The 222,022-nt window shown below is 32.9% G+C and overlaps 2 protein-coding genes across 5 annotated transcripts; both read left to right on the top strand.

Moving 5' to 3' along the window:
- The first annotated feature begins 3,012 nt into the window (after positions 1–3,012).
- LOC114328231 (protein hu-li tai shao) lies at positions 3,013–198,247 on the top strand. 4 transcript variants are annotated; one of them, XM_028277015.2, is made up of 15 exons: positions 3,013–3,317; positions 142,731–142,945; positions 150,473–150,707; positions 156,868–157,148; positions 157,534–157,755; positions 157,966–158,269; positions 160,120–160,246; positions 164,421–164,537; positions 167,076–167,361; positions 169,875–169,997; positions 174,937–175,008; positions 176,036–176,098; positions 189,100–189,167; positions 190,146–190,256; positions 194,868–198,247. In XM_028277015.2, the coding sequence occupies exons 2-14, from the start codon at positions 142,741–142,743 to the stop codon at positions 190,254–190,256; spliced, it is 2,214 nt and encodes a 737-aa protein (XP_028132816.1). In that variant the 5' UTR covers positions 3,013–3,317; positions 142,731–142,740; the 3' UTR covers positions 194,868–198,247. The 4 variants fall into 4 exon arrangements, with proteins under 4 accessions (XP_028132816.1, XP_028132817.1, XP_028132818.1 ...); XM_028277016.2 differs by lacking the exon at positions 176,036–176,098; XM_028277017.2 differs by lacking the exon at positions 189,100–189,167.
- Positions 10,529–11,971, top strand: LOC114328228 (serine/threonine-protein kinase 3-like). Its single transcript, XM_050652210.1, has one exon. The coding sequence runs from the start codon at positions 10,529–10,531 to the stop codon at positions 11,969–11,971; it is 1,443 nt and encodes a 480-aa protein (XP_050508167.1).
- Positions 198,248–222,022: the final 23,775 nt, after the last annotated feature.

The following is a 222,022-nucleotide window of genomic DNA, read 5'->3' as shown; positions in this document are numbered from 1 at the left end:
TATAATTACATATTACGGAACATTAAAAAACGTAAATTCAATATTTAAATCGTAAGTATATTTAAGGTAAAAATATATACCACAGCTTTGACCAACTAATATTTTTTATAATTAATGTTTTTAATTTTAATTTTAAATTAATCACTTTGACATTTATGTCAAATTTCCGGTAAACGTTTACAAACTTGTCACTGCTTGCGCTCGTGAATTTATAAATATCCGCTCTACGTACGAGCTCACAGCGTATACACCAAATTTGGTTGAAATCGGACTTTGAGTTCAAAAGTTATCGTGATATTAGTCATATATGTATAGTCGCAATTTTGAATGCCCGCCTTCTTTGTAAAGAGCAAAATCTGATATGGCCTCATATCTAAATTTGAACCTTTTTATGTGTAGTATATGTGGTCTAAATGATATGCTTCTACCATTAAATGCACAATAATTCTTATAATATTTGCACGAATTTGCCGCACATAGGTACATGTGAAGATAACTTATGCATTTATTACATGGTAATTAACATAACTAAAAAGTTCAAAATATTTACTAAAAAATATTTTTATGCTCTTTTCAATGCCGGTATTATAGGTCTGGATCCCGCGTATGAAAAAAAAGTTGATTAATAGCAAGCTGAAAATTTGTTAATAGCTTAAGGGTGTCTAGTCGGATAAACTTTGATATATGGGAACACTGGAACAGGGGCAGTTTTAATTGTGGAACAGGTTAAAAATTTGGAACGGTCACACTACGAAAACGGCACATTTATTTTGTCCGGCAGAACAGACTTAAACTCTCTGAACAGAGATTAAACTCTCATGCAAAAATCAGACTGCTATTTATCACCAAATGGGCGTTTTAATGAGTGGAACATGTAGAATATGTCAAATGACAGGAATTATGACAGGTGAAAAATAGCAGTCTAATTTTTGCATGAGAGTTTAATCTCTGTTCGGAGAGTTTAAGTCTATTTTGTCGGACAAAATAAATGTGCCGTTTTCGTGGTGTGACCGTTCCAAAATTTTAGCCTGTTCCACAATTAAAACTTCCCCTGTTCCAGTGTTCCCATATATCAAAGTTTATCCGACTAGACACCCTTAAGCTATTAACAAATTTTCAGCTTGCTATTAATCAACTTTTTTTTCATACGCGGGATCCAGACCTATTACCTTTTTGAAAAATTAATATATACAGGGTGAAAGAATTGAACAAGAATGTGTGTGTACTTTGTACGCACGTAAGAAGTTATACTTCTACTACATATTATGTGATTTTTAAGACTATACCAAAAATTTAAAAAAATAAAAGAATAAAACGCACACAAACACATTGAAAAATGCCACAAAGAAAAAATGATTTCTGGACGATAATAATTGTTGGCAAAAATTTTAAATACGCATTTGCTGAAAAAAAAAAAAATTATATAACAAATATACTTACAATCATAATATGCATAAAAAAATAGAACTTGCATCGGGAATTGAACCCTTGAATTTCGTGCCGCTTTGACTCGTAATCGAAGCGTAGACTCACTCGTCCAATCGCACATTATTTATCACGTGGAAAAATACGGTAACTGAACGTTTTACTGTTTGACAATTGTTTTGAAAATTATGTAGTTTAAATTTTGTGGAAGAAAATATAAAAATATAACAAAACAGTAAGAAAACAATATATTAGATGAAGATTGGTAGAACTTTTGTTGGTAATCAAATTAAGTATGTAAATCAAAGCATTACATACCTACTAGATAAATAAATCTACGCCAAAAAATCATAATTTAAAAATAAAAATCGAACCTAATTTGGGATTTCTCTCTAAAATCCGCATTCTTGAGAAAATAAATGTATGTATTTCAACCTAATCCAAATGTATAATTACAATATGATTATAATAAAAACTAGGTACTTACCAAATTAGAATGAGTTTTCCTTGTCCAAAATAGTCCAAAAGTCCAAAAATATAGGTATAAGAAAACTATTTAAAAAGGCAGTATAACTATTAACTAACTTTTGTTTGTTGTTTCTTTTCACACAAATTTTAAAACGCAACAACCATAAATAATCTAACTACAGCTGTGCCACAGCCACCATATTGGATAATTTTTGACATGTCATTTGAACATCCAATCAGAACAAAGTTATAATGCGCATGCGCCCGGTCGCTAGGTTTTCCCATATAAAAATTTACCCTCTATCGCCGGTAAAGAAGTATAACTCCAAAAAAAAAACATATTTTTACATAAAAAATCGGGAAAAACACAACTTCTGGTAAACCGATTCTTTCGGTTCACGAACTCGATCTTATACATCAAAAAAAGTACCCATATACCAAATTTGGTTGAAGTCGGACTTTTCGTTTAAAAGTTATCGTGCTATTAGTCACATATGTATCGTCGCCATTTTGAATGCCCGCCATTTTTGTAAACGGTAAAATCTGAGATGGCCTCATATCTAATTTTGAACCTTTATATGTGTAGTATATGTGGTCCAAATTATATGCTTCTATCATTAAATGCACAATTCTGATAATATTTGCACCAATCTGCCGCACTTATAGGGCTTTTCATCGATTGTCATTTGTTTCGAGCTTCTGTCATGTTGTATAATCTGTGTATAATATTAATATATACAGATTATACGACATGTGACAGAAGCTCGAAACAAATGACTGTGAATGAAAAGCCCTATTAGAACGATTGTTGGTCGGTTGGTTCCAGAATATGTGATTTAAGTTATGACCTACCTTCTTGTTACACCCTGTATATTTAATTTCAGTTACTTTGTTTTTTATATGTTATTCAGTTGGTCAACATGACTTCCGATTTAAAATGATTTTGTTTGCGTTACAATATGCCAAAATTTTTAATAAATTTGACATAACCATTTTTACACGAAAAATTTGTGACATTCCATTTTACTTTTAACACCTTTTAATATATTTTCGAGATCCGACAACGCCGTCTATATTGAATTATTTCTGGTTTTACTTGTCTCCATCGCGCAAGCGCATCAGAAAAATTCATCAGAGGCGCTTGAAGAGTGCACAGTGGTGTATGGAGAAAACTGCTGTGGGTACGCGGATTGAATGACTTTTATGTCCCTTTTCTGTAAATGAGTGTTTTTTTTGTATAAAGTAACCTAAGGGAACTAACCGTTGTTGTTGACTAAATCGTATTTGTGATATAACTCGACCACATGAGGCGTATCCTCCTCAAGCATCAGTGATTAAGTTTTACCTATCGAATTATTGGTGGATCAAGACCCGGAGAACCATTTGTAGCGGTTGGCTATTATTTTGGGTTAATCATTATCACGGTAAGTTTTTCCGATAAATAATCTACTATTACACACTAAGTTCGTGCTTGGATGTACCATCCTTAGGTTTAGTGTCTTTTTTTATTTAACAAATTGTACCAGGGGTGTGTCACTTCACCTGTACCTTCATCTGCAAAATTCGGGGGCCCCCTTCCATTTGTTTATAATGCACGATCTATTTCCCAGCAATCGTATACTGAATTTTGCCGATTCTCTGGTCTAGACGGGAAAATGAGGCCAGCAACCTGTATTAGAATTTTAAATCATTCCAGACTTGAGATGATTTAAAAGTATTATTCTAGCTTTGTATTTGATAAGTTAAGCGGTTCTGTAGTTTATATCGACACGGAAAAATACCGCAATTAAACACTCCTATAAAGACTGGGTTATTTTGAAGGAAGGATTTAAATTTTTTTAAATTGGGACAACTTAACAAATACTGTTTTTTGGTCAGTTCAATGGAGGTTACTGTATGACATTATCAAATTGACTTATGTATAGGTGATGATCTCATCTTCAAATGAAAGTTGTTTAGTTTGTACTGTACAGTGGAACAAAGGTGTCTGATGTGATGGAATTAAATTTATTATGTAATTGGTTACAATGAATCTAAATGATTATAATTTATAGCTTTATTTATATTTGTGGCAATATATTACCAAATTGTGTTCCATAATGAAAGAAATGGCTTGTTTATTTCTGTACACTTCAAGTGTAGACTCTTTCATAGTAGAAAGAAACTGCTGCCAAGAAACGGTATTTGTAGGCTTCCATGCTACATCAAAATATCATCATCATCCAGCCTTTTGCGTCCAAAGTTGAACATAGGCCTCCCCTAATTTCCTCCAGTTCTGCCAATCTTAAGCTTCCAACCAATTTCCATAGGCTCTTTTGACATTATCTACCCATCGTGTAGATAACCTACAGGATGGAGACACAATTTTCATATATACCAGGGAAATAAGCAAAAAGAAGACTCTGTTCGGAACTGTGGCAAATCAAGGTATCTGAATTTTTTTAGTTATTCTTCTTCTAATGGCATTAAAACCCTTTGTTAGTCTTGCCCAGCTTAACAATGTTCTTCCATTCTGCCCATCAGATACTTTTCTTCTCCACTGCCTGATGTTCATGGTTTTAAAATCTTCCTCTACATCATATATCCATCTTTTATGGGGCCTTCCACTTGTTCTCTTTCCTTGGGGCTTTCATCTCTGAATTTTTTAGTTATTATAAGCAGGGCCGGATTTACATGTTGAACCTGACTAGGCACTAATATTTCTGGCGCCTTGATCTCCCCCACCCCCTCCTCATAACCAACCAACTTTTGTCTTTCGCTGCTGATTATTTTAATAAAAACCCTAGTGTTCTTTTGCACTATTAACAATATGCTATAGTTATAAAAGAGAAGTGTGCTAAGGATTGAAAATACCTAATAACTACAAAATTACTGTAATGAATGTTTTCTAACACAGAGAGTACTTCTTTCTTGAAAAACACATAAATAATATGGCTACCTAAAAATGTTTGTTACTTAAACCACAGTCTTAAACCTACAGTAGCTATAAATCAAGTCACAGATCATATGGGCTTTCTTCTACTTTTTGCAGCAGCAAACTCATTAATAATTTGGTTGTAATCCATGCTATTTGTAACATCTGTTTCAATAGCTAGAATTGCGGTAGAAGACAAGCTCTGAGCTCCCATGGTTGATTTTAAAGAAAGAAATGAATAAATTAATAAAATCTTAAAATTAAAATTTGTAAGAAAATTTAATTTATTAGTACTGACCTTAGGTAGTTTTTTATTCGGCGAAGTGTAGAAAATGACCGCTCCCCCATACAATTTGTAGCTGGTGTACTAAGAGCCATCCTTAATGCTATTTGAACATTTGGGAAGACATCAGTTACATGTTCTTTCCTCAATAGTTTATTCAGTTCAAGGAGGCTTAAATCAATTTTTTCATGTTACTTTGCTTTGCTCCAAATCCAACAAAAAAGATTTAAGATGTAAACATTCTTGAACCAATGACTCTTCAAGATCATTCACGTACACTGTCCATAGTTCTATAGCCTTCTCGGTAATCGTAGAACATGTCAGCTGCTTCAGTTCTACAAAAAAACCAAACAAAGTTTGCAAGTGTTTGTACTTTTCTGCTCGAATCCCTAGCTCAATGCTGAGAGAATCTACCATAACATAAAAAATGTCTATGCGAAAATTCTCGGATCCTTTTAAAACTAAGACAGTGTTGCCACATTCACCATGCGGTAAGGTTCTTTTTCTTTGTTATTCTGATTTATACTCAGTCAAACCAGACTTTTCTTTTGCTAAGGTTTCTAATCACCAAAAATCATTTCTAAGCTCTACCAAAAAACCAGCCAACGACTGGTAATTTCCTTTTACTTTACTTAAAGTTGTAGTTTCGTACTGAAGCTTAGTACTGACTTTTTGGTATCGTTCTAAAACAATACTCCAAAATATGGACAAAAATGCTGTCTCTAGTGATTCAAGGTTTAATCTTACAGTAGATGCATAACTTCGGCATGAAGGTTTTTCATTCCTGTCATTCTCTATTAGTTTCAAAGTTTCTATAATTGCCAGCCAATTTTCTTTCAGAGCTTGACAGGCATCGTTTCTCGCTGACCAACGTGTTTTAGATAGGCTTTGAAGTACCACAGAGCATTTGTGGTTTAAATACAGCTCCCATCGATGTGTTGAACTTTTTAAAAAATTGTACAGTTCTTGAAGTAGACCAAAAAAAGAAACAGCAACCACACATGAACTAACGGCCACAGATCCTACCAGATTTAAGGAATGAGTGGCACATGGGACATACTCAGCCTGAGGACATAGTTTTTTGATTCTGGCTTGAACACCTGAGTATATCTCTGCCATATTACTGCCATTGTCATATGACTGACCACTGCATTTTGTGATATCCAAATCAAATTTATCAAAAACATCGATAATACCATTTACTATCTCTTCAGCTTTGCGTCCGACGTTCAGCAAAAAACACAAAAAGCGTTCTACGGGTATGCCATCCCTAGTTATATACCTTAGTACCAACGTTAATTGGTTAATATGAGATATGTCTGGAGTGGAGTTTATCACAATCCCAAAATATTTTGCTTCCTTAGCTTCATTTGTCATTCCTTAGCTTCATACTGTCAAATGCTCTGCTAGAAAGGGGTCAAACTCGGATAAAAATTGGATTAAACCTAATATTTTTTCTCTTATATTTAATGCTCTTATATTTTTTAAACTTTTACAGCGTGGTAAACTGTGTTAGTCGGCCTAGTGGTAAATCTGGCCCTGATTATAAGCCTGTATAAAAAAATCAATAAATTTTTTTGCAGAAACTTCAGAATCTTTTTTCATTATTAAAAATTTAGTGAAAAAGATGCCATTTTTCGCTTTTTTGCTCACCATTAAAAAGCTCAATATTTGAGGTAAAATTATAAAACTTAATCTTTTAAAACACAAAAAAAACTTTCAAATTACAGTTGCTAAAAGTTTTAAAATTAATTTCTTGCTTCGAAAACTTCTAAATAAAGCAAAAGCATTAATTTGTTAAATACTATTGTAAAAATCAACCTAGATATTTGTTATTGTGCCCAAAGTTGAGTATTATGGTCCTTACCACATTCGCTGTGCATGACTCCGATCGGAGTCAAAGTGGTCCTTTGCTAGATGCTCATGACTCCGATACTGGACAGTGACCCGTCGATTTTCAATGCAATATATTTTTTCCATCCCTGGGTAACATCTCTCGAATAAAGTCAGCAGCGAATGTGTTAACAAACCTTCAAAATTTCAGATCCATTCATCAATTAGTTAAAAAGTTATTCTATTTGTTTATCCCAGAGACCTTTTCGGCAATAATATTAGTCAGATGTTAAAAAGATATAGTAATTCCACTCATACCAAATGAAAGTTTAAAAAAATCATTTTTATAACCAAAAATAGTTTTGCAAAATTACTATTATTTTTAACTTATAAACAATTCAAGTATTCAAAAATGTTCTTTATCTGGTTCTAGTTGATAGATTTTTATTTTTTTTTTATTTAAAAAATTGTACCAGGGGTGTGTCATTTCACCTGTACCTTCATCTGCAAAATTCGGGTGCCACCTTCCATTTGTTTATAATACACAATCTATTTCCTGGCAATTATATACTGCATTTTGCTGATTCACTGGTCTAGATGGGAAAATGAGACCAGCAACCTTTATTAGAATTTTAAATCATTCAAGACCTGCGATGATTTAAAAGTATTATTCTAGCTTTGTATTTGATAGGTTTACTGTTCTGTACATTAAAGTATCTACACAGAAAAATACAATAATTAAACACTCTTATAAAGACTGGTTTATTTTGAAGGAAGGATTTAAAAAATTTAAAATTAGGACAATTTAACAAATACCTACTGTTTTTTGGTCAATTTCAATGGAGGTTATTGCAGACATTATCAAATTGAATTATGTATAGATGATGATCTCATCTTCAAATGAAAGCTGTTTAGTTTGTACTGTACAGTGGAACAAAGGTGTTGAATGGAATTAAATGTATTATGTAATTGGTTACAATGAATCTAAGTGATTATAATTTACAGGTTTATTTATTATTTATATATCTGGCAATATGTTAGGACAGGTTGTGTTCAATAATGAAAGCAATGGCTTGTTTATTTCTGTACACTCCAGGTGTATTTATATTAAGTAGATTCTTTCATAGTACGAGGAAACTGCTGCCAAGAAAAAGTATTTGTAGGTTTCCGTGGTACATCAAAAGATCAGATACACTTTTTCGTATTACACCAGGGAAATAAGCAAAAAATAGCCTGTTCGGGACCGTGACAGATGTTCGGGACCAAGTAAACTAGAAAGAAGTCAAACATTTAGGAATGCATGTCATAGATTTAATGACATCATAACCCGTACATAAGTACAAACTTAATGGCAAATAAATTAAACAAATTTTTCCTCATATATTAGTTTTTTCAATACTTCTAGCCAATAAAATGCTCGCTGTAATAGGAATGACATGTCAAAAAAATCTGAGTATTCCCTATTCCTATTATATATGTTTTCAAATTTTGAATATGGCAACAAGGGGAAAATTATGAGCATTCTTTATTGTTTGACTTCTAGTTTATCTGAAATTTTTTGTAGTTATTTTAGGCAGCTAGTTATTTTAGTTATGTGGCATAAAGTTCATACCAAACCCTTCTTTCAGTGTATCACAGTTTGTCGAATTCTTTCTATCGTGAATATTATACATGGAACTCAAAAAATTATGTATTCGTTGATGAAGGTTTTGGTATGAACTATAGCATTATAGATGAATGGTAAAAAACAAATTTATTTCATATAATACTTCTTATCTAGAAGTACTTAAATATTTTTTAATTAGATTTTCAAGACTTCAAATATACTTACAAAATTTATAATAATGATTTGTGTGTACAGTTTTATCAATACCAATATTGTTATCAGCATTGTATTGATAAGTAATTGAAAATAAGGTTTAATAAAATCCAGTGAGATATACTGTATGTACACACATATTTTGCAAAAAATGGAATGGTGTATGTTTTTATATTGTCTATCGCTACATATATTTGCTTTATGAAAAATTAACTTATCTAGAAGAGATAAGAGTCATATACAATTAGATAGGATGATGTATTTTTGTCATAAGTGAATACTATTAATAATTTCATATAAAACCAACACATGGTAAATAAACCAGGAGTCTAAAATTGAATATGAATGTTTCTGAGCAAACAAATGAATAATATAGTATTAATACACTGTTAAATTTAAATGTAATGCTCTCTCACTCTCTCTCTCCCTTGGAATTTTCAGTGCATCTGTAGTTCGCTCCATATCCCGTCAAAATACAAACTTAATCCATTGATTTTGCAGAGATTAAGGATGTACCCAGAAATTGGTTCCACAAGATGTTTCAGATTTACGGATCTGGGACTTCTCATTTTGTTAATAGGTGTCGCTATAGCGTACTCAATACATGAATTATTTTTATATTTCTGCTTAAATAGACAGCTTGGTTTCATTTGGGGAGACTGAAACATACTTAAGAGGCAACAGTAGCGCACGGAAAATGCGGTTCAAGATTTCGGCTGTAATTTAGAATATTTTGTCGAGATATTTGGCACACATATTCGTAATATAATAAAGAATGGCAGTACAGAGCCCAATTTGAGAAATATGTTAGTACAGTAGAGCGTCGATTATCCGAACTAATTGGGGGACATGGGTGTTCGGAAAACCGATTTGTTCGGATAATTGAACTATATTGAGATTGTCATACATATTTATCCACAAGTGAATAAAAACCATATTTATATAACTGTATATTTGTTTATACCTTGATAATGACAAATAGCAATTAAACAAAAAAGTGCAGTCTTTGCAATAACATATTTTTGGATACACAATTGAAGAAAATTGAAGATATTTTAAGCGTTAATTACTAACGCTTGCTCAGTACTACTCGAGTGCGGGGCGCAGGAGTCGGGAGCTCAGATAACCGGTCGTTCGGTTGATCGACGTTCGGATTATGGACGCTCTACTGTATGTGGAAATTATTCTCCATATCTAAATAAAATATTGCAAAAAGTAGCCTGTACCGCCATTAAGAAGAACAAAAAAATACCCTTTTTTTAATTAAACTTTTCTATCCCATGCCTAGATTTTGTGTCACATTGAATCTACTAAAAATCGATTTTCTATAACAAGAAATTAAACGTGACTGACTCGGCAACATTTAGCGCGCCCTATGAGTATAAAAATTATTGTATTTGATAGTATGTATAATGTCACTGTCAGTGTCGAATTACCGACGCACTGTTGCCTCAATGCTGAAATTTCGCAGAACTTCCGGAAAACAAAAATATTGATGACGCACTACTGTTTACTCTTAAGGTGATGATTGATCATCTCTGAGCCAAAATGAAACATAAGTTGACTTTTATTTAACATACTTTATCAAAGAATTTAAATTTTTATGCCATTTGTGTATTTCTTTATATTATGTTTTATGGAAAATATTTTGAAGATACCGTACATCTTTTGATTTATTGTTTGGAGATTCATCTTTCCAGGTACTGGCCACTTCGCAGTCCCACATCCAGACCGGATCGTACCACATATTATGTCAAGAAGGCTGAGAAACTAATACGCTGACAACATGACTGCCAACAAGTTAAAGATGCTGTCTGAAGAGAGCTTGACGAGGCAACCCGAAGAAGTTTTTGACATAATATGTAAGCTGGGCGAGGGCTCCTATGGAAGTGTGTTCAAGGCACTTCACAAGGAGTCTGGGAACGTTGTGGCCATCAAGCAAGTACCTTTAGATACTGATTTACATGAGATTATAAAGGAAATTTCTATTATGCAACAGTGTGATAGTCCCTATGTAGTTAAGTATTATGGTAGCTACTTCAAGAATACGGATTTGTGGATCATCATGGAATATTGCGGAGCTGGATCTGTTTCAGATATTATAAGACTGAGGAAGAAAACTTTGACTGAATGCGAGATTGCCACGATTCTTTCTGATGCTTTGAAAGGACTGGAGTATCTTCATGCCAACAGGAAGATCCACAGAGACATTAAAGCTGGTAATATCTTGTTGAATTCTGATGGACATGCAAAATTAGCTGACTTTGGAGTTGCTGGACAACTCACTGAAACCATTTCCAAGAGAAATACTGTGATTGGCTCCCCGTTTTGGATGGCTCCTGAGATTATTTTAGAAATTGGTTATGATTGTGTAGCTGATATCTGGAGTATTGGTATTACTGCTTTGGAAATGGCGGAAGGGAAGCCTCCCTATGCAGATATACACCCGATGAGAGCTGTGTTTATGATTCCTACAAAACCACCTCCCTCTTTCCGTGACCCTGATAGATGGAGTGCTGAATTTATCGACTTCGTTAGTGTGTGCCTAGTGAAAAATCCCTGTGATAGAGCTTCTGCTACAGATCTGATCCAACATGTTTTCTTACAAAAATCGAAGGGGCCTAATGCCCTAAGCCAAATGATCGCTGAAGCTTGCGAAATTAGGAAGAATCAAAAGTACACAAGAATGCCCCTGGTTGGTGTTATTCTTGAACAAAATGAGTCTGAAGCCACTTTGGTACCAAACAAAGTTCCTAGCCAAACGGGTACTATGATTACTCTTCAGTCAGATCTCGGTACTATGGTTGTGATAAATAGTGACGACGAAGACATTGAGGGTACAATGAAGTCTCCTGAAACCAAAAAATATAAACCACCATTTCTCGAGCACTTCGATCAGAGTGAAAAAGATACAGAAAACTCGAACAAAGCTGCTGCTCAAGTTGCCGAGGGTGCTTCATCTTCGGCAGTTGCAGGTCCTTCTGTTGCTCAAAGAGTATCTCATGGTTACTCAGAACCGCTCGACGTCAAATTGGATCGAATTCGACCAGTCGATTGCAATTTCACTTTTCTTAAAGATCTTGGTTACGAAGAGTTGAAAGAGCGCTTCGAGCTGTTGGATGCAGCCATGGAGAAGGAAATTGAAGAATTACAGCGTCATTATTCTCTTAAGTCACAGCCTTTGGAGAATGCTATACATATCAAGAGGGAAAGAAACAGGAATTTTTAAAAGACTGCTTCAATGAACACAAAATGCCAGGCCTTAAGATGTTTTTTATCAGTCTGAAGTGCGAATATTTTGCTATTTAAATATATTTATTCTTGTATTTACGTACTAATAAATTATGTATTGAGAATGGGACTTCTTAGAATTCAGTTTTTTAAAATAATTTATCTTGTTGCTGCAATCAAGAAGCAATAATTGGTTTTTTTTTATAATGTTCTCTCCATTAATCTGTGTTACAGGCTATAGCGGGATAAGATGGTAAAATCTGCACTCGGCTGGATTCTTATTTAGGATTGAGAACTCGAAAGGCAAAGAAAGGACTGATAAACCCGAAACCTATATATTGTGGGCGTACTGGGAAAATCCACTAACTCCATTTTTTTTTAAATTTTGACATTTTACTACCATTAAATCTACAAACATGAATATGTTAACAGGAAAAACCCTATATCTCCAAATTCGTCATCCACCGTGCTTAAATCGGCACATTCAAACGAAATAATGTTTTTCCAAATATTTTTATGTACATGTATGTGCACAACACCTGTGGTTAACATCCTTTAAAATCATAAATATCCAGGTACCAACAGTTGAACAGCCAGTATACCCGATTTTTAAGAGGTAATCCATATGGTATAATTTAAATGCATTTTTATCAAAACTTTACTTTTGTGAGTTAGTGGATTTTCCCAGTACGCCCACGATATTTAGGTACCACTTTAGCCAAATTTTTAGCTCCCTAGGTGGCCTCAGGGATCTCATATCGCAAAAATGTGGTTTTTGAAAAAAAAAACTCCAGAGTGATCCTTTGCTTTAAAAAATCTGAAAAAATTCATGAACATAACATTTTTATGCCCAAGAACACTCTGTTTTTTTCCAGATTTTTTAGATCAAAATTGAGCACATTGTAAAAATATTTGAATATTTAAAGAATTTGTAGGTTATGTAGGTAATTTTTGGCAATCTGATTTTTTTATTCACTAACTTCATTTAAGTAAATGTGACAAATAACGAATTTTCTTTCCCTCTCCATTATTCGAGTCGTGATTATCATTTAAATATTATCATTTAGGATGCCTCAGAAGTCAAACGGTGTAAGTCAGATTCTCCCTAAAATGATTTATGAGATATAACACTTATTATTATCTATAATAATATTATTATTTCCTTGTTTCTATTTATGAATATGTTACCCATATTATGATAAATAAAGATATAAAAATATTACCCATATTTATTTTTAATAACTACTTATATTTCTGCAACTATTGTCAGAAACATCTTAGTATCTCATTTTAAACACTTATTGACTTACACCGATTGGCTTCTGAGGCATCGATTAAATTAATAAAATAATTGTATTTAATTTCATATTAAAACTCTGCACAATTTTTATTATTAATAATAAAATTTTATAACATTACAAAATAGTAAAAAATGTTTCAAATTACATTACAATATTAGTTTAGTTTTCGTCACTGTTATTATTGTAACGTGATTTGAAACATTTTTTACTACATATTTTGTAATGTTATAAAATTTCATTACAATTTATAACAATTGAAAAAAAAAGTTTTAATATGAAATTAAATATAATCATTTTATGAATTTAATTCATAAATTGTAATATTCAAATACCCACTGGGATAAAAATAAAGGTAGGGGAACAAAATCGTTATTTGTCATGTTTAAAAAAGGATATGTGCTTAAAATACGAAAAACAATTCCTGAAGTAGTTTTTTCGAATTTAGACATTTAGAATACGTTTCGGTCCAAAAATGGCCAACATGATCCTGCTATTATGAAAAGGGAGAAAAATAGATGAAAAATCGTTCTTCATTCACGTGAAGTTAAGTTTATCGTGCTAAAAACATCGGGGGAAATACGAAAAGACATAAGCTTATACAAATTTAATTCCGCCATTCAAAATAATGGAAAAATATACGAAAATTAATTATCGAGAAGTTTGCCAAAAATTACCTACTTCTAAAAATTTTTTGAAAAATTCAAATATTTTTACTGAGCTCAATTTTGATCCAAAAAATCTGAAAAAAATCTACGATTGTTTTTGGGCATTGAAATGTATGTCCATGAATTTTTCAGATTTTTAAAGCAAAGGATCCTCCAGGAATTTTGTTTACGAAAAAACACATTTTTTTGCGACCCCTGTGACCACCTAGAGAGCTACAAATTTGGCTCAAGGGGTTTCTAAATACATAAGTAGTTTCGAGTGCCCAATCCCAAATAAGAATCTAATGGAGTGCAGATTTTATCATCTTATCCCACTGTAGGTATTTGTATATACAATACAGTCGGAAAAATGAAAGAATATCCATGCACTTATTTTGTATTTGCTTTATTTTTCTATAAATAACAAACGTTTGTTATAGAAAAAGATAGCAAATACAAAATAAGGGATTGATGTGATCGTTCATGGGTATTCTTTCATTTTTACGGCTGTATGTACATCTTTTAAAAGCATTTTTCTTTGAAGCTGAAGTATTCGTAACTTTTGGCCATTTATTTCTTTCACTTTTTCCTAACTTGTCATGACTTTCTTTTTTCCTTCCATTTTTAATCCCTGCTTTGCTTTCGGTCAGCTTTTAAATGTGTTAAAGATCAGCAATCGTCAGTAACTATCGTTAAGAAATTAAACTATACCCTGGACTAACTTAAATTTAACTATATCCTGGAGGCCTCAGTTATCAACATCGAAATGGACTTAAATTAGATTATAATTTACCTCTTTCAAGTTTGTAGGAAGAGCCGCGACCCGTTATATTTATTGTTTTATTGAACTCATTCTAACAAACATCTTACTTATATGAAAGGAATATCTTGCGGGCATGTAAGATCATAATTTTCCTATTCACGCGCCATTAAATTTAGAATACCGGGCACACCTTCAATCAATTCATATTTTACTCAATATACGATATCTATCCTTGCGTTGCAAACTTAAAAATACACTCAGATGCATCTGACTAGTTTAATAGCTTGCAAACACGTTCGAAATTTAATCGACTGGGTGAGAAAATAAACATTACTCCTACGCATCCTGGCGACCTACAGGTAACCTTGAAGATCGAACTGTTATTAAGGTGTTACCATACCTAGTGAAACGTTTCCCTTATATCTTTCGATTTCAATGGAACTCTTCCTGGGCCCTGATTCTAAATCAAATTTCGACACTAAACAAGTCGCTTTCAATATGGCGACGTCGAAATGCGACTGTGCGAGCCTTGTGGATTTTCGTTGAACTAACGAAATGACGTCACGAAATAGCGACTATCGAAATTAATAGCGACTCCAAAAAAGTGGTTGAAATTATAATTTCGATGTCGAAATTAGGGATTCCAATGAACTGTCAGTGGTGGCCGGTGGATGGCTAAACTGACATGGCCATAGACATAGTTAAGGGGGGTGGTCATGGCGTATCTAATGTTTACCTTGAATATTGACAAATTTGTAAAGAATATCCTGTTTGGTTTTGTTTTTTTGTTAATTGTGTAGCGAAATTTGTGAAATTGTGATAGCAAATTAAATATGAAGTGGTTTAAACATTGGATACGCCTATGGATGACAGTTTCGCCATCCAGCAGCCATATTATATCACGTGATTTGGAATGCCTAATTATTTGACACGGAGATGAATGAATGGCCAAAAGCGAGGTTAGGTTTAGTTTAGATGTGTTTTGTTTATTTATTGCAAGGAAAACTAAAGCAAAAGGTATTAATATGGCTGGGTTTAATTGAAATTTGCTTGTTTTGAGGAATTAGATAGAATAGTATTAAATTAGAAATATAATAATTGAGAATGTCCACAACATGAATCATCAACTCAATGAAAGATGTAAGGTAATAATCTGGGAAAATTAGTAAAAAACAAGGAAAATTAATTACCAGCTATTTTATTGCTGGACATGCTGAAATCAAATCTTAAGAGTTCCTATATTAGTAATATAGCTGTGCAAAGTCCACAGAAAGTGTGCTATTTTGTTTATAAACAAATTAACGCTCCGAAATCTTTTTTTTAATTATTGCTCTATAACTCTGAAAATTTTAACTTTAAACCAAAACACTCGCATAAAAATTGACAGTAATTTAATTCTGCACATTGATAATTTATTCCAATTTCCTTCGACGGAAATTTTCCTTCGGGAATTCCTTAAAATTCGGGTTTTCCAAACAAAATCTTTAATTTTCAACTAAAATTTGAGAGAAGTAATTATTTATCAATAATTAAATAATTTGGTGACAGTGACATAAATCTTTTTTGTTATGAGTGTCTTGAAGATATGAAAATTTGTATGTACAAAGAGGACCGGAATTAAAAGCTAATGGTTCAAAGATTAAAATCCTGTTGTTTATAACTCTGTCGTAAATGCCGGTCAAATTTGACCGGTTATACCTGGAATCACTTCTCGTAATTCAATTTTTTTCTTCGAAAAGGGCACAGAAGCCGTGCCCTTTTCAACAGCGTTAACTTAATTTAATTTAATCTAATATTTTCTGAAGGGTTCTATTTGTTTATAAGCCAAAAAAATGTTTCTTTATAAACATTCCTGAGACCGCTCAAATGGTCCAATTTCAATCCTGTAAGGTACGTTGAATAGGTATAGTGCTTTTTTATACGAAAATCATAGTTATTCTGGTGTATCATAATCTTTCTGGTTATTATTTCGACCGAAATTTTTTAATTAACATTTTAATTATTGCTAAACTATTGGTTAGATTGTCGCCGGTCTCCTACTGATATACAGAGAGGGGCTAAATTATGGAATAAATTCATTTTCTCTAAAATGGACGATTTTAGAGAAAAATCCCGAAACAGGTCGATTTTTATTTTTAAATTAAATTTTTTTGGCATATATTTCAAACAAGTGACGTCATCCATCCGAGCGTGATGACGTAATCGATTATTTTTTAAATAGGAATAGGGGTTCGTGTTGTAGCTCATTTACAAAGGCGTTCAATTCTCTATTCAGTATAGGGCTTTTCATTCACAGTCATTTATTTCGAGCTTCTCTCATATTTCGTATAATCCGTAAATATTAATATTATACACATATTATTCAAAATACGACAGGAGCTCGAAACAAATGACAATCGATGAAAAGTCCTATTATAAACATTAATATCATTATTTATACAGGGAGGCCAAAAAATTTTTTGAATTAAATTAATTGACGCAAAAAGAACAATGTATGTAATTTATTTAACTCAAAATACATTCTATTGCTGTCAGAAAATAGAAAAAAATGTTTATTTTGCAAATAAACATTGCTTTTAGCTTAAATTAAATGTTCAAACTGCCAATAGGTAGGAGGGAGGCTGTTTGTGTTTTAATTTAAGCGAAAAGAAATGTTTATTTGTGAAATAAACCTTTTTTTTTCTATTTTCTGACAGCAGTACAATGTATTTTGAGTTAAATAAATTACATACATTCTTCTTTTTGCGCCAATTAATTTAATTCAAAATTATTTTTTGGCAACCCTGTATAAATACCTAATGATATTAATGTTTATATTACTGAATAGAGAATGGAACGCCCTTTCAAATTTCCTACCACACGACCCCTATTCCCATTAACAAAATTATCGATTACGTCATCACGCTCAGATGGATGACGTCACTAGTATGAAATATATGCCAAAAAATTGTAATTTAAAAATAAAAATCGACCTCTATCGGGATTTTGCTCCAAAATCGTCCGTTTTAAAGAAATGAATTTATTCCATAACTTAGCCCCTCTGTATAATCTACTATAATAAATCTTTCATGTCATCAATTATTTAATTATTGATAAATAATTAGGTACTTCCCTAAAATTTTAATTGAAAATTGCAGATTTTTTGGGAAACCTCGGATTTTGAGTAAAGTTTTGTTGAAGGAAATCGGAAAAAAAATAACTTTGTGCAGAAGTAAATTACGGTGAATTTTTATTTGAGTGTTTTTGGCTCAAAGGAAAAATCTTAGGAGTTACAGAGCATGCACTAATTGAAAAAAAAAAAGAAGATTTAGGAGTGCTAATTTGTTTATAAATAAAATAACACACTTTCTGCGGACTTGTCATACCTAATATTACTAATATATGCAATCTTAAGATTCGATTTTAGCAATAAAATAGCTGGTAAATAATTTTTCCCAAAAATGGCATTTTTTCGATAATTTTCCCAGACTATCAACAAATTCCAATAAACCGGAGCGCCAACCCAAATTCTGAGCAGTGCCAACATGATAAGGTTAATATCCCCAGTTGGAACTAATATCGAAATGAATAAGAATCGCTATACTCTGCGGCTGTCATGGCGGTGTCGAAATGAAATTGCAACTGTCGAAATGAATTAGAATCAGGCCCCTGTTCATAGGACATAATCCAAAAAATTTGACAAATTAAAAAAAGTCACTCTGAAGAACATCTCTAAGTAATGTTTCATGGCCTGTATGGAGAGTATTCCTGAAGTTATTCACTTTCATTTAATATTAAAATAAATCAATTGTTTTAAAATTACACTCAACAAAATTTAGTTACTAGTATTGATTAACAGTGATTGTTGAATAGTATTTCATTGTAACAATTTAATTTTTTGTTTCAACGAACTTTTAGACATTGATCAATATATTTGGTTATTGTCACAATGATTGAATAATAATTGTGAAAATAACTAGAGTACATTAATCAATAACACTCAATTTATTCAGACAATAATTTAGTTTTGTATATTTAATAAATAATGGTAATTCTGGCAGCAAATCACTTTCTTGATTTCGTAGATGATAAGTAATTACCTTACCTTGGTTTATCGTGACAACGTACAGATTTCATTAAAACAATGTCCAAATGTTGTTAATATAGAGTATAGAGTAATATTTGATTATTCCATAGATGTAAACTGATTGTTGTGACAACGAATGCATTAATCAATCTACTACTGCGTTTAATAACCACAATCAATGCGTTCATGGTAACAATAAACGAAGTTGTTGAAACAATAAATGTTTTGATTGACCATTTGAAATGTAACGGCTTTTCCTTATCGTTCTTTGTTAAACAATGCTGTTACCTCTGCCGAAGTGCCGAATAATTTCATTTCGTTTCTAAGTATAGTCCGTACTGGAAGGAAGTTTTCGTGTGTCTATTATCGTATTCATTTTTTTCGAATCCTGAGAAAACTAATTAGTATTTTTGAAAAATTTAAACGCAGAATAAAATATTACAGTATTATCGAGGGTCTGAAGTCCCTGAGAACTTCTATAACTAATGATTATTTTAATAAATCACAGGGGTGAAAAAGAGAAAATTTAGTATGATTTTTAATTTCAAATATACCATTCAAAAGAAACTTTTTGATTATTCTAAGGGACTTTCAGCCCTCGGTAATAATGTAATCTGTTATTCTGGTTTAAAATTTTTAAAAAATACTTATTAGTTTTCTCAGGATTAAAAAAAAAATGAATGCGTTTAAAAAGAATTCGATCGAAATTTTGCACCTGGGCTCTCCAAAAGGATTAAAGTGTTTACAAATTTGGAATCACTATTTCAAACGCTTTTAAATGAGCTGTCACATGATCTACTTTCCCATTAAAAAAAAAACCAAAGTTGTGGCTGTCACCTGAAGAGGAATCGCGTAAAGTTCGAAACATTGATGTTATAATATACTTTGATTATTTTAAAAATCGACCTCTCGGAGCGTTTTGCTTATGTGCTAAAAATAAATTAATTAATAAGGGGACAACACTTTTTCCAGCGCACTGTATAAGTGAAATCATATGAGAAATCACACGGTGTAAAGTCCATTAGGTTTAGGACAAAAAAGGGGGATTTGCAAAATTATTATTAATCAATTAATATCATACATTGAGCTAATGCATTGAGTAATTATCAATATAAAATACGTTCATAGTAGGGATGAATAGAATTGCTTGTAAGAATAACCGTATTTATTGTGGGAATGAACGGAATTCATTGTAAGAATAAATGGAAATAATTGTAGAAATAAACAAAATACGTTAGGAGAAATAACACCGTTATTGACACAACGAATAGTCTTCGTCGATCAATTAAAGACGTTGTTGTTTCAATGAATAATGTTCGTTGGCTCAGTGAACAGTGTTGGTAATATTAATAAATGGATGTTCATCCATTCAATAAACGTAATATATTGGATCAACTAACGAACATAATGAATTGATGAACATCGCCTTGTTGTTCCAATAAAACCAAGAATTGGACTTTTAAGTAAGTATTGCTTTTGTTGTATGAATTAACATTTTTATTAATATTACGTACCTTTTTCGTTGAGTCTATTCAAACCATACCCCCTTTGAGAAGCTGTGAAGCCTTTCAAAACCATAATTCTACGAATATCATCAGTGAAGAATGAGAAGAAACAACAGTACGATAGTATGAGCATACCCTAAGATATTAACTTTTCATAATGTTTTTGCCCACTAAATACAATTTTTTTATATAAAAGGTCGATAGGGATTATGTACCTATATTTTCCTCCTGTGCGAGATATACTCCCATAACGCTAAAATAAAACAACTACCCGAGACAGGATCATCTTTCATGATACTATATATAACCTAATTAGGTAAATAGGAAGGTGTAGCTAGTAATGGGGGTGGTGTAATGTTATGTTGTTCGCCGCCGCCCGTGTCACGTAAACTGATATGGGTAGGATCCCGTAATCTTATTTAACGCAAGAACATTGACCCTATCATATCTATAAAAAGCGTATTAGTATTGCTTTACTTTACGTTAAATACCGAAATCGAGGTCATTAAATTTTATCGTTTACTTTTTTATTGACTGTTTCCTTGGTAAATGAATGGTGGCTTTAAAATACTGAACATTACTTTATTTCTCATATTTAGGAAAGTTCATTAGATGCAAGTAATCTGACCGGAAGTCAACAAAATCAAAAGTATTTAAAATATACGAGAATGACACGAAAAGTAAAACACTACAATGAATTTTAACACTTCATTTATTTAGTTTTTATTTTAATTTTTTTACACTTTACCACGTTTTTATATACTTCTCCTGTTCTTTGTTTGTCTCTTTGTCACTTTGCCCCGGAAAAATATTACAATCAATTTTAAACATACTTCTAGACTAGCTAGAGACCTGAAATTTTCAGAATAGCTCAGAACTCGATGACAATGCAATATTCAACGGCTTTTACGTGGATTCATAGAGGAATTTTTATTTGGAATTTTCAGCAATTTTAAATTTTGTATGGTAAAATTAGTTCTCGCTTTTCTCAAAAGATGGTGCTACTAGTTTTCTCAATAGATGGCGTTACTTCCTATGTCATGTAAAATTTTCTATTCATTGGTAGCCGCTAATGAATATTTATAATTGCCTAACTTAGCTTGTTTACATACACAATTCTCAAAAATAAATATTTTATTTAAATTAAAAATTGATTAATTAAATTGATTCTACGCGGATTTATATTGGTATACGGATAGTGTTGTCATTTTAAGTCCGTATATCTAATTAAAAACTAAACACACACAATCTATAAACATACAGATACACAACTAATGAATATACGTGGTTTTCCGATCTCATTGCACAATAATGCCTGCTCCTAGGTGAGGATCTAGCCACAGCTAACCTCCACCCGATATCCAAAAGACAATTCTGAAAGGAATTTTTATCGATGGAGCTTGTACTTTGGTAGCAGGCTTTGTACAAGAAACACAACGAAAGAAGAGGAGCTAGGAGTGGGAAGGCTTCTTGAACTCAAATTGAGGTTTCATCCCCACACAACAAATCCCCTTTCATCCTTGAAGAGGTATAGTGTCTAAACAAGGTTGCATAACGTGTCTTGCTACACCAAAAATTTTGTCTGCAAGATATTGAGACGGATAGGTCTATACTTGGTCTGGTAACCTAGCTTTTAGCGACTGAAAGCGGAAGATAGGATTATAAGACTCTTGAAATCAGCCTGGTATGCTTTCGGTTACTGCTGTTTTTAAGGTATTCACCTCAGTTTTTTCGTTGTTTACAAAATCAGACGGGAAGTTCAGTTTGGCATATTGTCAAAAACCTACTTTTTTTTGGCGAGAATACCTATACTCCAGCAAATAAAAAATGAAATTAGTCATAAGCGAAATCACTTAAGGTTATTGTATCGTTAAGCTATGGCTATGGCTTTTACCAGTAAGTGAAAAAGCGTGTCAGTAGGGGAGCATCCTTAAAATACGTCGTAAAAAATTTGAACTTTTTAATACCCTCCCCCCCTCCGTCGTAATTCGTCGTTTAGAGACGACCCCCCCATGACGACGTCGTCGTTGCAACTCACGACCCCCCTTTCATTGATTTAAAAAAAGCAATATTATTTCTGTTTTTTTTAATCAAATATGAGGGGGTAGGCGTAAACTTGGTCCAATGCTATTTAAATGCATTCATTTTTTTCGAATGCTGAGAAAACTAATAAATATATTTGAAAAATTTAAACGTAGAATAAAAGATTACATTATTACCGAGGGTTGAAAGTCCCTTAGAATAAACAAAAGGTTTCTTTTGAATGAAATATTTGAAATGAAAAATCAGACAAAATTTTCTCTTTTTTTTGACCCCTGTAACTTATTAAAATAAACATTATAGATGTTTTCAGGAACTTTTGGCCCTCGGCAATAATGCAGTCTTTCAATCTGCGTTTAAATTTTTCAAAAATCTTTATTAGTTTTCTTAGTATTCGAAAAAAAAATGAATGCATTTAAATAGCATTGGACCAAGATTTTGCGGGGTATGCTTTCTTAACTGCATCATATAAATCTTTATATTCATTTTGTTTTGATTTCGATGCCATTTCTTCTAAAGTATAAATACGACTTACTAACTAAATAGAAAACAATATTATATTTCTATTCGTTCTTTCAGAACTGTTGTTTCACACACAGTATACAGCACATAAATGAACTAACAATTTAAATTTTTTTTGCTTCCAGACGTTGTTCAGTTGTTCTGTAAATAGAAGCGATTGTTTAAACCCAAAGAACAATGTCTTATTGTTTGTTGTCCTGTACAAAAGTGCTACCTAATATTATTTTGACGCCGTGACTGGTAAAAACTAAATGAAAAGTATGCGATAAAAGTATATATAGAATTATTCTTTTTAATTTTATAAAAGGTATATTTATTCCTAAACGTTTTGTTTTATTTTCAATTTCATATCAAAAACTATACGTTTTTATATGAATATCTGATACTTTAATGCTGGTAGAAGCTAGTAAAAATTATTTTTATAGACACAATAGCGACAAATTTAAATATACCAATATATTAAACGACGTCGAATGGGCACTCATACCCCCCTCCCCCTGTCGTACTCCGTCGTAATAAGCAAGCCCTCCTCCCTCTTCTCAACGACGTAGTTTATGGATGATCCCTTAGTGGAGAAAGGATGCGTATCAGCCGATCATGATCAGTATATAGTTTTCTCAGAGTTATAAGTATAGTAGAAACGGAGCTTTGTCAGAATGCGCAAAAAAGTGGCCGTATCAATGTTTTTTATACCTAAATGTTAAAAGAAATTCGATACGCCGCTTTGAAGATACGAGCTTGCCGATATTTTAACATCCCATTAACAAAGTATTACTGGGAAGTAAATTACGGTTCTGTTAATATCATATATTGCTTTTGTTAAATATTGTTTAATTCAATAAAAATGGAAGAAACTGTGACCCTGGGTACCAGGTGCTTCGTGGGTCGGTTCTGATGGAGTATTCGTGTTCAGCCACCCCAAAAACCCTAAAGTAACAAAATCGGGCGCTTAATTCTACTAATTTTGTCATTGTCCACTTTTGGATGTATTTTATACACTTTAAAATGCAAGTGTGCATTTTCACTCATTTCTCTATTATACACTTTTTTCTTGACATCATCCTGAACACAATACAAAAAGTTGCAAGTCTCTGTATACCAGATGCTATGCCCCGGTATACTACATAATATACATAATAATGAAATTTGAATAATATTCAGGATATTTTGTTCGCGGCATTGCAGCTCTTATTCACAATAAATCAATGTATTATCCAGTTACCTAAATTTAGTTTTTGTCCTCTTTTTAAGTGCAGAATCCATTCTTAAAAAATTTCATGTACAGGGTGTTATTTTTGGCTTGGAGAATTTTTACAATATTTTTTAATGCGGACCTGGATTTTTTATAATTATAAATAAATTAATTGATTGGACACCTTAAAGAATATTCGCGTGCCAAATATAAAATACCATACATACGAAGTATGGTATTTTTGAGACCGCCTTTCTACAGTTGACGTATGTTACTTTCCCAATGAAACACCCTGTATTAAAACTGATATGTGTTTCCCTCTCTGTGTATCAGTCACTTTTCCTTAACTCATTTCTTTGTCCCACTTAATTTTTCTCATGATTCAAGAAGCAGAAAACAAAACAAAGCGTCCATGTGGAAGGCAACAAGTTTTCGAGCGGAACAAAGTGGAACTAACGCGGGCCGGTGTTCTTATGGCGTATGTGGAAGCGAATTGTTTAAAAATCGTTTTCTTTCAAACAACATTTCAGCACCCGAGTACCGTTTGCTCATTTTCCCAGAACGAAAACAAAGAAACTATTACGCAACAAACTCGTACAATATGCGGGAAGCATTTTTATACGTCACGTCGAGATTGCGTAAGAATCTCGACGTGTTGTTGGTTGGCAATTAAAGGAAAAGAAATTATGTTTACAGCAATTATTGGGAACTGTGTTACTCGTGATGACAATAGACATCTTCCGTATTCCTATATTGCATTCTTTTGGAAATATTTCATTTCAAAGCATTCACCAACGATTTACTCACCAATGATTTGATTTTTATGTATTAATCATTTTTTTGATTGGAACCAACAGGCTGTGGTAACATTAGATGGAAATAGCACGGATGCGCAAGAAATAAGTAGAGGAGTGAGACAAGGCTGTGTAGTTTCACCATTATATACTATTTAATATATACCTACCCTGAAAACTTAGTTGAAAACTGTAAAAATATAAATAACATTTATTATGCCGACGATACAGTCATTATCAATGGAAGTGAGAAAGACCTGAGGACGCTATTAAACACAATTTGTGATACTGAGGAACAGTTTGGTTTAACAATAAACATAAAGAAAACAAAAACCATGGTTATCAGAAAGAGTAAATCCGAAATCAGACATTCGATCAAGAATAGAGCAATCAAGAGCAGCTTTAGGTATACACTCAGGAGATTTGTTCTTTTTCTTACCCTGTCTAGGGTGTATCTGATGTCGATGTTTTAGTTGAGAGTTCGGCTAAAATTAACTTCCGAATAGGACATCAAGGATCTGAATTCGAGCCTCTCTCCGAGGAGTAGGTACTAACTGGTTGCTCGCATCCTCGTATCGAAGGCTACCAGTACGTCCGAATAAAATGAATTGGGTTTTAGAGGGATTGAGTGTAACCCGTGGATGAATGTCTCAGCGTTCCATGAGCGGTACCTACGGAGATAATTGCGGCATCGTCAGCATATAGCAGGATAATGAAATGACTTTATTTTTTCTAATTTATAATTAATTTTAAGCAAACGATTGTAAATTCTTTTATCATTTCAACGAACACATATTTTTCTATTTGTCACCATTTTGACCCCTACAAGACCCCTCTGACGCCAGAGAAGACTTTCTTCTATACTTATACCTCTTGTAGATCACCCCTACACCCCAGAGGCTACTTCTACGGTCCCAACGCCACAAACTTAGCCTTCCAGCTGCCCCGTCATTTTTGATCCGAAACTCTCAAACTCTTCTACTAATGTAACAATTTTAGTTACTTCCATACGTTATAAATTACAAAAAGGTCATTTCGAATCGAATGCCAAGGCAAACGAACTTCGGCGTGCCATCGCGCATCGGTTCCAAACAGAAAAAAAACCCAATTTAACACTCTCTTTCATTTTTCTTCGCGTCCTAAGCAAAACAAAACGGAGTTGGATTAAAGTAACGGTATTTGGTATTTGGCATCCATCCAAACGATTTTTATACTCGTCGAGATTTTTGTATCCGTGAATTAGAACTACAACTTTTGACATTATACGCATATGTGCGAATGATTTTAGCGTTTGGCTGAGATTTTAATTTCATAAGTAGTCAAATGGTCGAGCCGAGCCAAAGATGATAACGAAGTACCTAGTAAAATTAAATTAAAAATATATTATGTATTTACTCAATTGACGCTTTAGTTGGAAAAGTTAGCGATTTTAGTCACCAATTGGACCTTGAAAATTTTTTCAGTATTTTGACTGATAACGTGTGATTTTAAGAGCGTAGGTGCAAAATTTCGGGCTGATGCTTTTTAAATGTATTCATTTTTTTCGAATCCTGAAAAAATTAAATATTTTTGAAAAATTTAAACACAGAATGAAATATTACATTATTACCGAGGGCCAAAAGTCCCTTGGAATAAACAAAAAATTTCTTTTGAATAAGATGTTTGAAATTTAAATTCACTCTCAATTTTCTCTTTTTTTCATCCCTGTAACTTATTAAAATAAACATTATAGAAATTTTCAGGGACTTTTGGCCCTTGGTAATAATGCAATATTTCATCTTTCATTTCAAATTCTGCTTTTCATTTCTCTTCCGATATTTTTATTTCTCCATATTGTGTCATTCAGGTAACCTGCGGCTCTGTTTGATCTATTCACTTTATCTTCCACTTCTGTTTCGAGCTTTCTGTAGCTAGATAGTGTGATGCCTAGATATTTAAACTCCCCCTTGTTCTATTATCTGACCTTCCAGCTCCAATTTACATATTATGGGATCTGCTGTTATAACCATGCATATTGTCCTTTTTGGAGAAATTAACATGTTAAATTTTTTGGCGGTTATTTTAAATTGGTGCAGCATACGTTGTAGTTGTAAATCATCTTCACTTTGAGAGATTAGTCTGCATAGCACATTATTTTAAGTTGTTCTTCTCCCATTTGGTATCCTTTTTTAGGTCTTACTTTTTTTATTACTTCATCCATGATCAGGTTGAACAATAAAGGACTCAAGGAATCCCCCTGTCTTATCCCATTGCCAGGTTCAATTGGGTCAGTTAGTTCATATTCTACTTTAATTAAAGTCCTTTAATTTGCCCCCTTCAAATGCTTTCTAAAGGCCCACGAAACATAATTATGCCGCTTTGTTGTATCCTAACTATTTCTCTTGAACATCGTTAATAAAATACAGGGTGTAACGAAAATACAGGTCATAAATTAAATCACGTATTCTGAGACCAAAAATAGTTCGAATGAACCTAATTTACCTTAATACAAATATGCACATAAAAAAAGTTACAGCCCTTTGAAGTTACAAAATGAAAATCGATTTTTTCGAATATATCGAAAACTATTAGAGATTTTTTATTGAAAATGGACATGTGGCATTCTTATGGCAGGAAAATCTTAAAAAAAAATTATAGTGAAATTTGTGTACCCCATAAAAATTTTATGGGGGTTTTGTTCCCTTAAACCCCCCCAAACTTTTGTGTATGTTCCAATTAAATTATTATTGTGGTACCATTAGTCAAATTCAATATTTCTAAAACTTTTTTGCCCCTTAGTATTTTTTCGACAAGGCAGTTTTTATCGAGTTGCGGCTTCTTTTTTAATATGTTTACATAAAAATTTTATGGGGGTTTTGTTCCTTTAAACCCCCCAAATGTTTGTGTATGTTCCAATTGACCTTTAACTGCGGTACCATTAGTTAAACACAGTGTTTTTAAAACATTTTTGCCTCTTTGTATTTTTTCGAGAAGGCACTTTTTATCGAGATGTGACTTCTTTTTTAATATGGTTCAAAATATACCTAAAAAGGTAAATCATAAATAAATTTTCATATTATAGACCAGGGCGCATCTGTAAAAATATTAGTACATTTGGACGTTGAAAGGTGACTCAAATTTTTTTGCAGAAATTGCTTGAAAATAAATCAAATAATAATATTTGAGTTATCCTCCCTCTCAAAAAGGTCCGGAACATTGTTTAAATAATCAAAATGTGAAAAAATTAAGGAAAAATTCGATTTTTTTCTTGGTTTTTCGATTATAACTTTAAAAGTATTCATTTCCGAGAAAAGTTGTACTGACATAAAAGTTGCATAATTAAATTTCCTACAATATAGAATTGATTAAAAATTTAAGAAATAGTCACGCTTGTTGCAAAATAGCAATAATTGTGAAAAAAACATACAAAGACAAGTATTCGCATTTTACGTTTTTCAACCATTTATGCTATACTTAGGACCTTCATATTTCACCCTGAAAAATTTTTTGAGACAGTAAAACAATACTGTAAATTTCATTAAGATCGGTTCAATAGATTTTGCAAAATAAATTTTGCAATCCAGTTTTCGTAAAAAAAATTCATTTTTTCAAAATGTTACAGGACTGAAAATAAAGCAGATAGCAAGTTGAAAATTTTTTTGCATATAGAAGTGTACTGTACCTTTCATTTGCAATTTTGCAAAATTAAAATCGCTTAACACCACGGCGTCAGGAATTTTTTTAAATAAACATTAATTATTGGTGCTACGCGCAGGACAGCGGATAGGTTGCTCTGATTGGGCATTCCAATGACCTTTGATAATGATTGATACATTTTAATTTTTATGACATTTCGATATAAATAAATAAATTTGTTTATTGCAAAATCAAAACACATACTCTATTATTAGCAAGAACTTTCTTTGTTCATCTATTTTAACTTAAATAATAAAAGTTTATTATTTTTAAACATATGCAATTGTTTAAACAATATTTCACAAACAATAATAAAATTAGTTTGATTTTTGTGGAATTAAAAAATTAAAATACAACAAAATATACAGTAAGAAAATAATATATTAGATAAAGATTGGAAGAAATTTTGGTGGAAATCAACCTGTGTGAATCGAACACCGCTGTCCTGCGCGTAGCACCAAAAATTATTGTTTATTTCAAAAATTTTCTGACGCCGTGGTAATTAATCGATTTTAATTTTGAAAATTGTAAATGAAAGGTACAGTAGACTTCTATAAGCAAAAAAAAATTCAACTTGCTATCTGCTTTATTTTCAGTCCTGTAACATTTTGAAAAAATGAATTTTTTTTGCGAAATCTGTATTGCAAAATCTATTAAACCGATCTTAATGAAATTTACAGTATTGTTTTACTGTATCATAAAGTTTTTCTGGGTGAAATATGAAGGTCCTAAGTGTAGCATAAATTGTTGAAAAACGTAAAATGCGAATACTTGTTTTTGTATGGTTTTTTTCGCAATTATTGCTATTTTGCAAGTAGGGTTTTTTAAATTTTTTACCAATTCTATATTGTAGTAAATTGAATTACGCAACTTTTATATTAGTACAACTTTTCTCGGAAATGAATAGTTTTAAAGTTATAATCAAAAAACCAAGAAAAAAATCGAATTTTTCCTTCAATTCTTGACATTTTGATTATTTAAACAATGTTCCGGACTTTTTTGAGAGGGAGGATAACTCAAATATTATTATTTGATTTATTTTCAAGCAATTTCTGCAAAAAAATTTGAGTCACCTCTCAACGTCCATCTCAAAACAGATCCGCCCTGGACTATTATTACCAAGTCTCCATAATCGTACGTAGCCCTATACAAATATGTGGTGGATTTGACAAATATTCAAAATATCTCGATAAAAACTGACTTTCCGAAAAAGTACTAAGAGGCAAAAAAGTTTTTAAAATAGTGTTTTTAACTAATGGTACTACAATAATAATTAAATTGGAACGTACACAAAAGTTTGGGGGGGTTTAAAGGAACAAAACCCCCATAAAATTTTTATGGGGTGAAAATTTTTATGGGGTGTCCAAATTTCACTATAATTTTTTCTTAAGATACTACTACCATAAGAATGCCACATTTGTATTTTCAATAAAAGATCTCTAATAGTTTTCGATATATTGGAAAAAATCGATTTTCACTTTGTAACTTCAAAGGGCTGTAACTTTTTTTACGTGCACATTTGTACTAAGGTAAGATACTTTCAATCGAACTATTTTTGGTCCCAGAATCTGCGATTAAATTTATGACCTGTATTTTTGTTACACCCTGTATAATATATAGGTTTATAGAAAATTCGTTGTTAAATATCAACATTGTATTTGTTCAGCTTACTAGAAAATTGTTGCAGTCCATTTAATTTCCCATTTTTTACATTAAACGAAATCGATAAAAAACGAAAACATTTTCACCTTTCTCGACATGGTAATCCGGATACATCTTCTGCCCACACAAAACGAGATAAGAAAATCAATTACAGAAAGCTACACAGTCACGATATGTCTCCAAACGAGGTTATGATCAAAGAAAACTCAATTTATCCGGTTTTCTCGAGCACGGCGACGAACTATTGACGGCAAATTTTTATGAAAAGCGCCACAATTTTGCGGAAAATACAGAGTATCTGGTGATAAAAGAGTAGCTGGTGATAAATTAGATACTGTAGTAACTTTACACAAAAAAGTTCATTGAAAATCAGTAGACATTTCCTCTTGGTTTTAAAATACCAGGCAACTATTTTTAACCAATTAAAACCACATTTTTTGCTCTAAAACAGTTTGACAAGAAGTAACATAATCTGAAAATAAAATTGTTCTTCAATACCACATTAGCCCAGGAGCTCACTCTAACATATATCTTCTATGCGTGTCACTTTCTGGCACTAGCCGAGACCGACCGAGCCTTACGTGCCCTCCGAAACACGATGGCGGCTCAGTTAAATTAGACATTGAAAAATTTCTCGTGTCAGTATATTTATACATTGATATGACTCGAGATGGAAAAATGTATTAACCTTCCGATGACCAACCTTTTTTTGTTACACTGATGACCAAGGGGTGGAAAATGACCCCAGGTCAAAAATGTCAAAAATGACAATTAACAAAAAAATTAAGTTTTTTTAAATTTTTTTTGCAAGGACTTTATGTCATTCAGCCACTCACAACATGAGTATTAGTGTCTTGTGTAGTGTGTATGTTGAGTAAGTGTCTTGTTACTTTGCAAAGTCGACGTCATTAGCGTAAAACTACTTGGAATTACACATAATAGACGGTATTTTACTAAACATCAACTTCAGAATATATTTTTTATTTGTAAAATATAGGGAATTTTTTTTATTTCAAAATATGAGGATATCTAGAATGATATTAAAGTCAAATAAAAAAATAATGAGTTAAAAATTGAAAATACTTTTGAATTTATTAAAGAAAAACATACGCTCGGGTCACAATTTCCCCCGCTTGGTCATCCGAAGGTTAAAGAAGCCGATCTCGGGTAGGGATAGAGGCTAAGAGAATGTTAATGAGGATTAAGTTTCGAGCATATTGGCTCCATATCCAGGATGTTTCAGAAAAAGGTAACACGGTCTCTAGGATAAGCAAAAAACTGACAAATAATAATTGGGTTTTGCTTAGTTAAAATTTTGTAACGCCATCCGTTTTCAAGATACAGGGCGTTGAAGATTAGAAAAGTTTACTCATTTTTTACGATTTTGCCGAAACTACTGTCAACATTGTAATGACATTTGGTAGGTTTTTAGAAGTACGGTTATTGTGCATTTTTTGACATACAATTAAGAATTTTATATTCATCATTAGCGCGCGTACGGGTAATGGCCTGAAAAAAGTACGCCACTGAGATACTTCAAACTAAAAATTATTTTTGAATTCCTTCAATGTGTGATAAAAAATCTATCTTCCTTTTTTTCCTACGACGCGCCGTTCTCATGCAAAAAATAAAACATCTTAACCCTTACAAAATACCGAAAAAAGTTTCTAAGATAGCTTTTTTGTCACTAAGCTTTGTTTTTAAACCAAAAGGAGTAAACTAAAAAGACAGATTTACACCAAAGAAAGTCACTAGAAATACACCAAATACATCTTCTTTTTTGGTTGATCATGTCGGCCTTCGACGGTAATCCATAAATATTATATTATACAAATACAACGCTAAAGAGTTCTAAAAACAACTGTATTTTATATAAAAGAAGGCTAAAAATCTACAAATTAAAGAAATAACGCACGAAAATACAAAAATTCGTTGATATAACTTAATTATGAAATACCAATAGTGTCAAAATTTATAACAATGTCATTATTGTCAAAATTCTATAACAGTGGAGTAAACTTGCCTGAGGTTGGACCAATTACAAACAATGTTTACAACGCGGGAAATTTGAATTACTCCTCTTGGTTTAAAAATAGACTATAATTGAACAAGAAATCCAATGATTTTTATTTGTAAATATCTCAGTGGAGTATGTACTATTTTTTTCTTTAAATAAATGTGACCATTATCAGTATGCGCGCCAATGATGAACATAAAATTCTTAATTGTATGTCAAAAAATGCACAATAACTACTAGTCTAAGAGCTAGTGAACCCTTCGACTAACGGTCGTCCTGTAAGACTAGAAATTTGTCTAGTGATAATTCATAGCACACCAAGGCTAAAAACCATGACCTGGCAGGCCTCAGCGGTGCACGTGTATCTACCAGGTGAATCAAAAAGTGCAAATTTAGGGGGTAAAATAAACTTTCTCCTGTAAAGTTTAAATTTAAGTATGTGTTTGAGTAAGTCATTTAGAAGAAATGTGTACAATGACAGACGATTCTGAAGAGCATAAGACCTTGCCAGGCGAGGGGAAAGATTAGGGGTTTTTCCTAAAATTATTCTTTTTGCATCGAACAAAAAGTTTTAAGTTTTAAGTTTAAAGTATTTTTAAGTTTTTTGAATCATTCCAAACAGAAAAGGTCTTTAGTGATTTTTCTCTTAAGTTAATAGTTTTTGTTTTATAAGCGATTGAAAATTTTGAAAATTGCGAAATCGACCATTTTTAACCCTAAATCGGACATTTATCTAAAAATTTCAATGTTGCCAAGGTACGTAGATATTCTTTAAACATTGATTGATGAAATTCCGAAGAATTTTTTGCAATAAAATATCGAAAACCCCTTTGTTTTTTTAATTGCTTATCAAGCGGGCGCGGCACTGTAGTATAAGTGAGGACGTTTGAGTTTGCATAAATTCATTATCTCGAGAATGGGCAAATTTCTAGAGAAATCCTCAGACAGGTCGATTTTTATTTTTGAATTAGGACTTTTTGGTATATATATAATACTAGTGACGTCATCCATCTGGGCGTGATGACGTAATCGATGATTTTTTTAAATAAGAGTATAGGGGTTGTGTGATAGCTCATTTGAAAGGTTATTTAATTCTCTATTCAGTAATATAAACATTAACATAATTATTTATACAGGGTGTACAAAAAAAAATTATTCTATTTGTCAAATTTAATCAAAGTTAATTTAATAAAAAAAAAATTTTTTGTACACCCTGTATAAATAATTATGTTAATGTTTATATTAGTGAGTAGAGAATTAAATAACCTTTCAAATGAGCTATCACACAACCCCTACTCTCATTTAAAAAAATCATCGATTACGTCATCACGCTCAGATGGATGACGTCACTAGTATTATATATATGCCAAAAAGTCCTAATTTAAAAATAAAAATCGACCTGTCTGAGGATTGCTCTTGAAATTTGCCCATTCTCGAGATAATGAATTTATGCCAACTCAAACGTCCTCACTTATACTACAGTGTCGCGCCCGCTTGATTAGCAATTAAAAAACAAAGGGGTTTCCGATATTGTATTGCAAAAAACTCTTTGGGATTTCATCAATCAATGTTTAAAGAATACCATGCCACCTACCATGGCAACTTTGAAATTTTTAGGATAAATGTCCGATTTAGGGTTAAAAATGGTCGATTTCGCAATTTTCAAAATTTTCAATCGCTTATATAACAAAAACTATTAACTTAAGAGAAAAATCACTAAAGACCTTTTCTGTTTGGAATGATTCAAAAAACTTAAAAAAATTTGTTCGATGCAAAAAAATAATTTTAGGAAAAACCTCTAATTTTTCTCCTCGCCTGGCAAGGTCTTATGCTCTTCAGAATCGCCTGTCATTGTACACATTTCTTCTAAGTGACTTACTTAAACACATACTTAAATTTAAACCTTACAGGAGAAAGTTTATTTTACCCCCTAAATTTGCACTTTTCGATTCACCTGGTAGATACACGTGCACCGCTGAGGCCTGCCAGGTCATGGTTTTTAGCCTTGGTATGCTATGAATTATCACTAAAAAAATTTCTAGCCTTACAGGACGACCGTTAGTCGGAGGGTTCACTAGCTCTTAGACTATACCTTTTAAAACCCACCAAATTTCATTACAATGTTGCCGGTAGTTTTGACAAAATCTTAAAAATGTGTAAAAATTTTTGTTCTTCAACACCCCATTATTTGTCAGTCTTTTACCTATCCTAGAGACGGTGTTAACTTTTTCTGAAACACCCTGTATATTCATATATATTATGTTTGAAGTTTGAATTCATTCATAAAGCTGAGTTCATGTTCAGTAATATATTAGTTAACTTAACTGTAACTGTAACTTGTTTTTATTATGATTATGTCGAATGGATAGGTATAGATAATCATAATAAAAAAAAATAGTCATAAAATCACGAGTGATATTCCACACTCTTAGCAAATATGTTTAAAACCTAGAGACCGATACATTAAAACTATAATTAACAAATAAGGAAATGATTAGTTTGAAGTCACGTTCAGAGTAGAAAAAATAAGATCCTTTTTTTGGAAAACTACAAAGCTGCTCCGCTGATTATAATTTCTACTTGTACTTACAGTTGCTATCAAGATATTTGAGAAAACCTTAATCTCAAGCTTATTATAAAGTCATTTGTATTTGAATGGTGTGAGTAAGTTGCCGGTACAGGTAGAAAGTAATCTGTTATTAATCTATTGTACTTTTAATTATTATATTTATCTGCTATTCAGTATGTTTACCTCTCGAAATTTAACGATACTACTCAAATGCAAATTTCTTTCTAATAGAATTAAGATACGGTTTTATCAAATAATTTATTGGCAAGTATACGTTCTACATCTTTCTAGTGTTTTTTATGCGGCTTGAAGAAAAGTTTATATATACTAACAAACACAATAATTATTATAGTCATGGAGTCACTGAAGGTGGATATGAGCTATTACCTCCGATTTCGTTCAACCTCCATCTATTTGCATGAAAATTGGTGAGTGGTTAGAGGATACCTCAAGAAACAAAGGTGACATGGTGTCAACTTGCGCTTTTACCCTGGGGGTGGATGCCACCCCTTCTCGGGGTGAAAATTATTTTATTAAAAATAACGCCATAATTAGATAGGGGGACAAATTCTAAGCAAAATTTGTTGTATAAAGTTATTAAAATAAATCAAAACTTTTTGTGTTATTAAAGATCAAACATTTTAATTTTTCGTAAGAAAAATCCATGTTTTTAACCGATTTTTCATAGATAACTCAAAAACTATAAGTTTTTACAAAAAAGTTATTATTACCAAAATTAAAGCTTCTAAAAATCAAATAAACTCCTTACTAAAAAAACCTCTTAATATTAACTAAAAGTGAGTTATAGGTCATTGAATGCATATTTTTTCGGCGAGTACCCAAATCTAAGTATTCAAGCTTAAATTACGGGAAAATGATACATTTTATAACATAAACTTAAACATTTGTCAAAGTACTTAGAAATATCTATCAAATGAGATCCTGGACAAGTTAATAGCATTAAAATTTATGCTCCAAAAATTGTTCAAACTTTATCTTTTAAAAATTTTTCCAAAAAATGTTATCGTTTTTTTTAATAACTCCGTTAATTTTTATGATATCAGGTTCAACTAAAAACGGTTTGTAAGGTAATTTCAAATGCTATTAAATCGCGTTGAACTTAATCTTTTAAACTCCTAATTTTTTTAAAAATCAAAGATTAAATGGCAACGGTTACATAGTTCTCGCAGCAAAATCTAAGCTTTAAACGTTTCTATCTCGGTTATTTTTCACCCTACAGAACTGGCAAAAAAGGTAAAATATTTATATAGAAAAAACTAGAATTTAGTTTTTTACCATTTTTTACGTATATTGAGTATTTTTATAGTTATTATCAAAAGAAAATTAAAATGACGATAATTTTAAAAATTATTATTTTTTTTAAACTATATCTTTTTTCAAAAATATGCATTCTAAACCGGTGAAAATTGGTAAAATCATTACTTATGCTAATACAAAGAAATTTTTGTAAGGAGTACTATAAATTTTAATTTTTGTGGAAATGGCCTATGTTTTATTTTTCACTTTTTCCTAAAAAATTCGAAAGGGTTCTCTTAGTTTTATCATAACTTGCTTAATTTTGATGCTGTTAACTTCTTCTGGAGCTCATTTGTTAGGTATTCTGAAGTACTTTGATAAGTGTTTAGCAGGTATATTTTATAAAATGCATTGTTTTCCCGTTATTTAAGCTTGAATACTTAGATTTGAGTACTCGTCGAAAAAAATATACATTCAATTACCCATAACTCACTTTAAATTAACATTATTTAGTACTTTGAGTGAACAGTTTATTCAATTTTTTATTGTCTTCAATTTTGGTAATTATAACTTTTTTGTAAAACCTAATAGTTTTTGAGTTATACGTAAAAAACAGCTTTAAAACAAGCATTTTTTTACGAAAAAATAAAATCTTTGATCTTTAATAACACAAAAAGTATTGATTTATGTTAATAAATGAATACAACAAATTTTGCTTAGAATCTGATCCTCTGTCGATTTATGGTATTATTTTTAATAAAATAATGTTCACCCCAGAAAAGGGGTGGCATCCACCGCCAGAGTAAAAGCGCAAATTGGCATCATGTCACTTTTGTTTCTTAAGGTATCCTCTAATTACTCACCAATTTTCATGAAAATCGATAAAGGTTCAACGAAATCGTAGGTGAAAACCTTCAGTGACTGCACTATTAGGTTTGTTCTAGCAAACAGTCAAACTAGTCAGAAACCGTCAGCAAACAGTTGATCAGTGAGAGAACATAATACAGTCAGTCACCAGTGCTATCCCCTCTCCCTCTACTCGCGCTGGTCGACTATTCGCTGATGGTTTCAAACCGTTTGAAACTGATGCTAGAACAAACCTATTATAAATAGCAATATTAGACACCATTATACACGGTTATTCTTAAACTTTTAATAAAAAGGATTTGGAACTGTTCTCTTGTAACATATCTGAGTTAAATACCATTTTATATTGGGATTAAACCGCAATTTATTGTAATGGACATTACACTTTTACATTATAGTTTGACGTTTTGATTTCCACGCCAGAAGTCTTTTTCAAAAAAGGTTATTTTAAAAGAGTGGGAAAATTGTAGGTATATAACCAACACTTAACTTCAGGCCACAAAATAAAGTTACGTATGTACCAAAATTTTTTCCTAAATTAAAACAAATTTTAAGGATTGAAAAGAAAATAAAATTTTCGGTGATCTATAAATAGGACACTGGCCTATAATGGGTTAAGAGGAACACTTGGCATATTTTTATTGATTTCCTTTTTGCTTACACTCTTTTCAAGACCAACATTGTGCTTTTCAGTTTTATCTAGACTAATCTATATTTTTTACATTCAACACGCAATAAAATCGTCATCGGAAAGATACAGCCCTTGTTACATTTCCTTTTCTATCCGTCATTTCCTGCCACACACCACTGAGTAACGTTTGCATAACTCAAACCCTTCGTCATTAAACAAAGCGACAAATTCCGTACCTATACCAGATATAGTCCGAGAGCTGGTAGACATTTTTGGGCATGTATCTGAGGCCACATACTTTGAAGCTGGAATAAAGCTGTGAAACAGCTGGAATAAAGGTGAATGGAGTTCTCATTAATGACATTAGATATGCGGATGACACTGTCATCTTAGCTGAAAATATTGGGGATCTTTAGAGGCTGGTGACCAGAATAGAGGAGTTTGGACAAGAATGCGGTCTAACAATGAACGTCAAGAAGACAAAGTTTATGAGAACATCAAAAACTCAAAGAAATAACGAGAATCTCTTCATAAACGGATATAATGTCGAACCAGTCGACCAATATGCATATCTTGGAACAATGATCAACTCCAGAGGTGATTACTTCCAGGACATCAAAATCAGAATTCAAAAGGCTAGAGCAAATTTTAACAAAATGAGAAGTGTGCTCAGCACAAGAGATTTGAAGTTGGAGCTAAGAAGGTTGGCTAGGAGCTACGTTTTCTCGACTTTGTTTTATGGAAAGGAAGTTTGGACCTTGAATGCGGCATCAATGAAAAAACTAGAACATTCCAGCTATGGGTGTACAGAATTTTGAAAATATCGTGGACAGAACACGTCACCAACAAAGAGGTTCTGAGAAATATGAATAAAGAAATGGAAATCTTGAAACGAAATAAGCAATGGACTATCCCAGCTAATTGAAACAATATTCGAAAATATTACCTCAATCATCCAAGATAGCCATCGCTACACCCTTAGCTTAGCTCAGTCACTCAGGTGTGTGTTCGTCTTGTCCTAAGCTTAGAAATGAACTATGAAAGTTTGGAATCAAGCAAACAAAACAATATTTGTAACTAATCATGTTATTGTTAATAAAGATATAATAAAAATATGACTTAGTAAATTGCATTAACAAATATATTCAAATTCTTGCCAAAGACTAACAATTCTGGATTATACTTATGGCTTTTGGTAGCTGATGGTAACTTCTTGACGGCGAATGGTACTGCTGCTGGTTCTGCAACGGGCTCTGGGGTTGTAGGTGTTGTATTCCACCAGGCCTACGGATGTTGGTCGTTGCAGTCTTGGTAATGTGGTTGCAGCCCTGATGACATGGTCCTCGTTCTATCGCCGGCGATTTGAGGGTTGTTGAAACTCCCGGAGAGAGTTGTTACAACTGTAACAGTAAAACACATATCAACAATCAAGAAGCTAATAACAAAACTGTACCTTCGCCAAATAGTATCCAAAAATAGTAAATGGCAAGGTAAATTAAATGGAATTTAGATGAGGAGAATAGTTAAAATTTTGATTACTAAACGTGCATATATGTAAATTAAAAAGATAATATATTTAAAACTAAAATATCAGAACACATGGTTTGACATTGTGGTTAGATGTTGAACTGTGATTACAAAAAAATATATTGATTTCTTACCCCAAGAGAGTGAAAGTTTGGAAATAGATAGGGCCTTATGGATTCATCTCTTTAAATAGATTTAGTTTCCCTGTCCCTTCCATTTTCATTTTGTGTGAGCGGGTAGGGATGAAGGATGAAGTGACACTTTCATGACAGTGAGACATAGGCAGTGGCGAGCATGTTCCGTATTGAAAGCAGTTACTTACAGAATAAGAATGTATGGGGTACGTTCAGTATGTTCAATCGATGATTTAGATTTTAGATGAAAAGAGATATATTAAATAGAAGATAATCAAAGAAGATAATACTAGAGGCTAATAAAAGAGGGTAATAAAAGAGGATAATAAAAGAGAATAATCAAAGAGGGCGCCAACGAGTTTTTAACGAAGAAAACTGGTAAAACAAATAGAAGAAAATAATTACTAATGAAATATTAAAGAAAATAAAGTAAAATAATTATTTAAAAATAAAATATCAAAGATGTGACGTTTGTAACGTTACAATCTTAAATACCATCAAGACAAGAAAATTAGAATATGATCCTCGGACATATTACACGCGGAGAGAGATACAACTTGCTCCAATTGATTATGCAGGGAAGGATTCAAGGAAAAAGAAACATAGGGAGACGCAGAATATCGTGGCTGCGCAACCTGAGAGAATGGTATGGAAGTACATCAAATGAACTTTTCAGTGTAGCCGTCTCTAAAGTACGAATAGCTATGATGATTGCCGACTTCCGTCGCGGAGATGGCATTTAAAGAAGAAGACTTCGAAACTATAAATACTCTCTGCTACACGTCATCGTACAAGGAAGAGTAGAGGGAAGAAAGAAGAAATATTGACTGAGGAATATCACAGATTTTACTAACCTCAGTGTTGAACAGATATTTATTTCACGTTGCAAAAAATAGGGAGGGTTTAAAGAAGTGGTCGCCAATCTTCGTTAGAAGACGGCACAATAAGAATAAGATTTAAGACAATCTGAAAGCTTTTCAGGTAACTCTTCCATCATAACTTAATACAAAAATGCAGGCCTGGCTGTAGGGTAGTTGTCATTTACCCCAAAAATTATCCTCATAAGTTAAAAAAAAGGATAAAAATTGTTATGACAAAAAATATCTTTGAGGTGACTTGTAATTTTTTTAAAAGTAAATTTAAATGTTCAAAAATAAAGAATATAAACAAGCAAGGGATTTTAACTCTGTAAGATGCTTGCACGGGCGCCCCAGGATTATTTTCAGGGGGTCCGTCTGAATCTATACATACTATAAAACCAATATAAAATATACAACTTGGACCTCGGACCAGGCACACGAAGAAGAAGAAGATTCCAATAATTATAAAAATAACATGTAAGCTTACCTTCAGTATCTAATATTTTTGAAATTCTCTTTAGTTCTCTCATGAACGATAGCATTATAAACTTATTGCGGCAAACAATCTTCAATTTTGAAGTACAACAGCATGGGTATTGTCAGGTTACGTGATTTTGCTCGAGCGAATGGAATCGCTGCGATCGAGGACACCAACAGCTATCGATATACGTTATTTTCTCACACTGCAGCTTACCTATAGCGCTTTTTATTTCCATTCACGCGTAATTTTTTTGATCACCTGGCAGGTAGAAAATCTCACCAAAAAACCTGTCTTTTTAGAATATTTATTTTTAATACAATACCCTGTCAACATAGCAATTGCACCCTCCTGTCCGGAAAGAAAGTACATATCCATATGTACATGTATAGTTATATAATTTATATTAGTTCATAGTATGTATAGATTCAGATGCAACCCATTGAAGTTCAGATGCACCCCCTGAAAATAAACTTGGGGATACTCATGTCAGCATCTTGCAGAGTTAAAGTCCGTTGCAAATCGTCTGGCTTGTTTATTATTTTTAAATTAAATTTATTTAAAAAAAAATTACAAATTAACTCATAGATATTTTTTGTAATAAAAATTTACATGTTTTTTAATTTAGGGGGTTAATTTTAGCGGTAAATGACCGCTACCCCCAGCCAGATCTTCCTTTTTGTATTAGGATATTATGGAAGAGTTATCTGAAAAATCTTCAGATTGCTTCATGTAGGGTCAGTCAGGGTAATTGGAAACACTATTTGAAATATCATGACATCTAAGCATTTGAAATTTATTTAAAAATATACTGTTTTATATTATAATAAAATAAAAGCTTTTGGCTATTAGGTATACGATAAGTCTACCGTAGAATGTCTTAAGAACTAGTAAGAAAAAGTTACAAAAAAATAAGATATTCAAAGTTTCCATTTACCCCAGAAATTTGAAAAAAAAAATAAAAATGGGGTAAAAGTAAACAACAATGTCAGGCGTTTAAACACGCATAACAATATGGTCTTCAATTTTGGCTAACCATGCAGTAGGCACACTAGTTCCATCTTATCAGTTGGTATGTTTCTACCCTTTATGCAGTTGTAAATAACGCAATGTGGAATACTGTAGTAAGCAGCAGCCTCCCTATATGTTACTTTTTTTTGTGTTAACATCTGTCACCTTATTTTTAAATTATTCAAAGAGTATTTCATTGATTCTCTCTTCCGTATGTACTTCCTCAACATTTTAAAAATGGCAAGACCTGTAACCTTCACTTCACATAAAAAATTTATTTCCATTTACTTCACATTGTTTCCATTTACCCCATGCTCAAGATTTAAGGGAGTAATTGTGAACACTTACTGTACTGACTTCTTGTAGTAAATAACATTCAAATTAACATTGTAGGCAATATAAATGTTCTTGTAGTAGCTATAAATTATATAATCAGTATACCTACTTAATACAGAGAGATAAAATTTGTAACATATTGGCACTGTTCTAAATCGATTTATGTGTTTGAAAACATTTACTTAGTATGTAAACAAATGAATAACATACCACACAATAATCAAATATGGAATTGTAATTCTGTGTATATGATATTTTTGTAATATTTCATTTCTAGCCGTAGGGAGTACTGTTTCCAATCACCCCTGTTTCCAATTTCCCTGACTGACCCTACCTACCCAAAAATGTCAGGAGCTCTCCTACTAATACGTTTATTCTTCGACCCAACCCACATAACTCGTACTTTACCCCTTTTCCCCAAGCGGGTGTACTCACACATGCGAGAATTGCTTTAGAACGGCTCGAGAGTTGAACGAACGCGGCGATTAGCGTGTCGACAATCATCTAATTCCTGAAAATTAGTAAGGACCGCCGAAAAATCGAAAAATAATTAGAGCCCTGTGAATTAAACTTGCGTGCCATCTAAATTTTTATTGCTACGTTTCGGAGTAATTTAGACAGATAGTTTAAAAGTACTGGCTTCTCGGGATTAGTTTAGGTAATGAGGAAAGATACACAAACTGTATTTTATTAAAAAATGTATTGTGGTAAGAGCACAAGTCTTCGAAGAATTACAATATAGATTTTTGTAAAGAGTTGATAAAGTCAAATTAAAATCAGTGGCGATCCAAAAAATACTTCATTTTAGCTCCAACTATTAAAAATAAGTAGACACAGCCTATAAACTACATTCCTGAAGGCTCTACTCTTGGAAATCTCTACAAGATCAACAGGAAAACTTGCGAAATAAGATTGACTACATTTAACAAAAGATACCAAAATATCATAACACCTGATACACAGATATCCTTCCTTATCGTAAGGATACACTAGTTGATACACTGGTTGAAGGGGATACCAAGAGACGTAAGCTCAAATATCTACGACATAATATTATAAGATCACCAAGGTATGAGTTCCTTCGGTCAATGCTCAAGACCGACATCAATTAACTGTAAGATCTTAGCCTCAACCAAGGAAGTTCTTGGAGAAACAAATATAAATAAAAATACTCAACGGTTTTGCACAGAAGTGAAGGAAACATGTAAAGAAAAGAAAAAAAGCTTATCTGAAAACATGTCAACCAAGACACAAGAGGCATACAGAGGCGATTTACAGACAATAAATGACTAAACACATGCGTAAGAAGGATAAAAATTGATCAGTGCGGACGTTTTTCAAAAGAAATGGATCGGCGTTGAAAAGTCGACACAAAAACATCGGTGCGTTACCCTCAGGTATGTTCTTATCGGCAAACAGATGATGAAGAAGGAAAATTGGTGACGTATTGACGTAAGGCGGCTCATAATTTAAACTGGTGGTGACACGTTGATGGGTACAACAACTAAATGCCAGCCCGGGGGAGGACTCCAGGAAGATAAGAAAATCTTACTATATTTGATGCTTTAACGAGAGTGGGGAGTGAAAGAATTTCAATTTACCGCTTTAAATGCGAGTTCTCGATCACAACTACAAATTTACGTCAGCAGGCATTGCAGCAGTAAACTATGAAATGGGCTCAAAGCGGGGGTTGGCTCCTATTTATTGCTGATGGTCAGACTAATTAATATTCGAAGAGTAATATGAACATTCCAAAAGGGTGGTTAAGAAAAGGAGTGCAGCCGAAGTTATATTACGCTAATGATTTCATCCACTTACAACTACATCCACTGACATAATTGCACCCAGACATTTTCAATTATAGGGGGAGACTTAAAAATAATAGAAGAAAAAAATGTAAAATGCTAAAATACAAGAAAGTTTGGCCAAGTCCTTAGAAAATAATATTTTTTCTACGTACATGTCCGATTTTTTTACAAACACTGTTGGATTGATACTTTCCTCCGTCGCGTCTCGCGTCGGTGGATATTTAGCCACCACGACCACATGTATGATTTAGAAGTGACTATATGTATGTTGTCCTAATTATATACAAGGGAATACAGCCATGTTTGTAGATTTGTATATCTTTCAGATGTGTCATATTAAGCGGACAATAATTCAACAAATGGTACGAGCAGGTGCACATGGTGTGCGGCAGAGAGAAAAAGTACATGCTACTTATGACGACCTAATGATATTTTAATTGGTCGCCATTTGTATAAACATTGCAGAAAACTGCTCGGCAAATCTGAAATTCCGTTTAGCGTGTCATCATTGTAATTGGTGCTGTCGTTAACGGAGATCATTGTCTGAAACAAAAACCGTGTAGTTCCGATTGTTCCTATGCTGGATTATAACGCCCTTCTCAAATTACGTGAGTCAGCATCACAAAAAAAAAACATAATGTATTGTTTTAATAATCCGATTTAAATTTATATTCCTATTAAAAAGGAAACGTATTTAGACAAGGCGAGAACTGCGGGTTCTTTGGAGAAAATACTCCCATGAGATTTTTTTGCATAATCACATTCGTGAGACATTCCAGAATAAGATTCAAGAAGTCGCCCACGCGAAAGGTGGTCCAAATTTTTTTTAACAATTTTTTTAATCAAATTGCAAAAATCAATATATTTGGTCCTGACAAATTTCCTGGATCCATAAAGTGACTAAATCAAAGTTTAAAGCCCCCCCAAAGTTTATAGGGGGGGCTACAAGATCCTGAAGAAATTTTTGTGATTATTTGATTACTAAGCTGTTATTTTTAAGTAAAAATAATGAGCGCCATGCACGTATTAGGCGGCCGCCCATGATGAGTGCGAAATAGATGCCATTCAGGCAGTCCAATGGCGATTCTCACTCTCACTCACATTTACAGCCGCGTCAATACGATCTTACCGCTCATTATTAGTAAATAAAAATAACAGCTTAGTAATAAATTAATGACACAAATTTCTTCAAGATCATGAAGGGGGGGCTTTAAATTTGATTTAGTCACTTTCTGCTTTTCATAATAATAATCTTTAACCGAGTTATTAAGTCTTAAAAATGGCCATTTTCGCGTTTTTCAAATTTTAAATTGCTTATAACTCGAACACGTTCAACTTCAGAGAAAAATTATAAGAGACCTTTTCTGTCAGGAATGGTCCGAAAAATCTAAAAAAAATTTCTCCGGGCCGAAAATATTGATTTTTGCAATTTGATTAAAAAAAATTATACCACTTTTGGTGTGGGCGACTTCTTGAACCTTATTCTAGGGTGTCTCACGAATATGTGATTATGCAAAAAAATCTGATGGGAATATTTCTTCCAACGAACCCGCCGTTTTCGACTTTTCTAGTTAGACAATAATATTTTACTCAACCAGACAAAAATAATATGGCAATACAATCATAAAAGAAAAAATATATAGAGAACATGAATTCAGGGAATTTTTTCGATAACTACGTTCTAACAAGGGAAAATACAAGTTTAATTTGTCAAATTTACTTTGATCAATATCGTCACCCTTCCAGTGGCGTAAACATAACCATTGGATAGGGCCCCAAGACATTTTCATGTTTCGATTCATATCTAAATTTTCTTCTTTGGTGTGCTTATATCGCCGCCACCTACGAAAAGTATAACTCCGAAAAATGCCGTCAAGAGTTGAACTTTCAATGAACGCCGCGAAAAATATTATTTTCGTTAGAAAGTAGAAAACTCAAAGAGGTACCACAAAAATGTATATTATAAAAATGTCATACAAGGACGCGTTTCGGCTCTTACCGAGCCATCATCAGCTTGAAATACAGGAGCAAAGTCTAAAACTGTCCTACAATATAAAAAGGAAATTTTTAAGCATGTGGTGATCACGCCCACCTCGGCAAAGGAACTTACCAGACCAGGAAGGAGGAAGAATCTAATGGCTTACATTGTATTGGGTTCTTTAGGTTTCATTCTAAGTTATAAGTAGTGTATTAGACATTAAGGGTATAAATTCATTTTAAGATTTCAATGACTTCCTCTTTGAGAGAAACCATCTTGCGAACAGATCAGCATAGGGATTACGAACACTCGATACGAATCGTATCCGCCATGTTTTCCCATAAGGCGCTATGGTAAAACATGGCGGATACGATGCGTATCGAGTGTACGTAATCCGGGCCCAGGTGCAAGGAACTTTTCGGTGAACTGTCAAATTGCTGTCAGTGATGACAGATGACATGTAGTACTCAAGAATGAATTTGTCGTTAAGTGGTAAATGTTGTAACTAGAAGACCCCACAGACTAGGGAAAGAAAAAAGAAGAAGATTAAACGTCAAATTCAAAATTCGTAAGGTGAAAGAATAGAGGAAAATAAATAGGACAATATTGAATGTATACGGTATTAAAACGAAGAGGAAAAGCTGAAAAACAATGAAGAATAGCAATAACCAATAAAATTTGATAAGTAATTACCGAGGTGGACAAGACCACCCCAAGTTCAAAAAGAAGTAGGACAGTTTAAGAAAAAAGGACAAAGATTCAATCAGGACAAAACATATTAAGATAGCTCCATATAAAATACATTAAAAAGTCAAGTATCACAGTACAGTTGTGTCAATACAACTTATTAATTAGATATCACAGTTTTTTCCCGTGTCACTGAAAGATTAAACCCAACCATACCAACACCTAGTTCACTCATAAGTATTTGAAATAGAAGAGTCTATAGACTCGGTGTATAAAGTTATTAGGTGATATTATAGGTGTTGTCACGGTTCTGCTGCAAGGTGTTACAATCGTAATGAAGCCCTACAATGATAACAGTGACAAAATTATTATTGAAAATTAAAGGTGTATTTGAATGTGTTACCTGGCAGTGGTATCATTAGTAGTATTTGAAATAATAAAGAATTAATGTTGAAATGTTGTTTGATTGAAAAGTATAAAGTAATTTATAACTATATTATGACAAAATATTATATTTATTGTAATATGGGAAATGAAGACAAATAGAAAAGGTGGCTATGTTATTGAAAAAATTAATTAAAAAATTATTATTATTATTTGTCAAAGAGAACGTTAAAAACAGGTCATAACGACAACAGCAGCTCAACCCCAAGTAGACACCACCAATCACTTCATTGTTCAAAAGAGCCAAGAAAAAACTAAATAACTCCACCCGAGTTATCAATAGTATACTTATATTTATAGAAGGAAAATGGAAGAGGAAAATTAGGAAAACCAAAAAAGTGTTATCTAGTAGAAAGGAAGAGGTAACGATTAGGTTCAATATGAGTAAAAGTTTTTTTTTTTCTTGGCTCTTTTGAACAATGAAGTGATTGGTGGTGTCTACTTGGGGTTGAGCTGCTGTTGTCGTTATGACCTGTTTTTAACGTTCTCTTTGACAAATAATAATAATAATTTTTTAATTAATTTTTTCAATAACATAGCCACCTTTTCTACTTGTCTTCATTTCCCATATTACAATAAATATAATATTTTGTCATAATATAGTTATAAATTACTTTATACTTTTCAATCAAACAACAACATTTCAACATTAATTCTTTATTATTTCAAATACTACTAATGATACCACTGCCAGGTAACACATTCAAATACACCTTTAATTTTCAATAATAATTTTGTCACTGTTATCATTGTAGGGCTTCATTACGATTGTAACATCTTGCAGCAGAACCGTGACAACACCTATAATATCACCTAATAACTTTATACACCGAGTCTATAGACTCTTCTATTTCAAATACTTATGAGTGAACTAGGTGTTGGTATGGTTGGGTTTAATCTTTCAGTGACACGGGAAAAACTGTGATATCTAATTAATAAGTTGTATTGACACAACTGTACTGTGATACTTGACTTTTTAATGTATTTTATATGGAGCTATCTTAATATGTTTTGTCCTGATTGAATCTTTGTCCTTTTTTCTTAAACTGCCCTACTTCTTTTTGAACTTGGGGTGGTCTTGTCCACCTCGGTAATTACTTATCAAATTTTATTGGTTATTGCTATTCTTCATTGTTTTTCAGCTTTTCCTCTTCGTTTTAATACCGTATACATTCAATATTGTCCTATTTATTTTCCTCTATTCTTTCACCTTACGAATTTTGAATTTGACGTTTAATCTTCTTCTTTTTTCTTTCCCTAGTCTGTGGGGTCTTCTAGTTACAACATTTACCACTTAACGACAAATTCATTCTTGAGTACTACATGTCATCTGTCATCACTGACAGCAATTTGACAGTTCACCGAAAAGTTCCTTGCACCTGATCTGTTCCCAAGATGGTTTCTCTCAAAGAGGAAGTCATTGAAATCTTAAAATGAATTTATACCCTTAATGTCTAATACAGTACTTATAACTTAGAATGAAACCTAAAGAACCCAATACAATGTAAGCCATTAGATTCTTCCTCCTTCCTGGTCTGGTAAGTTCCTTTGCCGAGGTGGGCGTGATCACCACATGCTTAAAAAATTCCTTTTTATATTGTAGGACAGTTTTAGACTTTGCTCCTGTATTTCAAGCTGATGATGGCTCGGTAAGAGCCGAAACGCGTCCTTATATGACATTTTTATAATATACATTTTTGTGGTACCTCTTTGAGTTTTCTACTTTCTTACCTCGAGACCACATTTGAGAATGGATACTTCTCTTCATATTATTTTCGTTTATATGATTGTGAAAATTATAATCCCTAATAAAGTGTTAGCGAGAAATTTATTTTTTGAGGAGTATCATCAAAAAACATGATTTCTGTTTGTTGGTCCACGAAAATTATAATTACTAAAAAGTTCTCAGAAATAATTGTTTTCGTCGGCAGAAACAGAAACAGAAAGGGAAATAATTGTTTTCGTCGGCATATGAACTAAATCTTTTCGTTATAAATATTTTGGGAGTTAAAATAAATCAATATTAAATTAAATAAAATAAAAAATTGTATCGCCAACACTTATCAAAGAGATATTATTTTCACTGGAAATGTATTAGGAATCACATTAATCATAGGTACCAGCGATATGTTCTTTTTTCTTGGCTTTTACTATTCGTTAATAATTTTACTATTCGTTTATAAAATTCTTAGAAAATAGAAGTCATGTCAAAATATAAAGGGTGTTCCAAACAAAAAAAAAACTTAAGTTGGCATATTATTTTCTTAGAGAGAAAATAATATGCTCTAAAAATATTTCTGTGCGCCACTGAACACTTCCATAATATAATAATATATCTATCACAAGTTCCAAGAAAGTTAAAAAAAATCCCTCTAGTTTTCGGTATACCCTGCAAAACATACGAATTGGAAACATCCTGATTTTGTAAAAATCTGGCGCCAACTAGCACAGCGGGCAATTAAGAAAAATAATTTCAAATAACTGTTATCTAGAATTAGAATCACCATCTTGACACTAGCCCATCTGATCTATTCATCTTGTTAATGTCTCAATTCATAATCATCAATAAAAGGATGACATACTAACACGACAATTTATTTCGAAGTGTATCATAAATCCTACTTGCATCGCTAATAAATTCGCGTGTAGGTAGTATAAAGTTACGGCCTCAATCGACGTTCGGCCGATTCGAGATGGAACTAACCAACTAAACTCCCGACAAATCCAATCAATCTGCCATGATTGCCCGTGATTCATAGACAATATGATAATAAAGCTGGTTCTTCTTCGCCTTAATACTCGTAAGAAGCATCCGAAAGAGGTGGGTTTATGCATAACTTGTAAATTAATGCTTAATAGGCCAGGAACCGAAGGTTTTCACCTCGCAATTTTTACAGAATGAATAGATTTGCTTGAAAATTTGAAAATAAGTAGTAGATAGACCAAGGATGAAAATCTATATGATGCGGAAAGGCGCTTTTACCATGGAGGTGGTTGTCACCATGTCACCCCATCTCGGAGGTGGAAATTTTTTATTATATTTTGACCGCAAAAGTTGATAAAAACATTCATTCTAGGCAAAAAATGTTCTATACATTTTTTTGATAAAATTAACAGTTTTCGATTTATTTGCCATCGAAAATGTTAGTTTTATATCGAAAAAATCAATGTTTTGATAGGTATACTCATTTACGATTCACTCAATTTTTGCCGTAGAAATTTTTTTTTCAAACCAAGTTCTTGAGAATTGAATAACCTACAATTTTATACTGAAACATTTTTCGTATCTCTGATGCTAATCTTTATATTCTGAAGAAAATGGCATTTTTTACCAAGTACAAAAATTCGTTATTCGCTTTTAACTCCTGTTTTTAAAAACTAATCATTATAAGCCAGTCAAACATCTAGAATCTATTAATAATACATAAATAAATAAGAATGAATAAGGCCAATGACTAAAAACACCGCTAACTTACATTATTATGCTTCCAATTGGATTTCTCCTTTTTTTTCAAAAAAATATATTGATTTTTTGACCCTAACATTTTTAATTTTGATCCTAGAAGTTTGGTAAAAAAGAATTTTGTAGGTTTTTATAAGGTCTATAAGGCATTAATATTAATTCTTGTTAAAATCCAGGTGACTTTTAAAAGATAAAAGGTAATCCAGGTTAAAAGAGGTGACTTTGAAAGGGTTGGTAAAGGTGGTTTTTGCATGTTATTACAAGTTTTAATTGTCGATAGCTAACTCAATTTTTGCCGTAGAAAAAATTTTTGCAAAGCAGGTTTTTGGAAATTAAATCGGCTACAATTTCATATTTGAACATTTTTTCGTATCTCTGATGTTAATCTTGCTATTCTGAAGAAAAGGCAATTTTTCCAAACTTCAAAAATTCGTTATTTGCTTTTAACTCCATTTTTTTTAAACTATTCATTCTAAGCCGGTCAAACTTCTAGAACCTATTAATAATACATAAATAAAAAAGACCAAATAAGGTCAATGACTAATTTTAATTAGGGTGGTGATTAGGGAGTTGCTTCCAATTACTTTTTCGCTGAAAAAAATATTCTTTTTATTATAAGTTACTTAATTTTTGAGCTAGAGACTTTTTTTTATTTCTGCAGATAAATATTTTTAATACTTTAAATTAGTTTGAACAAGTTGTCCTCGAAAAATGCATAGTTTTCTCGTCTTTTCACTTTGAAACTACAATATTTAGCATTTGACGAAGAAGAGCCAACATATAATAAAGTATAGCTCGATTACTATTGGTCTTAAAGAAAATCTAAAAACACGTTTTTGTTTATTTTTTCAAAAGGGACATTTTTGTTAAGTAAAGTTGTTTTGATAAAATGAAAACTTTTGGAGTTATTAGCAGAAAACTTATTAAAAACATTGATATTTTCGATATAAAACCAACACTTTCCATAGCGAATAAATCGAAAACTATCAATTTTATTAAAAAAATGTATAGAACGTTTTTGGCTAAGAATTAACGTTTTTACCAACTTTTGTGATTAAAATATAATAAAAAATTTCCACCACTGAGATGGGGTGGCAACCACCCCCACGGTAAAAGCGCCTTTCGGCATGATATAGATTTTGATCCTTGGACTATCCACTACTTATTCTCAATTTTTCAAGCAAATCAATCCATTCTGTAAATATTGTGACGTTTTGTCCTATTTTAAGCTTCATTACTTGGAGTATAATCCCGAAATCTCAAATATAATCCCAAATTTTTGTACAAATCGACGCAGGACGAAAAAATTGCGAGGTTTTGCCTTTTTTTCAGTTTCATTTCCTCGACTAATATAGTTGCATTGTACAGCGCATACAATGCATCCAAAAATGCATAAACATGTCAAAAGAGGTGTATTAAGGGTAAGATTTTATTACTCGGGGGTTTTTGGGGTCGCTGAAGACGAATACGCCATCAGAACCGACCACCGGAGCACCTGGTGCCCAGGTTCACTGCTAGAGCACATAATCTGGAGTTTCGAGGGTTTTCGGCACTACATTGATGCGAACAGATTACTCGGGGGGTTTTGGGGTTGCTAAACAAAAGTACGCAATGAGAACCGACCCCCCAGTGCACTTGGTGCCCAAAAACCCTCCAAACTCGAGAAGATAACATGCCTTAGCAGTGACCTTGGCCACCAAGTGGTGTGGGGGTCACTTTTGATGGTGATTTTTGACGGTAAACCGAATACATAGTAATCTATTTTCATGCGTTCAGTGCACAAAACCGTCGAAACTCCAGTAGATGACGTGCCTTGACAGTGACACTGGGCACCAGGTACTCCGGGGGTAGATTCTGACGGTGTATTCGTGTTCAGTGACTCCGAAAACCTCCAAGTAATCTGTTTTCATCAGTTTAGTGCAGATAACCAAAGAACCTACAGATGACGTGCCTTAGCAGTGACCCTGGACACCAGGTGCTCCGGGGGTAGGTTATGATGGTGTAGTCGTGTTCAGCGACCTCAAAAACTCCTGAGTAACAAAATCTGGCCCTTAATATGCTTATTTTGACATGTTTATGCACTTTTGGATGCATTTTATGCACTTTAACATGCAATTATGCATTTCCGTCCATTTTTCTATAGTAGACTTTTTTTCTGACATCATCCTGAACACAATGCAAAAATCCACAAGGAAGAACTTCCTGTAGTTGGCTGTATACCTTTAATTACAAGTGAAATTTAATAAAAAAATTTTCTCTTGGTAAAAGGTATATTAGTTTAAAAAGCCCTAAAGGGCTACAAACATATAAACAAAACGTTTTCGCTCTGTAACAAGAGCATCATCAGTGTTACAAGAACATGGTGAGCCAACCAAAGAATACAAAGGTCAAAGCCTTTCAAAAAACAGACAAAAGTCTTATATAAATGAACACATCGAAAAATCCAAAGGATGGATAAAATTCATAAGGATACGGCCCTAGGGCAACATATGACTCCCACACGTGGTAAGTGGGTCAAAAGGTAACCAGGTCATTATGTTATAAGAGGTGGCAGGCAACAATGCAAAAAGTTACAAGAAGACAGGTGCTGTATTTAAAAATCGATTTATTCAGGTGTTTTTAGTGCTAAATGCCCTGGTCTATCGCCTTGACCTTATACATTTGTTTACATAAACACATGCAGAAATATATGAAATTTCCTTGAAAAATAATAAAGGGCCTAGCCGGGTAAGATTCGACTCGATTCGAATTCCATATATGTCACAGTTTAGCACATATAGAGAAACTCACTTTCTGAAATTTTTAGCCCCCTAGGTGGTCACGTGACCCACCTAGAGCCTAATTAGGCTTTTTATGTTTTTATTTTTTATCTCGGTCGCATCGAGAGCTAGCGAAAAACATTAAGAGGAAACAGTAGCGATCAACAGGTAGCGAAAACGCGTTCCAAGATTCCGGCTGTTATTTAGAATATTTTTTCGAGATATTTGGCACACGTATTCGTAATATAAAGAATGGCGGTACAGAGCCCAATTTGAAAAATATATTAATATGTGGAAATTACTCTGTAATTAAATACAATATTAAAAAAACGAGCCTGTACCGCTATTAAGAAGAACAAAAAAATACACTTTCTTCAAATAAACTTTTTTATCCGATGCCTAGATTTTGTGTCATTTTGGAACTACTAAATTTTTTTATTTCATTAGTAGTTCCAAAATGACACAAAATCTAGGCATCGGATAAAAAAGTTTATTTCAAGAAAGTGTATTTTTTTGTTCTTCTTAATGGCGGTACAGGCTCGTTTTTTTAATATTGTATTTAATTACAGAGTAATTTCCACATATTAATATATTTTTCAAATTGGGCTCTGTACCGCCATTCTTTATTATACTACGAATACTAGTGCCAAATATCTCGAAAAAATATTCAAAATTACAGCCGCAATCTTGGAACGCGTTTTGGCTACCTGTTGATCGCTACTGTATCACCTTAAATAAAAAAGTTGTAAGTTTCAAAAAGTTCTTTTTGAATTTTTTTTATTTTTTGGCGGGAAATTCAAATTTTAGGAGGATTTTAAATACATATAAAAAAATAACTAAGACATTCGTTCTCACGAAAAAAATTTATAACGTGTATTTTTGCATAATGTTTCACCCTGAATTTTTTCAGATTTTTAAAATTGGTGAAACGTGCTTTTAAAAATAAAAACCCGCATTTTTTCGCTTTTTTTTTTCGCTTTTTGATACAATTTTATACAGGGCGTTTAAAAAAGGTAACTCCGTCACTAGGATAGGTAAAAAACTGAAAAATAATTGGGGTTTGCTTAATAAAAAATTTTCGTAATGTCATCCATTTTCAAGATACAGGCCGTTGAAGAACACAAAATTTTACACATTTTTTACGATTTTGTCGAAACTACTGGCAACATTGTAAAAAATTTGGCAGGTTTTAAGAGGTAGTCATTGTTCATTTTTTGACATACAATTAAGAATTTTATATTCGTCATTGGCGCGCATACGGGTAATGGTCTGAAGTTTTTAAAGAAAAAAAGATAGTACGGCATTGACATATTTCAAATTAATAATAATTTTTGAATTCCTCGTCCAATTTTCATGCAAACAATAAAATATCTTAAAGCTTCCAAAGTATTGGAATTAGGTTTTTCTATGGATGTACATTTTGTACATATGAGTATAATGTAGACGTATAGAAACTTACAGTGGATGATCATATTATTAGAGCCACCTAGTAAAATTCAATGTTTTAGAGGAAGGGTATATAATTGAGCTGTATCATAATGCATTTGTTTCCATTTGGCTGTCTTGTTACACTTTATGAACGTGCAATAAATAGTCTGACAATAGTGGCAACACGCATGTGTGGCAATGTGTGATTCAGATGTCATTGTTTGTCAGTTCTGCCCAGCCTAGCTTGCAATTCGTGTGCATATTATTATGTATTCTTGGTGTTTAGAGTTATAATAAACTTTGTAAGTTTCCATTGCTCTCTAGTGATATTCTGACAGTCCTACAATGTATTTTGTGAATTTAGTAGAAATTGCGCGTTCTTTACACTAGTGGTACCAGAACATCATGGGAAATCCAAAGACATCTCATCAAGGAAAATAGCAGAAATAAAAACTTTAATATTCAATACTAATCACTCCAACAGAAACATATCATCCATTTCTAAAGTTTCAAAGGCAACGTGGACCGTATAAAGAAAAAATTTACATATCATTATTAAACAAAAGTAAAATTTTCGGAGGTGGCTCTAATAATATGCTCAACCACTGTATATAGAAATTCGAGTACTTTGTAAGGATTAAAATATTTTATTTCTTGCATAAAAATGGCGCGTCGTATGAAAAAATGGGAAGATAGATTTTTTGTCACAAATTGAACGAGGAATTTAAAAATGATTGTTAATTTGAAATATGTCAGTGGCATATTATCTTTTTTCTTTAAAAACTTCAGACCATTACCCGTATGCGCTCCAATGATGAATATAAAATTCTTGATTGTATGTGAAAAAATGAACAATAACTACCTCTTAAAACCTGCCAAATTTTGTTTTCTTCAACGCCCTGTATCTTGAAAATGATGATATTACAAAAATTTTTTATTAAGCAAACCCCAATTATTTTTTAGTTTTTTACCTGTACTAGTCACTATGTGACCTTTTTTAAACACCCTGTATAAAATTGTGTCAGAAAGCGAAAAAATGCGGTTTTTTATTTTTAAAAGTACGTTTCACCAGTTTTAAAAATCTGAAAAAATTCAGGGTGAAACATTATGCAAAAATACACGTTATAAATTTTTTTCGTGAGAACGAATGTCTAGTTATTTTTTATACTTACATATTTAAAATTTTAAAATTGTCCTAAATAGACAGAACTTTTTGACACTTACAACTTTTTTATTTAAATTTTTTCGCTAGCTCTCGATGCGGCTGAGATAAAAAATAAAATCATAAAAAGCCTAATTAGGCTCTAGGTGGGTCACGTGACCACCTAGGGGGCTAAAAATTTCAGAAAGTGAGTTTCTCTATATGTGTTAAACGTTGACCTATATGCAATTCGAATCGAGTTGGGGGCATTTTTTCATCATTTTACTCGGCTAGGCCCTTTATGCAAAATATGCCAGATATGCCAACAAATGCATTTTGCATAATATATTCTCTAAACACTACTGATAAATTCTGAGTTTAGTAGTAGGCGATTTTCTCTGACTAGTCCTTTATAGTAGTTTTCCCATTCTTGTTCTATATGTAATGCATTTGCATCTTTTTGTTAATGTTTTTCGTACAAATAGGTGTCTCGCCTGAAGTAAGAAAAAAAGTTTCAGAACCTCCTCACAAGTTGGTTTTCCTATTACATATTATTAAAAGATCGCAAATAATCTACTATTTTCCTGTCCCCAATCTTTGAGTTCTCTTTCATGGGTTTCACAAACGTCTAAAGTAGCCAATTTGTATTTGTTGTTGAAGTAATCCCATTTGTATTTGTTGTTGAAGTAATCCCATTTGTTTAGCTTTTTTAAGCAATTCGCTTGTTTTTGCCATCTTTTAAACAAATTTAGATGCGACACAGAAAACCGCATGTCCTCCGTCACAAATCTTATATGGTCAATTTCATGAGACCGTATGTTTCGTTGCCCAATAACTACGTTTATGAGAACGTTGTCCCAGTTTGTTGTGGATCATTTAAAATATACACCGGCGGTTGCAATTTTGGAGTTGCAACATTTTTGCGACCTACTGTAAGCCACTATTTACTGTACACTAAATAGATTACGGAAGCTTTGAATGGTTTGGTCATTTACATATTTGTAGGTTACGAAATAAGAACATATTTAATAGCTTGAGTAATAGATGCAGCTATATTTTACGATTTTGTTAATTTAACGGTCTCAAATGTGTAATATGTAATTTATACATGTTAGTTAAGTTTGCATATCCATTTTATAAGGCCGTTATATTAATTATTTGCTAGTTTATTGCTAAATTTTACGACAAGAAATAATTTATTACTGCATCCGTTTATGAGAAACAATGGCAGCTACGAGATTACCTGACCTAAAAAGAGAAAAGTTGAAATGAAGAAGACACAAAGGACTCAAATGAGTGACGAAGAAGACTAAGGAAGAGCGACCTCGGAAAAGGAAAAGCTCAGAAAGAAGACGAAGCTACCGTTCTGTCAGTCATCAAGGATATGATATAAATAAGACATCCTGTAGAAAGAGCCAAATAGTTCAGAGGAATGAGAGGAATCTACCTCAATAGACTAACAATCTTATGAATATACTAAAATTAAAAGTGAACCAAATGTAATAACAAAGTAAATTATCAACCGAAGCAGAACAGAAAACGACAATAGCTATTTGTATAACAAGGGAGGAAAGTGCTACTTTTCCTCCCGAGAATGAAGTTTACTGCCCGATGCGTAGCGGAGGGCAGTAATCATTCATCATCATTCTCTTTGCCTTATCCCTATGCGGGGTCGGCTTCCCTAATTGCATTTCTCCACACAATTCTATCTTGGGCCATATCAATGTTAATCCCCTTTACCAACATGTCCTGCCTTATCGTCTCCCCCAGGTCTTCTTTGGTCTTCCTCTCCTACTCCTTCCAGGAATCTGCACTTCAGCTATTCTTCGTATTGGGTGGTTACCGTCTCGACGTTGAACATGACCAAACCATCTTAACCTATGCTCTCTCATTTTGGCATCAATTGGTGCCACACCTAGACTTCCCCTAATATACTCATTTCTAATTTTATCCTTCTTTGTCACTCCACTCATCCATCTAAGCATTCTCATTTCCGCCACATGCATTCGCTGTTCCTCTTTCTTTTTCACTGCCCAACATTCAGTTCCGTACATCATAGCTGGTCTTATGGCTGTTTTATAGAATTTTCCCTTCAGCTTCATGGGAATTTTTCTGTCACACAACACACCACTCGCTTCTTTCCACTTCATCCATCCAGCCCTAATTCTACTGCATGCATCTCCATCTATTTCGTCATTACTCTGTAATACCGATCATAGGTACTTAAAACTATTGCTTTTTACAATCATTTCACCATCCAAAGATACCATTTTATTTGTAGTAGCTCCATCTTTAAATGAACATTCCAAATACTCATGTTTTTGTCCTACTAAGTTTTAAACCTTTTTCCTCCAGAGCTTGTCTCCACTGGGCACAGGGCCACAGGCACTGGGCCACAGAGCAGTAATCATTCAAGGGAGGAAAAGGCACTTTACTCCCATGTTATACATATGGTTTTTCCACCTTCCTCAAATAACAAGTCATTTTTCATTTTTACTTAATTTATTTATGTAACTAACCAACAAAATTTATTAGATCTAAAACTAACAAGTAGGTACAATATAACTGTCAACTGTCAAATATAAGTCAAATTATTAATGTAAACATTGTTAAATCAAAATAACAATTTACTGTTTTTTACCATTCTGCAAAATATAGGGTGTTTGATAAATAAACGTTAAAATGTATAGGTACTTACGTAATAGAAAAAAGATATTGTACAGGGCGTCAATAAGTTATATTTCATGAATGAAATACCATGACGTCACTTTTACTTTTCCTCCCTAGGGAGGAAAAGTACAACTTTGCTCCCTACAATCAGGTCCGGAAAAGTATACTTTCGATAGAGGTAGGTGGAAATAAATATTAATCCCATACCACCAGATTGACAAGAGGTGGAATACTTTCTTTGGTTACACCTCCTGAGATTTTCAAAATTTATAAATCAAACAGGATACCGAGGAAATTAAGATGAGAGAATTTTAAATAATTCACAACTCATCTGCTCAGCGTGGTAAAAGTTCCAACAAGAAAGATTCCTTAATACTTCTACAAAAGAGTAAATGAATTAAAAATGTATAATCATTTTCAATTTCTTTGCAACACGAACCAGAGTATTATGCAGCTGCTGCCTTTTCGTGTTGTAAAGAAATTGAAAAAGTTTATACATTTTTTATTCATTTACTCTTTTGTAGGAGTATTAAGGAATCTTTCTTGTTGGAACTTTTACCACGCTGAGCAGATGAGTTGTGAATTATTTAAAATTCTCTCATCTTAATTTCCTCGGCATCCTGTTTGATTTATAAATTTTGAAAATCTCAGGAGGTGTAACCAAAGAAAGTATTCTACCTGTTGTCAATCTGGTGGTACGGGAACAATATTTATTCTCGTTTTCTGTGCTACTTCGATTGATAACTTACTTTGTTCTTCGGTAGATGGCTCTAGTTCATTCGTGACATTTCTTTCTTTGCAATTCGGAAAGGCCCAAAGTTTGATGCGTGGAGAAATCGGAGAGAAGAGGATATGGGACTATTGATGAGGGGGAAAAGACCTCCGAAACCGGTATAGACTCTTCCTGTACTCTCCGATTTAACCAGAGTATTATGCAGCTGCTGCATTTTCGTGTTGCAAAGAAATTGAAAATATTTATACATTTTCAAATGTAACAAATTGACTACCAAAATAATGAAGAAGGATATTATTACGATTCAAGCACAATCACTAATAATATAAATTAGATAATACGGTACGCGGCAAAATAAACAGTACTGAAATGTTTAAGCCTCAAACTCGTATGTTTCATGAGCTGAAACGTACTAAGTGGTTTACGAACGTAGTTATAACGTGTGTGAATGTCATGTTAATGTTAGGTGCTTCATAATGGTTCTCAGTTTTGCAGAAAAATGTTTTATCGTGGAGTACGGTCATACGAAAAAGGTCACGAAAACGGTCCAAGCTTAAAATCAACAATGCTTTCAGCAAGACGAGGCAACCTGTCATACTGCCAGGGAATCTCTCCGAATACTTCACGATCATTTTGAAGATCCCCTTATTTCACGTGGCAGTGATTTCCCATACCCATCGCACTCACCAGACCTAAGACTACTTGATGCGTACATAATATGGATAATGCTGAAGGAAGCACACGGATCCACCGTCTGACATTCCGGAATTTCGGAGTAGAAGATTTTTTTCGTGTCAGAGAGCATCTTTAACATTTGTTTTATCGGGAACGTCGCGCGTCGTTGTGAATAATGTTTGCAAGGCTATATGAGGAACAGACTTTCAAAATCGCATATTGTCCATTTTTTACATTTTTCAGGAAATGAGAAAAACTGCCACTCCGTTATTAATAAAGTTAAAAAACACACCAAACATGAAAAAATGTATTTTTTTATTATCAATTTGCCCTATAGACTTTGTTAGATTTTTCAAAAAAAAAATTTGTTTGATGGACAAAACGCAATTTGTTTGTCTTTAAAGGACAAAATGTAGTTTGATTGTCCCTAAATGATTAAAATAAAAATATGAACTAAAGATGCATTTATGACTGTTTGGAAAGCAATGTAGAAAATTTAAAAAAATATATATGACATGGATGTCGTCCTCCAGAAGGCAGCAACTTTCTTCTTCATCTTCACAGTTTTTTCTTCTTAACAGCATGCTTCATTGGCAATTCCGGCAGAACTATGTTACTTTGGTTGAAGAAAACTTAAAAAACTTTTTAGGAGAGTCATTATTTCTGTACAAAACCTTTGTTTTGTACAATACTTACATATTTTATTTTCCCAGTAGTTTGTCTGCATTGAGTTATGATTTTCCTTTTGGTTTTATTGATGCCTATAACTTTTTTGAGTGAAAGTGCTGTATGTTTTACGTCATACAATCATACAAAGTCCAATCAGAGCCTAACTTGCGGATTTGTCCTTTCTTAAATCAGTTTTTTTTTAGAAAGTCAGTCAACGCGGAACTTATTTCTACCTCACCTCTACCTGCTTCATGCTCAAGCCATGTATAAAAAACATGGAGTTTTTGTTAAAGTATCTGCCAGACAAAATGCAAAAAAATCGTTACATGGTAAAATAGCATTGTAAGACAAACGAATCGCATTTTGCCCAAAATAGTGCTATATTTTGTCTGTCGGTAATGGACAAAATGCGTTTTGTTTGTCTAGGTGATTTTTGAAGCCAAAATATACATGAAATAGTACGCTTGAGAATGTCTAGGAGTGTGTAAATTAATAAATGATGTTTTGAGGAATCCAATGCCACCTCTAAGTCAAAATGTCAAAATAATATGAACAAAGTGCGATTTGAAAGTCTGCTCCTCATCATGTATGCTATAAATATAAATAATCATAAATATTTCAATATTCATTTCAGTACTGTTTATTTTGCCACATACTGTATAAGTAAATTCCAAAAATAAGAGACTAATATCTGAATTATCCAATAAAGGACAAATAATGGTCTAGAAATGTGACTTCTGGGAATTGAATTATTGATCCTAATTTATTAAATTTGTGTTACATAAATTTTGAGTCAAAATGATTGCAGAAGTACCTATTTCAAAAGTTCAATTTTAAAACATCGGAAGATAAGTTATAGTAGGGAAGGAAAGTATGCTAAATTTGCAGTTACTTGAGCGTTATGGGGATCTATTGGTTTGTGAAGATTAGGTCATAAAACCACAAAAACTTAAGTTAGGTTTTCCATAAAGTGCGGGACTTTCCATTTTTTAATTTAATTTTCCATTTCCAGCAATCGTTTTTTCCAATTATAGCGCCATTTATCCATAATTCGAAAAAATGTCTCGAATAAAAGTTGCTTATTTTTACGTAGAGAATCCAAGTCTGCAATAAAAATTGGGGGTTCCTATTTAATATTTTAAAATAACCCCCCGTGTCGTGTTTGGTGTCATTCGATAAAGGGCCTAGCCGGGTAAGATGGTGAAAAGTGCCCCCCAACCCAATTTAAATTCCATATAGGCCACTTTTTAGCACATATAGAGGAACTCACTTTCTGAAATTTTTAGCCCCCTAGGTGGTCACGTGAGCCCCCTAGAGCCTAATTAGGCTTTTTATGTTTTTATTTTTTCTCTCAGCCGCATCAAGAGCTAGCCAAAAACTTTATTTAAAAAAGTTGTAAGTTTCAAAAAGATCTAGATGAAAAATTTTTTTTTATTTTTTTGGCGGGAAATTCGAATTTTTAGAACAATTTTAAACTTTTAAATACCTCTGAAAAAAAAACTAAGACACTCGTTTTTACGAAAATTAATTATAATGTGTATTTTTGAACAATCTTTCACCCTTAATTTTTTCAGATTTTTAAAATTGGTGAAACGTACCTTTAAAAATAAAAAACCGCATTTTTTCGGTTTTTTTTTTCGTTTTTTGATACAATTTTATAAATATTTTTCAAAAAATTTAACACCGTCACTAGAATAGGTAAAAAACTGAAAAATAATTGGGGTTTGCTTAATAAAAATTTTTTGTAACGATATCCATTTTCAAGATACAGGGCGTTGAAGAAAACAAAATTTTACATATTTTTTACGATTTTGCCGAAACTACTGGCACCATTGTAATAAAACTTGGCGGGTTTTAAGAGGTAGTTATTGTGCATGTTTTGACATACAACTAAGGATTTGATATTCATCATTGGCGCGCATAGGGGTAATGGTCTGAACTTTTCAAAGAAAAAAAGATAGTACGCCACTGACATATTTCAAATTAACAATCATTTTTGAATTCCTCGTTCAATTTTCAATAAAAAATCTATCTTCTCATTTTTTCATACGACGCGCCGTTTTGCTGCAAAAAATAAAATATCTTAACGCTTTCAAAGTATTCGAATTAATTTTGATAATAATGGATGTACGAGTTTATTATGTAGATGTAGAAAGTACTAGAAGTTCGAATACTTTGTAAGGGTTAAGATCTTTTATTTTTTGAATAAAAATGGCGCGTCGGATGAAAAAATAAGAAGATACATTTTTTGTCACAAATTGAACGAAAAATTCAAAAACCATTGTTAATTTGAAATATGTCAGTGGCGTACTATCTTTATTCTTTTAAAAAGTTCAGACCATTACCCCTATGCGCGCCAATGATGAATATCAAATCCTTAATTGTATGTCAAAACATGCACAATAACTACCTCTTAAATCCCGCTTTACCGTAAAGTTTTATTACAATGTTGCCAGTAGTTTCAGCAAAATCGTAAAAAATGTGTAAAATTTTGTTTTCTTCAACGCCCTGTATCTTGAAAATCGATGGCGTTACAAAAAATTTTTATTAAGCAAACCCCAATTATTTTTCAGTTTTTACCTATTCTAGTGACAGTGTTACCTTTCTTGAAAAATATGTATAAAATTGTATCAAAAAACGAAAAAAAAAACGAAAAAACGCGGTTTTTTAATTTTAAAGGTACGTTTCACCAATTTTAAAAATCTGAAAACATTCAGCGTGAAAGATTGTGCAAAAATAAATACACATTATAATTGATTTTCGTAAAAACGAGTGTCTTAGTTTTTTTTTTCAGAGTTATTTAAAAGTTTAAAATTGTTCTAAAAATTCGAATTTCCCGCCAAAAAATAAAAAAAAAATTTCATATAGATCTTTTTGCAACTTACAACTTTTTTAAATAAAGTTTTTGGCTAGCTCTTGATGCGGCTGAGATAAAAAATAAAAACATAAAAAGCCTAATTAGGCTCTAGGGGGGTCACGTGACCACCTAGGGGGCTAAAAATTTCAGAAAGTAAGTTCCTCTATATGTGCTAAAAAGTGGCCTATATGGAATTTAAATCGAGCTGGGGGCACTTTTCACCATCTTACCCGGCTAGGCCCTTTTTCAAAAATATTGAACACTTATTTTTTAGTTTTTCGATCGGACGTTTATTTCTCGAAATATTCGCTTTTTTCTTGTGAAACCTTGTGAGTCACTTATTTCATTACGCCCCGCTCAAACCGTCAGATTTTTGAAATATACACTGTTCTGCATGTACTTAACTTACCTTATCTTACTCTGATGATTTCGAGTTTTTCTAAGGATAGATTTTTTTTTTCGGACCCCCCTTAACGCACTCCCCTGTATTAAGATCTAATATATGGTAGGGATACATTTACAGGGTACAAGGTTTCTCCCCATGTCATAATCTGACGCGCTCAATTAACTGCAAAAATCCCCGCTTAGGCTCCCCTACCATTAAGATTTTGTTAGATTTATATTTCAGATCGAGTAGGTACTTTTACAGGAAATATGTATACCCGTTTCCTTTTCATTATTTATAATTCATAACTTATACGTAATTTATTCATACAACTTTTGATGTTCCTCTTTTTAGGGGTCTTTATTATGGTAAATATATTATTTTTACCTACAAAAACTAATTAATAAATTAGGTAAATCATAATTTTTTTTCTATTAGGTTTAAATTTTTAATTCAACAGGTAGTAAGGCCCAGACCTCCCTAACCTACTTCTCATTTAATCTTACGTTTTTAAGTAATTAAACTGTAAATCTTAGTAAATAACTGATCATTTAACATGATGAAAAATTTGGACTTGCAGTTTTCATTTGTTATGCATTTTCGGAGAAAATTCACCATAGTAATGGATACTTTTTACATCATCAGAAAGCAGAGGTTTTAACGAACAAAAAACACACCTTTTACTTTTGCTTTTAAAAAAACCGGTATTTTGACATGAGGGTTATGAGATATTAAATCAAAATAAGGGGAAAATAAATGTTTTAAATACAAAAATTACGGTTTGTTTAAGACATAAAAACGTCAGTTTTCACCAAAGTTCGTGAAAATTGTTTATATGTTATTTGAATTTTTCTGATCAATTTTGAGGTTATGTCCAAAATGTGTAACTACAAAAGTTGTATTGTTTGATCGGGCTAATATAACCATTATCAGTGGCGGATCTAGACTTTTGTCTTGAGGAACTTGCTCGTGGGGGATAAAAAAGATAAACCCAAACTACATAAAAGACATAAGTAATCACTGATATGCAATAAGTTCTTTTAATTTTTCTAACTAACGGGTTAATTGGGTTGAATTTGTCTGTCTATGGTTTAAACTACATTTTTATGTTTTAACAATTTCTGTCTTTAATTTTCGACCTTGTTGGGGGAAAGTCCCCCCGCTACTGTCCATTATTATAACATTAAAACAAATATAAATAGTTCTGATTGTAATTCATTATCAACTTTCATATTTTATTTAACAGACTGTGAATAAAGATAAAGCACATGAATATTCCTATTTTTTATCGTCTTTAGTTCGAAGCACTTACCTACATACAAGCATGAAACATCCTATATTCCTCCGCATCGAGAATGCCGTGGAAAATCTTGCCAATAGCGTATCGTAATTGAGGGCAATTGCTCTACTACCACACTAAATTGGCACAGAATCACCGATTAACATTGAATCATTGAATCTGGTTTTATTATTTATGGAATCGTTAAATCATCCGGTACTGATAGGTTAATTTTAGCATGTGCAGAAAGTTGTTGAAAAATAGAAATCTAGTATTGATGAAGTAAAACAAGAGATAGAGAGAGTTACTCTTACTACAAAATTGTTACTTTTCTATTAGTAATGAAAAGCAGGAAATGTGGTAAAAATAAATATTTCTAAATGAATGCAAAATTTATTTTAGATTATAATTTTCTAGATCCATATATTCATGTTCTTCATAATTGACTAATAATTATTCTTCTTATGATGCCTATCCGTTACGGCTGTTAGACATGACATGCTTATTTTGATTTTGTTGCCTAAAAAGTCCGGTAGCGGTCAAGTTAGACCATTTTTTATGCAACCAGGGTTGGGTTATGCAACCAGGATATCCTTGTTCTTCCCGGACTTTATTTTTCCATGGTCCAGATATTCCAGTTTGAGACGTTTTATTGTTATGACTTGTTCGCCTCTTTAACCATTCTGTGTAGAACTTCTTAGTACAGGTAAACCTTCAGCACAGCAAGGCATCTTTGCCAACACTTACTGTTGCTCTGAGAAGCTTCTATGTCATCTATTTGGTATAATTGTCAGTGGAAGACGTAAAATAAACCAATTGACCGAACAAACGACTTTCATAGAAGCAAGATTGCACAGAAATTAAAGAATTATGTCCAACATAATTCAGTTAATGAGAAATTGAAATACAGTAGAACGTCAATAATCCGGATTAATTGGGACCGGACCCCATCCGGATTATCAAATTATCCGGATTATCGAAATTACCTCAAAAAAAGGCCAGTATACACATTAAAGTACAACAAACGTTTTAAAATTTTATGTTTTCTCTTATACAGTAAAGTGTCTAGAGGTGAAATTAATCAAAAATTTTTTTATGTTTAAACACTGTATTGTAATTAATTTATAATAGCACCATGTGTACAGTAAAAACATCAGACACTATTTGGGCTTTTAAAAAAATGTGTAAAATATTTTTGAACTGCGGTAAAGGTTCGTTTTTCGCAGCGAAGTTCTTAATTTATTTTAAAAGAATCAGATATTTTTGCTGAATACAAATCCGGATTATTGACGGTCCGGATTTTTGACGTCCGGATTATCGACGCTTTACTGTACCTAAAAAATAATAACGTATACTAAATTTACAATCAAGATGCAGTAGAAATAAACAAACCAAGACACGTTAACTGCTACTAAGAGCACTCCCGATCATAATTTACAATGTATATACATTGTAAATCCCAAATCATGATTTCCGAAGTTTATACATTGTAAATTGTTATTCGGGAGTGCTCCTAGTAGCATTTAACGTGTCTTGGTTTGTTTATTTCTACTGCATCTTGATTGTAAATTTAGTATAGGTACTATACTGTGCAGTTTTGATCAGTATATTTTGATTTAAACATGTGTAAAATTGAGACTGCACAAAAATATTAATTCAAATTCAATATGTAATAATAGATACAGAAATATGCACTGTAATAATATACCGGGTGGTGAATTGGAAAACGGGCCATAGGAAATTCAATGTAAAATTTTAAACTGTTGTATTCCTGCTTTCCTAACTATTTTACATCGAAACACGTCAGAAACTATTTGTAGAGGATTTAAATATGTATTGAAAATAACTGTTAAAATTGTTCTACGAGTTAAACATATTCCAAATTTTTGTAAAAATATAATAAATTTTTTAGACTATGACGCCAAAGTTAGGCCACACACAATGTCATGATGTGTAACGGTTGCGTTCGGTCACAATGAAGTTAATAATATTAACAATATTTGAACTGTCAAAATTTTTATTTTATCGTTTATTGTTTAAAACATAATAAAGTTGATAAGATACCCTCAGTTGAGGAGAAAGTATTAATAATAAAGATGTTTTATTCAATCAATAGTGTGCGCACTGTCAGTTAAATAGTTAGTCCTGTCGCCAGTGGGGGTACAACGGCCTCCTTAATTCAGATGGACTTACCCAAGTTCTTTTTATGTATTTTGACCCGTAGAACACGAATTTTTTGGGTAACAGTTGATCCGGATGTCGATAAGATTGTTATTAACAAAGAACTTGAGGAATCACATAACAGCGATTTTTCGCAAAACAAAACATTTTTTTTGTATTTTTTAGGTCATTCTAAGCAAAAATGTTTTTACAAGTTTTTTCGTAGGATGCATAGTTTTCGACATAAAAGCGGTTGAACTTTCACAAAATCGAAAAATAGCAATTTTTTAACCCGAATAACTTTTAATTGAAAAATAAAATAGCAATTCTGCTTACCGCATTTGAAAGTTTAAGTCAAATTCTATCGGTTTTGACTATTTTCATTGCTAAAAATTATTTTTTTATTGTTAAACAAAGCTATAAACACATAGTGTTTGAATGAAGTAGGCGCGCATACAGACAGTTTCTATGTACATTACGTACATTAAAACGCATGCATTGGGTACGGGAAACACTATGTGTTTATAGCTTTGTTTAACAATAAAAAAATTAATTTTTAGCAATGCAAATAATCAAGACCGATAGAGTTTGACTTGAACTTTCAAATGCAGTAAGCAGAATTGCTATTTTATTTTTTAATCAAAAGTTATTCGGGTTCAAAAATTGCACTTTTTCGATTTTTTTAAAGTTCAACCGCGTTTCTCTCGAAAATTATGCATCCTACGAAAAAACTTGTAAGAAGATTTTTTGCTGAGAATCACCCAAAAAATACAAAAAAATGTTTTGTTTTGCGATAAATCGCTGTTATATAATTCCTCAAGTTCTTTGTTAATAACAATCTTCTTTACATCCGGATCAACTGTTACCCAAAAAATTCGTGTTCTACGGGTCAAAATACATAAAAAAACTTGGGTAAGTCCATCTGAATTAAGGAGGCCGTTGTATCCCCGGTGGCGACAGGACTAAGTAACGTGTGGCCTAAATTTTACACACATACCTACTGTGGCAAATGTATCATATTATTTTTCAAAATTTTGGAATGTGTTTAAATCATAGAACAATTTTAACTTTTGTTTTTAATACAGATTTTAATGCTCTACAAATAGTTTCCCATTAATTTTGATGTAAAATAATTAGGGAAGCAGGAATTTGGCGGTTTAGAATTTTACATTGAGTTTCTTATGGCCCGCTTTACGATTCACCACCTGGTATACCTATGCCAAAATATTTTAAATATTAAATTATATTACGTAACTCAATTGAGTCTCTTGGATTTTCTATAAACTTTCTTAGCTTAAAAGTATCATTCCTTGAATTAATTGTTTTTTAGTATATAAGGAGAATGAACTCACAATATTTCAATTAATCTGCTGTGCAGATACATTGGATAAAAGGGGGCTTCCGTCCAAACTGGGACACAAAAGAGGATCCATACTATGATTTCGAGTGATTTCCCGATTGCAAATCAGGATCAAAGTCGCCTCTAAATGAAAATGAACTTAGATTCTCAATTGGCCAAATCCGGACTACCAATGAGATAAAAATTGCTTCTGAACTAGGAGATTCCCAACGGAATAAATTCGGATTAATTAGATGAGAATATTGAAAGTTAAATATGGGAAGAAACAAAAGATAAAAATATAAAAAATACAAAGAGTACAAAAAAAATATCTTACACTTAACAGGGGTCTCGAAAACACACGTAACACGTCCCCTACATTTTGATACGTTAAGAGTACAAAAAAAATTTCTTACACTTAACAGGGGTCTCGAAAACACACGTAACACGTCCCCTACATTTTGATACGTTTATTAAGTCTGCATAACGGAAAATAAAATAGAATTAAAAAGGTTTGCCTTTTTATAGACACAAAAAAATTGCCTAGGCAAAATACCTAGCCAAAATTTAACTTAGGATATTCGAATTCTTGGGTGGTCATAATGGTACTCCGAATTATTTAGAATTAAAATTTTTGTCCTGGTAAAAGGTATATTAGTTTAAAAAGCCCCTATAGGATAGGGCTACAAACATAGAAACAAAACGTTTTCGCTCTGTAACAAGAGCATCCCCAGTGTTACAAGAACATGGTGAGCCACCCAAAAATACAAAGGTTGAAACCTTTTATTAAAAATAGACTAAAAGTCTCATATCAATATAAACATTATAAAATCTAAAGGATGGATAAAATTCCTATGGATGTGGCTTTAGGGCAACATATGACTCCCACACGTGGTGGGTTAATTAATTAGGTCATTGTGTTATAAGAGATGACAGGCAACAGTCAATTTAGAATATTTCCAAACAAAAACTGTATCGGAAATCCTGGCGGCATTTTAGCGGCTTGTTTGAAGGGATTCATTTGAATATTTGCAAACAAAAGCCAACGACAAGTTAGCCAAAAGAGATACTAATAAGCAGGTGAAACGCGGAGCACTCAGTCGGTGGTATATCTCTATCTCTCTTTAGCAGCGTTTATTTTAGTTTATTTGAACTAGTTTATTCTTATTATGTCGATACCTTAACAACTCTATTCTTATCATGTCTATGGGATCATCTTGGTGGATCGTTAAGCGTTAATTTGATGGGATTTTTTATGTGCTCTGACCAACACTGCAGTGAGTCATATATTAAATGCGTTAAATGCACTGTAAAAACTTAACTGCAGATAATGAGTGCAAATTACTTGCTTGATTGGGCTACTTGATTTTATTTTTGATTAATATGTGAAACATATTTAGCCAGTGAAACCTTTAGATAACGTAGTTATTCTGTTATTAATTTTAAATTTCTCTTTTGTTTCAGGTATGTGAAAGATGTGTATATTACTCACATAATTATATATTTCTACAATGGTAAGAGAAAAATACCTGTTAATACAAAGTGATGAATATTTTTAGTTTATACTTATTCGAACACAGTAGTAATTTTTGAATGAAATGGAGACAAAAATTGAATACATAATAATATAAAAAAAAACAATAAAATCCTTTATAAAAGGTATATATTTAAAATCCCTAAAAAGGGCTACATCACAGAACTAGTTTGTAATATTATATTTTGGTGGTTAGCATGTTAGATCACGTATGCACTGATGATGATTGGTCAACCAATCGAAAACTAGTTTTGTGATGTAGCCCTTTTTAGGGATTTTAAATATACATATACCTTTTATAAAGGATTTCATTGTTTTTTTGTATTATATGGTATACAGCCAACTACAGGAAAACTTTTTCCTTGTGGATAATAATATCCTTTTGTAAGCTATTCCTGGTTTTTGGTAGGTGTCTTCTTCTCTACGTAGTGTCTTTCAGTTTAGTTGAGGCTTGCCTTGCTAATCTTTCTACGCCCTGGTACTCACAATATATCGGAAAATGGAGTACGACCGTCAATTTAGATACGATATGTAGTTCACTAGGATAGTGGAAGGTTATTTGTTCCTATTTTAGTCCAGAGAAATAAGATTTTACTCGTGACACATCCCCCTCCAGGCCGAAACCAAATTTTTTGAGTAGTATGGACATCTATATTAATAACATATGTTTCCTGCAGCCGATTTTGATGATATACATAGTTATAAACAAATGAAGATCAAAAAACGGTAAATTTTCGCTTTTTTTGTCTATTACTAAAAAGTGAAGCATTCTAAACAAATTTGAGAATAAGAAACTCATAAATCATATAAAAAACTTCAATATGTCGTTCGCTGAATTGTCTATCCTTATTTTTTGCTTAGAAAATTGCAAAATAAGTCATACATTTTGAGATTTTATAAATGTTCATAACTGATGTAAAAATTAAGTTAGAAACTTCTTATTACACGGAATGCTGAGACTTCTTGTGCTTAAATTATATTTTAAATTTCAAAGCAATTGGTCAAATAGTTTAAAAGTTATTTAATTTGTTTACCCCAAATTAATTTACAAAATTATGAGGTTACAGTAATACTTTGGACAGTTTATGAAAGAAGAACATTTATACTATTAACTTAATTAAACAGAAATGACAAAAAGTAAACAGTGTTTTAAACAGTGTAAAATTATTTTGCAAAACGATGTCGATTTTTTGTTTATTTATAAACAATTAGAATAACTTTTTAACCGTTACCCGTAGAAAAAATTATTTTTTCGTATTTAAAAATACTGAATTTTTATACACATTTAGAAAGAAAAACAATTGTCCTAAAACAATTAGGGACGAAGTTAGCCTAGCCCCCCCCCCATTTTTAATTCACATGTTCTTGCAAAATAATTTTGCAATATTTAGAATTATTTTTGTCATTTTTTTTTTAAATTGAATTAATAGTTTAAATCTTCTTCTTTCATAAACTATCCAAAGTTTTACTATAACTGACTTCATCATTTTCTGACTTACAGTGTTGCAAAAAATTAATTTGGGATAAACAAATTAAATAACTTTTAAATTACTTGACCGATTGCTTTGAAATTTAAGGTACGATTTAACCCTTAATTTGGCAAGCCTTAATATAACAGTAATTTTTGTGAAATTGTTGTTTAGGTAGTGTGATATGGTATATCACAAGGCATTTTGACCATTTTTATATTATTCTTTTTATAAATAAGGGAGATATGGAGTGTATCCCACAAGATACATAGTCAAATATCCAAATTTATTGTAAAAGTTTATTATGTATCTTATAAGAAACATAGTCTAAGATCGTGGGTGAAACCTCACAATAGAGGCAGAAACTAAAAGTACTAAAATGAAAGCGAAAAGTAATAAACTAAGATATTAATTTTTCATTCTAGTCAAAAACAACCAAAACTGTTGTAAAACTTACTTATGTTCTATTATGAAAAGAATTAAAACAATTTCTATCCTTTACTAAACACAATCAAGAGATTTTGAACATGACCAGTGTCTCTCTCCTGATTTACAATATCTGCCTTTGGTATCATAAATAGGAAAGTAATCAACTTTATCAATTCGTATTTGCTCTGATGGTCTCGGCAGAACGCACTTTTTAATTTTTTTTAATTTCTTCGTTTCGCTCGGCAAACAGTCTCTTATTTTTTTCTGCCCTTTGCTCTTAGAGTCTCTGCTATGCACTGTCTAAAATATTTGAGAGTATAATCTTTGGACGTGTGTTGTAAAATATTTTTATCCCTTCTATACAGAATCCATGCGTTGTTTATACAAATATCTAGCATTTGTGCAAATATGGAGAGGTACCAGCGACGAGTTTCCAGGGGAATTCTCTAAAGGTTTACCAGCATGTCCATCAGATCTACTCCACCCATGTGAGAATTGTAGTGTTTTATGAGAGAGGGACAAGGGATTTCAATTTTTGCTCGCTGACTTTTATCATACCTCTTAATTGTTTGGACAGGTGTAGAAGATATATATGTACTAGCAAGGAAAACAGGTTTATTGTCAAACCATTTCACAACATTTATTTTATTAATGCTGTCACTTCTTGAACAAAACGACCCTCTTCCTTTTTTCTTCAGAGAGTTATCATCTTCTAAAACACAATTTTTTAATCGATCATCATAATCATGGCGAATAATGTAAAACAAATCAAAACTTGAAAAGAGATTGTCGACATAGATAACATTGAGCGCCGGTGATATCATTGATTGTGTTAGAGCAAGAACAACTTTATCAATCCTAAGGATTCTTCTTTTTGTGAAAAAGTATGCTGCCTAAAAGTATCATACCCTCATAAACTATGAAATAGTACACAAACCCTGAAATGCCGGCTCTAACAAATATTTTAAAACCCCATTTTTTTGGTTTTGATTTTATGTACTGTCGTCTTGAACCAGCCTTTTTCCTTTTATAAGGGACCATAATCTCGTCGATACTCTGGCATTTCTCTTCTTCTATAATACAACAATTTCTTCTCACTATGTCCAAAACTGGGCGAATTCGGTAGTACTGATCGTTGTTTATATGATCGTTATTAGGGAAGTGAATACACCGGCGATTTTTCTAATATTTTTTGGGAGGCATTATTTCTGATATTTTATCGTATCTGAAGTTTACACTCCAGTAGTCCAAGTATGATGGCATACCTACTATACCCATCAAAATCTGTATCGCTACGAAGTCACTTATCTCATCTTTAGTAACGCTTATCTACTTGCCTGTTTGCTGAACAGAATAAAGGTTTGTATTGTTGACAATCAACTCTAATAGATCGTTTGAAAAAAACATTTTGAAATATTCTAATGGTGACTTTAATTCATCCACCTCAAAAAAGTTATTTTCGGGAATGTTCACAGGATATTGCAATTCTTCTTTCGTCCAGTGGTATTCTACCAAATTCTGTCGTTTCGTGCATTTACTTTGTAGTTTGCCTTTAGATTGGTTAGTATTGTCGTTAATCTCTTTAGATGGTCCAGGTATCTGATGTTGTGATCGTGTTTTAAAGAGAACTCAAAGCAGATTTAGGTATACTCCAAATAGATTTAGGCGTACTATAAGCAGATTAATGTGATGATAGCTCTGGTTTTGAATGTTCAATTTCGGATGCTGAATCTTTATCTGATAATATATCAAAAATCTCTTGAACTTAAGAAGGTAAATTTTAGACTTCAGAACTTTCATCGGTTTCAAAACTTTGAATTCTAGATGGTTTAGTATAAATTTCATTTTCTTCATCGCTCGAATCATCCATATCAGATGAAGGTGGTGGAAGTACTGCCAAAATTTTTTCGGACCTTGATGATGTCATATTGGTATTTCTCTGAAACCATGGAAACACTATACTTATATAACTAAATGAATTCATTTTGAAACGTTACATTAAAACAAATCCATTCTACTAATGTAATTGGAAATGAAGTGTGGGATAGGTACAAAACAAAAATATTTCACTATACTGAATATATGGCAAAGTAAACTATAAGATACATAACAAAAAAGTTCCATTAAGCTATGTCTTTGGCAGAATAGATTATAGGATACAAAACAAAAATGCTCTTTTATGCTGTATCTTTGGCAAAGTAGATTATAGGATACAGCTTAAAAAATGGTTCGGTATTGTCACTTTCGGATATTTATATATAAATATTTATATGTGTATGATCACAACACATCATCATACTACAACTTCACCTCCTGCATTAAAACAAAATACGTATTTTAACACTAATACTGAACAAAACTTACCAGCCTTTTTCTAATCGGCGTTCGCTAGGCAACCATCTTATAAACAATTGTGACTAACTTTGAATGATCACTATAGATGACAGTACTATTTGCTTTCTGAGTTTAGTAGACGTATAGGCAAAGCAATTAAGAGGCAATAGTGAGTAAATGATTTAAGAGGTAGACAATTTGAATATTTGAAAATGACGTAGACTATAAGATACAAATCCAAATTAAGGGTTAAGCACCGGAAGTCTCAGCATTCCGTGTAATAAGAAGGTTCTAAGTTAATTTTTACATAAGTTATGAATATTTATAAAAACGCAAAATATATGATTTAATTTGCAATTTTCTAAGCAACCAATAAGGATAGACATATTCAGCGAACGCCATATTGAAGTTTTTTATACGATTTATGAGTTTCTTACTCTCAAATTTGTTTAAAATTTACCGTTTTTTGATCTTCATTTGTTTATAACTATGTATACCATCAAAATCGGCTGCAGGAAACATATAGGTTATTATTATAGATGTCCACACTACTCAAAAAAATTTGGTGTCGTCCTGGAGGGGGTTGTGTCACCAACAGGAGATTTTTTGCCTTATTTCTCTGAACTATTTGTTTCTTTTAACTCCCCAACATTCAGTTCACTACATTGTAGCTGACCTTATGGCAGTCTTTTTAGAATTTTCCTTTCAGTTTTAGTGAAATATTTATGTTGTACAACCTACCACTTGATTCCTTCCACTTCATCTGCCCCGCTCTAATTCTACTGCATGGTACTGCTCAATCCTATCCAAGATGGCGGAAAGTAAAAATGTGCCGTCACCTCTCTCTATAGTAAAAGAGGTAGATTTTGAAGAGAATACATTTAAATGTTGTCAAACGAAGCCTAATAAAACACTCGTTTGTATAGTATGTGGAAATAGTTACCATATCTCATGTGCTGTGAAAAACAAAGTGAAATTCTTCAAGATAGGGGATTCGCGTGTAATCTGTTGCCAAAATAGTGATGGACAACCCATCGAATCATTTAGTGCCATAGCGATAGAAAATCAGTGGTTAAAAAGGCTGTTAGCTGAAAAAGATGATAAGTACAATTTATTATTAGATAACAATAATCTATTAAAATCAAATAATGAACATTTGCTAGAAAAATTAAATTTATTGAAATCAGAAATAACCAGAACCAAAATCTCACAAAAACCCAACACAACTGCTAATGAGGGTTTAATAAAAACTCAAGGTAATGAAGATAAGACAGCCAGTGTCCAGTCAACGAATTCTAAATACAAAACAAACAATGAAACTGACTCAAATAAAAATTTTAATGATAAAAACACCAAACATGTTGAAAGGAATTCTAATATACAGGGCAATTCAAAAATTACTACAAACGAATTAAATGCACAATTAATGAATATTCAAACCAAACAGACATGTGACTACATTACAAATTTAACTGTCAAAAATGAGGAAAGCACAAAAATGAATCTTAATCGTATCACAATGGGGAGTTCAGAGAATAAAACGAACGATGAAGGATATCAGATTGTGACAAAAAGACGCAAGAAAATAATGGGAACTGGAATTGGTGATAAGGATTTCCATGGAAAATCCGAAAAACCAGACAAAAAATTGTGGCTATTCATCTCAAAAGTTCCGGATAGTGTAAATGCTCACATCAAGAGTTTCATAATAACTAAGACAAACTGCGAGGATATACAAGTAAAATTGTTACCAACTGACCAGAAAAGAAGGGATAATCAATGTTTCATGATAGGTGTACTACCTGACTTAAGGGAAGAAATTTACAATCCTGCTTTTTGGCCGAAAAAAATTGGCATTGAACGATTTAACTTTAGGTTAGGAAGAAGATTTTTAGATCGTGAGCATCACAATAGAGGTCTGTCAACTGGAGAAGATAGACCAGACTCTTTTTTAGTCAAGTAAATCCAAGAGAAAATAATATAGTAAATGTTATTTTATAGTTAATATTTTAATGTATCTTGTACTGTGTTTGTACTATACCACGTTGTTTTATAAATGTAAACTCATTTTTAAAAACAATAAATTTTCTGTCTCTCTCTCTCTCTCTCTCTCTGGTACTCTAAGCGAACGTACATATGAGGGCGGTTTGCCAGCGGTTACGTCGCGTTTTACCTGTTTTACCTGATCACACCCTAATGTCACCTTTGAAGTTACCAAGGAAAACAGGTAAACCGCGTCGTCGACGTTGGCAAACCCGCATAGGGAGTAACTGTAGGTTATCATTTTGGCAAAGGACAAAGGGCAGTCTACATAATTTAATTTGACAGAAAAAGCACTAAAATAGCCAGCACTAAAATAGCGATTATTATGTCTGAAATAAGCGACCTCCAGATGAGTTTTAACTCCACACCTATTTTTACTGAAGTTTAATTATCTAATAAAAACCTCTGTATACCACTAAATTTCTTGATAATAACTTCCGTCGAAGTCGAAGGAAAGTAAATATCGAAAACAATAAAACGTCCGTGGCAGGAGTTGTTTTTGGTGTGTAGGTACAACACAGAAACGAACGCCGAGGAAGGAAGATGTCAACGACCTATTCCTTCATCGAACAATGTGATATCTATCTATCCATCTATATATTGTATCTGTCTATTCGTTTTATACAAGCGACCACTGCCTCTGCCTCCTTCGAACTGTTCTTGACTTACGTGCCACCAACACCGCGTATGCGGCGGTCCGTTCATTGCCAAAGTCTCTTTAAACGATTTTTCGTTCAATAGGCCGGTCAACTGGTCTTCATAATAAAGGGTGTTTTTTAGAGGTGACATGTTGACATGTAATAACACAAAGTGTTACAATACCACAATTTTTACAAAATATGACGAATTTTAGCTCTACTATATTACGTTTGACCATACATTATAATATACCGAGTAACATAGTTTTTACATAAATAGCACATTTTACTCATAGAAAACACTTTTTTCCATTTTTTACAAAGTGAACAAGTGAAACTTCTATTCTTTCATATTTTTCACACTTTTTACACGGGTCATCTGATTTATGTTTCACTTTTTGGCAATTTTTTGCATGTTTCACTCATTTTTTACCATGCTTTACCCTTTCACCCACTTTTTAGCAGGTTTCCCCCCTTTTTTACATGCTTCATCCACTATTTAACTATTTTTTACAATTTTCCCCTCGTTTTTATACTTTTCCTCATATTATTTTTTAAAATTGATTTTATTCGACAGATAATCTTTTGGCATTGTAATTTAAACATAATTTCTGGCACATGTATCGCTGATACCTATGATTAATGTGATTCCTAATACATTTCTAGTGAAAATAATAACTCTTTGATAAGTGTTGGCGATACAATTGTTTTTTATATGCGTGTCCGCGAAGATTATAACTCCCAAAATATTTATAACGAAAAGATTTAGTACATAATAGATGCCGACGAAAACAATTATTTCCCTTTCTGTTTCTGGGTCTGCCGACGAAAACAATTATTTCTGAGAACTTTTAGTAATTATAATTTTCGTGGACCCAAAAACAAAATGATGTTTTTTGCTGATAGTCCTCAAAAAATAAATTTTTTCGCTAACACTTTATCAGAGATTATAATTTTCACAATCATATACAGTCGGAAAAATGAAAGAATATCCATGAACGAACATATAAAACACGCTGTATTTTCCTCTCACCGTGTCACAAAGAAAATTATCCAGTGCAAGTACTTGCATGTAACAATAATTCTTACATGTACTTGCGCTGGCCAATTTTTTGTGTGACACGGTGACAGGAAAATACAGCGTGTTTTATATGTTCGTTCATGGGTATTCCTTCATTTTTCCTACTGATAATATTCTTCGCGGCGTTCATTGAAAGTTCTACTCTTACCGACATTTTTCGGAGCTATACTTTTCGTAGGCGGCGGCGGTATAATCTTATCTTATCTTAATTTGACGATTTCGAGTTTTTCTAAGGATATAATTTTTTAGGCCGCCCCTTAACGAACTTCCCTGTATTAAGAGCCAATATCGTCGCCTTAGTACTAGAACTTGATAATTCCAAAATTGACGTTTTTGAGATAACTAGTTCACAAAATGTATTTTATTTGCCTCCATATTGTGTAAAAACTTGATAGCTCACTTCAAATGGGTTAAGTATTTATTTATGATTGACGAAAGTTGATAAAACTCAAATATCACTAATATTCAGTGCTAAAACTTGACAAGATAAATTATCAAGCTATTATTTAATCGAAATAATCGTGAATACGACATACACTGAATGCTATAACTAGATAACTCGAGTTATCTAGTTTTAGCACGTGTTTCTCTGAAACCATTGAACTTACCACATAATTGCTATCTGTTTATTCGGTTCATTTTAATGCAAGAATTCGAGAATTGTTAGCAGATCTGGCAACCCCCATGGCAGAGGGCTAATTTTCAACAAAATAATGTTTAAAATATTAGTTGTGTTAAAAAGTTCACTTATATGCGACTTAGCACAACATGCGACATTACCAAATGTTAACATTATGGTAGTGCTAAAAGTTGATAACTTTCGTTTTTCATGTTTTTTTCCATATTGGAAAACAAATTTAGACCATATTCCTAAATAGATCAGTTGCCAAAAAGTTAAGGAACAGTAGTTTAGAGCCGCAGAGTGAATTCCGTATTTACCAACATCATGGTAGCAGCACAAATATCTTTAAAATCTTTAAACTCGTTTATCTCAAAACTACTAATTTCGAGTTATCAAGTTATAGTATTAAGGCGACGATATATGGTAGAGGTATATTTACAGTGTACAAGGTTTCTCTCCATGTGATAATCTGACGCGCTCGAGTAACTGCAAAAATCCCCGCTTGGATTCCTCTACCATTAGTTTAAAATCATTGTTTTAAATAAATTGAAACAAATAAATAAACAAGAAGACTGTATAAGAAATCACTTCAAGTATACTGAGATTCAGCAAAAAAAATCATTTTCTCAAAGGTATTTCTCATCATAAGTTGTTTCTCACGTCTATTTTAAAAGATTGCACATCTGCCGCATGTCGGTGTTATTCCGATTGTAATATTAATTTTTTTGTTAAAAAATCTTGCAACTTCTGTTATAGTTTTTGTGGAGGGTTAATATGCAAATCACCTCAAAAGGTTTTAAAATGACGACGACTGTCTTCTACAACATAAACAGTTGAAGTAGGGAATCTAGTTTTATTTGTCACAACAGAGAACAAAATTGTTATTCAAATCTTCTTAAATCCCTTTTTGGACTAGATTACTAGACTAACAGTTAAACTAAGTACATTAGACTAATACCGAAGGCTCATTAGCTCGATTAATATTGTCCTCTAGTGACAGATGCAAATGATGCGTATGGCAAGTCGTCGGCTATCATAACTGTAGATGCACATGCACATGGCCTATGGCATCTCGCATCATTACGCTATCAACAGTGCCAATCAACGAAAGGAAAAAATCGTGGTATACAAGACGGATCCGTTCTTTCGCTCTTCGGTCTTTTTATTCGTGAATAATGCTGGCATAGAACAAAACTGATCACCTGAGCTATCTTTAGCCTTTAGAACGTATTTGAATTCTTCTTAGTTGTTTGTAGATTATTATTTTAAGACATGTGCGTTAAATCCACATCGTTGTTCAATACGCCGGTATTGACCTTTTCAAATAGTGTTTGTAGTTGCTTAGGTTAAGCAAATTATTTATATGCATATTTGAAATGTTGACAAAACCTAACGGTATCAGTAACAGAACAATATTTTTAATTATGTACCTATATTTAACGACATCGATGGTCACTTATATTTCCACGGATTATACAGTGTGTCCACGGATGGGGTGCCCAAGAGGAAAAACTTTTTGAAGATATTCTTCTTTAGCGACGAATCGATTGAGGGTAAAATTGTACATTTACCGCGCGCCTGCGCACACTGACAGTATGCAGTTCATTGCTAATCTTTCAAGATAGGTATGTATGTATCTGTAACCGTGCAAATAAGTCATTAAAAGAATATATTAGTGGTTTTAGGAAATGTATTATTTATTATAATTCTTATTGTGCTTTTGGATTAATAAAATATTATGTAAGCATAACATTTTTACACTATATGTCGCCGTGTTGTGTAATTATATCCGAAACTTACATGTTTGTTTCTGGTGCCTCGATTGAGTAGTTAGAAATGCGTTAGCACTGAGATTGGAAGGTTGCTGGTTCAATTCCCTGGCGATTCATATTTTTTTTTATTTTTGGTTGTTTTAATAAAAATTTTTTGAAAGTGGTAGATAAGAAAGTTAGTTTGATTTTTAAATAAAATACAAATAACCTTTTTAAGTATATTTACTTCGTTTAAATTACCTATTATATAATAGAAGAATATCTTCTTACGTGCGTACATAGTACACACACATTCTTTTTTTATTTTCAATTTTAGCGAAAAATATCATTCTTGATAAAAAGTTTTGCTTGTTCTAAAACCCCATAAAATGAAATAGAATTCTGTTTTTCAGATTCTGCTTATTTTTATAGCCAATTTTATGTAAGTCCCTATAAATTTTTGCACTAAGTTCGAAATTACTTGGAAAAAAGTAGTTTTTTTGAGTTTTTCCGAAAACGAAAACATGAAGTTTGCTCAAAATTTGTTAAAATACTTCTAGTGATCAGATATTCCTTCACAATTTTTTTGGGGGGGGGGGGGTGCAGATCAACCTTAATAACAGACGGTAGCTGGTTTGTCTTTAGTTAAGCTGTAATTAGTCTCTTCATTCGCATAAATTGTATCATTCGAAAGCTCCTCCATCATTATCCAAACCCACATATCGCCGTACTGGCCGATTTAACTTATAATTCTTCGTTTTAACACTAACGGTATCGCCTTCTTAAGCTTTTAGTTCTTGTAGGTGATGGCATGTGTTCAACGATGTTTAATATCGATAAAAAAGTTGACACCGTAATTAATATTTTTACAGTTATATGAAAATTGGAAGTGTTGTATTGCGATGACTCATAAATGGGATACTTGTACGAAGCATTTACGAGGTGGTTACTAAAAATAACTACAGCAGGAAAAATGAAAGAATACCCATGAACGAACATATAAAACACGCTGTATTTTCCTGTCACCGTGTCACACAAAAAATTGGCCAGCGCAAGTACATGTAATAATTCTTGTTACATGTACTTGCACTGGACAATTTTCTTTGTGACACGGTGACAGGAAAATACAGCGTGTTTTATATGTTCGTTCATGGGTATTCTTTCATTTTTCCGACTGTATCCATTATGAATTTTTGAATTAATATGATTTCGAATTAGATTTTTAAAGGTTGAAGATGCATTTTCTTATTTTTTAAATCGGTCTTTTAAGCAAATATAAATCAGAATAAGTAAATACCTACTTACGTAAACACAATCCTGGCGCTAGAGGGTATAAGGTGCCGCCTGCAAAACTAGCATAGGCGCCCGTCGGTTTTTTAAATTAGTATTTTGTACAACACCAGCAGAAAAAAGCTCATTTTGAATCCTCAATCATGGGCGCCCGCCTGCAAAAAACGTGTAGAAACTGCAAAACGGGACATAAAACATTAAAAAAATTGAGTATGGTTAGGTTCAAGCACCCAATACAGTCAATGCAGCTGACAGATAATTTTTTCAACCACCCTCCAAGTTTTTTAACTTTGTAAAGAATCTTTTCAATAAAAATTTTTAAATAAAAAATGGGATCCCTATTTAGTAGTGGTACTCTATAGTTTTTGACCATAATTAACAGACCAAGTGAATATTTTTTTTTGAAAAGCGCAAAGCGCAACTACTAAAAAATACATTGTCACTATTTTCTACATCAAATTTATTTAACCAAATTGGATCACGAAATCTATAAATGCGTTTTGTTAATTTATTTGACCGAGATATGAAACTGGTGGCTGATTTTGCCGCGATAGGTAGGCCAGATAACAATTGATTGCAGCATGGAACCATTTCCCGTCTATTATCAGCTACCTTTGAAAGAAAGGACGTACTCGGAAGCCTGTATGCACAAACGAATGATTGCAGGGAAAAACGGTTAAAAAACTCAATTTGAAAAGTTTTAACGTCTAAATCATAATCATCCAAGAAAACTTTAAATCTTTATCGTTTCGAAGAAATAGTTTGTTATCTGGACACAACGTTATCAAACTTGCCTCTTTATGTTTAAATTCTATTTATTTCTACAAGGTGGGGCGAATTAATCACCTGATGATATCCTTTTTCTTTCGGAAATATTTTATATACTGTTTTAGGAAAGGTTATTGCCCTATAGGTTTTGCATTCCAATTGATCACCCTTTTTGTGTGACGTCAGCAATTCCAATGTTCCTGTAAGGAATATGGCCTGAAAATGAATATAAAAAGACCAAATACATACATGATAATAACTAAGAAAACAAACATACAAACGATAGAATAGAAATAAAGGGTTGGTAAATACAAATACCTAGGAACCTGGATTTCAGACAATAATGATCAAACAATAGAAATAATGACCAGGATAGAAATAGCGAGAAATGTGTTTGTAAAAATGAAAACAATTTTCTGCAACAAAGACCTTAGATTAGGGGGCGTTCAAGTATTACGTACCGCGATTTTTGAAGATTTTTGACCCCCCTCCCCCCTATGTAACGCACCGTAATAGGGCGTTCAAGTAGTACGTAACGCAATTTTTGACCCCCCCCCTCCCCCCAACCTGCGTTACGTAATACTTGAACGGCCCCTTAGAACTGAGAGTAAGAGCTTTTAGATGCTACGTGTTCTCGATACTGCAATATGGACCTAAAAGCTGGACGTTGAAGCAAGAACACATAAATAAGCTACAGTCATTTGAACTGAGGTGTTGCAGAAGAATGCTTAGAATAGCATGGACACAAGAAAACGAACACGGAAGTATTGCGAGAAATGGGCAAAGAATACGTAATAATAAACACAATAAAATTAAGAAAGTTACAATACCTGGGACACGTAATGAGGGGACAGCGATATGAAATGCTAAGATTGATAATACAGGGAAAGATAAGAGGCGGAAGGAGTATATTATGAAGGAGAGTGTCATGGTGGAAGAATTTAAGGGACTGGTTTAAATGCAGTTCTATAGAACTTTTCAGAGGAGAGTATAATATTTACTAGGTCTGGATCCCGCGTATGAAAAAAAAGTTGATTAATAGCAAGCTGAAAATTTTTTAATAGCTTAAGGGTGTCTAGTCGGACATACTTTGATGTATGAGAACACTGGAACAGGGGAAGTTTTAATTGTGGAAAAGGTTAAAAATTTGGAACGTCAGACTACGAAAACGTCACATGTATTTTGTCCGAGAGAACTTCCAATTAATTTGTTACCCTTTCATTAAACTGTGCTGCAAAAATCAGACTGCTATTTATCACCAACTGGGCATTTTAATGAGTGGAACACGTAGAACATGTCAAATGACAGGAATGATGACAGGTGACAAATAGCAGTCTGATTTTTGCATGAGAGTTTAATGAAAGGGTAACAAATTGTAACGGTCACGTTACGAAAGTAGCTCTTTAATAATTATTATTATTATTTTCCCTCGGTCTCTCATTTAAATTCTCGTATAGGACCACTGAGGTGACGTCATACCTCGGTGATGGAACGTACTCCACCTATCGAGAATTATTCGGGTTCTGAGAGAATTTGACGTTTACCTTGGCGGAGAAACGCCTCTCGTTCTTTACTTGACTGTGAGCTGTGGTGTCGAATAGATATACCATATAGAATGGCGGATGATTTCCTCCAACTTATTTTATCACATAAGAAATTTAACGTAAAGTAAAAAGTTACCACCAGGGATTGTCTGGAGTGAGGAGACATGTGGGTGACAACTCCTGTTGGAGTATAAATAGGAATCATTCGGTGAGATCTACTTTTTCATAGTAATTTTTATGTATAGCCTTGGTTTTTGTGATGGAACCTTTGAGATATTAGGTTCATTGTTAAATTTCTTAGTCAACTCATTATTTGGATTTTATGTAGATTATTTCGATTATTGAATATTCATTCAAGGAAAATTATATATTAATATATTTTTTGGTTAGACATAACCAAACATATGCAATTCTCAATTAATATTAGAAATAATTATCATTTCTCTGTAGGTTTTAAATTTATTGAACCTCCAATATTTTTATAAATTCTATATATTTTTACAGATATTCCCTCAGAAAATCATATTCAAATTTCACATTTATCATTATTTGTTCATGTGTTCACACTCAAAATAGTTCAAGGTTACCTGAGATTAGTTTTTGTTCCATCTTAATGATCGGTTTTTCTATGTTAATGCTTCTAAAAAGTTCCTCAATTATTTCTTCTTCCCTTTACTTTTTGCTCATGTTTGAAATGAGAAATAAAACTGGGAATATTTTTTTAGCCATTTTGGAGTAACCACATGGTGAACTCATAGCCCTTTGACACCTAGGGAAACCACTACAGCCACAGTCAAGTCATCATGGGAATACGTCTTTTTGGGAACAAGCTATGGGAGCGTTCCAGCTCAATTTTCGTCTTGGCACCTGGGCCTACAGGAGTCATGGGGTCGCACCATCCTGGTGCATCATTTTCTAGGATGCAACCGCAACCTCGTTTGGGAACATTTAGTGAGGTGTTTTAGTAACTATTGGTTTTTTTTTATATTTCAGACTATCTGTTAAATACACTATATTTTTTTTTCCAGATTTAGTTTACCTCTGGTTTTTTTTTAATATGACATATTTGTATATTAGATTATTTGGTTCCCAAACTTTGTATCTACGGTAACTTCTTGTGCACAGGAATAAGCCTAGAGAAAATTAGGTTTTTAATACTTTATTATTGCTTTGATATTGGTTTATGTAATTCGGGTAAATTTATTTTTTTATATTACTAGCTTGTTTCCCAAATATTTTACTGTTATTCGCTTTATTCCATTTGTTCGGTTAATTTAGGTCATCGTCGGTATTTATCTCAACTTCATTTCTACTTTAGTCAATTGTATATTTAACTTTATTTATTCATTACTGTATTTTCCCTTAGTGAGGCTTGGGCCTATTTATTTGTAGTATTTTCATCTTTGTCAGTTTCCTTAGTTGTACGTAGCAGGCGTACTATAACCATTTGGTAGAAGACTTATGTAATTTTGTACACTATATGTAAGTAAGAGGTACTTATACCTGTAATTTTCTAACAGATAACATTATTGTTGTTATCTTAGAGATAACTTTTTGTATAACTTATGTCATTTTAGAGTCACATGATATACACTTTGTGTAACTCAGAGATTGTCAAAAATCTAGTAGTTATTTTTAATAAATATGTATTTATTTTGTATATCAATTATTTTATTATTCCTTTATGTTCATTATTACAGGTTTAATATATTTAATATTTGAAAGCAGTGTAAGATACCTGGGAAAATGATCGAAGATCATTTTCATGGCGCCCATGATTAGTTAGTTTTATTTATTTTGTTCGTTTTTAGTCATTATTCATCTCCATTCATTTTCAGTATATTATTCTTATTTTATTATTTCATCTTCTAGTCATCATTACTATCTATATAGAGCTACTGTTCTTCGACAGGCATGCAAACGAGCCGTATCCATCCTTGAGTGTCAAGTGGTTTTCTTGCATCTCTTGCTAGCCAACTCTATTCAGTTTGCCTCTGTCTCTTCCCACTTCTACTTCTATCCCTTCTAATCCCCCCTTTCTTCAGTACTACTGCACTAAAGTAGTATTTTTTCCTATTGCGGCTTCTCAACGTAGAAGCCACTTCACCCTTTTCTTTACACACTTACACTCCAACAGAAGTTTTCTTCTTTTTGTTACAAAATCAATTGGAAGTTCTGTCCGACACAAAACATAGGACGTTTTCGTAGTCTGACGTTCCAAATTTTTAACCTGTTCCACAATTAAAACTTCCTCTGTTCCAGTGTTCCCATACATCAAAGTTTGTCCGTCTAGACACCCTTAAGCTATTAACAAATTTTCAGCTTGCTATTAATCAACTTTTTTTTCATACGCGGGATCCAGACCTATACTTTTTATAAAGGATTTTTGTAATGTTTTTGATTAAAATGGTATACAACTAGCTCCTTACAGGAATTTAATTCTCTTGTGGATTTTCTTTTCTTTTTACATATTCTCATCCTTTGTTCAAACAGAAAGGTTGGCGCCTTTTTTAGGACACGCAACGAACGAATCGATATTATATCTTGTTTTCGTTTGTTATTTTGGGCTTTCGTGAGAATACTTTCGATATTTCGATACTTTCGGAGAAGTATTATTGTGTTTAATTTTTTTTCTGCAATTGCTGTACATTTAATATTTAGATCCGATTTTTACAACCATTTCTCACTATTGTTTTTTTTTCCTTCCTTATTGGCTTTGGATTACTTGATCCATTCAGCCACGATAGATAATAAATTACTGTTTGCTACAATATTCCAAATATAATACATTGCATTACATAATACATTAGGTATTGTACCCTCGGAGATCCGTGGAAAAAATTTACACCCAAAATAACAAAATTCAGTTTGGCAACACTGTGCGAATGTTGATACTAACATATCCTTTTTAAGATAAGCACAACGTTAATTTAGTCCAAACAAATTAATATATTTTTTTTGCCAACAAAAATGAGATTTTTCAACAAAATAATGTTTCAAATATGATGTGCAAAATAATTTTTAATTGGGTTCTGCTAATGGGCTTGCTTTTTTGTCATTAAAATAAAAAAAAAACTAAATTTTACTCATTAAATCAATGTTGTCCGGTTATCGTCTTAATTATTTTAACTGTACTAATATCCGTTGAGTAATTATGAATGATTAATAGGTCGTTAAAACATTTTATCTATAGCGGCTTCTGGAATATCTTAAAAATATCGAATTTCATTGATAAAATGCGCATATTCCACCGATCTTCGCTTCGACAATACATGTGCGCACATATAATACTTATGCACGCACATACATACATACATATGTAGAAGTGGAAACATTTAATTGACCAGTAGGTATACTCCTCATTCATGGCCCTAACCAACTTAAATTAATTTACAAATAATTAAATCGACAAAAAAAAACTACATGCTAATACTAAATACTAATACTAAATGCTAATAAATATATGTTTTTTTTACACAGCGATAAGGCTTCAACCCGGATCAACCCCGCGGAGGTTTACACCCTCTTTGTGTTTTTAATTTTTTTTTCTCTTTTTTATTTTTTTATAATTTATTATACTTTTTTTTATTTATTTATTTATTTTTTTTTTTAAATAAGATTTAATTTTTTTTATACATTTTTTTTGGTATACATATTTTTTTGTATAATTTTTTTTTTTTTTTAATTTTTTCAATATAAACTTTTATACAATTCTATTCTTATTACCTCCCTGCAAAATCTACTTAATGAACTTTCACAGGGAGACAATATTACATAATAAGGATAACCATAAAAAACAATAATTATTGCTAAACACATTCAACCGGACTCATTCAGTGCAAGTTAAATTTTCCTCTTAGTCCTTTTTAAAAACTCCCAGATGATTTGTTTAATTTTAGAATTTCTACGAGACAAATATAAAAGAGAAGCATTATTTTGTGGGAAAGGTATTTCTTCTTGAACCAGATTGTGCATCAAAAACTTAATTGCAACATCATTATGTTTGCATCCAAACAACCAATGATTAATATCGTCAACATATCCATTGCAATCGCAAAGATCTGATTCGGATAGGTTAAATCTATAGAGGTATGACTTGACAGTGGCATGATTAAAGAGACATCTAATAAACATGGCATATATATTTCTATTGGGATAACTTCTGATAGCAAAAGGCTCAGTAGGTAAACTAGGATGAATTTTGGTGTAGAGATTGTTGCTTCGATTGCAGAAAGCGTGCCACTCAATATCCCAATTTTGTTTCAAACTTTTCTTGCGAGTAGCTGTACTATTGTTTGATTCATACATTCTTAGAATCTTCTGGGCTAGGATGAGAGTGGCCAACAAAAAACACAATCAAGTGACAGAGTCACAGATAAATTAGGAAAGTAGTGAAAATCGCGATATGGGGCGTGGCAACAACAACTGTAGATTCCACTGATATTCGCTATTGCTATTTTTATTACACCTATTGGCTATTCCTATAGCTGTCATGTAGACAGACGGATAGTAGTTCTTTTAAACCACATACAATTCTTCTGTAACCATGATTTCCGATATTTTTGATGTACTCGTTTTAAAATCATATTGGTTGAAAAACAATCACAGCTAACCACAAAGAATCCACCTCATGCTCTTATCAACATGTTATTTTGCAGCATGTTTCCCGGTGCATGACTGTCGGTAATAAAAAAGCGCTTGTGGCTAGATACAATCGCAATTTTACAATTTTCTACCTTAGCCGATATAACAATGCTAAAAGCGTTGCCCTAAAAAGGCCATTCTGCCATTCATAACATTTCCACCGAGAGCTCGTTGGCGGTATGAAAGAAACGAGGTAGACGAGTGATGCGAAATCGGTAGTGATAGGGAGTCGGTACGGATCCGGATCCGAATCCGAATTGATTCTTCTTCTTTAAGTGCCATCTCCGCGATGGAGGTTTGCAATCATCACTGCTATTCTAACATTTGACACTACAGCCCGAAAGAGTTCAGTTTTCTGAGGTTTCTCAACCAGGACATTTTTCTTCTACCTATGCTGCGCCTTCCTTGAATCTTTCCCAGCATTATTAATTTTAGGAATTCATATATGTCACAAAGTGTTATATGACGCAGATATTGTAGTTTTCTTATTTTGATGCAGTCTAGTATGTCCCTGCTGTTCTCTATTATTCTTAGTACTTCCTCATTGGATATTCTCTGTCCAGGATATTCTCAGCATTCTTCGATATGTCCACATTTCAAATGCTTCCAATCTATTGATACATTGTTTATTAAGAATCCATATCTCCACACCATACAAATAGTACATTCTTTCAAGGTGTTTGCTCTAAATTTTAAAGAACCCCTTGGATTGACATGAAATTTGGCATACGCGTAGCTTACATGTCAAAGAAAAAAAGTGATATTGTGCCGATGTGTGGATGACTTTCACTCTGGGGATGACTTTCACCCCCTCTTGGGGGTTAAAAAATATATGTCCAAAATAAGTCCTGAAATGGATAAACTGGCTAATTTTAAGTAACTTTTGTTCTATAGAGCTTTTTCGCCAAGTCAACACTGTTCGAGTTATTTGCGAGTGAATATGTTCATTTTTCAACAAAATAACATTTTTAGACGGTTTTTCGCAAATCACTCAAAAAGCAAGTATTTTGTCGAAAAAAACGTTCTTAGCAAAAATATAGCCTGTAAAAAAGTAAAAAAATGATGTACGCGTGAGGTCTCTGGACCTCGTAGAACCAGAGTTATAGCCAATGAAAAATAGATGCATATTCGCCAAATTTCAAATAGAATATTTCGACATGAAATATCCAAAAAATTAAGTACTTTTTGGGGAAAATCAATTATAACTTTTTTAAAGTGTTTAAAAAAGCTTTATTTCTGATTTTATAAAAAGTTTCTAGCATCAAATTTAAGCAAGTTACGCTCAAAATAAAGTTGGTCGCTTTTGTTTTGGCAACAAAAAATCGGGAAGACCACCCCCTAATTAACAACTTAAATGAAATTAATGTTACCGCTCCACAAATTATTTTACTTCTGTTGTGTTTATGTGATCTGTAAGTTTCATCGATCCAAAGTGCTTATTTTTGAAAAAAATTGGGTTTAAAGTAAAATTTTTAAAAATTTTGATTTTGAAAAATATGCTTTTTTTCAAAATAACTTAAAAAAATTGTTAGAGATACCAAAAATCTCTAAAACCAAAAAAAAGTCAGTATTGCTTTTCTGAATATCCTGTATTTTTTTTCTGTAAGACAAAAATTGATTAAGATTTGGTGTTTCTAAATTTGCATACATTCGTGATCAGTGACTCGTTCAACCCCTTTTAACCACAGCCCTTTCAAAAATAAGCACTTTGAACCGATCGAACTTACAGATGATATAAAATATAAACAATACATACACGAGTCAAAAAACTTGTGAAGTCGTAACGATTAAGTTCATTTGAGATACTAATTAGGAGGTGATTTTCCCGATTTTTTTACCAAAAAAAGACTACCTTTATTTTGAGCGTAACTTGTTTACTTTTGACGCTAGAATTTTTTTTTATGAAACAAAAATGAAGCTTTTTTTAAACACTTTAAATAAGTTGTAATGAGTTTTCCCCGAAATGGGCTTCATTTTTGGTTATTTCACGTTAAAGTATTCCATTTGGAATTTGACGAATATGAACCTATTTTTCATTAGATATAACTCTGCTTCTACTAGGTATAGAGACGTGGTATATACATCATATTTTAAAAATTTTTACAGGTTTAATTTTTGCTAAGAATGTTTTTTTCGACAAAATACTTACTTTTTGAGTTATTTGCGAGAAACCGTCTAAAAGCGTGGTTATTTTGTTGAAAAAATGAACATATTCACTGGCAAATAACTCGAAAAGTATTGACTTAATGAAAAAACTCTATAGAATAAAAGTTACTTAAAATTAGTCAGTTTATCCATTTCCGGACTTACTTTGGACGTATATTTTTTCACCCCCCCAAGAGGGGGTGAAAACCACCCCCAGGGCAAAAGCACACATCGGCACAATATCACTTTTTTTCTTTGACTTGTTAGCTATGTGTGTGCCAAATTTCATGTCAATCCAAGCGGTTCTTTAAAAGTTAGAGGTTTTGCAATATTTTACCGTTAAAGAACGTACTAAAAAGAACAGAAAATACATAACACTTTAGTACTCGTTTTCTAAGCTGAGGTCTCGACTACATAATATTCGTTTCATATTGAATGCACTTCTAGCCTTTTCTATTCTAACTCTGTTTTCTTTGGTATAATCGTTTGTTTCATTAATGTTTGTCCCTAAATGTAGTTATAATTCTGAACTCGTTCTATCGTCTATTTATTTACGTCTTATTATTTACGTCTAGATTGATGTTTCTAATATTTTTCTTTGACATAACCATGAATTTTGTTTTCTTTATGTTTTGTGACAGACCAAATTCTTCACTCGCTGCAACAACCTTATCTAAAATTTTTTGTAGATCTGTAATATTTTCTGCTGTTAGAATTGTATCATCAGCATATCTAATTTCACATATGGGTACGGGTAGGCCATTTATTTTTATGCCTGCTACTTCATCTTCTAGTGCTTTTTTGAATATTTGTGATGGCGACAAGACACAGTCCTGTCTAACATCTCTTTTGATCTTTATTTTATTATTTTTTAAATTATTTATTCTTATGCCAGCTTCTTATTTACTAGATTATCTATTTATTATTCTTATATCCTGTGTGTCGATGTTCTTCGTTTTCAGTAGTTTTATTAACGAATTATGCTTCACCATATCGAATGCCTTGTTATAATCTAGGAAACAGACGTAGATGTCCTGGTTTACATCTAAAACATCTTTGTACAGTAGAACCCCGAAAATCCGAACTAATTGGAGGGACAGCCGGTTCGGATTCCGAAGAGTTCGGATTATCCGAAAGTTAGCCACCAGTAATTTAGAGCTTTCATTGTCGTTGATTTTGAGTAGCAAAACGTTCTCGCAGGAATGTGGACAATATTTTTGGACTCAAGTTGACTACGAGAGAATCGAATTAAGTTTATGTGTTTAACCTTTTTATAAGCACTATATTATATTAAAGTACGTATTTGTTTTTAAGAAATTTTAAATGTTAAAATCCTATTATTCCTACATTGTTCAATTTTGTGGCTTTACTCTGTATAATACACATGTTTCTATGTTTTTGTCTTGAATTTTTTAATTTTTTTCACTTTCCATTGGTTCGGATTAGCGGAGTTCGGATTTGCGGGGTTCTTCTACTGTATTAGCACATTTATTGTTCAGTCTTCTTACAAAGCTTCTTTGTTAACGGGTAAACCTAGAAACACGTGTCAGGGGATGACAAGAGACACGTCTCTTAAGCTGGCAGAGCAAGGTCAGCAGAATCGAAAAATTTTTTGTGCAAAATTTAAGGCTAATTAAATGCCCTAATTAAAAATTTAGGGCTCAATTAGTTTGCCGTAAAATGAATGTTCTGCTAGCTTAAGTTTAAGTCAGCAGAACAATGCGAAAAACAGTGCTAAAACTATTTAATTCGCAATTCTATTGAGCCCTGAATTAAAGGCTATTTAAAGGCTCTAAGAAAAACCAAAAATGAAATTGATTGAATAAACGATTTTCCGAAAAATTAACCATATCTATAATCAGAAGTTCGAACCAGCAGAGCAATGCAGAAAAAGTAATAAAAACTATTTTAATTGAATTTAATCCAACGTCATATTTAAAGGCTATTTAAAGGCTCTAAGAAAAACCGAAAATGAAATTGATTGGAAAAACGATTTTCCGAAAAATAGCCTTTAAATATGACGTTGGATTGAATTCGATTCAAATAGTTTTTATTACTTTTTCTGCATTGCTCTGCTGGTTCGAACTTCTGATCATAGATATGGTAAATTTTTCGGAAAATCGTTTTTCCAATCAATTTCATTTTTGGTTTTTCTTAGAGCCTTTAAAGAGCCTTTAAATATGACGTTGGATAAATTTCGATTGAAATAGTTTTTATTTCTTTTTCTGCATTGCTCTGCTCGTTCGAGCTTCTGATTATAGAAATGGTTAAGTTTTCGGAAAATCGTTTTTCCAATCAATTTCATTTTCGGTTTATCTTAGAGCCTTTAAAGAGCCTTTAAATATGACGTTGGATAAATTTCGTTTAAAATAGTTTTTATTTCCTTTTCTGCATTGCTCTGCTCGTTCGAGCTTCTGATTATAGATATGGTAAATTTTTCGGAAAATCGTTTTTCCAATCAATTTTATTTTCGGTTTTTCTTAGAGCCTTTAAAAAGCCTTTAAATATGACGTTGGATAAATTTCGATTTAAATAGTTTTTATAACTTTTTCTGTATTGCTCTGCTCGTTCGAGCTTCTGATTATAGAAATGGGAAATTTTTCGGAAAATCGTTTTTCCAATCAATTTCATTTTCGGTTTTTCTTAGAGCCTTTAAATAGCCTTTAAATATGACGTTGGATTAAATTCGATTAAAATAGTTTTTATTACTTTTTCTGCATTGCTCTGCTGGTTCGAACTTCTGATTATAGATATGGTTAATTTTTCGGAAAATCGTTTATTCAATCAATTTCATTTTTGGTTTTTCTTAGAGCCTTTAAATAGCCTTTAATTCAGGGCTCAATAGAATTGCGAATTAAATAGTTTTAGCACTGTTTTTCGCATTGTTCTGCTGACTTAAACTTAAGCTAGCAGAACATTCATTTTACGGCAAACTAATTGAGCCCTAAATTTTTAATTAGGGCATTTAATTAGCCTTTAATTAGCCTTAAATTTTGCACAAAAAATTTTTCGATTCTGCTGACCTTGCTCTGCCAGCTTAAGAGACGTACAAGAGACTCGAATTGAATCAAAACGAAACCGTCTGTTTTTATTTAAAATCAATTTCGTCACAATTTTGAAATAGGTTCCCGTGTGAATAAACTTGATTCGAGTCCGCTCCACCTCTACAGCCAATGTGGGTTTCCTGGGCAACGAATCGCCGCGACCCGTTATCGACCCTTCTGGCTGTGGCTGGTGCAGCATGTGTATGTGTGTCTCTTCGATTCGCTGATGCCATATCAGCGGAAAATCCGAACTTCCCAGACGGCGCGGATTCTATCGATTCAAGAGTTGTGGAACAGGTGTTTTCCCAGGGTGAATAGAATCAATGCCCGCAGGTGATGATGAAAAGTCACATATTCACGAAAATTTTGAAGTTTTGAAAGAAAATTATGGAAAGTGTATCATCCATTGAGTGTGTATTATGGAAAATAAAAAACGATAGACCAGTTTGTGTTTTTGTTATTTGTATATTTTGTTTATATTTTAGGCTCCTCTCCAGTTCTATTCTCAAATTTCTTTGCTGTGTTTTTCCAAATATTTCTAGTTTATTCTTACTATCTTTAATAATAATACTGGCCATAATTCTCCAAATTATATTAGGATTTTTAGCAATTTTTCTCTAAATTTTACTGATTTTTTCTTTTATATCTTTTTTTTTGTGATGAAATAATCTATTTAAGAATGGTTTTGTTCACTTTTTGTATGTTATAAGTTCGTTTTTTCTTTGTTTCTCTCTTTTCCTGCATATATATACAGGTGAAGGAAGAATGAAGCAATATGTTCCCAAAATCTTATGATGCTTTGATTTTAAGTCATTTTATATTTAAATTATCTACATATCATTTTTTATATACTTCATTTGGGAAATTTTGTTATCTATATATACTCGGATCGACATTGTAGAATATGCAGGTACTTCTTCTTCTTTTGTCCTTGCTTTGATTTTAAGTCATTGTATATTTAGATTATCTACATACCATTTTTTATATACTTCATTTGGGAAATTTTGTTAGCTATATACACTCGGATCGACATTGTAGAATATGCAGGTACTTCTTCATCTTTTGTCCTTTAATTCGTCCAATTTTGAACATAGGCTTCTCCCAGTTTCCTCCATTCGCTTCTATTTTGTGCTTTCTGTTTCCAGTGTCCTTCTATATTTCTAATATCATCTCCCCATTTCATCTGGGGTCGTCTTATTGCTCTCTTTTCTGTCCATGGTCTCCATTGTTGTATCGCGGTATTCTACCTATTGTCCGTTTGTCTGGCGTTATGACCTCGAAACTCTATTTTAGCCTGGCTATATCTTATCCTACGTCTTTGACTTTTTATTTTTAGTTCTTATCCAGTTGTTTTGCTTTTTGTCTTTTAATTTTACTCCTAACATTGCTCTCTCCATGGCTCTTTGTCTTCATTATTTTATCCATGTTTGCTTTGGTGAAGGTCCATGATTATCATGCTTATGTGAGAATTAGGAGTATGTACTGGTCAAACTAATAGAAATCTGCCAATGAAACAACACTTGATGGAGAGAACGAATTGTAAAAACCCTCATATGAAGAATTTTTAGAAGTGATAATAAATCTAACAGAAAAATAGCAACAGGTCCCGTTCCTTCAAAAATATAGATGTAGCAACTGGAATAAGACTAAGCGATTCACTCTCAATCTCATTATTTAATATTGTGATAGAAGTAAGAGCTACCAAAATAGTTGAATAGAGGAATTTGTGAACAAAAATAAAATAAACCAAATGGAGACCATTAGCAAACACCTAAGACAAGATACAAAAGAAAGAATCTATAAAGCAGCAATTAGACCTATATTGACATACACGGCGGAGACAAGACCTGACACATCTAAAACGAGACGACTACTAGAAACAACAGAGATGAAAATACTTCCACGAATATCAGGGAAATAGAGTATGCAATGTAGAAGACATAAATGGATGGGTGACAAAACGGAAACAGGAGTGGAACGAACACATTAGTAGAATGGCAGAGGATAGGATAGTACGAATAGCACGAGATAAGATAGATATTTATTTATTTATCATAATAGATAATACACAAAACAGAAACATTGCACTCCACACCTGTACAAATTACATAAGAATTGTCAAAGCAAGGAGCGCTGTATAATTATCATAAAGTATTACAAAAATTTTTACAAAAATTAAAAACATGAGACTAAACAAATAAAGAAATAAGCATTGTCAAATTAAATTAATCAGAAACATTCAATATATAAATAAAAAAAAGAAAAAAATAAAATAAAAATAAAAACACTGGAAGTACAACAAACATTGCCAATTGGTTTCTAGGTCTTAGTTTTAATATAATGGACTAATAATCTCTTAAAGATAGTTGCATTATGGCTATTTTTAATGTGATAAGGTATATTATTGAACTGTACAATTTCTTTATGAAACAAGCTTTTCATTGAACTGGACTTGTTGGTTGTTCTAACATAAAAATTTATTGAATTTGCAGCTCTAGTGCTATGCTCATGAACATTTGCTATCGGGACCAACTGACTGTTCAAATACTCAGGCAATAAATGGTTTACCATCTTAAATAAGAATGTCATAGATTGGACATACATAAAATGTTCAACTTTTAACCAATTTAAAGTTTTCAGCATATCTTGAATTCGAGTATATCGATTGCATCTCAATATTACTCGCATAGCCTTATTTTGGAGAATTTGAAGCCTGTCATAATTAGAACATCCTGTATACATCAATGAACAACAATATAAAAAGTGAGGTAATATTAACGAATTATAAATTGTTAATTTAGTTTGAAATGTCAAAAATGGTGATACTCTTCGAAAAAAACCTATTTTTTCCCTATCTTTCTGCAAATGTAATCAACATGTTTACTAAAAGTTAGTTACCTATCCAATATGAATCCCAAATACTTTATTTCCTGAACCATTTCAATTTTTTCATTATTTAATTTAATGTGAACATCCAAACTTAAGAATTTCCCGAAAAGAGTAATATTACCAATAAACATGTATTTGGATTTTAACTCATTGACTTTCAATTTGTTTAACTTAAATCTTTCAGTTAATAAATGCAATTCACGATTCATCGTGTCCACTACATCAACAAAATCTTCCCCATAAAAATATATTAATGTGTCATCAGCAAAAAGATGAATTTTACATTTGCTTAATACGTTAATAAGTCACTAAATGGACGAAAACATATTGGCAGACCAAGAAAAATATGGTGCGATAATTTACACAATTTAGGAGGCCAATATTGAAGAAGAAACAGGCTTTAAAGCCTACATACAAGAAGGAAACAGAAGAAGAAGAGACCAGTAACAGATAGAACAATAGGAAAGCCTGAAATAAGATGTGACAACCAAATAATTGAGGCTCTTAGAAAGGTAGGACTTGGAAGATTGGATATTGAGAGCCATATGTAAAAACAGAAAAGAATGAAGTAATATTATAGAAGACGCCAAATAGACACACCTTCAAGAACATTGTTGAACCAAAAAATGTATTGTAACATTGTTCAAACATGTATCTTTTCTGTAGGAAAAAATTGAACAACTTCATTAATCACAGCCAACCGTTGATTAAGTCATAAAGACAGTGGTTAAACTGATTGTTTTGATGTTGTAAAATGGTTGTAGTGCTATGACAATTACCATTAGAGTTTGTTATTTATTTTGATTTGTCTCATAATATTCCAAACATACCAATCTATTTTATCAGCCTTATGAATTATTGTAACGGGTATATTTCGCAACAAACACAACAGATATAATCATTTGTGCCAATTTGTCTTTGGTCTTGATTGATTAATGTTGTTATTTATTTATTAAATAATCGCGGAACAAAGAAGTCCTTTGTATCAGTGGACACTTTATCAATGAGCTAATTAAACAAATGATATCACTATAAATACTGTATAAAAAAATCCGTTGTTTGTCAAACAAATTAAAAGAAAAATTAATGTTTTAGAATTACAAAGTAGCATTTTTTAGACTAACAATAATAATATGGTTCTATTTTAGGCGGTGGTCTTCAATAAATACCGCTTACAGCGTTACGCATGCTTTATACAGGGTGTTAGTAAATAAATGCGACAAACTTCAGGGGGTTATTCTTCATGAAAAATAAAGAAATTTTGTCATATAAAGATATGTCCGCAAATGCTTCGTTTCCGAAATACGGGGTGTTAAAATTTTTCTTACAAAGTGTCGACTTATTTATTGCTCTGAAACCAGTTGATATACGCAAATGAAATTTGGTGGGTTTTAAGAGGTAGTTTCCATTAATTTTTATGTCTGACACAGTGGTTTTGAATGGAAGAACCAAGCCACAAGCCTGGATGAAATTGTGACTCAAAATCATGATACCGAATCTAGACTTTTGCCAGATTTACCGAAAAAATCTCAATTGCTTTGTCTTCTTCTTGAAGTACCTTTTCCTCAATGGGGATTGGTTACTACAATTGCAAACTTTTCTCTCTCTTCAGCTGTTCTTATTAGTTGTTCAAAATTTAGCTTCGTCAATTCTCGGATGTTTCTTAGCCACGATAGTAATTCCTTTCTAGTCATTTCTTTTCCTCGATCTTTCCTTTCACCATATTGGTACTTATTATTTCTCAGCGCATCTCCTAGGTATCATGTTTTTCTCACTTTCACTGTGTTGAAAAGTTCTCCTTCCTTGCTTATTCTATGCAGCACTTCTTCGTTTCAAGTGTGACATAATTTTGTCACCCGACTGTTTTCAGCTCCTTGCCTATTTATTATAATTTAACAGACCCCTTTTTGTTTACCGAATTTGATTTATGTGTTTGTGAATGCATTTAAAAGGGGACCTTTTTAACAGGTACACACCTCGATATTTTTTTTTTCATTCTAGGAAATGCTTATTTGATATTTATGTAAATAACCCTTCGATTGTTATTCCAGAATAAGATAAATTCTTTAATAATCTTTCTTATTCTGGAACATTGTAATAATGTATAAATAGGGGTTTTTGGAATTAGTCAGTCAGTTGTGAATTTAAATACGTCGGTGTACTTTGATATTTATTGGGCGCGGTATATTTTTGAATTTGTAATTATGTAGATAAAGTATTTTAGTGTAATAAATAAATTAGATATCGTAGTTTGTAAAATAAAAGATATAAATTCAGTGTTTTTCATTCGTTTAAAAGTAAGTTATTAAAAATAAATCAACTAAATCTAAAATCACCTAAAACTAAACATTAGTGCCTAAAAGATCATAGAAAAGACAGTTTTGTAACACACGTATCGATGTCTATGAAATTTTGAGGACTCTATGGTAAATCCACATTTCAGTGGCCTCACAATTTATTTACGGTTGATGTTTTAAGGGTCCATGTATTACCTGCATAGAGAAGAGTCGACCAGACATAGCATTTGGATAAAGTTGGTCGAATAGGTCGAATAGTAGATCAGGATTTAGTTCCCTGTTAGTTTAGGACCTGTTCTAAAATAATATATCGTCACCTTAGTACTATAACTTGATAACTCCAAAATTGACGTTTTTGAGATAACTAGTTCACAAGATGTATTTTATTTGCCTCCATATTGTGTAAAAACTTGATAACTCGCTCCAAACGGGTTAAGTATTTATTTATGATTGACGACAGTTGATAAAACTCAAATGCCCCTAATATTCGGTGCTAAAACTTGGCAAAATAAGTTATCAAGTTATGCTACAACTAGCTAACTCTATAGTTATCTAGTTGTAGCACATGTTTTTCTGAAACCATTGAGCTTACCACGTAATTGCTATCTGTTTATTCGGTTTATGTTAATGCAAAAATTCGAGAATTGTTAGCAGATCTGGCAACCCCCATGGCAGAGGGCTAATTTTCACCAAAATAATGTTTTTTTTTTGTTTTATGGCATAGACTTGGGTGTCAATTAGCCAGTCACAACTTTTTTGTTTTCTATACATGCATAAAGAAGGCCATGAGGTCCATAGCAAACTCTTCTTCAGCTCTCTACTCAGTTCAAAAGCTGGCCGCTATGGATTGTCCAAGTTGCTCACCACATTTTTCTGTTATACATTTTCTTCTTCTTCTCTTTTCATATGTACATAATAAATCAAATTATCAGGATTAAAAGTTTAGAGGTTAATATATCTAATACAATAAATCAATAAATAATGTTCTGTCTTAAATATATCTAATAGTAGGGAGGAAAGTATGCTAAATGTGCAGTCACTCGAGCGCTTTGGGGACCTATTGGGATGCGAAGAGTAGTTTCTAAAACCAAAAAAAGTTAAGTAAAATTTTTCTTTTAAGTGGGGACTTTCCATTTTTAATTTAATTTTCCATTTCCAACAATCGTTTTTCTGATTATAGCGCCATCTATCCATAATTCGAAAAAATGTTTCAAATAAAAGTTACTTATTTTTACTTAAGGAATTCGAATCTGCAATAAAAAATGGGGGCTCCTATTTAAAATTTTAAAGTAACCCCTCACCCCACATCCGTGGGGGTTCGTGTTTGGTGCCATTCGATAGATTTTTCAAACATATTGAATAAGTGTATTTTTCAATTTTTCGATCTGATGTTCATTTCGCGGGATTCGTATTTAAAATTTTAAATTTACCCCCACCCCTCTCCGTGAGCAGTCGTGTTTGGTATCATTTGATAGATTTTTGACAAATATTGAGCACGTATTTTTTAGTTTTTAGATCTATCATTCATTTCGCGAAATATTCGCTTTCTTCTTGTAAAACTTTGTGACTCATCCATTTCCTTACGTCCCGCCCAAATCGTCAGATTTTTTAAATATACACTGTTTTGCATGTATGTACTTAATTTACCTTATTTTAATCTGACGATTTCGAGTGTAAGGATAGATTTTTTTTCGCCCCCCCCCTTAACGAACCTCCCCTGTGTTTAGAGAGAGCCAATATATGGTAGAGCTACATCTACAGGGTACCAGAGTTATCCCCATAAATAATCTGACGCGCTCGAGTTACTGCAAAAATCCCCTCTTGGGCTCCCCTACTATAATACAATACCCAATGAAACTAAGAAGAAACAAAATCCAATAAAGCTTGCTTGTTTTAGTATTTTTAAACAGAGTAAAGTGTTCAAAATGATTTTAAACTGCAAATTATGTAGATGCCTCTTTGACAAGCCATGTGTTCAGTTATAATAATATGGAAGATGGGCTCTAATTTTTATGTGCATATATTTTGGAACCGGTTCAAAGCTTGAAAAGAATTAAGTGGGTGATTCATTCAAGTTGATAAACCCAATGATTCTTTTAATGTTTTATTTCTGTCTATCTAGTCTAATAATACCTATGACATGACTAAACGAAAACGGACTAACAATGATAACTACTATATAACTTCAGGACTACTTCTATATGTTTAGAAAAGAATATAATTTATTCATTAATTATAGATATCTTATTATAGAAACCAGGAAATGTCTTCGTTATTGGAATGCGAGCAATAAAGTGTAAAAAAACCGACAAAAGATATTGGTAACTTGTGAGAAAAGCTGAGGTTTTTTAGTTGATTATTGCCCAATTTAAATAAAACAAAAGTTCATGAATTATTCATGAAAATCAAGCATTGAATATTTAATATGAATATTTGAACATTTATTCAATATATTAACGTGCAGATACATTGAGGTGTTCACTGGTGTTAGTCAGGTAAGACCGAAAACCTTCTGAAATTTTAATCCGTTCTAAAATTTTAATTTAAAAAAATAATTTTTATCTACTCTATCTCATATTATGTATATGTTTTGAGTTTGTGAAAACTGTCATTATAGATAGCAGTGCGTGAAGGATTTAAAAAGTGCGTGAAGTAACAATGTATTTTAAATGGAATTTACTTTTTTGCACTGTGTTTTGACACACTTTCATATAATCAAATATCCTTAACTTTCGCGTTGTCATGGTGATGACTTGTGAGCAATAAATTACAACAAAAGTTTTGACAGTTTTACTGTCAACAACAAATTACAACAAAAATTGTAGAATAGAAATAAATTCCAGTGACGAAGAGTTGCAGTTTTTTTATTTGTTTAGCGTAGATAAAAGATTGTATGAAACTATGCGTGAAGTACTTTTTGCGAACTTACGGGATGTATAGCACTCGCTCCGCTGTCGCTGTTTCATAAATAACCATTAATATACATAATTTACACTGTACTAAGTTTTTTTAAACTTAAGATATACAGCCAACCAACGAGATTTTTTCCTTTTATTAGTTTTTCACTGTATAGAAGTGAGTGTTGGGTTCTGAATAAGAGAGAAGAAAATGCGTTGGATATATGGGAACGGGGTGGACTGAGGAAGATTTTCGGTGGTGTGAAAGTGGGAGAGAACGAATGGAGAAGACGGACGAATGCGGAAGTTCAAGAACTGTTTATGAAGCCAGTAATCAGTCATATGGTTAAAACTAGAAGACTTCGCTAGCTGGGACATGTTGGAAAGGATGTCAGGAGACCGATGGGCGAATAGTATATTACTAAGAGGTTAGGGAAGAAGAAGGAGGGGTCGATCGCGGAAAAATTAGAAGTAGCCAAAGAGGATCTACAAAGAGCAGGCGTTGTAAACCGGAAGACAGCTGCCCTAAACAGAGTAAAGTGGAGAAAGACAGTTGAAACATTTCAAGCCATGGGCCCCTGAGGCTTGCAGTGCTGTTATATTATAGTTTTTCATTAATACTTTTGAAAGAAAAATATTAATAGTCTAGTCGCAATATAGGGGGTCCCGTGGGCACTTTTAGCTCGCCGCGATTTGATGGTGGTATTATAGGTTTTATATATATATATATATATATATATATATATATATATATATATATATATATAATAATAATAATAATAATAAAGGACTTTATTTAAGGGGAAAAAATTACAGTCAGTTAAAATAATAAAAAAAAAATGTTCCCTATCATGTCCTGGTTTGGCGCAAGTCTAGCTCAAAGCTACTCAACTGAACCAAACCAGAACCCTAATACATTTATATTTTTTTTGTCACTTATAAGATAAGTTACACAAAGGCTTTTATGTTAATTTATACTGATAAAAGAAAATTACGGATTGACAATTAATAATAACATTGAATAAATATTTTATTTGGTCTACAAATTAGCTAATAAATTAAAATTTAATAATTTAGTTGGTTTTTTAAGATTTAAGAACTGTTTACTTATTATGACATATTTAACAGGTATTTTTTATATTTTACTTTAAAGGTATTTATATTTAATGGGAGGAAATCATTAGGAATGGAATTAAAAATTTTAACAGCATTGTATGAGAAAGATCTCTGAAATATAGCGGTGCTATGTTGAGGCATTGTTAGTTTAATCCTGTTTCTGATGTTAAGGTTATGTATATCGTTACGAAAAATAAGGCGTTCCCTAAGCGTAGTTGGTGAAGTAGGATTATTTATTATATTTAATAAAAAGGTAGCAAAATGAAGAGTCCTTCGGTCATTCATTTTAAGCCAATTAACATCCTTATATAAATGTGATAAATGATCAAATTTGCGCAAACCATAAACAAGCCTGATACACGCATTCTGGACTTTCTGTATACGGTTTTTACTGTCACTGTCTAAACAAAAACCATAAATAAAATCACAGTAATTAAAATTAGATAAGACGAGAGCTTCACATAAATTTTTTCTTAATTTTTTGTTTAGGACATGTCTATTATTATATAATATTTTTAGAGAACAAAATGATTTTTGAACTAATTTTTTTACATGTTCTTTAAATCTAAGCTGTTCATCTAAAATAACGCCCAGGTTTTTGTTTTCTCTACAAATTTTAGTTTGGAATTATTAATTAAAATACTTAAATTTTTTTTAAGAAACTCTGTTTTACTTTGATTAGCAAAAATCATAACACACGATTTGTCAGGGTTTAGCTTTAAATTATGATCCAAAGAAAGTTTATAAATCGTCTGAAGAGCCTGATTAAGGCACTCCTGAAATTCTTTATAGCGCTCTAATTCAAAACATACATAAATCTGGGTATCGTCAGCAAACGCTTGCAGTTTGCAAAATTTTATAGATTTCAATATATCAGACGTGTAGAGAAGAAATAGCAAAGGACCCAATATCGAACCCTGAGGAACGCCAGCAAGTATTTCTGCTCTATTAGAATACTTATTATTAGAGAAAATTGACTGAAATCTATTGCTTAAATAAGATGCAATGAGCAAAAATGATTCTTCGCAAAATCCGTAGTATTTAAGTTTAGCTACCAGCAACTCATGGTTAATAGTATCAAACGCTTTAGAAAAATCCAAAAGTACCAAAGCAGAACACATTTTATTGTCGTATGCTCTAAAGATATCATCCAAAACATTCGTTAGTGCTACTGATGTTCCAAAACCTTTACGAAAACCACATTGTGAGTTTGGAATTATGTTGTTCATAGTAAAATAGTCATACATTTGTTCATAAAGTACCTTCTCAAATATTTTTGACAGAGCAGGGAGAATACTTATAACTCTAATGTCATTATAACTTGTTGGGTTGGATGACTTTGGGAGTGGCCTTCCTACAGAAATTTTCCATTGGTCTGGAAAATAGCTTATCTCGATGCAACAGTTTATAATATGTGTTATGTATTTATCAATGAACGGACTACAGTATTTTAACATAAGAGGTGAAATTTCATCCATACCGGTTGCATTGCTTTGTATTGAATTAAGAACTTTATTAACTTTATGTACAGTCACCATTTTAAATGAAAATTTTAAATTTTCTTCATAAGTATTATTGTTATAAAAGTTAATTTTTTCAGTACAGTTGGATTTTTGTTGTAAGAACGTCGCAAAAAACTGGTTGATTTCATTAGGTTCAGATAAACTAGAAGGTATTTCATTATTTTTATTGGGACATACGCTAAGATTTTTTAAAGCTTTCCACTGCTGCTTTGTATTACCCGTAAAAGAGTCTATGTACTTCTTCTTTTCTCGTCTGACTGCGGCAACCGCCAAATTTCTCAAACGCTTGTACTCTATCCAGTCCAATTGAAGTTTGGAGTTTTTAAATTTTTGCAGTGCTCGTTCTTTTTGTTTTAAAATCATTTTTGTTTTCCGTTAGCCATAGAGCTTTGGGTTTGGTTACTAATGAGTCTTTAAAAGGCGCATGAACATCAAATAAACTTATAATTAAATTGTTAAAAATTTCAACTTTCTTTTCAATATTATTTTCATAAATTATATCATCCCATGGCAATTGTTGTAAGTCGAGTAAAAAGTTGTCCAGTCTAAAGTGCTTAAAAGAACGATGTTTTATAATTTTTGGTGTTTTAGTTATTTTATGCAAGCTTTTGGGTCGCTGAATCCAATGGAAGTGGTCTGGAAGCCCAAACGTGGTGCGTTTAATGGTTATTAACAAATTATGGTAATATTAGGTATTTTTCAGGAATTATTAGAAGCCTTGTAAATAAATTGATAGTGTTAAGGTCTTCTCTGGTGTATTTTTGGTCGCTGAATCGAATGCGACTACTCGCGATTACTCAAAATGTGTTCTTATTTGGTTAATAACAAAATAATTGTTTATTCGCCGAAAAGCTCGAAATGCGTTATCTACAGCAAGTTTGTAGTCTTTTTCATAGTATTTTTATACGATAAATCGATTGCCACTAGTCGTGATAGCTTAAACCGTGTTCCGACTTTGTTATTAATAAATTATTGCAAAAATAACGGTTTATAGTACGTAGATTTTAAAAACCACTTGGATTAACATGAAATTTGCCATACACGTAGCTAACATGCCAAACAAAACAAGTGATATTGTGCCGATGTCTGTTTTTACCCTGGGGGTGAGTTTCACCACTTTCACCCCTTTTCGGGGGTGAAAAAAGAAACCTTAAAAATAAGTCCGGAAGTGGATAAACTGATTAATTCTAAGCAACTTTTGTTCTATACGGTTTTTTCACTAAGTCGATACTTTTCGAGTTATTTGGTTTTTTTGTTGAAAAATGAACATATTCGCTCGCACATAACTCGGAAAGTATTGACTTAGTGAAAAACCTCTATAGAACAAAAGTTGCTTAGAATTAATCAGTTTATCCAATTCCAGACTTATTTTAAAGGTTTATTTTTTCACCCCCGAAACGGAGTGAAACTCCCCTTACCCCCCAGGGTAAAAGCATACATCGGCACAATAGCACTTGTTAGCTACGTGCATGCCAAATTTAATGTTATTCTAAGCGGTTTTTTAAAATTTAGAGCAAAAACCGTGAGTAAACCTACTATAAACCGTTATTTTTGCAATAATTTATTAATAACAAAGTCGCAGGGCCCCCGCAAGGCTGAGCGGCGCCCGCGTGCGGCACATATTTTAGCGCCCTTAAATCTACTACATCCACTTCCTTAAATAACTTTTGAAGCACCGATTAAAAAAAAACGTAAAAACACGTCAATAATACTTAAAGGGGGAGACATTATGCCATATTTAAGCTTGCTGGGAAAGGCACCCTTTCATCCCCCGTATCATACCTTAATTTTTTTAAATTATTTTTTTATTTTATATTTGGATTCTCCTCTTTGTACTGATTTCAAAAATGTGTAACACTTGGTACTAGTTTATGAGAAAAATAAATACAAAAGCAACAAAACTGGATTGAAATTTTTTTTATATATATATTTTATTACATACAAATATTTAGAATGAACATTTCACTACCAAAAATTTTAACAATAATTATTCAAAATGACTTTTCAAAGCTTGAATAATTTTTGTTAAAATTTTTGAATAATTATTGTTAAAATTTTTGGTAGTGAAATGTTATGAAATGTTTGGTTGTGAAAATAAAATTGTTAAAAAAATAATTTTTATTCAATCCAGTTTTCTTACTTTTGTATTTATTTTTCTCATAAACTAATCACTTTAAGCATCGAGTGTTATACATTTTTGAAATCAGTACAAAGAGGACAATCCAAATATAAAATAAAAAAGGGGGTAGTAATTTAAATATAAAATATAAATATATAAAAATATACCTACGGGGGGTGAGAGGGTGCTTTTCCCGGCAAGCTTAAATATGACATAATGTCTCTCGCTTCAGTTATTATTTGACGTGTTTTTGTGTTTTTTTTAATGAGTGGTTCCAAAATATTTGGTGGATAGTTTTATCTGAAGAGCACTGTATACCTAATATTGTCAAACCAGATAATCTTTCCTCTGCCATAGTAGACCTCAAAATAATTTTTAATTAACTTTAATTTTGAAAATACAGAAGCAACAGACCCAGTTAAAATGAAAAAAATTCTTGACGAAATAGTGATATTTGGTAAAGATGAAGTTAGATATTTTCAAATATCTGTTAAAGATTATATTAAGAGGACTTGATGAGTCAAGTAATGAAAATAATTTTTAAAACGTTTATCTCACTAAATAAATCAGTTGCACCAATATTCACCTCCGTTTTTACTGGATCAGTTAGGTTTTGGTGAAGAGAAAGACCGTTTTTCAAAATATCATCGCCACTTAATGTAAAAATATCACTAAAAAACCAAAAACGTTGTCATAATCAGGCATTATGTAAAATCTACTATTTAACGAACTTAGTACTTGATCATTATTCTAATACTGTCTATTTTCTATGTTAAAGGTATCATTATCTGCTATATCTATAAGATTCTCACAAATTTTAATTATATGAAATTTGAATTGCTTTATAGCTTTTATTCTACTCGACCATTTTGTATCACTTTTAGAGGTTTTAGATTTAATTCAGGAACATGAATTTTATAATACTCCTCCTATTTGTGGAGAAAGAGAAACATACGTAAAATTCTACCCTTATCATACACGCATATTGGCACCGTTATCATACCCTTGACCTCTCGTGTCTTTTATACTTATGGGCGTAGGAGCAAAATTTCGCGACAATGTGTTTTAAATGCATTATTTTTTCGAATCCTGAGAAAAATAATAAGTATTTTTGAAAGATTTAAACGCACAATGAATCATTACGTTATTACCGAGGGCCGAAAGTCCCTTAGAATAACAAAAAAAGTTTTTTTATGAGATTTTTAAAATTAAAAATCACACTAAAAAATTTTTTTTTTCAGCTCTGTAACTTATTCAAGGAAACATAGAAGTTTTCAGGGACTTTCGAGCCTTGGTAATATTGCAACCTTTCATTCTGCGTTTAAATTTTTCAAAAACCTGCTTGTTAGTTTTCTCAGGATTCGAAAAAAATGAATGCATTTAAAACACATTTTCGCGAAATTTTGCGCCCTTAAATTTAAATTTTGTAATCGTTCAACTACAAAATTAAATAGTCCTTCCCCTGTAGTGTCAAATATTAGGCAAAACTCTCTTGTATTTCAACTTTTTTTTTAGAATTATCGTTTAATATGTACTACATATCGCAAACTTAGGCTTGTTTGCTTTTTATGACAGGAATCTAGGATACAGTCCATAAATTATTGAATAATATTTGGAACTATCCACCATACCATCCATACCCAATATTATTTTTTACTTTAGAAGACATTAATTCTATTATTTACGGATAATGCAAAATAGGTATTCGGATATTATATTATTTTAAATATAAAATAATAGTAATAATTATTAACACCAAATCTAAAATAAAATTTTAATTATTTTTTCAGTAATAACACAATATTTGATTTTTGAGATTTCTCTCGATGTTCATGAAAAAATTGAAAGTAAAATTGTATAAAAGATCATTATTTCATTTAAAATAAATATTTCGTATTTGCCAAACCTTCGGTTTGGCGCCCTTTTGGGGTTGCGCCCGCGTGCGTCGCACGCGTTGCACGCCCGGTTACGGGGGCCCTGCAAAGTCGGAACGTGGTTTAAGCTATCACGACTAGTAACAATCGATTTAGCGTATAAAAATACTATGAAAAAGACTACAAACTTGCTGTAGATAACGCATTTCAGCTTTTCGGCGAATAAACAATTATTTTGTTATCAACAAAATAAGAACACATTTTGAGTAATCGCGACTAGTCGCATTCGATTCAGCGACCAAAAATACACCAGGGAAGACCTTAACACTATCAATTTATTTACAGGGCTTCTAATAATTCCTGAAAACACCTAATTTTACTATAATTTGTTAATAACAAACGCACCACATTTGGGCTTCCAGACCACTTCCATTGGATTCAGCGACCCAAAAACCTGTAATACCACCATCAAATCGCGGCGAGTTAAAAGTGCCAAGAGGACCCCCTATGTTGCGACTAGACTATATGCTATTGCTCCACGTTGACTAATAAAATAGTTTTTATAGCAAATGTCTGTTTCTGTAATAGGCTCATAATTCTCCAATTCGTATTCGTACAAGAATAAAATGCAAAAGATTTACTAGCATAACTCGACTACATTCCGTCAGTCAGTTATTATCTTCCTTGAGATTTGAGATTATGAGCCGCATACACCAAAACCAATCTTCAAACGTTATATAATTTTCGTGACTTTACCGTTAGCAACGACCCATCCATCTTCTTTTCTTTGTTTGAATATCCATTAAACGCCCACTAGACGAGAATATTCTTTCGGAAGTATAAACACTGTAATTTTCAAGGTAGGAGTACAGACACTCCTCCCGTAGTTTGGATTTATTCGTACACATTGAACACGGCCAATACTCTGGGCAAATTAGGAGAAAAACAAGGAAACGTTTGGTAGCAGATAGTTTATTGCTGGAACCGAATCTTAAGATTGCATAATATTAGTAATAACGGTTTTGCAAAGTCCGCAGAAAGTGTGTTATTTTGTTTACGAACAAATTAGCGGTCCGAAATCTTTTTTTCTTCAATTTTTGCTCTGTAACTCCGAAGATTTTAACTTTAAACCAAAAACACCGAATTAAATTCACCTTAATTTAATTCTGCACAGAGATATTTTTTTCCAGATTTCTTTCGAGAAAAATTTTCCTCGGAAAATCCGGGTTTTCCCAACCAAATCTTTTATCTAAAATTTAAATAGACCAGAGAGAGAGGACCGAAATAAACAAAGGTAAAAATTGACTTATCTCAGATGCCTACGGTATGAAAAGGATCGAGCCCTGAAGGGGCTCTTTCCGTGTTATCGAGCCCTAGGTGACTTGGTATGCAGGTTTATCTCCCAAAAATTTTCGTACACATCTGGCCGCCGAGAGTATATAGTACAGTTTTCTGCATTGTTTTATAAAGATGTTCATTCGTACCCAGCTTTTTTATGTTTTCTAGGAGGTTCTTCGGAATGACTCCAGTAGTAGAGACTATAATAGATATTGTCTGGGTACTTTGCATTCTCCATTGTCTTCGTATTTGAATTTCCAAGTCTCTGTACTTAGCGATCTTTTCAGTGTGTTTAGCACGCAAGTTATTGTTGTTAGGAATCGCCACATCGATGAGTGTTGTTTGTTTCGTTAATTTATTGACTAATACGAGATCTGGTCTATTATGTGTACGGTGACCATATCTTTTTAAAGAAAAAAAAAATACAAAAAACAAAAATGTATTAAAAACGCAAAATGTCTCTTGTTATTGGACAAATATAACTTTTTGGCACTAAAAGTAAATAAACTATGTAACTAAACATAAAAAATTATATCAATTAAACTAAACATAACACATTGCATTAACTTTGAAAAAGTTCCAAGCCTGTAATTAAGAGTTTTTAGATAAGGCAACTGGAATAGCCTCATCTTCTTCCGGTTTTTTGCATCATTCATATTTTTCTAAACTTAAAATTAATTTAAGAAAGTCCGGCTTCGACTGAAGTAAATGAAACATTTCATACAAGTCTCATCAAAATTTGCGTACACCAGCATCGCTGCCTTGATATGGACATTTGTGACTTTTCCGACGTCCAATAATAATTATTTATTACAAAAAAAACTCTGGATAGCCGCACTAGTACCCGGAAGACAAAAAATAAATTCGCATAATATTTGTAAGTTTTTCAGTTTGAATTGATCTACACACTTAAAAACTTTAAGCCATCGATCCTGAATATTTTTTTCTTCTCTGTTCCACTCAGCAATTTTTTCACTTGTAGCCACGTCTTTTAAAATTCCCAGTTCGTCAAAGAGTTGATCTTCGTTTAAGATGGTTGCCTTGATATACAATTTAAAAGCTTCGAGAGAATAATAAACATCGTTCCATGTTATTTCACTTCTTATGCGAGCTCCACACTCTCGCCGAAGTCGATCGAGGTTCAACAAGTACGAGAGTGTAGACGGCCACCTGGGTAACTTTGCCTCACTTCGTTCTACTTCCATTCTCTGTCGGTCTGGTCAAAGGGATCTTTGTCGGTATCGCACAGCTCTTTGTCGGTATCGCACTTCCTCGCGAAGCAGAACGAGTGTGTAGAGAGGGTACTTCGGACTTCGGTCAACTTTGGCGAAGTAACTTCGCCGAGAGTGTGGAGCCCGCTTTAGGTCTATGCTTTTGAATAGTTTAAATTCATGAAAATTTGTACTCCAGTTTTCTAGGTAGGTTACACATTTTGTGTAAAAATTTTTCATAAGCCTGATGTCTCACACACTTAAAATGTTTTTAAAGATCATTCATAAACGCATTTACCAAACACTTAATATGGATATTGAAGAAACCCACTTTGGATTTACACTACTAATCCAGAGAGGCTTGGATGTGAACCAGGATATGTACGTCTGTTTCATAGATTACAACAAGGCTTTCGATAAAGTCCGCCACAAAGAGCTAATGGACATCCTCAAAGCAAAACAATTACAATACAATGACCTTTGAATTATAACAAATCTATATTATAAACAGCAGGCACACATACGCATTAAGGAACAGAAACGAGGAGTGCGACAGGGGTGTGTATTGTAACTACATACTACTATTAAATGCATACTCTGAAGAAATTATGAAAAAAGTTCTTGAGGGAGAAACAGCAGGAATAAAGGTACCTAAATGGAACGCCAATTAACAACATTAGATATATGCGGTCGACACTATCATAATAGCGGACAACCTCCAATACCTCCAAAAGCTAATGAACAAGATAGTTGAGTATGGAGAACAATATGGATTATCAGTATACATCAAGAAAACTAAATTTATGAGGATATCAAAAACCCAAAATAATGTTAAAAGCCTGACAATTAAAGGTACCTAAAACTTTAGAACAAGTAGAAAACTACAACTATCTTGGCACAATAATTAATCACACAAACTATTACTCCAAAGAAATCAAAGTTCGAATAGAGAAGGCAAGAACCAACTTCAATAAAATGAGAAAGGTAGTTTGTGCAAGATAACTGAAATAATTAAGACTTGGGAGTTAGGCTGGCAAGGTGTTATATTTTCTCGACTCTGCTTTACGGGATAGAAGCATGGTCAATTAACGCGTCGACTACTAAAAAGTTGGAAGCATTTGAACTGTGGGTGAAGGTACCTGAAGATAGCATGGACCGAGTCTGTAACAAACAACGAAGTCACGAGAAGAGTCAATAAAAGAATGGAAATATTGGAAACCATCAAGACACAAAAGCTGCAATACCCGGAACAGTATACAAAGAAATTTGTTTAAAAGTAGTAAAAGATAAAAATATTCATTTTTTAGATAAAATAAGTACATTCGCGTGTCCTTAGAAAGGTTTTAAAGTACATTAGGACAATATTTAAAAATAAGTACTGTCCTACTTAAATAAGTACATATGGTCACCGTAATATGTGCCACCACTTATTTGGTCTGTGAGCACAGTGCGGTCCCAGTATAGCTTGTAGTTGCCATTGTCAAGCATACTTTGAGGAACGTATTGATGATATGGGTGATGGTCCGTTTGGAGAAGTCCCAGTTTGATAGCTCTCTCTTGATAAAGGACCTTTCCTACTGAGTCATGCCGTTCGTTGTACAAATACCTGGCAGCCCCCGGTAAGATGTTTGATGATTTCTTGGGCTTGACATCCACATCGGCATTTGTCGTATTGGACCTGAGGGTCTTTGACAATATATTTCAGGTAATTTTTGGTTGGTATAACCTGATCCTGAATGGCCAGTAATGAACCTTCCGTTTCGGAGAACATCTTTCCTGATGTCAATCGATAGTTCGACGCTATATTGTCGACATAGTCTTGGGTGACCTCATTGGGATGTCGCCCGTGCAGAGGTTTACCCATACAGATGCCCATTTTTGTCCTTTGTAAGGTGGTTTATGCGCATTTCTGGTTCCCTCAGTTATATCGGTGTTGTGTCATCTACTGCGCAGATAGCGCGATGTATAGTAGATGTCTCAGCCTGCATCTGAAAATAAGTTCCTTAATTAATGGTTATCTTTTCCAGATTTAGCCATACGGCCCACACTCTCTCTAAAGAGGAAAATTCACTCATCCCAGATACCTAGGGTATCAAAAGGATCGAGTTCTGGATTAATGGGTATTATTATATTATTATAATGGTTCGAAGATTACCATTATACTGTTTATAACATCGTCGCAAACCGGTTGTATCTTTGGAACGACTCCTCGTAATTCAACTTTTTCTTTTTTAAAGAAGCGTCTTGTTGAGCCTTTTCTAACACCGTTTTCTTAATTTAATTTAATCTAATAGTTACTGAGATATTCTCTTGGTTTATAAGCCAAAAAATTATTTATAACTTTTAAAACATTCCTGAGGCTCAAATAGTCCAATTTCAATTCTGTAAAGTACGAAAATCATAGATATTCTGGTGTATCATTAACCAGATTTAGCCATACGGCTCACACTCCCTCTGTATCATAATTATTCTGGTTATTATTGCGACCGTAAATTTTTAATTGAAAATTTAATTGTTGCTAAACTATTCGATTCTTACCGGTTGTTTCTAGAAATATAATCTACTACAAAAAAGATTTTATGTCACCAAGTTATTTAATTATTGATACATAATTACTTCCTTAAAATAATAGTTGAAAATAAAAGATTTTGTTGGGAAAACCCGGATTTTCCGAGGAAAATTTGCATCGAAGGAAATCGGGAAAAAATGTCTCTGTGCAGAATTAAATTACAGTGAATTTTAATGCTTGTGTTTTTGGTTTAAAGTAAAAATCTTCGGAGTTACAGATCAATAAAATTGAGAAGATAAAGAAGAGAAGATTTCGGAGCGCTAATTTGTTTATAAACAAAATGGCACACTTTCTGCGGAGTTTGCTAACCGATATTACTAATATCATGCAATCTTAAGATTCGACTCTAGCAATTGAATAACTGCTAACAAACTTTTCCCAAAAAGGCCTTTTTTCGATAATTTGCCCAGACTACAAACAAAAATAGGAGCGTACTAGTTTGTGGTGTATTTTTAAAAATAACTATACTAATAAATGGCCTTGCGTTGAGGGATACGGAAATAAGTGTTGGGGCTTCGACTTAGACTGTTTCTGCTATTTGTCTGTCTATTTGATGTGAACGAGTATGTTCGATGGATTACTGTGTGTTTAGAGTGAAACACCATATGAGTGCCATCAAAAAGTCAGTCGTTTTTTGATTCTACTCGAGGTTTCTGTTATAACAAAGTAAATAGATATAAGTTTACATAACCTTCTATTTGACTATGTTTACAAGCTTTCCAAAATTAGGCCATTTAATTTTGGTGACACAATATTTGCAATGGGGGACATATGTACTGTACTATATGATTAGGCCCGTTCAATTTTCTTCTCTTTATTGGATATTAAAGCAAATTGCTGGTATCTTCAATAAAAAACAAGCCACTGGTATACAAAACGACATATTGAAGAAAATCTAGACAGTATTATAAAGCTTTTTAGCGATACCTATTTACGATACGAGAGAGATTCCAAAAGATTGGCTTCGCTCTACATTATCGCCATACCCAAAACACCAACTGCGAAATTCTGCAAGGACCACCGGCTGATAAATCTAATGAGCCACTTTTTAAACTTTTCTATACTACACAGATTAATTATTATTAAGAAATGTGAAGAGGTCAGTGAGTCAGTGGCTGGAGTCAGTTTGGTTTCAAAAATGGACATGACACGAGAGAGGCGATCTTTAGTATGTATTAATACAGAATTGTTTAGATTGATCAAAGGAAGGATGTTTTTCTCTGTTTTATAACGGTTTCATCGAGTATGAGAAAACATTAATCAACGTAAAGCACAAACTAATGTAAAATATCTACTAGGGTTAGGATTTGATACCAAGGATATCGCCTATGAGTTATCGCCATGCTGTATTGGTACCAGACAGCAACAGTATGTCTTCAGAATTTTAACGAAAATGAACAATAAAAAAGTAAGTAAGACAAGGTTGTCCATTTTCTTCAAAATTATTTAATTTATATGTAGGAAAAGCATTCAGAGAAGCAGTGGTAGACTCTAATAAGGGGATTAAAGTAAACGGCATATATTTATTAAACACGTTAAGCATGCCGATGACACAGCAATAGCTACAGATAACATAGAAAATCTTCAATGACTTTAAATGATCTAACTCTTGCAAGTGAAACTTTTGGTTTGAAAATAAGTAACCAGGAGACAAAAACAACGAATATAGGCAGAAATCATTACAAAAACGCAAAGGTATGTGTAGCTGGAGAAGAAATCAAACAAGTTTGGCAGTTTAAATACATGTTGTCTGCTAAACGAGAGTTGGGACTCATAAGCAGACTGAAATAAAGGGCATAGTGGAACAAGTCAGGTCTAGAACGTAAAAATATGTCATGGCTGCATAATATTCGCCAATGGCCATTTATGAAATGCCTTGCAATGCTGCTCAAAATAGAATAATTTAATCCTGACCATATATAGCCAAATAATCAAGCTGTAAAAGTAATCAGAGATGGAAGCTCCAAGGAAATACTATAAGAGGAAGGTCCTGTGGAAGATGGATAAACGACGTTACGGGAATATCTTAAAACCATGAACATTAGGCAGTGGCGAACAAAAGTATCCGACAATACAGTATTGAAGAAAATTGTTAAGCAGGCCAAGACTCACACAGGGTTGTAACGCGATTAGAAGAAGAATCCTGATTGTCTAACACCTTTCCTGATAGGGTAATGTTAGGTGGACGCCTGCGCAGAAACGCACGTCACCTTCGAAGAATAAGCGGAATACTTATGGTTTTTAGCTTACATTTATTTCGTTTTTTTGTGTATGTATTAGCACGATTATCGCATTGTTGCAATTATCTATTATCTTTTATAGTATTTGTCATTTGTAAGACATTTAGTAAATAGTATCTTTATTACTAGATAAAGTACAATTTTGAAATTATCACTACTGAATTGTCATAAACTCTAATAATTCGTTAAAAATTAGTTTATTTTAGTATTATCACAGTATTTATATAAAACCTATGACTAACACTATGCAATTAAACAAGTTACAAGTTCCGAGTAATTTTGATAAATTACAAATATTTAATAATAACACGAAAACATTTCCAATATTGACAAAACCAGATAATTGTTGATGTCATTATAGCCGGCATTGTGAGCTTCTCGTCGCAGTCTTGTTTATACTCAGCTCATAAATATGTAACACAAAATGCAGATTAGATAATTTGTATTTGCTTCTGTTAAGAAACACGGTAAGATCATGAGTTAAAAAATGCAAATGCGTTAGAATTCTTAAACAAGCTTCAGATACTTTAAATAAATATAGAGGTAGGTAAAGAACGGTATGTACTGTACAGGTACAACACGTCTTTTGTAAACGTGTTTGTGTATGTTAGAAATGTTATCATTCTAATTATCTCATACGTGAGACTTTTCAAGTACTAAATCAGGATTATTTGCTCTCCTTTATTCTCGTTTTTTTTTTCGGGATTGTTGAGTGAGCTCTTGCCAAGTATTCTAGTCCATAGTTCATTTTTCAAAGTTAGAGAAGTCCATGATAGAGCATATACCTAATAAAGCAATTAGAAGACGCCCAAACAGGATTAATTCATCATTGGAAAGGATAGAAACAGGGCAATTAATAATAATATGGTATGAGTCATGGGCACGTAAAGACGGAGGAGGATGATAGATGACCGAAAAACGCTATTAATAATTATGAACCAGCTCAAAAAAAAGGTGAGGAAGACCAGCATCAACATGGATCAGCGGAATCTAGAGAACAATGGAGGATAGAGCTATCCAAGAGGAAGCATGGAGAAATATGTATGTACTGCAGAAGCTGTCTGAATCAATAGTGAAGGAATTAGGCTGACTGTACAGCACAAATCTTGTATTGGTTTACTGTAAAGAGACCGAAATCATTAGACCGAACTCATTAGACCGAAAAGCACTTTACCGAAACCCCACTAGACCGAAAAGTGGTTCTTTTTACTTGTCGCAGTAAAAGAGATAAGACTAATGTAATTAAAACTAAATGTTATTTGAATGGTTATTATAAACAGCTAAAATGGTGTTAACGTCACTCTACCCTTAATTTATTTTTACCTTCACTAATTTGTTTAACGGATGAAAATTATTTCATATCAGACTGTACAGAGTAACAATTTACACAGTCTATATATAAAATAATACAAAAAAAATACAATAAACAAAAAGACAGATGTACAAAATGTTAGCATAATTTACTGCAAACTTTTCAAATTTATTTACCATTTCGGTCTAATGCTGTTCGGTCTAGTGAGGTTTCGGTAAAGTGCTTTTCGGTCTAATGAGTTCGGTCTACTGCTTTCGGTCTAATGATTTCGGTCTAATTGTCGTGTACCCTTGTATTACACCTTGTTAAACAACTCTGTATTGGTAAACAACACCATATACGACGCCATAACAGAACCAGTGGCGGATGCACGGGGAGGAAGAATTTCCCCCTACCCCATAAAATGTGCAAAACGTTTTCGTTCTAATTCAGAACATCTTCAGTGCATTCTGCTAAGTAGTTGAAACTAGCACACTAATTAAAATGGTGACATCATAATAATATATGGTTTACATGTTAGATTTAATAAAAATATCGTGGATACCAGTCGATGTTAAAAGATTAAAATCAGTACACGCTTAAAGGGCAACATGCTTCCATACTAGAAAAACTATGTACTTGCCAGTTCAATGGGCACAGACCAACCAAAATGGGCAAAAATTTAACAGTTTTTAACAGTAAATTTAACAAAAATGGGCAACACAATAGATCAGGTATACTAAATTTACAATCAAGATGCGTAGAAATAAACAAGCTAAGACACGTTAAATGCTACTAGGAGCACTACCGAATCATAATTTACAATGTATAAACTTTGGAAATCATGATTTGTGATTTACAATGCATATACATTGTAAATACATTACATTAATAAATAATTTAAAATAAATTACATTGTAAATTATGATTCGGAAGTGCTCCTAGTAGCATTTAACTTGTCTTGGTTTGTTTATTTCTACTGCATCTTGATTGTAAATTTAGTATAGTTAGGAAAATTAAAGAAACTTATTGCATATACGTTATTATTTATATGTCTTTTATGTAGTTTGGGTTTATGTTTTTTGTGTCTTTTGGTTGATATTTCATTGCAAGTTCCTCCCCCTCAAGAAAATATCTAGATCCGCCACTGATTTCCGTCCTTTTTAAGACACAGTGTTTACTTTTAAATTTTAGATAATATGAGTATACCCAATACATATGACAACACTGCTTCTGCTTTCCACAGCCTAGTCGCGCGGATTTATTCAGTCATTAAATTTGTCGATTTTACAGTAGCAACGCAACTCATTCTTATAAGCAACGTTGCCTATTTCAGTGTTTTATTCAGTCGCCTACCTCTAATCGAAAACTAAACGTATGGTATCAAAATCCAGTATTTTAGAAAAAAAGGAACTTTCATATTAATAAAATATCTATAATAATATATTTGTCATATTATGACGATATATCTATATCTCTCTCTGACCGCAGCATATCCATCAAGATGACTGTGAAAGTAACTATTTAACTCATTCATGATTAATTAAATAAAACAATTGATCACCTAGCGTAGATATTGTAATAGTATAGCAATTTACTTTCGATATTTATATAATAAGCATATACTTTTAATTCTTTATTTCACGGTTATTTCATGTGAAATTGCTGTAATAAAACAGCAGCGAAAAGTGTTGAATTACAACTCAATTGCAATTAAACCAGCGGCGTAGACTGTATGAATTTGTCTAAGGTTTTCCAAGGGATTTGATCAATTATTCTTCCACAATATAGCAAAAGAGGTCCATATAATAGATCACATAATCAAAATTTTAAAACTCCACATCTAGGTATTGTTCTGAAGCTATTTTCTTGTGGCACCTTAATGCAATTTACTATTTTAGTTGGGAATGAGCCACAATTTTACTTTAAAATAAGTTTATTTTGACATTTCTATTTCCACTTCGGATAATGTCCAGTTACTGTTTTAATCTCTGGTTTATTGAGGTTCATTAAATTGTCCGAGAGTGTTTTATCAATATTCTTGATTATTTTCTTAGTCTGGATTTGCCCTTGAGCCCTTTTCTTTTGAAGATTCCTTATCAGCCATCATAGAGCGCCTTTAGACGGACATCAGAGCAGTATTCCCGAAATTTGAAGAAAACTAAAAATATCTCGGAAGTAATGATTTTGTAACATTCGAACTATCACAGAAAGTTGCGGATTAATGTTTAACAATAAAACTCCAAATAACTATGGAAGAAAATTTTTTAAGGCTTCGCCTAGCTCAGTCACTCAGGTGCAAGTAGAGGGTTGCACTTTTAAAAAATATAAAAAAATCGTAATTTTCTTTAATAGTTCACGCTGTATACAAATATTTGTTTATGATTTCTAAAATTAGAATTTATCTTATTATGTAAAATTAATACTTATTTATTTATTCCTTCTTTATACAGGGTGTTTCATTAATAATTGTCCATATAGTAACTGGAGAAACCTTAGCACAAAATACGAAGATTTAACCCAAAACACTTAAATAAAATGTGGTTCCTTACTGAGTTACAGGGTGTTTTATCTTAAAATTTAAAAATTATTTTTGCTCAGCATTTTAAAACTATTCGAGGTATCCTTTTCATACTTGGTAGGAAGTATAGGTACTGTACAATCTACTAAATTATGTTAAGCAAACGTTTCTGGCTATTACCAGAGGCGTACGACGGGGGAAAGTGAATGGATAGACCCTTTCAAAATTCTACGCCACTGGCGGAATTGCTATTTCAGTTAAATTTTTGTATTCTCCAATACTTTCTATGAAATAATATACTCTTCATTCGTAACGATAAAGTCATTAGTTTTCGAGATCTTTGAAGTTAAATATGAAACGACACGGTTATTTTGATTAATGTATTGTGTCGCTTCATTTTTAATTTCAAATATCTCGAAAACTAATCATTTTGTCGTTATGAACGAAGAGTATATTATTTACATAAACAGTATTGGAAAATCAAAAAATTACACTAAAATAGCAATTTCGTCAGTGGCGTAGAATTTGGGAAGGGTCAACTAGCCACTATCCCCTGTCGTATGCCTTTGGTCGTATCTAGACGCGTTTATTTATCTTAATTTAGTAGGGTGTACAGTACCTACACTTTCTGCCAAGTATAATAAGGATACGCCAAATAGTTTTAAAGTACTGGGTACAAATAATTTTTAAATTTTAATCATAATGAATAATTATATCATAAATTAATCAAAATAACTGTGCCGTTTTATATTTAACTTCAAATATCTCGAAAACTAATGACTTTATCGTTACCAATGAAGAGTATATTATTTACGTAGAAAGTATTGGAGAATCTAAAAATGACACCAAAATAGTAATGTTCCAGTGGCGTAGAATTTGAGAAGGGTCAACCATTCACTATCCCCTGTCGTACGCCTCTGGTAGTAGCTAGAATCGTTTGTTTATCATAATTTAGTAGGGTGTATAGTTGTTGCACTTTTTGCGAAGTATGAAAAGGATACGTCGAATAGTTTTAAAATGCTGAGCAAAAATAGTTTTTAAATTTTTAGATAAAACACCCTGTAACTTAGTAAGGAATCACATTTTATTTAAGTGTTTTTGGTCAAATCTTCATATTGTGTGCTAAGGTTTCCCCAGTTACTATATGGACAATTATTAATGAAACACCCTGTATACAGTTGGTTTATTTCATAGCGATTTCGAAATAAAAATGTTCATAACTATGAATTACTAATGGTTAAATAAATACCCTGTATAGTAGTGTAAACCCCATATTCTAAGAACAACGACTGTGAGAGAAATCTAAACAAAAAGAAAATATACAGGGTGTCCCATTTAAAAAATTATATGTTTGCTTTACCACGTAGTTATTAAACATCGTATAGAATTTGGCATATTATCAAAGTCTATTATTGCCTACATTTTTTCTAAATAATTTGAATATTCTGACCATAATGCAATTATTATCGACCACATGTCGATATGTCACACTAAAAACTCACCCTGTATATTTTACATTTACGGTATAATTACATACAAAGTTATAATAAATAATCTTAACAAAGCATTAGTAAATTCGCACAAAACCATTAAGTTTTGAAAATTGTAGAATACAATAGCTTTATTAATTAGTGATCCCAATTTAAAACAAGAGAAATAAAATTGGTGAGAATAAAAACCAGTTCACCACATGATAGTAACTTTTTTACTAGATTTTTTTATGTTTTCAGGACGTTACAACTCACAACCTTTAAAATGTGTATAAAAAAGGATAATTACAAACTAACAAATAATTGCACTTTTGTATACACATACCGGTAATTGTACAAATTATGTAAAGCTTCAAACATTCACCTAAAGCACTAATTATACAATTATCCCTTTATTATTATCGCCATGTCTATTTCACATAATTAATCGTTATTTGTTTAGTTATTTGAATAGACAAAGAGGCCGACAGATTATTGATCGACCGAACACGCAATTTATAAATTCTGGCAAATTTTGTATTTTTTAAATTATTGTAATAAACTTACGTGCATAAGAAATCGGGCCACTTAAAAATTTGGTCATTTTTGATGTCTTATATTTCCTAAATCTGTTGGCCGATTTAAGTGATTTTTTGAACATGTTATAGCCTGATTTTTTAACAATACCACTGTAATAATATTGTTGCTTGATAAATAAAATAACTCTCCTGTCGATTAGTAAAAAGTTTATTAAACAATTAGCCTGAGAAAACTGAAACATATTAATTAAACACGTGTAACATGCGTGTAACCTGACTTACAAATTGAACATAACCTTAAAACCTAATTCTTCTTTTTCTTTATATCTCAAATATTACATTAGTTCGGGAGCTTACATTAACATTGCTAAACAGGTAAATTTTCATTGTATACCGGGTGTACTAATCAAACTGTATTTTTTTCTCAAAGTTCGCATCACCCTGTGCAATATTCTAGCATTTATAAAATGCTGAAATTAAAACCCAACCATAACCTCATATTTTCTTAACATTTTGTTTTTTGATTCATTCGTTTATGTTGGATAATAACAAAGTTCGGTACTTATAACAACTAGACATGTTCTTCATCAATACACGGATTTTTTAAATAAGTGCGACAAACTTTAAGGGGTAATTCTGCATGAAAAAATAAAGACAGCTGGCTTTATAAACGTATGTCCGCAAATGTTTCGTTGCCGAGATACGAGATGCTGAATTTTTTCTTACAAACTGACGATTTAATTATTTCTCTAAAACCGGTTGAGATATGCAAATGCAATTTGGTAGGTTTTAAGAGATAGTTATTGCGGATTTTTTGACATAAAATTAAGAAATTTATATTTCCGCAAATCGCCAGGAAATTTTGACATTCCTGTCAAAATTTCTTGAAGAAAAAGTCAGGACTTCCTTACTGTAAGGAAATGTCATTTCCTTACTGTAAGGAAATGATATTTCCGCACAGTTGTTAGTGTTCTACATAAATCCATAAAACGTCTGTATGCATTTTCGTACTTTTCTCTTGATTTCTTTGGCAATAATTCTAATGAAGCAGTATTCACTGCCTCAACCAGCTCTGGAGGAGTCCCAGGAATGGAAATTTCATCATCACTTATCATTTTACTTTCGAGAACACCAGCAATTAAATTTATAAGCGTCAAGTTTGACAATTCAACCTCAATACGTTTCCATAGTAACCCAAGTAATTTTATTAGGAATTTCAAAGCACCATTTATTTGGGAATAAAATTATCGCCTTTTTTTTTAAATCAATCAATATCTGTCGAATTTTAAACGATTTGCGGAAAAATAGTATGTTTACCTCGTAGGAAAAGCCACATTCCTGGACTCTGTGTTGCTAAGTCTCGGCTTGCGCCTCGACTTAGCAATCTTCACAGTCGTCCAGGAATGTTAAGCTTTTCCTACCCGGTAAACAATGTACTATTTACCATTAGCGTGCATACAAGTAATATGATCGGTCATATTACACGTATGCGCGCTAATGGTGAATATTAAATTCTTAATTGTATGTCAAAAAATGTGCAATGACTACGTCTTACAAACCACCAAATTTCATTGGCATATCTCAATAGGTTTTAAAGCAATAAAATAAATCGTCAGTTTGTAAGAAAAATTCAACATCCTGTATCTCGGTAACGAAATATTTGCGGACACACGTTTATAAAGCCATAATTATTCCTTAAAGTTTGTCGCACTTATTTAAAAACACCGTGTATTGATGAAGAACATGTCTAGTTGTTAAAGTACCTAACTTCTTTATTATCCAACATAAACGAATGAATCAACAAAAAACAGAATGTTAAGAAAACCTGAAGCTATAGTTGGGTTTTACTTTCAGTATTTTATAAATGCTAGAATATTCCACAGGGTGATGCGAACTTTGAGAAAAAACACATTTTGATTGGTGCACCCTGTATACAATGAAAATTTACCTGTTTAGCAACAATATTATTACAGTGGTAGGTATTGTTAAAGAATCAGGCTATAACATGTTCAAAAAATCACTTAAATCAGCCAACAGGTTTAGGACCTATGAGACATCAAAAATGACCAAATTTTTAAGCGGGCCGATTTCTATGCACATAAGTTTATTTACTATCTGTCCTAAGAACCATAGGTTACATTATTTGACTAAAAATTTAGAAATTTAAATTGTAGAGGCAGATCCATTGATCACTCTCTTTACATAAATTAAATTAAAACAAGTTTAATAGGGCTTTTCATCGATTGTCTTTTGTTTCGAGCTTCTGTAATATGTTGTATAGTATAATCTGTGTATAATATTCATATACACGGATTATACGACATATGGCAGAAGCTCGAAACAAATGACTGAATGAAAAGCCCTATTATTATAGGTTATTCGAATCTTCCTGGTAGGTCCACTATTTTGAATCTCTTTGCGTCGTACATTATTATGATCATAAGTGAGGTTGCTTGCTAACTCGTTTGGATGAGATAAGTCTCTTGGAATATTTTTTGTTATTATTCTATTACTACTGTTTTTATGGATGGCACATTGAGGTCTTGGTCTACCACATAATTTGGTACATACCAATGGGCATTCATCATTGTTTTAAGGACTTTGTTCTGGAATCTCTGCAGTACTTCTAGGTTTGTTTTACTGGCTGCTGTCCCCCACAGTTGGATATCATAGGTCCACACTGGTTTTAATATGGCTTTATATATCAGTAGTTTGTTTTCAATAGATAAGTAGTTGAGATTTATGACCGATGATCCAGTCCATTTCTCGAAATTTTATTCGTAGTTGCTTTTGTAAAAATGTGTTTTTGCCCAGTTAATCTCCTATATCAAGGTGGATTCCTAGGTACTTGACAGTATCGTTTTGTGGGAGCTGTGTTTTGTTCAGATTTATTGTGAGATCCACACTCTCGCCGAAGTCTATCGAGGTTCAACAAGTACGAGAGTGTAGACGGCCACCTTGTGCAACTTTGCTGTTGGAAAACCAACCATAGAATTATAAATGTCTAAATATTTATATTGTCAAAGGCCTCTTCCAAAACTTCCGGTCCCTCAAAAAATCGCATTTCCACTTATGTACTTCCGAAAAATCACTTACACTTCCAGCCTCTCCAAAAAGTTGGAAGCAAGTAACGCCGCGCAACTCTCTCACTCTCAGCATTTTCACCGTTTTCGTAAGTTAAGTTCTCGTCTAAAAGTAAATTTTTCATTCTCTCTCATTTAAAATATTACAAGAGGAACGTAGCTTTATCAAGTTAAGTGTTTTTCATGTTTAAAAATAAATCAGTACTTCAAATTAAAGATCAGTGCAGTGTATAATTTCACCTCCATAAAAAATAGGAAACTGAACCAGTCGCCTACACACAGCAAAATCCTGTAAACTGTAAGTAAGTACGATACTTATACATTATACATACTCAAATTAGACAGGTCGTCACGAGGGTTTGACGCTCTAGGAGGAAATTAGTGGCACAACCACGTTAGTTTTCCCCTATTTGTCTCACTTCGTTCTACTTCCATTCTCTGTCGGTCTGGCGCGTCCAAGTCAAAGGGATCTTTGTCGGTATCGCACCGCTCTTTGTTGGTATCGCACTTCCTCGCGCGAAGTAGAACGAGTGTGTAAAGAGGTACTTCGGTCAACTTTGGCGAAGTAACTTCGCCGAGAGTGTGGAGCCCGCTTTAAGTTAAACATGTTTATTTTTTTCATGGTGAAAAAACACCCATCTACATGGGTGGATTTACTCTCATTAGCCTTTATTTTCCATTTTTTAAACCATCGTTGGTTATTGTTAAGGTCTTTTTGAAGGATTATTCATGCTGTGATTAGATCATGTTGAGATGCTAGTACAGCGGTATTATCAGTATTTATGTACACGTTGTACACGTTTTTCTGTTACTTGTCGGTAGGTCAGCACTATCAGCAGTGTAGAGCAAGTAAAACATTAGTCCCAGGACACTTCCTTGCTGTATTCCGGCTTTTATTGATCTTAGGCTTGTTTATTTATTATCCTGCTTGACTATATGGATATATAACTTTTTAGGATTTGGTAGAAAGGATGGGGAAAGTTTTTCTTTAGCTTAAATAGGAGACCAGCATACCATACCTTGTGGAAGGCCTGACCAGATTTTTGCATGTTTTCAGGACGTTACAAATTTTAAAATGCGTAAAAAAGTATTAATACGAAGTAAAAAATACTTGCATTGTTTACCTATACTTACCGGTAATTGTACAAATTACGTAAAGCTTTAAACATTCACCAAAAGCACTAATTATACAATTATCCCTTTGTGTATTATTATTATCGCCATGTCTGTTTCACATAATTAATCGTTCTTTGTTCGGTTGTTTGAATAGATAAAGAGGCAGAGGCCGACAGATTCTTCACCGACCGAACAAACACAGTTTACAAATTCTGGAAAATTTCGTAATATCTGATGTGAATCATAATTTATCTATCTGTAGTGAAAGTTATTGTTTGCATTGTGGCTAAAAATAAATATTTGACCAGTTGTATAATTGGATTCGAAGTCATTTACATTTTGGTTTGAATTAATGGAAAAATGAAGGTTCTTACATAACATTTGGGTTACTTTATTATTAATAGGTGTTATATACAATATGTACTTTTTAAATGCCAAAAACATTGATTTTGAAATCTTTTAGTACGATCTTGATATCATTTCTCAGTTAGCTGTGGTATACTTACTTTACTTATAGCTGTTTGTAAAACTCTTCCTCTATGTTCTGTTCTTCTGTTGGGCAGTGTATGTTAATTATTGAGAGGAAGACTTTTTTTTATTCTTAGTTAACATATTTTCTTATTCTTCTTCTAGTGCCGACTCCCACTAATGAAGGTATAACCATTGCAATTTAGTCTCTATCTTCTACTTTTCTTAAAAACCTCTGTGTTTAACCCGGTCCAGTCGCGAATGTTTTTCAGCCAGGATATTTGTCGTCTACCAGGACTCCTTTTTCTTTCGATTTTACCTTTCATAGTCAGCTTTAAGAACTCGTACTTATTATTTCTAAGTATGTGCCCCAAAAATGCTGTCTTTCTCTTTTTAATGGTGGTCAAAAATTCGCTGTCTCTTCCCATTAGGTGCAACACCATTTCGTTCGTAATAAGTTCGGTCCATGGTATTTCCAAAATTTTTCTAAAAGCCACATCTCAAAAGCTTCCAGCTTTCTCATCAAGTCAACATTAACAGTCCAAGCTTCCATAGGCACCATAAAGAAGAATAGCGTGGATGTAGCATTTTGCCATACCGATATCGGATTTACAGGTTGATTCCCTAGTTGCACTAACAGACTGTAAAACAACTAATTTGCTAACCGTCAATTCGACGATTTAAATCAATGATTATTTTTCAAACCTGTTGCACCATTTCTAAAGACCTGTTAGTTTACAAACCGACAAGGTATAAGTGGCAACATCGTATTAGTACAGATTATTGATTATTCCATTCGAATCCGAGTTTAGTCTGTCAAAGATGATTGTCAAAGTAAGTTTTGTATGGTTATGTTATTGAAATTGAATTGCCAAATAAAAACAGTCGATTATTCAAATAATCGCAGAAAATGGACTTGTTACTTTTGACAGTTCAAAAACTGTCGGTTGCAATTGAGTAATGGTTGGTGCACCATATTTTAAATTAAAGCCAACGGTACATAATTCGCAAATATTTTACGGCTATCCCTACTTTTTCTGTCTTTACACGGCAAGTTACGTGTAGCAAAATTCACACTGGTATGGATATGTAAACATTACTAGAATGTCATTCTACTTGAAAATGTCATCATTAACTTAAAGAGATGGCTTTTGAATATTCTTGGATAAGTGTTATTTGTATAATTGCAAATTATTAATTCAGTTAATAAATGTGATAATTTTTTCACTAACTATGTATTCAGTGATTGTAATAATTTATATGTACCTACAACAAAAACTAATAATCAATCGAGAAAAGAGGAAAAGTGTTAAAGTTATTTTTTAATAATATATTGTTACTATGGAACGCTTACAATTTTGAACATCTTTAACAACAAAATACTTGGATCACTGAATATATCCTGGTGTATTCTCTGCTTGGATCTTCCATAAATAATAAACAATAAATAACTTTTTATTAAGTTCACGTCTTAAATAAATTATTTATCAAATACACTATATATCAATATTATTTAATCATCAACTCAAAATATTCTCGATACCATGTCAAATATTTAAAATTGTCGCTGATTGTCACTGCCTGACTGACAATATGCTGACAATATTCTATTCGACTGAGTGCGTTGTAAGACAAAGATAAATTTGGAAAATATTACGACGGACATTGTGTTCATTTTTTTCGAATCCTGAAAAAACCAATAAATATTTTGAAAAATTTAAACGCAGAATGAAAGACTTGTATTTGATGTTGTAAAATTTTCTCTTAATTTTTCACCCCTGTAACTTGTTAAAATAAACATTATAGAAGCTCTCAGGGACTTTCGGCTCTCGCTAATAACGTAATCTTTCATTCTGCGTTTAAATTTTTCAAAAACAGTTATTAGTTTTCTCAGAATTCGAAAAAAATGAATCCCCATTTGAATAGCATTGCAGCCGAAAATACGTACCCATCCCCTTAAACGGACAATCCAAATAAAAAAATCAATCGTTTATTTGTTGGTGCAACTGGACGTGAGTCTGGTTACTCAGAAATTTCCTCATCTTCAAAAAGGCTGCTCTTGATTGTTCTATTCTGGATCAAATTTCTGATTTCAGATTTAGATCTTCCGTAATCCATACTTGCACGTACTTCATTCTTTTATTCATTGCTAGTTCTATTTTCTATTTTTGGAACTGGAAGTAGACTAATGATTCCTTATTTTTTCGTGCCCACAACTCTGTGGTACAAGCTTCCAGTTATTTTCTTGTTGCATAAGAAACAAGAACAACTTTTTTTGCAGATTCACGCCATTTCTGCCACGGCCAGTTAATCCGCAGATGTCTCCTTGGACCTGATTCTTTACAACTCAAATACCGACTGTCGAAATAATCGAAAAATAATTATACATTATACATCTCTTTTTTGTGTAACATCGGGTCCACTATAATTTCGCACAATACCAATTTAAAAGGCATATTGATAACCTTGAATATACATAACAATTTAAAAGTGCAACCAACAATTCGAAGCGACCATTTTGTATACCGTAAACTGGGAGATGAGGTCACGAGTTGAATAGTCAATTTAGCCGACGACCTTTAACCTACTCGAGCCTTTTCATTCATCGCACGGTAGCGAGTTGAAATTTGTATTACAGAATCGGATACGGGATATTAAAACATAAAAAATACATGGTCGTTTCCATCAACTGCATACGAGAGTGATCTTGTATGCCTATGTACCGAGTTTTCTGTAAATAGAAGAAATCTGAGTAAAATAAATTCCCATTTTGCTGTTCTAGTTGCACACAATTATCAACTGTGCACATATACGTATGGTTTTCTTACTTTTCGGTTACTAGGAGTCAAATCAGGAGAATAAGCCGGACGAGCAAGCAATTAGAAGCCCAACTCATGATTTTTTGCCATTGTCCTAATCCTCTTGCAGAGTAGAGTTAATTTTTATTTGCATACATTTTTGTACATAATTGAGCAAATAACAATAAACAAAGTTACAAATAGGCCAGGGTAATAAGACAAAAATATACCCTGTTCGTGACATTTCAGCAGCCAGGGTACTGAAGCGTTTTTTCGACAGGTAATACCTATAGGAACAAATTATAACTATTTCCTGCGTAGCATCTGGCGGCCATTTTTATTTATAAACAATTAACTGTCAAAAAATGGCATTTCCCCTTTTTAAATCAACGGAAAACAGTGAAACTTATGATTTTTTTAGTACAAATATCTTCGAGACTATGAAAAAAGCTTTAAAATTACGTATTACAAAGTTTAATGTTTATTAATGTTTAATGTTTATTATGTCTAATTTATTGTTAATATAATTGCGAAAAAAGGTCGGAATTGCAAAAAAAAGATTTTCTCAATAACTGTTATAAAAATTATTGTACAGCTTTGAAATTTTTGTCAAATGAGGGTTCTTTGGTGCTTAGTATGTGATAAAAATTTCAAAGCGATTTATTCAATTGTTTAAATTTGTTTAAAAATGTTTATCCCAGAGAGCATTTTTTTGCAATAACATGTCAGAAAAAAATGACCTTAAAACCATTCCACATGTGTCAAATGAAAGAGCATGGGCTACATTTTCAACATGGTTTAAAAAAGTGAATAAAAAATGCATTTATTAGTAATAAATAATTATGTAAAAGTATCGTCAATTTTTCTTTATAAACTCTTTGAATAACTTTTTCCAAAAAAATTAACTTTTTTAACCTGTTTTAAGTGCACAACTACCAAGTAATGTTATCTATATCATAATTGATAAAAAAATTGTAAATATGTAATTTCTTATATAACAAAATAAAAAGTTTATAAGGAAAGATTTACGATACTTTTTGAGGGTAAAATTTTATTGATCTGCGCGCATGCGCACACCGACAGTATGGTATTAGTCGTTATACGGGCTCTGATTGGGTGTTGAAATGATCTGCCAATAATTGTTCAATATGGAGGTTATCGGTAAACAAAAATGTTGTATACAATAGTTTTTATTGTTGTGAGGACAGAAATAAAATAAAATTTATAATTATAGTGACTTTTTAAATAGTTTTGAAAAGCGGCAGGTACGTAATTCTAAATGTTTCAGTTGGAAATACCTAATAGTTTCAATACCTATCTATTTGGAAAATGTAAAAAAAATAATGTAGTTACCTATAGGGCTTTTCATTCACAGTCATTTGTTTCGAGCTTCTGTCATGTGTCACATAATATTAATATATCTACGTCATACGTTATTGATATAACCAATGATACAAACCAAAGACGTATGACGTAGATATATTAATATTATGTGAAACATCACAGAAGCTCGAAACAAATGACAATCGATGAAAAGCCCTATTAGTAGGCAATGCTTTAATTTACATAATCTGATTACGAACAAACTTTCTACAAATCTTCATCTAATATATCGTTTTCTTACTCTATATTTTGTTGTATTTTAATTCGACAAAAATCAAACTAAGTAATAATTTTATTAAATTCATATAAGTTTATGGTGTAAACGTTTAGTTTGTGTATATTCCCACATGACGTATACGTACGGTGACCATATCTTTTTAAAGAAAAAAAAGTACAAAAAACAAAAATGTATTAAAAACGCAAAAAGTATCTTGTTATTGGACAAATATAACTTTTTTAAATTAAAAATAAATAAACTACATAATATGTAGCTAAACATAAAAACTTATATCAATTAAACTAAATATAACACATTACATTAACTTTGAAAAAGTTACAAGCCTGTAATTAAGAGTTTTTAGATGAAAGACCTGGAATAGCCTCATCTTCTTCCGGTTTTTTGCATCATTCATATTCTTCTGAACTTAAAATTAATTTAAGAAGGTCCGGCTTCGACTGAAGTAAATGAAACATTTCATACAAGTCTCATCAAAATTTGCGTACACCAGAATCGCTGCCTTGAGAGTGGATATATGGACATTTGTGATTTCTCCGACGTCCAATAATAATTATTTATTACAGAAAATAAACACTCGATAGCCGCACTAGTACCCGGAAGACAAAAAATAAATTCGCATAATATTTGTAAGTTTTTCAGTTTGAATTGATCTACACACTTAAAAACTTTAAGCCATCGATCCTGACTATTTTTTTCTTTTCTGTTCCACTCAGCAATTTTTTCACTTGTAGCCACGTCTTTCAAAATTCCCAGTTCGTCAAAGAGTTGATCTTCGTTTAACATGGTTGCCTTGATATACAATTTAAAAGCTTCGAGAGAATAACAAACATTGTTCCATGTTATTTCACTTCTTATGCGAGCTCCACACTCTCGCCGAAATCGATCGAGGTTCAACAAGTACGAAAGTGTAGACGGCCACCTTGTGTAACTTTGCCTCACTTCGTTCTACTTCCATTTTCTGTCGGTCTGGTCAAAGGGATCTTTGTCGGTATCGCACCGCTCTTTGTCGGTATCGCACTTCCTCGCGAAGTAGAACGAGTGTGTAGAGAGGGTACTTCGGACTTCGGTCAACTTTGGCGAAGTAACTTCGCCGAGAGTGTGGAGCCCACTTTAGATCTATGCTTTTGAATAGTTTAAATTCATGAAAATTTGTACTCCAGTTTTCTAGGTAGATTACTCATTTTGTGTAAAAATGTTTCACTTGTGCAGTGAAGTTTTGTGTACGACCACCGCACCATAAGCCTGATGTCTCACACACTTAAAATGTTTTTAAAGATCATTCATAAACGCATTTACCAAACACTTGATATTAATATTGAAGAAACCCACTTTGGATTTACACTACTAATCCAGAGATGCTTGGATGTGAACCAGGATATGTACGTCTGTTTCATAGATTACAACAAGGCTTTCGATAAAGTCCGCCACAAAGAGCTAATGGACGTCCTCAAAGCAAAACAATTACAATACAATGACCTTTGAATTATAACAAATCTATATTATAAACAGCAGGCACACATACGCATTAACGAACACACATCAGAAGAGTTCAAAATTAAAAGAGGAGTGCGACAGGGGTGTGTATTGTCACTACGAGTATTAAATGCAGACTCTGAAGAAATTATGAAAAAAGTTCTTGAGGGATAAACAGCAGGAATAAAGGTACCTAAATGGAACGCCAATTAACAACATTAGATATGCGGACTACACTATCATAATAGCGGACAACCTCCAAGACCTCCAAAAGCTAATGAACAAGATAGTTGAGCATGGTGAACAATATGGATTATCAGTAAACATCAAGAAAACTAAATTTATGAGGATATCAAAAACCCAAAATAATGATAAAAGCCTGACTGTAGAACAAGTTGAAAACTACAACTATCTTGGCACAATAATTAATCACACAAACAATTACTCCAAAGAAATTAAAGTTCGAATAGAGAAGGCAAGAACCAACTTCAATAAAATGAGAAAGGTAGTTTGTGCAAGAGAACTGAAATAATTAAGACTTGAGAGTTAGGCTGGCAAGGTGTTATATTTTCTCGACTCTGCTTTACGGGATAGAAGCATGGTCAATTAACGCGTCGACTACTAAAAAGTTGGAAGCATTTGAACTGTGGGTGAAGGTACCTGAAGATAGCATGGACCGAGCCTGTAACAAACAACGAAGTCATGAGAAGAGTCAACAAAAGAATGGAAATATTGAATGGATCAAGACACAAAAGCTGCAATACCTGGAACAGTATACAAAGAAATTTGTTTAAAAGTAGTAAAAGATAAAAATATTCATTTTTTAGAAAAAATAAGTACATTCGCGTGTCCTTAGAAAGGTTTTAAAGTACATTAGGACAATATTTAAAAATAAGTACTGTCCTTCTTAAATAAGTACATATGGTCACCGTACGTATACGCGAATGTGGTGCAGTTTGAAATGGCTTGAACTTACCTACGGCGCGGTAGACGTGAAGTGGGTTCAAGCCCCAAGCAAGTTGTTGTTTTTTTATTTTTTTTATAGATTTTATGATTCTAAGTATATTATTATATAATTTTTGAAGATATTCTTCTTTAGCGGCGAATCGATTGAGGGTAAAATTGTACATAAATCTGCGCGCCTGCGTACACTGACAGTATGTAGTTCTGATAGTATGTAGTTCATTGCTAATCTTTCAAGATAGGTGTGTATGTATCTGTAGCCGTGCAAATAAGTCATTAAAAGAATATATTAATGTTTTTAGGAAATGTATTATTTATTATAATTCTTGTGTTTTGGATTTGTGTTTCTCTGTAGTAAAATAATAAAATATTATGTAAGCATAACATTTTTACACTATATGTCGCCGTGTCGTGTAATTATATCCGAAACTTACATGTCAATTCCTAGGGCCTCGCTGGAGTAGTGGGTAATGCGTCAGCTCTGAGATTGGAATGACGCGGGTTCAATTCCTGGGCGATTCATATTTTTTTTTATTTTTGGTTGTTTTAATAAAAAAATTTTGAAAGTGGTAGATAAGAAAGTTAGTTTGATTTTTAAATAAAATACAAATAACCTTTTAAGTATATTTACTTCGTTTAAATTACCTATTATATAATAGAAGAATATCTTCTTACGTGCGTACAAAGTACACACACATTCTTTTTTTATTCACTTTTTTTAAACCAAGTTGAAAATATAGCTCATGCTCTTTCATTTGACACCTGTGAAATGGTTCTAACGTCATTTTCTTCTGACGTATGTCATTGCAAAGAAAATTCTCTCTGGGATAAACAATTTGAATAAAATTTAAACAATTGAATGAATCGCTTTGAAATTTTTATCACATATTAAGCACCAAAGAACCCTTATTTGACAAAAATTTCAAAGCTATACACCAATTTTTACAACAGTTATTGCGAAATTTTTTTTTTGCAATTCCGACCTTTTTTCGCAATTATATTAACAATAAATTAGTATATCAAACTTTGTAATACAGTAGAACCCCGATTATCCAGGCGCGGATTATCCGTGCTGCGGATTATCCGTGCTATGATTTTCTATTACTCAAGTTGCGTTTTTGAGGTTTTATCAAAATACCGTCATCGTCAATCACGTGACTGAAACTCTGTATGACGAAAGAGAGACTCATAATGAAATATTTATTTTTTTCTGTTATTTTTATGGTAGGTACATATGTATGTATACGTACATACAGTGCGGTGGAATAAGTATTGCCCCCCCCCCCTGTTAACTTGCTTATTTTAAGAATATAAGCAAAACGCTCGGACAGGTCGATTTTTAAACTAACCATAGTATATTATAGCATCAACGTTTCGATTTTTACGCGATCGCTCTTCAGGTGACAGCCATAACTTTGATTTTTTTTTAAATAGGAAAGTACATCATGTGACACCTCATTTAAAAGCTCTTAAAATACTGATTTCAAAAATGTATAATACTTTAATCCTGTTTGAGAGCGTAGGTGCAAAATTTCGGTCGAATTCTTTCTAAATGCAATCATTTTTTTCGAATCCTGAAAAAATTAATAAGTATTTTTGAAACATTTAAACGCAGAATGAAATATTACAGTATTCTCGATGGTCCAAAGTCCCTGAGAACTCCTATAATGTTTATTTTAATAAGTCACAGTGGAGAAAAAAAGAGAAAATTTAGTGTGATTTTAATTTCAAATATACCATTCAAAAGAAACTTTTTATTTATTCTAAGGGACTGCCAGCCCTCGGTAATAATCTAATCTTTCATTCTGCGTTTAAATTTTTCAAAAATACTTATTAGTTTTCTCAGAATTCGAAAAAAAATAAATGCGTTTAAAAAGTGTTCGACCGAAATTTTGCGCCTACGATCTCAAAAAGGATTAAAGTATTATACATTTTTGAAATCAGTATTTCAAAAGCTGTTAAATGAGGTGTCACATGATGTACTTTGCCATTTAAAAAAATCAAAGTTATGGCTGTCACCTGAAGAGGGATCGCGTAAAGTTCGAAACGTTGATGCTATAATATACTATGGTTAGTTTAAAAATCGACCTGTCCGAGCGTTTTGCTTATATTCATAAAATTTACAAGTTAACAGGGGGGGGGGGGCAACACTTATTCCACCGCACTGTATGTATTACACATAAGAAATACTTGTTCGGATTATCCGTGCTTTTCAATTATCCGTGCTTTTCAATTATCCGTGCCACCCTTCGGTCCCGAGGACCACGGATAATCGGAGTTTTACTGTACTTCATTTTAAAGCTCTTTCCATAATCTCGAAGATATTTGTACTAAAAAAACCATAAGTTTCCCTATTTTCCATTGATTTGAAAAAGTGAAAAATGCCATTTTTTGACACTTAATTGTTTATAAATAAAAATGGCCGCCAGATCCTACGCAGGAAATAGTTTCAATTTGTTCTTATAGGTATTACCTGCCGAAAAAACACTTCAGTACCCTGGCTGTTCAAGTGTCATGGAAAAAACCTTATTACCCTGGACTAAAATAACAACAAGACAAGGTAACCGCAATAAGATGATCGAGGAGAAAAATAGTTCAGGCACTCCGCCACAGCATAGTATGGTATCCCCTTGTCTAGACAGCTCTTCAATAATCGTAATGAGTAGCGGACTCTATTCAGTTTTTTTTGTCGCATTTTGTATTTGGTTCCCCAATTTAGGTTCTGGTCATTATGAAGAACAAGATATTTCTGATCTAGTAGATTCTGGCTTTTGTGACAGAATATTGACTGTTCTCGTGACTGACTGGTTCTAAAGTAAACAAAACCGATTTTCTTAATATTAAGCAACATCCTATTTCCACTGAACCACTGTTCAGTCTTGCTTAGAGTTTGCTCTGCCACTGTGAGGAGTGTTTTTATTGTTTTGCCCAGCATAGTGCATTTAAGTCATTACAAGGTTTGAAGAACCACTTACCACCAAGTTTGGTAGGTGGTTTATATAGACCAAAAAGAGAAAGGCACTAAGACGCTTCCCTGTGGTATACCTAACTTTAAGTTGATCGTTTCAGAGTAAACCTTACTGCCGGTTTTTTCATGCATACTCTTTGTGACCTATCTGTGAGAAATGAATTTATCCATGTCAAAGCCGGTGCCTGTATTCCATAACGATGTAATTTTTGTAATAAAAGATCATGATCTAGGCTATCGAAAGCCTTAGACAGGTCTAGCATCTAGTTCATATTTTCCTCTAGTTTTTCTAAAATTTTTGATAAAATCATAGGTAGCTGTCTCAATAGACCTCCCTGCGAGAAATGAAAGAAGGCTTATTGGTCTATAGTTCTCCATCTCAGTAAGATCAACTTTTTTATGTAGTGGCTTGACAATTGCCAATTTTAAACTTTGAAGAAATTTTGCCTTACCTGAACAAGCAAATAGAGGAAGAGAAATCGCTGATAAAAAAAATTTTTTTTAAACAGAATTTTTCGTAATCGTCTATTGATGAAAACTTGTAATTGTGTTACTATGCCATACAGCAATACAGTTTTTACATTTGTGTTGAAGATAATTTCGTTTTAGTTGGGTAAATCCTGGATTTCCATTTCCATCACTGATTACATGATTGTAAGAATGCTATAAGGCAAAAACAACTACAAATAATGTATTAAGATACATTTTTGACGAATTTATTTTTGGGGAGTTTATTTTTTTGGAATTATTTATAATTTCGTTGTTCTTGTTAGAAATAAAAAATTACCAGACCATCTTTATTGTCCAACAAAGTCAACAACCCAATAATTATTAATTTAAATCACAACATTGTTAAATATTTACAAAGTCCTCTTATCGTCTATGGTTATTTACCCTTAAATTGTTATATACCATATTTTATCTAATCAATTTCCACAGATAAATACCATACCATACCATTACGTCTACACGAAGGTATTCATTATATTTATTAAAATAAACAAGCCCAGTAAAGAAGGATTCCAACGGAGCGTGTTGAAGCGCGCTTCGCAAGTTTACTAATTTAAACGTTGGCAAAGAGAAATAGCAAATACATATATAATAGTGAAAAGAAAAGAGAGCACATTTGGCACCCCCACGTTGCTGTAAAATTAATAAATATTTACTTTGTGATAAAATCGGTCGGACCATCTTGTCCACAAGAATGAATCATTTCCCCAATACCGCCAGTGTTGGCGGTATTGTGACAATATTCGGGAAATAACGCGCCCCTCTACAGGGGCTAGAAATAGAGGGTTCGGTATTAGCTTAAGGGGGGTATGGTTTGAAATCAAGATTTCAAGCACATTTTTGTGAGTTTTTTTTTGAAACTATGGTAGAAATATTTTATTTTAAAACTATATAAACATATTCAGTTCAATTCAAAGAATATTAAAAAAAAATCAAGGCAAAATATTGAAAGATAAGCCAACGGTGGCAAATTTTTACAGACACCTCAAAAAATATGGATTTTGCGGTGGACATCTGAACTCGTGATTGGATCAATTGAGACAAAAAATTCAAAAATATATTATTAGCTTATGAGTTTATCGAGGTAACACTGTCGAGTTTTTTAGTTTTACCAATTTTTGAGTTTTTGGGTATCACTCAGAAGTCAAAATAACAATTTTTTTGTAAAAAGAGATAAAAATCAACATATTTATTATTGTTAAACAAAAAATAAGCACAAAACAAAAAATATCTCGACAGCGTTACCTCACGAAATGTCTAAAAAAAATCTATGCAAAATTTAAAGTGGATCGATCAAATAGTTTTTGAGTTAAAATGTCCTTATTCTTAAAGTTCCATCTCCTATCGGAGGTTGGATATCATAATGGCTATGGTCACTTTGTTGGCTGCTGCTCTGAACAGTTGTAATGAACTACAGTTAAACCGTTCTCTAAGGTTCCTCAACCAGGAGATGCGTCTTCTTCCTATGCTTCTTCTTCTTTGGATCCTTCCTTGCATAATAATTCTCAGCAACTCATATTTTTCTCCTCTGGTAATGTAACCCAAATATTCCAGTTTTCTTGTTTTTATACTGCTCATAATAATTATTTCTAACTCCTTATTTAAACGTCGTAGCACTTCAACATTGGTAATCCTTTGCACCCACTGAATTTTCAATATTCTTCTGTAGCACCACATTGCGAACGCTTCTATTTTTCTTATGTGTTGTCTCTTCAATGTCCAAGCTTCCATTCCGTATAGTAATATAGAAAATATGTAGCATCTTAGAGCCCTCAATCTGAGAGGCAACTGGAGGTCTTTGTTTGTAAGCAGTGTCTTCATTTTTATAAATGCTTGCCTTGCAGTTTCAATTCGGACATTAATTTCTTTCCTTTTTTCATTTTTGTTATTAACCCAGGTTCCCAGATATTTGTATGTCTTTACTTTTTCTATTTGGGTTTGCTCTAGTATTAATTAACCTTTCATTTCCATGTTGTGTTTTTGAGACAATCATAAATTTAGTTTTTTTCTTGTTTATTTTGAGTCCATATCGAATGCAATAATCGTTAATTCTATTTAACAATGCTTGTAGCGATTCCAGGGTGTCTGCCATTATAACGGTGTCATCAGCGATTCTTATGTTATTTACTATTCTTCCGTTTATAGAGATTCCATCACTTAGTTCCGCTATCGCTTCCTGAAATATGGCTTCACTGTACACGTTAAAGAGTAGCGGCGACAGAACACAACCCTGTATTTTTCCTCTCTTTATATCAATATTCTCGGACTCTTGTTCTTCTATCTTTATATTGGCCTTTTGATTTCAATACAGATTGATGATAATTCGTAAGTCTCGTCTGTCTATATCTCTGTTTTTCAATAATTCTATTAGTTTTTCATGTCGGACTCTGTCGAACGCTTTTTCGAAGTCGATGAAACAGGAATAAATATCCAGGTTCATATCTAAACATCTTTGAGAGAGGACATTAAATGCAAAAAATGCCTCTCTTGTTCCAAGTCCTTTGCGGAATCCAAATTGGGTATCATCCATATCATCTAGCTTTCTGTATAATCTTTCATGAATCACCTTTAGAAATATTTTGAGGGTATGGCTTATTAGTGATATTGTCCTATAGTCTGAACAATCTTTGGCATATATTGTTTTTGGTATTGTTACAAAGGTGGCCACCAACCATTCCTGAGGGATTTTTCCGGTTTTATAATCTTCATTAAACAGATCCAGTAGTACAGATAAAGTTTCATCGTCGAGACATTTCAGTAATTCCTCGGGTATTTCGTCCGGACCTACAGTTTTTCCGTTTTTTGTGTTTCGTATTGCTTAAAATGTCCACCGCCTTTGAAAAAAAGCAGTTTTGAAAAAACGCGTTTAAACTTTTGACAACTTTTATTTTCAATTTGTTTTTGTCTGTCAAATCGTAAAGTGATGCACACCGCATTGTTTTATAATCGCTGAGTAATTTACAAAAGAGAAGAGGAACAGCTGTTGAACGTTTCTGACTACGCTCAAGCGCGCTGGTGCGAAGCTGCTGCAAACTGAGTCGAAGGTGGGGGTATTCAACGTGCTTTATTTCCGATAATTTTTCTTCGATCAAATAATAAACAAAATCGAAAATTTCAAAATTTTCAAACCATGTCCCACTCTCTCTTAAGGATCATAAACCACAAATTTTGAGAGAAATTTCGCCATTTCACGTTGCGTTTATTACCGTCTTTAGTTTTTATCTTTTGCTATTACATTTTTCTACATATTTCGAAAAGCGCGCCCCAACACGCTCCGTTGGAATCCTTCTTAATGCTACTAAAACGAGCTGTGGGAAATAATCAGTCTCATTGTGATATGATAACGAAACGACGTACAATAATGTATGTACTTAAAAACCTGTTATGGTATCTCTTGGGCCTGACTCACCTTTTGAGTATTCGGACCATTTTGATTTGGTGTGTGGCATAGGTCAGAGAATGTGATAGTGCCTTTTTTAGATAATAGGCTTTTGTTAGTCTTTTGTGTATTATTAGTGAGTGTTCGTTGATTAACGATTAGTTAATGTTAGGTTACATTAAATTTTTGTTACTTGTTCCGTGTTGTTTTGCTTTACGTTTTAAATAGTAAGTTTTAAAAAGTTGTTTTTTCTTGTGAATTGGTTTGTTTTTGGTTTTAAAGAATGGACTATCGATTTTAATGATTGAATTTTCGAGGAATTTCTTGCATTGTACCTTGAAAGTTCACTTTATCATGTGCGGACATTTTATTCAGGCTACGTCGGTTCCATCTTTGTTAGCTAGCCACAACCACAAATCTTTTAGTGTACACCGATGGGCGATGAGGTCAGTTTCTGCATGTAAGTACAGCTGCCAGACCGAACCATGTCCGGCGAGAGAAACCCTGTCTGCGTAAAGGTTAGGTGGGTGTACCACCGGCGACAGCGTTTGCCACCGGCCATGGTTCGTTCAAGGAGCTCTATTTCTTCAGTCCTCCTTCCATTCACAAGGAGTTGAGTAGCGACCTGTTTCCTGTAACCACCTTCTAGTGCCAACTCCACTAATGAAATTTGGTTATTATACAGGGTGTCCCGAAAAGATTGGTCATAAATTATACCACAGATTCTGGGGCCAAAAATAGGTTAATTGAACCTCACTTACCTTAGCACAAACGTGCACATAAAAAAAGTTACAGACCTTTGAAGTTAAAAAATGAAAATCGAGTTTTTTTCATATGTATATCGAAAATTATTACAGATTTTTTATTGGAAATGGACATGTGGCATTCTTATGGCAGCAACATCTTAAAAAAATTAAAGTGAAATTTGTGCACCCCATAAAAATTTTGTGGGGGTTTTGTTCCTTTAAACCCCGCCAAACTTTTGTGTACGTTCCAATTAAATTATTATTGTGGCGCCATTAGTTAAACACAATGTTTTTAAAACTTTTTTGCCTGTTAGTACTTTTTCGATAAGCCAGTGTTTATCGACATATTTTGAATATGTGTCAAATCCACCACATATTTGTATATGGTTAAGTACGATTATAGAGACCTGTTAATAATCTGAAAATTTATTTATATTTACATTTTTAGGTATATATTTTGAAAAAGAAGCCATATCTCGATAAAAGCTGACTTATCAAAAAAGACTAAGAGGCAAAAAAGTTTTAAAAACACCGTGTTTAACTAATGGTACCACAATAATAGTTTAATTGGAACGTACACAAACATTTGGGTGGTTTAAAGGAACAATACCCCCATAAATTTTTTATGTAAATATATTAAAAAAGAAGCCGCATCTCGATAAAAACTTGCTTATCGAAAAAATACTAAGAGGCCAAAAAAGCTTTAAAAACGTTGTGTTTAACTGATGGTACCACAATAATGAATTAATTGGAACGTACACAAAAGTTTGGGGGGGTTTAAGGGAACAAAACCCACATAAAATTTTTATGGGGTGGACAAACTTCACTATAATTTTGTTTTAAGATGTTCCTGCCATAAGAATGATACATGTTTATTTTCAATAAAAAATCTCTAATAGTTTTCGATATATTGAAAAAATCGAATTCATTTTGTAACTTTTTTAATGAACACATTTGTACTAAGGTAAGTTAAGTTCAATCAAACTATTTTTGACCCCAGAATGTGTGGTATAATCTATGACCAATCTTTTCGGGACACCCTGTGTAACATAACCATTGCAAATTCCTCTTTATCTCCTGCTTTTTTTTAAAAGCATCTGTACCTGTGCGTCAGGATATTTGTCGTCTACCAGGACATCTTTCCGTTCAATGTTGCCCTTCATCATCAGCTGTAAAAACTCATACTTATCATTTTTCTAAGTATGTGCCACAAATATTCTGTCATCCTCATTTTAATGGTGGTCAAAAGTTCTCTGCCTGTAACCTTTCAAAGTAGTTTATGTACCTTTATAATCACCCCTACATTTTTTTTTATAAAGTTCCTTGCTATTTTGCTACGTCATGTCCATTTTCTAGAGTTTCGAACCCCTCTTCCTCTCTGGCTTGACCCAGCAGTTGTAGCAGGCTGCTCCGCAGTTAACCATTTCTTGTCTAGAAGGGCCAGCTGTTTAAAGGGTTTCGTATGTTTTCATTAGTTATTTGAACTCTCTGGGCATCCCAGAAACATCTTGTTCTCCACATTCCCTGACATCTTTCCAAGGCACATTTTTTTATTAATTCCACAAATGTTCGTAGTATGCCAAACATACTACATACTACATACAGACTAGATTTAGATACAACATACTACATACCATACATTAATGGATTCTCCGAACAAATGTCGAAAATGTTGGCAAAATATGACATCAATGTTAATACATAAATCAGACAGTAAAGACTGAAATTCAATATATATATATGTATTGGGCAAATACACTAATATCTCCATAGAAGGGTTTCTGCGCACAAAAAAAGATTTTAGAAAAAAAAAATAGAACTACAACAGAAGATGTATAAGGGGCCGTTCAAGTATTACGTAACGCAGGTTGGGGGGTCAAAAATCGCGTTACGTAATACTTGAACGCCCCCTAATGGAGATGCTTCACAAAAAGAAAGATCACCATTGTATCAATAACAAGACCGATATCAGTGATCTCTCCAATATGTATCACATTTTACATTATCTATATTATTATTTTTACAGTATGTACATATTGAGTATCTATTTGCATTCATTTTATATTGTTTCTTACAGATCTCATAATATGACGGATACGAGTCAGGCGGAGCAACCGCCCCAAACGAACGGCATTTCCGACTTGGAAGACGATGACAGGGCCAAAATGAGACCAGTAGACATAGACGCCGATGTGAGAGAAATGGAACGAAGGAAACGAGTAGAGATGATAATGAACAGTAAACTATTCAAAGAAGAACTGGAAAGGATCTTAGACTCACAGCTGAAAGATGGTAAGCGCATATATAAATTTATCTTTGTTTATCTATTTCCCCGTTAGACTTGTCATTTGCTGTGTACTGCAAAGCGGTATCCATTGCCAAGTGCCATGCTAATCAGGTGACAAGTGCCAACAGTGTCACATCGTCTGCAAGGAGTTTTGACGAAAGGTTGATATTTTAGTTATTATCCCCCAGTCAGCATTCCTAATTAATATACAGTAGAACCCCGATTATCCGTGCTCCTCGGGACCGAAAGGTGGCACGGATAAGTGAAAAGCACGGATAATCCGAACATGTATTTATTATGTATAATATGTATGTATGTATGTATACATATGTACCTACCATAAAAAATAACAGAAAAAAATAAATCTTTCATTATGAGTCTCTCTTTCGTCATATAGAGTTTCCGTCGAGTGATTTACGATGACGTTATTTTGATAAAACCTCAAAAACGCAACTTGAGTAATAGAAAATCATAGCACGGATAATCCGCAGCACGGATAATCCGCAGCACGGATAATCCGCACCCGGATAATCGGGGTTCTACTGTACTATTTAATCTATTTCATAAAAACAAAACGGATGTGCCTATCCGTGACGAATGTTGGCGATCATCATGGCAATCTTTATCTTATCTGCAGCAGCACGGAAAAGCTGCAGATATATTGTGTTAAACCAGCTTCTGAATTACTGGCGTATGTTTTCACCTTATTCTATAAGGGACATGACTTACCACCGGAGTGGACAAAAGCACATATGAACAACATATACAAAAAGAGGAGATAGAAAAAATTGTTCAAAATATAGGGGGATTAGTGTCATAAAGTCACTCCCAAGACTATATGGAAAAATAATAAAAAATAAAATTGAAAAGGAGATGACAGATGTAGAAGAACAAAATGGCTTTCGTGCAGGCAGATCCTGTATGGACAGCATATTTTCTTTAAAGCAGGTTATTGAGAAAAGATTAGCCCACAACCTTTCCACCCATGTAGTCTTGGGTCATAGATCTGACCAAGGCATACCATAGTGTGCAACTTGCAATTGTAAAAACAAGGAATAAGCAAAAAATATATACAAGCAGTAAAACAGCTTTACAAAAATATGACGGTAAACATTAAAACTGGAAACAAATTAACGAGAGAAATTCCTATTAGTAAAGGTCTAAAGCAAGGCTGCTGCATAGCACCTACACTCTTTAAAATATATTTAAATGAGGCACTCTCACTATGGAGAAGAAAGTGCTGCAATATGGGCATTCCAATCGATGACGATATATTGTACACAATACACTTCGCTGACGACCAAGCTATTCTAGCTGAAGATGAGAGTGATATAAACTATATGCTCAGAAAACTGGAGAGGAGTACACTAAGTGGGGCCTTACAATTAATATACAAAAAACCGAGTACTTAGTTGTGGGAGAAACACCAGAAAGCCTACAAATTGAAATAGGAACCAACCGAAACTTTCAAATACATAGGAGTCCAAATGACTTCAAAAGCAGGGAGTAACGACGAAATACATTCCAGGATTGGCCAAGCAAGATCAGCCACCAGACAGTTACACGAACTATTATGGAACAATAAAATAACAAAAGAAAATAAAAGAAGAATACATAAAACAATAATAGAAAGTATTGGGTTGTACGGCGCCGAACTCTGGGAAAAGAAATAAATCAAAAATTAAGGCCATGGAAATGAACTATTGGAGACGATGTTGCCGGCTCACTAGACTTGATAGGGTGAGAAACAAAGATAGGAGAGAAATGGAAATCGATCTAGATATAATAGACACAATCGAAGCCAAAAGACTCAACTGGTATGGACACCTTCAGAGAATACCTGAAAGTAGATGGCAAAAAAATAGAAAAATGGACTCCACCCACGAGAAGAAAACGAGGTAGACCAAGACGATCTTGGAGAGAAGATGTCGAAGATGCAATTACCGCCAGAGATTTAAAAACTGAAGATTGCTTCGATAGAAAACCCTGGAAATTAGGATGCGAGAAGCGGCGTCAGCTGTAAAAGACTCTCTTATTATATACCAGCTTCTGAGATTCTTTATCCAGGATGGCTTGTAGGAGGACATATCTGGATTCATTTCGCATAATGTGTCCGGAGTATTGTTTGTAACTTTCGAGGTTTGATGATGGTTAGTACCTATCATTTCTTCTTCTTTCTTCTGAGGACCTCCTCACTTGTGACTCGGTCAGTGCACGTATCTGAAGAATTCTCAGATATAACCACATCTCAAGTGCTTCATTGGCATATCTCCTTTCAAGCTCCACCATTTAACACTATTAAAAAGGACAGCGAAGACATAGCATTGCAGCATTCTTCTTATATACCAAAGTCCCCATCCGGTTGAAGCTGAACTTCTTTTAGTATCTGCATTACCTTGGCGTGCTGTACATGATCAAACTCTTTCTCGTAATCATCCAGACATGCGTATACGTCGCAATTGACGTCTTCGCAGCTCTGGAATAAGACATGTACTGAGTCAAACCCTCTTTTCTATCAACGGCATTTATGAACAACTCTGCCTGGGGGTTGTGAGCGCGAAGACTGAGTGGATTGAGTAGCTCAGAAGTCACGTTCACACTCACAGCCGGTCCCAAGCCCGGAAAAAAAGAGGAGGGTTGATGGGCCAGGTTAGCATCCTACCCATTATAAAAGAAAACAAGGCTCAAAGAACCGATATAAAGCCACGGAACCTAAGATGACGAACCACGCAAAGAAAAGGAAAACGAGAAGGAAAAAGAAGCCAACAATCAGATTAGCAACATGGAACATAACTTCGTTCAACAACAAAGACCAAGAGATAATCGAAGAACTGATAAACAAAAACATAGACATTTGTGCAATCCAAGAAACCAAGAAGAAAGGTAAAGGTCAAAGAGACTATAACCAATATATTTTAGCATATAGTGAAGAAAGAAGAACGAGCACGAGCAGGTGTAGGTATACTTGTCCATAAAAAATTTAAAGACAACATAAGTAACTGCCGTTACATCTCCGAAAGAATAATACATATGAACATCACAATGGACTACCAAAAATTAAATGTTATATCTATCTATAGACCCGAGGACTGCAAACCTAAGAAGGAACGAGAGGCATTCTACGAACAGTTGCAAACCATCCTGGACGACATACCTCATGAAGAACACTTAATTCTTATGGGGGATTTTAATGCACGAATCGGAAATGAAATAGTTCCAGGAGTAAAACAAAGATTCAATGAAAACCATGTCAACTCAAATGGAGAACTCATGGCTAATCTCTGTGCTTTTAACGAACTGCGAATCAATAATACATTTTTCGACCATAAGCTTCAGTATAAATATACGTTTGAAAACTCCAGGGGGCACAAATCTATGATTGACTTTATAGTCACTAATAGAAAAATCCACCCAGAGCAGATTCTAGATATTCGAACTTTAAACTCGGCAGACGCAGGGAGTGAACACAAATTAGTCCTAGCAAAAATAAGAATGAAACTTACACCAAAACATTTTCCACAGGAAATCACCGAGGAAAAATTCAATGTAGAATCACTGTGGAACGATTCTACCAAAGAAATGTACCAAAGGAGGCTAGCACAGAAGATACAGCTGAAGCAGATAGACGACATCGAAGATATAAACGCGAGCTGGGAGAAAATTAAAAACAATATTGAAGAGGCAGCAACAGAAGCTCTAGGAAAACGCAAAGTCATACTGAACAAAAGAAACAACAACAATACACCATGGTTCAGAAAAGAAATAAAAGACAAACGTAAAGAGAAGAGAGACGCCTACATGAAGTATAAAACATCAAACACTCCAGAATCCAGAGACACCTATAGAAGAATACGAAATGAAACAAAGTAATTGGTAAGAAGAACAAAAAATGAACACTGGGAACAGTTTACAAAAAGGATGGAAAGCGACTTCTACGGAACACAAAAACAAATATGGAGATTCATAATTTCTATGGGATTCGAGGTATTTCTTTGAATTGGTTCCAATCTTACTTGAATAATAGGAAACAAATAGTTAGAGCAAATGATACTGACTCTAGTCTCAAAAACATTGTATGTGGAGTACCACAAGGTTCAGTATTGGGTCCTCTACTGTTCCTTATCTTTATAAATGACATCACTAACTTAAAAATCGATGGAAACATTTTTCTTTTTGCTGATGATACCAGTATCACTTGGAGCAACTCAACTATTGCATCTCTTCATGCAACTATAACTTCTGATTTGCTTACGATAAAAACCTGGTCTGACTCTAATTTACTCTCTTTTAACGTGGATAAGACAGTAGCATTATCCTATAAAAGTGCTCTTCAACCCCTGCTTGTTAATAACAGCCAGATCTCTACCGTTGATTCTGTAAAATTTCTTGGTATTTTTTTAGACAGCAACCTCAAATGGTCCCTTCATATCGATGTGTTAAGTAAGAAACTCGCCTCAGCCTGCTATGCTATAAGATCTGTTTCGAAAGAACTCAATTTAGCATCTTCTAAACTAACATATTTTTCTTTGTTCGAGTCTCATCTTCGATATGGTCTTCCTTTTTGGGGTTCTAGTACAGCTGCCCAGTTAGATGTTATTTTCAAATTACAAAAAAGAGCAATAAGGTATCTGTTTGGCCTCAGAAGAACAACACATTGCAGAAGTTACTTCAAAGATCACGGCATTTTAACCCTTACATCTTTATATATTTTAGAAACTGTTTGCTTAATTCGTAAACACATGCATGTCTTTCCAGCAGGCCTCGTCATGACTACTCCACCAGAAATTCAAATTTTGATGTCTATTTACCGATCCCGTCCTCTGAGTTAGTAAAGAAATCTATATTATATTCCGCAAAAAAACTATACAACCATCTTCCTTTACAACTCAAATCTGCAACATCTTTCCCCAAGTTCCGTAAAATGACAAAAGCTCATCTATCTAAAAGACCATATTATTCAGTAGAAGAGTTTCTGAATGACTAACTAAGAAATTACAGTAATGTACAAGTAACCAAACTTATCTATATTTGGGTGTCACATGCAGCAGCCTAAACTTATTAGTTCCTATGTCTATAAATAGTTTACTTTGTTGTATATTCACTTTGCAATTTCTATAAATTGTTGCAAATATATCGATTTTGTTTTCTTTTCTTTACTTTATTAACTTATATTTTGTATTTATGTATATTTTTTTTATATTGACGATTTATCAAATTTCAGAAAATTGTATTTGTTATTGTTATTGTTAGATATTATTTATTTATTTTTTCTGACTTTAATTAAGCTTTGTCCATAAAATTTGTATTTTCAGTGACAATAAAGCATACTTCTATTCTATTCTATTCTATAAGAAACCAACGGAAAGAAATGGCAGAATTGAAGGAATACAATAACATACCAGCAAACGAATGGGAAAGATACTTGACGGAACTGTTTAAAGGAAAGGAAAATCATAATCAAAATAATAACCTACCTGAATTAAGGCACGAAATTGAAATCAGTTTTCAGGAAGTAGGGGTAGCCATAAATTCACTCAAAAATAGGTTGATACCAAATGATACCAATGTTCAAGAAAGGAGACAAAGAAGACCCCAACAATTATAGAGGTATAAATCTACTAAACACCGCACTTAAGCTAACCACAAAAGTCTTAACCAACAAAATCAATAAACTAACAACTTTATCAGATGAACAACAAGGATTCAGATCCGGAAGATCCTGAGTAGACGCCGTATTTGTACTGAGACAAATCACAGAAAAGGCCATTGAGTACAATAAACCAGCATATCTATGTTTTATAGACCTGACAAAGGCTTTCGATCGCATCCAAGTCGAAGACGTCTTACATTTACTGTACGGAAGAAACATACCAATCAATATTATACAAACCATCGAAAACATCTACTTTCATAATCGAATACAGGCAAAGATAAATGGAAAACTAACGCAGTTTATACCAGTACAAAGTGGAGTCAGACAAGGTGACTCATTAAGCCCACTGCTCTTTAATATAATAATGGACGAAATAATAGAAGCAGTACGTAAAGGTCGTGGTTACAGAATGGGGAATAAAGAAATCAAAGTATTGTGTTATGCAGACGACGCCGCATTAATCGCCGAGACAGAAGACGATCTCCAAAGATTAACACACATCTTTAATACAACAGCCAAGAAATACAATATGATAATATCAGCAGAAAAAACCAAATGTATGACAACATCTAAATACCCACTACGATGTAAAATCGAAATTGATGGGAAAATAATAAAGCAGGAAGCAAGGTTTAGATATCTGGGAATTGATATAACCAGTTACGGAGATGTTGAAGAGGAAGTACGACAACAAAGCTTAAAAGCAAGTAAAGCGGCGGGATCTCTTAATGACACAATCTGGAAGAACAAACACTTAAGACAAGACACAAAAGCAAGAATCTATAAAGCAGCAATTAGACCTATATTAACATACACGGCGGAGACAAGGCCTGACACATCTAAAACGAGACGACTACTAGAAACAACAGAGATGAAAATACTCCGACGAATATCAGGGAAAAGTCTGTTGGATAGGGAGAGGAGCGAAAACATAAGAAGATCATGCAATATAGAAGACATAAATGGATGGGTGACAAAACGGAAACAGGAGTGGAACGAACACATTAGTAGAATGGCAGAGGATAGGATAGTACGAATAGCACGGGATAAGTCACCAAATGGACGAAGAAGTATTGGCAGACCAAGAAAAAGGTGCTGCGATAACCTAAACAATTTAGGAGGATAATATTGAAGAAGAAACAGGCTTTAAAGCCTACATACAAGAAGGAAGAAGAAGAAGAAGAAGGCATTTATGAACCCGAATTCATTCCATCTAATGGCACTCCAGCCCAAACGGGGCCTTGGTCTCTCTCAGCAAGCTTCTCCGATGATCTCGATTTACTGCTGTTCTTTTCCATGAATGCGTTTTAAGGAGGTTTTTGGCATCCTCATCTACTTTGGCTTCCCATCTCTTTTTTGGTCTTCCAACAGCTCTTTTTCCTTGCATTCTTGCATTTAGCAATGTTCTGGGGATTCTGTTGACCACGGACCCTTTCCACCCTAATGAACGTATGAACCCGAATTGGTTGGTGGAAATTTGCCTTTCACATAGCTTTTTTTTCTCCGGTATTCTTCGCATTTTTTGGCTCCTGTTTTTTTGGAAGTGCAATAAACTTACAGCTTGTCCACATGAGGACGGTTTGCCAACGTTTGACGCCGCGGTTTACCTGAAAAACCCAACCGCTGCGGTTCGAGTTGCCAAGAAACAAATGGGATCGTACATATGCAACCAATCCGTCGTCAAACCGCGGCGGTTGTAAGTTTACTAAGGGAGGAATGAGACCGCCAGTCAATCGCTCTCATGTGTACGATGCAAACGTCGGCTAACCGCGGCGCCAACCGCTGGCAAACCGCCCTCATATGGACAAGCGCTTAGACTTAGCCATTCTGTTGGTATTTTTTGCTATTTATAAATAGTAAATTATTTTCTATTGTTTAGGATCAGGACCAAGCGGGCTTCTCCAACAAATTTCGGACATGGTAGGCGTCAACAGACAAGGCGGAAACGTTTTTAAGAGTTCGAGCTGTGTGATTCCCGTTAACGACATTAGAGGAATCGAGTCGATGGGATATGGCAAGGGAGAAAAGATTCTTAGATGTAAATTGGCCTGCCTCTACAGGTTGATCGACTTGTACGGCTGGGCCTACGGCTCAAGTACACTCATAACTGCCAGGTAAGTTATCTGTTATCAAAAAAGGTCATTGTTAACACATTACGTTCGCATGACTCCGATCGGAGCCAGCATGATACTTCACTAGATGCGCATGACTCCGATCGGAGACAGTAATCTGTTGATTTTTAAGATTGTGCATTTTTGCCGCTCCTGGATATAACAACTGCGAAAAGTTGCAGCGAATGTGTTAATATGAATGCTTCTTAAAACAACCTCATTTTATTTGAAATATTTTTTATATCCAGCTACATAGATACACATATTATACAAAAACAGGGATACATCTATTTTGCAATATGAAGGTTTGAAATTTGATGATTGTAACGTTGCCAGATTTACCATTTTTCTGATATAATTAGTCACTTTAGATTTTTAACTGGAACACCCTGTATATTGTACGTTTATTGAAATCTGAACCTCAATACCAGTTCAGTCGTATATAATACTTTCTATTTTATGTAGTCAGGAACATTTTAAAAAGATAAAACAAAAGCCTATAAACGCCTAAACGTCTCAATACAATTTTTGATTCAAACTATGGACAACGTAATAATTAAAAGTTTATTTCATTGCTAAGTTATGGTCTACCTAACCGAATGTACAAAACGTCCTCCGTTGTTAAGTTGACGGTATCCCAAACAATGATATAATTACATTTCCCCATGTTTCTTTAGAAATTAATCTGGATTCATCGATAATAATTCTTTGCCGTAGCAACACTTGCTGGCTGAGTTTTATAAATTCTACTTTTCAAGCATCCCCAATAAAAATAATCTTTAGGATTCAAATCGGGTGAACGAGCAGGCCATTCAATACTACCTAATCTACCAATCCATCGTTAGGCAAACGTCTTATCTAAATAACGCCGAACATTTACACCAAAATGAGTTGGAGGTCCGTCTAGCTGAAACTATATCTCATTAAAATTGGCTCCTAACTTGTTTTTACGAACAGGTACAGGTTTATTTCTAAATGACATTTCATAATTATCGCTTGTTTCTTTCTATAAAAAACGGCCTAATTAGCTGAGTACAGTACGACGAAATTCACTTTGTATTCGAGATTTGGTTGCACTCTGGTGTTGACGTTCGATTTTTCCAAATTTTTTAAATTTTATTTTGGTAATGTCTCGTATGTAAAATACCTGCACGGCATTAGTCATATTTAGAGAGATAGTTTTTTGTGTCTCCTGTAAAATTTGGATAAATGGAGTTACGCAGTTTACATATTAGGTCGACGAAAAAGTAAATTATCAGTAGTAATTGCACAAGAGCTCTAAAATTATTGAATTTTTTCCGAGTGACACTTTGACAGTTTTAATTTCACGAGCCGAAGGCGAGTGAAATTATGTCAAAGTGTCACGAGAGCAAAAATTCTATATTAATTTCAGAGGTCGAGTGCAATTTGTTGCGATTATTTCATGAATAAAACTGTTCAAAACCAAAATTTTATTGTAATTTATTTATGTAAGTACCATTAAACACACAGTTTTTATAAATATTTACGATTGAAAGTCATCACTTTTATAATTTTTAAAACATTAATTGTCATTAATGTCACTGAATGTATTTTTTCGTAGCAACGAAGGGCATCTGACGTAATATACTTAACGACGGGAGATTATCAAAAATTATCGATTTAATTCAGATTTCTGTAGCTTTCTATTGGTCAGAATCTCCTATGAATGAAATAATCGGGTATAATATCACAAGAGAGTGAGAATAAATTGAAAATATTGCGACAGTTTTTCGAAAATTTGTTGTCTGGCAACAGACACGAGAGCCCGCAGGGCTCGGGTGGCTATTGCCCAATGACAACAAATTTGAGTAAAAATGAAGCATTGTTTTCCTATTTATTCTTACTGTCGTGTGATATTCGTAAGATTATTTTTTAATACGTATATTATGGATATTTTGTTAAATGTGACATTTGTAAAAACTAGAAAACTGGTTGCCATTAAACAGAAACAATCTACTTAAAAAAATTATATCGGTAATTTTCTACAGTAGATAATTCTCAGTATAATTTTAATCTGATTGGACAGAATTAAACACGTGATCAAATATCTTACTATACGATTGGAAGTTAAAATCATCAAAAAATAATCAGTTTAATTTTTATTTCTGTAGTTTTCTATTGGTCAGAATCTCCTATGAATGAAATAATCATAATAGCTTCACAGCAAAGTAAATTATAGGATTCTACTTTATCCATAAAAAATATTATGATGACATTAGGTTGTAGCCTACCATCGATTTTTTAATAAAATATATGAATTATTTATATCCTTCGAATTCTTTCAATTGTATTTGTTTTTTTGTTATCAAAAGTAACTTATAATTAAATAAAACTTCGGTTTTCTCTGGTTTTCGTTTCGGGTAATTGATTTTGAAAAGCGTACGCTTTGTCATTGATTGATCTATGTGAATGTTCGCTTCCAGCGAATTTTCACTGCCAGCGAATTTTCCTGCCTTTCAGAGTATTCTCGCAGAGTGATGGATGGGTCGTGACGATACCGAACTTTTTCTCAATTTCCTGAGGGATTACGTGGTCCGATTAAAAGAAAAAGAGAACGAAAGTGGCACGTTCAGGTCTTCTAAAGCCTGAGGAAATAACGAAGGAAAGAATAATTCCTATCCGGAAAATCTTCATATAAGCAAAATAACAGTATAACAAGTTATTTTGAAATAATTTTTAACAAGAAAAAAATTATTAAAACGAATAATTTTTCCATATAATATATCGTTGCTGTTCGTTTTCCGGACTTTTTTATCATGTCTCTCCATTTCAGCACATTTTCTCCAAGTTTATCATGCTCATACCTTTCATGCTAGATTTCCAACTTTCCTGGCGGTCTTCCTTTTGAGAGTTTCCATTTACAACATGCTAATAAATAGTATTTTTCCGATTATAGCGCCATCTATCCATAATTCGAAAAATTGTCTCGAATAAAAGTTACTTATTTTACGTAACGAATCCAAATCGGAAATAAAAAAGGGGGCTACTTATTTTTACGTAAGGAATCCAAATCGGAAATAAAAAAGGGGGTTCCTATTTAAGATTTTAAAGTTACTCCCCACCTCACCTCGAGGGGGGGAGTGGAGGGTCATGAGTCATGTTTGATGTTACTCGATAGGCTCTTGAAAAATAAACACGTATTTTTTGGTTTTTTATTTGGAAGTGTATTTCTCGGGATATTAGACCGTTTCTATAATTTACTTATGGTATCACGATAAATCGTTTTTTTTTTTCGATTATAGCCTCATCTATCCACAATTCGAAAAAATGTCTCGAATAAAAGTTGCTTATTTTTACGTAAACAATCCAAATGCTGTAACAAATGGGGGTTTCCATTTAAGATTTTAAAGTTGCCCCCACCCCACCTCCAGGGGTTGGAGTGGGGGGTCGTGTTTAGTGTCATTAGATAGATTTTTGAAAAATATTGAACACGTATTTTTCAGTTTTTCGATCCAATCTTCATTTCGCGAATTCGATCGTCTCGCGAATTATTCGCTCGTCCCAGGCGACGAGTTCCACCCTGTACATCGTCGCCCTGTACCACAGACCATCGTCGTCACAAAATTCGTGTTCAGTGACCTCCAAAACCCCCCAAGTATAAAAATTGAACTCATTTCCGTCAATATTTCCTAAATTCTAAATTTTTCATTTTCCATCTTTTCGAGATGCACTTTGAAAGTGAATTTTATTATGCAAAAAATTTTTTGCCGGAGATTAATTTAGTTCACAAAATTGCCTGACACTCTCTCGAATAGAATGCAAAAAGTTGCATGACGATTCATCTTACTGCATAAAATTCCTAGGTTTTGGGCTTTTTAGTGCTTCGTTGCTTCGTCTACAAATCAATACAGGGACCTTACCTCTGTCCAGTCGATATTCTGAAAAACGATTATTATTTTAATATTCCCAAATTTAATTTTTTACTTCATGAGAAATTTAAATATCTTATCACTCATTACAATGCGTATTGTTTCGTATTTTGCCAAAAATAGAAGTACCTGACGTATTTGTGGTGTGTGTCGCTTAGAAAGATAACTACTATACGAATTCCTCCGGAGTCACTACCGCTGACGAATCGTTTAATATTTCAATCTATTAATAAGCCCTGTAGCTATACAGGAAAACAAAAGCACGTGACTGTATTTTAATTATATCTGTCTTCGCGCTTATTTTGGTCGCACAATAAACTGACAGGACATTACTCAATAAAATATGTTTACAGTGTGATCAAAATGCACTGAATTCAGAGTATTAACCTTATAAACAGTTCTGCTGGAATGACGGATCTCTTTATAAACACCGACCAATATAAATGGAATTTGAATTTCTTTATAATTAGGTTTCTATGAAGAAATTGGAACAAAATCACTTAAAAACCTGTCTTAGATATCAGTATCACACTTCCTTTACGGCCTCTATTATATCCATGGCACTTTTCAGGCTGTTCAAACCTCCCTGCACGATCGAGGTGATCGTATAAGCGACGTTTATGGTCTTTTGGCTCATTCCTCCCCTCATTTCAGAGGTCAACCAATTTAGGACATAATTTGTTTGATAATTGCCTTGTTCTCTAACTGTTTGTTCCAGTCCTATATGACTTGGTGCCTATTCGGCGATATAGTTGTCTGCTAGTTAATTTTTCCCTCTTTGATCTAGCGTAATTATCACATATTTGTTTCCTCCTGGGGCAATTTTCCTTCTGTCTGCTTCTTTTGCTCTTTTATGCATCCTCTGGCTATTCTTCGTCCACATACTTCTCATATTCTCCTTCACCCATATCTTTCTCTAAGCAAACGACAATCTCCATTAATTTTTTCTCCTTTCCATATCCTTTTCTATATCTTCTATTTCTACTTGAACAGTCATGTTCCTTTTCTGTACTGTTTCCATTATAAGAATTTCATCAGTTTTTGCGTTGTAGTTTTTCATTTTTATCTGAATTGAGTGATATGTTTTGTAGGGCCGTGACGGCAGGCATAATTTTAACCTTAGTTTCCACTGCTCCTATGTCATGTTGCCTATGATTTCTTTAGGATGTCTTCCACGACCTTTCTGAACACGCCCAATCTTTTTCTCCTCGGTCCTTTACTTTTTTCTAATTCCCCTGTTATCTCCCTCGCTATCAGTCCTCGAAGGTAATCAATCCATGGAGTTTCTCCTTTCCAAGATCTCAGCTTTCCCCAATTCCCTGGACAGTGTTCCCTTATCAAACCGGGAATGCGGATTCTTTTATCGAGGTATGTATCTATTGATTTGCCACGGTTTTCTCCGGTAGCAGAGACAGCGCATATATCGCTTGGTATTCCTAAGACTTGTTGCTACTACCCTACTCCTACACTGTGGAGAGATGGAAAGGATAAAGGATGGATAAGGAGTGGGTGATACTCTCTGATTGTACTCGAAATTCAGGTCTAATGTATCTTTAGATATCTTGGTCGTTGACCATTTGGTGACTGTGATTTATGCCGCTGACTTGGAAGGTCACGGTATTCGCCTGAAGGCCTTCACATTTTCGTCAGAGACTGGTACAATCAGATAAAGGTTTTTTTGAAGAAGAAAGCGCCGAACGCTAGTTGGACTGTTTGGTCGGTTCGGCTCCCCTCACTAATAGGGCTCAAAGACCAATTACTCGGACTTCCACCACGTTGTTGAGCTCATTCCACAGCCAAGGAAGCATGATACATGAAATAGTAGAAATGAACACATCTGATCAAAACCAGGACTCTAGAGTGACATCAACATGTAGGAAGATGGGTCGAGACTAGAGAATAGATTTCTGAAAATAGCAAACCTGTCACCACATGGAAGAAAAATAATGCAACACACGAGAAAAAAAACATGATTTGGGGCTAAAACAGATAGGTATATGCCTCCAAAAATAAGAACAAGAAGAAGAACAAGTTACTAAACTGTGTAGAGCTGCACAACTATCAAAAACTTGACATTATCCAGTGCTAGTAGATACATCACATATCTGCATTAAATTGTGTTTTTTTCTTAATACCAGTGTTACCTAATAGCTATTAATACCTATTAATACCTAATACCTAATAATATATAAAAGTAAAACTATACATAATTTCTGATATATACTAAAATCTATTTGAAAATATCTTTATGTTAATTGTTTCCTTCTTTCTAGGTTGAACCAGGATGACGAACAATTCTTGGTCAACCCTTACGGAATGCTCTTCCACGAAGTGACAGCTTCCAGTCTGATTAAAGTAGACATGCAGGGCGCGGTCCTCGAACAAGGCACAACCAACTTCTCCGTCAACATTACCGCATATTCACTCCACGCAGCAGTACATTCCGCTAGACCAGACATCAAATGCATCATCCACGTTCACACTCCTTCCGTAGTAGCTGTATCTTCGTTAAAACAAGGACTGATGCCTTTGAGCCAGGAGTCTGTTGTCATAGGTAAGCAAATCTGCAACTTTTACTGTTATATTTTAGTAAGAAGGTTTCATTTGAGATCCTAGACAAAATAATTTAGTTGGAAAAGCAGTACAAGCTATGGAAACACAAAATTGGTATAATTGTGCTACAAACTACTGCCACAGTATCATATGGCCACCACGGAGGCCAACTTCGCAGACTTTGAGCCAAAAGGAGACTATGTTGAAACTATCTACTTATCGGACCATCCTCTTATAGTAGATAAGCATAACAATAACATGTTAGTTTCACTTTCCGAGGGGAAAAAATATTCTAGTGTTTTATAAATTTGTGATTTATCTATTGCGTCAAATACATATACGGAAAATTGATAAAAACATCTTAAAAACATTTTTTTTTATTTTAGGTGAAGTAAGTACACACATGTACTTAGGCGGTCATCTAGATCCAGAAGAAAAGGACAAAATCGCAAGGAACCTAGGACCGAACAATAAAGTCCTCCTACTGACCAACCAAGGAGCATTATGTTGTGGAACGACCATTGAAGAAGCCTTCTTCAATGCCAGAAATACCGTTTTAGCCTCTGAATCACAGCTCAAACTTCTTCCTGTAGGCATTGATAATTTAGGTAAAAACATAAATATCTGTATAATTTACATTTTTCATCTAATACTGTTGATCACACTGCCATCGCCACGGTCAAATTAGGCTACGAACTGCTGACCCATCCATCGTATTTTCCAGATTTAACCCCGTGTGATTTTTCTAGACCAATACATGTAGACTAGATATATTAATAATAACTACTCTGATATTAATAGTGTTCGATTTGTTTCAGTTTTGATAAATGATGAAGTAAGGAAAAAAATATACGACGCAGCGCACAAAGCACCAGAAAGTACTCCCCGACCGGACCAACCCTCTATTTTGGAGGGCAAAGTAGAAAGAAAGTGGCGTGTAGGCGGTGTAGAATTCGAAGCTTTGATGAGGATGTTGGACAACGCAGGATTCAGGACAGGCTACATCTACAGGCATCCATTAGTTAAGGGCGAACCACCGAAACCAAAGAACGACGTTGAGGTACCCCCAGCAGTTTCCTCCCTTGGATATTTGTTGGAAGAGGAGGAGTTATATAGACAAGGGTAAGCATTGCTATTTTACAACATATTTACTCCTTACTCCGTGGCGCTACAATCCTTCGTGGTTTTAGCTGTCCATTGGAGAATTCTGGACTTTATTTCTTTTATTATGTTAGCGTCTGAGTAAAGTTTTTCGAGCTCTTTGTTAGTTCTTATCCCATATTGTCTTGCTGCTTCATCAAGCACAGGCCCAAAGATCTTCCTTTGGATGTTTCTTTCGCAAACATGTAGTCGCTCTTCGTTTGCCTTTGTTATCATTCACGTTTCGCTACCATTACATCACTACGGGTTGTATGATTGTTTTATATAGTTGTACAGTAAAACCAATTTGTGTGCAACCGTGAGGAAAAGAGATGACAGACGTTCGTTTACGCGGTGCAAGTGACCTTGATGGTTTTTGGTTAACTCTGTTTATCTGTATCTTCATGTCTTCTTATTTGTTTTGATTTTATTGATAAGGTTTTGAAGGACATGAAGATCTAAAATATGTTGCCGACTTGTATCCTATTGTTCATTTCTTGTGATACGCTATTTTCTTCAGTTATTGTTGTTCCTTCTTCTTCTTCTCCTTCTTTTTCTTCTTCTTCTTATACTTGTTGTAGATCTTTCGATCTGTTAATTCCGACGTTGAAGTATGTCTTGAGAGGTAGACTGCCAGCTATCTTTCCATCTTTTTGGTGGTCTCCCCGGTGGACGCTTGCCAGCTGGTTTTCCTTCTAGCACAGTTCTTGGTAGCCTGTGCTCCTCCATTCTTTTTACATGACTGAACCATTCTCTTCGTCTTTGCATACCCCATCTTACTATATCTTGCACGCCACATTATTCCCTGATGATGTTGTTTCGTATTCTATCCCTTCTTGTCTTCCTTACAATTGCTCTTAGTGTCTTCATTTCGGCTGCTCGTAGCATGCTTTTGGTTTTATTGGTGTCGTCTCTTGATTCAATACCATAGGTCATAACAGGTCTGATGCAAGTCTTATAAATTCTAACTTTGCTGTCCATTCTCATATGGGCTATTCCAGACCACATCTCTCAAACATCCGGACATGACTGCGGTCTTGTTTATTTATCCTGTTAGGTCTCTGGCTGAGTCATGTTAACTTGATAAATCTACACCTAGATGTTTGAATTGGTTTAGCTGTTTTATGGGGTTCCCCTCTACCATGAGCCTGCATTTAATTGGATCTTTCGCAATGGTAATTCATTTTGTTTTCTGCGTGGATATGTTTATGTTCAGTCGTCGACATGCTTGGTAGAATCGATAAAGTTGTGTTTGTAGGTCATCCTCATCCTCTGCAATCAGGGCTGCATCATCCGCATAGCACACTATACTGATCCTACAGTGACTGAGTCTGTATCTTAGTTGTAGCGATTCCATATCTTCTATTATTTCATCCATCAGCATATTGAATAGAAATGGGCTGAGGCTGTCTCCCTGCCTGATTCCCCATGGTGTTGGTATGTTGGCCGTAGTGGTGTCGTTTGTTTTAATTTTTGTCGTGTTGTTATTGTTGATATGTAGCAACATTCATATGCTTGTCATCAAATGGAACTGGCAACAGGACAGAATCATTGAAAAATGCAAAGAATAGTAATAGACGTATATAGAAAGAGCCCATACTGAACGAAAAACGTGAGACAGAGTATAAATATCCCAGCATTTCTAAACTAATGACTTCCATATCTTTATGTAGTGTTCTTAATACTTCTTCATTATCATCATGAAGTGTAACATTAAAAGTAGAGTATCATTAATAAAATTGCAATAAAAAAACCAAAACCAACTTATTCCGAAAACATTTCTGAATTGCATATATGTACGTTCTTGTAACATATGGTTATTCTTTTTGCAGACTCTGGAGAAAACTTGAAGGTGGTAGGAAAGGCAACGATCGCAGCAGATGGTTGAATTCGCCCAACACCTATCAAAAAGTGGAAATTTTGGAAACCGGAACACCCGACCCCAAGAAAATCACAAAGGTAGAATTCATTAAGTTCGAAAATAAATAAATAACGCCAGTAACACTTGTCATTGATAAGATAGATAGATAATTAAACTTTTAGGTACATTCCCACTTAGCTTTTAGGACTGCTTTTAAAGTTAATCAAAGTGAGCAAAATACAGGGCGTTTCTAATCACTAATCACTTCTATAGCACCACATCTCAAATGTTTCCAACGTCTTTATATTATCCACTTTTAGTGTCCAGCTTTCCATTCCATACAAAGTCGAGAACACATAGCAGCTTAAGGCTCTTATCCTCAGCTCCAGAGGAAGGTCTCGATTAACAAACATTTTCGTCATTTTTATAAATACTTGTCTTGCAATTTCAATGCGTGTCCTGATTTCTCTACCTTGTTCGTTGTTTTCATTTACCTAGGTTCCCAGATATTTGTAGTTATTCACTCTTTCTACTTGTTTACCGTCGATATCCAGCCTTCCTACTGATGTTGCTTAGAAATAATCATAAACTTGGTTTTCTTAACGTTCATTTGTAGTCCATATTTTATACTAAGTTAATGTAATCTATTTACTAAACATTGTAGTGCTTCTAGACTGTCTGCAAAACTAGCGGTGTCGTCTGCGAATCTTATGTTCATCAAGATTTTTCTGTTTATTGATATACCCTGTTCTTCCTCTTATATTACTTCCTAAGAAATAGCTTTGCTGTACATATTGAATATCCATGGGGACAACACGTAACCCTGTCCAACACCTCTTTCGATTTCTATAGTGCCTGTTTACATTATAATCAGTAAGTCCTAATTCCGCATCGCATTAGTTCTCATCCCATCAACACCTTGATAATAAATTATTAAAGCAGGTGAACTTACAGTCGGAAACATGAAAGAATACCCATAAACGATCACATCAATCACTTATTTTGTAGTAGCTATCTTTTTCTATAACAAACGTTTGTTATTTATGTTCTGATGTGTGGGTTAACCGAATCAATTAAAAATTAGTGTAAACAACGAACAGTAATATTTATTTTATTTTTGGTTAAAAGGCGTGCTTATTCGTCTCGTAAGAGGGTTGTTTATTGTTTGAGGGCAGCGAAGGGGCGTCTGAACTGCCTGCCTGCCGTGACGATAGTGCTGCAGAGACCACAACACTATTATCATCATGTTTGCGGTTTTACAATATGGCTAGAAAAGGCAATAAATTACTACATCTGGCGTTTTAAAAGCTCAGAACCTTTCTGTAGTTTTAAGAAACGTCTTCGAATGCATTTTCAAAGTGCGTTATTGACATGAGGTCTGATAAGGTAATTAATTTATGGGGAACTCAGTTTATTAAACTGAACACACCAAAACCATATGGTTAGGGATACATTTCGTTTCGTAAAACTTAACGGCCCTTCTTAGCATCTGGTTTGTATATTAAATGTGAATTTTATATGACCCATATTATTTCGTTTTGAGAAAAGTTATTAAAACATAAAATTAGCAAAAATAGTAATTCTAATAAAAATAATAGTAATAAAAAAAAGCGTGTCGCCACATTTATAGAAAAAGACAGCAAATACAAAATAAGTGATTGGTGTGATCGTTCATGGGTATTCTTTCATTTTTCCGACTGTATGTTTCATTGTGTCTACTTTTTCTCTCCGGAATTATACTTTTTGCGAATTTCAGGTATACCTTTAACATATCTTATAAATATATCTTTCTATATACACAAAAAAACTGATTTTTCAGATGAACTGATTCTACACTTAGCTCAAACCAAAAATGATGAACATTTAGCAGTTTTATGTTCTGAAATTGATAAGATATAATTAAAAATTGAAACGCCCTGTATCAAATCAATACTTTTACTATTATGGTAGACTGAATTTTCTTAGTTTAATAATTTTTAATGTGTTTTAAAAGTAATCTAAAAATCTTTATACAAACAATTCAATAGAAAATTCACAAAAACACAATGAACATGCACAATATATATCATAAAATTAAGGAAACAAAAAAATATTTTGTGCAATTATTTTATTTTAAAAATATATATTTTTATTTGAAGCGATATTGTGTTGATATTTTCAAAGTATATTTTATTTAGAGCTTTTTATGTAGGATGTCAAAGCATTATATTTTCATTAATTATAAATAAGTACAAGTGTTAGAGTTATGTGCCATGATATTTTGGACAACCAAAATTATTTCCACAGACAAAAGTCATTATATAACAAACAAAATTTTTGTAAGCATTTTTCCAGAGGAATTTTATTATCTATTTTACTACCGATAGCAACAATTTTATTAAACTTAGTTGTTTTCCAGTACGTCAAATTTTCAGGGAAAGTGTGTTTAAATTTTTCTTAGAAACTGCAAAAAATACTGAGAACATATTTATTGAAACTATACTTAATAGAAAATACACTTTGTGAATCCAAAATGTATCAACATAGTAGAGTCTTGAGCATAACAACAGCTCAAGATTCTCATACGTTTCTTTGAGATGTACGGAGTGAGAAGAGGCACCGATGCATAAGTATTACCACCGTGCAACAAGACACCCTTCAGACTTCTTTTAGAAGAATCAATAAATAATTGCCATGAGGTGGAATCGTAATCGTCAGTTCCCAGTTTCATGACTACTCTACCAGCTCTTTTTTTATGATGCATGTACCACGAAAATGTGATTCCTAGAGCTAACAGATTTTTAGCTTTCAGTTGTGATTTTTAAGATTTGTGCAGCATCCTTCGATAGGCCCAAGTCTCTCACTACGTCATTTCGTTCAGTTTGGATAAACTGTTGAAGTGATCTATACCAGGATTGAATTCGTCTTCACCGGTTTCTTTCGTTTGAACTTGGTAGAGGAACTATCATTGCAAGAAAAGCTGGAGGAATGGGAGGAACTCTCTTGGTGGAGGAACTATCATCTCAAAGGTGGAAGAATGGGAATTCCTGGTCCCTGGGGTATAGTTACTATCAAGATATTTCAGAAAACCGTAATCTTAAGCTTATTACAAAGTCATTTGTATTTTAATGGTGTGGTTATGTTTCCGGTACAGGTAGAAAGTAATCTATTGTACTTGTAATTATTATACCTACTATTCAGTATATTTACCTCTCGAAATTTAACGATACTACTCAAATACAAATAATGACTTTGTAATAGGATTAGGATGCGATTTTCTCAAATATTTTGTTGGCAAGTATACACGTCGTTTAGCAGACGATATAATATCAGGATTCTGAATTGTATGTTTATTTTTCGAATTAAATAAAAATCAAAAACTGTTGATTTTTGCAGTGCAAGATAATTTTGGTAGTTCCTTTTGCTATATAAGTGTACTCAGATAATGTACTAACAAATATATAGGTCTGTTTATGTGGCCTAAAGTTGCAATATTTTGTGCTTCTATAATAAAGCTATTTGTTGTACATACATTGTATCAATAACGTCCTTTGACCTATTACGCATTTAACCATAATATATCCTAATCTGCTAACCAGTCCTAAACTCAGGCTTCTGCCAGTGTGCCAAGTGTCTTTTGTCTAATTTGTAATGATATGGATGATGGAGCTCTAGTATCGAAACGTTTTGTATTATTTTTGTTAATTCTAAATCTTTTACAAAATCCTACAAAGATTATTAATATATTGATGTTAAAAAATGTAAAGGCGAGTACACTTTTAATGAAGAAAACTGTTCAATATTATAAAGTAAATAAATTCAAACTATATAAAGGGCAAATTTGAACTGTATTCTTGAATATACAGTGGACATTTTCTAAACTATACTTTGAATTTTTGTGTTTTGTATTATTTGTTTTGCACTCATGAAGTTGATTCATTTTTTTCATCTTTATATACCGTTTCTAATATTTTTATGGATAATTAACTTGTAAATCATATACAGATCATATTCTATAGTTTTTGTCAAAAATGTGTGAGTGGTCTGCTACATTTATACAACCTCATGTTGGCTAAAATATGTACAATAAGGGCATGCTCCATATCAATACATAAGTCAACAAAACCAGCACATTTAATGTATACTCTGTACAAATAAAGCTTTCTACTAACATTTTTGACAAAGGGAAACATTTTGGCACACTTCAGACGCTGTATATAGTCGATTAATTTTCAAAGAACTAATGATTTTAACGATGAACGACATTCTAATGTGCTGGTTTTGTTATTTCAGTGGGTAGCCGAAGGATCACCTAGCCATTCGAGCAGCACACCAGTTAAAATTGAATCGGCTCTTCAGTTCGTACCAACAGGTACTAATCCAAAGGAATTCAAACAAAAACAACAACAGGTAAGTCTTATTTTTTATATTTAATAAAATACAATATTGTTTATCAACAAATTAAATCTGTAGAGTTCAAAAAGTACCTGTAGTCTAAATAATGTCAACAAAAGATCTTATCGAAAAAAAAAACAATACAATTTTTTGTGAAGGAACTACGCTTTACCCTCCTAGACAGTCATCATGAAACACCTTTAACAGAAAATGGTGTCAAGAGGTAGTAGACGCTGTTTGATTCTCAAATCACATTTATTTTTTAGATAATTTTTCTTAAATATGTACGATATCATTAAAGCAAAAATGTTGACAATATTCGAAAACATTCCTACAATAGATTCAAATTATCCTGATACCGAGTTGTTGCAGTTGTTCGGATGTCATAATCATTTCTTTCAATTCCGTTGGGGAAAAATATGTTGTCCCACGTTGGGCGCCAAAAATGTTCCTCCTCATTCCTCGGGCCTTGGGCCCTATCAGGTCGTGGTGACACACTAAATATTGTTAGCTTACTGTTTCTATTGGCTAATATCTTGTGCGAGATGGACTGCTTCTTTTTGATGCATTTCTTTTTTCCTTCCTTACATTTAAGCCTACCTTCGCTCTAACTATTCTATGGCCACTTTCGGTACAAAATTGATTTAATACAATTACGTTTTGAATAGCGTCTTTTTGTTAGTAAATATAAAGTCAATTTCATTTACATATACAGTTGCAGTAAAAACATGTGCTGAATATTTAGGTCTGAGTGTACATATTTCAATTTCTTAAGAAACTACTAGAAAGTGTCTTTTAATTAGTGACAGATATATTTAAATTTAAATAGCATCAACAGATTCAAGTTTTGGCCATATACTGATGTTTTCTTGCCTTCAAAATTTGTTATAATGTGTCCTAATGATCTTCACTATATCTGTATGTTTTAATCTTCACTTATATTTTCCGTTTTCCGATTATTTAATATAATTAATATGCCTATTTTTGTTCAAAGATTAAATAATATGATTTTAAAATAACTCCAATGAAGATAAATAGTTTTTTATGCATTTGAATCAATTTTTGACTCTGTTTTTTCACTCTCTGGACTAGGAAACTTCGAAATATGTATTTAAATAAGTCTCTTTTCTCATGACTTAAGAAATATTATTCAGAAATTCGAGAACAAAACGAAGCCATTTGGTAGGATTTTTATTAAGTAGACTTCATGTTATTTCATTTCAACAAATCAAAAAAGATCAAAAAAGTGGAAGATCATGTAACGATGCAGTTTTTGTGATAAGGCAAATAGCGGAGAAATCATTAGAATATAACAAACCAGCCTTTTCCTGTTTCATAGACCTAGAGAAAGCGTTTGATAGAATCCAATTAACAGATGTAAAACACCTACTATATGAGAAAAATTTACCACTGGATATCATAAAACTGATAGAAAACATATATGTAAGAAATAAAATAGAATAAATGAAAGTCAATGGAATAATAACAGAACCCATAGAAACAAACACAGGAATTAGGCAAGGAGATTCACTAAGCCCTCTACTGTTTAACATAATATTGGATGCAATAATAAAACAAGTGAAGAAAAAAGAGGGTACAAAATGGGCAATAGAGAGAGAAAGATAATCGTGTTACGCTGATGACACCGTGTTAGTAGCAGAGTGTGAAGACGACCTACAAAGATTATTGCACGAGTTCAACATTAACGCAAAAGAAATGAATATGAAAATAGCCCAAAAACAAAAAGCTTAGTAATTGCCAAAGAACCAATAATATGCAAATTGGCGTTAGACAATCAAATTATACAACAAGTAATGACTTTCAAATATCTGGGAATTAATCTACCAGCCGACAACAATATCGAAGAAGAGGTAAAAGACCAAATAATTAAAGCCAGTAGAACGGCCGGATGCCTAAACGACACAATTTGGAAAAACAGACACCTAAGGTTGGAAACAAAGGCCCGAATATATAATTCAGTTATTAGGCCAGTTATGACTTACACGGCCGAAACAAGACCAGATACAAGCAAAACACGAAGACATCTGGAAACCAACGAAATGAAGATCTTAAGAAGGATTGCTGGAAAAGGACTACAGGATAGGGTAAGAAGTGAGGAAATCAGACGCATATGTGGGGTAGATAATATAAATACCTGGGTAAAGAACAGAAAAGAAGAATGGAATGAGCACATAAGCAGGATGTCTGAATCAAGGATAGTAAGAATAGCCAGGGACAAATCACCGTTAGGCAGGAGAAGTATAGGACGCCCAAGGAAAAGATGGAATGACAACTTTGGCAGAATGAAAGGCACTGTTGAAGAAAAACAGGCAGTACTGCCTACATAAAAGAAGAAGAAGAAGAAGAAGAAATAAAAAAAATGATAAAACCAAGGTAATGTCTTTGGGGCCATATTTGTTCTCCACGTTGGGCACCAAATATGTAACTTGTTAACTTATATATCCTTTTGTACTATCACACTTCTAACACCTTCAGTTATATCCAGTTATTTGCAATTATTTAAGATATCTAATGTGACTATTTTTTCCAAAGATCAAAGATTACAGACGAGCAGACAAAATTTCTGCCGGTCCTCAATCCCACATTTTGGAAGGTGTAACGTGGGAGGAAGCTAAAAAAATGCAGGACGCTACAGTAACTCAAACAGGCGACCATGTAGTGCTAATGGGAGCTGCTTCAAAGGGCATTATCCAGAGAGGGCACCAACACAACGCCATGGTATACAAATCGCCTTACGCCAAGAATCCTTTCGATAGCATCACAGACGAAGAACTCAACGAATACAAGAAAGTCGTAGAAAAGAAAGCTAAGGGTGAATGTAAGTATATATTTTTTTTATTATAAGTTTATAATATAGAAAAGTTTTGAACGTAAAGTCCTCAGACATATTCATAAAGGGGTGCAGGAAAACGGATTGGGGCGTAGACGCTATAATTTTGAGCTTTACTGCATTTATAGTGAGCCTATAGACGGAGAGGCAGCGCTGAAAAATCTCTTTGAACTTACTAAAGCTAGATTTCTCACAGTTAATTACTGTGAGTGTGTAGAGAAACATACTGCGGTCGGTCAAGCGAAACGTAGAACAGGGGTTACTGAGAGGGTATCAAAGTTGCTTTCCTATGAAGGTAATTATTTCCATTTACTAAGGCTGAAAATCAGTACACACATTCTGAATTAAATATAAATAAAAGTTATTATAGTCGGTCAGCTGTATGATGGGACAGAGCCGGTCGGTCGGCCCCAATAGTCGATTGAGGAAATGAAGCATTTTGGCTCACAAGTTTTTTGTCCAGCATGGATTTACTTGAAATTTTCAGAGAAGGTAGGGAATAGTCCAAGGATCATTTTCTATCATTAAGCCGCTATCATACGCTAAAACCTTGGGGGTGGTTGCCACCCCATCTCGGGGGTGGGAATTTTGTATTACATTTTAACCATGTAATTCGATGGAAAAAGTGATTCTGAGAAAAAAAAGTTTTTTACATTTTCTTCGTAAAACTAATATTTTTCGAGTTATTGGCGCTTGAAAATAACAGTTTTTCGACGAAAAAATCGACTTTTTTAGAGGGTTTTTTGAGATACCTCGAAAAATATGCATTTAATAAAAAAAACTGTAGATATCAAAATTGTATCTTTTAGTAACGCAAACCAAATTCTTTTCCAATAATATCTTTAAGACCAATACAAACCGAGATACGGCATGGTAAAGGTTAGCTTTTTTCGTCAAACGCATAATTTGAAATATTCAAAGCCAAATAATGGGAAAAATTTGCATTTTTCTACGAAAAAATCAGTGAAAACAACCTCCTAACTACCTTCCTAATTCAAAATTGGTCTTCACCTTTCTGTAGTTCCTTTTATATTTATATTATCAATACACTCAAGGAGTTTGACCTATTTAAAATGTCTAATTTTGGAAAAATTGGAGTTGAAAGAAAAATTGATTTTTTGTAATTTGGTATTTTTCACCTTTTACTTCAAAATATTTCCGAAAATACTAAAGATACGAAAAAAATTACAACCTACTGAGTTGTAGATTTTTTAATGACTAAAATTACCCTGTGCATAGATTTTCATTACAATGAATAGTTAGCCAGATATAGCTGTTTAAAACCTCTATTTACCAGTAAACACCCCCTTATTCGAGCCCTTTAAACCTGCCCCAATTAAAAACTAGGGATCTTACGGAATTTAATTTACACAGTCTTATAGCTCTTTAAAAATCCTACAAAATCATTTTTGAAGAAACTTTTTATCGCCAAAAATATATAGAATATTTTTCGAGGTATTCTCAAAAAACCCTCTAAAACAGTCGATTTTCTCGTCGAAAAACTGTTATTTTCAAGCGCGAATAACTCGAAAAATATTAGTTTTACGAAGAAAATGTAAAAAACATTTTTTTGTTAGAATCACCTTTTCCATCGAATTACATGGTTAAAATGTAATAAAAAATTCCCACCCCCGAGATGGGGTGGCAACCACCCCCAAGGTTTTAGCGTATGATAGAGGCATAATATAGAAAATGATCCTTGGACTATTCCCTACCTTCTGTGAAAATTTCAAGTAAATCCATGCTGGACGAAAAAATTGCGCGCCAAAATGCTTCATTTCCTCAATCGACTATTGGGGCCGACCGACCGGCTCTGTCCCATCATACAGCTGACCGACTATAATAACTTTTATTTATATTTAATTTAGAATGTGTGTACTGATTTTCAGCCTTAGTAAAGAAAATAATTGCCTTCATAGGAAAGCAACTTTGATACCCTCTCAGTAACCCCTGTTCTACGTTTCGCTTGACCGACCGTAGTATGTTTCTCTAGACACTCACAGTAATCAACTGTGAAAAATCTAGCTTTAGTAAATTCAAACAGATTTTTCAGCGCTGCCTCTTGGTCTACTAGTATGGGTAGGTCCATCAAAATAAACAAGCTCCGCTGGTTAGGTCACTTCGAGAGAATGAATGAGATGTAGCCGTCGAAACACAGTTATAAGCAAAGACCGGATGGAGTAAAGAGAAGAAACAGGCCCAGAGTATGATTTAAGGACCAGGTGGAAGACGACTTACGATTAAGAGTATGGTATTGGAAAACCAAGGCGAATAATAGGAAGGAATGGAAGCTGATTCTAGAACAGACCAAGACCCACCATGGGTTGTAGAGCCAATGTAGGAAAGTGAAAAAAATATTTTTCATCGCTAATAGTTGAATTATTTCTCAAAACACTCTCCGTAAAGACCAGTGCAGTTTTTCATACGTTTGAATAAATTTTTAATGTAATTCACACATTTTTTTTTTCAAATAATTTAAATAACAATGAGTATCGTTTTAGATGACACTGACTACAGTGAATCAGAAGGTCTTTCGTCAGCAGCTTTGAACAAAAGAATTGAAGATATGCAAATTAGGTCTCCAACTTCTGTTACTAGTGAGACAGAGGAAGAAAGTAGAGACGGTAAGTGACAATTTTTTATGTATACCAAATAACTAAGAATTAAAGATCTACATATACAGTGAAAATTAAGGTTGGTGTTCAATATAACCACCTTGTCTTTGGAATCAGAAATCCATTCTGAATGAAAATTTATCTAAGTCTCTTTTATTTTCCGGAGATATTAGTGCTGTCTCTTCTGTAATTTCGTATTTCAGTTCTTAGTTAGTCTTGGCCTATTTATATCCACTTGCTTTTCAAATAACCTCATAAAAAATAATAGAAGTTTCAAATCTGGGGATCTTGCTGGTCATTCGATAGCTCCTTTTCTTGCAATCCTATAATTTGAAAATGCATTGCCGAGAAACTCACTAACGCCTCGAAGATAATAATGAGGAGCTGCTCCAGCTTGCTGTAAAACAAATTGATCTATTCACGAGATGAGAATTTATATCATCAGGAAAGTATTCTCGCAGTATATCTAGCAGTATTATTCACTTGTATGTTTCTATCCCAAAAATAAGGTCCAATTATGGTTTTATTAATACTTCCTGCACACATTGATCTTTTGTCGATGCTGCGTATATGCCTCCACCATCCAATGCGGATTTTCATCTGACCAAGACCAGCAATTTTGTCTTTTGACTGTGCCATTTAAATGGAAATATTTGGTTGAAAATATGAGGATCAGTGTTAAATCTGTTTAAAATTATTTCACAGAACTCCATTCTGCGATCTGGATTGTCTCTTCACTTAGTTCCTGTACCAATTGTGCTTTATAGGGATTCTATTTTTATTTTGTTTTTTTTTATATTCACCAACAATTTTTTGACTGATTTGATTTTCGGTTGCAATTATTCTAATAGCCTTATGATAATCTTCAACCATCGTCAAAAGTGTTAGTTTTTGTTTCCTCTGGAATACCAGGGTGACCACTTTTTGGGAGTTCTTGTACATGTCTACGTTTTTACCACTTTTTCCATTTTTTTAACATTTTCCTCACTTTACGTGTGTGGTCCGATAACACTTAGCCTATTCGCCCGATGGCCATTCTTGTAGACGGCCTATTTCAAAATATCAGCCAATCGGACTCGTAGTTTTATTTTAACCGCGTAAGCGGACGTGTTTGGGGATTTTAGAAAAATGAAAAAAAAGCAATATCAATGGGTGATTCGACTCTTGTTTTTACAAGGAAAATTCTGCAGCGAAATCAAAAGGCGCCTGAATGCTGTAAACGGTGACACTCGTCCTTCGATGGAAGCTGTCAAAAATTGGTTTAACGAGTTACAACGTGGTGGCACGTTGGTTTTTGATAAGTCACTCCCAGGTACCCCGAAAGCGACTACCACTGAGGATGACTTGAAAGAAATCCAGGATCTCGTATTGGCAGACCGCCGACTGAAGGTGCGTGAGATAGCTGAGACTATAGAATAGAATAGAAATATGCTTTATTGTCCCTGAAAATTTTTACAATTTTATGGAAAAAGCTTACATACAGTCAAAAGAGAAATAATATCAACAACAAATATCAAATAACAACTACAATTTACTAAAATTAGATAAATCGTCAACATACAGTAAATAATATATAAAACCAAAGACAAAAACAATTTATTGCAAAATTTATATAAATTGCAAATTGAACATACTTACAACAAATAAAATACAACATTAGGAATTGACAGTTTAAGCTACTGCGTATGAAACCCAATTTTCTTAGTTATTCATTAAGAAATTCTTCTATTGAATAATATGGTCTTTCAGATAGATAGGCTTTTGTCATTTTAGGGAACTTTGGGAAAGATGTTGCAGATTTAAGTTGTAACGGGAGATGGTTGTAAAGTTTTTTTGCGGAATATAATATAGATTTCTTTACTAACTCAGTGGATGGGATCGGTAAATAAATATCAAAGATTGAATTTCTGGTGGAGTAAAGATGATTGGGCCTTGCTGGAAAGACATGAAGGTGTTTACGAATTAAACAAACCGTTTCTAGAATATATAAAGATGGAAGTGTTATATTCCGTGATTTCTGAAGTAACTTCTGTAATGTGTAGATCTTCTGAGGCCAAACAGATATCTTATTGCTCTTTTTTGCAATTTAAAAATAACATTAAATTGAGCAGCTGTACTAGAACCCCAAAAAGGAAGACCTCATCGAAGATGAGACTCGAACAACGAAAAATATGTTATTTTAGAAGATGCTAAATTGAGTTCCCTTGAGACAGATCTTATTGCATAGCAAGCTGAGGCGAGTTTCTTACTTAACGAATCGATATGAAGGGACCATTTGAGGTTGCTGTCTAAAAAAATACCAAGAAATTTTACAGAATCAACGGTACTGATCTGGCTGTTATTAAGAGGCAAAGGTTGAAGAGCTCCTTTATAGGATAATGCTACTGTTTTATCTACATTAAAAGAGAGTAAATTAGAGTCAGACCACGCCCTTATCGTCAGTAGATCCGAAGTTATAGTTTCATGAAGAGATGCAATATTTGAGTTGCTCCAAGTGATACTGGTATCATCAGCAAAAAAAAATTTCCCATCGATTTTTAAATTAGTGATGTCATTTATAAAGATAAGGAACAGAAGAGGACCCAATACTGAACCTTGCGGTACTCCACATACAATGTTTAGAGACTAGAGTCAGTATCATTTGCTCTAACTAGTTGTTTCCTATTATTCAAGTAGGATTGGAACCAATTCAAAGAAATACCTCTAATTCCATAGAAATTTAGTTTTTTAATCAAGATGTCGTGATTTACACAATCAAAAGCTTTGGCATAGTCACAGAAAACAGTGGCAGTAAAAAGATTATTGTTTAGTGCTTGATAAACCTCATGTAGTACAGAAAACATGGCATCAGTGGTACATTTATTAGTTAAAAAGCCGAACTGATTTTGAGATACAATGTTGTTATCAACGATAAAGGACATAAGTCGAGTTTTAATGAGTCTCTCAATAATTTTGGAGAGTACCGGTAGTAAGGCAATAGGTCTATAGTTGCAGGAATTAGATTTTTCACCACCCTTATGAAGAGGAATAATAATGGCTGTCTTTAGGCACTCTGGAAATTTACCTTTTTCGAAGGAATCATTAATTAGTTAGACTAGGATTTCCAACACATTTTCTGTGAGATTAGAGAAAATTTTTATAGATAGTCCATCAGTACTACAGGATGATTTGCTTTTGATACTATTTATTGTTTGGATCAGTTCAGAGTTATCGACTGGTTTTAAAAATAATGAATTTCTTGCCTTTCTTGAATTAGGGAGATAGGAAATGGGATCTTGTTGCGGCAAAATAGTTGATGTTATATTTTTACTCACATTAACGAAGTAATCGTTTAGACTTTCAGGATTTGGAAGGGAAAATGATTGAGCTGTGTGAGTTTTATTTCGAAGATCGTTTATTATAGACCAGGTTTCTTTTGCAACACTTTTAGAGCTTCCAAGACGATTTTGATAATAGGCTTTTTTATCTGATTTGACAAGTTTTAGATATGTTGTCCTGCACTTCGCGATATATTCAGTGACAGAAACATTGGTAGTAAATTTCTTGATGTATAGAAGTGAACGCATATTCTTGGCTGATATGCGGATACCTTTCGTAACTAAAGGTTTCCGATGTTTTGGCTTAATAGGAATTAAAGGAAATGCCTTGTTGAAGATGCGGAGAAGCTTATCTAGAAAAACACTGAAATTATAGTCCACGTCTATAGAAGGAAACTGCCACTCAGTAGTTAAGCATAAATTTTGGAATTTACGAAAATTCTGGGCGGAAAAAATCCTACCTAAACGTCGGGTTTTTGAGGAGGGTTTGCTGAAGATGTTAAACTTCGTATACACTGCTTCATGATCAGATAGTCCCGCATTAATAACTGTAGAGCAGACATCAAGGGGTGAGAAATCTGAGACAATATAATCGATTATGGTAGATGTAGTTTTTGTAAGCCTTGTAGGAGAATTAACGTGCATTGAGAGACCATACGATTCAAATATGTTGACCAGGGACACTTGGGTAGCACAAGCAGCAGCATAATTAATGTTAAAGTCACCGCATAGAATTTTTCTGCTTTTATGAGGCATCTAACAAATTTAGCAGGTTCTGAAAAAATAGTTCCACGGTAGAGTCAGGTGATCTATAAATACAAATAATGTAAAGATTAAGATTTTTATTATAAACTAAGGAAAACTCAAAGACGGATTCACATAACAAAAAGTCATATTTTGTTACCAGAGAAAAATCATTATTTCTAGAGAGAATTAGGGTGCCTCCATAAGCCGAACTTGGACGATCATACCTGGCAATTGTGGTATATTTTTCTACAAAAAAAGGCTCGTTGACTTCAAGCCAGTGCTCTGTACCTAACCGCAACTATCGGGGGAAATCCTAATTCCTCCAGAAACAAAAATAATTCATCAGTTTTATACAGACAGTAGGCATCTCAAAAAATGTCGTTGGTTATATCATGCACGAAATTGTGAACATAAAAAAGAATTCATTCGACGCCGAATTTCAGAAAAAAAAATGCTTTTCCACCATGACAACGCTTCGACTCACTCCTTTGCGCCATCGCCATGGCCAAATTGGTAGAATGAGGCTACAAACTGCTGTTTCATCCAATGTTTTCTCCAGATTTGGCCCTGTACGACTCGTTTTTGTTATCAAACTCGAGAAAGTCACTCACCAGGCAGAAATTGAATTCGAACAATGAGTTCATCACACCCATGGAAGTCTACTTTGTAGACCTCGAGAAAAGGTATTTTTCATACGGGTTAAACAAGGTGGAACATCGTTGGGTCTAGTGTATCGAGCTTAAAGGCGACTATGCTCAAAAATAAATGGCCAGTTTTCCAAAATTTTCGTCTTTTGAAGGCTAAGTACTTATCGGACTAATAGGACCACCCTAGTATATTACACATTTTTCCTCATTTTGACAAATATTTATTTTGTATTGCAGAACCTCAAATCTTACGGATAGAAACGAAGACCGTTCCCAAACCTAGTCAACCAGAAGTTGTATTAAGCGACGGTAAGTTCACAGCTTCTACGAGTATGATAAGGGTTGTGTGTTAGCTTATATAGTTTGAAGAGAGCTTTTCATTTAGATATGAATATAAAGATAACTATGTGTTTTTTCTGGTATCAGATATTGATAATAATTGACGGAAGGGGGGTAAGTGAACTTTATAGGAAAGGTCATTTTTTATATAGAATGTTTTATACACGACGCAGTTCAGAGTTTGATAATAATTTTAGAATAGAAGTTTACAAGAACATATATGTACAACATATTCACAATACTTAGATATTAGATATTTTTCTCTATAAAATATAAAGTTTAAATACATACAGTTTGATCTTATATGTACTGAATAAAAATAAAAGTTCAGAAATATATTTCAACCCAATAAAAATAATCTTTAGGATTCAAATCGGGTCAACAAGGAGGCCATTCAATACTACCTAATCTACCAAACCATTGTATGGGAAGTGTCTAACCTAAATAACTCCGAACATTTATACCAAAATGAGCTGAAGCTCCGTGTTGCTGAGACCATATCTCACAAACATTGAGCAATTGAACAATCAAATTGATAGATGCAAATTCTTGTAATTCTGTAATTCTTGTTCGTTTTCACTTTTCTTCTCAGGAGGGTATTCACTAGACGCCATTTTTTAAATAGATTCCTACATGTGTAGTATAAATGTAGTCAAAAGTACCTTTAGTGATTGTGTTCTGGATTAAAAGAAGACCAGCAAGTTATATTTATCATTCACAAACTGTATATATTTAAACGATTAGAAGTTTTTGAATACTTTTGGTTTTGAAATCTTTATGAAGAGCTTTTGGATATGCCACGAATGTTATTTGATGTTTGTGAATTACCAAATGTAGCACTTTATGCATGTGTCTCACCGTTTTAATGCAGTTTTAATTACAAACAAATACTAAGCATTTGTTGTAATTCATCTCATCAAATATACCAGCATGTCTCAGTTTTTGTTGTTATTTTGAAGCAAGTTTGACATTTTTATTTTATTTTTTGCATGTGTAGTTGAAAGTTCCCCCATAGAAAACTTCCTTAAAGCCGAGCGTGTCTCTGCGAATAGTTATAGGGGTAAGTAGTTTCAAATCAGGTAACCTAGGATACTCCTTTTACGTATTTTCCACGATCCTAAAATTTGGGATTGAATAATTGTATAAACCTGGATTATTAAGAATGTAGCAATGATGATATTATTAAGAAAGTTCTATTCATAATTTTAGCGATAAACAAGAATTTCATGAATGCCTGCAAAACTCGACAAATAGTTTGAAACATCAATAACAAAAACAGTTTTTGAGTTTGTCAGTATATTTAGAAACAACTTAGTATGTACATAATTTCTTATACAATTCTTGGAAGCTTTTAAGAGGCTTAGTCGTTAACATTGGGTGCGTTCGGACGACCACAGCGACTGGACAGCTGAGCCAGCAGTAGCTGTCAGACGTCACCGCTGGCAGTCAGCCGCTGAGAGATTTACTAAGCTTTCCCTATCACGGCTGGATACAACCACTCAGTCGATTTCTGCTGACAGTCAGCCGCTATGGTCGTCCGAACGCACCCATTCTCTTTGTTAGTTGATATTCTGACAGAATTTTTTAAAATATGAAATGGCATCTTTTTTCAGACAGGTTGACAGATTGACCTATGATGACTGGTTTTGTTAGGTACAAGAATAATTTGAATGCCAAAAGATTTTAGTGTTCAACATACTTAATACTTACATCTTAAGCTTCTATCACTTTTTCGTGCAAAGAATCACAAATTGTGTCGTTATTTCATATCTTTCTTTTTCTTTTCCTTCGAAATGTCATCTTTCTTGCGCAAAGAAAATCATGTTTTTACTGATTTAGTACAAAGCTAAAATTTGGCAGCTAAATTTAAAAACACTTAGAAGAAATTTAAATCGTCTGTCGTAGTAGCCGAAAAATTTCTGTTCTTATTCCGTCGGTGCCCCAAATCTCGCTGTAATTCTTTGGGGATCAACCTGTGCACAACAGACCCAAAAATTTCATAATTATCAACGAATTACCCATGTATCAATCATTGGCAAATAATTTTTTGCATCATTGATATGTTTTAGAAGGTAGGAAGCTGTATTTTCCTGCCCTGTTGAGCATTTTTGTTGTTCAATTTTGTTTTGTACTTTCAATACAAACACAAATTCCCTTCGACTCTTTGGCTGCTTTCTCGTAGAGCGTTACTAGATTTTCGTCTATTTCTTGGAATAATTACTATTCACACAAGTAAATCCCAGCTCCAGGAGACATGCTATTCCTGGAGTAGGGTGTTCTCATGTCCGAGAATCAAAGAGGTTACACCTCATAGAGACGGTAGCTCTCTCTCAAGCTACCTCCGTCCCCTCCCCAACAGTAGACATAACGTTGGAAAGACTTTACTTAATCTTTGATGCTCTGGGAAATGGGGCGTCCAAGAGCTTATTTTCAAACTTCTGACTGAAGAGTGTGTTTACCAGCAAAGAAGCGGCATTTTTTTTTAGAATTTTAGTATTCCTCTTTTCAATGGCTTTGACGACCTTTTTATTGTCTTCTAGTTTGTACATTAAAAATAAAAAGTTTTTTATGATAGACTTTTAGTGAAAATAGAACTATGAAAAATACAGGTGTGTGATTTACTCAAAATCAGTTAAAATAAAACTAAATAGGTTACTCGGACCTCTTACATGAATTGGCAAGTACATACTATTAATTTTTCTTAGTAAACTCACTTAAACAAAAACTGTTTGTCCTGTTTTTGCTGGCGAAGTGGATTTGATTTATAGTACCTAAATATAATAAAAATATCTACTCTACATACTAACCATTTTTTTTGGCATTGGATAACTACAGATATGATGAATAGTATCGATGTTACGTTCTTAATAAAACTGAAATTGTTTTAAAGCATTGCTTGGGCTTGGCACTGAACTTGCATTTTGAAAACGCTTTTACTCTCCTTCAGCTTCCTGCGTTATCTATAGTAGTTTAAGAGGGATGGTAGGTAATTTTACTCTTATAAACATTGATTACACTCGTATTTGGTTGAAAGGTTATGGTTTAATGTTGTAACTAATCAATGAAATCTGGACAGTAAACAAATATAAGAATATAAAGTAAATATATCCTTCCCCTTCATGTGCCGTGCTCGATTATCAAGCGTTGGCGTTGGCTATCAAATTGGCTATAGTAATTTTGTTGGCGGCAGCTCGGAAAGGGGGTGCAGAGGATCTATTTAACCATTCTCTCAGGTTTCTAAACCATGACGTTCTTCTTCGATCACATCTTCTTCCGTATACCTTGTCTTTTATTATTAAATGGAGTATATTATGTCTCTCTGGGTGGCGCATAACTTGGCCAAAATATTCAAGTTTGCGATTTTTAACTATTCTGACGACTTTCGTAACTTTTCCCATCCGATGCAAAACAACTTGTTACGAACTCTATCCACCCAACTTATTCGTAGGATTCTCCGATACACCCAGATTTCAAAGGCTTCCAGATTCTTGAGAAGTGTATCCGTTAAAGTACAACCTTTGACACCATACAAAAAGTAGAGAGCACATAACATCTCACTAATCTAATTCTCAGACTTAAAGTAATATTGTTTTGACATAACAGTTTCTTCATTTTAAAGAATGCAGCTCTCTGGCCTTCTCTATACGTATTCTAATTTCTTTGCTCATGCCCCAGTTATCATTTAGATTACAACCAAGGTAGGTGATACTGTTAGTTGTTCAACATAAGCTGTTACCGCTTCCGGTTATATTGGCATTTTACTGACAACCATCACCTTTGTCTTTGCGGTGTCTTCTTACATATCTGATATAAATGCTTAGTGACAGTGTTCAACCGAATTGACCATGCTCAAAAAGTTTGTAATACTGTTGACACTAATACTCTTTTTGTCGAATGCTCGTCCATCCATCATCTGTAATATACATGGTTTTTTCTTCAGGACTTGCCGACAGTTGGGTTTTTTAGGTATATGAAAGTTGATCTAAGCTACCATTGGACCATACATTGGTATATTTTGCTGTAGATCTAAGTTAATATTGTTAAATATTTATCCTTCTAGTTTGTACATTAAAACAATAAAACGTTGTTTATGATTGACTGTTGGTGAAAGTAGAACGATGAAAAATACAGGCGTGCGATTTACTCAAAATCAGTTGAAATAAACGAAAACAGGTTATAATTATTAAATTATTAAGAATTTTACTACGTCTTTGTCCATAATCTTCAAAAATTCCTCGTAGACGTCGTCGAACCACTTCCGGCTTAGATGACTCACTCAAAAATGATACTGACATGATGTGGATTCACAAAAAATATTCTCACATATTTGAGGGCTCTACTTATAATAAAATCATTGGATTTTTACAAGCTTATATTTATTTACTACCAGATTTGCATCACTTTTGTGGGAAACAGTTGTAGACTAACGCTTTTTTTTTGTACCTCATTCGAAAAAGAACTTTTTTTTTCTGTTCTTTCGCTAGCTGTAAATCTTTCAGGGGTTAAAAAATACTGACTAAATTAACAAATTTCCTGAATAAGCGCTATTTTCAGGACGAACTCGAAGAGAACTATATAGAACTAACAACTATGCAGGCTTTCCCAAAGGATCATTTTTGGAGCCTAACCCCTTGCATTTCCACATAGTCAGAGAAAGCCAGATCGCTGTTAGACAGCGCCCTCTAAAGATATCTTTGACTACTAATAATAGATCTTCAGATTCCCGTTCTGTTGTCGTTAACCTTGATAATTCTAGGTGTATATCTGTAAACATGCCTTCCAGTACATTCGAGGGCTTTATTGTTCCGTTTGCATCAGCATTGAACTCAAGAAATCTTCCTATGATCAAGGAACAAGCTTCACAAACCAGCTATGTTAACGTAGTGAATTATACTCCTTTATATATTAGTCAATATAGAACATGTCTGACAGAACCCGACAATACAAATTCATTCGAGAGAAATATTTTGATGAACATGCACGAGCAGATGCTGGAAGATTTGAACGATAGCTCAGATTCTGAGTATGAGTCTTTAAATAACACCAAACAGCAATACTGTGAATCTACCAGAAGGGATATTGTTGAGTTTGATGAAAATGATCAGTGCGACAATGAGAGTTTGGTTGAAGTAACAGCAGAGGTACAGGAAATGATGTTAAATATAGAAAGCAGCACTGATTTAAATGAAGATGGTCCACGTGAGAACCAACGTTCGGTTGCAGTAGCTGCAGAATTATCAGAAACGACTCCACCTACAGAAAGTTTTTCTTCTGTTTATGTTGAATATGACGAAAATGATCAATTTGAGAATGAAAGTTCTGTTGGGGGAACCACAGAGTCATCAGAAATTCTGACTAATGTAGAAAGTTGTACTAATTCGGAAACTGTAGGAATATTTGTTGATGTAGTCAAGCAAGCATTTGTAATGACAGAAGACTTCTTAAGTGGAGCCAAAGATATTTTAATGAAAATTCCTAATGACAGATATATTGTCAAAGAAAACTCTGATGAAGGAATTGTGGATTGTACTTTTACGAACAAAACCTTCAGTATCGACGATGATAATGAAAATACAACTGTATTGGAAAAAACTGAGTATGAGTATGTTCAAGATTTGACACAACTGATAGTGGACTATTTAATAGAGCAGTGTATGGAGGTTAAAGAGCTTATTCTATTCCCAGAGGTTCTACATGATTCTAACTTGCATAAATTGCTTGAAAAGATGAAATTAATATATTATGACGCCTTTAAGGACCAGTTATGTGAAGATAAAAATGAGCTAAGACTTTCTTTAGCTTCATCAGTTCTAAGGAGACTGGAACTCGAAGAAAAGTTAAACAATTCTGGAGATTCTGTAACCTCGAACACAGTTTCCGATAAAATCTTTACGATTTCAGAGTTTTTGAACGATATTTTGGACCATTTCTTTGACAACATCGATTTAAGGCAGTTTAACAACTTCAGTCAGGAGTTAATTGCGAACAGTGATCTTGAAGTACATTCTACACCAAAACTGAAAAGAAGAGATATAAATGGCAACGTTGAGCCATTCGAAGTGAATACCTTTCATCAACAGACCTTGTCAAAGTCGGGCTCTGAAATATTTTGGATTTCTGTGTCTCCTGGTACTTCTGCTAACAATGAACAACCTCGTAGAAAAATTATTAATGTTGATGATATTCCTTTGAGACCTCCTGTTGACCTGATTAGTAAAGAAGTGTTGGACCCTATATCTCAACCTCCTGTTGACTTGATTAGTAACAAAATGTTGGCTGCTATACCTGAAGAAGTTTGTTTAGATTTATTTAACACTTCGTCAATTGAAGAAGGATTTAAACCAGTTGATGATAATTCCACTTTAGTAAAAGGACTTCAGACGCAAAAAGGAGATAATACTTGTGTCAACGTAGAGAAAAAAAAAGTTACTAAAATTTTGACTAACCAAGTGAGTTTTTATAGGAGCCAAAGTGTAAATAGTACTGATTATGTTAGTGTAAAAAGAGCAGTATGGAACAACAATACTGAAAATAAGGAAAATGACCCCTTGAACGATTCTGGAGATTGGATGGGTTACGACACTGCAATGTTTTGAATTGAATTTCATTTTGTATATCCTTTACCAAGTTTTATTTATATTTGATATATTTCTCGTTTTTAAATACATTTTTATATCAAAGTGTATATTTTTCTTCGTATGGGGGAAGTTTTTAGGGGAGATTAAGGTTTGAACACAATGTATAGTAATGCACAATAAATAAATCCACTAACATTGAATATAGACATGTATACAACACATTTTTTAATCAAAATCACTAATCAGTATCATCAAGAAAAGTTTCGACCTAATTTCATCATCAGGAATCATCTACCTCATGTAAGAAAATCTAAAATTATAGTTAATTTATATCCTCCCTCTAAAGTTATGTCTTCGTGTCGATTTTGATAACAATTTATAAATATAAAGTGAAATAATTTATCACATTTATTTACAAAAATTATATCAACACACTGTAACTTTTTCGACAGAAACATTTTATTGAGTAATATTTGGTCCTCTCACTCCTTCATGCCATCTCTCTTGAGGTGGTAAACAGTACGGAAACGGCTGTTCTCTTTTTCATATATACCACGTTTTCCTTCAATTTTTACACAGTTAAACTAAACTGTGGTTTTATTTTTCACAAGGCGATTACAAACATTTGGCCCTTCTCTGTTCTTTCATTTATAAGTTGAATTTTTTCTATTTTTCTTTTAAGTTGGACTTTTCTTTTTACATATTCCTGTTTGTTTACGTTTTTTATCAAAATGTCCCCATCTTTTGCGTCTGATAGTATACCAAAGTACTAAGAATAAATTATTGTAATCAATTTTTGAAAACACACTGATATGAAGGATAAACTGTTTTTTCTGTTTTGTGCATTTTTTGTTTGTACTGTATACAATTTATTATTTCTTTTATCGGTGTTTAAATCTATTTAATGTTTTACTGTAGCTCAATCTCCTGCTTCGTTTATTAAGTTTATAGTTTTTTCTTTTCAAATTAAAATAAATAGATAAAAATCAGCTGAGCCTTAACCACTTTCTTGCATTTTCCTAATTTATTTGTAGTTTAGTAGTCTAGAATAATTGTTTGATTAATCTTTAAAAATTGATCAGTTAGTAAATTTTGTGTTCACGCCTTAAGGTGTATATTAATAATGTATATAATGTAAAAGTTATTGACCTTATAACTTCTCTTTTATTGTATTTAACGAGGAAACTGTATTTTAAACAATGTTTACTATGTAAAATCTTATTCACTAATAAAATATTTTTCGTCAATTAACACAGTTGTTGAACGTTTTGCACAAAATGGTATTTTTAAATATCGATACCTAACTTATTAACTTTTTTTTTATTATATAGGGTGTCAATTTGAAAAGTTGCCACCCCCTATAATTTGGTCCCTATAGAAAATCTAAAAATATACAAAAACACATCAAATTTATTTGTGAGGGGGACATTTTGTACACCAGTTTTTAACTAAATTACATTAACCCTCTAGCTGGGGCCGACACAACCCCCAAAATCTTTCATGGAAAGGGGGGGTTGAGTGATACCTCATTTTAAAGATCGTTCGATTACCTTTTCAAAAATACCACATACGTTATATTTCCATTCAGTACTTTTGGAAAAATCAAGTGAAACCGTACAGATATTAAGTATCGAGTTCAGAACTCCAAAACTTTTTTTAGAATATTGAGCTCCAAATTGAATTTTTTTTGAGTGTTATAGTATTTAGAGAATTTTTTTGAAGTATTTTTGGAAAAATCTAGTAAACCGTAAAGATATTAAGTATCGAGTTCAGAACTCAAAATTTTTTTAGAGTATTGAGTCCAAGATTTTTCCAAAAGTACTAAACAGAATATCAAGTATGCGGTATTTTTGAAAAGGTAATTGAATGACCTTCAAAATGAGGTATTACTCAACCCCCCTTTCCATTAGAGATCTTGGGGGTTGTGTCCGCCTCCGCTAGAGGGTTGATGTAATTTAGTTGAAAACTGGTCTACAAAATGTCCCCCTCGCAAATAAATTTGATGTATTTTTGCATATTTTTAGATTTTCTATAGAGACCAAATTATAGGGAGTGACAACTTTTCAAATTGACACACTGTAGATAATATTTATTTATCATCTACGCTTTTAAAGGTTGAAGGCCATAACTTTCGATATACAGTGAGCACGTAAAGGTTAGAATAAATTCATTTTCTCGAAAATCGACAATTTTGGAAAAAAATCCCGAAACAGGTCGATTTTTATTTTTAAATTACGACTTTTTGGCATATATATCATACTAGTGACGTCACCCATTTTGACGTGATGACGTCATCGATGATTTTTTTAAATGAGAATAGGGGTCGTGTCATAGCTCATTTGAAAGGTAATTCAATTCTCTATTCAGTAATATAAACAATAACAATTATTTCTACAGGGTGTCCCAAAAACTTTTTTATGAATTAAATTTATTGACATAAAAAGAAGAATCTGTGTAATTTATTTAATTCAAAATACATTTTACTGCTATCAGAAAACAGGAAAAAATGTTTATTTGACAAATAAATATTGTATTTTGCAAATTCAATATTAAAGCAGCCACCCTCTTGCCTCTTGACAATTGCAGCCTCTTGACAATTTGAGCATTTAATTTAAACGAAAAGCAATGATTTTTTTTTCAAATAAACATTTTTTCCTGTTTTCTGAGAGCAGTAAAATTTATTTTGAATTTAATAAATTACACATATTCTTTTTTTTATGTCAATAAATTTAATTAAAAAAATTTTTTTTCGACACCCTGTATAAATAATAATTATGTTAATGTTTATACTACTAAATAAGGAATTGAATTACCTTTCAAATGAGCTATCACACGACCCCTATTCTCATTTAAAAAAATCATCGATGACGCCATCACGCCCAAATGGGTGACGTCACTAGTATGATATATATGTCAAAAAGTCGTAATTTAAAAATAAAAATTGACCTCTTTCGGGATTTTTTTCCAAGATCGTCCATTTCTCGAGAAAATGAATTTATTCCAACCTTTACGTGCTCATTGTATATTGTGTATACGATGGCGGTCCGATAAGTACTTATCCTCGCCGCCCGATAGCGCCAATATCGCAAGAGAAAGTTACTGTTGTGTAGTGTAGAAGCTCGTAGGCGGCTAATATCAAAATTTCAACCGAATCGGACTCATAGTTTTGTTTCGACCATTAATTTTTGGAAAAATGAAAAAAAAAGCAATATCGGTCGGGCATTCGATTGTTGTTTTTGGAAGGAAGATCGCGCAGCTAAATCAAAGAGCGTTTGTATGCTGCGATGCAATCAGGAGGAGTTTCTGCATGTTTGCGTGACCGGTTACGAAACGTGGATCCGCTGGTACAAACCAGAGATCAAGGAACAGTCGAAACAGTGGAATACACCTGACCAACGTGCTCCGAAGAAGGCGAAGACTGTCCTATCGACCCGAAAGGTGATGGTGACCGTTTCTGAGATTCGCAAGGTGTCATCTGCATCGACCACTTTGAGAAGGCTAGAAAAAATTGTATAAAAAAGGTCTTATTTGACGAATAAAGTGTTCTTCCACAGTAACAACGCACCGGATCACACCTCAGACGTCGCTACGGCCAAATTGACCGAATTGGGCTACAAGCTGCTGCCCCAGCCTTCGTATTCTCCAGATTTGGCCCCGTGAGACTTTTTGTTTCCAAATTTTAAAAACTCACTCGCCGGGCAGAGTCGAATGAGGAGCTCATTGTCGCCAAGGAGTAGCCCTCGAGACGACCTCCTACCAGACGGGTTAAAGAAGTTGGAGCATCGCTGGGCTAAGTTTATCGAAATAAAAGGAGGCTACGTTCACTTCGTTCAAAATTTTCGTTTATCTATTATAGGCTTAGTACTTCGGACTACTCTCGCCTGTATACTCTTAAATAAAAAAATATTTTGTCTATTTAGGAACAGGTCAAAACGGCAAACAGGTGTATGTTCTCAAAAAATTTTGATAGTGTGTAAAAAAAGTTTTATTATCAGCTAAGTACTTTCAACACATAACGTGCCATCGTCAGAGCTTCCTAAAAGGACATTTAAGATAAGATTTTTTTATAAAAAATGAGTGAAAAACTTACGTCCTCTTATAAAACCTTCAAAGAAGAGCAATTGCTAAACGACACAATAAAATACATTCATTGAAACTGGATACGTGGATAAATACATTTTATTGTGTCGTTTAGCAATTGCTCTTCTATGAAGGTTTTATAAGAGAACGTAAGTTTTTCACTCATTTTTTATAAAAAAATCTTATTTTAAATGTCCTTTTACTCTGATGATGGCACGCTATGTGTTGAAAGTACTTAGCTGAAAATAAAACTTTTTTACACACTATCAAAATTTTTTTAGAACATACACCCGTTTGCCGTTTTGATCTACTTAGAAGTGTGTACAAGTCTTACAGTCTTTTCCAATTTATTTAGGAACATACTGATAAAAGCTTTCAAAAGAGGTGTTATTTTCCATATGATGCGTTCACAAACAAGTTACAAATACAAAGTTAATAAATCACGATGTAACATTTCATTATTTTCTTTGAAAAATTGACGACAAAATTTAGAAAACAATTTTTAAGTTTCATTTATAAATTGACTGATATTATTTGTATTAATCATACCTTTCCCTTTTATTTTTATTATTAATGAAAAACCATTCATGCATTCCATTAGCCATGGTTATTGTTTCGTGTTTTTGTAAAATATTTTCGAAATTTTAAGTTTCTGTTCCATGCCTTAGTATGCTTGTCCCATAGTTTATTTTAACAATAATTAGGTATGTTGCTATTCATAGCTTATAAACGATTAACTTGCTTTCTGACCTACACATATTATGTAAAAAATAACCATGCATTTCTTTACGTGGTACTGTATCTTGACTGACTATAACCTTCAATAGCGATTATGTGATGCCTCTTTTCGTGCGTTTGATGCAATACTTTATGCATCAAGAGGGAAAAGAAAAACATTCTTTTTCCTTATAACTTGCCTCTTCAGCTGATAATCGCATTTGAAACGCATGTCTCATCTATTTTTGTCATTAGCATACATTTGACTGGCAATCTCCCAAAATTATCGTGCAGTATTCGAAGAGACTCCCTGGTAATGTGACAGGTTGCCCCGTCATGCTGAAATCATCATTCTCGCGACCATTTCCGTATGACCGAAAATACTACTCCACGATAAAAATTTTTTCTATAAAACTAAGAACAATTCTAAGGCACCTAAGATTAACACTACATTCCCATACATTATAAAGACGTTCGGAAATCATTCAGTACGTTTCGGCGCATGGCGTATACAAATTTAAGGCATGCGCGTTTCAGTACTGTTTATTTTGCCGTATACCGTATAATATATATAGACCAGGAAGGGTTCTGTTTTTAGGTGGATGTGAGAGGTGGCATTCAGATTTTTGCGGATAAAGTTAGGTGATAACTTCGTTAATAATAATTGACTTATGCTCCTTCTCAAATATACCCGGAGCATTAATAAAAAAATAAAATATTTAAAAATTTCAAAAAATTTCCTTTTTTTCTACTTTCTTTGCTTATAACTTTAAAACGATTCATTTTGGAACAAAGTCGTATAGGAATAAAACAAAGATAATTAAATTTTCTATCAGATACGATTGGTTAAAATGTCTTAATTTAACACCATTGCTGAAAAATAGCAATACATATAAAATAAGGGGGCAAAACAAGCCTGTCCTTATTCAGTGTTTTTCCATCACTTAGGTTACACTTGGAACCTTCCTAATTCGCTTAGAAAATTTTTGTAATGTGCTTAAACCGTCCACCAAATTTCATTAAAATTGACTTACTAGATTTTGCATAATAAATTTGCAATCTAAACTTTTTTTAAAAACTTGAAGAAGCACTTCACCTATCTAATGCACTTTACAGAATTGAAATCGGATTATTTAAGCAGCCTCAGCAATGTTTTAAAGTTATAAACAATTTTTTGGCTTATAAACAAATTAGTGCTGTGTCCAGGAGGGGGTGCTACGGGCTTCTTTATTTAGATGGACGTAGAACACGAATTTTTTGGGTAACAGTTGATTTGGATGTCGATAAGATTGTTATAAACAAAGAACTTGAGGAATTACATAACATCGATTTTTTGCAAAATAAAACATCTTTTTGTATTTCTTGGGTAATTCTAAGCAAAAAATGTTCTTACAAGTTTTTTCGTAGGATGCATAGTTTTCGAGATAAACGCGGTGGAACATTCAAAAAATCGAAAAATTGAAATTTTTGAACGAGAATAACTTTCGATTAAAAAATAAAATAGCAATTCTGCTGACAGCATTTGAAAGTTGAGGTCAAATTATACCGGTTTTAATAATTTGCATTGCTAAAAATTATTTTTTTTATTGTTAAACAAAGCTATTTTTTTATAATTTTAAAACATTGCTGAGGCCTCTTAAATAATCCGATTTTAATTCTGTAAAGTGTATTAGATAGGTAGAGCACCTCTTTATATGTAAAAAAAATTGCAAACTTCTAAATGGTCTGCTTTTTGTTCAGAAAGATTTTAAAAAATTTGAACTTTTTTAAAAACATTTACATTGCAAAATCTATTAGGTCGATTTTAATGAAATTTGGTAAACCATTTAAGTAAGTTATAAGCATTTTTTAAGCGAATTACTAAGGTTCTATGTGCCACCAAAGTGGTTAAGAAACATTGAATAACAACAGGCGTATTTTGCCTGCTTTTTGTATTTATTGCTATATTTCAGAAAAGTAATACCTTAAGACACTTTTGACTAGTCGTATATCATACAAAATTCAATTATAATTATTTTATTTCTGTACGACTTTGTTCCAAAACGAACCGTTTTAAAGTTACAAGCAAAGAAAGCAGAAAAAGTCGATGTTTTTCGAAATTTTTAAATATTTTAATTTTTTATTAATGTTCCGCGCATATTTGAGAAGGAGCATAAGTCAATTATTATTACTGAAGGTGTCACCTAACTTTATCTACAAAAATCCGAATGCCACCTTTCACATCCAAAAATACACGTTTTTTTACAGATTAGTCCTGGTCTAATATTATACTGACCATATACCTACCCATTTTCTCCGGCACTGACACGCTTCCTGGTAAAAGTCATAGCGGTAGCTAAACGATACGATAAATGTAAGTGACCACGCTTATGACTTATTTCAATTTTTATTTGCTGGAGTATTCGTACACTTATGAGACAAATTGAACGAAAAGAGACATCGTGTAGACGCACCATTAGTTGCATCATCACTAAAATACTTGTTCACAAATCACACTTTGCATCACTGTGTTATGTTAACTGACGACTATGTGTTGTTGGTTCCTAAGGTAATGATTGTTGGTGTTGGAAGACTTAAAAGATATTAACCAGGTAATATTTTTAACATAACCTAACTTTTTGTTTTTGACGTATACCCAACTAACAACATTTGGCATTTGCTTAAACGCTTTTTGATTTCCTTGTAGGTGAGAATACAGTTAACGGAGACCAGTCCGATGCCCATATGAGCACACTGTCGCAAAGTAGCAAAGAAGTAAGTATATCCTGAGTTAGTTCGGTAAAATGGTGAGGGTGGATTGAAGTTTTGTGTCTCAGTTTTGATTTTATCACCATGAAGACACATTTATGGTACCTTAAATCAGTACTTATATAAGTGGACAATAAGAAGTTTGGGTAATGTAATTTCTTTACAGTTCTTTCCAATAGGGCTACGTAACGCTTCTAATTTGTTTTGGGCACTTGTCATATGATATTAATATATCTCTACGTCATACGTTATTGGTGCATATCAATTATACGTACCGAAAACGTATGACGTATATATATCAATATTATATCACCTATGACAGTGCCCGTACACAAGTGCCCGAAACAAGTAAAAAGCGTTGAATAGCCCTATTAGATGTGCCGATTAAAAATATATTGCAGGGCCGGTTCTAAATCATTTATTTATTCATAATGCAAGCTGACTTGAGTAAAGCTCAGGGTACGTGGTCATACCACCATTTGTAAGGGGGCGTGGCATTAAGACACGAGAATACGTTTCAAAAGCTTGGCTTATCTTGGTTCATATCGCTTGTTCAAGCTTTCGCTATAAGAACCGTTGTCAGTTACAGAAACAATTTCTGTGTAGAAACAATATTTTACATTCGATATAGAGTTTTTTAGACATCAACATTGAAAAGTTTCTACTGTGCATCTTTACAGCAGGGGCAAAAAAGCTATTCTGGGATATTTATTATAATACGTTCGTTCCCAAAATCAGCTCAAGGCCACACTCAATCGGTGTATGTCTCGTGCCATCGCAGCTTGTCGTTGATTAGAATTTAATTTCTAATCAATGACAATTTCTAATCAGTGACAATCTGTAGCTGTACCTACACGACACACTCACAGACCAGTATGACCTTGAGCTTATCTTAGGAACGAACTTAGTACCTATAGTAATATTTATTATTTTTGTATATAATTAAATTATGATTTTCAGTTATCTAATATTTCTTGCTTTTAGGACCATTCAATATCCGAAGGATCACCCAAAAAAGACAAAAAGAAGAAGAAAGGTTTAAGAACTCCTTCGTTCCTTAAGAAGAAGAAAGAAAAAAAGATCCGTGAAGCATAGGTGAGTAATATTTATAAAACTAACTTTGTTACAAGTTTTTATCCAGATTTAAGTCATCTCACTCCCTCTGAGGAAAAAATTCCCTTACAGTATTTCTCATGATCATCTTTCAGTGCGTCACAGTTTTTCGATTTCTTTCTAACGCATTAAATTGTATGTGACAGAAAAAAAGGCACGTCAGTGATTACATTTCGTCGGTGACATTTTTATAACATTTATTCTAGTTATTCTAGTTGTCGATAGATGGCGCCATAATAATTTTTAATTAGATAATAATATTACAAATATAATCTGTATAATTTATAAGACTATACAAATCAAAGAAAATACCATTTTATAAATGCAAGAAACACATTTGATTTGTTTTTATTCCAAATTGAAAATAAAATGTGACAACTGCCAGATTTAACTAAAATGTCATGTTAGAATAAATGCCATAAAATAAATGTGTATTATCACGGACTTACCCTTTTCCCTATCATTTGTTACGCACTGAAAAATGATCATGAAAAGGACAGTACCTACGGTATCGAAAGGATTGAGCGCTGGACCACAGTTTAATGCAGCAATATACTATGACAGAACTATAGAAGCCCGATTAAAGAACACAAAACTTTACGAACACCTCCAAAAAATAAAGGAAGGATGAAAATTAGGGAATAAGTAGTTGAAATTGTCTATTATTATATAACATGCTTTTGGACGGTTTTCGCAAATAACTCAAAAAGTATTTTATCGAAAAAAATATTCTTAGCGAAAATATAGCTTGTAAAAAAAGTGAAACAAATGGTGTATGAATTAAGTCTGTTGACCCAGTAGAAGCATACTTGTAGCTAAGGGAGCGTTCAAGTAGTATGTAACGCGGTTTTTGAAGATTTTTGACCCCCCCCCCACCTGCGTTACGTAATACAACGGCCCCAATGAGAAAAGTAGGTTCTTCGTCAAATTTCAAATCGAATATTGCAACGTGAAATAACCAAAAAACGGAGCACTTTTCATAGAAAACTCATTACAACTTTAAAATGTTTAAAAAAGATTTATTTTTGTTTTTAAAAAAAACCTAAAAAGTATGTAAGTGAGTTATGCTTATAATATTGTTGCTCGCTTTTATCTTTTGGTAAAAAATCGCGAAAATTACCCCCTAAGTAGCATCCCAAATAAAATTAATCGTTACCGACTCACAAGTTACTTTGCTTATGTATTCTTTATATGATCTGTAAGTTTCATCGGTTCAAAGTGCTTGTTTTTGAAAAGGCTGTAGTTAAAATGGCTTGAACGAGTCACTAATCACGAGTGTATGCAAATTTTGACGAGTCATAGCATAACCAATTTTTGTCTACCAGGAAAACAAAAAGATCCAAAATATTCAGAAAAACAAAACTTACATTTTATTACTCTTTGATATTTTTGGTAATATGTACTAATAATTTTTAAGTTATTTTGGAAAAAAATGGAATTTTTTTCAAAATTAGAATTTTTTTTATTTTAAATCCAATTTTTTTCAAAAATGAACAGTTTGAACCAATGAAACTTATAGATCATTATAAAGAATACATTAGCAAAGTAACTTGTGAAGCTGTAACGATTAATTTTATTGGGGATGCTGGATGCTGAAAATTAAGGGGTGATTTTCGCGATTCTTTTTACTAAAATATAAACGGAAGCAACAATATTTTGCAGCGTAACTCACTTACGTTTAATGTTAGAAGTTTTTTAAAAAACAAAAATACACCTTTTTTTTAACACTTTAAAAAAGTCGTAATGTGTTTTCCCCGGAAAGTGCTCTGTTTTTTTGGTTATTTCACTTTGAAATATTGGATTTGGAATTGGACGAATAAGAACTTACTTTTCATTAGCTACAACTCCGCTTCTACTGGGTATACAGACTTCATGCGTACACCATTCCTTTCACTTTTTTATAAGCTATATTTTTACCAAGATTATTTTTTTCGATAAAATTTACTTTTTGAGTTATTTGCCAAAAACCGTCCAAAAACATGTTTTTTGTTGTTAAACATGAACATATTCACTCGCAAATAACTCGAAAAGTATCGACTTAGTGAAAAAATTCTATAGAACAATAGTTGCTTAGAATTAGTCGTTTTATCCAATTCCGAACTTATTTTGAATGTATATTTTTTCACCCCCGAGAAGGGGTAAAACATTTTTGTAAAATGGAAGGGATGTAGAATTGTAAACTTTTCTTATATAATAATAGACAATTTCAACTACCTATACCCAAATTTTCATCCTTCCTTTATTTTTTTTGTTCAGATTGTTCTTTGATCGGGCTATAGGACCAGTGTCCCCAAACCAAGCTCCGATGGCGAGCTTGATGACAGTGCCATTTAATATTTTTCTGCGGCTTTTTTCTAGTGGAATATTAATGAAATTTGCTATTTTTATTGGAAACAAGCCACGGTTTGACTTTAAAGTAAGTTTATTTTGACGTTTCGATTTCTACTTCGAAAATAGTCCTGAAAATACAAAATATGAATAAATTTTATTTATTAACGTTTTGTATTTTGAAAGCGATTTCCGAAGTGGAAATGAAAACGTTAAAATAAACTAATTTTAAAGTAAAATGTTGCTTATAAATATAATAGTATTTCTTTTTATACCGCTAACGCGGCTTTGGTATTATAGCTGCGTAGTCTGCTATCTCTAGGGCCTACGGTACACAAGGAGGGTAACAGGGCCAGTGCTACGGTTCAACTGCCTATTATTACCCCTGGTTTTACCTAAGGTACTCATTTTATTCAGGCTGAGTCGACCTGGGGCATATAGACATTTTTAAAAATGTGTAGATGTTTACGCCGGTGCTTGGATTTGAGTCCCGGCCTACCTGCGTGAAATTCAGACATACTACCGCCTGAGCTATCCGCCCTGGTGTGTTATTTAAGCCAAGCTGTCATTTAAATAAATTCTCTTAAATTTTATTGTCTTTCTTTCTTTCTGCAAATTTTTCAAAAAGACGACATGTCAAATAGAAACCCAAGCTGTCATTTAAATAAATTCTCTTAAATTTTATTGTCTTTCTTTCTGCAAATTTTTCAAAAAGACGACATGTCAAATAGAAACAGTAAGATTGGCAACAATGTTGAACCTCTCCTCTTAAATTACTTTCACTAGTAAATTTTCGAGAAGATATTTCGGGGACCTAATATATCGTTTGAAATAGGTTTTTCTCACTTCCTATCGCTTAAAGGGAATACCTACTTTAAATTCTTTACGATACTGTACAGGGTGAGGCAAATAAAGGGCATATTAGAAATATCTCGAGAACTACAGACAACAGAATCATGAAAATTTGAATTAAGAGGTTTTGAAGAGTCATCTGTTTAATGAAAATATTTTCATCTACTTGCTACTTCCGGTTATACCGGAAGTTGCTTATAACTTCGTTTTTTAAATGGGACACCCTGTATATTTTTACATTTTTGGACTTTTCTCGATGTCTTCTTTCTTAAAATATGAGGTTTTGTAATGTTATACAGGGTATTTTAAAAGATAATTACGTTTTTTTTATTAATTTCTTAGGAATATTCACACCCTCTAGAATTGTAGTAGTTTGGCATCTAAAACTCTACTTACGTCCAAATGATTTTTAATATAGTCTACTATTGTTAAGAATCATTAGTATAGCCAAATTTTTAATTTTAGTATACAGGGTTGGTCGAAACTCGGAATGAGTATTTTCTGAGTTTTCTTAAATGGAACACTCTGTATTTTAGTATTGTAATGAAATGATATTTTATGGTACTTTTTTATTTCTTAAGCATTCCCTATACCTAACTGCTTTAATTTGTGCTTAATTGTTAATCACACCGACAATCTTAACTACGTAGGTATTTTGATAGCAAAACCATTATTGGTAATTTTAAGGATCAGTCTGGATTAACATGTATCTATTTCTGAAAAATTATTTGTGATTGAATATTTTCACGGCCAACTTAATAAAATTTTACGTATTTTTTGTTGCAATTATTGTTTTGCTGGAATCACCAATAACTCTCAAATTAAAGCAGCTAGGTATAGGGAATTCTTATAAAATAAAAAAGTACTATGAAATATGATTTCATTACAATACTAAAATACAGGGTGTTCCATTTAAGAAAACTCAGAAAATATTAATTCCGAGTTTCGACCAACCCTGTATAATAAAATTTCAAAATTAGCCATACTAATGATTCTTAACAATAATAGACTATATTAAAAATCACTTGAACGTAAGGAGTGAATGTTGTGTGAATGTTGCTACGAAAGTAATAAAAAAACGTAAATATCTCTTAAAATACCCTGCATAATATTAGAAAACCTCATATTTTAAGAAAGAAGATATTGAGGAGAATCCAAAAATGTAAAAATATACAGGGTGTCCCATTTAAAAAAACGAAGTTATAAGCAACTTCCGGTATAACCGGAAGTTGCAAAGAGATGAAAATATTTTCGTTTAATAGATTATCCTTCAAAACTCTTTTATTCCAATTTTCATGATTCTGTTGCCTTTAGTTCTCGAGATATTTCTAATAGGCCAGTTATCTGCCTCACCCTATATATCCATATATCTATTTTTTGTGTATATTAATGATTTTATCATTTTGTTTTCAGGAACTGCCTCTGCCAGAATAATACAAACGCCTCCATCGAGACTGCCAGCAATTAATTCATTTTAGTTTAGTAAAAAAAAACTGGTGCGGCTAAAATTTTTGCACTATATCTGTGACATTGGACTGCATTTGTCAAATTCGATAAAAAAATACTACAATAAATTATATTTTAGCTTTATCTGTACAGGAAAACCATAAAGATTTTTAATATTAACTTTCAAAGTGCGACATAGTAGTGGATTAATATATTATATTCTATATAGAGATATGTGTTAAATAAAAATAAACAATTCGACTCAAGAAACTGACTTTTGTGATTAATAGCTGAGATTTAGTTGGATAAATGGTGTGCGATGATTATTTTTTGGCGGGAAAGGGTATTTGGCGTGCTTCTTGACAGTGACAGATGTCATCAATCTGTCAAACGCCACAAGATGTTTATGTACAATAAGCATTGGATAATTAATTCTTCCTAAAGCCTCTACCTCGGTTTTTAGTAATGAGAAATCATGTTAATTTAATAGACTGAGTAGTTGCATCTACTGATGTCAATAATGACATATTCTTGTCGGTTTCGGTAGTATCCCATATGTCGGATTGTTTGCTTTTGTCCAGTATACATGATATTTTTATTTATGTAAATTTTTAAGCTTTTTATCTTGACTATGCAATTGTTTTGTTATATTAGAATAATCAGAATGTGCAAATAGATTATTATATATTATTTTTAAGGCTATACTTCATTTTATTTTCATAGTGCTTTGAAATAACGTTATTTTCACTCAGAAAAAGAAACCGTTTCAGATTTTTTCAATAAAATGACAACTTTTAGAGACATTTAGTAAATTTTTGAGTCTTGTACTGTGTGATCTATTTAAATTGGAAGCATTCCAGTAAAATTTTCAATTATTAATCGATTTTGAATGATTTTGGAAGTAATATTTAATAAAAGATGTACTTTTGCCCTCTAATGATGAGTATTTTTGCCTTCTCATCACATATTCGAAGTACACAAGTTTTCTTCGATAGTTAATAATAGGTTTGTTCTAGCATCAGTTTAAAACAGTTTGAAACCATCAGCGAATAGTCGACCAGCGCGAGTAGAGGGGATAGCACTGGTGACTGTATTATGTTCTCTCACTGGCCAACTGTTTGCTGACGGTTTCTGACTAGTTTGACTGTTTGCTAGAACAAACCTATTATTTCTGCTTCATTTCTTATCCTTCTAGTTACTTCCAAGTTTGACATTCTTTGAATCCATGATATTCGTAGGATTCTTCTGTAACAATAGAATTCATAGGCGGTCAACTTATTCAGGTGCACTTGTTTTAGTGTCCACGCTTCCAAGCTATAAAGAAAAGTAGAGAACACGTAACACTGAAGCATCCTTTGGCGTAGTTCTAACCTTATATCCCGAGAACAAAGAAATTTTAAGTTTCAATGTGCTATTTCAATATTTGTCTTAATTTCTTTGGTTATCACTAATCCTAAGTATTACGGCCATCTGCAAACGATAAAACAACTTATTTGAAAAATCCATAAAATACAAAAAACCTCTGGTACTATGTCTACAGATTTCCACAAAGCGTTTGACTCGATAGAACTAGATAGTGCAGCATTAAATGAAAGTCACATCGATAGCCGTTATTCGAGATTGGTATACAATATTTATAGAAATGCCACAAACCTAATAAAGTTACACGAAAACAGTGACGAGTAAAAATTCAAAAAGCCAATGTAACAAAAAAGAAAGCTTCTGTTGGAGTGAAAGTAAAAAGAATGATAAACTCCAACAGAAGTAAGGAAAAGAAAAAACTCATGTGTAGCAAAATTAACAAAAATGAAAAGAGCTTCTCGTTGGAGAAGCCGAAGTAACAAAATACTACTTTATACTACTTTTGAAGTAGTATTTGTAGAGGGAAATGATAAGATGAAGAGATATATGGACTGATAATAGAAGTGTTAATAGACAGAGGCAAACTGAATTGAGTTAGGCTAGCGATATATGCAAGAGGACGACAACTTGACCCTCAAGGATGGATACGGCCAATTTGCATGCTTGTTAAAGACGGTAGCTCAAAGTAGATAGTGATGATGACTAAAAATTGAAATAATAAGAAGAATAGATCTTAAAAGTAGAACTTTTTGATGAATGTGTCTTGGACACGAAATTAGAATAGGCAAGAACAACCAAATAAGATGTATCAAGAAGAATAGCACATGGATGGGCAGCATATGGAGCTGTTAAAAACGTATTTAAAGGCAGCAATGTACCGATTAATCTAAAGAGTAAAAGTCTTCGATCAGTCTGTTCTGCCAGTAATGACCTATGATCCAGAAACTCTGTCTGCAAAAAGAATGCTTTAAAACTAAGAATAGCACAAGAAAAATGAATCGTTCAATGATAGGAGTAAAAATAAAAGACAAGATCACAAATGAAGATCTACGAAACAAAACTAGAGTTACAGATTTTGTGGAGAGAGCTTGCAGACTAAAATGGAGATGGACTGGCCACATGGCAAGGATGAAAGATAGAAGGTGAACACGCAAGTTAACTGAATGGATACCAAGAACAGATAACCGAAAGAGAGGAAGACCACCTACACGATTGGAAGATGATGAAAGATAACGAAAAATTGGATCCATACTACACAAAACCGTACAGGAGAGGCACGGCCTCTGGATACAAACAGGAGAGGCTTATGTCCTGCACTGGATTTAAAACAGGCTGATGATGATGATTATGATATGGTACTTTAAATGAACCCTTTAAATGTTGTCCCGAATTACCTCTTTTATTACTTTACCATACGTTTAGTTTTCGATTAGGGATAGGAGACTAAAGGAATCGCTAAAATCGGCAACATTTTTTATGAGAATAAGTTGCATTGCTACTGTAGAATCGACGAATGACTGAATCAATTGGCGCGACTCAGGTGTGGGAAACGAGGAAGCAGTGTTGCCATGTATTGGATGTATTCCTATCTATATCTAATTTAAAAGTAAACACACGGTATTAAAAAAACTCTTGAAATGTTTAAGGATTTCAAATGTTACAGGGATGTTTCTACTTTAAATGACACACTGTATATAAACATAAACATTTACAGTATACACTTTTGGGTCCAAACTTAGAAAAAGTTATAAAATATATTAGCGCTTATAGATTTGACACTGTGTTGTCATTTTATTAAGAAAAATCCTTAGATATTATTTAAATAAACGTTAATTTCTTTGTACTGCTGTTTTGGTTAATATAGGGAGTGGATGGCACAATTTCTGTTGGTTCTTTTGACATGTTCAGCAATATTTTGCACAAGTCCTCTTTTTATAAATTTGTCTCCGCATTGTTGAAAAAATAAACAGCTTTTATTGCTAAAACATTACTGTTTTTCTTCGCGGATGGCTTGTTACTAAATTCCAATTTAAATCGGAATCAGATGGTCCTCCTTGTTGTTGCTAGCAACAGTAAGAGACGGAACGAGAAATTTTTTATATAGTCCAGAAACTCTCCTGTCAAACCAGGACCGGAGATTCGTCATATCATTTTTAAACAATTTAACCCAATTCACCTATAGTGGAGTCACTGAAGGTGGATATGAGCTATTACCTCCGATTTCGTTGAACCTCCATAGATTTGCATGAAAATTGCTGACTGGTTAGAGGATATCTCAAGGAACAAAGGTGACATGGTGCCAACTTGCGCTTTTACCCTGGGGGTGGATGCCACCCCTTCTCGAGGGTGAAAATTATTTGATTAAAAATGACCCCATAATTCGATAGAGGGACAAATTTCAAGCAAAATTTGTTATATAAAGTTATTAAAATAAATCAAACCTTTTTGAGTTATTACAGATCCAAAGATTTTAATTTTTCTTGAGGAAAATGCATGTTTTTAAATAATTTTTCATAAATAACTCAAAAAGTGTAAGTTTTTACAAAAAAGTTATTATTATCAGAATTGAAGCTAATAAAAAATGAAATAAACTCCTTACTATAAAAACCTTTTAATGTTAACTAAAAGTAAGTTATAGGTACCTAATTGAATGTATATTTTTTTCGGCGAGTAAAAAACTCGTAAGTATTCAAGCTGAAATAACGCGAAATTGATGCATTTTATAACATAAACTTATAAAACATTTGTCTTAGTACAAAGTACTTAAAAATATCTATTAAATGAGCCGTACAGGTTGATAGCGTTAAATTTTATGCTACAAAATTTTTTCAAAATTTATCTTTTAAAAATTTTCCAAAAAATATTGATTTTTTTTAATAACTCCGTTCATGTTTACGATATCAGGTTTATCTAAAAACAGTTTGAAAGTTAATTCCAAGTGCTATTTAAGCACGTTAAACCTAATCTTTTAAACCCCTTACTTTTTTAAAAATAAAAGGTTAAGTGACCCCGGTTGTATGGTTCCCACAGCAAAATTTAAGATTTAAACGTTTCTATCTCGGTTATTTTTTACCATATAGAAATATTAAAACAGGTAAAATATTTGTCAGAAAAAACTAAAATTGGGTTATATATAATTTTTTACCTATATTGAGTATTTTTGGAGTTATTATCAAAAGAATATGAGAACCACAATAATTTTAAAAATTATGATTTTTTTTTAAATTACATCTTTTTTTCAAAAATATGCATTCTAAACCAGTCAAAATTGTCAAAAACATTACTTATGCTAATATAAAAAAGTTTTTGTAAGGATTACTATAAATTTTGATTTTTGTGGAAATGGCGCATGTTTTATTTTTCACTTTTTCCTAAAAAATTCGAAACGGTTCTTTTATTTTCATTATAACTTGCTTAATTTTGACGCTATTACCTTGTTCTGAAGCTCATTTGATAGGTATTCCGAACTACTTTGGCAAATGTTTAGCACAAATATTTTATACATTGCATCGTTTTCCCGTTATTTAAGCTTGACTACTTAGATTTGAGTACTTGTCGAAAAAAATACACATTCAATTGCCAATAACTCACTTTGAACTAACATCAGTTTAGTTCTTTATGTGAGGAATGTTTTTTTAGTTTTTTATTATCTTCAATTTCAGTAATAATAACTTTTTTGTTAAAGCTTATGGTTTTTGATTTATACGTGAAAAACCGATTTAAAACATGTATTTTTTTTACGAAAAAATAAAATCTTTGGTCTTTAATAACTCAAAAAGTGTCGATTTATTTTAATAACTTTATATAACAAATTTTGCTTATAATTTGTCCCTCTATCGACTTATGGTATTATTTTTAATAAAATAATTTTCACCCCCCGAGAAGGGGTGGCATCCACCCCCAGGGTAAAAGCGCAAGTTGGCATCATGTCACCTTTGTTCCTTGAGGTATCCTCTAGTTACTCACCAATTTTCATGAAAATCGATGGAGGTTCAACGAAATCGGGGGTGAAAACCTTCAATGACTGCACTACTAGTCCGAAAATGCTTCCTAAGGTAGCTAGATGGCGCCTTGTAATTAGTTTTTTTAAATACATCCAGAAGGCTTCTATTTAGAAAAAGGAAAACTTGTACGACTATTTATCTTCCAGAGTTTAATCGATTCCATCCATTGCGAATGTCTAGTAAGAGTCATGGGCTTTTTGGTAGATCAACGGTTATTTTATTTTAACTTTTTTGTCTTTAATTTTTAAGCATTTCTGACACTAGATCATTAAATTATGCACTATTCTAGTACGAAAAGGTACTTTTGCTTTAAGTCGGTAAAGTACACCGTTTTATTTTAATTTTTTTTCAAATTCAACAAACGAAAAATATACACCGGTGAATCCTAACGACTTAAGCAAGAGTATCTTTTAGTACTTTAATACAATGTCCAATGTCAAAAATGCGTAAAAGCTAAAGACAAAAATTATGCGATAAAATAACCGTTGCCCCACCCAACACAGACGCCTATGCCCGGTACTAGAAGTTCGCAATTAATTGAATCAATTTATCTCTGACACAGTATATTATTTTTTCCAAAAAGCCTATTCACACTAACATACCTGCCTTAAAATTCGGCACAAAGTTTTTGAAACGATGTACAGAGATAAAATATTTAGGTTTAACATTCGACGAGATTTTAAGTTGGAAATCACATATTAAGCAATTGGCGCTATCATGTCAAAATGGTATAAATCTTCTTAAATGTTTAGCCAACAAACAATGGGGTGCTGACGGAGATACATTACTACTGTTGTATAGAAGCCTAATCCGATCAAAATTGGACTACGGATGTATTGCATATTCTTCAGCGTCAAAGTCAAATTTAAAAATCTTAGACATTATACACAACAATGCATTACGAATAATATCTGGAGCTTACAGAACAACTCCTGTTGCAAGCCTCGAGTGGGAACTTGGAAAGCCATCATTACATGAACGACGAAAATTACTTAGTCTATCTTACGTTTCAAAACAATCATCATTACAACCTGACAACCCTTTTCTTATTCAGTCATCGTTATCTAATATCAACATAAGGACACATTTACCATTTCAATTAAGGATCAAAAACATTTTAAACTCTATTGAAATTTTTAACTTTCCCTCAACACATTCAGCAAACGTACACGGCACCTCCCTGGTTAATACCTTTGCCTACTTTAAATTTACAACTATTACCATACCATACATCTGAAACCAATCCACAAATATTTATAAGCAATTATAATAGAATACTTTCTTCTTTCCCTGAATATATCCAAGTTTACACAGATGCATCTAAAACAACTTCTGGTGTAGGATCGTCATTTGTTATAAGAGACATAATAAAAAGCTTCAAATTGCCCACAGAATCCACTGTGATAACTGGAGAAATGTATGCAATATGCAGAGCTCTAAATCATATACAAACGGCCGAATCAGAAAAATTCCTTATTATTACTGACTCAATCAATTCCCTCCATATACTATCAAAAATGTACACCTGCAACCCGATTCCTAAATTAATTAAAAACAAGATGCAGCAGCTGAAGAACAAAACATTAGTCTTCGTGTGGGTACCGTCCATGGACCTATAAATAAAGATCTTTATTTATACGTCCATGGTACCGTCACATATAGGCATTAAAGGAAACAAACTAGCGGATAAAAATGCTGTAGAAATAGCAAATTCTCCAAATATCAGACCGATAATGAAACCACTAGCAGATCTCAAACCGTATTTTAAACAAAAGCTTATATGTAATTGGACTAAATTTTGGGAAGAAAAATCTTCAAAGTTGAAAGAAATAAAACCAAATTTTGGACGATGGAATAACAACTCCCCTAGCCGTTTCTTTCAGGTAGTATTAACCAGGCTTCGATTAGGATTACACATGAATATATAATGAAGAAGGAACCTCAACCAAAATGTACGAGTTGTGATGTGCCGTTAACAGTGAAACATGTATTAACAGAGTGTCCCAAATATAGTGCTGAAAGACTAACTTATAACATCCCATCAGTTATAACGGAGATTTTTAGTGTCTGTACCAGTGAAAATATTGTGAAATTTTTAAGAGACTGTAACATACTGTACCACATATAATTATGTTATTTTTATTCATTATTGTATACACTAAGTCCATCCGCTAATAACCAATATGGTTGATGCGGCTTACTTTAAATAAAAAAAGAATGTGTGTGTACTTTGTACGCACGTAAGAAGTTATACTTCTACTACATATTATGTGATTTTTAAGACAATACCAAAAATTTTAAAAAATAAAAGAATAAAACGCACACAAACACATTGAAAAATGCCACAAAGAAAAAATGATTTGTAAACGATAATAATTGTTGGCAAAAATTTTAAATACGCATTTTCTGAAAAAAAAATATATAACAAATATACTTACAATCATAAAATGCATAAAAAAATAAAAACTTGCATCGGGAATCGAACCCGTGAATTTCGCGGCGCTTTGATTCGTAATCGAAGCCTAGACTCACTCCAATTCCACATTATTTGTCATGTGGAAAAATAGGGTAACAACGTTTTACTGTTTGACAGTTTAAATTTTGTGGAAGAAAATATTAAAATATAACAAAACAGTAAGAAAACAATATATTAGATGAAGATTGGTAGAACTTTTGTTGGTAATCAAATTAAGTATATAAATCAAAGCATTACATACCTACTAGATAAATAAATCTACGCCAAAAAATCATAATTTAAAAATAAAAATCGGACCTAATTTGGGATTTCTCTCTAAAATCCCCATTCTTGAGAAAATAAATGTACAGTGGAGCGTCGATTATCCGAACGTCGATCAACCGAACGACCGCTTATTCGAACTATCGACTCCCGCGTCCCGCACTCGAATACCGAGCAAGCGTTAGTAATTGACGCTTAAAATATCTTCAATTTTCTTCAATATTGTATCCAAAAATAATTATGTTTTTGCAAAGACTGCACTTTTTTGTTTAGTTGCTAGTTGTCATTATCAAGATATAAATAAATATGTAGGTATATAAATATGGCTTTTATTCACTTGTGGATAAATATGTATGACTATAAATATGTATCAATATATTGTGGTTCGATTATCCGAACAAATCGGTTTTCCGAACACCTGTGTCCCCCAATTAGTTCGGATAATCGACGCTCTACTGTATTTCAACCTAATCCAAATGTATAATTACAATATAATTATAATAAAAACTACTTACCAAATTAGAATGAGTTTTCCTTGTCCAAAATAGTCCAAAAGTCCAAAAATATAGGTATATGAAAACTATTTAAAAAGGCACTATAACTATTAACTAACTTTTGTTTGTTGTTTCTTTTCACACAAATTTTAAAACGCAACAACCATAAATAATCTAACTACAGCTGTGCCACAGCCGCCATATTGAATAATTTTTGACATGTCATTTGAACATCCCACCAGAACAAAGTTATAATGCGCATGCGCCGGAATCATAGGTTTTAACATATAAAAATTCACCCTCATATCGCCGGTAAAGAAGTATAACTTCAAAAAAATTATCTCTGAAAGATAAATGAGGCGTACCAGTTTTCGTTTTTCTAAATAGAAGCGTTCTGGAGGTATTAAAAAAACTAATTACAATCTTCGAAGAGCTCTTGCTTCTTTAGGAAGTATTTTCGGACTAGGTGAATTGGGTTAAATTGTCTTAAAATCATCTGAGGAATCTCCGGTCTTCGTTTGTGGTGAGATTTTCAGGACACCCTGTATACTTTAAAACTAATGAAACTGATTTTAATAAACAGAGGAATGTTCTTCTTCTGTATTTACATGATCTCATAAAAACGATGTATATATTAAATATACCCATCACACATATACCACTAATAATTAATAATATAAATCAAGTTGTTTTTATATCTTTGAAGTAGAAAAAATGAAACATTACTTAGCATTTTAAAAGTTTGACAACATACTAATTTTTTCAGTTATTTTAAAACAGTTTTTACTCCTCTACTTCATTTTTACTACATACGCTTCTTCTTCCTAGGATTTTCCCTTTTTAGAGGTCACTGTTCCTTTCCCCTCCTTGCCACTGATTTCTGTTCTTCCTGTCTTCTTCATTTAAACGTTTCTATCTTAACATTTTGGGTCGTTCAAGTATTCAGGCAATTTTTGAAGTTTTTTGAAGCCCCTCTCCTCCATGTAACGCGTAACGTTTTTCTGTACAGTAAAACCTCGATATAACGGACTAATTGGGGGGACGGGATGTCCGTTAAAGCCCAAAGTCCGTTATATAAAAATAGGTTTAAAATCACTCAATTGAAAATATGTAAGTACTGTATTTAAATACAGTGTACAAATCTGTAAGTTTTAATAAGAATTAAGTTTTGTATGCTATTTTTTTACTTTTCTACTTCATCTAATAACTTTCTGCATATACTCGTTTGGTTGCCAACATTATTCACTAATCCGTGGGTTGAAAAAGCGATGTATTTTTTGGAAAAAAACATACAATTAAAGTTGCCATCTTCTGAATGTCGAATAATTTCAGGAGTATAAGCAGGAGCGTTATTGTCTAAAATCAATAAACATTTCGGCGGTGTTTTCAGTTTCTTCTTTTGAAATTTTCTCACTGCAGATAAAAATTCTTAAAAACCAATATTTTAAAATATCTGTGGTGTACCATATATGCCGTATTAGGATGCCTAAATCTAGGTTTACGAGATTTGTAAACAATTGTAGCAGTCAATTCATGCGATCCATCGGCGTTAGCACAAAGCAGTGTCGAGATCCTGTCCTTGCTGATTTTTGTTCCAAAATTCGACTTTCATATTTTATTTTGCATTCAAAATTCTTTAAATTTGATCGGATTTTTTGTCCGTTAAATAGAGGTCCGTTCTATAGAGGTTTTACTGTACTTCTATCTAAACGTTACGTAAGATACTAGTGATCATCTTTACCTCAAAGTAATAATGATGTTGCGAAAAGTACTGAAAAGTCGGTAAAATAACTGTATTATTGTTTTAACCGCATTTGTGGTAATAATGAATAAAACAAGGGATTTCTAACTTGCAATAATAATATTTTGGTACTAATTTTACAATTTTTTACATTTCTCGTACTTGGTAGTATCCTTACATACATTTCGCTTGGTGAGAACATTAGTGACGTAACTTCAAAAACGTTTTGTAGTAAAGTGACTTCAAAAACGTAGTTTGTAGTAAAGTGACTTGCGTCACTAATGCATGCAGAAGTGGAACTAAAAGTCAAAGAGTATTACTGACGTATCGAGACTTCCGTCATTAAAGCATAATATCAAGTTCAATATTAGGAGTATGTTTAATAGATTAAGTCACAATTGGTATTTTTTGAGTTACGTCACTAATGTTCTCAGCGAGCGATTTTTGGCTTCATCTCTTATTGTTCTTCTCATGCTTTCTTCTATTTTACCTTTTTTAAATATATATTAAACTCTTAAAATAAAATAATATATTTATTTCAACATTTTCAATACTATTAGAAACGGAAATCTAACAACTAGTACATTTAATGAGAATAAAATCGTATTCTGAACAAAAATTACACTTCAAATAAGAGGTAGGTGTGTAATAAACAATTTTAATTTGAGTTACTGCTCTTGTGTCCAAGGGCTTGTCAGCCACTCAGCCTCTTCCATTAGAGACATCAGGAGAGCATACGAAGAGGGTTCTCACAAAATTCATTCTCACAAAATTAGATCTAAATATCACGGGAAACAATTGAAAATTCAAGTCTATAATCTACTACTTTAAACACATAACTAATAATAATTCCTTTAATTGCTGTAAATACTAATTCTGTGACCAATAATTTCTGCTGAGTCTACAATTCCGAGTACAGGTCATCTCACACATACTTCACAGTGCTCCCTGATGACGCCTGTGTTCAAAATCCGATATCTTCCGTTCACTTCCGTTCATCATGCCAAGTGACAGAATTAAGGTGATACAGTAGCGATCAACAGGTAGCCAAAACGCGTTTCAAGATTGCGGCTGTAATTTTGAATATTTTTTCGAGATATTTGGCACACGTATTCGTAATATAATAAAGAATGGCGGTACAGAGCCCAATTTGAAAAATATATTGATATGTGGAAATTACTCTGTAATTAAATACAATATTAAAAAAACGAGCCTGTACCGCCATTAAGAAGAAAAAAAAATACACTTTCTTCAAATAAACTTTTTTATCCGATGCCTAGATTTTGCGTCATTTTGGAACTACTATACTCTGGGCTAATTAGCAAAATTCATGGAAAAGTTATTTACCAGCAATTTCATTGCTGGAATTGAATTATAAGATCCTATATATTAATAATATAGGTATGCAAAGTCCGCAGATAGTGTGCTACTTTTTTATAAACAAAATGGCGCCGACAAATCGTATTTTTTTCAATTATTGCTCTATAACTCCGAAGATTTTAACTTTACAACAAAAACACCCAAATAAAAATTCACCGCAATTAAATTCTGCATAGAGATATGTTTTTCACGATTTGCTCCGACGAAAATTTTCTTCGGAAAATGCGGGTTTTCCTAACAAAAACTAATTTTCAAATAAAGTTTTAGGTAGGTAATTATTAATCAATAATTAAATAACTTAGTGACATCAAAGCTTTCTTGGTATAGATTGTAATTCCAGAAGCCGGTGAAAATTAAACGAATATTTTAGCAACAATTCAATTGTTAATAAACAATTTACGATCGCAATAATAACCAAAATAATCATGATACATTGATCAAACTTATAAAGATTATAAAGATGAGATGCTTATTGAATATTTTATCGACAAAATATAAATTTTTCTTTTTTTTTGCATAATCTTTAAATTTAAAAAAAAAATAGTTATAATACGCTGGTATTATTAGTAAAGTACAAAGAAAGGTTATTTACCAGAAATTTTATTGCTGGAATCGAATTATAAAATCCTATATATTAATAATATAGGTATGCGAAGTCCGCAGATAGTGTGCTTCTTTTTTTATAAACAAAATGGCGCCGACAAATCTTATTTTTTTCAATTATTCCTCTATAACTCCGAAGATTTTAACTTTACACCAAAAACACTCAAATAAAAATTCACCCCAATTTAATTCTCCATAGAAGCATGTTTTTTCCGATTTACTCCGATGAAAATTTACCTCGGAAAATGTGGGTTTTCCAAACAAAATCTCGAATTTTCAAATTTTTTGGGTCAGTAATTAATCATCAATAATTATATAGCTTGGTGAAATAAAAGCTTTCTTGGTATAGATTATAAATTCAGAAGCCGGTGAAAATGAAACGAATATTTTAGCAACAATTCAGTTGTTAATTAACAATTTACAGTCGCAATAACAACCAAAATAATCATGAGACATTGATCAAACTTAGAAAGATTATAAAGGTGTGATGCCTATTTAATATTTTGTCGACAAAATATAAATTTTTCATTTTTTTGCATAATCTTTAAATGTTCAAAAAAATTGTTATAAAAAAAATTAACATTTCTCAGAAATTGTTTATTATATTCTAATTTTATAAAATACTTAAAATGCGTATTTCATAGGTCTTGAAAATGAATGCTTTAAAAAAATTTTCCAACCATTTGCAAAAAAGTTATGAAACAGCAAAGTAAATATACGATTGCTCCGTTGTTTATAATTTGTTTTAATTTTTTCAAAGCTTAAAAGTGAGTCTATAGTACAATCTAATTACTCACAAATAATGTCAAAAATTAGTGCAATGGTTATATTTTAATCAAAGATTAAAAATACTGTTTTTTGTAATTTTTAGCGCAAAAGTAGGTTTGATACAGAGTCGGAGCTAAAATGTTCACTTGAAGCGACTGACACGCAGCATACATTATTTATAAAAATGTACGTCTCGCGCGGCCAGTCGTCGCTCCGAGTGAAAATTTTAGCTACAGTACTGTATTATTCTACTTTCGCGCGTGTAAATTACAAAAGAATGTATTTATAATCTTTAATTAAAATATAACCATTAAACTGATAATCGACATTTATTTGTAAATAATTAGCTTGTACTTTAAACTCACTTCTACGCTTTGAAAGAATTTAAAAAAATTATAAACACCGTAGAATCGTATGTTTACTTTGCTGTTTCATAACTTTTTTGAAAATGGTTGCAAAAAAGTTTTAAAGCATTCATTTTCAAGATATTTGAAATGCGCATTTTAGCTATTTTTTAAAATTACAATATAATAAAAACTTTCTGAGAAACGTTAATTTGTTTATAACTATTTTTTTTTAAACATTTAAAGATTATGCAAAAAAATAAAAAATTTATATTTTGTCGACAAAATGTTAAATAGGCATCTCATCTTTATAAGATTTAAAAGATTGATCAGTGTATCATAATTATTTTGGTTATTATTGCGACAATTTTAAATACTAATTGACGGGTCGGAGCATTTTTCAAAAAAAAACAATTAGTATTTTAATTATTGTTATTTCAAATTACACACATAAATTTGTTATTTTCTATTATCTTGTAAATGGTACAGAATAAAAATTTGATATTTTATAGTTGTGTATAACTTTACACACCCTATCAAAATAGCTATCAAAATGTGACAGTGTTGCCATTTAAAAAAATCAACGATGACGTCATATCTCTAAATTGGGACACCCTGTTTACATTATTATTGTATGTCAAAAAGGACAATTTAAAATACTAATCGACGGGTCTGAGCATTTTTCAAAAAAACAATTAGTATTTGAGATATTGAATTTATTCCAAATTACAGACTCTCTCTGTATTTTGTCTCTTGTATTCTCTCGCCTTGTCCGATGTTAAGTCATAATGATGACCTCTCGTGGATTTCGGCTGTTTTCAATGTTAAGCGATGAGCGTAGATGCGTTTGAAACAAGTAGGTATTAATTAATATTCATATTAATATTATATTAATAATATTCATTATTTAATTTTAAACGTTTCAAATTAATTATTGGGTAATATAAAATAATTAACATGGAACCTTTACAGTAGAATAAAAGTTGGCGTCGATGTTGTATATAATATTTATAAAAAAACATGTAAAAATAAATAATGCATATTACCTATTTGTTTCAAATACATGTGCGCTCAGCGTTTGACATTAACACCCTCAAATATAGTTCAGCCGAAATCCACGAGATGTCATTGTGACTTCACATCGCGAATAATTCACCTATTTACATTACAGTTTTTAATGGAATAGTTCTGTAAAATTTGTAGTTTAGGAAAGAATTTAAAGTTTCTTTAAGTCATCACTAAAGTAAACGTCCTGAATTTTTTTTGTTTTTTAAGTCATTACATAAAAACTAACATGTCCGACATATTCCTTTCATGTAAATCAACTCTTGCATTTTCAACATCGTTGGAAACAAGGTAGGTAAATTTAGATAAAAAAGGCATGTAATGAGAACTTCGAAGCTGAATTACAACAATTATTAGAAGGAATTATAAGTCTCAACAGAAAGGTAAGTGTTAAAATATTATATACAAAAAAAGAATGTGTGTGTACTTTGTACGCACGTAAGAAGTTATACGTCTATTATATGATTTAAACGAAATTAATATACTTTTTATTTATATTTTCTTTAAATATTATACTAATTTATACTTACTACTTCTCAAACATTTTTATTAGAACAGTGCCAAAAATTAAAATAATAAAAGAATAAAACACACACAAACACATTAAACAAGCCACAAATGATGTCTGAACATTAATTGTCGAAAATTTTTTTAACTAAATACGTATTTTCTGAAAATACAATTATATAATAAATATACTTACAATCATAAAATGTATTAAAAAAAACAAAAAAGAAAGTTTCTATTGGGACTCGAACCAGCGCTGATAGCGCGGTTGGTATTGGAATTCATTCTCCTTCAACGCTTAGCCACGGACACTATGTGTCATTATTTACGAAGATCGACTAACTAAACGGATTAAACTTGTGATATTTTGATATTTTGAAAATTGATCAAATTATTTTAATTTTGAATTGAAATGATTTAGAATTGAAAAAATACAACAAAACATAGAGTAAGAAAACAATATATTAGGTGAATATTGATAGAAATTTTGATGGTAATCAAATTATATAAATAAAAGTATTACATACTATGTATTTTGACAGATCAAATAGGTAGGTTTATACGCATGATACATTAACAATTATTACGTACCTGTTGCTTTTAAAAACTATTTAAAAGTCACTACAATATTATAAACTTTTTTGTTTCTGTCCTCACAACAATAAAACTAATATATTACATATACATTTGTTTACCTTTACCTCCAAACCACAGCTGTACCACAGCCACCATATTGAATAATTTTTGACATGTCATTTGAACATCCAATCAAAACAAAGTTATAATGCGCATGCGCCGGGCTGATAGGTTTTAACATATAAAAATTCACCCTCTATCGCCGGTAAAGAAGTATAACTTCAAAAACAAAGCTTATAATAATAGTGTGTAATAGATAGTAGGTATTAAAAAGAATAAAGACTAACTGAAAGAAATGTATCTCTTATTTTATGTTAATTTATTAATTATTTACATTTCGTATTCTGTAAAAAAAAGTATAGACACCCTAAAAACTATCCATCGATTTAAGAAGAGGGCATATGAACAGAATACGTTATAGGCGTGGATCCCGCGTACCAAAAAAAGTTTATTCATAGCAAGCTGAAATTTTTTTAATAACTTATAGCACCGTTATTATAACGGTGTCTAGTCGGACAAACTTTGATGTACGGGAACACTGGAACAGGGAAGTTTTAATTGTGGAACAGGTTACAGGCTACGAAAACATCCCATGTATTTTGTTGGAAAGAACTTCCAATTGATTTGTTACCCTTCATTAAACTCTTATACAAAAATCATACTGCTATTTACCACCAATATAAATCCTGTCATTTGATATGTTCTACATGTCGGACTTAGTCCAACATATTTGTCGGACAAACATTTTTTCATATACATATTATATAAAGTTTGCTATTGAATAAACTTAAAAACAACCTGCTAGTTTTCACAATCATAAACTTGTCAGGATGACACGTTCCACAATTAAAATCACGTTCCACAATTAAAGCTTCCCCTGTTCCAGTGTTCCCAATGGTTCCCATATATCAAAGTTTGTCCGACTAGACACCGTTAAGCTATTAACAAATTTTCAGCTTGCTATTAATCAACTTTTTTGGTAAGGCTGAATCAAAAAGGGGTAAAAATAAAGGTCTATATTTACAAATATCATTTATTTAAACAATCAACATACAATAGAATTTAATTAATACACATGAAAGATACACAAAAGAACTTTTCGTAAAAGTTCTTATAACTCGCAATTGACTAGAGAGACCGTATTATAATACATAGACTTTGGTTTTAGAAAAAACATTCATTACAATATAGGTACACTTACCGGTCGATTACAAAAAGATTTATATACGAAAAATAAGTTTTTTCGGTATAAAATAGAATCACAAATCTTGATTATCTTTTATGAATTCAAATCGAAGCCGTAGGTACTTTCATTAACTACAAGATGTCAAACGAAAACATGCTTTAAAGTTTATTGATTATTACAGGTCTAAGGAATATAACTTCTTAGACTTATAGTAATGATATATGCCATGCCGCAACTTTGACATATGCTAGCATGACGAACAAAACAAAAACAAAACCCCTAGCAAATCCTACCAACCTACCAACCTAGGACAACAAGCACCCCAACAAAGTACATTACATTACACCCCAAAAAAATACCACTCTCGGAAGTCAAAAACAAGTCTCGACTTCCAATAAATTTATTTTACCTCAGCAAGTAAGCGCAGCTGTAATGCAGGCCCAAACAGCGCACAAAATACATGAAATTCAGCAGCTAAATGAAGAGGTTCAGGTCGAAAACAATATGGGATGGCAGGAGGTTAGAAAGCGGTCAAATCGACGGTTTGTTGTAGAGAGGAATCAGGAGAACTCACAAATTAAAACGGTACCAAAATATGTATGTTACAAGGCTGCAACCAGGGACAAAGCCTGTCCAGCTTAAGGCATATCTACAACGCAACTTTTCTGATGTAAGCTGTGAAGAACATGCGTACATTCAAGTCTATACTCATCAATAAAGGTTACAATCCGTCAAGAAATGCTTGGAATCGAGAAGTGTGGCCAAGCGGTGCGCATTGGTGTTCCATTTTTTTCAAAAGAGGAGGGTTCCACAAATTCACACGGACCTTCAGGAAGTGGAGCAAGTAATAGCTCCAACAGAAACGTTTAATTCGTTAGAAAATTCGTTATGAAAACAGTTAATTTATTATCTCGGGATTTTTGAGGTTGTTTTGAACACGAATAAACTTGGTACTTGGTGCTTGCTATCTATGTCATCTTCTGGAGTTTTTTTTTTGGAAATTACCACTTTTCAGTTACCTCGTACAGCATTGTCGAATCAATATTCGTTTTCAGCGACCTCTGGATAACAACTTTCAACGATTTTCATAACGAATTTTCAAAAAACTCCAGGAGATGACGTGGATACCGGGCACCAAGTACCGGGTGTTCCAATAAGAATGGCTCTCGGTCATATCTCGGGAACCGTTTGTAGTACAGCTTTGAGAAAAAAATATTTATTATTTTTAACAAAATATTTAATAATTGTTGCCCGAGGCAACAAAAGTTGCCTCGGGAAAAGCCTGGAAATTATTTGCATAATTTTAGGTCCACCGCTAGAGGGCGTAATTGAATATAAAAAATTAAAAAATCAAAATTTTACAAAATTTACCTAATGAAAGGGCACTGGAAATCCAATCATCGTATTCCTCATAAAATTCTGCGCATATTTGATTTCACAAGTTTAAGTCTACCTTTGCAAATAAGAGGTGGGGGTGAGTGGGAACCTTCTTATGAAAAAATGTCTAAGTCCGGTTCTGCTAAATCGAATTTTGCATACTTGGTCTTGTTGAAAACGGCTCTTTTTCGTCAATGTAAGAGTATTATTTCAGAAATAGCTTAATAAGTAATATGCAAGCTAGGAGGCGTTATTTAATTATTTTCAGAAATCTAGTTTTCTTTGGAAAATATTAAATTCAAGTATGCATTTTTAATCCTGTATTACAAAATTAGATCAAATTAGCAACATAATACCGAAGACCGCATCTCGCATTTTCTATCTCGAGATATCTTAAGAAATGTGTAAATTTTAAACATAACTGTTACTGTCACTGGTAAACGAGGTTAAGGAAAAATAGTGTGCTATGGAAAAAACAAATAAACATTTTTCAGATGTAAACGTATATAATTAATAATTAAAACAACAATAAGACAAACAACACTATAAAATATAACAAAGAAATAAACGCAATTGCTTACTTAGTCTTAGTGACTGCCTAAATGTTCAAATTGTTGCCCATCATTTTCGATGCAAGCATTTACTCTTTCAAGAGTAGATTGAATAGCAACAGATTTAACTGTTTTAGACTTTTATGTGTGGGGACGGTTTAAAGACCTTGTTTTTGCTGCTAGGCCCACTACTCGAGAAAACATGATCTAGAATCTAGAGAATACGAAACACCATTCAAAGCATTGCGAAAGCAGAAATTGAGACTGCTGTTCAATCTACTGATGAAAGAGTAAATGCTTGCATCGAAAATGATGGGCGACAATTTAAACAGTTAGGTCGTCACTAAGTAGTTGCTTTTATTTCTTTGTTATATTTTATAGTGTTGTTTGTCTTATTGTTGTTTTAATTAATTATATACGGTTACATCTGGAAAACGTTTCTTTGTTTTTTCCATAGCACACTACTTTTCCTTAATTTCATTTACCGGTGACATTAACAGTTGTTTAAAATTTACACGTTTCTTAAGATATCTCGAGATAGAAAAAAAGGTATCGACATGCGGTTTTCGGTATTATGTTGCTAATTTGGTCTAATTTTGTAATACAGGATTAAAAATGCATACTTGTTTTTAATATTCTCCAAAGAAAACTAGATATCCGAAAATAATTAAATAACGCCTACGAGCTGGCATATTACTTCTTAGGCTATTTCGAAAATAAGACTTTTACATTGACGAACAAGAGCTGTTTTCAACAAGACCAAGTATGCAAAATTCGATTTAGCAGAACCAGACTTACAGCCATTTTTTCATAAGAAGGTTCCCACTCACCCCCACCTCTTGTTTGCAAAGATAGGCTTAAACTTGTGAAATCAAATATGCGCAGAATTTTATGAGGAATACGATGATTGGATTTCCAGTGCCCTTACATTAGGTAAATTTTGTAAAATTTTGATTTTTAAATTTTTGATATTCAATTACGCCCTCTAGCGGTGGACCTACAATTATGAAAATAATTTCCAGGCTTTTCCCGAGGCAACTTTTGTTATAAATATTTGTTTCTCAAAGCTGTAGGTACTATAAACGATTCCTGAGATATGGCCGAGAGCCATTCTTATTGGGACACCCGGTTTATCGCACAGCATCTTCGATGCAATATTGGTGATCAGCAACCTCAAAAACCCAAAGGTATAAAATTTTAACTACCTATTTTCATAACGAATTTCCATAAGTCTACAGGAGACGATTTTGATACCAGGCTACCAGGTACCTCTTACAGCTTCGCCGACGATATCCGTGTTCAGCGGCTTCAAAAACCTCGGGATAACAGGTATCAATTATTATTTTTGTAACGAATGTTCATAAAACTTCAGGAGATGACGTGAATACGGGGCACCCGGTACCTTGTACAGCATCTTTAAAATCGAATGCAAAAGTTTTCATAACGATCCGTCTTACTTTAAAAAAGTTAGAGGTGTAATGCTTTATTTCCTCGTCTAAAATAACGATAATAACAGTTACAGACAAAAAAGAGATAGGATTTTAAGCAGCCGGATTAACTTTCCATCACGACAAAAATATTTAAAATATCGGCTTATAATACAAAATTTATACGGTATACATCAATTTAAAGAAGCTGTAAAACATCGGATTACTGCAAAACTTCGTGAGACTTTCAAGAAAGCGAACACAAATATAAATCCATTAAAAGTTTTTCATGTAAACAAGAACAACTGTTCTCACATTAAAATAGAAACCAAAATTCTGCACGGTTTTCCAATAAATAAAGGTTTAAGGTAGGCTTGCTATCTCCCCCAACTTAGTTTGAAATTTATTTGGGGCAAGCAATATTAAAATCATGTGACATAACATTTAGAAATATACATACACTAAAAATTATTATCAAACGGTGAAGAAATACTTGGTGACTACCAGTGTGGTTTTAGGCCTGGATGATCGACTGTTGGTCAAATATTTACTATTAGATAAATGCTTGAAAAGTATTGTGAGTATAATTAAGATGTGCATCAGATCCATATAGATTTTAAACAAGCTTAGATGAAATCAATCCTCCAACTCTACGGAAGGCAATGGTCGAGCTGGGCGTACCCAAGTAACTAGCTTCAGTAATACAAATGCATGTAAGTAACTCAATTACACAAGAATAGGAAAATAGAAATCAAAATACTGTTATGTGATTCTCGATTCGCTCATAGAACTCGAAATTCGCTACGTTTATCAAAATGCTACGTCTAGCCGACTGTCCTCTATGCAGTTGAAACGTGGACCCTAAAAAGAGCAGCCGTAAGTAAATTGGAGGCCTTTGCAATGTAAATGTACCGGAGAATCCTCATAATTTCATGGACATCGCATACCTCAAACGAATAAGTATTGCATAGAATAGGCAAAGAACCAGAAATTTTCAACATAGTGAAAGTTAGAAAAACATCGTACCTAGGCCACATACGGAGAAATAGGTACCAATATGTTCAACTAATAGTGAAAGGAAAGATCGAGGAAAAGAAAGACGAAGATCGAGGAAGGAAAAGACTATCGTGCCTATGAAATATCCAACAATGGATAGGGCTAAATTTTGAACAGCTATTAAGAACAGCTGAAGACACACAAGCATTTGCAATTGAATCGGTCATTTTGAAAAGGGGTCATCTCCACTTTTTTGACATTTCCACTTTTCGTTGAATTTATATTTAATACACATAGAGACGTCTATTAAACATGAAAACGAGGCAACTTTCAATGTTATTACTATAAGCACAGCATACCCCGCAAACCAGTTCAGTTTGAAAAGGGGTTATCTCCTAGAGATACCCATTTGAGATGACCCGTTTTCAAAATGAACATTATCTGTTCATTTTAAAAACGGGTCACCTCTATTTAAAAAAATTGAGGTTTCTATGTCTTTTAAAATTTAAAATCATTTTTAAAATCTAGCAATGACTTAGAAAAGAAAAGGTATTGTTCAGCCGCATTCATAGATATTAGCCAAGCTTTTGATAAGGTGTGGCATCCTGGACTATTGTATAAAATAAAAAAAGGTTTACCTCACAACTTCTATCCATTATTAAAATCATACCTAACTAACAGATTTTTCTTAGTAAAACAGCAGTCTGAATATACTAACATCTACCACATAGAATCTGGAGTACCACAGGGTAGTACCTTGGGCCCAATATTATATTTATTGTACACGGCAGACATTCCCACTACAGAACAAACAACAGTATCAACATTTGCTGATGATACAGCAATACTAGCCTCCCATCACAATCCTGCAGGAGCTACAAGAAACCTACAAACAAACTTGAACAAAATAGGAGTATGGCTAAAAAAGTGGAAAATAAAAGCGAATGAATCCAAATCAATTCACGTTACTTTCACGATGAAAAGAGATCAGTGTCCACCAGTGAAACTAAATAACAGCCAATTAGCACAAGCTGATAGTGTGAAATACTTAGGCATGCACCTAGACAAACGCCTCACATGGCGAACACATATATTCAACAAGCGAAAACAACTAGGACTTAGACTGCAGCAACTATACTGGATTATTGGAAGGAAATCAAAACTGACCATTCAAAACAAAATACTTGTATATAAATCAATTCTAAAACCAATCTGGACATATGGAATCCAGCTATGGGGCACAGCGTCAAATTCAAACTTAGAAATACTTCAAAGGTTCCAAAATAAGGTTTTAAGATTAATAGTCAATGCCCCTTGGTACGTGCCAAATACAGCAATAGAAAGAGACTTGGAAATCCCCACCATCAAAAGTGAAATAAAACGACATAGTGAAAAATATCGGGATAGAGCAAATACGCATGTGAACCCCCTCGCGAGTGATCTATTTAACACAGTAGGTGAGGTGCGCCGCTTAAAAAAATTTAAACCAACGGACCTGATAAGCAGGTTTAACTAAGTGTACTCAGAATAACAAACAAATAACGGTTTTAAATAAATAGGTTAATTATGTAAAGGAAATAATTCACTGGAAATATTTCCTACATGTCCAATGTAAATATCCGACCATTTACTTATTGTCCTTCAATATTATATATGTGACAGATTGTAAATATACTGGGAGTTAATAAAAAAAAAAAAAAAAAAAAAAAAAAAAATTTTTTAAATATTCATCAGATTGTATTTAGCCGTTTAATGTGTGTAATAAACAATATTCACATTATAATGACTATTTTTTTCTTTTCATACCTGTTTATTTTGAAAACAGGTAATCCCTTTTTAAAAAATTGCGGTTTCTAGGCCTTTTCAAACCTAAAAAAATATTTTTAAATTATTCATCAGCTTTTATAGTATATTAAACTCAAAAAAAATACTTAAAACAATTATTATCCTAATAGTCTTAAAGATAAAAAGGTTTTGACCTCTCCTGTAAAATTCAAAAAAGTGGAGATGACCCCTTTTCAAAATGACTGATTCAATTGTAGTTCCCTCTCCAATGAGGAGAGGGAACTATAAGAATAACAAGAATAGGGGGAACAATATCAAATGCTTTTTGCGTAAATTCTGGACTGAAACAGGGAGATCCCTTGTCCCCATTGTTGTTTAACCTGGCCTTAGAATATGTTATGTGAAAAATTTATCCAAAAGTCAAACCAAACATATCTGCTCGGGGAGAAAAAATCATACTCGCCTTTACCGATGACGTAAATGTATTGGCACAATCAACATAAGAAGTTAAGGATATTATCTCGAGATTGGAAGAAGCTGCATTAAACATCGGTCTAAAATAAATGAAGACAAACAAAATACATAGTCGTCTCAAAACAAGAACGACGGCGAATAAGGCAAAATATTACTATAAACGATCATAACTTCGAAGTGGTTAAAGAATTTAAATATCTAGGAGAAACAATCACAAAATGACAACAGCATAGATCGAGAAGTTGAAATGAGAATAATGACAGGAAACACATCTTTCTTTGCATTGCAACATCTAATGAAGTCAAAACTTCTTTCACGAGGTGGAAAAATCCAGATATACAAGACCATAATATGACCAGCAGTCGCGTACAGAAGCGAAACATAGACCCTAACAAAAAGAGAAGTAGATAAATTGCTGGTGTGGGAACGTAAAATCCTTCGAATGATATATGGCCCTTGCAGAGACAGCGTGACAAACGAATGGAGGCGCAGATACAATAACGAGTTATTAAAGTCTCTATTTGGAAAGGAAAATCTATAAAGGCCAATAGACTCAGATGGTCAGGGCATGTGATATCCAGTAACGACAATCACTTTATAAACAAGGTGTTCTGGGAAAGGCCAGACGGAAGAAGGTCTATAGGACGGCAAAGAAAAAGGTGGAAAGATGCAGTCAAAGAAGATCTGGAGAAAATGAGAGTGGGACAATGGGATTTAGTGGCAGAGGACCGACAAACATGGAAGGCAATGGTAAACGCGGCAAAGACTCACAAATAGTTGTAAGGCCATTGATGAGGATGACGATGACACAGAAATAAGCATATATTGAGACAGAGTACATTCTTAGTGTGATTCCTTTACAATATATACAGAAAGTATACATAAAAGCTATAAAGTATGACAGACAACAGATTGATTTTTTTTTTATAAAAAACTGTTATCAAAGAGAAAACACCACTAACTATACATGAATTTTTAGACTTATTAACTTGACCAGACTACTAAATAAAAAAAATTGACAACCAAAATAACAGTCAAAAAGTGTTTTGTATAAATTTACTTAAGGCGAAAGTTTACTATATAAAATTCTTCAAAAAACATGGTTTCGTTTGACACTCTTTCAATTTTCCTGCACATCTATATACAATCGATACAATGTAGTCAATGTCTATCTATAGGAAGAAAATTACATCCGTTTCCGTCTCTATAAAAATACACAAACAATTTAGATCGGAATTATACATAGAAAGTATATACATGTTATTCATTTCCTTAAAATTATTATCACAGTTATTACAAATTAATTTACTATTAGCTACAATTTTAAATAACTAAGTACAAGGAAAAGTAGAACAATCTGCTTAAAGCTTTGACTCAAATGAATCACAATACGTTTGAAGTTTTTTTTTACTAAACAAAGATATCTACAGTTCGGAGAGTACAACATAGTTACAGGTGAACCAGAATATGAATAGACGTGAATATAGTGTGCGCGCTGACAGATTTCAATTTACGCCACAGAGCGATCAGTTGATCGAGAACTGCTTAGCTGTTTGTGTGGATAGTTTTACTGTGGACGCGGTCCGTGACGTTAATAAATTTTGTGTAAAATCTCAATTTATAATAATTTTTTATAATAGTGGTTCTGAATCATATAATTGTTCATTTAATCTAAAAATGGACCAACAGTATAAATTGAAGCGAAACTTTTGAATGCTGAAACTCGTGAAATAATACACTCAGTGTTAAAATGTGCTCAATAAGAAGCAGCTGCTGATAAACGTATGATTACCATGATGAACTACAAAAAGTGGGTACAAGAAAAATTGTTAAATAATCTACCTCCCAACAGTGTTATTGTAATAGATAATCCACCCTATCATAATACTCAAACCAACACCCGCATCAACAAAAAGAAGAATGGCAGATTGGCCAAAGCTACAAATATTTGGTACTGATTCCATTATTAGAACACTATTAGTACACTATTTGTTAAAGCTGCCACCATGTCAGCCAGATTTAAACCTAATAGAGCTTGGGCAGCAGTAAAAAATTATGTTTTTTGGCATGGGCTGCTTCCACTTAGCCAGTCACAATAAAACAAAATTATGTTGGAACACGAGAGGTAGATTTCACTTTTAGTTCTATTCAAAAATTGTCGGATGACAATATTCGAAATATTTTCTGTAGAAGAGTGAAAAAAGGTGTAGATAAAGTGAAAATTTATTGAGAATGAATTCGTTTCAAAGCCAATATTTTTGATGTTGACATAGAATCATGGATTATTGAAGAAGAATTTAGATGAAGATCCTCCTAGCAAATATACAGATACTGACACTGAGGATGGCGTTTAGAATTTGATTTAATTTCAAATTCCATTTCTTATTTGTTTGTTTCTCTCTTATTTAGATTATTTCTTTGGTATAAAGAATTTATATTAACTAAAAATTTTTAAATTTTTAAATTATTAAATGCAATAATTTATAGTCATTATTTTGCGAAACAATGATTCATGTAAATAACACTTTTGTGCATAAAAAAATCAGTCAATATTTGTAGAGATTGTAGCAACCCCGTAATTTAAGCCACAAATGAATTTTGCAACGGTTTGCGCGCAGCTCACATCTATTGGTATCCTGGGCGAGCAGTACGCTCTAAATAAAACTTTTAGGTAGGTTGCCTATGTAGTCTGCAAAATTAATCTTCTAAGGAGGGTTCGGCAACCATATTTGTTAATTTAGAACTTATCACACCATATTATTTTTATTATTTACATTTGAGTTAGAATTTAAAATTATAACCGTCTATATTACACTTTTCTATCTTTAAATTCATACAAATGCATATGGTTTTTAATTTTAAGTACAATAGGTACATAAAAAGGAGTTATTGTTTTTTCTTACAAAAATCTCGTATTTTATAATAATGGTAAATAAATAACTCTTACATAACAATAATGTCTAACAAATAACAAATATAAATAATAATAAATATCTAAATAACAAAAACTATTGGAATAATAATAATCATTTTATCGCAGATTAATATCACAAAACCTAAAACAGAAAACAATAGGATTTTATCTTAGGAGGAACAGATAACATATCACTTGAGAATCTACATTTATGTGACAAAGAGTTCACAAAATAAAGTTAATTTAGGCAATATATTAGTGCTAATAGAAGTCGAGTATGCAGTATATGAGGGCATGAAGTTTTGTTCACACTGTTAAAACTTAGACCTCAAATTACAAAGGAAATAATGTTGCCAGTACCTTCATTGGCCACGTTCCTTTCTTCTTCATTCTCTTACCCATGCCTTACTAAGTTACAAAATGTCTAATCGTGTAATGTTTTTCTGCATTAATAGAAAAAACTGCGCTATGGAAGGCTACAAAAAAATTAAAACAGCAACATCGTCATATCCCACCAATTAGAAAATCCAACGGAACATGGGCCAGAACAAACAATGAAAAGGCAGAAACTTTCGGCGAATAGCTAGAAGAAGTTTTCAAACCTATACCAGCTGCTGCAACAAATAACGATCAAGAAATCTACAATTTTCTACAGAACCAAACCCCGACAGGAGAAAACACACTACACGCTTCACCCAAAGAAGTTCAAAATATAATCAACAATAATCTAATAAAAAAGAAAGCACCTGGCTATGACTTAATCACAGGTGA

This window comes from Diabrotica virgifera, chromosome 5 (assembly GCF_917563875.1).
Source record: "Diabrotica virgifera virgifera chromosome 5, PGI_DIABVI_V3a".
In the NCBI taxonomy this organism is placed as follows: domain Eukaryota; kingdom Metazoa; phylum Arthropoda; class Insecta; order Coleoptera; family Chrysomelidae; genus Diabrotica; species Diabrotica virgifera.
This window is presented reverse-complemented; position numbering and strand designations above follow the sequence as displayed.

Coding starts and splice junctions, on each gene's coding strand:
- LOC114328231 (XM_028277015.2), top strand. CDS start 142,741: ATGACGGATACGAGTCAGGCGGAGCAACCGCCCCAAACGAACGGCATT. Junction 167,362..169,874: donor AAAGAAAGCTAAGGGTGAAT/GTAAGTATATAT, acceptor GTATCGTTTTAG/ATGACACTGACTACAGTGAA. Junction 169,998..174,936: donor AGAGGAAGAAAGTAGAGACG/GTAAGTGACAAT, acceptor TTTGTATTGCAG/AACCTCAAATCTTACGGATA.
- LOC114328228 (XM_050652210.1), top strand. CDS start 10,529: ATGACTGCCAACAAGTTAAAGATGCTGTCTGAAGAGAGCTTGACGAGG.